The following is a 245,340-nucleotide window of genomic DNA, read 5'->3' on the forward strand; positions in this document are numbered from 1 at the left end:
CCAACTGTACGTCTGTTTGCAAAGTATGTGACGTCTGCATACATCTGTTTGCATTGTATGTTTCATGTTGTCTCGCCAGTTTGTTTTGTCCTGTCCCAAATGTTGATTTGCAACGTCCCCCCACCCCCACCCCCAATCCCCACCCCTTCAGAGAGGGGAGGTGTCCCCACTCGCGGCCTGCACCTTGACGTGGTGAGTGGGCTTTAAAAAACTAAGACAGGCCATTTTGCGCACTTTACATTACATACAACTGACGTGTTTTTACGTCTGTACCATGTCTTTGGCGTTTTCGTATGTTGGTTTGCCATGCGTGCCACGTGTGCGTACGTCGGTTTGACCATGTGTGTGACGTGTGCGTACGTTGGTTTACCATGTGTGTGACGTGTGTGTAAGTCAGTTTGACATGTGTGTGACGTGTGCGTAAGTCAGTTTGCCTGTGTATGACGTGTGGGTACGTCGGTTTGCCATGTGTGATTATGCATCATTTGATGCATAGATCCGTCATCACATACATGGCAAAGCGACGTACCCACACGTCACACACATGGCAAACTGACATACGCACACGGACACACATGGCAAACCGACGTATGCACACGTGACACACATGGCAAACCGACGTACGCACACGTCACACACATGGCAAACCGACGTACACAGACGTCTCATGCATGGCAACCATGTGTGTGACGTGTGCGTATGTCAGTTTGCCATGTGTGTGAGATTGGCGGATCATCACATGCATGGCAAACTGACGTGCGCACAATGTCACACGCATGTCATCCGGCGTACGCAGACGTCACTCGCATGCCTCCGGCGTACTCGGACGCCATATGCATTAATGTAATAGTAGTGTCTTTCCTAATTGTAGGAAAGTTAAACGTCCAATCCTTGATCCCGATTAGGCGGTTAACCCCTCGCAGCCTGCACCTTGACGTGGTGAGTGGGCTTTAAACCAAGACAGGCTATTAAAACCGGGAAATCATCTGTGTGATTTTAGATTTGAAAAAACTTTTTCGGATTGGGGGGGGGGGTCAGTGGCCAAATATATATATATCAATTTGGGGGTCATTGGCACAAAAAAGTTTGAGAACCACTGATTTAAAGTCTGCTTCCAAAAGCAGACTTAAACCGACGCAAACCATTTGCCATGTATGTAAAAAAAAAAAACAACAACATATATTTAACAGTTAATGAGTTATTAATGACTTGTTAAGCATTTGTTAATAGTTAGTTAAGGATTAATGAAAATGCCTTATAACTGCTAAATAAAACATTTATAAACCATTAGTTAATGAGTTATTAATGTCTTGTTAAATGTTTGTTAACAGCTAGTTAAGGAGTTGTAACCATGCCATATATGTAGTTAATAGATTACTAACAAACTACCAGTTAATGAGTTATCAATGACTTGTTAAATATGTTTTAATAGAATGTTAACGACAAACGACAAACTCAGTAGGCACCAACTGTACGTCTGTTTGCAAAGTATGTGACGTCTGCATACATCTGTTTGCAATGTATGTTTCATGTTGTCTCGCCAGTTTGTTTTGTCCTGTCCCAAATGTTGATTTGCAACGTCCCCCCACCCCCACCCCCAATCCCCACCCCCTCAGAGAGGGGAGGTGTCCCCACTCGCGGCCTGCACCTTGACGTGGTGAGTGGGCTTTAAAAAACTAAGACAGGCCATTTTGCGCACTTTACATTACATACAACTGACGTGTTTGTACGTCTGTACCATGTCTTTGGCGTTTTCGTATGTCGGTTTGCCATGCGTGCCACGTGTGCGTACGTCGGTTTGACCATGTGTGTGACGTGTGCGTACGTTGGTTTACCATGTGTGTGACGTGTGTGTAAGTCAGTTTGACATGTGTGTGACGTGTGCGTAAGTCAGTTTGCCTGTGTATGACGTGTGGGTACGTCGGTTTGCCATGTGTGATTATGCATCATTTGATGCATAGATCCGTCATCACATACATGGCAAAGCGACGTACCCACACGTCACACACATGGCAAACTGACATACGCACACGGACACACATGGCAAACCGACGTATGCACACGTGACACACATGGCAAACCGACGTACGCACACGTCACACACATGGCAAACCGACGTACACAGACGTCTCATGCATGGCAACCATGTGTGTGACGTGTGCGTATGTCAGTTTGCCATGTGTGTGAGATTGGCGGATCATCACATGCATGGCAAACTGACGTGCGCACAATGTCACACGCATGTCATCCGGCGTACGCAGACGTCACTCGCATGCCTCCGGCGTACTCGGACGCCATATGCATTAATGTAATAGTAGTGTCTTTCCTAATTGTAGGAAAGTTAAACGTCCAATCCTTGATCCCGATTAGGCGGTTAACCCCTCGCAGCCTGCACCTTGACGTGGTGAGTGGGCTTTAAACCAAGACAGGCTATTAAAACCGGGAAATCATCTGTGTGATTTTAGATTTGAAAAAACTTTTTCGGATTGGGGGGGGGGGGGGGGGGTCAGTGGCCAAATATATATATATCAATTTGGGGGTCATTGGCACAAAAAAGTTTGAGAACCACTGATTTAAAGTCTGCTTCCAAAAGCAGACTTAAACCGACGCAAACCATTTGCCATGTATGTAAAAAAAAACAACAACATATATTTAACAGTTAATGAGTTATTAATGACTTGTTAAGCATTTGTTAATAGTTAGTTAAGGATTAATGAAAATGCCTTATAACTGCTAAATAAAACATTTATAAACCATTAGTTAATGAGTTATTAATGTCTTGTTAAATGTTTGTTAACAGCTAGTTAAGGAGTTGTAACCATGCCATATATGTAGTTAATAGATTACTAACAAACTACCAGTTAATGAGTTATCAATGACTTGTTAAATATGTTTTAATAGAATGTTAACGACAAACGACAAACTCAGTAGGCACCAACTGTACGTCTGTTTGCAAAGTATGTGACGTCTGCATACATCTGTTTGCAATGTATGTTTCATGTTGTCTCGCCAGTTTGTTTTGTCCTGTCCAAATGTTGATTTGCAACGTCCCCCCACCCCCACCCCCAATCCCCACCCCCTCAGAGAGGGGAGGTGTCCCCACTCGCGGCCTGCACCTTGACGTGGTGAGTGGGCTTTAAAAAACTAAGACAGGCCATTTTGCGCACTTTACATTACATACAACTGACGTGTTTGTACGTCTGTACCATGTCTTTGGCGTTTTCGTATGTCGGTTTGCCATGCGTGCCACGTGTGCGTACGTCGGTTTGACCATGTGTGTGACGTGTGCGTACGTTGGTTTACCATGTGTGTGACGTGTGTGTAAGTCAGTTTGACATGTGTGTGACGTGTGCGTAAGTCAGTTTGCCTGTGTATGACGTGTGGGTACGTCGGTTTGCCATGTGTGATTATGCATCATTTGATGCATAGATCCGTCATCACATACATGGCAAAGCGACGTACCCACACGTCACACACATGGCAAACTGACATACGCACACGGACACACATGGCAAACCGACGTATGCACACGTGACACACATGGCAAACCGACGTACGCACACGTCACACACATGGCAAACCGACGTACACAGACGTCTCATGCATGGCAACCATGTGTGTGACGTGTGCGTATGTCAGTTTGCCATGTGTGTGAGATTGGCGGATCATCACATGCATGGCAAACTGACGTGCGCACAATGTCACACGCATGTCATCCGGCGTACGCAGACGTCACTCGCATGCCTCCGGCGTACTCGGACGCCATATGCATTAATGTAATAGTAGTGTCTTTCCTAATTGTAGGAAAGTTAAACGTCCAATCCTTGATCCCGATTAGGCGGTTAACCCCTCGCAGCCTGCACCTTGACGTGGTGAGTGGGCTTTAAACCAAGACAGGCTATTAAAACCGGGAAATCATCTGTGTGATTTTAGATTTGAAAAAACTTTTTCGGATTGGGGGGGGGGGGGGGGGTCAGTGGCCAAATATATATATATCAATTTGGGGGTCATTGGCACAAAAAAGTTTGAGAACCACTGATTTAAAGTCTGCTTCCAAAAGCAGACTTAAACCGACGCAAACCATTTGCCATGTATGTAAAAAAAAACAACAACATATATTTAACAGTTAATGAGTTATTAATGACTTGTTAAGCATTTGTTAATAGTTAGTTAAGGATTAATGAAAATGCCTTATAACTGCTAAATAAAACATTTATAAACCATTAGTTAATGAGTTATTAATGTCTTGTTAAATGTTTGTTAACAGCTAGTTAAGGAGTTGTAACCATGCCATATATGTAGTTAATAGATTACTAACAAACTACCAGTTAATGAGTTATCAATGACTTGTTAAATATGTTTTAATAGAATGTTAACGACAAACGACAAACTCAGTAGGCACCAACTGTACGTCTGTTTGCAAAGTATGTGACGTCTGCATACATCTGTTTGCAATGTATGTTTCATGTTGTCTCGCCAGTTTGTTTTGTCCTGTCCAAATGTTGATTTGCAACGTCCCCCCACCCCCACCCCCAATCCCCACCCCCTCAGAGAGGGGAGGTGTCCCCACTCGCGGCCTGCACCTTGACGTGGTGAGTGGGCTTTAAAAAACTAAGACAGGCCATTTTGCGCACTTTACATTACATACAACTGACGTGTTTGTACGTCTGTACCATGTCTTTGGCGTTTTCGTATGTCGGTTTGCCATGCGTGCCACGTGTGCGTACGTCGGTTTGACCATGTGTGTGACGTGTGCGTACGTTGGTTTACCATGTGTGTGACGTGTGTGTAAGTCAGTTTGACATGTGTGTGACGTGTGCGTAAGTCAGTTTGCCTGTGTATGACGTGTGGGTACGTCGGTTTGCCATGTGTGATTATGCATCATTTGATGCATAGATCCGTCATCACATACATGGCAAAGCGACGTACCCACACGTCACACACATGGCAAACTGACATACGCACACGGACACACATGGCAAACCGACGTATGCACACGTGACACACATGGCAAACCGACGTACGCACACGTCACACACATGGCAAACCGACGTACACAGACGTCTCATGCATGGCAACCATGTGTGTGACGTGTGCGTATGTCAGTTTGCCATGTGTGTGAGATTGGCGGATCATCACATGCATGGCAAACTGACGTGCGCACAATGTCACACGCATGTCATCCGGCGTACGCAGACGTCACTCGCATGCCTCCGGCGTACTCGGACGCCATATGCATTAATGTAATAGTAGTGTCTTTCCTAATTGTAGGAAAGTTAAACGTCCAATCCTTGATCCCGATTAGGCGGTTAACCCCTCGCAGCCTGCACCTTGACGTGGTGAGTGGGCTTTAAACCAAGACAGGCTATTAAAACCGGGAAATCATCTGTGTGATTTTAGATTTGAAAAAACTTTTTCGGATTGGGGGGGGGGGGGGGGGTCAGTGGCCAAATATATATATATCAATTTGGGGGTCATTGGCACAAAAAAGTTTGAGAACCACTGATTTAAAGTCTGCTTCCAAAAGCAGACTTAAACCGACGCAAACCATTTGCCATGTATGTAAAAAAAAACAACAACATATATTTAACAGTTAATGAGTTATTAATGACTTGTTAAGCATTTGTTAATAGTTAGTTAAGGATTAATGAAAATGCCTTATAACTGCTAAATAAAACATTTATAAACCATTAGTTAATGAGTTATTAATGTCTTGTTAAATGTTTGTTAACAGCTAGTTAAGGAGTTGTAACCATGCCATATATGTAGTTAATAGATTACTAACAAACTACCAGTTAATGAGTTATCAATGACTTGTTAAATATGTTTTAATAGAATGTTAACGACAAACGACAAACTCAGTAGGCACCAACTGTACGTCTGTTTGCAAAGTATGTGACGTCTGCATACATCTGTTTGCAATGTATGTTTCATGTTGTCTCGCCAGTTTGTTTTGTCCTGTCCAAATGTTGATTTGCAACGTCCCCCCACCCCCACCCCCAATCCCCACCCCCTCAGAGAGGGGAGGTGTCCCCACTCGCGGCCTGCACCTTGACGTGGTGAGTGGGCTTTAAAAAACTAAGACAGGCCATTTTGCGCACTTTACATTACATACAACTGACGTGTTTGTACGTCTGTACCATGTCTTTGGCGTTTTCGTATGTCGGTTTGCCATGCGTGCCACGTGTGCGTACGTCGGTTTGACCATGTGTGTGACGTGTGCGTACGTTGGTTTACCATGTGTGTGACGTGTGTGTAAGTCAGTTTGACATGTGTGTGACGTGTGCGTAAGTCAGTTTGCCTGTGTATGACGTGTGGGTACGTCGGTTTGCCATGTGTGATTATGCATCATTTGATGCATAGATCCGTCATCACATACATGGCAAAGCGACGTACCCACACGTCACACACATGGCAAACTGACATACGCACACGGACACACATGGCAAACCGACGTATGCACACGTGACACACATGGCAAACCGACGTACGCACACGTCACACACATGGCAAACCGACGTACACAGACGTCTCATGCATGGCAACCATGTGTGTGACGTGTGCGTATGTCAGTTTGCCATGTGTGTGAGATTGGCGGATCATCACATGCATGGCAAACTGACGTGCGCACAATGTCACACGCATGTCATCCGGCGTACGCAGACGTCACTCGCATGCCTCCGGCGTACTCGGACGCCATATGCATTAATGTAATAGTAGTGTCTTTCCTAATTGTAGGAAAGTTAAACGTCCAATCCTTGATCCCGATTAGGCGGTTAACCCCTCGCAGCCTGCACCTTGACGTGGTGAGTGGGCTTTAAACCAAGACAGGCTATTAAAACCGGGAAATCATCTGTGTGATTTTAGATTTGAAAAAACTTTTTCGGATTGGGGGGGGGGGGGGGGTCAGTGGCCAAATATATATATATCAATTTGGGGGTCATTGGCACAAAAAAGTTTGAGAACCACTGATTTAAAGTCTGCTTCCAAAAGCAGACTTAAACCAACGCAAACCATTTGCCATGTATGTAAAAAAAAAAAACAACATATATTTAACAGTTAATGAGTTATTAATGACTTGTTAAGCATTTGTTAATAGTTAGTTAAGGATTAATGAAAATGCCTTATAACTGCTAAATAAAACATTTATAAACCATTAGTTAATGAGTTATTAATGTCTTGTTAAATGTTTGTTAACAGCTAGTTAAGGAGTTGTAACCATGCCATATATGTAGTTAATAGATTACTAACAAACTACCAGTTAATGAGTTATCAATGACTTGTTAAATATGTTTTAATAGAATGTTAACGACAAACGACAAACTCAGTAGGCACCAACTGTACGTCTGTTTGCAAAGTATGTGACGTCTGCATACATCTGTTTGCAATGTATGTTTCATGTTGTCTCGCCAGTTTGTTTTGTCCTGTCCAAATGTTGATTTGCAACGTCCCCCCACCCCCACCCCCAATCCCCACCCCCTCAGAGAGGGGAGGTGTCCCCACTCGCGGCCTGCACCTTGACGTGGTGAGTGGGCTTTAAAAAACTAAGACAGGCCATTTTGCGCACTTTACATTACATACAACTGACGTGTTTGTACGTCTGTACCATGTCTTTGGCGTTTTCGTATGTCGGTTTGCCATGCATGCCACGTGTGCGTACGTTGGTTTGACCATGTGTGTGACGTGTGCGTACGTTGGTTTACCATGTGTGTGACGTGTGTGTAAGTCAGTTTGACATGTGTGTGACGTGTGCGTAAGTCAGTTTGCCTGTGTATGACGTGTGGGTACGTCGGTTTGCCATGTGTGATTATGCATCATTTGATGCATAGATCCGTCATCACATACATGGCAAAGCGACGTACCCAGACGTCACACACATGGCAAACTGACATACGCACACGGACACACATGGCAAACCGACGTATGCACACGTGACACACATTGCAAACCGACGTACGCACACGTCACACACATGGCAAACCGACGTACACAGACGTCTCATGCATGGCAACCATGTGTGTGACGTGTGAGTATGGTGCTTTGCCATGTGTGTGAGATTGGCGGATCATCACATGCATGGCAAACTGACGTGCGCACAATGTCACACGCATGTCATCCGGCGTACGAAGACGTCACTCGCATGCCTCCGGCGTACTCGGACGCCATATGCATCAATGTAATAGTAGTGTCTTTCCTAATTGTAGGAAAGTTAAACGTCCAATCCTTGATCCCGATTAGGCGGTTAACCCCTCGCATTCTGCAATAGTAGTGTCTTTCCTAATTGTAGGAAAGTTAAACGTCCAATCCTTGATCCCGATTAGGCGGTTAACCCCTCGCATTCTGCACCTTGACGTGTTGAGTGGGCTTTAAGCCAAGACAAGCTATTAAAACCGGGAAATCATCTGTGTCATTGTGATTTTAGATTTTGAAAAGACATTATCAGATTGGGGGGGGGGGGGGGGGGCGGGGGGGGGTCAGTGGCCAAATATATATATATCAATTTGGGGGTCATTGGCACAAAAAAGTTTGAGAACCACTGATTTAAAGTCTGCTTCCAAAAGCAGGCTTAAACCGACGCAAACCATTTGCCTTGTATGTAAAAAACAAACAAACATATATTTAACAGTTAATGAGTTATTAATGACTTGTTAAGCATTTGTAAATAGTTAGTTAAGGATTAATAAAAATGCCTTATAACTGCTAAATAGATCATTTATAAACCATTAGTTAATGAGTTATTAATGTCTTGTTAAATGTTTGTTAACAGCTAGTTAAGGAGTTGTAACCATGCCTTATATGTATTTAATAGATTACTAACAAACTACTAGTTAATGAGTTATCAATGACTTGTTAAATATGTTTTAATAGAATGTTAAGGATGTATAAATATGCCTTATAGATGGCTAATAGATCACTCACAGATTATTAGTTAACTTAAAAAACTTAAAAAACTAAGACAGGCCATTTTGCGCACTTTACATTACATACAACTGACGTGTTTGTACGTCTGTACCATGTCTTTGTCGTTTTCGTATGTCGGTTTGCCATGCATGCCACGTGTGCGTATGTCGGTTTGAAACATTTGTGTGACGTGTGCGTATGTTGGTTTACCATATGTGTGACGTGTGCGTAAGTCAGTTTGCTTGTGTGTAACGTGTGGGTACGTCGGTTTGCCATGTGTGATTATGCATCATTTGATGCATAGATCCGTCATCACATACATGGCAAAGCGACGTACCCACACGTCACACACATGGCAAACTGACATACGCACACGGACACACATGGCAAACCGACGTATGCACACGTGACACACATGGCAAACCGACGTACGCACACGTCACACACATGGCAAACCGACGTACACAGACGTCTCATGCATGGCAACCATGTGTGTGACATGTGGGTATGGTGCTTTGCCATGTGTGTGAGATTGGCGGATCATCACATGCATGGCAAACTGACGTGCGCACAATGTCACACGCATGTCATCCGGCGTACGCAGACGTCACTCGCATGCCTCCGGCGTACTCGGACGCCATATGCATTAATGTCTTTCCTAATTGTAGGAAAGTTAAACGTCCAATCCTTGATCCCGATTAGGCGGTTAACCCCTCGCAGCCTGCACCTTGACGTGGTGAGTGGGCTTTAAACCAAGACAGGCTATTAAAACCGGGAAATCATCTGTGTGATTTTAGATTTGAAAAAACTTTTTCGGATTGGGGGGGGGGGGGTTGGGGTCAGTGGCCAAATATATATATATCAATTTGGGGGTCATTGGCACAAAAAAGTTTGAGAACCACTGATTTAAAGTCTGCTTCCAAAAGCAGACTTAAACCGACGCAAACCATTTGCCTTGTATGTAAAAAAAACAAAAAACATATATTTAACAGTTAATGAGTTATTAATGACTTGTTAAGCATTTGTAAATAGTTAGTTAAGGATTAATAAAAATGCCTTATAACTGCTAAATAGATCATTTATAAACCATTAGTTAATGAGTTATTAATGTCTTGTTAAATGTTTGTTAACAGCTAGTTAAGGAGTTGTAACCATGCCTTATATGTATTTAATAGATTACTAACAAACTACTAGTTAATGAGTTATCAATGACTTTTTAAATATGTTTTAATAGAATGTTAAGGATGTATAAATATGCCTTATAGATGGCTAATAGATCACTCACAGAGTATTAGTTAACTTAAAAAACTTAAAAAACTAAGACAGGCCATTTTGCGCACTTTACATTACATACAACTGACGTGTTTGTACGTCTGTACCATGTCTTTGTCGTTTTCGTATGTCGGTTTGCCATGCATGCCACGTGTGCGTATGTCGGTTTGACCATTTGTGTGACGTGTGCGTATGTTGGTTTACCATGTGTGTGACGTGTGCGTAAGTCAGTTTGCCATGTGTGTCACGTGTGCGTAGGTCAGTTTGCCTGTGTATGACGTGTGGGTACCTCGGTTTGCCATGTGTGATTATGCATCATTTGATGCATAGATCCGTCATCACATACATGGCAAAGCGACGTACCCACACGTCACACACATGGCAAACTGACATACGCACACGGACACACATGGCAAACCGACGAATGCACACGTGACACACATGGCAAACCGACGTACGCACACGTCACACACATGGCAATCCGACGTACACAGACGTCTCATGCATGGCAACCATGTGTGTGACGTGTGGGTATGGTGCTTTGCCATGTGTGTGAGATTGGCGGATCATCACATGCATGGCAAACTGACGTGCGCACAATGTCACACGCATGTCATCCGGCGTACGCAGACGTCACTCGCATGCCTCCGGCGTACTCGGACGCCATATGCATTAATGTCTTTCCTAATTGTAGGAAAGTTAAACGTCCAATCCTTGATCCCGATTAGGCGGTTAACCCCTCGCAGCCTGCACCTTGACGTGGTGAGTGGGCTTTAAACCAAGACAGGCTATTAAAACCGGGAAATCATCTGTGTCATTGTGATTTTAGATTTTGAAAAAACATTTTCGGATTGGGGGGGGGGGGGGGGGGGGGTCAGTGGCCAAATATATATATATCAATTTGGGGGTCATTGGCACAAAAAAGTTTGAGAACCACTGATTTAAAGTCTGCTTCCAAAAGCAGACTTAAACTGACGCAAACCATTTGCCTTGTATGTAAAAAAACAACAACATATATTTAACAGTTAATGAGTTATTAATGACTTGTTAAGCATTTGTAAATAGTTAGTTAAGGATTAATAAAAATGCCTTATAACTGCTAAATAGATCATTTATAAACCATTAGTTAATGAGTTATTAATGTCTTGTTAAATGTTTGTTAACAGCTAGTTAAGGAGTTGTAACCATGCCTTATATGTATTTAATAGATTACTAACAAACTACTAGTTAATGAGTTATCAATGACTTGTTAAATATGTTTTAATAGAATGTTAAGGATGTATAAATATGCCTTATAGATGGCTAATAGATCACTCACAGAGTATTAGTTAACTTAAAAAACTTAAAAAACGAAGACAGGCCATTTTGCGCACTTTACATTTTATACAACTGACGTGTTTGTACGTCTGTACCATGTCTTTGTCGTTTTCGTATGTCGGTTTGCCATGCATGCCACGTGTGCGTATGTCGGTTTGACCATTTGTGTGACGTGTGCGTACGTTGGTTTACCATGTGTGTGACGTGTGCGTAAGTCAGTTTGCCATGTGTGTGACGTGTGCGTAAGTCAGTTTGCTTGTGTGTGACGTGTGGGTACGTCGGTTTGCCATGTGTGATTATGCATCATTTGATGCATAGATCCGTCATCACATGCCGTAGGGCAGCGGATAATTGGTGGACACCTCTGTGGCCTCTTGTTTCCACACAGTAACGTTGGGGGGTCATGGCATCAAAAATAACACCCACCTGACCTTTTATATAACCACCAGGGACATGCAGAGGGATTTGGAGAGGAAGGGGCTGGAATTTCAAAAAGGCACCCATTGGATTTTTTTAAATTAAGAATGATCGTATACTTTTAGGCCCGAAACCCCGACAAATCCAAAAATCACTGCGTGCTTAATGTCCTCAAAGTCACACACCCAACAAGCTTTGAACTAACCTCGCATCACCAGTCTTTCCACCTCGGAGGAAAGCCTGGTATTCGTTATTAAAGACCCATTTGACGGGTAAAAGGGCAGGGGCTCGAGCCCCTTTTCATGTCTCTGTGTGCACGTACCTGATAACCATGGTAACAATGTCAATTTGAAAAGCTATTGAGACAGCATAATGCAATGACTTTTGGTGAAATCCCTAGGCCACACTCACAATGACAGGATAAAAGTTTATTTTCCTTTATTTCTCCATAATGCCTTAACAAAAGCGTGTCACACACCGACTTAGGCTGGATAGCCGAAACGTTTGTTGTAACTTAAGGCAGAAAGAAAATAAAATAAATGTTGATCTTGTCAATCTGAGTGCAAATCTTTGAATATATACATTTTTAACTCAAATCTTTGCTTCTGGGGGTGCCTGGAACCACTGATATTATAGCAACATAAGTTTTTAAAAACTGTTAGGATTTAGAAGACATTTGTAGAATCCCCCAGAAGCAAATATTTGAGTTAAAAATGTTTCAAAGATTTTGCACAAATTTTCATTTAAAAAAAAAAATTAGCAGTTCTACAAGTTGCGAGGCGTTGCGAGCTTGTAGATCTGCTATTTTCACAATAGCGCAGCACCGAGTGCCACGCTAATAAGCTTGTAAATCTGCTATTTTTGAATAGCCAAAGATAATGCTGAAAGTGGTTACACAGATGCCTTCCCGGTCTTAATGGGTTAAAACACCTCTGGAATTTATGTTGCTTCATCTCGTTGTTCGTTGCAAAATGTACCTGTAAATTACTACACCTATGAATACACTTTTAACCTGTAAATGCAATCAGCGGGACACTGCAGGGATTTGAACCCTGTCCTAGTGAACCAGGAGATCCATACCAGTGTCTTTTGCCTCTTGACTCATTTACAGGTTCAAGAAAATCACACATTAACATTCACACTCATTTATATTTAAACTTTTACCTAAAGACACACAAGCTCAAAACATGAGACGTGTTGTGAGCTTGTAGATCGTCTATTTTCACTATTTTAAAAACCCCTATATGACTCAACATTTCTCAGAACTTTGAACATTCATATAAGAAATACCTTCATATGTCTGTTAACTTTTTCAATGGAAACCAGGTGAGGTCATGATCCATCACTGGTAAATATAATAACATTTTGCTGTTCCAAATTGAATAAATCTCACGTTAAAAACCCCTATATGACTCAACTCAAAGACATTTCTCAGAACTTTGAACATTCATATAAGAGATACCTTCATATTTTCAATGGAAACGAAGTGAGAAGGTCAGTCCATCATTGATGAACATATTATAAAAGTTTATCTATCACTGGTAAACATATTATAACATTTTACTGTTCGAAATTGGAAAAATCTCACTTTAAAAACCCCTATATGACTAAACTCAAAGACATTTCTAAGAACTTTTGAACTTTCATGGATGTATAAAGAGAACAATTGTTTCAGGGCCCACAGCTGCATATCTGCTGTAGATATACTGCCCTGATTTATAATTTCTTTTAAAATAATAATTTATTATTATTATTATTATTATTTTTAAACCTTGACTAGTTCGACTACTGGCACAGTGTCAACTAGTGGTTATACTAGTCGACTACCGTAGTTGGTGAAATCCCTAGGCCACACTCACAATGACAGGATCAAAGTTTATTTTCCTTTATTTCTCCATAATGCCTTAAGGTACAACAAAAGCGTGTCACACACCGACTTAGGCTGGATAGCCGAAACGTTTGTTGTAACTTAAGGCAGAAAGAAAAGAAAATAAATGTTGATCTTGTCATTCTGAGTGCAAATCTTTGAATATACACATACATTTTTAACTCAAATCTTTGCTTCTGGGGGTGCCTGGAACCACTGATATTATAGCAACATAAGTTTTTCAAAACTGTTAGGATTTAGAAGACATTTGTAGAATCCCCCAGAAGCAAATATTTGAGTTAAAAATGTTTGCTTTAAAAAATATATACATTTATTTTCAAAGATTTGCACAAATTTGCAAGATTTTTTAAAATGAGCAGTTCTACAAGCTCATAGCGCAGCACCGAGTGCCACGCTAATGAGCTTGTAAATCTGCTATTTTTGAATAGCCAAAGATAATGCTGAAAGTGGTTACACAGATGCGTTCCCGGTCTTAATGGGTTAAAACACCTCTGGAATTTATGTTGCTTCATCTCGTTGTTCGATTGCAAAATGTACCTGTAAATTACTACACTTATGAATACACTTTTAACCTGTAAATGCAATCAGCGGGACACTGCAGGGATTTGAACCCTGTCCTAGTGAACCAGGAGAGCCATACCAGTGTATTTTACCTCTTGACTCATTTACAGGTTCAAGAAAATCACACATTAACATTCACACTCATTTATATTTAAACTTTTACCAAAAGACACACAAGCTCAAAACATGAGACGTGTTGTGAGCTTGTAGATTGTTTATTTTCACTATTTAAAAAAAACCTATATGACTCAACATTTCTCAGAACTTTGAACATTCATATAAGAAATACCTTCATATGTCTGTTCACTTTTTCAATGGAAACCAGGTGAGAAGGTCATGATCCATCACTGGTAAATAAAATAACATTTTGCTGTTCCAAATTGAATAAATCTCACGTTAAAAACCCCTATATGACTCAAAGACATTTCTAAGAAAGAAATACCTTCATATTTTCAATGGAAACAAAGTGAGAAGGTCAGTCCATCATTGATAAACATATTATAAAAGTTTATCTATCACTGGTAAACATATTTTAACATTTTACTGTTCCAAATTGGAGAAATCTCACTTTAAAAACCCCTATATGTATAAACTCAAAGACATTTCTAAGAACTTTGAACTTTCATCTAACAAATACGATGAGAAGGAAACCAGGTGAGAAGGTCATAGTCTATCACTGGTAAACATAATAAAAGTTTACTGTTCCTAATTGAATTAATGTCACTTTTAAATCACCTACTGTATACCAGTGATTCTCAACCATTTTAAATTTCAAGGACCCCCAGTTTGACATGCATTAGGCTACGGACCCCCATTTAATGGCATTTATACCTCTGGGAACCCAATTCATATAGTAAAATCAATGTTAATTTAACTCTGAGAGTGTACAAATGGAACCAAATGGACCCTAACGGGTCCATTTGGTTCCATTTGTACACTCTCAGAGTTACAGACCCATAAGGGTCCATTTGGTTCAGGTCCATCATTTAGCTGGGGACCCCCTGGAACCCTCTCAAGTACCCCTGGGGGTCCCCAGACCCCACTTTGAGAACCAATGACCTATACGACTCAACAGTAACACAGACTGTCTCTCAGAACTTTGAACTTTCATCTAACAAATAACTTCATAGTCTATCACTGGTGGTAGACATAATAAAGGTTTACTGTTCCTAACAATACGACTCACCAGAAACACAGACTGTACTGTAGGGCTGTTACGATTACACATTTAAGTTGACATTTAATTGTCACTCACATAATTGCGATTAACGATTAAATTGTGTTTCTGTCGTTAAAAATGTATAGAACATTATGAATAAAAAATACATTTCAAGTCATTATGATATGACAAATAACACATATTTAATTACTTTATACTTAAAAATAAACATTAATAGTGGAAATAGTCGATCTATAAGCTCAAAACGCGTCGCATCGCGACGCATTTTGAGCTTGTAGATCTGCTATTTCCACTATTTTTTACATTTTTTGAAAATTTGTCATTTTTGAACATGGAATTGATTATGACGATTATGCAAAAAATAATTGCGATTATATACAATAATTGCGATAAGACGATTATGTAATAATTGTGACAGGCCTACTGTACTGTCTTCCTTGAGGTGTAGCAACCACAATTAGACAGCAAGCCAAACTCCATTCACATGACATTTGAGTCAGGATGTAAGCTTCAACTCCAAAATATTTATTGAAGACTCAAGGTGCATGTAGCTGTGAAACACGGAGTGCTTGCTTATAAAAATGAGAAGAGGTAAGTAAATGTAAATATAAATGTAGGATACATTTATGGTTATGGTAAGCATTATGTAGGCAACTGTAGCAATGAGGTAAATGTTCATTTCACAGGCATTATGAACTGTACCAAATCCCATACAACAATAATCTCTCAAGAGACAAATAACACTGATTAAACAGCTACAGCAGTGGTTCTCAAACTTTTTCGTCTCATGGCACCCCTGTAAGTAACATTTCCATCCACGACACCCCATAAAACCTTACATTTATGTCATATTAGGGCACAGTTTGACACAAGGAAAGCATGAGAGAATATCCGTTTCCATTAGGACAGATTGAAAATAACCTTAGCCTTGATGTTTAACCACCCCGGCATCCCTATTCTGGGGGGAACATTAACCAAAAATAGCAGATCTACAAGCTCACAACGCGCCACGACACGTTGTGAGCTTGTAAGATCTGCTATTTTTGGCGAAGAAATTTGGTGTACATGGAAAAAAGAACACACCAAATACAGTACAACTCAGGTCCCTATGGAGGGTCTGTGGTTAAACTGATTAATTCCATATTTTATCAACGTGATGCGGCACCCCTGGACTTGCATCACAGCACCATAGGGTGACACGGTGACGGCACCCACTTTGAGAAACCCTGAGCTACTGTACAGTAACTAATCAAGGCATTAATGAAAATGAGGGCTCAACAACAACTTAAGTAACCCATATGGCTGTGTAAAATCTAAGCATAAGAATACATCCCAAATCACCTTCACACAACAAAATGAACTAATACAGATCTAAGGAGTTAATAATCAATAGAGTCACACTTACAGACAATGCTTGCCTGGCACACCAACAGAAATGGCAGCAAGGACTTTAAATGCTCTGGTTTTGGCTGACTAGACTGGGATCTAGCACTCTGTAGTAATGTTTGTTTGTGGTGGATTGCAGTGGATCCTGCTCCCTGGGATGTTGGGTCATGGACTGTACCATTACACAGGGACACTAGGGGGTGCCAAACACTACAACAATATAAAGAGCTGTACCATAACCATCACACAGCATTAGTGTAGGTAGGGGTGACAAATAACACACCAAGGGATACAATTGACTGATGGGCAGAACACAGACATTTCTCTGAACTTTGAACTTTCATCTAACAAATACGTTTATATGTCTGTTCACTTTTTTCAATGGAAACCAGGTGAGAAGGTCATAGTCTATCACTGATACACACATTATAAAAGTGTACTGTTCCTAATTAAATTAAGGTAATCAGCAGGTTGCTTGTCCCAAACACCCCGAACTTGCAGTGTAGTCAAAAGGTCATCTTAAAATATAGTGCATAGCACTGTCTATACTTTGTCGTCAAAAGAAAACAACATTGTTACACTGTGTTGTTAAAACATAGGCAGATAACTTGCAGTATACAAGTTTGTACTTATATGTACGTATAATGACAAATAAAACCCTTCTTGATTTCTCCAGGTTTAGGGTCCTGGGCTCACTGAAATGGTTAGAGCATTGGTTCTCAATATTATTATGATATATTGTTGTAGTGTTTGGCACCCCCTAGTGTCCCTGTGTAATGGTACAGTCCATGACAACATCCCAGGAAGCAGGATCCACTGCAATCCACCACAAACAAACATTACTACAGAGTGCTCGATCCCAGTCTATTCAGCCAAAACCAGAGCAGGTCCTTGCTGCCATTTCTGTTGGTGTGCCAGGCAAGCATTGTCTGTAAGTGTGACTCTATTGATTATTAACTCCTTAGACCTGTATTAGTTCATTTTGTTGTGTGAAGGTGATTTGGGATGTATTCTTACAGGCTTAGATTTTACACAGCCATACAAATGTCTTCTAAATCCCAACAGTATTCTGAAAAAACGTATGTTAAGTGGTTTTCAAACTTTTTCATGTCAAGGACCCCCAAAATGATATGTATTTGGCCGCCGACCCCATCTCAAAATGTTCCAGGGACCCCCAGAAGCAAAGATTATAGTTAAAAATGTTCGCTTTAAATAATATATATTCAAAGATTTGCACACATTTTCACGATTTTTCAAAAATAGCAGATCTACAAGCTCGTAGAGTGCTGCGATATGGGCTTGTATTTCTGCTATTTTTGAACAGCCAAAGTGTAAAATAATGCTTTTTAGCTCAAATGAAAAAGTGACACAGATGCGTTGCTTTCCAGGTCTTAGTGGGTTAATCAGTGTTATTTTTCTCTTGAGAGATTATTGTAGTATGGGATTTGGTACAGTTCATAATGCCTGTGAAATTAATATTTACCTCATTGCTACAGTTGCCTACATATCTTTACCATAACCATAAATGTATCCTACATTTATATTTACATTTACTTACCTCTACTCATTTTTATAAGCAAGCACTCCGTGTTTCACAGCTACATGCACCTTGAGTCTTCAATAAATATTTTGGAGTTGAAGCTTACTGTACATCCTGACTCTCATGTCCTCTGTGAATGGAGTTAGGCTTGCTGTCTAATTGGTTGCTACACCTCAAGGAGGACAGTACGGCCTGTCACAATTAATAATCGTCTAATCGCAATTATTTTATATAATCGGAATTATTTTTTGCATAATCGTCATAATCAATTCCATGTTAAAAAATGTCAAATTTTCAAAAAATGTCAAAACAAAAATAGTGGAAATAGCAGATCTACAAACGCGATGCGACGTGTTTTGAGATTATAGATTGGCTATTTCCACTATTAATGTTTATTTTTAAGTATAAAGTAATTAAATATGTGTAAACATACTTTTGTTTACGAAGGCTAAAAGCCAAACAGAATTTTAATTTTTATTCATAATGTTCCATACATTTTTAACGACAGAAACACAATGAAATCGTTAATTGCAATTATGTGAGTGACAATTAAACTTAATCGTGACAGCCCTACAGTACAGTCTGTGTTTCTGGTGAGTCGTATTGTTAGGAACAGTAAACTTTTATTATATGTTTACCAGTGATAGACTATGACCGGCTTCTCATTGAAAAACTGAACAGACATATTAAGGTATTTGTTAGATGAAAGTTCAAAGTTCTGAGAGACAGTCTGTGTGACTGATGAGTCGTATAGGTCATTGGTTCTCAAAGTGGGGTCTGGGGACCCCCAGGGGTACTTGAGAGGGTTCCAGGGGGTTCCCAGCTAAATGATGGACAGGAACCAAATGGACCCTTATGGGTCTGTAACTCTGAGCGTGTACAAATGGAACCAAATGGACCCTAACGGGTCCATTTGGTTCCATTTGTACACTCTCAGAGTTAAATTAACATTGATTTTACTATATGAATTGGGTTCCCAGAGGTATAAATGCCATTAAATGGGGGTCCGTAGCCTAATGCATGTCAAACTGGGGGTCCTTGAAATTAAAATGGTTGAGAATCACTGGTATAGGTGATTTAAAAGTGACATTAATTCAATTAGGGAACAGTAAACTTTTATTATGTTTACCAGTGATAGACTATGACCTTCTCACCTGGTTTCCATCGAAAAAGTGAACAGACATATTAAGGTATTTGTTAGATGAAAGTTAAAAGTTCTTAGAAATGTCTTTGAGTTTAGACATATAGGGGTTTTTAAAGTGAGATTTCTCCAATTTGGGACCGTAAAATGTTATAAATATGTTTACCAGTGATAGATACACTTATAATATGTTTATCATTGATGGACTGACCTTCTCACATTGTTTCCATTGAAAATATGAAGGTATTTCTTATATGAATGTTCAAAGTTCTGAGAAATGTCTTTGAGTTGAGTCATATAGTGTTTTTTAACGTGAGATTTCTTCAATTTGGAACAGCAAAATGTTATTATATTTACCAGTAATGGATCATGACCTTCTCACCTGGTTTCCATTGAAAAAGTGAACAGACATATGAAGGTATTTCTTATATGAATGTTCAAAGTTCTGAGAAATGTTGAGTCATATAGGGGTTTTTAAAATAGTGAAACTAGACGATCTACAAGCTCACAACACGTCTCATGTGTGAGCTTGTGTGTCTTTAGGTAAAAGTTTAAATATAAATGAGTGTGAATGTTAATGTGTGATTTTCTTGAACCTGTAAATTATTCAAGAGGTAAAAGACACTGGTATGGCTCTCCTGGTTCACTAGGACAGGGTTCAAATCCCTGCAGTGTCCTGCTGATTGCATTTACAGGTTAAAAGTGTATTCATAGGTGTAGTAATTTACAGGTACATTTTGCAATCGAACAACGAGATGAAGCAACATAAATTCCAGAGGTGTTTTAACCCATTAAGACCGGGAACGCATCTGTGTAACCACTTTCAGCATTATCTTTGGCTATTCAAAAATAGCAGATATACAAGCCAGTGATAGACTATGACCGGCTTCTCATATAAAGTGAACAGACATATGAAGGTATTTGTTAGATGAAAGTTCAAAGTTCTGAGAGACTGTGTGACTGAGTCGTATAGGTCATTGGTTCTCAAAGTGGGGTCTGGGGACCCCCAGGGGTACTTGAGAGGGTTCCAGGGGTCCCCAGCAAATGATGGACAGGAACCAAATGGGCCCTTATGGGTCTGTAACTCTGAGAGTGTACAAATGGAACCAAATGGACCCTAACGGGTCCATTGGTTCTCAAAGTGGGGTCTGGGGACACCCAGGGGTACTTGAGAGGGTTCCAGGGGGTCCCTAGCTAAATGATGGACAGGAACCAAATGGGCCCTTATGGGTCTGTAACTCTGAGAGTGTACAAATGGAACATATTGTGAAAATAGCATGAAAGTTACAAGCTCGCAACGCCCCGCAACTTGTAGAACTGTTAATTTTTTTTAAATTGTGAAAATTTGTGCAAATCTTTAAAGCAAACATTTTTAACTCAGATATTTGCTTCTGGGGGATTCTACAAATGTCTTCTAAATCCTAACACTTTTAAAAACGTATGTTGCTATAATATCAGTGGTTACTGGTTATCAAACTTTTTTCATGTCCAGGATCCCCAAAACGATATGTATTTGTCCGCAGACCGCAAATTTTCTTTCTGCCTTAAGTTCCAACAAACGTTTCGGCCTAAGTCGGTGTGTGACATGCTGAAGAAAGGCTGGATAGCCGAAACTTGTGTTGTACCTTAAGGCGTTATGGAGGAATAAAGGAAAATAAATTTCACCCTGTCATTGTGAGTGTGGCCTAGGGATTTCACCAACTAGTCGACTAGTATAACCACTAGTCGACACTAGTCAAGGTTTTTTTATATTTTCATTATTATTTTAAAATAAATTATAAATCAGGGCATTTTTATTTTCATTATTATTTTAAAACAAATTATAAATCAGGGCAGTATATCTACAGCAGATATGCAGCTGTGGGCCCTGAAACAATTGTTCTCTTTATACATCCATGGGTAATTGTTGTCAACCAAATTCTGTTGTGCCTTCAGTGTGGGGCGCTCAAACAGCAGACATAACTCCTTAAATTGTGATTATTTAACCCTTTACTGGTTGTATCTGAGATGTTTTTGATGACAGCTGTTAAGTGTTAATGGATGGAAAAAAAAGATATCTGATATATCTCCACAACTAGTCGACTACTTTGTGTTAATAGTTGACCATTATTAAAATCCAGTAGTCGTGAATGCCCACTCTTCGAATGTTAATGTGCACTTCATCATCAATATATGATTATTTGTCTAATTGTTTTTTCAATTTCACCTTTTCTTCAGTAAAACCCTGCCAACTACATCACATGGCCTGTTCCTATGAAAAAAAAGTAATTCTACACTGTGTCCTATACATGAAGTCATGTAATACGTTAGTTTAAATAAAATGCCATACAGTACTGTTGTTTAAAAAAAGAAAACTTTACATACCATAATACTGTGTTCTTGTTAGCCTAAATTGTGCACCGTGGAGCACTTTTTCTAGTTAAATCTAATATTAATATGCAAATATTTAAACATTTGAATATTTGTATCGTTTGACCTGCCATCTCTTCCTTCAACTTCAAATATGACCTTAAACATGGCTTTAATGTGAAAGGCCTGGTGGAGTGAAGGTAAAGCACAGGATTCAAGTGCAAAGGGTTGATGGTTTGAATCCTGCCTGTGGCTATTGTAGTTTTTTTTGTTCATAAGAGAAGGCGGATAGATTTAGCCCGCCTTCCTCAGGTTGTAGAGGGAGGGGCTTAAAATTAATTAAAAAGAAAAAAGAAAAACTGTTTTTTTTCCCTTTTTCTTACTCAATTCTCTGGCTTCTTTCATCTCCGCCATCTTGTGCCGTTGCTGTGGGAATCTCGTTCGTACCGAGGCGTCGCTTTGGGAATCTCGTTCGTACCTAGGCGTCGCTGTGGGAATCTCGTTCGTATCGAGGCGTCGTTGTGGGAATCTCGTTCGTATCGAGGCGTCGCTGTGGGAATCTCGTTCGTATCGAGGCGTCGCTGTGGGAATCTCGTTCGTACCGAGGCGTCGCTGTGGGAATCTCGTTCGTACCGAGGCGTCCACCATCTTTCGATTTTTCTTTCACCATCTTTTGGGTTTCTCTGTTACCATCTTTCGGGGTTTCACTTTCACCATCTTTCGGAGTTTCTTTTCTGCCATCTTCCTCTTCCACCATCGGTGAGATTTGAACTCACAGTCTTTGCTCTCTGAGGTGGTGATCTTAACCACTCTGCCACAGTGGTTCATACTTGATCTGTTCTCTTGTGCAATCTACACTGAAGGATTTGAGAAAGGTGCAAGAGCCAGGTAAAAGTTAGAAAGCGTTTCTTGCTGGATTTGAACCAAGAGCCTTCGGGTTGCAAGTCCTGTATCTTAACCATTGTACCACCATGCTTCAGAAAAGAACTCTCCTCTTGCACAGTCTTCACTGAACGATTCTATAAAGGTACAAGAGCCAGGTAAAACTTAAAGGAATGTCCTTGCTGGGTTTGAACCAAGGATCTTTGGGTTGCAAGCCCTATATCTTAACCACTGTACCACCATGCTTCATAAAAGAACTCTCCTCTTGCACAGTCTTCACTGAACGATTGTTGGCTCTTGTGCTTTTATAGAATTGTTCAGTTAAGAGTGTGAAAGAGGAGAGTTCTAGTATGAACCATGGTGGTACAGTGGTTAGGATACAGGACTTGAAATCCAAAGACTCCTGGTTCAAATCCAGCAAGGACATTTCTTAAGTTTTAACTGGCTCTTGTACCTTTATGGTAAAACTTAAAGAAATGTCCTTGCTGGGTTTGAATCAAGGATCTTCGGGTTGCAAGCCCTGTATCTTAACCATTGTACCACCATGCTTCATACAAGACTCCTTTTACTGAACAAACACTCTACAGCAATGAGTACAAGAGAATATAGAGCTATTTAACACTTATTTTAACAAAAGAAAATCACTTACCCTACCTTTAAATACACTTTGAGAAATCTTTTTAGTCTTTCCAATTTTCAAAACTTTTCTTCTACTCCACTACATCTCAGAGGCAAATATTGTACTTTTTACTCTGATACAATGATATGAAAACTTGAGTTTCTAGTTGCTTTGTAGATTTTTTAATATTACAAAATACAAACCACTTCAACCCTGCTAAAAAATACTTTGGCTATTTGAAAATAGCAGATCTACAAGCTTACAACACATCGCAAAGCGACGCGTTGTGAGCTTGTAGATCTGCTATTTTCAAAAGATTGCAATACATTGTATACATAATACCCTGTGAAATGAGGACATTCTGCATAATGAGTCATTTTACTTTTGGTACTTTAAGAATATTTTGATGCCAATACTTTTGTATTGTATTTCATATACAGCATAATTTGGGGAGAAATAAAAAATCAACATGGGCTATTTTAGTCCTTTCTATGCCAATGCTCTGCACGTGAAGTTTTTGAATGATTCATAGACTCATTGAGGAGTAGGATAATATAATGTTACAGTGTAAAATATAATTGATTGGATATGAACGTTATTATTCTATTGTAATGCTCTCTCTCCAGCTCCATATCACTGCATGTCAGAAATCTAGACTGGCATGCAAGTGATGACAGTTGCCTGCAGGTATTTCTTTCTCATTTTGTGGCATTGGTCAAATCTAGGAATTGTGTACAGTCAATTGTGTATCATCAGCCTGTCTTCCTGCAGGGAAAATCAGTCTCCTATCCAAGGCTCTGGTTACCACTAGCTAGTCGTTTAACTTGTCTAGCTTGCATTGGCTGTGCAGATTGGTGGGCGGCAGCTACAGTAACTGGGATAGACTCCTGCAGATGAATAAGTAGTATGCTCTTTTACAGGCCAACAGATCGTAAGAATATGAATAAATACAACCTACTAATAATAATGATGGGCACCTTGTTGTAAGAGCCAGATCAGTCTGAGCAAACACAGTCAGAAGGCGGTCATGAAATTATTGGCGTGGGAATCTCCATGGGGAGACTAATCGATAAAAAAAAGGTTATTTTGGGGGTGAACTATCCCTTTAAACGAACACTGCAGATTTACAGTGTAGATTAGGGTTGATATATATCTTTTTTTAAATCATAAATCATATCAAACAGGGGTCTATGGCCTATAATGCATATCAAACTTCATTAAAAAGGTTGAGAATCCCAGCTCTGTATGGATGACTGTCACAGCCAGCAATATTTAGTTTTTTTTTATGTCCACTGAAGATTTGGTGGTAAGTGTTTTAAATAGAAATGTAAGCTGTCATGATACAGTAGTTGATGACTTTGTTGACTGGTGTTTTTACTGCTAAACATCCAAATACTAGGGCAAGTTATAGTAGAGCAGGGGTCTTCAAGTTTTTTCAGGCCAAGGACCCCTTAGCAGAGAGAGAGGGAGATGAAGCAGGGACCCCCAGTACTACATTGTATACCAGGTGTGGGCAGCATTTATTTCCAGAGGGCCATACTGACTTTGATAAAGTGAGTGAAGGGCCACACATTGTACAATTGAAACTTAAAACACATAGTGCTGAATTATGTTAAAACTGCATGCATTTGGTAGATATGCCAGACTATCTTTACAATAACTTCCCAGAATGCAGCAGAAAAATGGCTGCTCGTTATCTGATTAGGAGGAATGGAGGTGCTCATTCAAACAAACATACTCCAGAGAGGAGAGAAGCTCCAAGTTCCACTCATGAGTTCAGTCCAAAGACGCCAATGGTCGGTGAAATGTTCATTTTATATTCATGGTGTTAGCAATTCTGCTTAATGTGTTTGCAATGCTGCTTAAATGTGTTCATGTTTTACTGCTAAAGTGTAAGTTAAGCAACACATTGCAGCATCTGTCAAGGAACACATTACATTGCAGCATTGACTTCATTTTGTGTTTGAAAAGTTAAAAGTATGGAATACAAAAGAATAATACAAAGTTAAAAAGGTCAAAATTCGGTTTATAATTTAAAGGGCAAGACCACTTTGGTAGAGGTTTGGGTTGTGTAGTTACCTTGCCATGATGTAACTCCAAAGGTGGGCAAGAAATACAAAATAATTGCTCCATTGATTAGAAATTGATAATTCAAAATATGCTCCTCATCGACTTACATTGTACGGTAAAACAGCTCTCAAAGTCACTCTTTTAGCACATAAACGAACGCAAACAAAGTTGATTCAGACAATATAGAACATCACCAAACCCAGTAATGTTTCTTTTTAATAAAAATGTCAACTTCCTGTTGATTTTGCCATTTTTAATAAGTAGAAAACCTGGGGTCTATTTCACGAAACCTGGATTAGGGATAAACCGGGTTTAAACCGGTTTAATCGGCTATCCTGGCTTAAATATCCAGGAAACGGTTTCACGAAAGCTGAGTTAGCTTGGCAGATTAATTTAGCCAGTAAACCTGGATATGTTTATCCATGATCCAGTTTCACGAAGGAAAATTGAAGCAATCCTGCCTCTTAGTTACCATGGCAATTTAGCTGTGAAGTTATCCTGGTCCGGACCAGGCTAACAGCCAAGCTTTATTAATCCAGTGCCTTGTTCTTCAGGTTTTTGTGAAATAGCTGTTAGTCCAATGACTCCAATTGTAAACCAATGAGTTTTTCCACACTTATTCAATTCTTATGCGAAAATCGAAGATCTACAAAAAATAAATGTACCAAGTCCAGAGCTCGATGAATGTTAGGGACCAAAAAAAGTCACTACAAAGGGTACTACCAATCAACTCTAAATTGCCTGAAACGTACTCCTAACAGGTTTTTGGGGGGACGATTTTGGCCTCCACACTTAATGATTTTTTCGGATTTAACTGTCGTTTTGGTAGTGACAAACTTTCGTTTCGGTAGTGACACAATGGTGAAAAAATAAATGTACTAAGTCCAGAGCTCGATGAATGTTAGGGACCAAAAAAAGTCACTACAAAGGGTACTACCAATCAACTCTAAATTGCCTGAAACGTACTCCTAACAGGTTTTTGGGGGGACGATTTTGGCCTCCACACTAAATGATTTTTTCGGATTTAACTGTCGTTTTGGTAGTGACAAACTTTCGTTTCGGTAGTGACACAATGGTGAAAAAATAAATGTACTAAGTCCAGAGCTCGATGAATGTTAGGGACCAAAAAAAGTCACTACAAAGGGTACTACCAATCAACTCTAAATTGCCTGAAACGTAATCCTAACAGGTTTTTGGGGGGACGATTTTGGCCTCCACACTTAGTGATTTTTTCGGATTTAACTTTCGTTTCGGTAGTGACAAACTTTCGTTTCGGTAGTGACACAATGGTGAAAAAATAAATGTACACTACAAAGTACTACCAATCAACTCTAAATTGCCTGAAACGTACTCCTAACAGGTTTTTGGGGGGATGATTTTGGCCTCCACACTTGGTGATTTTTTCGGATTTAACTTTCGTTTCGGTAGTGACAAACTTTCGTTTCGGTAGTGACACAATGGTGAAAAAATAAATGTACCAAGTCCAGAGCTCGATGAATGTTAGGGACCAAAAAAAGTCACTACAAAGGGTACTACCAATCAACTCTAAATTGCCTGAAACGTACTCCTAACAGGTTTTTGGGGGGACGATTTTGGCCTCCACACTTTGATGAAAAAATAAATTTACTAAGTCCAGAGCTCGATGAATGTTAGGGACCAAAAAAAGTCACTACTAAGTACTACCAATCAACTCTAAATTGCCTGAAACGTACTCCTAACAGGTTTTTTGGGGGAAGAACCATGAACCATGATGGTAGAGTGGGTAAGATACAGGACTTGCAACCCGAAGGCTCTTGGTTCAAATCCAGCAAGGACATTAACTTTAAGTTTTACCTGGCTCTTGCACCTTTATAGCATTGTTCAGTGAAGAGTGTGCAAGAGGACAGATTGAGTATGAACCATGGTGGTATAGTGGTTAAGATACAGAACTTGCAACCTGAAGGCTCTTGGTTCAAATCCAGCAAGGACATTTCTTTAAGTTTTACCATAAAGGTACAAGAGCCAGTTAAAACTTAAGAAAAGTCCTTGCTGGATTTGAACCAGAGGCCTGTTCCTCAAAAGAGAATTAAAGCTTAAGCCTGGCTTTAACACCTATCCTGGCTTAATTTAGCCAGGATTAGGGCTGAATCGGTTCCTCAAAAACTGAATTAGCTTGAAGATTAGTTTAGCCAGTTCACCCGGGCTAAGTTTAGCCATGAGCCGATTCCTCAAAAGAGAATTGAAGCAATCCTACCTTAGTTACCATGGCAATTTAGCTGTGAAGTTAGCCTGAGGCCTGTTCCTCAAAAGAGAATTAAAGCTTAAGCCTGGCTTTAACACCTATCCTGGCTTAATTTAGCCAGGATTAGGGCTGAATCGGTTCCTCAAAAGCTGAATTAGCTTGAAGATTAGTTTAGCCAGTTCACCCGGGCTAAGTTTAGCCATGAGCCGATTCCTCAAAAGAGAATTGAAGCAATCCTACCTTAGTTACCATGGCAATTTAGCTGTGAAGTTAGCCTGGTCAGGAGCAGGCTAACAGCCAAGCTTACTTAATCCAGTGCCTTGTTATTCAAGTTTTTCCACAGTTAATTCAACACATGTGTTTGAATATGGACTCATTTTAATGACCTTGCATTCAAATAAAATGAAATAAATACAATCAGATATAATCAAATTAATTATATTACTGAAATAGTGTGTGACCATGAATCATAATTGTTTCACAATGACTCATGGGATGTCATTGTCACTCTGTTAACACTATAGTTCATATTGTTGTTAGATGTTTGATAATATATAACAGATTTTTTTTTTCACTGAATGTAAGTCAATGAGGAGCATATTTTAAATTATCAATTTCTAGTCAATGGAGAATTTTTTTTTAATTTCTTGTCCACCTTTGGAGTTACATCATGATGGCAAGGTAACTACACAACCCAAACCTCTACCAAAGTGGTCTTGCAAATGTGGGGTTATTGCGTGTCTCGCCCCCCCCCCCTGTCCCCCGCTCATCCCGTCGCGGCCCCCCAGTCGCGGTCAACCCCCCCGGCGTCCCGTCCCGTGCGTCCAGTTGCCGTCCCGTCCCGTCCCGTCGCGCGCACACACACACACACACACACACACACACACACACACACACACACTCTGTGTGTGCTTGCAATACTTTGCCACGCTTTCTCCCTGGATCTATTTATTGCGGTCGCGTTTCCTTTCTCGCTTAGGCTATAATACATTTTAGATTTTACTTCCTTGTATGATTTCATGAGCTGCTGCAATGCTGCTGTTCAGCCACAGAGAGGAACGCCGCTCTGGTTTTGGACTCCATGATTGGTCAAGTTCAAGGATTCTGCTATCGACTTTCATGGTCTTTTATAGAAATATGTGAAGCCTGGCTTCATTATCCTGGCTGGACATAGCCTGGCTTGACAATGCCTAGCTCGACAAAGTCGCTCCTTTTCAGCCTGGCTTTGCTTCGAGGAACGGCATAAACGAGGCTTATATGGACCCGACTTTGTCAAGTCTGGATTTGGCTTAAGTCCAGGCTTAGTTTATTCACCTTTTGAGGAACAGGCCCCTGGTCAGGAGCAGGCTAACAGCCAAGCTTACTTAATCCAGTGCCTTGTTCTTCAAGTTTTTCCACAGTTAATTCAACACATGTGTTTGAATATGGACTCATTTTAATGACCTTGCATTCAAATAAAATGAAATAAATACAATCAGATATAATCAAATTAATTATATTACTGAAATAGTGTGTGACCATGAATCATAATTGTTTCACAATGACTCGTGGGATGTCATATTGTCACTCTGTTAACACTAGTTCATATTGTTGTTAGATGTTTGATAATATATAACAGATTTTTTTTTCCACTGAATGTAAGTCAATGAGGAGCATATTTTAAATTATCAATTTCTAGTCAATGGAGAAATTATTTTTTATTTCTTGTCCACCTTTGGAGTTACATCATGATGGCAAGGTAACTACACAACCCAAACCTCTACCAAAGTGGTCTTGCAAATGTGGGGCTATTGCGTGTCCCGCCCCCCGTCCCCCCCCGTCCCCCGCTCATCCCGTCGCGGCCCCCAGTCGCGGTCAACCCCCCCGGCGTCCCGTCCCGTGCGTCCCGTTGCCGTCCCGTCCCGTCGCGCGCGCACACACACACACACACACACACACACACACACACACACACACACACACACACACACACACACACACACACACACACACACACACACTCTGTGTGTGCTTGCAATACTTTGCCACGCTTTCTCCCTGGATCTATTTATTGCGGTCGCGTTTCTCGCTTATAATACATTTTAGATTTTACTTCCTTGTATGATTTCATGAGCTGCTGCAATGCTGCTGTTCAGCCACAGAGAGGAACGCCGCTCTGGTTTTGGACTCCATGATTGGTCAAGTTCAAGGATTCTGCTATCGACTTTCATGGTCTTTTATAGAAATACGTGAAGCTTGGCTTCATTATCCTGGCTCGACACAGCCTGTCTTGACAAGGCCTAGCTCGACAAAGTCGCTCCTTTTCAGCCTGGCTTTGCTTTGAGGAACGGAATAAACGAGGCTTATATGGACCCGACTTTGTCAAGTCTGGATTTGGCTTAAGTCCAGGCTTAGTTTATTCACCTTTTGAGGAACAGGCCCCAGGAGTGTTCAGATTACAAGTCCTGTATCCTAACCACTGTACTACCATGGTTCATACTAGATCTCTCCTCTTGCACAGTGTTAACTGAACAATTCTATAAAAAAGTACAAGAGCCAACAATCGTTCAGTGAAGACTGTGCAAGAGGACAGTTCTTGTATGAAGCATGGTGGTACAGTGGTTAAGATACAGGGCTTCCAACTCGAAGATCCTTGGTTCAAACCCAGCAAGAACATTTCTTTAAGTTTTACCATAAAGGTACAAGAGCCAGTTAAAACTTAAGAAATGTCCTTGCTGGATTTGAACCAGGAGTCTTCGGATTACAAGTCCTGTATCCTAACCACTGTACCACTATGGTTCATACTTGAACTCTCCTCTTGCAAACTCTTAACTGAACAATTCTATAAAAGCACAAGAGCCAACGATCGTTCAGTGAAGACTCTGCAAGAGGACAGTTCTTGTATAAAGCATGGTGGTACAGTGGTTAAGATACAGGGCTTGCAACCTGAAGATCCTTGGTTCAAACCCAGCAAGGACATTACTTTAAGTTTTACCATAAAGGTACAAGAGCCAGTTAAAACTTAAGAAATGTCCTTGCTGGATTTGAACCAGGAGTCTTTGGATTACAAGTCCTGTATCCTAACCACTGTACCACCATGGTTCATACTAGAACAATCCTCTTGCACAGTATTAACTGAACAATTCTATAAAAGTACAAAAGCCAACAATCGTTCAGTAAAGAGTGTCCAAGAGGACAGTTCTTGTATGAAGCATGGTGGTACAGTGGTTAAGATACAGGGCTTGCAACCAGAAGATCCTTGGTTCAAACCCAGCAAGGACATTTGTTTAAGTTTTACCATAAAGGTACAAGAGCCAGTTAAAACTTAAGAAATGTCCTTGCTGGATTTGAACCAGGAGTCTTCGGATTACAAGTCCTGTATCCTAACCACTGTACCACTATGGTTCATACTTGAACTCTCCTCTTGCAAACTCTTAACTGAACAATTCTATAAAAGCACAAGAGCCAACGATCGTTCAGTGAAGACTCTGCAAGAGGACAGTTCTTGTATAAAGCATGGTGGTACAGTGGTTAAGATACAGGGCTTGCAACCTGAAGATCCTTGGTTCAAACCCAGCAAGGACATTACTTTAAGTTTTACCATAAAGGTACAAGAGCCAGTTAAAACTTAAGAAATGTCCTTGCTGGATTTGAACCAGGAGTCTTTGGATTACAAGTCCTGTATCCTAACCACTGTACCACCATGGTTCATACTAGAACAATCCTCTTGCACAGTATTAACTGAACAATTCTATAAAAGTACAAAAGCCAACAATCGTTCAGTAAAGAGTGTCCAAGAGGACAGTTCTTGTATGAAGCATGGTGGTACAGTGGTTAAGATACAGGGCTTGCAACCAGAAGATCCTTGGTTCAAACCCAGCAAGGACATTTGTTTAAGTTTTACCATAAAGGTACAAGAGCCAGTTAAAACTTAAGAAATGTCCTTGCTGGATTTGAACCAGGAGTCTTCGGACTACAAGTCCTGTATCCTAACCACTGTACCACCATGGTTCATACTTGAACTCTCCTCTTGCACACTCTTAACTGAACAATTCTATAAAAGCACAAGAGCCAACGATCGTTCAGTGAAGACTATGCAAGAGGACAGTTCTTGCAAGAAGCATGGTGGTACCGTGGTTAAGATACAGGGCTTGCAACCCGAAGATCCTTGGTTCAAACCCAGCAAGGACATTTGTTTAAGTTTTACCATAAAGGTACAAGAGCCAGTTAAAACTTAAGAAATGTCCTTGCTGGATTTGAACCAGGAGTCTTCGGACTACAAGTCCTGTATCCTAACCACTGTACCACCATGGTTCATACTAGAACTCTCCTCTTGCACACTCTTAACTGAACAATTCTATAAAAGCACAAGAGCCAACGATCGTTCAGTGAAGACTGTGCAAGAGGACAGTTCTTGCAAGAAGCATGGTGGTACCGTGGTTAAGATACAGGGCTGGCAACCCGAAGATCCTTGGTTCAAACCCAGCAAGGGCATTTCTTTAAGTTTTACCTGGCTCTTGTACCTTTATAGAATCGTTCAGTGAGCACTGTGCAAGAGGACAGATAAAGTATGAACCACTGTGGCGCAGTGGTGAAGATCACCACCTCAGAGGGCAAAGACTGTGAGTTCAAATCTCACCGATGGTGGAAGAGAAAGATGGCAGAAAAGAAACTCCGAAAGATGGTAACAGAAAAGCTCCGAAAAATGGTGAAAGAAAAATCGAAAGATGGTGGACGCCTCGGTACGAACGAGATTCCCACAGCGACGCCTCGGTACGAACGAGATTCCCACAGCGACGCCTCGGTACGAACGAGATTCCCACAGCGACGCCTCGGTGCGAATGAGATTCCCACAGCGACGCCTCGGTACGAACGAGATTCCCACAGAGACGCCTCGGTACGAACGAGATTCACACAGCGACGCCTCGATACGAACGAGATTCCCACAGCGACGCCTCGATACGAACGAGATTCCCACAGCGACGCTTCGATACGAACGAGATTCCCACAGCAACGGCACAAGATGGCGGAGATGAAAGGAGCCAGAGAATTGAGTAAGAACATTTATTTGTTTTAATTAATTTTAAGCCCCTTGTAGCAACTCATAATGTAATAACGGCTCATAATGTAATAATGGTTCATAATGTAATAATTTAAATGTAATAAAAACTCATAATGTAATAATCAGCTCATAATGTAATAAAAGAATTAGCGCATAACGTAATAACAGATTTTTCTATAATGTAATGTGGGAATCTAGGTGACTGGTGCACCCACTGCACCTGACCTGGTCATATGACCAGGAAGTATAAAAGCCAGCTCCTCCCAGTAGAGAGCCATTTGTCTCTGCTGTAGGCAGCATGGTTCATGCAGGGAGAAGGAGAACACATGGTAGGCCAAAAACTGAACCTTGTAGATCTGCTACTTTGTGCGACCCTTTTGTTTGTTGTAGCTCATGCTAATGTTTAGCTTATTGTTTGAGCACATGTTACTACTGGCTTTTGTTTGTTTGGTTGCCTATTTTCTGTTGAGCACATGGAGGCTTCCCATTCTCTTTAGCACTTTAATTTAGCCAACAGCATTGTGTTTTATTATCTTATTTTAATGCATTTATTTATTATTTCAGTTTTACAAATGAAGTGACCTCCTGGTGGTGTCTGTTCTATCTGCCCTACCTGGAGACACGGGTAAAGCAGTATACATTTTATGCATTGCCTCTTTGTGGATTTTAGTGTATTTTAGTTTGTAACATCACTGTCTTTTATACAGCAGCTCTGGTGTTGAGGTTGCCCCCTCGCCTTGGCCTTGCATTGTGTGCACCATTACTGCAACACAAAGTAGGTTTTAAGCTGTTTTGTTCTTTTAATGATTTGAATATAATGTTTTATAGTGTGATACTAGGGCTGGCAACTAATGCGTTTTGTTTGTCTCCTTAAAGGGACCACACCGGCCACTGTTTTCCACTGTTAATTTACTCTTTTTGTTTTGTTTGTTTGAGCCATCTAGCCAAGGTACACTGTAGGCATAGGTTTTAACATTTATCCATATTGGCATATTTTAACTGTTTCTCTGTTACAGTTTAATTCATGTAACCCTGTTCAAGGCCGGGTCCGCCCTGCTGCACACGGCTCTCCTCTCAGCTTGGGACTGCACTGGGGACCCCTTTGGTTTTATTGGTGTGTATTCATATAACCTGGCACTGCATGTTTTGTATTTGAGTTTTGTATTTATATTGCATAATTTATTTGAGGCCTGTCCCCTTTTCTTTTCCCCTAGTTATTTTGGTATTCACTGTGTGCACCCGCCCTTCCTTATAATGTGAGAGGTAACTGTTAGATTGCCATTTTAATACTAAATACCTTGCCTTAAATACCTTAATTGTTGTCCTAGTTTGTAATAGACAGTGATGTGTTTTGTAATTTTATGGTAATAAAGTTGTTATATTTTTCCACAAACTGCCTCTAGTAAAATAATTGTTCCTGTTTAAGGGAAGTTGAACAGTATAAGGTTTAGGGGTTCCTCCTGCCTCCTCCACAAGCGGGAGGTGGCAGGCATATCACAGTGGTACTACTCAGTTACTACAGTAATAATGTGTTACATTATAAATCTCACGTGGCCGCTTATAATGTAATAAAAGTTCATAATGTAGTAATGTCTCATATTGTTGAGAAAAGTGAAGTGTTACATCATATTAATCATGGTCACCCCTGTCCGTCCGTGTGTCCGTCCGTGTGTCTGTTAGCCCGGCCGCTGCAAAACTGTGCAAACACACTCCCTGGATGCCAAACCCGAACATCTGCCCCAAAATTTTCAGATTGTCCTGTTATAGCGCCACCAGGAGGCCGATTTGTGCAAAACACATTTTTGGATATCTCTCCTACAGATTTTGTCCAAACCTCATGCAAATCGGTACACAGTATCTATATAGTCATGTGATCAACACGGGTCTCTCTCGATTTTTTATATTCTATCCTGATTGGCTAAGATTGGCTTCCAAAGTTTGCAGGATTGGTTCGTTTTGAACAAAATGCCTCAAATCATGAATACAGTGTCCGATTGAAAGGCCTAAGAAGAAATAGACCCTTTTCACATTGGCCTATTATAGCGCCACCAGGAGGCCACAATAACCTCCCTGACCTGGCGGAGACCTGTGCCCCGAGGAGCACTTTTTCTGGTTACATTATGCAGTGTTATTACATTATGAGTGGCTACGCAAGATTCTTAATGTAACACATTATTACATTATGGGCTCATGATTTTATTACATTATGAGCTGATTATTACATTATGAGCTTTTATTACATTTAGTTTATTACATTATGAGCTTTTATTACATTTAGTTTATTACATTATGAGTTGCTGTAGCAACTCATAATGTAATAACTGCTCATAATGTAATACATTTACAGTAATAAACCGGGCTAACGGTGCCAGAGATTAGCTGTTCACAGACAGACACACAGACGGACGGACGGACAGGGGTAAAACATACTCTCTCGCCATGCCTTTCGGCCTGGCGGAGACAATAACGGCTCAAATTGTTGTTTCCTGGCAAGTATGATGGTCAGTATCATGGTCGGTATAATGTCAATATCATGTACGTATCATGGTCTGTAGAATGTCAGTTTCATGGTCAGTATCATGGTCAGTTTAATGTCAGTATCATGGTCGGTATCATGGCCGGTATCATGGCCAGTATCATGGTTAATTATGGTCAGTATCATATCAATATCATGGTCAGTATCATGGTGACCATGAAACTGACCATGATACTGACCATGGTACTGACCATGATACTGGTACTGACCATGGTACTGATACTGACCATGATACTGACCATGGTATGGACCATGATACTGATACTGACCATGGTACTGATACTGACCATGGTACTGACAGAATCAGAATCAGGTTTATTGTCACATCACAGGTTTACAAGGTAAACAAGTGGGTGAAATTCGTTTTTGTACAACACTCCCATCGCAACGTTAAATTCCGTAGAAAGAAGAGTGGGGAGAGAGAAAAAGAAGAGGGGTAGGGGGTTAAGTGGGAAGGAAATCAACAGAGAACAATAGAAGGCCAAAAACAAGTTATCTACATATTTACAAAGTACCTGAGATAAGAGACAAACTAAGGTGCCTGAGCATAGCAGCAATGTATGTATACTGTGCATGATATACTTATAGACGCTAAGGTGCTTAGAGAGAAAAAGAGCGCAATAATGAAAAATCAAAAAAAGTTTGTGCATTATACATGGGGATTAAGGTGCAGGGTCAGTGCGTGTTCACCTAAGGGTGGACTGACCCTGGTATAATCCGCAAGTAGCTCCATGAAGGAGAGCAACAAAATGTAATCTTTAGCATTTTGACTAAAGCTTTTGCCACAAAGAGTACATTTAAAACCCTTTCTCCTGTGTGTATCAACATGTGTTTTTTAAGATTAGCATTTTGACTAAAGCTTTTGTCACAAACTGTACACCTGAAGGTTTTTTTTTCCGCTGGTATGATTCCTCATAAGTCCAAGTCATTTTTCCTGGTATAATAATCCACAGGTGTGTGACCATAATTAACCATGATACTGGCCATGATACTGGTCATAATACCGACCATGATACTGACCATGGTACTGACCATGGTACTGATACTGACCATTTACAGTAATAAACCGGGCTAACGGTGCCAGAGATTAGCTGTTCACAGACACACGGACGGACGGACGGACGGACGGACAGGGGTAAAACATACTCTCTCGCCATGCCTTTCAACCTGGCGGAGACAATAACGGCTCAAATTGTTTTTTCCTGGCAAGTATGATGGTCAGTATCATGGTCGGTATAATGTCAATATCATGTACTTATCATGGTCTGTAGAATGTCAGTTTCATGGTCAGTATCATGGTCAGTTTAATGTCAGAATCATGGTCAGTATCATGGTCGGTATCATGGCCAGTATCATGGCCAGTATCATGGTTAATTATGGTCAGTATCATATCAATATCATGGTCAGTATCATGGTGACCATGAAACTGACCATGATACTGACCATGGTACTGACCATGATACTGACCATGGTATGGACCATGATACTGATACTGACCATGGTGCTGATACTGACCATGGTACTGACCATAATTAACCATGATACTGGCCATGATACTGGTCATGATACCGACCATGATACTGACCATGATACTGACCATGGTACTGATACTGACCATGGTACTGACCATGATACTGACCTTGATACTGACCATGATACTGATCATGGTACTGTGGTAAATATTGATACACATTTATGGACTTATAGAGCCAATCTGAACACACACACACAGAGACATGAGGCTGATATTGAGTGGTCTACAGCACATTCCAGAGAACACTAGATGTCCAGTTCAAAGGATGCTTCCCAGAGGGCATCTGACCTTAGCTGACCTCTAGGATCTTGGGGTGTTGCTCTTCTGCACAATGGACACACACACACACACACATACACAAACAAGAGGATGTAACACACATACCTATGTGCACACTGAAGTACATCCATACATGCACACACACACATAGGATACACACTGTTTAGACATCTGGTTCAGAGCACACACACCACATGCACAAACCTATAGGAACAGCATGCATGTGCATAGACACTGGGTATAAATATCCACTCTGAGCTGAGTTCTCTCTCTTTTCCTGCTGAAAGCTGCCATGACCTGTCCTGTGTAACCATGTAAGTAATTATCTTCTCTCCTTAATAAAATCAACTGAGGAGAAGAAATGCCTTGACTCCTTAATTCTCCTTAAACAAGGGCAAATAGCCCCACAGATTAATGCATTTGACCACAGTACTGACCTTGGTACTGACCATGAGACCATTATACTGACCATGATACTGACCATGATAATGATACTGACCATTTGTGGTATTGCTCTATGACCATACTAGCGGCCAGGCATCAGTGAATCAGGCACGGAAGCAGCTATTCACCTAGAAGAGCAGAACAATTGATGGACTCCCCCCAACACGAGCTGCACTGATTCAACATACTAAGAGGGCAGCCTACCAAGCTGGCCACTGCTGGGGACAGGCGATGGTTGCAGCCCCTGAACTCCCATCCCCAGGTGAATGGGGGTGGAAGAGGAAGGAGACAGGTGAATGCAAATAATTTAATCCACTTCTTTACACTTGTAAACCTGTGATCTGACAATAAATCTGATTCTAATTTTGACAGGAGGATGGGAAGTGCACTGGACCACACAGAAGCGAGCCTGGCCTGTCGGGAACTCTTCCGCTGTGGTTGCAAAAAGGGATGCAGTGGACAATGCAGATGTGTTAAGGCAGCACTTCAGTGTACTACCCTTTGCTACTGTGGTGGACTGTGCAACTAACATTGTGTAGATTATCTGGCTTTATTTAATAGACCCCTTAACAGACGACGTCACACTGCTAAGAACCATTATGTGCGGAACCAGTATGTGCGCAATGAAACCCATTCTATCAGGTCTCGCTAGGACGCACCTCACTAGCCAACACACAAGAGGGGGTTGGGGTGTGCTGAAACCAGCGCACCCCAAAACAACAGGTTGAGAATTGATTGCGTGAAACATTCACCTGTGCGTCCAGTCTCAATGTTGGTAAACAAATAATTGGTCTATATGCCATTAGGCTATGACTCATGAGTACTCTGTCTTTGTTGTGTCTTATAGTCCATTTAAAATAATTATGCAATACTACTACTAATAAAAGAGTGAAAACAGTGAAGTACTGCATTCTTGACTCTCACGTGTCAGTTTGAAAACATGTAGGCTACTGTACTACATCATTACATATTTTGAGGGGTTTACAATTATCTAATTAACTGAATGCCAGATATATGTAGTTAGGTAGTAGCATGTTGTAAATAGTACCACTGTATTCCTCATCCTTGAAAATGTAGGATTAGTCACCAGAATCAAGATCCTAGGTGGTCTAGCACCTGAGTTATTGGTAAAATGACAGCAGGTGGCGGCCATTTTGGAAAATGGCTGCCATAGTTACCACAGGACAAAACTGCGATGGCCCTATAGCCAAAAATGTTCCTTATGGCATGCCCTAACGGTGTGCCAAATGTCATGCTTTTATCGTAAAGTGTACGATTTTTGCTCGAAACGGCCGGACTAATATTGTGTTGAGTTTATGGACGGTTAGCTTGGTTTGTTATCGGTTCATGAAATACAGATTGAAAAGTATTATAAAAAAATGACAAACATCACTGAGTGTTAATTAGGTGTGTAAGCCTATTAGTGATCTGTTTAATGTTTTGTTTCAAATACACTTTCTTTTCTCTTTTTATCCCACGATTTTTGTATCCCATTTTTTTCACCCAGTGCCAATTGACTAAGCTGTAATCCTGGGCACTACTCTCCCTCTGCCAGCCTGGGGGAGAGCCCCGAACTGAGCTCACTGACCATGATTCTGAGCTCAAGTAGAACTGCTATTAAAAAAATATATGTATTGAATATGTATATTCTTTTAAAGCGAACATTTGTAACTCAAATCTTTGCTTCTAGGCGGGGGTCCCTGGAACAACATGGTCTCCCCTACGTCCGTGTTCAAATACATATCACTTTGGGGGTCCTTGACATGAAAAAGTTTGAGAACCACTGATATAGCATCATTTTTTAAAACAATTTGTAGACTCCCTCAGAAGCAAAGATTTGAGTTACAAATGTTCACTTAAAAATATATAAATATATATTCAACAATTTGCACATATTTTCACGACAAAGATAGCATATCTACAAGCGCATAGAGACACACGGGCGGAAACGGAAGGCCTACAAATTCACGCCCACTTTTGAGATAGCGCCGCTACTCGAGGTCCGTAAGAACGACGAACTGCAGCTCTCAATGCATTCCCTATGAGAGGATATGAGAATTAGCTTACTTTTAAAATTATCCTGCATTAACTGGAGACGATATTGATTTAAATAAAAATATGTTTCCAAATGTATGGAGTGTCTTTGTCAACATATCTTCTTGTTTTCTTAATAGTTGATGTGTTTCACATTTAATTTGCCACTTTAACGAGTTACCCATAATGTTAACACAGCAGAGGGTAGACGGCAGACAGACAAGTTGTCGCATTTCAGTGACATCACTGTCTTTACGAGCTCCGAGCGCCGACCAGTGGTGTACCCACACTGTAGAGGCAGGACAGGCGGTCGCCTGACCAACTAAGATCTCGCCTCCCCTAAAAAAAAAAAAAAACCCGAAAATGTGTCATTGCGTGCTTAATGTCCTCAAAGTCACGCACCCAACAACCTTTGAACTGAGCAGATTGGACCTTCTGTTCCAGAGATAATGATCAAAACATATTGAAAACGTCCACTTTCGCCAGTTTTCTGGGTATTGAAAACCTCAAGGGATGCGTCCGTGACGTATATACCATGCGACCACTTAAAGTCTAGATCTCCGATGCTAGCGGTTTTGACACACTGATGGTGTATATTATAGTATATTGTGGGTAGTATATCGAGATGACAGATATGGGACATTAAAAAGGACAAATTAAACAAATGGGACAGTTTATTAGAACACAAAAAAAATCGCTACAACTTCAGTAGTTAACCAGTGAAATGACGGTCTTTTACAATGCCTCTCATAGAGATTGCATTGAGAGCTGCAGTTCATTGTTCTAACGGACCCTGAGTAGCGGCACTGTCTCAAAAGTGGGCGTGAATTTGTAGGCCTTCCGTTTCCGCCCGTGTGTCTCTATAGCCAGCCAAGGATATGAAGACTGACAGATGAATTCCCCCAATCACATGACACCCCTCTACTACTTGCCCCGCCCGTTCTCTGTCTCTGCCACATTCTCTGCTGTGAATCCCTATTCCCACAGAACCAACCTGGCAACCTGCACTGCAGCTGCACTGCAGGAGAGATCACTGAGAGCGACAGAGTCACAGAGCCCAAACAAATTAATACTAATCTAAATACATATGGAATCCACACAAGACAGCACACACACCTTGCCCATCATCTCAGTCTTGCCAGAGGGCTAAGCGTTCCTTTCTGATAACATTGGTGAGTTGCTACAAACTTTTGTTAGCTACTTTAGCAGCTAAGCAGGTGTTTTGTAGTGATACAAGGACAGGACCATTGCTAAAAATGCATTGCTTGATTTGTTTACCTCTTGTTCAGCATAAGGTATATTGAAGGACTTTGAATGAAAGAAATGTATTTCTGCAACAAAGGAATGTGGTGCTATGGATAATAAGAACAAACTAAACCAGAGTTGAGTTTGCTACTCTTTCTGTAAAGTGTGTTGAAAATGAAAGGTTTGAATTGTACATAGCAAAGGAAGGTATTTGATATGACTGTATTTCATACATTATGGTTAAAAAACACGTCATTATTTCATGTCATTATAAGCCCTTGAAAAAGGTTAAAAATAGTGTTTCATGAGTTAAAAACAACTGCTAAAAAATCATCACTTATTAGAATAAGTGATGATGTCGAAGTCATCTGCCTTAATTCATTGTAAAGTAATTACAGTAATGCTGACTGATCGTCAAAGCCATGTTAAAAAGCACTTTCAGTACAGTTTGAATGTTCTATTATTTACATTTGGAGCTTAAGTGAGCTAGTGTTATGATAGCCACCTGTTGTTCTTGCACAACGTATGGGAAACTAACAGAGTATTTTATTTGTTTTTGTACTGTCTTGCCAGTTCTTACGTTGATCTTTGGATCGTAATCAATTCATGATCAGTTCAAGTCTTATATCTTTCGGTGGGGACCGCTACACACAACTTGATGAAATTGTCTGAAAATTCCAATGCACTGCATGATTCTTTGATGCCTCTTATTCCACATGATGAACAAGAAAGGCAAAATGATTGGTTCTCAAAGGTCAATAAATATAAAGATGGATTCATTAAAGATGTTGATGCCTGGTTCTCAGTAGCCAGAGGACCCCCAAGCCAACCTCAGCTAGAGGCTCATGACAGGCCTACTGAAAGGCCCCAGCAGCAGAAGTAAAAGTAAAGCAAGTAAAAGTCTGGAATTCAAAATGTACTCGAGTTAAAAGTACAGAAGTATTGGCATCAAAATGTACTTAAAGTACCAAAAGTAAAAGTACTCATTTTGCAGAAATGTCCCATTTCAAGTTTTCAAAATGTATAAAAATCTTTTGAAAATAGCAGATCTACAAGCTCACAATGTGTCGCATCGCGATGCATTATGAGCTTGTAGATCGGCTATAACTATTTTCAAAAGATTTGTATGCATTTGAAAACTTGAAAAGGGACATTCTGCATGAGTACTTTTACTTTTGGTACTTTAAGTACATATACTTTGGTACTTTATGCCATTACTTTTTTACTTTTACTCAAGTCAATTTAGAATTCTGGTTTTACTTACGTATTTCTATATTGCAGTATTGATTGTTTTACTTAAGTAAAACATTTGAGTACTTTTTCCACTACTGGTCTATCAGGGGCGTCAATTGGGTATAGCAAGGTATGGCATTATTTTCAATCATACATGCAAGCATTAAAAGGATATGCTGCTTGCTATTTTCCAAATGGAATAGTTACAAGACATGTGCTTCATAAAATAAAATCATGAATGTGATCTATGTCTACAGCATTGATTATTATGTTATTAAATTACTGTAAAATAACTACAAATTCAAATTAGAACAAAATGATGGCTTTCACAAGGTATTATATTCTCCACAACACTTGTATTCCCTATGGTATATACCCAAATGGTATATTCCCCGGTTCAGTAGGTCAGCACAGGTGCAATGCATTATTGTTAAGATTTTTTTCTAGTCAGTGGCAGACAGTTGTACCACTGTTTGACTAATCATGCCTGTTTCATTAAGTTCATCTTAAGGTATAACAGCACTAGTCTTTCTTTCCAAAATTTGGGGTTCCTCCCTGGGGGAGACTAGGGTTGGATCTGGACGTCGTGGCTGCACGTCATTGAGCTGGACGTCTAACGATGACACACGAAAGAAGAGGACGCCTGAGTATCACTTCTGTTTGTAATCTATGTAATATCTGTTTGTTTATCTTTGTAATATATGTTTCATTTTGTTGATTTGCAGTGACCTTTGGAGTTGCATCATGGCGAGGTAACTACACAATCCAAACCGCACACACACACACAGGCACACCGGAAAAAGTGGAGTGGATTCCTGGAGCTACCCCCCCCCCCCTCCTCTCACACAAACACGGTATACAGCTGGTTGCCTCATTCATTCGTTCGCCACCACGGTAAAGGTCGTGGGGCATTTTTATTTTGTCTTTATTTCATTTTGGTTAACCAAGGTTTCAATACATTTGTGAATAACCTGTTTTGAAGGAACAGTGGGTTGTGAATAGTGACTCTCTGTGAACTGACACTAAACTGCGTGGTATTGGACAAACTGTGGACTGGATTGGGGATTATTTTACAATACAAAGTCAAACTGAGGTTTTTTGTGTCTGTGTATTTCATTCATTCTGTTGTTTATTGAGTTGAAGGTATTCTTTTGTGGGTAATCAATCCCTGGTTTCAGGTTTTAAGGTTCATTTGGTTCTACTAATTGTGCATTTAAATCCTGTGTAAGGTTGGCTTTTAAAAAAGTGTTTTTTTTTGTCCAGACTGGACTAAATTCGTGTTAGGCTTTGGCCTAACTGGCACCCCAAACAGTAATATCAAAGCTAAACCGTTACATAAAAAGTGGCACCCCAGATGTTTAAAAGGACCTCAATCTCAAGCAAAAACAACTGAGTTCACAGGTGCAAAACCGGATCATTTTCAACAAACAAAGGAACAAACAAGCAAAACTGTGCAAACAAGCTCAGTGGGAAATAACAATTTTATTTATTCAAACGCAATCAAAAAGGGAACATTTGCAATTTCAAAATGGAAAAGTTTGATGGAAACTTGTGGGTCTTTGATGAAATAGAAACTCAGCACCTGTGTTGGTGTCAAACCCACCACCCTCAAACAAATCATCACCACCACCACCACCCTCAAACAATGTCAACTCAAGCTAACCAGCCTCAAATACATGAACCGGATGGAAATTCACCTGCAGTAAGTGAAATAAATCAGATCAATGAACCGGATGGAAATTCACCTGCAATGAGTGAGCATGAACTGGAAATTGAAACGCCATACTGAAGTTCTGAGGGTTGTAAATACTGCTCTGCCCCTATTGTACACAATTTGGAACACACTCAATCATCAGTAGCAACATGCTTGAAAAATCTGGAGACCATGAATACAGAAATATTAACAATATTAACACTACTTCAGAGGCTGGAACTGCTGTTCAAACCACACTACAAACCAGTTCTCCTGTCATACCACCTACTGCACCATCTGGTAAGGCGCATCAACATCTGCAGTCCACGCTACGCACTGGTGGAGGTACACGTCGGGAGAACGTACAAGGTGACCTGCGAGGAGGATTTATGGGCAAATCTCCCATTAAACTCCAATTAACCACCTTTGGACAGCGTGAGGACACCTCAGATCTATTGCGTTATTTGGAAAAGTGCCGTGACTTTCTCGCCATGCAGCCCCTGTTGGATGAGGAACTCATTGTGACACTCAGGAATGTGTTGCATGGCACTGCCAGAGACTAGTGGGATGTAGTAGGCCAGGAGACCAACACCTGGGCGTGTTGGTCTATGAGGACGAATTGGCTGAGAGTTCGAACCCGAGTACAGGGTGAAGACGAAAGCCTTAGACATTTTGCCTATATGTACAGGTCTCTGTGCCAACGTTGGCAGCCTCAGCACAAGCAAGCTGCGAAGCAGTGGAGTGAACACGGTGGATTGCGTTGGTTCGACTTGGACAACAGCTGGCAAAAGACAGGGAAAATCGGCGTGTTTATGACCAGAGAGTACAGACAACAACACCAAAAACAAGACAGAATAATGCTGTAAAAGTCACAGTCACTGTGAATACAACCACTTCTTCCAAAGCTCCAGCACCGTTCTGTTGGCGTTGCAAGGGCACACATGCTCCTGCTACACGTCCCCTTGCGGATGATGGAAAGAAAAGTAAGGGATATCAGTCTTTTTCAGGACAAGGTCCCCAGGCTGGTGCCAACACGGTAACTTCTGTGCAATTATTTTCCCTGAAGCTTTCCGCATCTCACCCACTTAAACAAACCTCAAAGCAGCCATCACTCCAATTGATGGTGCCCGTAGCGATAGGACATTGGAAAGGGAGAGCGATTGTGGACACTGGCTCCTCCTTCACACTGCTTAATCGGGGCCTATGGACAGCAATGAAGGAAAGGGGAAAAGGTGACATGACTCCTTGGACTAAGGGTCCCATATACTTGGCCGATGGAGAGCAGAAAACACCAGTGGGTCAGAGTGAAGTGAAGTACAACTTACATGGCAACTTACAATGGACTCAAGCCACTGCTGTAGGTGTTAGCTTTCGCTAGCAGAAGCCTAAACAAAGCGGAGAGAAATTACTCAACCAGCGAACTGGAGTGCCTAGCTGTTGTGTGGTCCGGAAATAATAAAATCTTCCGACTTTATTATTTTTTTCTAGATAAACTTTATTTTGACGCGCTATTCCTCCCACAGTTTGGGCCTGACAGACTGCAGTATGCTTATGCAGACTGCCTATCACATAATCACCTCTGTGTCCTGTACAGGCCACCATCGGAGGCCGGTCTCTTTGATGTGGGACCTGAGACGAGGGCGTGGCTGCACGTCATTGAGCTGGACATCTGATGATGACACACGAAAGAAGGAAAACGCCTGAGTATCACTTCAGTTTTTAATATATTGTAATATATGTATTATCTGTTTGTTTATGTTTTTAATATATGTTTCATTTTGTCTCTCTGTTGATTTTCAGTGACCTTTCGAGTTACATCATGGCAAGGTAACGACACAATCCAAACCCCTACCAAAGTGTGTATGTGTGCGCGATTTAGTGTTGACTATAGTAGACTATATATCTTCCGGGTTTCTTCTTCTTTCTTTCAAGATAAAGTTTATTTTGCCGCGCTACTACTCCCACAGTTTGGGCCTGACAGACTGCACAGTATGCTTATGCAGACTGCCTATCACATCATCACCTCTGTGTCCTGTACAGGCCACCATCGGAGGCCGGTCTCTTTGATGTGGGACCTGAGACGAGGGCGTGGCTGCACGTCATTGAGCTGGACATCTGATGATGACACACGAAAGAAGGAAAACGCCTGAGTATCACTTCAGTTTTTAATATATTGTAATATATGTATTATCTGTTTGTTTATGTTTTTAATATATGTTTCATTTTGTCTCTCTGTTGATTTTCAGTGACCTTTCGAGTTACATCATGGCAAGGTAACGACACAATCCAAACCCCTACCAAAGTGTGTATGTGTGCGCGATTTAGTGTTGACTATAGTAGACTATAGATCTTCCGGGTTTCTTCTTCTTTCTTTCAAGATAAAATTTATTTTGCCGCGCTACTACTCCCACAGTTTGGGCCTGACAGACTGCACAGTATGCTTATGCAGACTGCCTATCACATAATCACCTCTGTGTCCTGTACAGGCCACCATCGGAGGCCGGTCTCTTTGATGTGGGACCTGAGACGAGGGCGTGGCTGCACGTCATTGAGCTGGACATCTGATGATGACACACGAAAGAAGGAAAACGCCTGAGTATCACTTCAGTTTTTAATATATTGTAATATATGTATTATCTGTTTGTTTATGTTTTTAATATATGTTTCATTTTGTCTCTCTGTTGATTTTCAGTGACCTTTCGAGTTGCATCATGGCAAGGTAACGACACAATCCAAACCCCTACCAAAGTGTGTATGTGTGCGCGATTTAGTGTTGACTATAGTAGACTATATATCTTCCGGGTTTCTTCTTCTTTCTTTCAAGATAAAGTTTATTTTGCCGCGCTACTACTCCCACAGTTTGGGCCTGACAGACTGCACAGTATGCTTATGCAGACTGCCTATCACATAATCACCTCTGTGTCCTGTACAGGCCACCATCGGAGGCCGGTCTCTTTGATGTGGGACCTGAGACGAGGGCGTGGCTGCACGTCATTGAGCTGGACATCTGATGATGACACACGAAAGAAGGAAGATGCCTGAGTATCACTTCTGTTTTTAATATATGTATTATCTGTTTGTTTATGTTTTTAGACTATAGTAATCTTCCGACTTTCTTATTCTTTCTTTCAAGATAAAGTTTATTTTGCTGCGCTACTACTCCTACAGTTTGGGCCTGACAGACTGCACAGCATGCTTATGCAGACTGCCTATCACATAATCACCTCTGTGTCCTGTACAGACCATGTGGGACCTGAGACGAGGGAGTGGCTGCACGTCATTGAGCTGGACATCTGATGATGATACACGCAAGAAGGAAGACGCCTAAGTATCACTTCTGCTTTTAATATATTGTAATATATGTATTATCTGTTTGTTTATGTTTGTAATATGTTTAATTTTGTCTCGCTGTTGATTTTCAGTGACCTTCAGATTAATCAAACTGTGTGATGAAGCAAGGGAAAGTCATTCATCATTGGTGGTTTTGCCATTACCTGAGGAGGAAATTGCAAGGCAAAATTCATGGTTTCAACCAAAAATGTATATTCTGGAAGGTTTTGTACAGGATGTACACCTGTGGCTATCAGAGGTGAAACAGCAAATGCATGTCATTATTCAGAAGGAACTACCAATACATGTCACTGTTGAAAAGGAGCCACAAACACCGGTCACTGCTGAAAGTGAAATGTGGAGTGCTGTACATTCTGATGACATTGGACCCCATGACAGTATATCAAATGTATCAAAATCCACACACAAATCCACTCCATCAAAATTATCTTCAACTTCATCTGCTCATCATAGCTCAGGCTGAAAAGGCTGCTCTCATGGAACAGGTGGCTGGCTTACACAAAAATATGAAATTGAAGCATAACAGGAGCAACTGGAAATGGAGACTCAGCTGGAAGCAGCAAATGCAAAGGCCCATGTACTGGAAACCATGGGCCAAGGAACTCATCAAGAGTGTCAAGTGGGACAAACTCAAAGAAAGGAGCTGCTGCTCCAAAGGAAACAACCCCATTCAACCCAAATGCAAATACATACCTACCTACCTAAAAAGGAAACAATGGAAACCACAAAGCCTCCCTCCCAGCCACAGGTTGTGAGACCAAAACAACCACTTCATGAAAAATCTGCCAAAGCTCATTACATGACTCCTCTAATGCAATACTCTCTCCCCAGGCAAAATGTTCAAACCGAAAATATAATAAACCAAAATGTGCAAACTGAAAATGTACAGCTTCATGGGAAAAAGAATGTTCAAGGTCATGTCACTCACACTACACCCCCTGCAGGTGATATTTGTAATGTGCTACGAAGACAGAATGAAAAAACTGCTTTACTGGTTAAGCAAAATCTGTATTCCACTTTACCACCAAGAGACATTCCAGTTTATGATGGTGACCCATTGCAATATGAAATGTTTATCAGGGCATTTGAGAGAGGAGTGGAGAAAAAGACTGACGATTACAGTGACTGCTTACATTACTTTGAACAATATACAAAAGGCCATCCATACAAGCTCGGATAAACCTGGAGGAACAAGGCATGCAAGCTACAGGAGAGGCATGGACATCGTGCTAAGCTTTCTGACCTTGTACAATTCATAGAGAGACAGGTAAAAAATACTGTCTGACCCACTGTTTGGAAACATACAAGATGCTAAGCAAACTACAACTGTCAAAACCTCAACCATCATCAAACCAAGAGACACAAGAGACATTCCAAGAAGCAGTTTTGCCACAACAGTAACACCCATAGAAACGGCAGTGCAGTCAAATGGAGTGGAAAGAAGTGTATTCATCAGCTATCATAATGATTGTCTTTTCTGCAATAAAAGTGGTCACACATTGGAGCGGTGTCCACAGATGAAATAGAGAAGACACAGAGAGAAGATGGACTACTTAAAGGAAAAGGGAGTCTGTTTTTGGCTGTTTGAAAAGAGGACACTTAAGCAGAGACTGCACAAGTCGTTTAACCTGTGATACGTGTGAACAAAACCATCCTGATATACTCCACATTGAAGAAACCAGTGGTGAGCTGTGGATTTTTGAACTAAGGGTACTGTATTTTATGACGTCACGTGCGCAGGCATGTGCACATAGCTACTTACTAATACTGTATTCAACATGTGATTATTAATGTATTTATATTTCTTATTATTTTGTTGCATTGTTAATTTGTTGTTTTTATTTTTGTTTCAATTAATCAATTATTTTATTTTCCTTTTAGTTTTATATAAAAGCCCTTTACATAGACTCACCCACAGATAAGCAGTTAAAATAATCAGACAACTTGTCTTTGTCTTGTCTCAGAGAACTGGGTGCTCTGCTAAGCAATCCCCTTCACACTCTGCAGTGCACATTCAATTCAAGTACATGGCTTTTCTCCAGTAGCCTAATGTTATGCAAAGCAGCCAGGTAGACGCTATTGAGAATGTCTCGCCACTGACGGCGCTAACCTTCAGAGGCTATTGTTTAAACTTTAAGGTGTTAACGACCGCCGCTGACGGTGAGTGCATGTTGAGCACGCGCGAGCCCCCAGCCCCCACAGTCTCATAACTAAGGGTACGCCGTACCCGCCCGTACCCCCTAGAGCTCAACCCTGGAAGAAACGGAAAAGAAATCAATAGGAAACAATGCTGTCGTCTCACCTCACACATGTGGTCATATTGGGGCCGGTGATGAAACCTCCATCTTCTCCATAGTACCCGTTCAAGTGAAGAGCCACAGGGAGACAGTGTTGCAAACATATGCATTTTTGGACCATGGAAGCACATCCACATTCTGCACTGAAAACTTAATGAGAAGGCTAAACATTACCGGACAAAAAACTAATATTCTTCTCCGCACAATGAACCAAGTGAAGCCTGAGACCAGTCACCATATCTCAGGTTTGGAAATAGCCAAGTTGGACAAAAATGATTTCATACAACTCCCTAATGTGTTCACTCATAAAACCATGCCTGTCTCACAACACAATATTCCAAAAACAACAGGGCTTGTCACCATGGCCTTATTTGAAACATATCAAACTGCAAGAAATAGACTCTGGTGTTGACCTACTGATTGGCAGAAATGCTTCAAAGTTATTGGAACCTTTTTGGAGGTGGTTAACAGCCAGGCAGATCGACCATATGCTGTGAGGACCCTATTGGGGTGGGTCATCTATGGTCCCTTGATAGGAGACAACAATGTCAGGGATGAGACTGGCTGCACTGCTGCGGCTGTCAATCATATCATATATCCAGAAAAACAATCAGGACTTCAGTGAAAGAACAAGCAAGGAAATGGAAGCCAAGTCAGGGTAGGATGAAAGATGGACTACTGCGTGAAACAGATCTGTTCCGCAAGGTGGCTTGCCTCCCACAAGAAACGTTGGTGGTTATGTCCTCATACCCTTTCGCCATGGTCTGGAACAGCAATATTAAAGGTTACATTTTCTTTTTCTTTCAGCTAGTTCCCATCATGGCTGCACCTTCCTCGATCATCACCTGCTTGTCTCTCTCAGCACACCCTAAATTTGCTATTTGTCTTGCGTTTCAGCATCCTTCTCCCTCCGCCTCAGATAAACCATCTCTACCTCACCTCTCGCTTTATCCACCTCTCTTGCTTTATCGTCTAACCTTCTAACCTGGGCTTATACTCAAATGTAGTCATTTCTGTTCTCATCCCTCCATGTTGCTTCTAATGAGAATCGTAGCATTTTCAATCCGGCCGCCTCTAGTTCTTTGCCCTCTACTAACATGACCACTTGCCCGGTGATTTATTGACTATGGTTCACATAATTTATTTTCTGATATTGCACTAACATGTTTGTGCTGTCTTTTTCAGGTCATGTATGCCAGGGATGTGTGGTTGGAGGATGGAAAGGAGACAGAGGGTACAATTCCTAATAATTGGATCGACAGGGGTAAGGGAACCATTAGATGGCCAAATGCCAAACAAACACAACTTACAAGATGAGAAAGGACCCCCAGGAGGACTGGCTGACGTCCCAGTTAGTCAAGATAAAGATGACTTCAGGCAGGTTTTTGGATCATTTACTCAATAATTCAAGTACAAATAGTTGAATCAATGTTTACAGTTGAATTGTATAACTTCTAGTTAAAGCTTGTGAATGTGACAACTACAACCTGACCAGCCAAGCAGAGGAGGAAGAGGAAGAGGAGGATGTGGATGTGGTGATAAGGGAAGAGGAAACCTGTTAAAAGACAAGATGATGACTGATGTAGAGTTCATATGTTTCTCAAGTAACTTCTAAATATGAAATGTGTTAACAGAAACTGGGCCTCACATTGTAGACCATTCATGTTTTATATGACGTTTTGGACCATTATGGGTAACTTTCTTCTATAATCAATTTATAAGTCCATTGTCAAAAATGACAATCAAATGCTTTAATAAGGCTGTCTATTTTAGATATGGATATGTTTATTTTTACTTTATATTGCAGCCGTATAGGTGCCCTCCTTTCCTATCGCACCAAGGAAGTTGCAGTCCAGCCAGGACAACAATGTGTTACTCAATGCTTGTTGAGTATTGATGTCAATTTATGAAATATGATAATGATGTATTGGGTACACACAACATGAAATCAGTTACAAGCTGATTGTTATGTTTCAGACTCTGAAAATCAAGCCCTGGATGGCCTGGTGGATGTCGTGGTGGACACCATGTCTGTCGAGTTGGAGCATGCTGAGGGGTCTTGGCACAGGGAGATGTCTACACACAGTGAGTATGAATCACATTTAAGCAGTCACCTTTTGTATTTGGTATCTAAGAACATTCTTTGTCTTTTCCAGGCTCCCGACATGCAAGTGTAGCACCTCGGAGCAGAGAAATGTCCACACCCCGTGAGTATTCACTTTCTCCATTGCACCAACACATTTTAAGTACAGTCAGTACAAGGTGTTACATGTTGTGCATACTAAAGAAATCATTACCATACCTAATTCACAAGCAATGAGTAAGTAATTACAGGCTCAATGTGTTGAACTATGTGTATCAGAGGAGATGTGTGATTGTCAACATCTAAGACCAACCAGTAGGGGTAGTCTTTTTCAGTGTGACATGGTGTTGTAGTAGTATTATGTCCAAGTATTAAGTCTTTAGTGATGGCTCCAGCCATCAGGCACAGTGATGGCTCCAGACACAGTGTCGGATACCGGCACAGCATCAGGACCAGCCACGACTCCAGGTACAGCAACAGCTCGGAGGCACTCTGTCAGGTCCAGACATGATGACAGGTCCCACCGCAGTGATGGGTCGAGGAACACGGTCAGGTCCAGACATGACAGATCCAGGGACACGGTCAGGCATGGTGAGTTGTCCAAAGGCCCCAAGTAATCAAAACCTTTACAATTCAGCAAGTAGTATCGTGCACCCCTAATTGTTACAATATGACATATTTATTATTTCTCATCTAATGTATAGTCATCTGTCTTGGAAAGTTTTAATGCAAAAATATCACTTTGTAATTTCTAAAATGTACTTTTGTTCTTATTACAGGTGCTATGCAGTGACTGAGAGGCCAACATGGGCATTCCCATTGCCAGCACAAGGTAAGTTCTGAGCTATTTCAATGAAGACCCCCAACAAACTGGGGGACACTTAATTTGCAACCCTTCTCTCTCCTTTCTTCCTTTACTGTTCTCTCTGTCTCCTCTCCTATCGGGACACAAAAACTGCTCTTCAATTATATCAGTGTTTTGTATCATTGTAGGGTGGTGTCTATAACATGTCTCTGTGTACACTTACTTATTTTTCAGTATACCAGAAGAAAGTCCTGACCATATCAATATTCACTAAAGAACATGTTGAGAGAATGGAGGACTTCCAGAGAGAGGAGCAACTCCTCAGTGATGTCCAAGCTTTTAATACCCTGGTAGGCTTTTCAAGAGTCTGGAAGTAATGAACAGCATAAGATGCACTCGCACACTTTTTACGTTCCTCTGGGATATGTCAGTGAAAGTTTTCATGGACTTATTCCAACAGGTGCTGCAACTTTCCCGTTATAGAGGGAAGGACGTTAAGGACTGTGTCCACAAAGTTCTTGACAGGTATGTTTCAACATACACTATGAATTAACCCCTGTGTGATGTTTGGGTGCGCTGTGGTTTTCAATGTGTGAACACTTATTTGGTTAATTCTTCTAGATGAGCGCCTGACTGCATGTTTCCATTAATTTGCCTTTTTTTTTTTTAGCTTAACACCTGAATCCTCTGTTATGTCATGTCAATGACATAATGGTTGAACATTAAGTGAAAATTAGTAGTATAAAGGGTTTATACCATGTTTTACAATAAATCCTAATCCTACTACATTATCAAATGTAATTTGTTTTTCTTAAGGCTCTTCAGTAACAGTCTGATGGCACAGTTGAACATGAAGGGGGAAAAAGAGAAGACTGCGGCTTTCAGCGCAATACAAGGTAAGCCCATATTTCATGTTGACCAAGGACAAATCAAAATGTAATTGGGTAAAACATGTCCTTTCCGGTTGACATAAAAAAAAATACAATGCCAACTGTCTACCGTTACCGTTGCTATCATAACATTTTAAATAACTGGTGGTTAGGTGTAGAAGGGAGATGGCTTTGTATTAAACTAGTTGTGGATGTACAAGCATTTTTGCATGTCAATATGGAGACTCGCAATCAGTTTTATTGTCACTTCCACAACACACACTAGGCAAACAGGGGAGCAAAATGCCATTCTCCTCAACTCATGATGCACATTAAAAAGAGGCAAACATTAAAAAGTAAAGAGCAGACAACATTGGTAAAAAGTGCTGATGCATTCAAAGTGCAATCCATCTTTCAAGATGTTGGTTTTGGGGGCAATACATGGTTCAGGGTTCTGATGGTTTGGGGCAGCTGTTGGATGACCTGCTGGTGCTTCCCCCTGAGCTCTTGAACCTCCTACCAGATGGCAGGAGTTCAATCGAGCTGTGTATTATGTCAGATAGGGACTAGGACAGCATGTTGCCTTTGCACATTTTTTATTGCCTTTTTCTACTATGCAGATGCAGTCATGAAATTCGACCCAGAAGCCACAGAGGACCTCATAAGGCAGCATGCCGCAGACCACCTCAAGCATGCTCCAGCGAGAAGGGGAGGACACACAGCAGGCACTCAGGACTGATTTAACTTGAACTTTCACTGTCCATTGTGGGGGATCTTAGTGTCACAGTATTGTACAGTGTTGTGTAATTTGAACTTGTGTTCTGTTCAACGAAGTAGCTCTGGTTGGACCTTACCCTGGTAGCTCACTGGCTATTCAGTACAGCACTTGTTTAATATGTTTCAGTTGTTGTGGAACCGGCCCAAGCAAAAAGGGTGTCCCTGCAAAGTAAGCTGTGCTATTATGTTTTATTATTATTTTATTTTCATTCGACTAGTGACGTGGACTTGGACTTAGCCCCCCTCGGACATACCTGTGGACTACACCAGGTACAAATGACTTTTTTGTTGCTCTCCCTCATGGAGCTACTTGCGGATTATACCAGGGTCAGTCCACCCTAGGTGGACACGCACTGACCTTTTGCACCTTAATCCCATGTATAACGCACTGACTTTTTTGTCTTTTTTTTTATTGTACTCTTTTTCTCTAAGCACCTTAACGTCATAAGTATATCATGCACAGTATACGTACATTGCTGCTATGCTCAGGCACCTTAGTTTTTATTATCTCAGGTACTTTGTAAATATGTAGATAACTTGTTTGGCCTTCTGCTGTTCACTTGTTTGATCTCCTTCCCACTTGCCCCCCACCCCTCTTCTTCTTCCCCCCCTCTTCTTTCTATGGAAATTAACGTTGCGCTGGGAACGATGTACAAAAACAAATTTCACCCACTTTTGTACCTTGTAAACCTGTGATGTGACAATAAACCTGATTCTGATTCTGACGTGTAAAAAAAAAAAAGAGAAGTTAACTGCTCTGTTCTGGATCAAGCTTAATCAGCCCTGGTGACTGCTTTGTGTGTGCTTTGTGTTAAGTGGCTGTCCCGCTTCTGTTCTGTCAAAAATAATTCAAAGCTGGCTTGATCTGCTGTTTGTTTGAATACTTAATTAGTCAGATAGGTAAACGTCATGAGGTACGTTAAGGCTAAAAGGATAACACAAGTCCTGGGGACTTGTTTCCATTGTGGTCCTATGAACTAGATTCCATTTCAGGGGGTCTAGTTCCAGTCCACAAATATTCCACAATCATATGGAATATTTGTGGAATACTGTAATTGTGGAACATTTGTTTGCGCAGCTGTGTATTCACAAGAAGAATAAAGAGATAATAAGGAAATAAGTGTGTATTGAATTGTGATTTGTTTGTAAACCTCTGTGTACTGTATTCCCAGTTTTCAGAAGGTGGCATAACCATTTGATCTTGTTCATTTTCCTGTAGCTTTGTTTGATTAGCTTAGCAGCATGTTAACTACTAACTATGTTAAAGCTACAGGAAAATGAACAGGAAATGGGGATTACAGTTATGCACCGAGCCTAGAAGAAGTGGATTGTTTGATTAGTTTATTGAATATTAAAATTCAAAAGGATAAAAAACACAAGAAAGCCCGTAGGCTTGTTTCAATCGTGGTCCTTTGGGAAAGGGGACATAGGGAGCTACAATACAATACAATATAATAACATAAAAAACATAAAACAAGGCCAAATAAAACTTACAAATTCAAAAAGGACAAACAGAAGACTAAACATCAACTAAACAAAAATTAAGATTGGGGTAAAGATGTCTATAATTAGTCTAAATTTGACGTAGAAAAGATGACCACATTTGGACTAGAATAAGCCCTTATGTAGAGGTTTGGACGTTCAGAAGACATCCGGAAAAAAAAAGACGCAATTAAAACTTTCATTCTGCACCCTTCAGGGACCAAAATGGGACGTTCAAAAATGACCTCATTGCACATTGGGAATAAAATAATATACTGTATATGTGAAAACATCTGTTCCATTCCTGTTGTTCCCTGAAGATGAAATGGTCGAGCTCGTTTGCCTGACCCCCAATTGTTATAATTGATCGTTCCTTCCGACCGACCGAGAGGCATACCGGACCGAGGTGGAAGGGCAACACTGCCCTCTAGTGGATACATCCAGTTTGTACATGCACATGTTAACCCAGAGTACAGAAGTCCTGACGTCACTCGTCCATCTCCTGGGTCGTAAAGTCATTTCCCTATGGAGAATAACATTGGGTCATCATAGAATCGTCTCATAAGAATTGTGGTCCAAAAATAAACAAACTGCCTCGGCGATATTGTCAGGGAGGAGCCTCGGCATTGTTTATGATAGTCAGTCACTCATATTTGAAAAAGTCAGTTTCTGGCAAATTTAACTAATTCGGCAGAAGTAACATTAGCGTTTTCTCACCGTCAGTTGATGCTTCATATCCATAAGAGTAAAACCGCCGGGGTCATTTGTTTATGTTTGGAACACAGTTCTTATTTGACGCGATATTAAACACGTCTATGGGAATTCAGAACAGGGGGGAAAAGGTTTTAAAGGTTTACGGTTCTAGAGGTTTTACATCTTCTAAAGCTCTAAGGTATTCTCTAAAATTCAAATGGTAGCCGATATGTCCTAAGTAGGCCGAACGTTGTAGAGTTGGAACGGAGTTTGTAGCTAAAAGTATGAAGGACTAGTTAGGGGTCAAAAAACGGGCCGAATACGTAGTGACAATAACGTCAGTGTGCTCGCTAAGTATATACTGTTAGGCACATACGTGAAATGTGGCCTCTGCACTTTAACAGCCTCCAATCACTCTAAGATTGCCACATTGTTGACCTGACCTGGAATCGTACCCAGCACATCCAGGACCTCTGGTTCACCAGGCAGGCCCACTAACCACTCAGCTATAGCACTCTGATTAACATCATGTCAGAAAATGAAATGAAACAGAGGTCTGACTATACTGAGTCAGAGTCAAGCTTTACAAAATGTAAGTTGTGTAAAAAAAAGTCTCACTATACTAAGTTGTTATTTGTTTGTTTAAGTCAGGCTATACTCTACTCAGAGTCATAAGTTTACAAAATGTACTAAAGTACAGAGAACGTCTGTGCGGTTTGTCTTCATCACTGAAAATAACGTACATGTAAACAGATATAAAACTGCTGTCATGTGCAGTTGGGGTGAAGAAACACAACCATTTCACTCCTAATAGTACCTATTTGATTTGACATCCTGACTTGCTGCTGTGGCTGAGGCTTGAACCTGTTACCTGCGGCTCACTAGTCAGTGACTCTATCCATTCACCTACAGCTGTTTCCTTGTAATCTGTGGTTCTAAAACGTTTTGTTGTCAACCCCCCAAATTGACATGTATTTGGGCAGTGGACCCCAATGTGAAAAGATGTAGTGTCAGGGCCCCCCATGAAAAAGATTTATATTTATGCTGTAACACATTTTAAAGTTATTTGTCTTGTTTGTTGTTCAAGTCAAAGCACCAGGAAGGCTGTACTTGAGAGCCATCTGTTAGCTCAATGGGTTGAGACACAGTATTCATGATCCAGAGGCCATGAGTTCAAATCCCATTGATGTCTTTCCTATGAGTCTTTCCTTTGCAGACTGGCTTCCAGAAGATCAAGTGAAAACCATCAGGAAGGCTGTATTTGTCATCCAACTCTTAGCTCAATGGGTTGAGACGCAGTATACATGATCCAGAGGCCATGAGTTCAAATCCCACTGGTGTCTTTACTGTGATGCTTTCCTTTGCAGACTAACTTCTAGAAAAACAAGTTAAAAGCACCAGGAGACCTGTAACTCTCAGCCAACAGCATAGCTCAACTGGTAGAGCGTCTGTCCAATAACATGACTTGACTTCACTTGAGTGGGTTTGATTCCCACTTGAGTGAAGTTTCCCCGGTATCTTGGGGCAACGGATAAATTGACTGATATCCTTAGTGATGCTTCCCTTTGCAGACTAACTTCCAGAAAACAAGTTAAAAGCACCAAGAAACCTGTAACTCTCAGTCGACAGCATAGCTCAACTGGTAGAGCGTCTGTCCAATAACATGACACTTCACTTGAGTGGGTTCAATTCCCAGTCGAGTCAAGTGTCCCCGGTAACTTGGGGCAACGGATAAATTGACTGATATCCGTAGAATAACTTGTAGGAGTGTGCTGGTTCAAATCCAGTTCAACCCAGGACCGAGCGGTCCTGGGTTCGATTCCCACTAACGTCAAGTCCCCGGTAAATTGGGGCAGCGGATAAATTGACTGATATCCGTAGAATAACTTGTAGGAGTGTCCTGGTTCAAATCCAGTCACCACCTTAGTAACTGAGACCGAATCTGGCCAATTCGGTCTCAGTTACTGAGATAGATAGAGGGTGTGTAGAGTGGGCGGAGTAGAGTAGGGGTAGAGTAAAGAGGGAATGTAGTGGGAGGAGTAGGACTAGGGGGAGGATTAGGAGTAGGACTAGGGGGAGGAGTAGAACTAGGGGGAGGAGTAGGACTAGGAGTAGAACTAGAGTAGGGGGTCAGAGTAGGAGTAGAGGCCAGAGTAGGAGAAGGGGTAGGGCTCAGAGTAGGGGGAGGAGTAGGGCCAGAGTAGGAGAAGGGGGAGGGCCCAGAATAGGGGGAGGAGTAGGGCCCAGAATAGGGGGAGGAGAAGGGGGAGGGCCCAGAGTAGGGGGAGGAGTAGGGCCAGAGTAGGAGAAGGGGGAGGGCCCACAATAGGGGGAGGAGTAGGGCCAGAGTAGGAGAAGGGGGAGGGCCCAGAATAGGGGGAGGAGTAGGGTCAGAGTAGGAGAAGGGGGAGGAGTAGGGGGAGGGCCCAGAATAGGGGGAGGAGTAGGGCCAGAGTAGGAGAAGGGGGAGGGTCCAGAATAGGAGGGGAGGGCCCAGAATAGGAGGGGAGGAGTAGGGCCCGAGTAGGAGGAGGAGTAGGGGCCAGAGTAGGAGTAGGGGAATGGAGGGAAGGTAGTTAAGGCCAACATTCCTATTTCCCTCTAGTTGTCCTCTTATTGCAAATCTCCACACACGCGATATTGCAAATCTCTAATAAAATTTCACCTCCATACAGAAACCAAAACCATATCCCTCTCCAGGCTCCCTACTCTGGCCTCTACTCCACCTTCTCCGGCCCTACTCCTCCCCCTATTCTGGGCCCTCCCCCTACTCCTCCCCCTTCTCCTACTCTGACCCTACTCCTCCCCCTATTCTGGGCCCTCCCCCTTCTCCTACTCTGGCCCTACTCCTCCCCCTATTCTGGGCCCTCCCCCTTCTCCTACTCCTCCCCCTATTCTGGGCCCTACTCCTCCCCCTATTCTGGGCCCTCCCCCTTCTCCTACTCTGGCCCTACTCCTCCCCCTACTCTGGGCCCTACCCCTTCTCCTACTCTGGCCCTACTCCTCCCCCTACTCTGGGCCCTCCCCCTACTCCTCCCCCTTCTCCTACTCTGACCCTACTCCTCCCCCTATTCTGGGCCCTCCCCCTTCTCCTACTCTGGCCCTACTCCTCCCCCTACTCTGAGCCCTACCCCTTCTCCTACTCTGGCCTCTACTCCTACTCTGGCCCCCTACTCTAGTTCTACTCCTAGTCCTACTCCTCCCCCTAGTTCTACTCCTCCCCCTACTCCTAATCCTCCCCCTAGTCCTACTCCTCCCACTACATTCCCTCTTTACTCTACCCCTACTCTACTCCGCCCACTCTACACACCCTCTATCTATCTCAGTAACTGAGACCGAATTGGCCAGATTCGGTCTCAGTTACTAAGGTGGTGACTGGATTTGAACCAGGACACTCCTACAAGTTATTCTACTGATATCAGTCAATTTATCCGCTGCCCCAATTTACCGGGGACTTGACGTTAGTGGGAATCGAACCCAGGACCGCTCGGTCCTGGGTTGAACTGGATTTGAACCAGCACACTCCTACAAGTTATTCTACGGATATCAGTCAATTTATCCGTTGCCCCAAGTTACCGGGGACACTTGACTCGACTGGGAATTGAACCCACTCAAGTGAAGTGTCATGTTATTGGACAGACGCTCTACCAGTTGAGCTATGCTGTCGACTGAGAGTTACAGGTTTCTTGGTGCTTTTAACTTGTTTTCTGGAAGTTAGTCTGCAAAGGGAAGCATCACTAAGGATATCAGTCAATTTATCCGTTGCCCCAAGATACCGGGGAAACTTCACTCAAGTGGGAATCAAACCCACTCAAGTGAAGTCAAGTCATGTTATTGGACAGACGCTCTACCAGTTGAGCTATGCTGTTGGCTGAGAGTTACAGGTCTCCTGGTGCTTTTAACTTGTTTTTCTAGAAGTTAGTCTGCAAAGGAAAGCATCACAGTAAAGACACCAGTGGGATTTGAACTCATGGCCTCTGGATCATGTATACTGCGTCTCAACCCATTGAGCTAAGAGTTGGATGACAAATACAGCCTTCCTGATGGTTTTCACTTGATCTTCTGGAAGCCAGTCTGCAAAGGAAAGACTCATAGGAAAGACATCAATGGGATTTGAACTCATGGCCTCTGGATCATGAATACTGTGTCTCAACCCATTGAGCTAACAGATGGCTCTCAAGTACAGCCTTCCTGGTGCTTTGACTTGAACAACAAACAAGACAAATAACTTTAAAATGTGTTACAGCATAAATATAAATCTTTTTCATGGGGGGCCCTGACACTACATCTTTTCACATTGGGGTCCACTGCCCAAATACATGTCAATTTGGGGGGTTGACAACAAAACGTTTTAGAACCACAGATTACAAGGAAACAGCTGTAGGTGAATGGATAGAGTCACTGACTAGTGAGCCGCAGGTAACAGGTTCAAGCCTCAGCCACAGCAGCAAGTCAGGATGTCAAATCAAATAGGTACTATTAGGAGTGAAATGGTTGTGTTTCTTCACCCCAACTGCACATGACAGCAGTTTTATATCTGTTTACATGTACGTTATTTTCAGTGATGAAGACAAACCGCACAGACGTTCTCTGTACTTTAGTACATTTTGTAAACTTATGACTCTGAGTAGAGTATAGCCTGACTTAAACAAACAAATAACAACTTAGTATAGTGAGACTTTTTTTTACACAACTTACATTTTGTAAAGCTTGACTCTGACTCAGTATAGTCAGACCTCTGTTTCATTTCATTTTCTGACATGATGTTAATCAGAGTGCTATAGCTGAGTGGTTAGTGGGCCTGCCTGGTGAACCAGAGGTCCTGGATGTGCTGGGTACGATTCCAGGTCAGGTCAACAATGTGGCAATCTTAGAGTGATTGGAGGCTGTTAAAGTGCAGAGGCCACATTTCACGTATGTGCCTAACAGTATATACTTAGCGAGCACACTGACGTTATTGTCACTACGTATTCGGCCCGTTTTTTGACCCCTAACTAGTCCTTCATACTTTTAGCTACAAACTCCGTTCCAACTCTACAACGTTCGGCCTACTTAGGACATATCGGCTACCATTTGAATTTTAGAGAATACCTTAGAGCTTTAGAAGATGTAAAACCTCTAGAACCGTAAACCTTTAAAACCTTTTCCCCCCTGTTCTGAATTCCCATAGACGTGTTTAATATCGCGTCAAATAAGAACTGTGTTCCAAACATAAACAAATGACCCCGGCGGTTTTACTCTTATGGATATGAAGCATCAACTGACGGTGAGAAAACGCTAATGTTACTTCTGCCGAATTAGTTAAATTTGCCAGAAACTGACTTTTTCAAATATGAGTGACTGACTATCATAAACAATGCCGAGGCTCCTCCCTGACAATATCGCCGAGGCAGTTTGTTTATTTTTGGACCACAATTCTTATGAGACGATTCTATGATGACCCAATGTTATTCTCCATAGGGAAATGACTTTACGACCCAGGAGATGGACGAGTGACGTCAGGACTTCTGTACTCTGGGTTAACATGTGCATGTACAAACTGGATGTATCCACTAGAGGGCAGTGTTGCCCTTCCACCTCGGTCCGGTATGCCTCTCGGTCGGTCGGAAGGAACGATCAATTATAACAATTGGGGGTCAGGCAAACGAGCTCGACCATTTCATCTTCAGGGAACAACAGGAATGGAACAGATGTTTTCACATATACAGTATATTATTTTATTCCCAATGTGCAATGAGGTCATTTTTGAACGTCCCATTTTGGTCCCTGAAGGGTGCAGAATGAAAGTTTTAATTGCGTCTTTTTTTTTCCGGATGTCTTCTGAACGTCCAAACCTCTACATAAGGGCTTATTCTAGTCCAAATGTGGTCATCTTTTCTACGTCAAATTTAGACTAATTATAGACATCTTTACCCCAATCTTAATTTTTGTTTAGTTGATGTTTAGTCTTCTGTTTGTCCTTTTTGAATTTGTAAGTTTTATTTGGCCTTGTTTTATGTTTTTTATGTTATTATATTGTATTGTATTGTAGCTCCCTATGTCCCCTTTCCCAAAGGACCACGATTGAAACAAGCCTACGGGCTTTCTTGTGTTTTTTATCCTTTTGAATTTTAATATTCAATAAACTAATCAAACAATCCACTTCTTCTAGGCTCGGTGCATAACTGTAATCCCCATTTCCTGTTCATTTTCCTGTAGCTTTAACATAGTTAGTAGTTAACATGCTGCTAAGCTAATCAAACAAAGCTACAGGAAAATGAACAAGATCAAATGGTTATGCCACCTTCTGAAAACTGGGAATACAGTACACAGAGGTTTACAAACAAATCACAATTCAATACACACTTATTTCCTTATTATCTCTTTATTCTTCTTGTGAATACACAGCTGCGCAAACAAATGTTCCACAATTACAGTATTCCACAAATATTCCATATGATTGTGGAATATTTGTGGACTGGAACTAGACCCCCTGAAATGGAATCTAGTTCATAGGACCACAATGGAAACAAGTCCCCAGGACTTGTGTTATCCTTTTAGCCTTAACGTACCTCATGACGTTTACCTATCTGACTAATTAAGTATTCAAACAAACAGCAGATCAAGCCAGCTTTGAATTATTTTTGACAGAACAGAAGCGGGACAGCCACTTAACACAAAGCACACACAAAGCAGTCACCAGGGCTGATTAAGCTTGATCCAGAACAGAGCAGTTAACTTCTCTTTTTTTTTTTTACACGTCAGAATCAGAATCAGGTTTATTGTCACATCACAGGTTTACAAGGTACAAAAGTGGGTGAAATTTGTTTTTGTACATCGTTCCCAGCGCAACGTTAATTTCCATAGAAAGAAGAGGGGGGGAAGAAGAAGAGGGGTGGGGGGCAAGTGGGAAGGAGATCAAACAAGTGAACAGCAGAAGGCCAAACAAGTTATCTACATATTTACAAAGTACCTGAGATAATAAAAACTAAGGTGCCTGAGCATAGCAGCAATGTACGTATACTGTGCATGATATACTTATGACGTTAAGGTGCTTAGAGAAAAAGAGTACAATAAAAAAAAAGACAAAAAAGTCAGTGCGTTATACATGGGATTAAGGTGCAAAAGGTCAGTGCGTGTCCACCTAGGGTGGACTGACCCTGGTATAATCCGCAAGTAGCTCCATGAGGGAGAGCAACAAAAAAGTCATTTGTACCTGGTGTAGTCCACAGGTATGTCCGAGGGGGGCTAAGTCCAAGTCCACGTCACTAGTCGAATGAAAATAAAATAATAATAAAACATAATAGCACAGCTTACTTTGCAGGGACACCCTTTTTGCTTGGGCCGGTTCCACAACAACTGAAACATATTAAACAAGTGCTGTACTGAATAGCCAGTGAGCTACCAGGGTAAGGTCCAACCAGAGCTACTTCGTTGAACAGAACACAAGTTCAAATTACACAACACTGTACAATACTGTGACACTAAGATCCCCCACAATGGACAGTGAAAGTTCAAGTTAAATCAGTCCTGAGTGCCTGCTGTGTGTCCTCCCCTTCTCGCTGGAGCATGCTTGAGGTGGTCTGCGGCATGCTGCCTTATGAGGTCCTCTGTGGCTTCTGGGTCGAATTTCATGACTGCATCTGCATAGTAGAAAAAGGCAATAAAAAATGTGCAAAGGCAACATGCTGTCCTAGTCCCTATCTGACATAATACACAGCTCGATTGAACTCCTGCCATCTGGTAGGAGGTTCAAGAGCTCAGGGGGAAGCACCAGCAGGTCATCCAACAGCTGCCCCAAACCATCAGAACCCTGAACCATGTATTGCCCCCAAAACCAACATCTTGAAAGATGGATTGCACTTTGAATGCATCAGCACTTTTTACCAATGTTGTCTGCTCTTTACTTTTTAATGTTTGCCTCTTTTTAATGTGCATCATGAGTTGAGGAGAATGGCATTTTGCTCCCCTGTTTGCCTAGTGTGTGTTGTGGAAGTGACAATAAAACTGATTGCGAGTCTCCATATTGACATGCAAAAATGCTTGTACATCCACAACTAGTTTAATACAAAGCCATCTCCCTTCTACACCTAACCACCAGTTATTTAAAATGTTATGATAGCAACGGTAACGGTAGACAGTTGGCATTGTATTTTTTTTTATGTCAACCGGAAAGGACATGTTTTACCCAATTACATTTTGATTTGTCCTTGGTCAACATGAAATATGGGCTTACCTTGTATTGCGCTGAAAGCCGCAGTCTTCTCTTTTTCCCCCTTCATGTTCAACTGTGCCATCAGACTGTTACTGAAGAGCCTTAAGAAAAACAAATTACATTTGATAATGTAGTAGGATTAGGATTTATTGTAAAACATGGTATAAACCCTTTATACTACTAATTTTCACTTAATGTTCAACCATTATGTCATTGACATGACATAACAGAGGATTCAGGTGTTAAGCTAAAAAAAAAAAAGGCAAATTAATGGAAACATGCAGTCAGGCGCTCATCTAGAAGAATTAACCAAATAAGTGTTCACACATTGAAAACCACAGCGCACCCAAACATCACACAGGGGTTAATTCATAGTGTATGTTGAAACATACCTGTCAAGAACTTTGTGGACACAGTCCTTAACGTCCTTCCCTCTATAACGGGAAAGTTGCAGCACCTGTTGGAATAAGTCCATGAAAACTTTCACTGACATATCCCAGAGGAACGTAAAAAGTGTGCGAGTGCATCTTATGCTGTTCATTACTTCCAGACTCTTGAAAAGCCTACCAGGGTATTAAAAGCTTGGACATCACTGAGGAGTTGCTCCTCTCTCTGGAAGTCCTCCATTCTCTCAACATGTTCTTTAGTGAATATTGATATGGTCAGGACTTTCTTCTGGTATACTGAAAAATAAGTAAGTGTACACAGAGACATGTTATAGACACCACCCTACAATGATACAAAACACTGATATAATTGAAGAGCAGTTTTTGTGTCCCGATAGGAGAGGAGACAGAGAGAACAGTAAAGGAAGAAAGGAGAGAGAAGGGTTGCAAATTAAGTGTCCCCCAGTTTGTTGGGGGTCTTCATTGAAATAGCTCAGAACTTACCTTGTGCTGGCAATGGGAATGCCCATGTTGGCCTCTCAGTCACTGCATAGCACCTGTAATAAGAACAAAAGTACATTTTAGAAATTACAAAGTGATATTTTTGCATTAAAACTTTCCAAGACAGATGACTATACATTAGATGAGAAATAATAAATATGTCATATTGTAACAATTAGGGGTGCACGATACTACTTGCTGAATTGTAAAGGTTTTGATTACTTGGGGCCTTTGGACAACTCACCATGCCTGACCGTGTCCCTGGATCTGTCATGTCTGGACCTGACCGTGTTCCTCGACCCATCACTGCGGTGGGACCTGTCATCATGTCTGGACCTGACAGAGTGCCTCCGAGCTGTTGCTGTACCTGGAGTCGTGGCTGGTCCTGATGCTGTGCCGGTATCCGACACTGTGTCTGGAGCCATCACTGTGCCTGATGGCTGGAGCCATCACTAAAGACTTAATACTTGGACATAATACTACTACAACACCATGTCACACTGAAAAAGACTACCCCTACTGGTTGGTCTTAGATGTTGACAATCACACATCTCCTCTGATACACATAGTTCAACACATTGAGCCTGTAATTACTTACTCATTGCTTGTGAATTAGGTATGGTAATGATTTCTTTAGTATGCACAACATGTAACACCTTGTACTGACTGTACTTAAAATGTGTTGGTGCAATGGAGAAAGTGAATACTCACGGGGTGTGGACATTTCTCTGCTCCGAGGTGCTACACTTGCATGTCGGGAGCCTGGAAAAGACAAAGAATGTTCTTAGATACCAAATACAAAAGGTGACTGCTTAAATGTGATTCATACTCACTGTGTGTAGACATCTCCCTGTGCCAAGACCCCTCAGCATGCTCCAACTCGACAGACATGGAGTCCACCACGACATCCACCAGGCCATCCAGGGCTTGATTTTCAGAGTCTGAAACATAAAGGACCCCCTGCCACTGCAGCTCACATAAAATGCCGTAACTCGGGGGCTTGCCCCCCACAAACAATCCCTCCACACAACTAGGAACCAATCGCCGTTACAGCCCTCTTCTGTATACATGTGACCTACGGTCGCTTATCTCCCGATTAGGGAGTCTTACTGGTATTTCATAAATTGACATCAATACTCAACAAGCATTGAGTAACACATTGTTGTCCTGGCTGGACTGCAACTTCCTTGGTGCGATAGGAAAGGAGGGCACCTATACGGCTTATTAAAGCATTTGATTGTCATTTTTGACAATGGACTTGATTGATTATTGATTATAGAAGAAAGTTACCCATAATGCTCCAAAACGTCATATAAAACATGAATGGTCTACAATGTGAGGCCCAGTTTCTGTTAACACATTTCATATTTAGAAGTTACTTGAGAAACATATGAACTCTACATCAGTCATCATCTTGTCTTTTAACAGGTTTCCTCTTCCCTCTTATCACCACATCCACATCCTCCTCTTCCTCCTCTGCTTGGCTGGTCAGGTTGTAGTTGTCACATTCACAAGCTTTAACTAGAAGTTATACAATTCAACTGTAAACATTGATTCAACTATTTGTACTTGAATTATTGAGTAAATGATCCAAAAACCTGCCTGAAGTCATCTTTATCTTGACTAACTGGGACGTCAGCCAGTCCTCCTGGGGGTCCTTTCTCATCTTGTAAGTTGTGTTTGTTTGGCATTTGGCCATCTAATGGTTCCCTTACCCCTGTCGATCCAATTATTAGGAATTGTACCCTCTGTCTCCTTTCCATCCTCCAACCACACATCCCTGGCATACATGACCTGAAAAAGACAGCACAAACATGTTAGTGCAATATCAGAAAATAAATTATGTGAACCATAGTCAATAAATCACCGGGCAAGTGGTCATGTTAGTAGAGGGCAAAGAACTAGAGGCGGCCGGATTGAAAATGCTACGATTCTCATTAGAAGCAACATGGAGGGATGAGAACAGAAATGACTACATTTGAGTATAAGCCCAGGTTAGAAGGTTAGACGATAAAGCAAGAGAGGTGGATAAAGCGAGAGGTGAGGTAGAGATGGTTTATCTGAGGCGGAGGGAGAAGGATGCTGAAACGCAAGACAAATAGCAAATTTAGGGTGTGCTGAGAGAGACAAGCAGGTGATGATCGAGGAAGGTGCAGCCATGATGGGAACTAGCTGAAAGAAAAAGAAAATGTAACCTTTAATATTGCTGTTCCAGACCATGGCGAAAGGGTATGAGGACATAACCACCAACGTTTCTTGTGGGAGGCAAGCCACCTTGCGGAACAGATCTGTTTCACGCAGTAGTCCATCTTTCATCCTACCCTGACTTGGCTTCCATTTCCTTGCTTGTTCTTTCACTGAAGTCCTGATTGTTTTTCTGGATATATGATATGATTGACAGCCGCAGCAGTGCAGCCAGTCTCATCCCTGACATTGTTGTCTCCTATCAAGGGACCATAGATGACCCACCCCAATAGGGTCCTCACAGCATATGGTCGATCTGCCTGGCTGTTAACCACCTCCAAAAAGGTTCCAATAACTTTGAAGCATTTCTGCCAATCAGTAGGTCAACACCAGAGTCTATTTCTTGCAGTTTGATATGTTTCAAATAAGGCCATGGTGACAAGCCCTGTTGTTTTTGGAATATTGTGTTGTGAGACAGGCATGGTTTTATGAGTGAACACATTAGGGAGTTGTATGAAATCATTTTTGTCCAACTTGGCTATTTCCAAACCTGAGATATGGTGACTGGTCTCAGGCTTCACTTGGTTCATTGTGCGGAGAAGAATATTAGTTTTTTGTCCGGTAATGTTTAGCCTTCTCATTAAGTTTTCAGTGCAGAATGTGGATGTGCTTCCATGGTCCAAAAATGCATATGTTTGCAACACTGTCTCCCTGTGGCTCTTCACTTGAACGGGTACTATGGAGAAGATGGAGGTTTCATCACCGGCCCCAATATGACCACATGTGTGAGGTGAGACGACAGCATTGTTTCCTATTGATTTCTTTTCCGTTTCTTCCAGGGTTGAGCTCTAGGGGGTACGGGCGGGTACGGCGTACCCTTAGTTATGAGACTGTGGGGGCTGGGGGCTCGCGCGTGCTCAACATGCACTCACCGTCAGCGGCGGTCGTTAACACCTTAAAGTTTAAACAATAGCCTCTGAAGGTTAGCGCCGTCAGTGGCGAGACATTCTCAATAGCGTCTACCTGGCTGCTTTGCATAACATTAGGCTACTGGAGAAAAGCCATGTACTTGAATTGAATGTGCACTGCAGAGTGTGAAGGGGATTGCTTAGCAGAGCACCCAGTTCTCTGAGACAAGACAAAGACAAGTTGTCTGATTATTTTAACTGCTTATCTGTGGGTGAGTCTATGTAAAGGGCTTTTATATAAAACTAAAAGGAAAATAAAATAATTGATTAATTGAAACAAAAATAAAAACAACAAATTTACAATGCAACAAAATAATAAGAAATATAAATACATTAATAATCACATGTTGAATACAGTATTAGTAAGTGGCTATGTGCACATGCCTGCGCACGTGACGTCATAAAATACAGTACCCTTAGTTCAAAAATCCACAGCTCACCACTGGTTTCTTCAATGTGGAGTATATCAGGATGGTTTTGTTCACACGTATCACAGGTTAAACGACTTGTGCAGTCTCTGCTTAAGTGTCCTCTTTTCAAACAGCCAAAAACAGACTCCCTTTTCCTTTAAGTAGTGCATCTTCTCTCTGTGTCTTCTCTATTTCATCTGTGGACACCGCTCCAATGTGTGACCACTTTTATTGCAGAAAAGACAATCATTATGATAGCTGATGAATACACTTCTTTCCACTCCATTTGACTGCACTGCCGTTTCTATGGGTGTTACTGTTGTGGCAAAACTGCTTCTTGGAATGTCTCTTGTGTCTCTTGGTTTGATGATGGTTGAGGTTTTGACAGTTGTAGTTTGCTTAGCATCTTGTATGTTTCCAAACAGTGGGTCAGACAGTATTTTTTACCTGTCTCTCTATGAATTGTACAAGGTCAGAAAGCTTAGCACGATGTCCATGCCTCTCCTGTAGCTTGCATGCCTTGTTCCTCCAGGTTTATCCGAGCTTGTATGGATGGCCTTTTGTATATTGTTCAAAGTAATGTAAGCAGTCACTGTAATCGTCAGTCTTTTTCTCCACTCCTCTCTCAAATGCCCTGATAAACATTTCATATTGCAATGGGTCACCATCATAAACTGGAATGTCTCTTGGTGGTAAAGTGGAATACAGATTTTGCTTAACCAGTAAAGCAGTTTTTCCATTCTGTCTTCGTAGCACATTACAAATATCACCTGCAGGGGGTGTAGTGTGAGTGACATGACCTTGAACATTCTTTTTCCCATGAAGCTGTACATTTTCAGTTTGCACCTTTTGGTTTATTATATTTTCGGTTTGAACATTTTGCCTGGGGAGAGAGTATTGCATTAGAGGAGTCATGTAATGAGCTTTGGCAGATTTTTCATGAAGTGGTTGTTTTGGTCTCACAACCTGTGGCTGGGAGGGAGGCTTTGTGGTTTCCATTGTTTCCTTTTTAGGTAGGTAGGTATGTATTTGCATTTGGGTTGAATGGGGTTGTTTCCTTTGGAGCAGCAGCTCCTTTCTTTGAGTTTGTCCCACTTGACACTCTTGATGAGTTTCTTGGCCCATGGTTTCCAGTACATGGGCCTTTGCATTTGCTGCTTCCAGCTGAGTCTCCATTTCCAGTTGCTCCTTTTGCATTCTGAGTTGTCCCTGTTATGCTTCAATTTCATATTTTTGTGTAAGCCAGCCACCTGTTCCATGAGAGCAGCCTTTTCAGCCTGAGCTATGATGAGCAGATGAAGTTGAAGATAATTTTGATGGAGTGGATTTGTGTGTGGATTTTGATACATTTGATATACTGTCATGGGGTCCAATGTCATCAGAATGTACAGCACTCCACATTTCACTTTCAGCAGTGACCGGTGTTTGTGGCTCCTTTTCAACAGTGACATGTATTGGTAGTTCCTTCTGAATAATGACATGCATTTGCTGTTTCACCTCTGATAGCCACAGGTGTACATCCTGTACAAAACCTTCCAGAATATACATTTTTGGTTGAAACCATGAATTTTGCCTTGCAATTTCCTCCTCAGGTAATGGCAAAACCACCAATGATGAATGACTTTCCCTTGCTTCATCACACAGTTTGATTAATCTGAAGGTCACTGCAAATCAACAGCGAGACAAAATTAAACATATTACAAACATAAACAAACAGATAATACATATATTACAATATATTAAAAGCAGAAGTGATACTTAGGCGTCTTCCTTCTTGCGTGTATCATCATCAGATGTCCAGCTCAATGACGTGCAGCCACTCCCTCGTCTCAGGTCCCACATGGTCTGTACAGGACACAGAGGTGATTATGTGATAGGCAGTCTGCATAAGCATGCTGTGCAGTCTGTCAGGCCCAAACTGTAGGAGTAGTAGCGCAGCAAAATAAACTTTATCTTGAAAGAAAGAATAAGAAAGTCGGAAGATTACTATAGTCTAAAAACATAAACAAACAGATAATACATATATTAAAAACAGAAGTGATACTCAGGCATCTTCCTTCTTTCGTGTGTCATCATCAGATGTCCAGCTCAATGACGTGCAGCCACGCCCTCGTCTCAGGTCCCACATCAAAGAGACCGGCCTCCGATGGTGGCCTGTACAGGACACAGAGGTGATTATGTGATAGGCAGTCTGCATAAGCATACTGTGCAGTCTGTCAGGCCCAAACTGTGGGAGTAGTAGCGCGGCAAAATAAACTTTATCTTGAAAGAAAGAAGAAGAAACCCGGAAGATCTATAGTCTACTATAGTCAACACTAAATCGCGCACACATACACACTTTGGTAGGGGTTTGGATTGTGTCGTTACCTTGCCATGATGCAACTCGAAAGGTCACTGAAAATCAACAGAGAGACAAAATGAAACAAATATTAAAAACATAAACAAACAGATAATACATATATTACAATATATTAAAAACTGAAGTGATACTCAGGCGTTTTCCTTCTTTCGTGTGTCATCATCAGATGTCCAGCTCAATGACGTGCAGCCACGCCCTCGTCTCAGGTCCCACATCAAAGAGACCGGCCTCCGATGGTGGCCTGTACAGGACACAGAGGTGATTATGTGATAGGCAGTCTGCATAAGCATACTGTGCAGTCTGTCAGGCCCAAACTGTGGGAGTAGTAGCGCGGCAAAATAAACTTTATCTTGAAAGAAAGAAGAAGAAACCCGGAAGATCTATAGTCTACTATAGTCAACACTAAATCGCGCACACATACACACTTTGGTAGGGGTTTGGATTGTGTCGTTACCTTGCCATGATGTAACTCGAAAGGTCACTGAAAATCAACAGAGACAAAATGAAACATATATTAAAAACATAAACAAACAGATAATACATATATTACAATATATTAAAAACTGAAGTGATACTCAGGCGTTTTCCTTCTTTCGTGTGTCATCATCAGATGTCCAGCTCAATGACGTGCAGCCACGCCCTCGTCTCAGGTCCCACATCAAAGAGACCGGCCTCCGATGGTGGCCTGTACAGGACACAGAGGCTGTGCAGTCTGTCAGGCCCAAACTGTGGGAGTAGTAGCGTGGCAAAATAAACTTTATCTTGAAAGAAAGAAGAAGAAACCCGGAAGATCTATAGTCTACTATAGTCAACACTAAATCGCGCACACATACACACTTTGGTAGGGGTTTGGATTGTGTCGTTACCTTGCCATGATGTAACTCGAAAGGTCACTGAAAATCAACAGAGAGACAAAATGAAACATATATTAAAAACATAAACAAACAGATAATACATATATTACAATATATTAAAAACTGAAGTGATACGCAGGCGTTTTCCTTCTTTCGTGTGTCATCATCAGATGTCCAGCTCAATGACGTGCAGCCACGCCCTCGTCTCAGGTCCCACATCAAAGAGACCGGCCTCCGATGGTGGCCTGTACAGGACACAGAGGTGATTATGTGATAGGCAGTCTGCATAAGCATACTGTGCAGTCTGTCAGGCCCAAACTGTGGGAGTAGTAGCATGGCAAAATAAACTTTATCTTGAAAGAAAGAAGAAGAAACCCGAAAGATCTATAGTCTACTATAGTCAACACTAAATCGCGCACACATACACACTTTGGTAGGGGTTTGGATTGTGTCGTTACCTTGCCATGATGTAACTCGAAAGGTCACTGAAAATCAACAGAGAGACAAAATGAAACATATATTAAAAACATAAACAAACAGATAATACATATATTACAATATATTAAAAACTGAAGTGATACGCAGGCGTTTTCCTTCTTTCGTGTGTCATCATCAGATGTCCAGCTCAATGACGTGCAGCCACGCCCTCGTCTCAGGTCCCACATCAAAGAGACCGGCCTCCGATGGTGGCCTGTACAGGACACAGAGGTGATTATGTGATAGGCAGTCTGCATAAGCATACTGTGCAGTCTGTCAGGCCCAAACTGTGGGAGTAGTAGCGCGGCAAAATAAACTTTATCTTGAAAGAAAGAAGAAGAAACCCGGAAGATCTATAGTCTACTATAGTCAACACTAAATCGCGCACACATACACACTTTGGTAGGGGTTTGGATTGTGTCGTTACCTTGCCATGATGTAACTCGAAAGGTCACTGAAAATCAACAGAGAGACAAAATGAAACATATATTAAAAACATAAACAAACAGATAATACATATATTACAATATATTAAAAACTGAAGTGATACGCAGGCGTTTTCCTTCTTTCGTGTGTCATCATCAGATGTCCAGCTCAATGACGTGCAGCCACGCCCTCGTCTCAGGTCCCACATCAAAGAGACCGGCCTCCGATGGTGGCCTGTACAGGACACAGAGGCTGTGCAGTCTGTCAGGCCCAAACTGTGGGAGTAGTAGCGTGGCAAAATAAACTTTATCTTGAAAGAAAGAAGAAGAAACCCGGAAGATCTATAGTCTACTATAGTCAACACTAAATCGCGCACACATACACACTTTGGTAGGGGTTTGGATTGTGTCGTTACCTTGCCATGATGTAACTCGAAAGGTCACTGAAAATCAACAGAGAGACAAAATGAAACATATATTAAAAACATAAACAAACAGATAATACATATATTAAAAACTGAAGTGATACGCAGGCGTTTTCCTTCTTTCGTGTGTCATCATCAGATGTCCAACTCAATGACGTGCAGCCACGCCCTCGTCTCAGGTCCCACATCAAAGAGACCGGCCTCCGATGGTGGCCTGTACAGGACACAGAGGTGATTATGTGAGAGGCAGTCTGCATAAGCATACTGTGCAGTTTGTCAGGCCCAAACTGTGGGAGTAGTAGCGCAGCAAAATAAACTTTATCTTGAAAGAAAGAAGAAGAAACCCGGAAGATCTATAGTCTACTATAGTCAACACTAAATCGCGCACACATACACACTTTGGTAGGGGTTTGGATTGTGTCGTTACCTTGCCATGATGTAACTCCAAAGGTCACTGAAAATCAACAGAGACAAAATGAAACATATATTAAAAACATAAACAAACAGATAATACATATATTACAATATATTAAAAACTGAAGTGATACGCAGGCGTTTTCCTTCTTTCGTGTGTCATCATCAGATGTCCAGCTCAATGACGTGCAGCCACGCCCTCGTCTCAGGTCCCACATCAAAGAGACCGGCCTCCGATGGTGGCCTGTACAGGACACAGAGGTGATTATGTGATAGGCAGTCTGCATAAGCATACTGCAGTCTGTCAGGCCCAAACTGTGGGAGGAATAGCGCGTCAAAATAAAGTTGTTGTTTAGTTGTTGTCCAAGTCGAACCAACGCAATCCACCGTGTTCACTCCACTGCTTCGCAGCTGGCTTGTGAGTTTAGGATTCACATTCTCTAAAATGAGTTTAATGACGTCCTCCTCACTGATCTGAGGCTGCCAACGTTGGCACAGAGACCTGTACATATAGGCAAAATGTCTAAGGCTTTCGTCTTCACCCTGTACTCGGGTTCGAACTCTCAGCCAATTCGTCCTCATAGACCAACACGCCCAGGTGTTGGTCTCCTGGCCTACTACATCCCACTAGTCTCTGGCAGTGCCATGAAACACATTCCTGAGTGTCACAATGAGTTCCTCATCCAACAGGGGCTGCATGGCGAGAAAGTCACGGCACTTTTCCAAATAACGCAATAGATCTGAGGTGTCCTCACGCTGTCCAAAGGTGGTTAATTGGAGTTTAATGGGAGATTTGCCCATAAATCCTCCTCGCAGGTCACCTTGTACGTTCTCCCGACGTGTACCTCCACCAGTGCATAGCGTGGACTGCAGATGTTGATGCGCCTTACCAGATGGTGCAGTAGGTGGTATGACAGGAGAACTGGTTTGTAGTGTGGTTTGAACAGCAGTTCCAGCCACTGAAGTAGTGTTAATATTTCTGTATTCATGGTCTCCAGATTTTTCAAGCATGTTGCTACTGATGATTGAGTGTGTTCCAAATTGTGTACAATAGGGGCAGAGCAGTATTTACAACCCTCAGAACTTCAGTATGGCGTTTCAATTTCCAGTTCATGCTCACTCATTGCAGTTGAATGTCCATCCGGTTCATTGATCTGATTTATTTCACTTATTGCAGGTGAATTTCCATCCGGTTCATTGATCTGATTTATTTCACTTATTGCAGGTGAATTTCCATCCGGTTCATTGATCTGATTTATTTCACTTACTGCAGGTGAATTTCCATCCGGTTCATATATTTGAGGCTGGTTAGCTTGAGTTGACATTGTTTGAGGGTGGTGGTGGTGGTGATGATTTGTTTGAGGGTGGTGGGTTTGACACCAACACGGGTGCTGAGTTTCTATTTCATCAAAGACCCACAAGTTTCCATCAAACTTTTCCATTTTGAAATTGCAAATGTTCCCTTTTTGATCGCGTTTGAATAAATAAAATTGTTATTTCCCACTGAGCTTGTTTGCACAGTTTTGCTTGTTTGTTCCTTTGTTTGTTGAAAATGATCCGGTTTTGCACCTGTGAACTCAGTTGTTTTTGCTTGAGATTGAGGTCCTTTTAAACATCTGGGGTGCCACTTTTTATGTAACGGTTTAGCTTTGATATTACTGTTTGGGGTGCCAGTTAGGCCAAAGCCTAACACGAATTTAGTCCAGTCTGGACAAAAAAAACACTTTTTTAAAAGCCAACCTTACACAGGATTTAAATGCACAATTAGTAGAACCAAATGAACCTTAAAACCTGAAACCAGGGATTGATTACCCACAAAAGAATACCTTCAACTCAATAAACAACAGAATGAATGAAATACACAGACACAAAAAACCTCAGTTTGACTTTGTATTGTAAAATAATCCCCAATCCAGTCCACAGTTTGTCCAATACCACGCAGTTCAGTGTCAGTTCACAGAAAGTCACTATTCACAACCCACTGTTCCTTCAAAACAGGTTATTCACAAATGTATTGAAACCTTGGTTAACCAAAATGAAATAAAGACAAAATAAAAATGTCCCACGACCTTTACCGTGGTGGCGAACGAATGAATGAGGCAACCAGCTGTACACCGTGTTTGTGTGAGAGAGGAGGGGGGGGGGGGGGATAGCTCCAGGAATCCACTCCACTTTTTCCGGTGTGCCTGTTTGTGTGTGCGGTTTGGATTGTGTAGTTACCTCGCCATGATGCAACTCCAAAGGTCACTGCAAATCAACAAAATGAAACATATATTACAAACATAAACAAACAGATATTACAAAGATTACAAACAGAAGTGATACTCAGGCGTCCTTTTCTTTCGTGTGTCATCGTTAGACGTCCAGCTCAATGACGTGCAGCCACGCCCTCGTCTCAGGTCCCACATCAAGAGACCGGCCTTCGATGGTGGTCTGTACAGGACACAGAGGTGATTATGTGATCGGCAGACTAAATAAGCATACTGTGCAGTCTCTCAGGCACAAACTGTGGGAGGAGTAGCGCGGCAAAATACAGATTATCTAGAAAGAAAGAAGAAGAAGAATAAAGTTGGGAGATTATTATAGTCCATACTAATAAACACAGATCATTTGTGGTGCAGTTGATTAGTTACAACATATCCGTCATAACCACAAATTAGACAGCACGGCACTGTACCAAATCCCATTAAACAATAATCTCTCAAAAGAAAAATAACACAAACAACAACTTATGTAACCCACATGGTTGTGTAAATCTAAGCATAAGAAGACATCCCAAATCACCTTCACACAACAAAGTTAACTAATACAGGTCTAAGGAGTTAATAATCAATAGAGTCACACTTACAGACAATGCTTGCCTGGCACAACAACAGAAATGGCAGCAAGGGTTTTAAATGCTTTGGTTTTGGCTGAATAGACTGGGATCTAACTCTCTAACCTGTGCTGACCTACTGAACCGGGGAATATACCATTTGTCAAGATAGAGGGAATACAAGTGTTGTGGAGAATATAATACCTTGTGAAAGCCATCATTTTGTTCTAATTTGAATTTGTAGTTATTTTACAGTAATTTAATAACATAATAATCAATGCTGTAGACATAGATCACATTCATGATTTTATTTTATGAAGCACATGTCTTGTAACTATTCCATTTGGAAAATAGCAAGCAGCATATCCTTTTAATGCTTGCATGTATGATTGAAAATAATGCCATACCTTGCTATACCCAATTGACGCCCCCCTAGACCAGTAGTGGAAAAAGTACTCAAATGTTTTACTTAAGTAAAACAATCAATACTGCAATATAGAAATACGTAAGTAAAACCAGAATTCTAAATTGACTTGAGTAAAAGTAAAAAAGTAATGGCATAAAGTACCAAAGTATATGTACTTAAAGTACCAAAAGTAAAAGTACTCATGTAGAATGTCCCTTTTCAAGTTTTCAAATGCATAAAAACCTTTTGAAAATAGTTATAGCCGATCTACAAGCTCATAATGCATCGCGATGCGACACATTGTGAGCTTGTAGATCTGCTATTTTCAAAAGATTTTTATACATTTTGAAAACTTGAAATGGGACATTTCTGCAAAAAGTACATTTTGATGCCAATACTTCTGTACTTTTAACTCGAGTACATTTTGAATTCCAGACTTTTACTTGCTTTACTTTTACTTCTGCTGCTGGGGCCTTTCAGTAGGCCTGTCATGAGCCTCTAGCTGAGGTTGGCTTGGGGGTCCTCTGGCTACTGAGAACCAGGCATCAACATCTTTAATGAATCCATCTTTATATTTATTGACCTTTGAGAACCAATCATTTTGCCTTTCTTGTTCATCATGTGGAATAAGAGGCATCAAAGAATCATGCAGTGCATTGGAATTTTCAGACAATTTCATCAAGTTGTGTGTAGCGGTCCCCACCGAAAGATATAAGACTTGAACTGATCATGAATTGATTACGATCCAAAGATCAACGTAAGAACTGGCAAGACAGTACAAAAACAAATAAAAGACTCTGTTAGTTTCCCATACTGTGTGTAAGAACAACAGGTGGCTATCATAACACTAGCTCACTTAAGCTCCAAATTTAAATAATAGAACATTCAAACTGTACTGAAAGTGCTTTTTAACATGGCTTTGACGATCAGTCAGCATTACTATAATTACTTTACAATGAATTAAGGCAGATGACTTCGACATCATCACTTATTCTAATGAACTTGTCTTTTTTCTTTTTTAGCAGTTGTTTTTAAACTCATGAAACACGTTTTTTAACCTTTTTCAAGTGCTTATAATGACGTGTTTTTTAACCATAATGTATGAAATACAGTCATATCAAATACCTTCCTTTGCTATGTACAATTCAAACCTTTCATTTTCAACACACTTTACAGAAAGAGTAGCAAACTCAACTCTGGTTTAGTTTGTTCTTATTATCCATAGCACCACATTCCTTTGTTGCAGAAATACATTTCCTTCATTCAAAGTCCTTCAATATACCTTATGCTGAACAAGAGGTAAACAAATCAAGCAATGCATTTTTAGCAATGGTCCTGTCCTTGTATCACTACAAAACACCTGCTTAGCTGCTAAAGTAGCTAACAAAAGTTTGTAGCAACTCACCAATGTTATCAGAAAGGAACGCTTAGCCCTCTGGCAAGACTGAGATGATGGGCAAGGTGTGTGTGCTGTCTTGTGTGGCTTCCATATGTATTTAGATTAGTATTAATTTGTTTGGGCTCTGTGACTCTGTCGCTCTCAGTGATCTCTCCTGCAGTGCAGCTGCAGTGCAGGTTGCCAGGTTGGTTCTGTGGGAATAGGGATTCACAGCAGAGAATGTGGCAGAGACAGAGAACGGGCGGGGCAAGTAGTAGAGGGGTGTCATGTGATTGGGGGAATTCCTCTGTCAGTCTTCATATCCTTGGCTGGCTATGCGCTTGTAGATATGCTATCTTTGTCGTGAAAATATGTGCAAATTGTTGAATATATATTTATATATTTTTAAGTGGACATTTGTAACTCAAATCTTTGCTTCTGAGGGAGTACAAATTGTTTTAAAAAATGATGCTATATCAGTGGTTCTCAAACTTTTTCATGTCAAGGACCCCCAAAGTGATATGTATTTGAACACGGACGTAGGGGAGACCATGTTGTTCCAGGGACCCCCGCCTAGAAGCAAAGATTTGAGTTACAAATGTTCGCTTTAAAAGAATATACATATTCAATACATATATTTTTTAATAGCAGTTCTACAAGCTCATTGAGCTCAGTTCGGGGCTCTCCCCCAGGCTGGCAAAGGGAGAGTAGTGCCCAGGATTACAGCTTAGTCAATTGGCACTGGGTGAAAAAAAATGGGTTACAAAAATCAGGGGATAAAAAGAGAAAAGAAAGTGTATTTGAAACAAAACATTAAACAGATCACTAATAGGCTTACACACCTAATTAACACTCAGTGATGTTTGTCATTTTTTTATAATACTTTTCAATCTGTATTTCATGAACTGATAACAAACCAAGCTAACCGTCCATAAACTCAACACAATATTAGTCCGGCCGTTTCGAACAAAAATCGTACACTTTACGATAAAAGCATGACATTTGGCACACCGTTAGGGCATGCCATAAGGAACATTTTTGGCTATAGGGCCATCGCAGTTTTGTCCTGTGGTAACTATGGCAGCCATTTTCCAAAATGGCCACCACCTGCTGTCATTTTACCAATAACTCAGGTGCTAGACCACCTAGGATCTTGATTCTGGTGACTAATCCTACATTTTCAAGGATGAGGAATACAGTGGTACTATTTACAACATGCTACTACCTAACTACATATATCTGGCATTCAGTTAATTCAATAATTGTAAACCCATCAAAATATGTAATGATGTAGTACAGTAGCCTACATGTTTTCAAACTGACACGTGAGAGTCAAGAATGCAGTACTTCACTGTTTTCACTCTTTTATTAGTAGTCGCATTGCATAATTATTTTAAATGGACTATAAGACACAACAAAGACAGAGTACTCATGAGTCATAGCATAATGGCATATAGACCAATTATTTGCGCTGGTTTCACCCAGCGCAAATACACCCCAACCCCCTCTTGTGTGTTGGCTAGTGAGGTGCGTCCTAGCGAGACCTGATAGAATGGGTTTCATTGCGCACATACTGGTTCCGCACATATTGGTTCTTAGCAGTGTGACGTCGTCTGTTAAGGGGTCTATTCAATAAAGCCAGATAATCTACACAATGTTAGTTGCACAGTCCACCACAGTAGCAAAGGGCAGTACACTGAAGTGCTGTCTTAACACATCTGCATTGTCCACTGCATCCCTTTTTGCAACCACAGCGGAAGAGTTCCCGACAGGCCAGGCTCGCTTCTGTGTGGTCCAGTGCACTTCCCATCCTCCTGTCAAAATTAGAATCAGCTTTATTGTCAGATCACAGGTTTACAAGTGTAAAGAAGTGGATTAAATTATTTGCATTCACCTGTCTCCTTCCTCTTCCACCCCCATTCACCTGGGGATGGGAGTTCAGGGGCTGCAACCATCGCCTGTCCCCAGCAGTGGCCAGCTTGGTAGGCTGCCCTCTTTGTATGTTGAATCAGTGCAGCTCGTGTTGGGGGGAGTCCATCAATTGTTCTGCCCTTCTAGGTGAATAGCTGCTTCCGTGCCTGATTCACTGATGCCTGGCCGCTAGTATGGTCATAGAGCAATACCACAAATGGTCAGTATCATTATCATGGTCAGTATCATGGTCAGTACCAAGGTCAGTACCATGGTCAGTACCAGTACCATGGTCAGTATCAGTACCATGGTCAGTATCATGACCGGTATCATGACCAGTATCATGGCCAGTATCATGGTTAATTATGGTCAGTACCATGGTCAGTATCATGGTCAGTATCAGTATCATGGTCAGTACCATGGTCAGTATCAGTATCATGGTCCATACCATGGTCAGTATCATGGTCAGTATCAGTACCATGGTCAGTACCATGGTCAGTATCATGGTCAGTATCAGTATCATGGTCAGTACCATGGTCAGTTTCATGGTCACCATGATACTGACCATGATACTGACCATAATTAACCATGATACTGGCCATGATACCGACCATGATACTGACCATGATTCTGACATTTAACTGACCATGATACTGACCATGAAACTGACATTCTACAGACCATGATACGTACATGATATTGACATTATACCGACCATGATACTAACCATCATACTTGCCAGGAAACAACAATTTGAGCCGTTATTGTCTCCGCCAGGCCGAAAGGCATGGCGAGAGAGTATGTTTTACCCCTGTCCGTCCGTCCGTCCGTCCGTCTGTGAACAGCTAATCTCTGGCACCGTTAGCCCGGTTTATTACTGTAAATGTATTACATTATGAGCAGTTATTACATTATGAGTTGCTACAGCAACTCATAATGTAATAAACGAAATGTAATAAAAGCTCATAATGTAATAAACTATTACTATTACTATTACCTACTACCATTCATGATTTGAGGCATTTTGTTCCAAAAATGTGTTTTGCTAAATTAGACCTGCTGGTGGCGCTATAACAGGCCAATGTGAAAAGGGTGCCATTTCTTCCTCGGCCTAGTGGGAAGGTGTGCGCAAAATTTCACGGCAATCGCACACTGCGTTGATGATTTGAGGCATTTTGTTCAAAACGAACCAATCCTGCAAACTTTGGAAGCCAATCTTAGCCAATCAGGATAGAATATAAAAATCGGAGAGACCCGTGTTGATCACATGACTATATAGATACTGTGTACCGATTTGCGTGAGGTTTGGACAAAATCTGTAGGAGTGATATCCAAAAATGTGTTTTGCACAAATCGGCCTCCTGGTGGCGCTATAACAGGACAATCTGAAAATTTTGGGGCAGATGTTCGGCTTTGGCATCCAGGGAGTGTGTGTGCACAGTTTCGCAGCGGCCGGGCTAACAGACACACGGACGGACGGACGGACAGACAGGGGTAAAACTTACTCTCTAGCCATGCCTTTCGGCCTGGCGGAGACAATAACGGTTCAAATTGTTGTTTCCTGGCAAGTATGATGGTCAGTATCATGGTCGGTATAATGTCAGTATTATGTACGTATCATGGTCAGTATCATGGTCTGTAGAATGTCAGCATCATGGTCAGTATCATGGTCAGTTTAATGTCAGTATCATGACAGTATTATGGTCAGTTTAATGTCAGTATCATGGTCAGTATCATGGTTAGTATCATGGCCAGTTTAATGTCAGTATCATGGTCAGTATCATGTCAATATAATGTCAGTATCATATACGTATCATGGTTAGTATCGTGTCAGTATCATGGTCAGTTTAATGTCAGTATCAAGGCCAGTATCATGGTCGGTATCATGGCCAGTATCATGGCCAGTATCATGGTTAATTATGGTCGGCATCATGGCCAGTATCATTGTGACCATGAAACTGACCATGATACAGACCATGATACTGATCATGATACTGACCATGATACCGACCATGGTACTGACCATGATACTGATACTGACCATGGTACTGACCATGGTACTGACCATGGTACTGACCATGGTACTGACCATGATACTCACCATGATACTGACCATGATACTGACCATGATACTGACCATGATACTGACCATGATACTGATACTGACCATGATACTGATAATGATTATTATGATGTAACACTTTACTTTTCTCAACAATATGAGACATTATTACATTATGAACTTTTATTACATTATAAGCGGCCACGTGAGATTTATAATGTAACACATTATTACTGTAGTAACTGAGTAGTACCACTGTAATATGCCTGACTACGCCACCTCCCGCTTGTGGAGGGGGCAGGAGGAACCCTTAAACCTTATTCTGTTCAACTTCCCTTAAACAGGAACAATTATTTTACTAGAGGCAGTTTGTGGAAAAATATAACAACTTTATTACCATAAAATTACAAAACACATCACTGTCTATTACAAACTAGCACGACAATTAAGGTATTTAAGGCAAGGTATTTAGTATTAAAATGGCAATCTAACAGTTACCTCTCACATTATAAGGAAGGGCGGGTGCACACAGTGAATACCAAAATAACTAGGGGAAAAGAAAAGGGGACAGGCCTCAAAGAAATCATGCAATATAAATACAAAACTCAAATCCAAAACATGCAGTGCCAGGTTATATGAATACACACCAATAAAACCAAAGGGGTCCCCAGTGCAGTCCCAAGCTGAGAGGAGAGCCGTGTGCAGCAGGGCGGACCCGGCCTTGAACAGGGTTACATGAATTAAACTGTAACAGAACAGAGGAGAGAAAGTTAAAATATGCCAATATGGATAAATGTTAAAACCTATGCCTACAGTGTACCTTGGCTAGATGGCTCAAACAAACAAAACAAAAAGAGTAAATTAACAGTGGAAAACAGTGGCCGGTGTGGTCCCTTTAAGGAGACAAACAAAACGCATTAGTTGCCAGCCCTAGTATCACACTATAAAACATTATATTCAAATCATTAAAAGAACAAAACAGCTTAAAACCTACTTTGTGTTGCAGTAACGGTGCACACAATATAAGGCCAAGGCGAGGGGGCAACCTCAACACCAGAGCTGCTGTATAAAAGAAGACAGTGATGTTACAAACTAAAATACATTAAAATCCACAAAAAGGCAATGCATAAGATACTGCTTTACCCGTGTCTCCAGGTAGGGCAGACAGAACAGAACAGACACCACCAGGAGGTCACTTCATTTGTAAAACTGAAATAATAAATAAATGCATTAAAAGATAATAAAACACAATGCTGTTGGCTAAATTAAAGTGCTAAAGAGCATGGGAAGCCTCCATGTGCTCAACAGAAAATAGGCAACCAAACAAACAAAAGCCAGTAGTAACATGTGCTCAAACAATAAGGTAAACATTAGCATGAGCTACAACAAACAAAAGGGTCGCACAAAGTAGCAGATCTACAAGGTTCAGTTTTTGGCCTACCATGTGTTCTCCTTCTCCCTGCATGAACCATGCTGCCTACAGCAGAGACAAATGGCTCTCTACTGGGAGGAGCTGGCTTTTATACTTCCTGGTCATGGTGGTCAGGTGCAGTGGGTGCACCAGTCACCTAGATTCCCACATTACATTGTAGAAAAATCTGTTATTACGTTATGCACTAATTCTTTTATTACATTATGAGCTGATTATTACATTATGAGTTTTTATTACATTTAAATTATTACATTATGAACCATTATTACATTATGAGCCGTTATTACATTATGAGTTGCTACACCCCTCCCTCTACAACCTGAGGAAGGCGGGCTAAATCTATTCGCCTTCTCTTATGAACAAAAAAAATACAACAGCCACAGGCAGGATTCAAACCCCAAACCTTCTGCACATGAATCCTGTGCTTTACCTTCACTCCACCAAGCCTTTCATATAAAAGCCATGTTTAAGGTCATATTTGAAGTTGAAGGAAGAGATGGCAGGTCAAACAATACAAATATTCAAACGTTTAAATATTTGCATATTAATATTAGATTTAACTAGAAAAAATGCTCCACGGAGCACAATTTAGGCTAACAAGAACACAGTATTATGGTATGTAAAGCTTTCTTTTTAAAAACAACAGTACTGTATGGCATTTTGTTTAAACTAACGTATTGCATGACTTCATGTATAGGACACAGTATAGAATTACTTTTTTTTTCATAGGAACAGGCCATGTGATGTAGTTGGCAGGGTTTTACTGAAGAAAAGGTGAAATTGAAAAAACAATTAAACAAATAATAATACATTGATGATGAAGTGCACATTAACATTCGAAGAGTGGGCATTCACGACTACTGGATTTTAATAATGGTCAACTACTAACACAAAGTAATCGACTAGTTGTGGAGATATATCAGATATATCATATATCTTTTTTTTCATCCATTAACACTTAACAATTGTCATCAAAAACATCTCAGATACAACCAGTAAAGGGTTAAATAATCACAATTTAAGGAGTTATGTCTGCTTTTTGAGCGCCCCACACTGAAGGCACAACAGAATTTGACAACTATGATTTGGTTGACAACAATTACCCATGGATGTATAAAGAGAACAATTGTTTCAGGGCCCACAGCTGCATATTTGCTGTAGATATACTGCCCTGATTTATAATTTATTTTAAAATAATAATTTATTATTATTTTTGGTGAAATCCCTAGGCCACACTCACAATGACAGGATAAAAGTTTATTTTCCTTTATTTCTCCATAATGCCTTAAGGTACAACACAAGCGTGTCACACACCGACTTAGGCTGGATAGCCGAAACGTTTGTTGTAACTTAAGGCAGAAATAAAATAAAATAAATGTTGATCTTGTCATTCTGAGTGCAAATCTTTGAATATATACATTTTTAACTCAAATCTTTGCTTCTTGGGGTGCCTGGAACCACTGATATTATAGCAACATAAGTTTTTCAAAACTGTTAGGATTTAGAAGACATTTGTAGAATCCCCCAGAAGCAAATATTTGAGTTAAAAATGTTTCAAAGATTTTGCACAAATTTTCTTTTTCTTTTAAATTACCAGTTCTACAAGTTGCGAGGCGTTCCGAGCTTGTAGATCTGCTATTTTCACAATAGGGCAGACACGAGTGCCACGCTAATGAGCTTGTAAATCTGCTATTTTTGAATAGCCAAAGATAATGCTGAAAGTGGTTACACAGATGCCTTCCCGGTCTTAATGGGTTAAAACACCTCTGGAATTTATGTTGCTTCATCTCGTTGTTCGATTGCAAAATGTACCTGTAAATTACTACACCTATGAATACACTTTTAACCTGTAAATGCAATCAGCGGGACACTGCAGGGATTTGAACCCTGTCCTAGTGAACCAGGAGAGCCATACCAGTGTCTTTTACCTCTTGACTCATTTACAGGTTCAAGAAAATCACACATTAACTTTCACACTCATTTATATTTAAACTTTTACCTACAGACACACAAGCTCAAAACATGAGACGTGTTGTGAGCTTGTAGATCGTCTATTTTCACTATTTTAACAACCCCTATATGACTCAACATTTCTCAGAACTTTGAACATTCATATAAGAAATACCTTCATATGTCTGTTCACTTTTTCAATGGAAACCAGGGGAGAAGGTCATGATCCATCACTGGTAAATATAATAACATTTTGCTGTTCCAAATTGAAGAAATCTCACGTTAAAAACCCCTATATCAGACTCAACTCAAAGACATTTTTCAGAACTTTGAACATTCATATAAGAAATACCTTCATATTTTCAATGGAAACGAAGTGAGAAGGTCAGTCCATCATTGATGAACATATTATAAAAGTTTATCTATCACTGGTAAACATATTAGAACATTTTACTGTTCCAAATTGGAAAAATCTCACTTTAAAAACCCCTATATGACTAAACTCAAAGACATTTCTAAGAACTGTAATGGCTATTTTAGAATGCCAACCTGTTCAGTATCCTCTATGTATCTATCTATATTTTGGCCCTAGAATAGTAGTCACACAGCAGGGTTCTTTAGTCGAGTCAACCACTTTTCTCAACTACAGCTGTCAATCCGAATGGAATATTATTATGAATAATATTGCTATAAAAGAACTTTTATGGATGTATAAAGAGATGGATGTATAAACCCTGTCCTAGTGAACCAGGAGAGCCATACCAGTGTCTTTTACCTCTTGACTCATTTACAGGTTCAAGAAAATCACACATTAACATTCACACTCATTTATATTTAAACTTTTACCTAAAGACACACAAGCTCAAAACATGAGACGTGTTGTGAGCTTGTAGATCGTTTATTTTCACTATTTAAAAAAACCTATATGACTCAACATTTCTCAGAACTTTGAACATTCATATAAGAAATACCTTCATATGTCTCTTCACTTTTTCAATGGAAACCAGGTGAGAAGGACATGATCCATCACTGGTAAATATAATAACATTTTGCTGTTCCAAATTGAATAAATCTCACGTTAAAAACCCCTATATGACTCAACTCAAAGACATTTCTAAGAAAGAAATACCTTCATATTTTCAATGGAAACAAAGTGAGAAGGTCAGTCCATCATTGATAAACATATTATAAAAGTTTATCTATCACTGGTAAACATATTATAACATTTTACTGTTCCAAATTGGAGAAATCTCACTTTAAAACCCCTATATGTATAAACTCAAAGACATTTCTAAGAACTTTGAACTTTCATCTAACAAATACGATGAGAAGGAAACCAGGTGAGAAGGTCATAGTCTATCACTGGTAAACATAATAAAAGTTTACTGTTCCTAATTGAATTAATGTCACTTTTAAATCACCTATACCAGTGATTCTCAACCATTTTAATTTCAAGGACCCCCAGTTTGACATGCATTAGGCTACGGACCCCCATTTAATGGCATTTATACCTCTGGGAACCCAATTCATATAGTAAAATCAATGTTAATTTAACTCTGAGAGTGTACAAATGGAACCAAATGGACCCTAACGGGTCCATTTGGTTCCATTTGTACACAATTTGTACACTCTCAGAGTTACAGACCCATAAGGGTCCATTTGGTTCCTGTCCATCATTTAGCTGGGGACCCCCTGGAAACCTCTCAAGCACCCCTGGGGGTCCCCAGACCCCACTTTGAGAACCAATGACCTATACGACTCAACAGTAACACAGACTGTCTCTCAGAACTTTGAACTTTCATCTAACAAATACCTTCATATGTCTGTTCACTTTTTCAATGAGAAGCCGGTCATAGTCTATCACTGGTGGTAGACATAATAAAGGTTTACTGTTCCTAACAATACGACTCACCAGAAACACAGACTGTACTGTAGGGCTGTCACGATTACACATTTAAGTTGACTTAAGTTGATTTAATTGTCACTCACATAATTGCGATTAACGATTAAATTGTGTTTCTGTCATTAAAAATGTATGGAACATTATGAATAAAAATTACATTTCAAAAGTCATTATGATATGACAAATAAAACACATTTAATTACTTTATACTTAAAAATAAACATTAATAGTGGAAATAGTCGATCTATAAGCTCAAAACGTGTCGCATCGCGACGCATTTTGAGCTTGTAGATCTGCTATTTCCAACATTTTTTACATTTTTAAAAAATTTCACATTTTTTAACATGGAATTGATTATGACGATTATGCAAAAAATAATTGCGATTATATACAATAATTGCGATAAGATGATTATGTAATAATTGTGATAGGCCTACTGTACTGTCCTCCTTGAGGTGTAGCAACCACAATTAGACAGCAAGCCAAACTCCATTCACAGGACATTTGACTCAGGATGTAAGCTTCAACTCCAAAATATTTATTGAAGACTCAAGGTGCAACACAGAGTGCTTGCTTATAAAAATGAGAAGAGGTAAGTAAATGTAAATATAAATGTAGGATACATTTATGGTTATGGTAAGCATTATGTAGGCAACTGTAGCAATGAGGTAAATGTTCATTTCACAGGCATTATGAACTGTACCAAATCCCATACAACAATAATCTCTCAAGAGACAAATAACACTGATTAAACAGCTACAGCAGTGGTTCTCAAACTTTTTCGTCTCATGGCACCCCTGTAAGTAACATTTTCATCCACGACACCCCATAAAACCTTACATTTATGTCATATTAGGGCACAGTTTGACACAAGGAAAGCATGAGAGAATATCCGTTTCCATTAGGACAGATTGAAAATAACCTTAGCCTTGATGTTTAACCACCCCGGCATCCCTATTCTGGGGGGAACATTAACCAAAAATAGCAGATCTACAAGCTCACAACGCGCCACAACACGTTGTGAGCTTGTAAGATCTGCTATTTTTGGCGAAGAGATTTGGTGTACATGGAAAAAAGAACACACCAAATACAGTACAACTCAGCTCCCATATCGAGGGTCTAAGTGGTTAAACTGATTAATTCCATATTTTATCAATGTGATGCGGCACCCCTGGACTTGCATCACAGCACCATAGGGTGACACGGTGACGGCACCCACTTTGAGAAACCCTGAGCTAATGTACAGTAACTAATCAAGGCACTAATGAAAATGAGGGATCAACAACAACTTAAGTAACCCATATGGCTGTGTAAAATCTAAGCATAAGAATACATCCCAAATCACCTTCACACAACAAAATGAACTAATACAGATCTAAGGAGTTAATAATCAATAGAGTCACACTTACAGACAATGCTTGCCTGGCACACCAACAGAAATGGCAGCAAGGGCTTTAAATGCTCTGGTTTTGGCTGGGATCTAGCACTCTGTAGTAATGTTTGTTTGTGGTGGATCGCAGTGGATCCTGCTTCCTTGGATGTTGGGTCATGGACTGTACCATTACACAGGGACACTAGGGGGTGCCAAACACTACAACAATATAAAGAGCTGTACCATAACCATCACACAGCATTAGTGTAGGTAGGGGGTGACTAACACACCAAGGGATGCAATTGTCTGATGGGCAGAACACAGACATTTCTCAAAACTTTGAACTTTCATCTAACAAATACGTTTATATGTCTGTTCACTTTTTTCAATGGAAACCAGGTGAGAAGGTCATAGTCTATCACTGATACACATATTATAAAAGTGTACTGTTCCTAATTGAATTAAGGTAATCAGCAAGTTGCTTGTCCCAAACACCCCGAACTTACAGTGTAGTCAAAAGGTCACCGGTTTGATAAGAAACTTGAGCCACATGGCTGGTCTCTGCTCTGCCCTTTGCTTTCCTCTGTCCTTCTCTACTCAATTGTCGGTCTACAAGGACAAATAAGTCATCTTAAAATATAGTGCATAGCACTGTCTATACTTTGTCGTCAAAAGAAAACAACATTGTTACACTGTGTTGTTAAAACATAGGCAGATAACTTACAGTATACAAGTTTGTACTTGTATAATGACAAATAAAACCCTTCTTGATTTCTCCAGGTTTAGGGTCCTGGGCTCACTGAAATGGTTAGAGCATTGGTTCTCAATATTATTATTATGATGATATATTGTTGTAGTGTTTGGCACCCCCTAGTGTCCCTGTGTAATGGTACAGTCCATGACACAACATCCCAGGAAGCAGGATCCACTGCAATCCACCACAAACACACATTACTACAGAGAGCTAGATCCCAGTCTATTCAGCCAAAACCAGAGCAAGTCCTTGCTGCCATTTATGTTGGTGTGCCAGGCAAGCATTGTCTGTAAGTGTGACTCTATTGATTATTAACTCCTTAGACTTGTATTAGTTAATTTTGTTTTGTGAAGGTGATTTGGGATGTATTCTTACAGTATGCTTAGATTTTACACAGCCATACTAATGTCTTCTAAATCCCAACAGTATTCTGAAAAAATGTATGTTCCTAAGTGGTTTTCAAACTTTTTCATGTCAAGGACCCCCAAAATGATATGTATTTGGCCGCCGACCCCCATCTCAAAATGTTTTGTTCCAGGGACCCCCAGAAGCAAAGATTAGAGTTAAAAATGTTCGCTTTAAACAATATATATTCAAAGATTTGCACACATTTTCACGATTTTTCAAAAATAGCAGATCTACAAGCTAGTACAGTGCTGCGATATGAGCTTGTATTTCTGCTATTTTTGAACAGCCAAAGTGTAAAATAATGCTTTTTAGCTCAAATGCAATCAGAAATCCAGAATATAGAGCTTTAACTTAAGAAGAGGGGTGATTTAACCAAAAATCATTATTTAACAAAGGGGCGGTGATTTAACCAAACATGATTATTTAACACCTTTCAAATAACCCATTATGCACAGAGCTGAGAAGTATACATCTGGATACAGTGTCTTCATATACATTCACATTCAGACTGAAGTAATCTTTAAAGATATGTTTTTTCCATCCATAAACGGAGAAGTATAACTGTATCCACATAATTTATCCTTCAGATTCAGCATTAAAAAAACACAAATACCATAAGTAACTCTCAGAAAACTACACAATATTTTCCTCTTTATTATGGAAAAAAAATCAGGACAAATATGTAACATATTTAAACAATACAGTACAGCAGACAGGGGAAGCATTGAATCAGTTGTTTATATTGTACACAACATTAGCAGCAAAAAACTTGGAAATCAGCAAGAAATCTTTGGAAACATGCACACCACAAGTGAGTTAATGAGGTAAAAGCGTTGATTTTGTAAATCAGACCAACAAGGATGATTGGATATAATTAGGACTAGACATTACAAAAATATGTCCAATACAAAGGGGATATACAAATGCAGTGACTTTCATTTACATTTGTGGATAAATAACATTTCAAGGAAATAATCTGAAAGACATCCTGTGGCTGAATTGTGGTTGAGATCAGATCCCTCGCTCAAAACCAACACGCTATGCGGGGGCAAGTCAAATGTAAATATTGAATCTATATTACATAATACCAGCTTCACGTGATAAGGGATGGCTTTTATTTGTGTCATAAAAGACAGGTTGTGAACCATTCTGGACAACCTGTAAAACTTCCTCCAACACATTCAACGTCCTTACAGACTTTTATCTTGTGTCTTAACAATGTCCACAATGAAAATACATAGATAAAACATTAGCCTTGCTGTGCACACTATTTGTCAAATTATTAACACATTGAGTGCAAAAAACGGTTATAGCCGTTTTTCATAATCCAAACGAGGAGTGCCAAAAATGGTTATAACCGTTGTTTTTTTTTTCATTTTCTTTTTTTGTCCCCCTTCACAGCACCAGGAGATATCATTTTTCGAAGATTCAGACTCCTATCCACTTCCTGATTAACTTATGACTTCAAAAGCCTGTATCTCGGCTCCTGTGTACTTTTTTTTTACTATGTATTTTTTACTATTTTCAACTGGCTGCAACTATGGAACGGATTTACCAAATGTTTTTAAAACCAAAAATGGTTAAAAACAGCAAATGACATTACATCTTTTTTTTTAAACATCTGGCACTCAGAGGCCCTCATTTATCAACGCGGTGCAGTCCGAATAATGAGCGTACGCCGAGATCACCACACAATTCGGCATTTATCAATATATCCTGACGTGGGCTTCATCCTACCGTAGGCTGGAATCAATCGTGCGTGCGTGCGTGCGTGCGTGTGTGTGAGAGAGAGCGAGAGAGAGAAAGAGAGAGGCGTGTGTGCATGTGTGGCGAGGCGGGGCGAGCGGGGGAAACATGCTTTTTTTGAGTCGTATTCTGGTTCTTCATGTCGTGAAGTCGGGCGTTTTGTGAATATTTAAGGGCGTGTTATTTAAATGACGCTCGTTTTCAGACGTGAGATTTATCAAGGCTGGGACCAAATGTCCGCTCGGATCGGCTGTGTAGGATTCGTTGATAAATGTGACTTCGACGTTGGTGTACGGCCGAATATATGGAAAGATATGCGCCGGTTTATACGCTGCGTTGATAAATGAGGGCCAATGTGTTAACAAACATGGTCAGATTTCACAAAGACTTTAGAAAACAATCAGCCAGAATGTGGTTGCATAAATACAAATAACAAGAACAAAATGAACTTAAGAATCATAAAAAAGGGGAACATACAGGAAACAAAAACAATCCCATTTCATTAGCACTTCTGATTAAGTACACAGTCAAATCCTGAGGGTTAATTTAATTCTGTAAGTTAGATGAACACTCAGGACTTTAGAACAGTGCATCTGACCCATACAAAGCACATGTCAGGGGTTCCCTGATCTCTGCTTCCATAAAATAATAAAATAAAAATGTTATGGCTTATGACAATATATAATTCACATCTAACTGCACAGTACATACATGGATACATGGCACATACAGTATATGAAATGCTTCAGAAAATATCTATCAGTAAGACACTGAGGGACGTTTTGTTGCGTTCAAAATGCTCTGACCGTATAAATTTAACATGTGGCCCCTGGGGCGATACAAGCTGATAGTGGTAAAAAATAGATGTGCCTATTGCTAACCATTACATAATATTCTATCTCTTTTACCATGTGTGGAATCAAAAAATAGTTCATAGTTCTTGGAATAATAGTTCTTGTGTATCATACATTCACAGACAACAGGGAATAGGATTCAGGCACTATAATATACTCTGTAGTACAGTGTTTTATTTCTCCAAAGTGAGTAAGAGTTATCAAACTTCAGGAGGTAAGTGCCTTCACCTGGGAATTCATGACTGCCGCCGTGCACAGACAAGTGGCTGTCTTGGCGGTAGACGGGCAAGATTTCACCGAGGTTGGAGTTGGACACTGTTTTGGAGCCTTTCTCAACATCTCCGCTACTGATGGGTCCTGCAGCACAAAGCACGTACCACAAATTCAAGAAAACTATCAAATATCCCAGGCAGACACATATCTACACAATTTACCAGAATCAAGTGTTAACCACTTAAGCCCTATACCATTTTTTTAGGGCACGCACTGACCTTCAAGGTCATCCTCATCTTCGTCATCGCTCGATTCGCTGATGTGGACTGTGATAGACCTGCTGGTGACAGGAGTCCAGTCAAAATATACGCCGAAGCCGATGTCATAACCATCTGTAGCAAACTCCCAGCAAACTTGTTTGCCCTCAGGGACGGTAGGAACGTGCACTGTCATGATGTCCCCTCTGTATATCGTCACCACGCTGTCCTTCTCCAGTCGAAGCTTGGCCTTCAGTTCCTTTATTGCTTCAGATGTCCATGTTGATGGAGGCTTTAATGGTGGCATTTGGCCTGGAGTTGAAATGAAGAGCACAATAAAACTTTTATATACTTATACGGTGCTTTAAAACAGGTAGTTTAAGTGATATTATTTTGTTAAAATAAGTATTAAATAGCTCTATATTCTGATGGCCCTCATTGATATAGACTATAGAGTGTTTGTTCAGTAACGGGAGTCTCCCTGTCTACTCTTTAGTAAACAGAAATTGCATTTTCAGGTCAGGATACCAATTTTATCAAATCAGGAGAGAGAACTTGCACAGGATCCAGATTAAACAAGTGAAAGTGGTGACACAAAGAAACGAGCAGACAAAATTGGAACTGGAATAGTATAGAATTGAAGCTGATAGCGGAGAGACGGGAAGACCCCTGTTAATGAACATACACCCTATACAATTAGTACTATCAGAATATAGAGCTTTAACCTTTTTTAATAAAACATTTGTAGCTGTCAGGCTGCATTAGATCCTATATGTGGTATGCGCCCCAACACTTTTTGTTTTAACCCAAAAATATCACTTATAGTACCTTTAAGCAAGTATCATCAAAATGACTGATATTGCATTTTGATACCGTCCACTTTTTAATTAAATTCATATACTGTACTTCCCTCAGGGAGGCTGTGGGAGAATTATAGCAGAATTATTCTTTATTTTGTTGTGTTGTTCACATTTGGCCTTATGATATGTTTTGACCATCTGAATATCATAGGGTCAACTCAAGACGCCATGGCACAGGCCTGGAATTTATTGATTTCAGTACAACATGGTCCTATGACACAAGCACTCCCCCCCTTATCTTTGTATATAGCTCTGCTCTGCTCCCAATGTTGCCATGTACTGCTTATTATGGCAGTGGCTTTGGGCTTGTTTTTCTGTAAAGTCGCTTGTAAATATTGGTAGCAGGTTGCGTTTTTTTGGGCTTGCTTCCAAAATGTTCTTTAAACCAGTGGTTCACATTTTCGTGTCAACGACCCCAAAATGTATATGCATTTGTCCACAGACACCCCCATCTGAAAATATTTTGTGGCAGGGACCCCCGTACCAGACTTGTGTTGTTAAAATGTTTAAGAAAATATTCAAAATGTTTTGTTTTGAAAACAGCAGATCTACAAGCTCACAACGATCGGTGATTTTAAAATAGCCAATGTATATAGGTTTAGTGCTCATAGTCACTTATTTTGGGCTTGTTTTCATAGACCTGGCTGCTTATTTCTCTCACAAAATCTGGCAACAGTGTCTGCTCCCTACCTGACCACCGACCTGGGTGTTTAATGTACGTCTCCCATGAACTCATGTAATAAACTTATATCTTATAGTGGGAAGTGTCTCAGACTCCACAGCGCCTCAACAAATCCAGGCGCTATGGAGCTCCTAGAGCCACAAAAGATTCTTTCATGCCTTCCTTTCCTTAATGAAGTTCAAATTCCACTCTACTACATGGCTCAACTGCAAATGTGATTGTTAAAGGGGTTGTAGGGAGTTCAGAACTAAACAAACACCGCCACTCCAGCAGTTATTTTCCCCGACCACCAGGGGGTGACGGAGGAGGGACTTCCATAGAGCTAGGGTACTTTTGAAGGGATCCTGCCCCAAACAGGTTGCTTTATTGGGATACAATATGCGGAAATGTCCGCTCGCTGGTTCTCTGAATTTTTATTTTTAAATACGCTCTTTCATGATAAATTGACCACATAAATGAAGTTAAACAACTACATTCTACCCACACGCTATCTTAAAAGTAAATTCTGTGCCTCAAAAACGATTTAAAACCGAAAGTAAAACGTTCATACGGACACGGACGCGCACGGACGCGCACATGCGTGCGTTAATTTACGTACCGGACATAAACATATAACACATAAACATTAGGGAAAATACGGATTTCAGAAGGAGGACTGTGTTTCAATGCAGGAAAACACCCCAGCATCATTATATAGTGGCTGATAGAGGGGAAAAAAATCAAAATATATATATATATATATATATATATATATATTTTTTGAATTTAGGCTTAATGTTCCCTACAATACCTTTAACTGTTTTATCTATTAATTGATGTTATTGTCGTAACGTGTAAAGCCGAAGACCACAATTCTACTTCTGTGGAGGACAAAGCTCTACTCTAATTTATTCATCGTAATTAATGATTGAAACATCTGAATACACACTAGGGTTACTACAGTAAATCAAACTTATGTATTTAATTGATTATAAAAAAGAAGACATTTTAATAAAAAAAAATTAAATAGCAAGCTCATGTGTTGCATTGCAACCACTGAAATAGGGCTTAAGTGATTAATCAGACTAAGAGATTTAATTGATTATCAAAAAAATCGAGCCTGGTCTCAACCTAATGCAGAGTGTGTCTATAGGGCAGGACTTCCGTCGTATGTGCTTCGCCCGGAAACCATCTTTTTGACCAATCACAACACTCGTTTCATTCACGGAAAATGTAAAGCCTCAAGCCTTGTCAAGCCTCAACGTAATTTCCTTGGGCGGTACTTCCGCCAAATTCCAGAACGTCCGTTTGGACACTCATCTGGCGAGGTTTTGCCCAGCGTGAAAAAAACGTTTTTCAAGTTGATTTGTTCGCTTCTCAAATATTCAATTAATCAAAAAAGTGTTGGGTAGATTACTCTACCTCCTCTATTCATCATGATTAATGTTTCTAAACATCTGAATCCACACCGTAGATGTGAGAATATAATTGGGTGTAATACCCCGTAGATTCTCACCTTTCATCTCATCAGAGAGCTGGCAGTTCCCAGCAGTGCTGTTCCCCTCTGTCTCTCCCTCTAGGGCCTGCTCAGCAGGCGTCTCCTGATTACCCTGAAAACACACATGAACACACAGACATTCTGTCCAACTGTACTTAGACCGCTTTTGTCCAAATCTCTTCACCAAAAATAGCTGATCCACAAGCTCACAACGTATCGCGTTGTGAGCTTGTGGATCAGCTATTTTTGGCTCATGTTCCCCCCGGAATAGGCATGCTGGGATTCAAGTGGTTACAAACTCTAATGCGCTGCTCATCACCTGACACACATAAACAGCTGTACCCACCCCCTCGACGTGTTGTTTAGAATCCGTAGTGTCTTTAGTTTCATGGTCCATATTGGGCTGGCTGACGGAACTGCTAAAACTTTGTGAAAGGTCTGTATTCTGGAGTCTGTAACAAAGACAATAGATAGAAATAAACAAATAAGATAAGTGCTACCATCTAATGCGCACAGCAGTTACTCCACTAGCCTTGGATCATGACTATCATAGATGTATTTTATCGGTAACAAGAAGAGTGGGCACTAAGGAAGAGTGGGCACCTCGATGTAAAATTGGCTATTTGGTCCAAAATGTTAAAATAATAATAATATTATTATATATATATATATATATATATTATTATATATATATATATATATATATATATATATATATATATATATATATATATATATATATATATAAACGGTCTTAAGTAATGTAAAGTACACATGATTAGAACATGATTGAACATTTGACATTTAAGGTCAAATATTTCTACAATTGCTGCAAATTGATACAAAACGTGTAAATCCAATAATTTTGGACATAAACAGGAAGTTGAAGGGTAAATTTAAGTAATGATGTACTGTGTATGTTCAAATCATGTGTACTTTACATTACTAAAGACAATTTTTCAAATATTTTATTTTTTAACATCTTACACAAAATATCACATTTTACATCGAGGTGCCCACTTTTCCTTAGTGTCCACTCTTCTTGTAATGTATCCATTTTATCGAGTCTGACTTATACTTTCGTATGTATGATAGTCATCTTGGTCTCTACCCTCCTAATAGTCACTGGACATCCGTGCGCAAAGCCCGTACTTCTCCGTACATGTACAAACAAAACATACAAAGTAATGACCCTGTGGCCACGGACGTTAACTCGAGATTCGGAACCTGTGTGGACTGTATTTTAGTCCGTATTATTCAATAGATGTGTTTTAATCACGTCTGTGTCGGATTCTGTCGGAAGTTCCCTGTATTCCTCAATGGGTGATAGTGGCGGGGCGCATCAGGTGAAAGCCGGTATTACCCTGGATGTAAACAGGATGTAAACGAGGAAATAAAATGGCGTTCAGGCACAGACGGAATTAAAACACATATCTATTAAAAATACGGACTAATACAGTGCACACAGGTTCCTAATGTCAAGTTAACATCCATGGCCACAGGGTCAGCACTTTATATGTTTGTTTTTGTACATGCACGGAGAAGTACGGGCTTCGCGCGCGGATGTTCAGTGACTATTAGGGGGGTAGAGACCAAGACTATCATAGATACGAAAGCAAGTCAGACGATCAAAAGTCGATCAAATACATCTATAATAGTCTCGATCCAAGTCTATTATATTACACAGTATGCTTAAAAAAAAGAAAAAGAAAAAGAAAAAAACAAGAACTAATATTTTTTGTTCCAAATAACATCTCAGGTTGGGTTCTTGAAGCAGCAGCAACAGGTTACCTGTCTAGCAGCCTGTCCTCGCCGTACGTGGATGTAATTCCGGGAAAAGAGGAAACCGAGAGGGATGACAACCTGGACTGCAGCTCAGATGATGTGGCTTCTTCTAACCTCTCCATCGCTACGAAGAAGACAAGATAACAGCCCTGTCTCTAAGCGAGAAGCACATGAATCCCCGCCCTTCTCCACGAGAGAGAGAGGGAGGGAGAGCGATAGGTGACAGACAGATATGAATGACAGACAGGCAGACAGATGACAGAGAGAGATGACGGACAGACTCTCTACCTCTAAAAGCCCAAGTCCATCCCAGCACTACATCGCAGTCTTCCTGATTGACTCGACAAACTGTAAATGACTTGTGTCACACATGAGCACTGCCACTGGTAGTTCAGTAGGCTACACTTCACTACACTACTCAGTACTCAGGATGTCCATAAGCTTCACCGTCGGGAGGAAGCTGTCGTTTTAGCTACCATAGCTTGACAACAGTGGAAACAAAACTACCACAACAAGTTGGCGACCAACTCACCACATGTAATAACGTTGATAGACGAGACGGCGTGTGATGTGTGTGTATAGGTACTAGATTATAGGAAGTCTAAAATGACTGCAATCATGCGACGTGCCTGTTCCCTGCCTGAGTCCGCTGCTGCTGCTGCTTTGCAGGAAAAAGAAAACACTCTAACCCGATGCTCACACTTCCGTTCTTTCTCGAACGCTGACGAAATTCCACGAATCTGTGCAGCTGGATAATGACTCGGTGGTGGTGGTAGGGCATTTCAGCCATAAATGTGCCCTTTGTACATCGAACTAAATTGAGACAGCCGTGTTTAAACCACAGCAGACATGTATCACGACGGTCAATGTTGTTTTGTTGTTATTAAACGAGGTTAGATTTGTATACCATGGCAATTTTGAGGGACCCTGTCAGTATAGCCCCACGGCCTCGAGGTGGCGCTGTTTGAGTGTTGACTTAAGTTCTCCCAATGTATGCATATTTTCCATTGAAACATATATTCAAATAACCACTTAGCAGCCAAGTACCTGTTCTTTTAAATTGATTTAAAATAAAACCCATTATCTTAAATGGTATAATATTGTATAAGATACTATATACTTTAATGCAGGGGTCTTTAACGTTTTCAGGCCAAGGACCCCCTAGTTGAGAGAGAGATGGAGCAGGGACCCCCTCTATATTGTATAAAATTGTGTTTCAGATTAAACTTTTTTTGTTTAACTTGGTCAGCTCTTTTTCCCCTCTACACCTATAGTCTTTGCCAAAAATAGCCGATCTACAAGCTCACAATGTGAGGTGTTGTGAGCTTGTAGATCTGCTATTTTTGGCTCAAGTTCTCCTCAGAAAAGGGATGTTAGGGTTCAAGTGGTTAATGTAAAAAAAAAAATCATGTCACACAAAGATTTGGCGGACCCCGTGTAGTAACTCTGAGGACCCCCTAGGGGTCCCGGACCCCCTGTTGAAGACCCCTGCTTTAATGTGTAGCATAGCGCAGCGCAGCAGAGTGGCTCAGAGCCTCTGCCTGATGACCAAAAGCATAATATCTCCACTAGCCAAGGGGGATTCCCATTGTGGATAAGAGGTTTGGCTTTAGTGTCCCTTCCTGAGCGGGATACCAGGGTCCGAATCCCGAGCGTTGCATATGTAATAGGAGTTTCCTACATCAATCACTTTAGTGATTTGTACGCTGCAGAGAAACTGTCCTGTATACATTTTCTTCTTGATACAAAGAGTGTCAGTGGGGTCTCCTTTGTCTGGGCGTCAGCCAAATTAATCCAGGGGAAAGGCCTTGAAAGCCTTGAAAGCCTATAAAATGAAGAGAAGAAAATGATATACTTTTGTAATGAGAACATCAGTAAGCAATGATTAATTTATCTAGCCTTGAATGAGCTTGAGCTAGTTTCTGCTCTGTACAATCTAACAATAAAGCAGTACAATTTAAAATTCAAACACTTGATAAAAAGTCAATGAAAAAAATACATTTTTAATCTTGCTTTAATCCTCTGTACTTACTCAGCTGAGGCTAAAGACAGTGCACAAGATGAATTGACAAAACTCTGTGCAAGGAATTCCTCAGTATGTGGTCCTTTTAGTAGAAAGAGGTTATTGATCAGAAGGAGAGCCTCAGTGGATCCCAGATTAACAGATGTACATATATTCAGGAGGGCATACAATACCCCACACACCCATTCCACACCCAGAGAAAGGTCACCTAAATGGAATTAAAATATCAGGCTTGTTAAACTGTTACCAGTGTTATGTGAATTAAAATACTGTATTTGTTGTTCCTTGGCTCAGTGGTGTGTGTGTGTGTGTGTGTGTGTGTGTGTGTGTGTGTGTGTGTGTGTGTGTGTGTGTGTGTGTGTGTATTCAGCGCTCTTTTTAGTCCATTCAGAATTCTTGATTGTTGAGGCTTAATTCAAATTTGAAACTACAAGTGCCCAACCACTTACCAAGGTAAAAACAGAAACAGAAGGGCAGAAATGTGCAAGGCAGGGCTTACTTAGTTATTAGTGTGTTGTGAAAGTGATACATTTCAAGTTGCATTGTTAGAATAAATTATTTATCTGCGGTTTTACCTAGTCAAATTTGGTCAAACTTTTTTTTTGCTTTCAAGTCTCAAGTCGGGTCTTACAGAAATCAAGTCGCAAGTAAATATAGTATCACAGTAAAGGAGTCCATGTCAAGTCTCAAATTCAGATTTGAAGTTTAAATTTCAAGTCTACAGCTCTGTCATTGAAACATATGTGAATTCAGTGTTGAATGGTATAGCCCCTCTGGCTCATTATCCTACATTTAATGAAATGACAAATAGAAATACTAAGACCTTCCTCTAAAGACAGCATTGTGAGTGATGTTGAGATGCAATCATAGAAAACAACATACCACTCATTGCATGAGGACAGGATGCTTCTAACAACATAGGGTCATTCAAAGCCATGGGCAAATGACATTGGGTCAGCCACAACTCTGCACAGTCAGAAGCAACAAATTCATATCGTGGTTTGAGGATGAAATTGTGTCCAAGAAGCTGTGCTAATCTGAAACAGAGGAAGAGAAGAGAGCATAGAAATGATTCAATAGCATGCATACACAGTATAATCTGCAGTGTTTGTCCATTTGTGACTCAGAGACTGTACAAATGTAACCAAATGGACCCATAAAGGTTAATTTTGTTAAATTTATACTGTAACGTGATGACCAAAAATATGAGCAGACAAACTTTGAACTGGAATAATAAATAAACTATATTAAAAAAATATTTTCTGTTTACTAAAGAGCTGGGGAGACCATTGAACAAACACTCTATAGCAATGATTATTGTCAGAATATAACAACACAACACAACACAACATTGTGTGTGTGTTGTTTATCAAAAACATATCACTTACACCCCTTTTAAATGAAAACTGTAGATTTTACTTTGTATGTGCGGGTGATTATGTCTGATACCTTTTAACGGGAATGGCAGAGATGTAACTGTACACAAGGCAGTGCTTGGACATGTGAGAGGCCAGTTCTGCACATATTTTAGGGATGTGAGACGGCAGACAACATAGGAATAGAACATCTGCCCATGCTGCCAGCCTGCGGTTGTCAAAGTAACATTCAATTCCCTTCTGTGCAAATTGTGCTGAAATGATAACACAAAGACAATAACAAACGATAAACTCTGAAAAGGTCTGTAGTTCTGTATACAGAATGGTTCGACCAGAAATAAGGTCTACCTGATGTTTCAGGTCTTCTAGTGGAGATCTGGATGTGTGAGGGTTTTATCCCAGTCCTTTCAAGCAGCATCAGGGTGAGTTGCTTCCCAATGTGTCCCATTCCTAATATACCCATGGACAGACCACTTCCTTCTTCTGATGTCAGTGAATTACCTTTTGCAATATGCCTTTGAATGTTCCCCCTAAATGTATGCACATGGAGTTAACAATGGGTTGACATTGTTAAAAATATCTGCAATGACACGAGTGACTTTGGTGGAAAGTAATTAAGACTATGATGTATGAAATGTGCTATATAAATCAACTTTGATTGACTGACAGATTGATTGATTGTACAAAATTTATACTTCTAATGTATTATTATAAATTATAATTAATTATTACAGGTTAGGTACACAGCAGGCAGCAAACAGAAGGCTATTTCAAATCAGACCGACATTTACTAGCTGCAACATTAACACAAACTACTAGCCTAATTAGTAATTACATTCCGTAAATTGCCTAATTGGGAAATGGACCATTCTGCTTAATGAGTATCTACTATTATGTTTGATACTGACTGTAAGTATATTTTGATACTCAATACTTTTGTACTTTAACTCAAGTAAACATTTTAATGCAGGACTTATAGCCTACTTCTAACAAAGTAATTATAGGCCTACATCCTTTGTGTGGGGAATCTGGCGATACTTAAAATAAATAATCTGAGCAGGACTACTTCTTCCAACATTAGAAATGAGTTACTTGCCATGGTTACTTGACAAAAATAGCTGCCTGCAATGGCCCGTGAGATGAGTGACTTACTTACTTCAATGAGTGAACAAGTTTGCATAAAAAAACACCGTGCGCGCACCCACAAACTGTCAGGCTTGCCGAGCGTGCACGGAGATGTAGAAATTCTTTCTCATGTTTCTCAAGTCCACATTCAAAGGCGAGTGTTTTCAGATTAACTGTTAAATCCATTATTCACTTAAAAGTTATGATTGTAGCTAGATTTGAAACATGAGAACTCGATTTCAACAATAAAATAACAACACTAGTTTCTATGGTAACGGTCAACGATAAACTGGTGGAAAGACTGGTGACGCGAGGTTAACGATAAACGACTGTACAGCAATAAAATCCGGTTTTAAGTTTTCAAAATAAAAGCTTTACAAGGCGAACTTCTTCTAAGGTTTAACCAAATCATGTTGATCAGATCTACAAGCTCAGTGTGACGTGAGCTTGTAGTTCGGCAGTTTTTTTGGCACTCCAGCACCACTTCAGAATCACTTTGTCAATTTCCCTATGTTCTTACATAGATTACATGAAGAATATGAAATGCCCCTCAGCCACTTGCAGTGCAACATGAAACATCAACCATCTATTCTAAACAAACATAAAAAAGACCAAAACTCTCTCTCTCACACACACACACACACACACACACACACACACACACACACACACGCACACAAATCCTTAAAAAAAAAGTTACGGGGAGTTTAGTAAAGTGCTGTTGTGCATTTCAAAAACATAATTACAGTACATCATGTCCAGTCAAGTAGGCCTACAGTATCCAATCTGTTTAGGTCAGTTGGTTCTACAGTCCTCACTGCACTCGGGAAGAAGCTGTTCTGCATCCTGCTCATTCTGGCATTAATGCCATTGATCCTGTACCTCTTCCCCGTGGGTAGGAGGGCAAACAGGCCATGGGAAGGGTGATGGAGGTCCCTTATGATGCTGGTGGCTCTTTGGGCAGGGCACAGCGTCCTGTATAGCTCCAACAAGGAGGGAACAGAGGCACCTCAGAGCTGTCTTCACCACTCGGATGTTTCTCTTGTGCCTCGCAGCTGCCAAACCAGGAAGTGAAACCGTAGGTTAGGATGGACTCAATGGTGCCTGCCTTTTTGAGCCTCCGGAAGGGGTGTAGCCTCTGCTGGGCATTCTTAATGATGACCATGGTGTTGGCGGTGGAGATCAGGTCGTCCGCCAGATGAAACCCCAACAGAGTGAACAACAGGGGGCTCAAGACACAGCCCTGGGGCGATCCTGTGCTCACTGAGATGGTTCTCGATGTTTGCCTGTCCACTCGGACTCTCTGTTGCCTGAGACAGGAAGTTGAGGATCCAGGTGCAGGTGCCATAGTCCACATTCAGCAACCACAGCTTTTCCACCAACTGTAACTTACTGGAATCTACTGCTGTTGATCATATCAATGTTAAGTCAGCTTGTTTCAAACTACAGTATGTGGGGGAAAAATCTACAGTTAAAGGTCTTTCTTTTACCAACAATTTCCAAAATCAGGTTCAAGTCAGAAAAAAAGGGGTAGGCCTAATGAGCTGTTTTCAGCACAGAAAACTGACAAATGGCCCAATATTTGTCAAATAATAACATATCCAATTTGTCATATTGTAAATTAGACAAGTGGTTTGCTACATAAACAAATTGCATGTATTCTATAGAATAGCATACAAGTTTAGCAACCTGGCATATTATAGAAAGCCAAGGGTAAAAAGAATGTTGACAATTCCAGGTAAGGTGGACTTAACACTTTTTATTTCCCTTTAAGATAATTTCATGCTTTCAATACAAATTCCCCAAAAATCTTCTGTACACTTATGTACAAGAAAGAATATTCTTAATTTCCACATAAACAAGGAAATAAGCAAATTGAAAGCCTGTGGATTACAATGAATCACACCAAATATCAAACATACACTTATAAAAACCCTACGAGCACATTAAGACTTTGGCTAAGGTCTTAAGCAAAGGTAAACGTTTTGTATAGAACAATCCCAGCAGCCTTCATGAAAAGTGTGCATTAGCCTGCAACAATGATTACAGCCAACAATAACATTGTGAAACATCATGTCACTTGAAAGTGCTGATTAATAATTTTATTCCAGGGATGAAATGCACTAGTTTAAATCAGTAATTGGAACTTATTTTAATGAATACATCTGCTGTGGTTGGAGGTACGCCATGATGCTCATGAGCAAATATACATATACCGGTACCCTGGCCAAGCGGGGATTTCCTCTTGGCCTAGCGGTTAGAAATGTTAAGTTATCCAAAAATATATCCCGGTTTATTTCTCTAAATGTCTCTGACAAATGCATAAGCCTCAATGCCTTACTGATATACTGTATGTTCTGGCTGTGTCCAGTCTTGAAACGTTTTGGAAAATACAGACTCCAGTCTAGACCAGTGCTTCTCAACATGTGGTCCAGGGACCACCAGGGGTCCTTGGGGTTTCCAGAGACCCCCAGCTAGATGACTGATAGTTATGAACCAAATGGACCCTAACATATCTGTACATTAAAATCAAACTAATACAGAGGGTGTACAGTGTGTAGACTTGGATCCCAGACATAAAATTCCTATCAAATGGGGGGGGGGGGGTATGAAATTAAAAAAGGTTCATAGTCACTGCTCTAGACTGTCATAGAACCTAGCCCACTCATAGTGCTATTCAGCATCATTGAGGGATTACTGACAGGCAAGCAAGTTCTGTCCTCTGCCTCCCTCTGGCACAATGGGAGATCTTATGCAGATGGGAGCAGACTACGCTATATCAACACCCTCAATGGCTCAGAGACATGTCCCATCTAAAATTACAAATGTGTCACTCAGTCTTGTGGGTCAGATAAAAAGTTCTATAGGGACTGGGGGGATCACTTCTTGCCTACTTTCAAATGCCTGACGCTATTGTCTGGTGTACTGTACTTCACTTCAACGCTTAACGACAAATCATTATTATGTAGCCAGGCACCCATTAGCAACTTTCAACCTGCCGTCCCTATTTTGGGCATGTCATTATAGGAGAAGATTAATAAGATAAAATAAAAAGTAATATATTTAAAAAAATGCGTTGTGAGTTTGTAGATCGGCTATTGTTGCTGGCTTTAAAGATTGAAGTATTAGTATAAAATGGGGCTTAAAATTGCAATCCATAACTTTTTTGGGTGAGACAATTTTAGTTTTGGTAATACAAGATAAGTGCAGTGGTTGGAGGTGTTCTCTCTGCTCTTCCACTACATGAAACTTAAATCAAAATATCTTGCCTTGCGATTCCCAAACATGTGCTTCATTATACCAACAGTAACAATTTCTGCGCTTGTGTGGTCCCAGGTTCAATTCCAGGGTAGACGTGAAAGTTACACAGCTTTATGTGGTTGACCTGCTACTTCGTTGTTGTATTACTAACATCATTACCTCATACAAAGGTTGTTTTTATTCATTGATCTATTCACTCATTTTTTAGATGTTTTTTTGTTGTAATGAGCTGATGTGGGATTGATGGGGTGGGTTGGTGATCAGGGGTTGATTTGCAGTACGACTACAGTTTTTATGAAATCATTTTATTCTGTCTATAAAACCTGTATTGCTTTTGAAAAACAAAAAAAAGGAAAAAAAAGATAAAAAAACATTTTAACAACACAAATCCTATATGAGGGTCCCTGTGGTCTGGCGTGGCCACACTACTATTCCACAATCTCCGAATGCTATATAGTCTAGAACTACATCTCCCAAAAGCTGAGAAAAGAAGCTGTAATTTCCGTTCACGAAAATATATTTTAAAATATCTTTAACACACCAATCATTTTCAGCACTTCCATGCTCCAGACTATGACAGAAGCATTTGAAAATTGTGGGAGGTAACTGTCTGGCTCGCGAGACTACATGAAGTGTGACACAGTAACAAGTAAGAAACAAGGCCTAAATACATGTTACAATATAAATTAAGGGACATAACACCTAAGATATATTAGTGTTTATTGACACCAAATAGGATAAGAGGATGCTGGGTGACTGATCACAGATGAGTTGTACACAGAGCTGCTGTATATCAAAAGGAAGAAACTGAAGAGCATCCTTATCTCAGCCAGCCCAAAGGCAAAGGGGGAGATTATGTTTATACCCCTCGTCTGTGTGTTTACTGGGGCTAATCTCGCTAACCACTGGATCGATCAGTGGCAAATTTCATGTGTACTTGCAGTAGGCCATGGAAGTACGTACCTCCATGCATTTTGTCCCCACACTATTTTTATATTTTTTGAAATATTTAACATTATTTTAATGGAAGTTGGATTTGGCCATAACCAGGCCCAAATATGGAGTCATACGTCATAGATACATTGTAGCTGTCTGACATCACAGACTGGACACCCGGCCTGGCGGAGAAACAATATGCACTCAACTGAGCACATGAACCTCTCTAGTTTTCCTCAGTTATTTTGCTTTAACATCGACCCAATCTTTAAACAAAAAGTAATCCACATAAAGCTGGAGAAAAGGTGGCCTTGAGCGGCATCAATTTCCCATTAAGTCCCTTTGATTAAACATAATGCTAATGACCATGAAGGCACTGTGAGGGAAACAGGGAAACTGGTACTGTAACCTAATAAGCTGAATCACATTAGCTCAAATTGCCACAAGTCCTATGAGATGAATATGACTTTATTTACACCAAGACTGACAGATCAGGTCTGATCAGACTTTATGTACTGTAGGAAGGGCTGAGCGTTGTATGGGCATTCGGCCCAAATTCACGGGTAGACAATTCTCCATCATCCCCTTTCCAGTTACAGTGCTGCAGTGTACTTACTGTCCAACTGACCCCATCCCGAGTGTGAGGTAAAAGCAAAATGGCCACTCTGTGAATATGGTCAATAATCACTCTTCCCCTTGTTTCCATTTCTGAGACTCCTCCTGGCGTGCATCGGGGTGAATCTGGTTCCTCATCCCGCCCAACACGTTGGAGGTGGCTTCAGTGGCCATGATGAGTGGCTTGACCACCGCCGGCGGCAGCTGTCGCAGAACCCCGCCCACTGCCCCAGTCATGCCACGCTGCTCGTGCTCTCGGGTTGCTGTGTCATAGATGGTCAATGCAGTGTCTGTGATTCCCTGTAACGCAACATAAAATGCCATTAACAGACAATGGCTACGGCTCAGTAGCATCGTAGTGTAACCTGGTGTCCCAATCTTGAGAATTATAAGCAAAAATGTTTTTCAATAATAGTGAAAATGGTCTATATACAAGCAAGCTTATATGTAGATTGTCTCTTTTTGCTGTGTGATATCGTTGTGCAACAAAGTATGGGGCTTAAGTCAGGGGTGTCAAACACATCATTTTAGATCACAAGCCGGATTGTGTAAAATGCGACTACATGCAGGCCAGACCAGTTGTGCATGCGCACACGCTCACCTTTTTCTCCTAACTTCTTTCATGTGTCTCAGTGGCTGCTATAACTATAAAATGTTTCACTGAACAAAATTGTGTGTGTGTGTGTGTGTGTGTGGGGCAGCAACAGAGTGGAAAAAGAGGTCCAACTTTAAGTTACGCAAGAAAGAGAAATGTGTTATAAAGTGAGTTTTGAATGTTATGAAGTGAGTTTTGTGCTTTAACATGCTCTTCTTATTTGGAAAAACAGCCTACCGTATGTCCCTCGCTCGTGAATGAAAAGTTGATTCTGAAACTAATTTTTCAGTCGCACTAGTTTGTCCAGTACCCATGTCCATGTTGTAATTATTCCTGTGAGCGACTGATTGCAAAGAGGGGAAATTATCTGGGTCGCTCCAACTTCAGACTCAAACTTCATCAGACTGACAATTTCAGACTGGGGACTGAAAGGAGTTGCGCACAGCAGAGCAGTAGTTAACTATCATCAATCACTCCCTATTTCTTTCTAAAATACCTGCCTACACACAAAGATGCTAGTGCAGCAGTAGCGAGAGAGTGCCATAAAGTTGGCTGTTGTAAAGCAGATACAAAATAAATGGTTGTTGATTTTTGTTCTCCAAATCAGAAGTGGCGCCAGGATTGCTATTTTGGGTGGGCATGCAAAAGTAATGGTGGGCGGACACGTCCACTACACGTGTCCATACCTCAATTAGGCTTCAAAAGTGCTTTATTCTATGGCAAGAGGCAACGTGTTTAGCTTACATCACTAGGAAAAGGCTAGCCTTTCCATGAAGGAGTTGAGGTGAGTGAATTGTTATGGAATTGTTATGCAATTGTTATGCGGCCGAGCCGCAGTTAACACATTACCAAACCACCACCGAGCCTCAGTCTTGGCTTGGCTACAGAAAGGGAGACACAGACAAGATACTGATGGAGGTGATGCGGGCAACTCAGATCAGTTTCAGTAGTTTTACCTCTTTTACAACAGTGTATGCTTTGGCCACTCCTTCTCTCAGGTCCACAGGCTGATGAGCCAAACCGTAATGAGAGAAGCGTTTTATCCTCTTTGTCTCTCTCTCGTCAGGCACCGGAGATACCATGTCGTACGCCGTCTCAGCTGCTGCCTATGGAAGACAGAAGTTGTGTAATTGTTTGATTCCTCATGGGGTGGAGTTACTGATGTCTTATTTAGTTAGTTAGTTTCCCATCTCTAAAACTTTAACTGATGTATAGTTGTAATGGAAATGGACAATTCACCTGGACAGTCCGCACCATACGGTTAGTGAGCTCCAGAGCAGCCATTGCAGTAGAAGTCCCAAAAGAGGCGGTGCCACGCTGAAACCCACGAACTATCCGACCGTCCTTCCGGTACTGCTCTATTGGGAGCCAAACCAAGTCCCTGAATCCCTGAACTAAATACAACAGAGAGCAGAAGAATGAAATGGTTCCAATTTGAAGAACAAGGTTTACTTATCAGGATAACACATTTTTCCAACACGATTACAGTAGGATGCCAACATCATCAAATGAGAAATGAAGTATACATCTGTGTGACCTCACAGAAATTCAGTACCCTGCCTGTCTATTTGTAGAAGGTTCTTCTTTAGAACAGTTTCTACTCACCCAACTGTACCAGAGAGTGAATGGGTCCCACTCCACCCAACAGTCCAGGCAGCTGGTTCTTCTTTATGTCATTTAACCACTCGTTTATTGCATAGGAGAAGAGTTTATCTACACCCAATAGTCTGAAAGGAAAAAACAATTATTTGAATAGAAAGACAAATATCCCTAACCCGAACACGGGCCAATTGTGTTCCTATAGAAGCTATAGCGGATAAACCACGGTGGATTTGAATCCCTAGACTCCGTGGTGGTGTGCAGGAACTTTACCGCTGTGCATTAAACAAAAGGAAAGAAGTGTAATACAATGTTTGACACATTCAAACATACCCTTGTCGATAGCACAACCGTCGTAGCTTCAGTTCAGAACAATTCAGCTGAGTCAACCCGATTATGATCCCTGCAAATGTTCCCTGAAATAAAAACATTCATAATATTATTCATCACAAGCACAAGACAAACAACAAAACATAAAGTATTTGCCCACTTTATAACAACCCTCAGAGACCACATACCTGCTCCATTGACACATGTTTCCCATGGTAGTCCAGGCGAATGGGAACTTCAGAGGTAAACCGAAACTCTCTAATGGAAAACAAGACAATCATCACACACACACACACACACACACACACACACACACACAAAGATCTGCCACCCACTAGCTTAATAACCAAATAAGGTCTATTTCATAATTCAGTGTACAATGGTGTTGCATAGAAAGAAAACAAAAAATATCTACAAGTACGCAACGAGAGTTGTAGATACGCCGTTTTTGAAAATGTTTGTCAATAGTCTTAAAGGGTTGGGTCACCATTAGCTAGAAGATACACAGACCTAAAGAATATGGGCTGGTCTGTAAAGGAAGGAACAGCAGCATCGGTTTCGTTAGAATCCTCCTGTCCAGACGTGGTGAGACCGTTGTGGCTGAGGCGTCTCTGAGCAGGCACTGAGATGATGGGAGCAGGGTCCTGGCTGCTGCCCGGGTGCTTAGAGAAGCTGCAGGAGATCTCTGGGGCAGCTGGCTTCTTCATTGATACGCAGAGAGCTGTGGACAAAACATGTCGACATGAGAATAGTTGAAACACTGTTTTCTTTCCATGCCTCAGCCTGAGACACTTTATTCGCATTGATTGGGATTGAGTAGGGCTCGGGCTGTGCAAATAAATAAATACAATAAAATAAACTATAAAAAATATACTAATACAAGTTTAAGCACCGAGTTAACATTTTGAGCAGACAGACAAATCTGAATAACCTTAGGAATGCCCAGCAACATGAGAAGCATCTCATGAGTCACAACAACAAAAAATATAAAGCCATGTACATTTGCCAGCTTTTTGGTTTGCTATTTTGATGTGGTAATAATGTTGTGGGGTTCTATTTCAAACGTAAATGTATGTGTATATGGAAATAGAACTACCAAGTGTGCACCATTAGTTGCATTACTGAAACGGTGAAGTAAAGAGGGATAATATCATTATCTACTTAATGAGAGTGGAAGGGGGCGGGGAATGTTTTTTGCGTGTGTGCTGCCCACAGTCAGTGTCTGTCACAAATAATCTGTATCTTGCAGTAGATGCAACACACGCTGACAAAGATTATGTGACGGTCAAACGATCTGCCTAAAACAGACGTCAGCAACTATTTTCTCTCTCACTCTCATTTGCTATGTGATTTGAGGCGCCGCATACATAAATTCCATGGCCTTTTCTGGCAATAATCAACATGTTTAGTTTTTTTCAGGTTTGGTCGGTCCCAGCCTCAGTATTGTATGTGATGACTGGGCTTGGGTCAGGCTCGGGCTTCAATTCACCCGAGTTGGTTTGGGTTTGAATGTTCAGAACAGTTGAGAAGCCATTGTAAAAGGAGTTTTACCTTCTTGTTCGGGTGGAGAGAAATACTCAACTTCTGCAGCGAGACTGGCAAAGAAATCCTTCATGAAGAACAATGCATCCTGCAAACAAAAAGGTTATGTGTGTCATGTAGAAATCTACTGGATGTTGCTTATTCAAGATTGTATTTGATCATTTAAAAAAGGAGGAGTTCACCCGAAATACACAAAAGAAAAACATATTTTCCACAAAAACAGAAAGTTAGCGGGTGTACTTAGATAGAAAACAGTTTTCAATTAAGTTTTCAATCAAAAACTGTTCATTTAAAGGTCTATGGATTATCAGGAGTAACTGTATCAAGATGTCTGGGAAAGAGACATTACGGTTGACTTTTAAACATTTAAAACAAATGCCATGGAGCTCCATTGCTATCGGGCTGACGACAGACATCTCCAAATCTAGAAAATCTTATCAAAACCATCTGCATGGATAGATAACACTCAGAGAAAGAGGAAATATGTTTATGTTTTGTATTTGGGGTGAACTGTTCCTAGCTTTGTACCTGATCAATATTGAGACGAACGGGCATCAGGGAAACGCGTAAACAACACTCCTGGGGAGCTTGTCCTGCCTCTGGACACATGTGCAGCGCCCTCACCGTCAACTAACAGACAGAAAAGCACAGCATAAGGCAATGGCTTTCACACAACACACGTTGGACCCTCTGACAGGTCTACTGTCATATAACTAGGAGTAACAGATGTACCAATGACTCTGACTTTGTAGCACACAGAAGAGATCTGTGTTTACACAGTAAAATCCTCAGTGTTAATGCTATATGTAAGGCTGTACATTCATCTGTCAACACTTTTCGCCCCAAATTATTAAATTAATGACAGTAAATTTATGGTAAACACACATTTTCTCATTGTTTCTGTCTGTGATGTAAACTGAACTGAAACAGACAACCTTGAATATATTTACTGTAAAATGTCTTTGACTGGGGTAGAGAGTTCACTGGCCAAACATATACACTCCGACACCAGTATTCCTATCAAAGTATTAGGACCAGACCAGGATAATTAATGACAGTGAAAGATAAAACAAAATTATGGTAAACACAAATGTTTTCATTGTTTGTCTGTCTACGTTAACTGAACTGAAACAGACAAACTTGAATATATTTACCCAACAGTCAAAAACATACATTCCTTTATGGAACAAAGACAAATATTGTCATTTTGGTAAAGTCGTAAAAGAAGTTGCACATATTAGAAATGTTTAAACATCTAAACATTTATAATACAGTATGTGCAAGTTAACATCACTAAACCAATAATTCAATTGCTATAATGTAATTTGATAATGTTTCTGTCACCTGTTTAACCACTTACCACTATATACTTCATAGTATGATGATAGCAAAAATAGCAGATCTACTTGCTATTTGTGACAAAAGACAAAAAAAACAGGAACGTTTTTGAAAATCTTTGCCTATAATGACATTCCCAAAATGGTGTTGCCAGTGGTTAATCGTCAGTATATCAGTATATGTTGCAGTGACCAATGTAGCTTTCCTCACCATGTTGGAGTGGGCTTTGCGGGGCATTTCCTTGCTAGAATACAGGTAGAGGAACTTGTTCATCTGCGAGGTGGCCAGTCTGTCTCGAATTTCCAGGTCCTGTACAATGAAGACCTGTCGGGACACTGGCTGGTCCGCTGCTGACCCAGGAGCAGCCTGAGTCTGAGGGTACACCTCATGTTGGAACCGTACCTGGAAAAGGAAACAACAACCCATCACATTGAGCGTACAATCCAGAACTTATTTGAAAGAATAACTTTTATGTTAACCAACTTACAAGACATAAAGACAATTATAAGACATAAAACTTATGGATTGCATCTTTAAGAGCAAAATGGCCTCTGTATGAATATGGTTACTTGCTGGATGACTATGACTATACAACTATATAAGAGCTATACCTTGCTAAGCTGGATCTCCATCAGGACGTCAGGGTTCCTTCCTTTCCCGCCCCCTGCTCGTCCTGCAACCCTGCCCTGCCTCACTGGAGTTTGAGAAGGGGAACTATGGGGGGTGGAACTGCAAGAATGTCCATAAAAAAAAGCACAAATCAAACCATTCCATTCATATAGTCCATTGATATTTCAATACACTTTATATGCCTTTTTTTTAGCATAGCCCTAAAAATATGTCAGTTATTTGTGCACGACTGATGGTTTGTCCATGACTCACCCCCGGCTCCATGCTGGAGAGGCAGTGAAAGTAGCGTTCCCAAAGTCCTTCCCACCGTAGAGATGCCAGATGACAGAGATCTCCCTGATGAGGTAACGCACCTCTGGAACGGGGAAGTTCATGGCTCCCCGGCTTGAGTCACTGTTATCCAGAGGCTGACTGAAGTGGTTGTCTTTGATTTCTATGATGTCTGAAGTCAACCGCTTCACCACCGGCTCCTGATCTCGATCCTGAAACACACCATTCCTTTGAAGCGACAGACAAACTTATCTTATCATGACAATTGTGCTCGAGTTGCACTCCCCTCATCTCGATCGTTGGTGTAAGGTGGTAGTCTGAGCAGTCTTATTCTTGTATCAGTCTTTTTCTCAAGCTCATATGAAGTTCGATGACCTTGTAAACAAGCAATAGGTGTGCTTTCTCCAGTACCAAACAGGCTGATAGGTAGCATGGAGCAGACAGCAAGAACAAACAGTGACCCTGCAATTTCCCCAGTCTTTGCTTAATATTATAGTCAGTGACAAATTGTCTTTAGATGTGAGATTTGAAGTATTTTAAAAGTCTTTCAAAAGTCTTTTCAAAGTCTACTGTGAGAATGTATCAGAAGACTGGTTTTAAGACATGGCGGCTAGCATGTCTCATGCATGTCAGTCACGCTCCTAAGTGTGAAATTGCTAGGTTCCACTGATAGAATTTTTACCAGGTGCTCGAAGAGCGCCGGGTCTACAAACCGCCTCAGTAGACTTTCGCCACCTGAGTGCTTAGGTGTCGACACCTAAGCACTCAGGGGTCGACACCTAAGTCTCATTGGCTGTCCTGGCTGTCCTTCACACTTCCCCCCCATTTAAGCCAATGGGGAGTAAGTGTCCTTTAGTTTACAGCACCCGCCTCTCCTCCTTTGCTTTGCAGAAGAGAGAGAGAGAGGGAGAGAGCCCTCCCCCCCCCCCCACACACACACACACACACACACACACACACGCCCAAAAGAAGCAACTACAGGCCATATTACATGATATTAGCACTTCAACTTCTACAGCGGATATACAAGGGGGCCGGCCTGGGGACCCCCGTAAAGCAATCACTCGTGGTCCGAGGACCCCCACTGGACGTCTGAGACTTCCCCATACGATGAATGGCTATGTTGCGCGAGAGAGACCGAGACACAACGCTAATGATTGCCATTAAAACCAAATACATGATGTTGCTCACATGTCGCAAACACAGCAGCTATAGGTGAGGGCGGCCCCAGCTAAACAACAGGCCGCTCGATGTTCGTTTGTATGGAAGAATTTCACTGAAGATGTGGACAAATACAACACTGGGGTGACGACGGTAGTTGACGAGCTTTGCATTGTTAAGCGTCGTGGTTGAACTTACTTGCGTCATGGTTGAACTTACACCTGGTGTTTGCATTTCTCCATTTACAACTCGTACATCGACATAAACGTTCAGATTTCAAATATAAAGTGCTTATCTCATGGCTACGGGTGTTATAATTATATACGGGCCCTCATAAGTACCCGTATCTTCCGTATCGTTCAATACAAAGCTTTTTGATCCGATTGGTGGCCATTGTCTCCCTCTTTTCCCAACTACGCGGCTGTAGCGGTTGGGGGGTGTATGCACTCTGATACATTATAACTCTATGAGGAAATGGCCGCCGCTTGCATTCAAATGCTTTGTATTGCACAATACGGAATATACGGGTACTGAGACCCACCCGAAATGAAGTGTCCGTGGCCATGGGGTAAGCACTTCATATTTTAAATCTGAACGTTTATGTAGATGTAGGCTTACAGGCTGTAAATTAACAAAGTGTAAACGCCATGTTGCAGTTCAACAAAGACGTTGCCATGACGTTGAAATGTTGCCAGGTTTGGCGAGAGCAACAAGCACACACACACACACACACACACACACACACACACACACACACACACACACACACACACACACACACACACACACACACACACACACACACACACACACACACACACACACACACACACACACACACACACACACACACACACACACACACACACACACGCGCACACACACACACACACACACACGCGCACACACACGCACACACACAGCACCTGGTAGGATATGACTTCAAGTCATTTCTTTCTTGTTTAATCATTAATCAAACAGATTTCTTAGGGATAATGTCTTAATCGTAATCGTTTTACATGTGTATGTGTGGGGGCGGGGGTACATTAGAGCACCCAAAGGTCTGTGCGCAGCCATGCTTACCTGGTCTCTGGAGCCTGGGGTCTCTAGGATACAGAAGTCGTCAGTCTCTTGGGCCAGGGTGGGCACAGGGGTAATGAGGGGGGAGTGAAGCATTGGGTAGGTGGGGCTCGACTCCTGTGTTACGTTTCCGCTCTCGTCCGGAAATAGGAAGAGGTCTGAGCGAGGAGGGTCGTGGTCGTGATTCCGCTCCTCATGCACACCTGTATGTGTGTAGAAATGTTTGATCAAGTATGAACAGCAAAAGAAAACACGGAAACAGACTTTTGCCAATCAGCTTTGAACCACATTACTAGGTGGTTTGAAATGTGATTCAAATCAGATTTCTAAATATGTGTCCCAGTCTGGACACTCTAGCCCTCTTAGCCACCCTTATTTAAAGAAATGGAGAAATGCCCACTGTGACTACAGCAACCAACATTGCTGCTACTTTGTTGTATGACGGTGTTGCTTGCCAAAAATAGCCGATCTACAAGCTCACAACGCCTCGCCCAAAGTAAGCATTGTAGTTAGGTCGACGATGTCTGAATACACAAATCCGATCTGATCACTTGCAAATAATAGTGTGTCAGTTCGTCAGTCAGTCAGTCCTGAATCATATTTGAGAAACAAAACTGTTTTGCCACTGTTTTTTGCCTGCAGTCTGAACAAAGCCTTAGCAAATGAAAGGTTTATTGTAGATCCACAGTATATCCCATTAAAACCGGGAAAGCATCCGTGTTATTTTAGATTTTTGCATTGGCTATTCAAAAATAGCAGATCTACAAGCTCACAGCGCGTCACTTTGTGCCGTGAGCTTGTACATCTGCTATCTTTGAACATTTTTGAAAAATCTTGAAAGTGTGAGAACTACTGATTTAGAAGGCATCGGCCTCAGGTCTTAATGGAATATTACAGAAACCTCACCGTTCTGTTGCAGGCCCTGTGCTGGCTGCCCATCCGTCTCCTCCATAGCTTCACTCATCAGGTCCTGTAACATCTGCTGGTCAGTCTCAGGGAGCAGAAGAGTCTGAGATGGTGGCCGGCTCGGGAACTCCGCCTGTCCAATGATATACGCTCAGACTGAGACTTCCTGACTTTAGGCCTGTCACAACCATTACATAATCGCCTGATCGCTATGATTTGAGATCATCGCAACTATTTTGCATAATCGCCAGAATCTTTTCCATTCAACTGTATACATTCACCCGTTGTAAAAATAGCGAAAATAGACGCTCTACATGCTCATACTGCGTCGTGAAGTGAGCTTGTGGATCGGCTATTTTTGTTATTCAAAAAAATACTTTTCAAGTATTCAAGTATTAAATGCATGGCCTGTTTTGGCCATAGTGCATTATTTTTTTGGCTTATTGGTTCTGGTCATTGTCAGTCATTTCTGTGTATATTTAAGTTATTTGTTGTTATTTTTGCTTACAAAGCCTAAAGGTAAAGAATAAATTGATACATTGATTTTTATGTTCAAATGTTGAATGCCAAAAACACAATTAAAATTCTTAATTCAATTATTTGTACGACAATTAATTGTCAACTAAAATGTCACGATCGTGACAGCCACAGAGTTAGGTAATTTATGTCGGATCATTGGATGGTCTTGCTACGGACCTTGGGTCTCGCTGTGGTGCTGCTTTTGGCCTCCGGCTCAGCAGGGGGCAGCAGGTCTCCGTAGCTGGCCACGTACTGGATGAGGTTCATGAGGGCTGCACAGGAGTCTGAACACGTTCTGATGTGAATGACATCACTGGAGCAGCGCAGCTCGAATCTGGGCTCTGTCTGTCACCCCAACAAGAAAAAATACATAACAAAAGGTGACGAAAACAGAATCACACAGCAATGGTTCACAAAGTGGGGTCTGGGGACCCCCAGGGGTGGGGGGGTGGGGGGGGTTCCCATCAAAATCAGTTTAACCATTTTGAAAATAGCCAATGTATGTAGTATACATTGGCTATTTGAAAATAGACGATCTACAATTATTTTTAGTCAGTTGGTAGAAAAAGGCTTCCACAGAAACATGGTAGTTCTAATTTAAGAAGCATGATCTTCTCACCAATACTCCATCCACTCCGGGTTTGACAGCTGTGATCCTGAGCTCCAATGTTCCCATGTCCACTACCTGTACATAGTCTGTGGGGTAAAACAAAAGGTCAGGGCGATCAAATCACTAGCATCTTGAAAAAAAAAACGTTAAAGGATTTATTAGAGCTTCTCCTACCGCGTGTTAGATTGATAGAGACAGCATTAGTCTTGTCGGACAGGAACAAAGCAGCCTCATCTAAAATTATCCTGGAAAAAGCACAGAATGTTCAGTAATGACATATCCTTCAGTAACTGAAGATCTATCTGTGTTGTGGCTCTGTTATATTGTCTGTTTTATAAACCAAAATAACATCAATAGACAATACTGTAAGACAATACTGTAATATGGCCATTTTACAGGGCTATATTACTCTGGTCCAACTGACAAGGCCCGAGCATCTTTTTAGCCTTAGTTGACATGACACTAGCAGACAACCAAGTATAAATCAGTCTTAACGTGAGCCTGGGAATGCTCCTTTGATCTTGTTGGCATTTTACGTAGATAATGAAGAGGCTGTGCCAGTGTGGTCCTATGCTGGATGGACATCACCATCTTGAAACTAACAAATACCGACTTATGTATCACCTTACAAAACCATATTTATTTATTAACTTATGTTGTCACAAGGCCTGCCATAACACATGCATTAAGTATTTCCACATGTCAAAAGTGACAGCACATGTCATGTTTCATTTCTAAGTTGAAATTAACTCACCGAGCGGCGAGAAATTGACCTTCTTTCAAATACACATACTATACATGTTCTGTTATGTGTGAATATATGCATGACAGACTAACAGTTTGACAAAAATAAAACAAAATGTTTTCGGGCAAATTAATTGCACGAATAATTTAAATAAAAATGCAACTAGCGTAAGGACCTGAACGTTTTGTACCTGAGTGTAGAGGAAGAGTGGTCTAGTGAGACACTGCTGGACACACTGAAAGTCTCTACAACCAACAGTGATCTGACAGGCAGGTAAAGGGGTCTGTTGAGAGGACAAAACAAATGAAACGTATTAGAATACATAGACAGATTAATACTTACTACTATGGTGCTTCCCTGTCTTCTATGGTGCTTCCCTGTCATCTATGGTGCTTCCCTGTCTTCTATGGTGATTCCTATGGTGCTTCCCTGTCATCTATGGTGCTTCCTATGGTGCCTTCCTGTCATCTATGGTGCTTCCTATGGTGCTTCCCTGTCATCTATGGTGCCTAATCGTCATCTATACTGCAACTAATGATTATTTCTATAATGAATGATCTGCTGATTAAGAGCTCATCAAAAAAACGTTCTATGATGGTAAGTTACAAGTCTCTGCAAGTTTATTTTTACTGTACTGTCGGAATCCAATGGCTTACTCAAAAATCAAACAAACCAAGGGACATTGGTCGAAAGTAATGTCAAGTATACTGTGAGTCATAGTCAATAGGGTAAAGATCACTGGTATGGTCCTTTAATACTTTCATATACTACAGGTTGGTTCTAAAGTACCTGTAATCTAGAGAGCAGCTCCATAGGTGTAGATGTAGGGTGGTGATGGACGTAGGTGGGGTGTATCCTAACACAGGCTCATCGGAAACATTCAGGAAGTCAACAATCTATTATACACAAAAAGAAAGGGGTTAATATTGTGCTGCCTTAGAACTTTATTTACAACCTTTCACACAAAGCTAAAGTAGCTTCTGGTAGTTATTTTGGTTCTAGCTCCATCTTGCCCTACCTGGTCATACCAGCCCAAACTGGAGGGGACTACCCTGTGCTGGAGTGTTGCCCCCCTCACTCCAACAGCCACCAAGAATTCCTGTATGGGAAACAGATAATTAGCTGCAAAACATAACTTACTTTAGTGGATAAAATGTTATTTTAGCAATCTCTATGGTAGAGTAAGAGTATGTTAACACAATATAACTAACAACTTCGGTGGTTGGAAGTGGTCTCCCTGCCTTTCTGTTGAGAAATTTAGATGATGTTGTCAGGGAGGACCTAGCCTCGATCTCCAGGCTTTTATTGTTTAGTTTTGCTAAAAAATAAAAGCCTGGAGGAGCGCGTCGGTGTACCCGGTATGGGAAGTGTTTCATTTCCCCAACCAACCAGAGTGCAGTGGGCGTTGCTCGTAATGTTGTGTTAACGGGGCGGGGGTTGACGGACAGATCGGTGAACCAATGGGATCAGGCGCAATGTCTCTATACTCTATACACCCGCCCCTGTATACCCAAAAACAGGAGCGCTGGTGCAGCCTAGGGAGGACCACACTGGTTGACAAGAGGTATTGCATGAAGCGTCTTAGCTTAGCAGTAGAAATTTCAGTGAATGCGGGAGACTCGGGTTACCACACGCATTGAGAATCCCTGGACTACATTAACCGCCAGTAAAAATGTCACAGCCACACAAAAATTCTCCTTTCAAAATCTATTCATTCAAACTTGGTAAACAGATTAGTATTGCTCTGACCTTGACATTTCGCTCCATGTTTTGGGATGAGATTTTGACAGCAACAGACAGCATGCTGTGAGCCTCCAGGCCGATGCCCTCTGAGGGTGTTGACGCTCTGACAGGAGAGGACTCTGATTGGTAGATGCCTGGCTCCAGCCAATGGGGATGTGTCCTGCAGGGCAACTTGATGTCTGAGCCAGAGGTGTTTCCATCCACAAGGCCTGAGACACACACAGATGAACCATAAAGAATGTAACTGTTTTCAACCTGGCGTTGAAAACGCCCACTGCCCATGTCTTCTGTCTGCGACAAACAGCCGCATTACAGTAGTTTTGCATTGGGTCACAGTTCAACTAAACATTTAAATTCCTGGTTTACCTTGGTGATACATGCAGATACTGCTGGTGTGGAAGCAGATGAAATGTTGGTCTTTGTAGCCTTCATACTGAGTGACACTGAACAGCACTGCGTTCTTCACCTCCATCCAGAACTCTCCGTGTCGGTTCTTCACTACAGTCTTATCCTCCCTCTAAGGAAGACACATCAAAAGTCTAGTCTATTAGCAAGAAGGCAAACGGCATATGAATAACAAAGAAAAGAAAAAAAAGCACAAATGTATAAGGTAGGGTTACCTTAGCATTAGTCTGTAGAGATATCAGACCGTGGTTGACACTGAGGATGACAGAGAACAGGCTCTGGGACGACTTACTCTGCGTCTTGGGTTTTCTCTTTTTGCGAGACCGTAAACCCAGTTCAGAGGCAGGACAGTAGTACTGAAGGGTCTCCTCCTCTGAGCCGCTGGTGTCCTCTGCAAAAACATCATAATGATCATCATCATCATCAACACGGAGTTAATGAGTGCCTGATGAATATGCCAAAAGATATCAAATAGTAAAGAAAATAATATTTCCCACTCTTATGGTGTCACATTACAGAAGATTAGCATTTGATCAAATGCAAAACAATGTGTTAATCATAAATGTTCTCTCACCCTCAGGCCCAGTGGAGCGGAACTGGCTGAAGCTGTCCTTAGAGTACGTGTTGATCAACTGACTGGCTACAGACAGTCCAACTCCATATGGCATGTTCTCAACAGTCTCCACTGGTGACGGCGCAGTGGGCTCCCACAGCAGAAGATCATTATTTACTCTGTAAGACAAATGGGGGGAGTTACGTAAATGCTATTTCATTTGCTATTTTTTATGTGAAACAAGAAATAACATGGCATTGAATGAATTCTGTACCTGTTATGTAATTTTTCATAAAATGTTTTGCTGGGCAGTGCCAATTGGACATTGGGTAAACATAATTCAAGAATGAAACGAGAGTTGTTTGTGGTTTTCTCCTGGAACTCTGTCATCTCTGCGATATCACCGGGAATGACCATCTGAAAAAATAGAAACATTTATAAAAGTTGTGTCATTGCAATCATGTCTGAAGTCGGTCAAGTTTGCATAGCTGTACCCCTCGTACCAGTTTCAGAATGACAAACTGTCAAATGATTTGGGATAGAATTCAACCAAGAATAAACATCTGTTCCACTTTGCTGCTTCATGCTTGTCAAAGCAGCCAAACTCCACCCATTCTGGATATCAAAAGGTTAATACCAATGTTTGAATGTGGCACATTGTTAACCACTTTCAACATGGCATCGCTATTTTGGGCAGGTTCAATTTTTAATAAAATGAAAAATAAATGAAACAAACAAAAATAGCCAATCTATAAGTTCACAATGCATCACTTCCCTGTGCAGTCAGTAGCTATGGATAGCAGGTTAAGTGTGCACTGCAGTGTGTAAAGTTTGTGTCTGTGTCCCTGGGCTATGGAGTAGGAGTACAATATTTCTGATCGGAGTTCTTGGAGGCCAGGCCAGTCAGGGGCGGTGTGGAACCCCATATTTGGGCACATATTTGGGGGACATACATATTTGGGCAAACATTTAGGGGACATACTACAAACACTGTTCTACAAGGGGGCTGCTCTAAACACCATCACACTAAGTCTTAAGACACAACACACCTCCTCAGTCTCGTACATGACCCTGCGCGACGAAAAGGGTGACGGTTCATGTTTCCCAAAGTCACAGACATCCTTCAGCGAGTGGGCGGCTCCATCCTCCTCTTCTTCCTCTGGGGAATGGTCGTCGCCTCCCTCGTCATCCTCAGCCGTGGCACGCTCGAGGATGGAGTGGACGGCAGTGGGGTTCATTTTCAGCACAACTCTACCACAGAGACAACCCCAAGTGAACAACGATAAAAGATGTTTTTTGTGACTGGTGTCAAGAAAAGCATCATCCAAACTCACACAGTTAAATATCATTGCTTTTTAATGCACAGCATCAGTCAAGAACATTTCTACAATTTCTTTATTTATTTTTTATTAAAAGCATTTACTTTCACTTTCAAATCTTAATAAGTATATTTGATATGAGATACTTTTCATACTTATGCACAGTTAATATAAGATACTTTACTAAGTGGTATTCTAATGCATGACTTTTACCAGAGTAATTTTCTAGTGAGATATCTACTTTTGCTCAAGTGTGGCATTCTTTGTCAAAGTTTTGGGTTGAGTGCGTAATTTCTGAGTGGGTAATTACAGCTACACCAGAAGCTTACCTTGGCCAGTCAAATTTCCCGCTGTCAGATGTTGTCATATCTCCATCCATGGTGTGGGACACCCTGAGGAACCTTGCAGCTGGTTGGCCAGGCTCCTCCTGGAACCTCCCTGTGGAAGAGGGATACTTCAGTTAAAAACTGTTCTTTGGCAACAGGCTGGAGGAAATTTGTTTCTACAGTTACATACCAACAAGCTCCCTGAAGGTGAGTTCCATCTTGGTTTGCTCTGGAGAACTACCTCCCATGAACTCAGTCTTCATCTCAAGGTCCCCCAGATCCAGGTACAGGATTTCCTTTTGTAGGGACTTCTTAAACCAGGGGCCCCTCTCTTGATCCGAGCGCAGGTCTGGGATGGGGAATCGGACCACCAGGCACAGCACTGGGGCCATTACCGTCAATGACACGTGACAGCTGGTTGGTGTACGGCTGTCATCAAGGAAAACCTCTGCAAATGCCTTGTGCTGCAAATGACATTTAAGGTAAAACATTATTTTATATGCACCTGAAAAGGTGTAGTGGTTTTGCTAGTTTTGATTAAGGACTGGGATAGTGGTGAGTTGAGACTGTAGTGTGACATCATTCACATGACAGATACATGTCACATTAGTAACAATTTCTCTAACAAAATAATTGGCCTCCAATATAGCATATAACTTGTCAATAAAGTAACTAAAAACGACACAAGATCACAACGTGTCACATTGTGATGTAAGTTTGTAGATCAGCACATTTTGGAAACTTTTCCCCTATGACATGCCTAAAATGGGGACAGCAGAGTGAAAGCGGTTCAGAGGATGTCCTTACCAAGCTAACATGTTTATTGTAGGACGTATACATGTGAGAAGCCATCATCTCTGTGGTAGCCAGCTTCTGGGGCTGTAGTAATGAGTTAAGACGGTCTACGATGCTGATGTCTAGCTCGAAGCGGACCGCACCCAGTTCTACCTGAATCTCTGCCTTCCTGGGGATGGTGCTCAGACGCACCTGGCCACCCTGTGCAAAGGAGTATAAGAGGTGATGGATTGAGAGCTGGAGATCAGAGCACAGGAGTGTTGGCTTACGCCTGCTTTATACTTTGTCATGCGTCGGGGTCGCGTGCCGAAAATAGCAGATCTAAGCTCACAACACGTTGCATTGCGACGTGTTGTGAGCTTGGAGATCTGCTATTTTTGTCACACGATATAGTCGGTCGTATGACGGAATTACCTGAGGGCCTCTGCGCTCAGCCAGTTTATAAAGCAGGTGAAGGCAGGTGGTTGATGGCGTATCAGCATCAGCTGGGGTGTCAAATGTCAGGAGCTGAGGTGTGACAGGGAAATTAGTGAGACACGCTCGGAAACGCTGTGCCAGGTGCACCCAGTCGGGTATAACACACCTGTCGGGTATAATTGCAGTGCTTGATCATCCAAAGCTGCCATGCCATGTGTGCTAGTGTTGGGAACCCTAACCTCGGTGTACTGAACCCTTCTTTGGGAACCATCGAAAGTGGCTTCAGAGGGAAACAGGCATTCAACAAACTCCATCTTGCCTAGGGAAACATCAGTGCTAAAGGTCCGCAGGCTGGAGCCCTGACAGTGCTCGTAACTTATCTTCAGATCCTGGCCCACAAACCTGAAGAGATAGACCCTGGTTAAGCATTAATGCACACAATGACAGTCCCCTCCCGCCTTATTGGTGCCAACCCTGTGGAAGAGGAGTTTAGTGAGTAAGCACACCTGAGGTGGTCATGGGGGCAGGCCTGGTCAAACACGGTCCGAGACTGGAGGAAAGCAGCTGCAGGCAGCTGGCCTGGGTCCACCATGCTGAAGAAATCTGTGGCCATGGGGGCAAGGGGGCTGGGAGCAGCGTCTGGTGGAGGCAGGGGGTCAATGTGGAGGACAGACACAGCCAGGCTGCCCAGAGTCAGCCTGAATACCAGCTCTGGCCTCGACTCATCACCATGGGTTTTGGATGGATGGGCTGAAACACAACACAACAACAATAATGCCACTGTATGCATGTACTGTAGATAGATTGTCTTGTTACTCTGGTCAGTAAACAATAAAAAAAAAACATTCTGCTGACTGCTGGGCTGACTGCATAACTGATGTTCAAGCAAAAGCGCAATACATCACACTTTTTCTGCGAGTGACACGTCATACAATGTAATGGTCAAAAACTTAGGCTTTAGGTTCAAAATGTCACAATGTCTAGTGTAAATGAGCTGAAGGGGAGCCCTGCAGTGCGATTGGATTCCATTCAGCACCTGCCATGATCCATATTGATAATAAGCAACAAATGTCACTATCTCAGAGTCAATACAGAGAATGCAAAAATATGACTTCAACAGGAAGGATCATTTATTGTGCTGCAGTACTTACAGGTCTGTCTCAATAATTTTGGGGGGAATTGTGAATCCCGGGCCTGGAAAGGGCCTTCATTGGTGAGCTTCTCTCTTTGTCTTGGCACGTCCAGATAATCCTCCCAGAGATTCTACAGGGACAAACAAACACATTCAGTGAGACCAAGACACCTGCTAAACCTGCTTTGTCATATCATCCAAATGTGGTTCACATTAGGTACATATGGGTAGTACACATAATAAACTCCTGGCATCACTATTTTGGGCATGCATATTGGCAGAAATTGTTTGGAAAGACATAGAAGACATAAGATAGGGCTTAAGAAGTTAATAAACAACATAAAGGCAACATTTATAAATGAGGGGCCTCATCAAAGACCACAGAGGGTCTTTGGAGATAAACTTGAGACAAGTAAACAAGTAAGTGTAATCATATAGTGAAGGAGTTGAGCATTTACAGTTGCATTGCCAGAAGGAGACTCTCCTGGGGAAGCAGAGTAGTTGCTGTTTAGAGACAGGTCCAGGTCCACAGTGGGCGGTTCACCCAAGGGAGGGAGGGATGACAAGCTGTGAGACATGTCCATGTCGGCCATGGAGAAGAACACGTCCTCTGCACACAGCATAGATTTGAGGGGTGCAACAGTTAATCAAGCTAATCAATTTAATCAACGTTCAATCAATTTTCAAAAGTAGCAAAAATAGTCGATCTGCAAGCAAGCTCACAAAGTATAAAATAGTGCTTTAAGCTTTTCCTTTTTTTTTATGAAACATGCTTCTAGATTATTCAATTAATTGAAAGAGTTATCGAAAGAAAAGATGCAGGCTTACATAGATTTGGTGAGTAAAGAAAATAATATTAGACATTAGACCAGATGTCATTAGACAGAATGTAATCATCATGATGACAGCTGATTTGTAGGACTAAAGATGCTATTCAAACCAATGTCCATTTTGCTCTCACGTCACACTTGATGTGGGAAAGTAAACCCTACCGCACCACAAGTATGACTTAAGAGGAAAATGGCCACTCTGTGAACGTGGTCAAGCGGAATCTTACCTCGGCTAGACACGGTTCTGGTAGTCTGGCTCTCAAAGAGCTCCGGGTCAGCTCCGGGTGTAGCAGTGTCCTTCTTTAGACAGCGGTTCAGTTCCATATGGAGCCGGTATTCATCTTCTTGCTGCATGGGACGACTTTTCCTATCCTTGGCCCATTCCTGTGCTCCTTCAAATAAATAAGCAAGAGAGGCTCCATTCACCCTAAATAACTACATTATTTGTCTTTATGGTTGTTGCGGTGGAACCACAGACATCTCTAAACAACCGTCAGCTTACCTCCACCTGAAAAAGCTCCAAACATGTCCAGTAGAAGATGGACTTGTCGTGGAGACAAGAGGATGATCATTGTATCAATTTGTCCCTCAACATCCAGCTGAAAAGCAAAGTATACATAGAGTAATTTTAATCACTGATTGACTGCGACTGCCAAAAAGGCTAAATGTTCCACATATCAAGTCAAACGACACAATTCGTGAAAATCAAAAAGTTGGCCCAATCTCAATGTATGTAATCTCTAGGCCCAAGAGTTCAACACTTTTAATCCCTATCCGAGTGAGACCATGCTTTGATCACAGATTGGATATCAAAGTGATCCCAATCCTATTTTTTGGTTTTGAACTACCCAAAATCTGAATCGAATCCACTGGGATAGGGATTAAAAGTTTTGAACTCTTGGGCACTGAACCCTCATACTTTAATTGCTACAATCAGCTTCATGTTCAGTGTAAATGCATGAGTGCAAGAGAGACCACCAAGGACAACACAACATTGTCAGAATCATGTTCTTTATGGGGGGCACGGTGGCGCAGTCGGTAGCGCTGTCGCCTCACAGCTAGAAGGTCCTGGGTTCAATTCCCGCCGGGGACGCTGTGGGCGCTGGGGGCGTGTTCTCTCCTCCGCGTCATCAGTGCCCACACCCTAGGTGGGGTTGGTGAAAGGGCCTTTCTGTGTGGAGTTTGCATGTTCTCCCCGTGTCTCCTAGGGTAGTTAATACCCTCACAAAAACATGCAGTAATCCTGGTCACTATACTGCCTCCCCCTGGTCAGTCAGGGCGCCTGATTGAGGGGAAAGGAACTGGTTGGAATAACGTGTTCCTTCCACGCGCTACGTCTAACCAGGGAACCTCCCCCCTGTCGGGTGATAAGAAGCGGCCTGCTTGCTCCTCATGCATTGAAGGAGGCATGAGCTTCAGCTTGGGCTCTCCCTAGCCTGGCAGAGGGAGAGTAGCGCCCAGGATTACATAGGCAATTGGCACTGGGTGAAAAAATATGGGTTACAAAATCGTGGGATAAAAATGATATTAAAAAAAAAAAAAAGAATCATGTTCTTTGACTTTTCCAGTGCCTTCAACACCATCCAAACACACCTGCTAGCGGGGAAGCTTGCAGTTACGAGTGGACCACGATATGGCAGCATGGATCACGGACTAGCTAACAGATAGACCGCAGTACGTGAAACTACAGGGATGTCGGTCTGACGTGTTAGTGAGCAGCACGGGTGCTCCCCAGGGCACTGTGTGCTCACCCTTCTTGTTCAACCGCAAGTCTAAGACCTGTCGCCTCCAGAAAACACGAGGGAGCACAACGACATGGCGAGGGACTTCGTAAGGTGGTGCGAGGTGAACTGCCTCAGGCTCAATGCCGGCAAGACTAAGGAGATGGTTGTGGACAAACCACTACAGTGCTGCTATGAATCACTAGTGAGCTATGTGTTTTTACTTGCATGTAAACGTCTTGCATGCACACTTCTTCCATGTTTTTGGGGGCGGATATTTCACCGGTCATCCCTCATTTCACAATGCTAGGAATTGTGGGTTATTGCCTCAAGCCAAGTCTGCAGCAATGCGGACTTGTGTAAAGTATCCACAAAAGGGTCAAAAAGTCAGTGGGAGAACCTGTTTGCACTTGCCAATTCTACAGTGGGACAGCCCTCATGGACTTAACAGGGAAGAGCATCAAAGCCTGACTGCATGCGTGCGGACATTGAGATTGAGCCAATGTTATCATTAAAAGGTAACAGGCATTAGACATGTACCTTTGCTCCAGGCATTACTAGGTTATGCTTCAGGGTGAGCGACAGTTCGACTTTACCACCAAAGCTGCCTATCTGCATCGGCTCAAAGGTTGTAGCTGAGGACACTGGCTCTGTGAACTGGGGATGAGGCTCACATATTATTTTGGGGTTCCAGCTAGGGGAGAGCTTGGCCTCAGTCTCCTGGAGAGAGAAAAGTTCTTAAGTTAATAAATAAAAGAATAGAATCCAAGTAATTTGTGCCAAGAAATTAAGAAAGGAAAGCTTTAAACCCACTGCAGATGTAGGTGAAGATTTGAAACCAGCACGCGCTGCTTCTGAAAATTCATCCCAGAAGATGGTGACTCCTTCCATCTGCAGGTTTTTATGTGCAAATGTGGTGGGTTGGTGCACATTGACACTAGAACTCTCCTCGCCCGTTTCGTCGCAGTAAACAATCCTGAACACAACAAAAGATTACTTTGTTAAAGAACGCAGAACACTAACACATTGACAAAGGAATAACAAATACTGTAGGTCGACCCACTAAATTAACTCCTTACTTGTTGATCCGAATCTCAAGAGCAATTCCAGTTTTGGAATTTTCTGGAACGTGTTCAATTCTAAGAACTGTATTCAAGAACGTCACCTTGACTCTCCTCAGAACTAAAAGAGAAGAAATGATCAATTCATACTTTGTGCCTATTCTAGGTACGTAACATAATACAATACCGGTTCAAGTTTTGACTTAATATAACATATACCCGTTTCTATGGTTTCTGCAAACTTCTCCAGTCCTTCAAATGGTTGAAAGCTCTCCCCCATATCGTCAGTAAGTTTCTGGCTTAGACATTCTTTGGCAAGCTGCATGCTGCTGGTCATGAAGCTGGACCAGTACATGGGTTCCATGCCAGAGGCTACAGAAAAGAAAGCATGTCAAACAACAAATAAATGATGAATTTAACAACAAATAGGGATCACAAGTCAACATCTAAAATAAAATAAATAAAGTGTTGTGACAAAGTATGAGTGTATGTGCGTGTGTTAACTGTGTTTGTGTGTCTAGCAGTTAAAATATATATATGTATTAGGGGTTCAAAATGGGAGGTTTATCGCACGAAGTGGACTGAAATTTTTAAGTGTAGTTCTCATTATTAATTTGGGAGATTTAACGGGAGAAATTACCAACTGGGAGTACAGCAGGAGAAGGGTTCAAATTAGGGAGACTTCAGTGAGAATCGGGTGTTGGCCGGTATGCTTATTAAACCTTACTTTGACCGTTGATCAGGGTCTCACTACCCAGCTAACCCAGGGGTCTATATTTAGACCCCATGTCCCCTCTATACAAAATGTATTTGCCTAACAAGTTCACAATGCGTCACAACCTATTGTGAGCTTGTAGACCCGTTATTTTTGCCAAATGTTCACCTATTAATAGTAATACATGCACATAAAAGGGGCACCGTGGTTCATGTGGTTAAGAGCAAAAGAATCCACCAAACTTAGCACCTTTATAAAACGTATCCCTTATATGTTTGAGACCACCTAAATCGAGACAATCAATACAGAGACCAGAAGAAATGTAATCCCCAAGACCATAATTGTGTTGGTCTGACATCATAGTTAGGACTCAAATGACATACACAATTTCTCTGCCAGTATTTCAAAAAGAAAAAACATTTATGTACATTTTAAGCAAAATAAAAATTGTTACAATACACACACACACACATATATATAGGATCTGAAACATTGCAATCATTTGACTGACTTTACACCGATGAGGAAATTATGAGGCCTACTTCATAATGGGCCGTAGTATGTGTAAATAAATTACACCACTTTTTTCTAAGTAGTACTTTTTATTACTTTAACTTTTTATTTCAAATAGATGTAAAAAAAATAATATATAAAATCTATTTGAAATTTAAGGCTCGTAAGCAACATATTTGTACACATAAATTACTGCCCCCAGTCTGTCCAAACATGCACAAAGAACGGCTATTATTGAACACAAAAGTACAATGAAATGCATAGATGACAACTCTTAGTTAGCTTGTCACTTCACCCAAAAATAACATCCCATAAATATTTTGGGGCCATTGAATGAATCAATACTCGATGGGGTGATGCTGACTGTCTTCATATTCAAATAGAAGCCAAATGGATCCATCAGATCTATTGGATACAGTGGTACTTCATGGACTTAAACAAAACCTTTAATTTAATTGCTTTCCGTGACAATCTTCTTATCCTTCTCAGTGCTCTGATGCAATAGTCTTAGACCATTACACTTTAGAGTAGTACTGTCATCTGTGATATTTCTATTGTGGTCCAGGTCCATACTGTCATCTATTATATTTCTATACTGAACGTTTTATTATGAATGCTTACGCTGCACACAGAATTAGGTCACATTATGCACAGTTTTCTCTTTTCCACAAGAGTATACTAAGATATAGTTGTTCTTGTTTGTATAGTCTTTATTTAGAACTTGAAGCTTCCTAAAAGTGTGTTACTAACATTGCCCGAGGAAGATTTAGAGTAGACCATGGAGTAAAACCCCAATGTGTGAGTGTGTGCTGTTGTAGCCATAGTCTCTGCTCTGTGTACATAATGTGTATACACATATTATGCATGTGCTGTTTATAGTTTTTCAGACACACTTAATCAACCAAAATATTCAAGTTTCACATTAAAGAAAAAAAGTGAATGTGTCATTTCCTCACCCATTCGTGGTCTGGGTCTGAACACCATCTCCAATCCCTTGATCTCTAGTGCACAGTTTTCTTGCAATAGAGCCGCCCATGGTACAGTTAGAGAAATTGCCTGGATGAAGCCCTCTATTACCTCAAAGGGGGCATCTGCTGTCTCTAGAAGCTCATTCAGTGACTGAGGAACAAGGGGGAAAAATGCTCAGGTGTCTTTTTCAGTACACATATTGAAGTCTACTTAATTAATGTGAGGCATTCTTTGTCATTATTTAAACGTACCCATTTGTCCAGGGGGACTTGTGCAAGAGATCCAGTACCTTGATAGAGGTCTAAGCTGAGTTGATCCAAACTCAACTTCTCCTGTAGAAAGTTTCCCAAGTACCGATGCAGGAGGTATCGGCAAGCCCTCTTTTTAATAGACTCTGAAAAGGGCCACGGCATCTTCACTGAATGAATTTACCACCCCAAAAGTAAAACGGTCTTGAAGTTCTCAACAGAGGATATTAGCAGCTAAGAAAATAGCTACCAATTTAGTCATTGATATCCTGTTTTGTCATCCTGTCGACTTTGAAAAGTCAATAAAACGTGACCCCAAGCTTCTTCCGCATCCCAAGAATGGGGATACTTCACAAGATGTGCTGGAACTTGGAGATATGTTTGGCAATTGGTCCGACTCCAGTTTGCTGCGCCTACAGAATATAAACACATGGTGACTCTCTTGTAATCTGACACACATGGCATAATGTTTACTGACAGCCACTTGCAAACTACACTACATAAAACATATATCCATGTTGTATACTCCAGTGTAACGTGTATTTTATTCCTATTGTGAACGCCACGAAGGCTTGTTCATTTAGTGCACCAGCTAATTTGGACCCTTATAGTAAACAATAAACAAGATATCAGTTACCAACAGTGGTGGAAAAAAAGTATTCACATGTTTTACAAGTAAAAGTATCAATACTGCAATGTAGAAATACTCTGTTACAAGTGAGTCCGGAATAAAAAAAAGTACTTGAGTAAAAGTACTAAAGTACTGGTATCAAAATGTACTTAAAGTACCAAAAGTAAAAGTACTCCTCGTGCATAATGTCCCATTTCACAAGTTCAAAATGTATAAAAATCTTTTGAAAATAGCCGATCTACAAGCTCACAATGCGTCATGAGCTTGTAGATCGACTATTTTCAAATAGCCAAAGTATATACACAGGGCTGAAGTGGTCAATGTATGTTTTGTAATATTAATCAAAATCTACGAAGTAACTAGTAACTATAGTGTTCAAATAATTGTAAAGGAGTAAAGGTACAATATTTGCCTCTGAGATGTAATGGAGTGGAAGTAAAGTATTGAAATTGTAATTACCCCAGTAAAGTAAAAAATACCTCAAAATTGTACTTAAGTATAGTACTTGAGTAAATGTACTTAGTTGCACTTTACACCACTGGTTACGAACAAACAACACCAGTGACATCGCAATTAATAAGCCGGGTAAACACAACTAGCACAGACATAACTAGCACGACAACCTGGTTTATCAATGGGCGTTTATATCATATAACTTACCTCGTGTTAAGCTGTCATAATAATGATCAAGACATAAACAAGGCGGTTTATAGACAATGGCATATTAAAGCTAGCTAGCACTTAGCTAACCCTAACGATAACACTGGCTGACTGGGCTATTATCTAGCGAGCTAACACGCTAGCTTAGCTGGGCTGTCTCTTAGCCTTAAAAAAAAAAGATTGTATTTCTTAAATTCTCTTCTATGACAGATGCACGTAAACGGTCCACACAAACACATAGCCGTGGCAGCGCTGTGCAACACGCTGCTATAGTTTGTAGAAGGCCAGAGTTCAGTGTTGTTGCTTCATACTTATATCTCACCTTCTGCATGAGTTGTTGTTTACAAACACTTTCATGACGACTCCGCACCGACCACCAGCAGCACGCGTACCACGGTGCACACTGGCAGAGCTAAGGATGAGACAACGACGTCATCATCACGCTGGCTGTTTAAAACATTTGTTTTAATGTTCAAAATACTCAAATCGAATCTACAGCACAACGATTTTCCTAACCCTTTATATTTCAGTTGAACTAGGTTTCAAGGTTGTACTATATTTACATCTTGTGTACACATAATGAGTAAAACTTCCTAACAACAACAAAATAATGATAAACTTTATCTCTTTTTTTATAATTTCAATTTTGCAAAACTATTTTATTGCTATGTATTGCTGCTCCCAACGTCATATTAAGAATGTTATATTTGTAATGTCATATGCATATATTTGATAAACAAATAATGGTCAATTCTATTCAAATGAGCTTTATTGGCATGAGAAAAGAAAAGGTTTGTTTACTTAAAAGCAAGTGTCAAAATATAAAGACAGTTTAAGAAAATGGGGAAAGTATAGTCGGAGGCATACAGCATTGTGTAAAGCTATACACACTCACATTGCGTGGTAGTAAGTGTACAAAAAAGCCTCAGAAAATGTGTTTAGAGGTCTACTCCATTCTCAAAGTCCTTCCAAGGACCCTCCAGACTAGGGGCTACTGTGGAGTTGACTCATCCTTGACTCCTCCACCTTGGGGCGGGCAGGAAACGTCCCTCAGACAGACAGCGGAAGTACACGAACCAGGGAGGAGGTGAGAGAAAAACGAGTACTGTGCATCAAGTTACAAAGTCATATTTAGAATTATTGTGTGGTCACATATAGTTATGGTTCAGGTTTTCGTAATCATCAATACGTGTTATTTCTATAAGCCACACGCGTGGCGTGAATGATATGACTTTCTGGCCTCACAGGGCCACTGCTTTGTATGCTAACGTTTACCTAAGAAGCAGTGTGTGATTCTCTCTTAGTCATGAGTTCACCAAGAGAGATATTAAATGAGCTAAATTAACTCGTCTATCTTCAATTATACTTGTATTTAAATATGCTGCTGTTGTACTCTGTCGTCAACAACGTTAACGTAGTTTCTCGTTTGTTTGTTTGTTAGCTAGCAGTAACTACTACGATATTAGAATTAGCTGAGGTGATGTCGCGTCGTGTGTCCACAAGATGTCGCTACCACGTCACTTATGCATGATAATTAGAAATGTAAAGGCCCAGTCAATCTCTGGTTCCACATTGGATCTTGTACTTCTTCATGTGGCGCATCCTGTGATGTCAGTTTATAACACAATGTATGATGTATGACTAAGCATGTGAACACAGATTCAGGGACAAATTAACAAGCTGTATATGGTGGTCCCATTCCTTTTCATCTTGGTTTCCATTTAAATACAGATAAGACTTGATAAAAACTAATTGTTGTGTGGAATGGAAAAATGGGTTCTCTAACTTGGCTTCAGTGCTGTTAAATCTGACATTGCTGTGTGTAACTTCTAAATGTTGTTTCTATTGTATTGTAGGGAATGGAGATAGACTCCCAGCCAGACGACTCAATTGTCTCTGCAATTGAAGATGATTTTGCTGAGCTTGGAGACGTCAAGGACATGAGGTTGGAGGCAGAAGCAGTGGTCAATGACGTACTCTTTGCTGTTTCTGAAATGTATGTTTCTCAATGTCTTGACAGTGCGTTGGATATGGCCCATATAAATGTTGAAACAAGAGAGGGCAATCGCTACTGCCTTGAGCTAACAGAAGCAGGGCTAAGGGTGAGACCTTTTTTTTTTCAAATCAATTTTGTATTTCTGTACCTTCCTGTCATGTGGTGCATTGCACTTAATCACTTAATTTATTATTATTTTTATTAACGTGCAAATTTATCCATACTCATTTATGCCTTTTCGTAGTTGTATCTTAATAACTTATTGTGTTAATATTTCTAAATATATGTTGTTCACCATAATGCACCAATCAAGTCAAATTCCTTATACAATATGTGAAAACTATTTAAACATATATTCTGATCACGGTTGTTTATCCTAACAGGTGGTGGGCTATGCCTTTGATCAAGTTGATGAGGATCTGAACACCCAATATCATGAGACTGTTTACTCACTCCTGGACACACTGAGTCCAGGTTACAGAGAAGCCTTTGGGAATGCTTTGCTCCAGCGACTGGAGAGGCTGAAGCAAAATGGACAATAAAGATTAAAAATAAAAACAAGATGCTCCGTAAATTGCTGAAGTGAAAGCACGGGTTGATCATATCTCTGCATTTAGATATCAGCCAATAGCAACTCAAGTGTAGTAAAATATGATATCCTATTGCTTGATTGACATCCACAAAGCCACCAAAGTATAGTGGTACATTTCCCTTGCATCACTCTGGTTTTGTGTCAAGATCGATCTTTGCTCCAACTTCCCACATTTGTTCACCTTTTATAATGCTTCACCTCTTCTACTCGGCTAGATTAAAGAAATCGAAACAGCCATTTAACTTCAAATAACCATATTTTACCTCTGCTGTTCATTGCGCTAAGCTTGTGAACTTTTGGTTAAATATGTGATCTGATGATAATATCCATCAATTTATTAGTTCCCAATACAGTGTAGGTCTTGTTTAAAGGGCCAAACAGTGGTGAAGTTTTACAATAATTTCTCATTAACTGCCTTAACTTTTGATCTTTACATGCTATTTGGTTGGAAGTGTACAAATTAATTCTCAACTTACGTTATTTTGTATTTAAGAAAGATTAGGTACTTTTGATTTAGGAGATAAATATGGAAACTGAATCCCTGAAGTCGAACCCTCAAGGCAAAAAAAAAAAGAGGATGACCACTAAACACCTGGCACAGAGTCTTGGAGACAGATGCCAAGGAGATGGGCCACTCCGGGGCAGCTGCAGAGGTTGGCTCAGGACCGGGATGCTTGGAGAATCCTTGTTGATGGTCTAAGCCCCAGAAGGGATAATAGGCGTATGTGATTGCTCATTATGCCGAATGACTCGGCTGACAATGTGCAATGACAAGCAAGCTACTTGTTTTGATACTGTACAGATCTTTGGGAAGATGGACAGAAATGCTGATTTCAGAAATTGCTTGTACAACCTGCATTTTGCTGTAAAAAGAGAAATCTTGAATATTCTATGTGCAAGCTAATATACAGTAGCGATAAAGCATTATCTTCAATGTGCTAGTTGAACTTTTGATTCATTGTCAAAAAGCACAGAATGTGATTTGTTCACCTAATTACTTGGAATATTTTGGACCAAATTCAAGTTGGTTTATTGTGCTCGTTACCAGCTCGAAGTATTTCAGTGAAATTCTCCTTATTCAGAAAACCTGTTCTTGCATAAATCATACTCGGATGTATACTTTTATTCCTTGTTGCTGACCTTTGCTCAGACCAATAAAATCTCAAAAGCACATGTATTCAAATAACAATGCTTGACCAAAATGAAAACAAATTATGTATGTGTTATGGAAAACAATTGGCAAGTAAACTATAAAGAAAAACAAATTGGATTAATTGTTTCTTGTTCTTTATTATTTATTAGTGAAGTAGTCAAAAATATTTTACAAAAGATCTGCCTTGGCAGTATTTGGTATTAAGTATTAACACAAACCGTACAAGTTAAAAAGCTTGTCTGACTACACAGCAGCCAGTAAACTACGTAGACATCTAGAAAGATGAACTGCAAGGTCAGAATCAAGCTCGGCGTAATCTTTATTATCCACAAGGGGCAATTTGTTGTAGTAGAATGTGCCAACAGTGGATCATTAATTATTTCATGTTCAGCTGCTAAACTGAGTTCTAAGACTATGTTGACACAATACACCTTGTATTAGATGAACACTTATCTGCAGATTTCGAGATGGCTGCACAGTATTTTCAAAAAACAAAATGGAGCAAACCAAGGAAAAAAGCTACACCTTTTAAAATCAACTGAAGTGAACCAATAAAATCTGATGTGTTGACATAACCATTTCCCTTCAAATAATTTTCAGACATTTCGTTCAAATTTGCATCCCTTTTAAAAAAAACACATTGTGCTGTGAACACCTCAGCTCACAATCTGAACTGGGAACTTGATGCAGAATAAGTCCTGGCTGGCATCATCTTTGAGCTCCCATTCCACCACCAGTCGTATCTATAAAGACATTTTGAAAGGACAAAAAACACAAATGTTGCAAGCGTTCATAAATGGCAAGAGGAAATGAAAGACACCTGATCCAAAAAGAGAAGTGCCATCTCCCCCAAATGGCTTGAGGAAATGAAAGACCAGATCCAAAAAGAGAAGTACTCACCAAAAATAGGCAACTGATCACAAGCAAAAAACATGACGTATCGTTCGAGTACGACAAAGCATGGATTTGTTTTAAGGGTATTTCCCTCTAACATACAATGGGGTCATTTTAATGTCAGTATTTAAGCTGCTTGATTCAAGATATTTTATATTAATTTTATCAGACAGTATATAAACCCATAGAATTTTAAGACACAGCCCACATTAGGAAAATATCGGTCTCCTGAAGCAGGAACATGCGTTTTCAATGAGTCCAACATGGTTAAAATGGAGTTTGAAGTTCAATGGCTTAAAATGACCCCATTAGTGTTCAATGGCTTAAAATGACCCCATTAGTGTTTGAAGTGAAATATCCCTTTCAAATCACCATGTATCTTTAATCCATATATTGAAATTACGATTTTCACTCCAATAAATTGTGAAGCGTATGCAACCAATATCACTAGATATAACTGGGACCATGAGTACTGGTGGTGACTCACAACCAACCAGAAACGAATAATCGAATCGTAACCAATAAAAGTGAGCTTGTAGATCAGCTATTTTCAGCCAAGAGGTTTGGTGTAGAGGGGGGGGGGGGGGGGGGAGCAGACCAAGTACAGAGCCAAATATCAAGTTTACTAAGTATTGAGAGTTTAAGTGGTTAAATGTCTGAAAATACACATTATCATGAATCGAACATATTAATAGAAAAGACAAAACATTAATTTACACGACCCTGATGATAGCTCTGTCAAAGTCTATGAAGCCATCTATGAAATCAACGAAAAGGTTTCATCTGCAACGTGATTTTATACAATTAGTGGGGGTCCCTGCTTCATTGCTCTCAGCTAAGGGGTCCTTGCCCTGAAAAACATTACTTACTGAGGGATACACAGACTTCACAGGTAGCTGATTCACATAGGTGTAGCTCTTCTCCTTCTCAATGGGACACTGAATTCCAGATGTGCAGCCATCATCATCGGGGATTGGGAATGGAACAGGGAGTCCGGCAATTACTCCATGGACAACGGCTTTGCTCGTTTTGCTCTCTACAGCTACATTATAAAAAGACAAAAGATACCAGGAGTACAATACATTTATATTTGGTCTAAAGACAGGTTGTTAGCAGTGATGCACATTTCTGATTCTGAAAGATACTTACTACTGCTGAATGTCACATTGACACTATAGTTCTGTCCTTTGTGAAGTTGGCACGGTTGATGGGGACAAGGGACGATGTCAACCATGGACACTTTTCCAGCAGCAGATCCTGGAAAGTAGAATGACATTTAAAATATTTTATGTTGCAATTCTTTTTTTAATTCTTATACTGGTGCCAAGGTACATCTGTGGGGGGGGGGGGGGGGGGTGGGTCACTAGTGAATTATAGTAACATATTGTACACTTCAGATGATTGATCAGATGATGAGTCCCATTTAGTGTAGCCAGCGTATGATACAAATATGATATATGATCCAAAGTATGATACAACTTTGCTTTTCAAACTATTTTTTCTTTATTATTTATTTGTTAATGTTTGTTATTGCTGCTACAATGTTGAGGAACCAAAACCAAATAATTGTACCCTTATTACCCTTACCCCGTATATAAAATGTAACAATAAAATGTTCAATTAAGACATAGACCATCTTCAGTCTGGATTACTGCAATTCCTGCCCCAACAAGACGTTCTCTGATCCAGAATTTATGTCACTCACTTGACTTCTTCCTGAGTTTTTGTGCTTTCTCGCCTCACAGCCTCTCATGGATCATGATCACGAGGGTTTCCAAGGCTTAGTCAGTGGTTCTCAAAGTGGGGTCTGGGGACCCTCTGTGGTTCTTGAGGGGGTACCAGGGGGGGGTCCCCATCGAAACCGGTTTAACCATTTTAACCCTATTTTATACTTTGGCTATGCAAACATAGCCAATATGACATTTTGAAAAATCTTGAACATTTTTGAAGAATTCACAAATCTTCTCTTATGGGGGTCCCTGGCACAACATGTTTTCAGATGGGGGTCTACAGCCAAATACATCCTTGACATGAAAATGTTTGAGAACCACTGATGTTAGTTATTATTGTTGTTGCTGTGCTGTCATCATGAGAACTTTTGTTGTGATTAATTGGCACTTAAATTAAACTGAATTGATTTGAGTGATTTCTGTATTCAATCTCTATTGAAATAGTGGCAGATTGCGATTTCGCACACTGTCTTACGAATTCCATACTTGGGCAGACTACAGACATTCAAACGTATTTGTCAGGAACACTCACTGCTTTAAAAAAAATGTTCCAACAACTGAGATTCCATTTAAAGGCGTGGGAAGCAACGCACATAAACTTAGCAGTGGTGTAAAGTAACTAAGTACATCTACTCATTACTCAAGTACTGTAGTACAATTTTGAGGTATGTTTTACTTTACTTGAGTATTTCCAAATTTCAGTACACACACACACACCCGTGAAATGGGACTGTCTGCACAATGAGTACTTTTACTTTTAAGTATATTTTGATGCCTATATACTTATGTACTTTTACTTTTAAGTACATTTTGAATTTGTAACAGAGTGTTTCTACATTGCAGTATTGATACTTTGACTTTAGTAAAACATTTGAGTACTTTTTCCACCACTGATTGAAACTTACCACAGTCAGCAAATTTGACTGGATCCGCACCAGTGAACACTATCAGAGAGAACAACACGATCCAAGCGGTTCTGAAGTCCATGGTCGTCTTTGTTTACCCTGATTCTGCTTATTTATGTGAAACAAAAGCACATTAAAACAGTTAACAGTCAGTCAGTGACCACTGGATCATTCAACAAAAGAACAGAACCAATGTTGCCAGATTTTGCGAGAGAAATGAGCAACTTGGTCTATGAAAACAAGCCCAAAAGAAGCGACTATTATTATAAGCCACATGAGCATAGGATATTTGAATATAGCCGATCGGCAAAATTAAGCGCGCGAGGCAGTGTGAACTTGTAGATCTGCTATTTTCATCAACAAAAAAATCTTGAGAAAAAAAGGAAACATTGTGACTATTTTGACAACACCATTCTGGTCAAGTTAGATGGGGGTCCGTGGACAAATACATATCAATTTGGGAGTCCTTGACAAGCACCACTGGTTTATTAGCTCGAATTGATTGATTGATTGATTGATGTACTTTATTTAGTAAGACATGAGAACAGTACATGACAGTACATAACAGTACATGGAATCGGAGCTCGATCCCTGCGTAGGGAGATTTCCAAATGCGTAGGGAGATTTCCAAATGGGGCAACTGGTTTATAAACATTAGGAAACAAGCCCAAATAAGCAACTACACTTTAGAAACAAGCCTAAAAAACAGCAACCCGCAACTACCAATATAAGTAACTTGACAGAAAAACAAGCCCAAAGTCGCTTATAATAAGCGGAAATGGCAACGGCTAAATAGTCTCATTGTTTGTTTCTCAAACTGACAATGGCAAGAGTAGAGAAACAAAAAAACACGTCAGAATGTAAAAAAGACAAAAACAAACATTGAACAAGAACTTTACCCCGGGCCCGTATATGATAAAAGTGCACACAAGCCACGAATCGGTGTCTTAAGCAGGGGGGAACACAATAAATTGAAATAGGACACAACAAGTAGACATGCATACCTTTAGTTTGCTTCCGCAATCAGGTGCAGGCAGCAGAACGTCCAGCCTTTATGATTTCACAGTCACGAGACCGAGGTGGTGACGAATATATTTCAGGGTATACGTTCGATTCTGAACCCCGTGCCGGTTGTTATTTTTGCTTCAGCAAAGCCAGCGGTGCGTATTTTTGACGAGCCCCGCCCGCGTGCCGGACTCAACGGTCATAAAACCAACGCACCCACCGAGTTGCTTCCCTTGATCGGCGTTAGACGTAAACCAATCAAGTCAATCCATTTTACACAACAAGGCGTATTCTTCGGAGACAGACACCTGTCGTAGCCAATCAACGAGGCGCATTTTGCCAGTCATCGTCGTCATGGGAGGAGGCGAATCAGGTGGTGTAAATCAGCGTTGCCATGTCCGTGTGTTATAAGCTACTTTGGGCTTGTTTTTCTGTAAAGTTGCTTGTAAATACCAGTATTGCGGGTTGCGGTTTTTTGGGCTTGTTTCTAAAGTGTAGTTGCTTATTTGGGCTTTGCTTCATAATGCTGTTCAAACCAGTGGTTTTCAAACATTTTCATGGCAAGGACCTCCAGATCAATATGTATTTTTCGGCAGACCCCCCCCCCCCCCTCTGAAAATATTTTGTGCCAGGGACCCTATGCCCATACAAGATTTGTGTTGTTAAAACGTTTTTTAAAGAAGTTCCAAAAGTACCTTATTTCTTTTTTTTTAAATAGCATATCTACAAGCTCACAACTTGTAGATCGTTTGTATATTGGCTATTTTCAAATTATTTCAATTATTCACTTATTTTGGGCTTTAATTGTTTTCATAGACCCTGGGTGCTTATTTCTCTCGCATAATCTGGCAACGCTGTAAACTGTTATGGAAGATGTCATTGTGGAGAGGAGCAATGATAACTGCGACAAAGACAACAAGAGCATTAAATATTGCTAGGTAACATTACCTTACGATATAATACAAACAGGTGTATGGAATTACTGTATTTGAAATTACGAGGTAGACATAGGCAGCTTTGAGCAGATGACTTTGTTCTATAAACTGCTGCTGGCCAGCTAACTACTGTTAGCTAACCTGCTGCTGTTGTTTATGATGTCACTATTTATTTTCTATAGTAGTAAACCTTACGTAGTGTGTCATAGAATACAGACGAGATACATAAAACAAGCACATAAGCAGACATTTAAATGTACACGAATTATGCTAAATATCTGCAATAAATGTGGGTCCAAGAAAATCCACCGTTAATTTTACAGACTGATAAAATGTGTCTACTGAGCAGAAGTGCTCTTGTTATAATGTCAAATTATGCTTTGATTGATTGAGTACTTTATTAATAGTTTGCAGATTGTTGTACAGAGGTACGGTTTACCAAGGTTTAAAAGGATAACACAAAAAGCCCTATATTGGGGCTTGTTTCCATTGTGGTCCAGTGTATTCTTTTTACTGACCAAATGTGTGGTTTATTGGTGTCAACGTTTTGTTGTTTACAGGACCTCATTGTCTCTCCAACATATCAATGTGAGACAGCAATTACAACCATGTCCCAGAAGCCCTCCTCACCCAGGTCAGCCTGTCTACACAGCAGCACGCTTCAGCAGCAACTCAGCAACCCAGGAGAAACCAGTGGTGTCAGCTCCATCTGAAGATAAAGTCCACCTCAGTGAATCATGTGTTAAGGTACTCATGACAGGGCTCAAAGTCTTGACTTTGGTTTATTCAGTACACCCTTTATATGTGATTTCACTGTTCAGTCTATATATATAAATAAAGAAAGACATCACATGGATGCCTTTTATTGCTGCACCTCTTATATGGAATGATTTCTAGGACACAGCTACTGTAAACTGTCTTCTCTGATGCCTGTAGTGGCTGACTGGATAGAGAAGGGAGGAGATTGTAGACACTATCAAAATGCTTATATGTGTATATTGTATAAACATTTCTAAATCTTTTGATTACCTACTTTAGTTACTTGTATTACTTTTACGGGTATAGCTGGACAGGTAGGTAACAGGTAGCCCTGCACTCTGCAGTAGTTCTTCTTTTCCAGGCTTTATCTCCTTGCAAGATGGAGATAAAACTGGGAATGAGGTTAGAGCAGTGGTGTGTTCTACCGTGTTACGCTACATACTGTACATAGTATGACGTGCAGAATGTTTTGAAAAAAAGCGTATGCCCTCTTCTAACCATTTCATCCATTGACCACGACCACGCGCATGTCGTGCAGGGAATGATTATCATATGCCCTCAGAAAAAAACTAGAACACGCCACTGGGTTAGAGTGAATGAGAAATATTATGCTATAGACATGAAATATACACAAGTATTATTTGTGGCCAATTTGCTATTGAGCATGACCGTTGTCCAACTTTTTTCAGAGACTAAAAGAGATAATGTCTAAAGGAGAGTATCTGAGGATCCATGTGGAGGGAGGAGGCTGTTCTGGATTCCAGTACAAGTTTGCAGTATGCAGTAACGTAACAGAGGATGACCGGTAAATTACACCAGCAACTGATTTTTCTTTCTTTAGATAGTCACTGTTGAAAACAGCCAAAATCCAATCACTTTTATCTCTAAATGCAATCTCCAAGTGAAATAACTTTAAACTTAACAATCTGTAACTCCAAAGGTATACAATTGTTACCAAAGAGACCTTTCCGGTTTGATTTCATGCTCTCAAAGCTAAATGAATACTGAGGATTTGATTGTGTTCTTTCCTCAGGGTGTTTGAGCAGGAAGGAGTGGGGATCATTGTGGACCAGGACAGTCTGGACTTTGTGAAAGGAGCCACCCTAGACTTTACCCAGGAGCTGATCCGCTCGTCCTTCCTAGTGGTTAAGAACCCTCAAGCAGATCATGGCTGCTCCTGCGGTAGCTCCTTCTCAGTCAAGTTATGAACAACAGTTCTCTTAATTGCAATGTAGATATTAGGGATGCACAACATTGATTAAACAATGTCAGCTTATTGGCACTAGCAACTTCTTAACATGACAGTGCTTCAAAAATGTGAAATATTATGTGCAGCTGAGTGATTAGGGGTAGGCTACAATGATTGTTTGGCCAAATATTGACAACACAACGCTAAATAATTCAGTTACCAATATTTATTGCTCTGCATTACTTCTACATGGCCTTAGCACTCATCAGAATTGCTAAGGTGCTTGTTCTAAATAAAATGTGTCATTCAGATATTGTCAAGTACATCCTCTGGACCCCCAAACAGATACAGGAAATCAATGAAAGTTTGGAAGTCTTGGTTTCTCCCACTGTCTTTGGTACCATTTTTATAGTCTCAGCTGGGGATCGAACCCTGACATCCCAGTCTCAGGACACTAAACATAAGACCAAAGAGGTGGTATTACAAGAATGTTAAACTTTTACAATGATTAAAATAGTCTTCATTAATGTGAATTATTCTTGTTAATGGGTGCTTAAAATATTCAACCTGTAACTAATAAACCATTTACTGAAACAACAATCCCTAACACTGCTAGAACACTCTAATCTCTTGGTGAAGATCATTTATCCTCTTGTTAATAATTTTTTGATTTGATTGAAAAACAGAAGCAGACACTGATCGATGATAGTGCCTGGCTCATTGATGACTGAGTTTTCATGATGTATTTATATACACTACAGACTGCTTTGACGTGGTTTGTGTGAGTATTTTCAGTATTGCTGTCTATATGTAAATATGCAATATACAAAGTATATGAAAATAAAGTGGGAAAAATTACTATGTCCAGGCATTTGCATTTTCTTTCGTAAAGCTACTAAACATGTACCATACATACAGTACGTACATTGTAATGTATTTCATGAATTTTAGTGACATTTTATTTTGATGCACTAAATCATATTAAATATACTAACATGAAGTATTTTACAATTACATCACTTATGAAAGGGCAGTCAGTTGCCATTCACTGATAGGTGATACTATTCAAAGATCAGTTTTAGCGTGAATCGTCAAGTCAGTATTTAGTATCTCACACATTTAAAAACAACTTCAGTGGCCTTTTTTTATTAAAGTTGAATTTAAGAAACATCTCACAAAAATATACAAAAAAAGAATATCTACAAATGATATTTACATTGGTGTAATGTAAATCAAAATATGCAGCAACATTTATTTTTCCATTTATCTTAATACAAGGAGCAAAATGTTTTGCACTTTTTATATTTTACCTCTGATAAAACATTCCATTAAAGCAATATATCTGATTACACAAAACGGTAACTTGAAAAAATATTACATCATAGCAGCACACTGAAAAGTGACCAAAGGAGAAATGCAACAGTGCATTGAAATGACAATTTACTGCTATATCCTTTGTTTTCTGAGGAATTTGGTTAGACAGATTGTCTTTCGGTAAGCCATGCACCCCCATTGCCCACAAACAAATCCTCAAACAAGTATGCACACATAACATGTCATCAGTGGATTACTTTACAAGCTAAAAGACTGCTACAGTACATGTACGCACATGGTAACACACTGCTGAGGGAGGTTTGAGGTTCAATCAGTCAACACAATCACATAAACAAACCATAAACAGACCATCAGGGTAACACAGTGACCAGGTCAGGAATACAGTGCATAGTATGCTTTGGCATGCTGACATCCAGAACATAACTGTGGATGTTACATTCAGGAGAAAGGCCACAGGAGTATAAATAATCAGTAAAAAATTAATTTAAATAACGAAATAAGTACATGATCAAAAAAGTAAAATGTAACGATACAAAAAAATCAACCAAATCCAAACCCTCCTCAGTTAAACGCTCAAAGTACATTAAGGCTAATTCAGTTTGCTACATGTATTTATTTTCTTCTTTTAAATGGCATTGTCAGTAACACAAACTCATACCAAGTGGCAAAATTGCCGTTTGGACATTTACACAGACACACTCGTACTAAAAAAAAAACACACATCATTTGCAGATATTAGAGGGATGTTTTCTTTTTTTTCATATCCTTGATATGATGTTGTTAGTGGGATCATTTCCACCAGCAGAGCGGCGACGGCGTGCCCTTCTTAAATGATGACAATCAGGATCTACGCTAGGGTGGAAATGAGGCTTGCACGTGTGCATGCACCTAGTTTTGAGGCAGTGAGTCGAGTTAACTTCCTCTGTCATATACTGTCCTAGCTGCCAGGTCTGTTGTTCTCCTCCGAGGCATGCATCATTCTGCAGGCTCCTCTCCTGCCATTTCCATGTTGGAAAAAGCCCATGCAGCCACTTTGACCCATAGAGGCAGCATTCCTGGGGTACGTTGCTCAGTGAGGTGTATGCACACATCTCCAGACAAACAGGCTGAGAGGGCAGAGAGTTAAGGACACATTTATTAACATTTGACAGTCATGTTATCCATCTATCTATAGTATCTCTCTGTCTCTCCAAGTACTCTGACAAACGGCATTGCACTAGTCATAAACAATGCAACTTATAAAGTATACAGTAAAATACAAATAGTAATACATAATACAAAATAGTACACTGTATAATCTAACACTGGACGTGAGGCAGACTGTTTGTTGCTGGAACTTCGCCCACTACAGAAAAACTTTTCCAAATCTACAAAATAAAATATTTCTATAACCTTTCCAAGACCTAGATATTGCATTTTCAAATGCAACATCTAGGTCTTGGAATCTTCTTTCAAACTTTTCATGTTTTTTTTAATGACTGTAATAACCATGATAATCATACCTTCTGTCGTCTCCACCAGCACTAATGACAAAGTGATCTCCATTTGTGAAGCGTATATTATTCAAGTGAGCTGAGTGACCCAGAAAGCGCTTGTGTTTGGCCTACAAGGGATAAAATATCAAAGTGTCATCAATGTGACCCTTTTCAAACTAAATTATGAACAAAACATGTACGTATCAAGTCAGTGGCACTGTAAATAGATTATTGCGGACATCACATATTATCACATACCCAGCCTTTATTTGACATGGGTGAGGGGAAGGGTGACAGAATTGTACTGATTGATCAGTTGCTGTATCTTCACTAGGGGTTATATATGACAGCTGCCTGATCAACACAGCTAAAGTGCCTGCACTGAACTTTCACTGCTAGGAACGGCCTCCCTGCTGAGGAACATACTATGTTAAACATGGACAAAACTCAGCCACCAAACCAGGTTGCTGTGGATGGTAAAGTAGTGTACTTTATCCAAAGCACTACTTTACAGTGTGGATCACCTTCACCCATTCACACACCGTTTGCGGAGGCAACCATGCAGGACAAAAAACTGTTCATGGGGAGCAATTAAGGGTTAAGCATCTTGCTCAAGGACACTTGACACTAACCCAGGGGTATAGCCGGGGATCGAACCAGGACCCTTCTGATTCTAAGCGTCTCTTTCTACTTCCTGAGCCACCGCCATCCGGTTTGGTAGAATTCATGGCTAAGGAAACACTGGAGTTTATCCAGGCACAAAGGATCCAAAGCACTGAACAGAAAATAGCAACCTTCAGGCACACGAGTAACACACCTTCCGTGCCAACTCTCAACCCTCACCACACTGTCAGGGAATCCCAGCGTGACTGTACCATTTTGTTCGCCGGGGGCAGTTCCTCGTTGACAGTGATGTTAATCTATTGGCCTGGGCATATATGGCTATTAAATGCATGCATTGATGGTCATTTGTTATTGGCTAACAGTGAATCTATATCGTGGTTTTGGGTAGTGCAGTCATATTAACATTGATGTTCACAGAGTGACTGTCCAACATAAGGTGAGGCCTGCCAGCAACCCAACTTCCTTGTTCTATGTCAACTCTCTCCCCACAATCCTCACTGCTATTTTATTGTCTTTGTAAATAAATTAGGTTATGGGTATGTGATAAACAAATTATTACCCCGGCATTCAGCCTTGCTCTTGTATCAAACCTCTGGTACTGTGTATTGGCACAGGATGATATGCCTGTCCTTGGTTGGATCAGTTTGGCTAATGATGAATACCCGGGTGATAATCTATATTTACATGGATACAAAAGCTTACACAATGAATGTAGCTTTGCAAGTGATTAATTTTAAATGTGGCATATTGTCATTTAGACCTCCCATGTATGTCATTATTTTATCTCGTGTAAAATCCTTAAGATAAGATTATAATAAGATACTTACAAACTTTTCTGGGCATGGGAAGTCAAACAGCTTTACCATTCCAAAGTCATCCCCTGTGACAATGTTGAGGCCTGAGTGAGACACACAGGCGCATGTGACGTCTGCTTTGTCCGTGTTTCGGGACCAAACCCCTATAACCTCGTCCCCAAGGACACTGAACAGACACAACAACAACATCAACAACAACGTTCAGCGTGACCTCTCAATGGAGTGTACAATATTTACAAGTGCATTTACCTACAGTATGTGTCAACACAGCATTCTCACCTTGTCCATGTGGCCCAGGTAATCCTATCAATATGGGACTGCTCTGTCACCTGCTTCCCAGATGGTACCTCGTAAACTAGCCGTTTATAAGCGCCTGTCGATATCTGTTCAGGACATTAGAAGATGTAAGTCACACAGGCTGAAACACAACACCAGACCGAGACGTGATCTCCCAAATTGAAGTGATTATTATCTCTCTGGGTGTACTGTACCTGGACGTGGGTGCTGTCTGCAGAGAAGTCCATCTGCATAACAAAGCTGGGGATATCCCTGCAGCAGTTGATACGGTTGAGCTGTGGTCCAAGCGTCAGATCATAAAAGTCAACTGCACTCTCTGTAGAAGCTACAGCCAGGTACCGTGAATCTGGGCTGAACCTGTATGTAAAAAAAGCGATTTTCAAAGACTTGCTCTGTGGAGGGTGCAGGGCTAACGTTTCTCAATGAGATTACAAGTCTCTGACCTGATATCCTGGATGGGGGAGCGGCGGTCTCTCTTTTTACCCCAGATTTTGAGCGAGGCCACCAGAAGGATGATGAACTCTCCATTCTTCATGCCGATGGCCACCATGTCCCCCTCAGGGCTGTAGTTGACGGCACGTGCTGGATGGCCCAGGTTCACCTTATTGAGCATCTTCTGTACTTCCACATGGCAAGATCATTGTGTAATTGAGTTGTACAGATACAGTAGTACGTCAGGACAGCTTTGAAATATCAATATTACTGAATATCGTGTGCTGACCTTTTCTGGAATGTCCCAGAGGCGCACAGTGCCGTCCTCTGCAGCAGACAGGAACACATCTCTGGAGGGATGGGCGCATACGCCCCAGATAGGCCCATCCATGTGTCCATTTACCAGGATGTTGCATGCTGCGTTCTTCTCCCCAACCTCAATAATCTCTGCGTTCCTGGTTCCCACTAAGATCTTACCCTGGACCAGTGGGAAAAACATGAAAAAACTCTGATAATGAGCATTGATGAGTGAAGATGTAATAACATTAATAATAATAATAACATTTACAGCCACAGTAGGTGCATATCTGTGTAATGTACTGTACCTTTCCCCTGCACACAGAGCGAACACAGTCAATGACCTGTCCAGTCTCTAATCGAAAGGCCCTGCATCGCTTCAACTCCTGATCCCAGAGCTTCAGAGCTCCTCCCTCCTTAGACCTGCATATGGATCTATGTGTCAATCTCATACTTGTTTATTTGACTGTTGAATTTTCTAACTGGAAACCAATAAAAAATAAGTTACAAAAAAAAGACCTGCATATGGATCAATAAACACCAAAACCACATTATCTTATATCGTGATACTATAATAATAATAATTATACACCAAGACATGCAGAACATAATTCAATTCAATACAAAACGGAGCAGTACTCACGGCCTTTCCTTGCCCCCGGTGACAATGAGGCCATCTCTCAGTGTGGTGTACATGGTGAATACAGGCCCTGTATGAGCCTTGGCCACTATTCTTACTAGAATGTGTTCCTTCCACACACACACATCTCCACTAATGGTACCTGTAAACGTCAAGTTATTCTGAAAAGAAAACAAACCTGCACTAATCTAGTGGCCTAATAGAGCAGCAGAGCAAGCACATTCACATTCGCATTTCATAAAACAATGTACACATGATGATATGGTATTTGTGGAATACTGTAAATTATACGGTATTTAACAATAACTTAATTTAGGATTAATCACACAATAGTAAAATACTTTTTTTTTTTTTTTTTTTTACAAATACACGCTAAGAATGCTAAAAACAGGAATTACAAGAGGCATGGTTCATATGCAGTGTTTCTAGTATTATTAGTACATCTTATAAAGCATTGCACGTCAGGTTTTTAATGATAGAAATGGACTTACAGCTCCAAATGCCACGGAGAGCATGGTCTGCATGCGGGCATCCTCGATGGTGCTGAGCACACCTTTCTTGCTGAGCAGCGCCCGACCAGCTAACGTCCAGAAGCGCACGTGTTTGATCCCCACAGACACAAAATGTGTGTCCGAGTCTGGCCGAAACTCAGCCACAAATATCCGTTGAGTGTGACCCCTCCGGCTGGCCACTTTGGCACCTTGATTGACAAAAGAGTTAGAGATGAACATAATATCACATACTGTATTTATGGGGTCTCTGAGTCATTGGACAATTTAAATATATATATATATATATTTTACATCTTGTTTATTATTTCATTTTTTAAATTTTGTTTAAACATGTGTCTCATCTCAGCACCATTAAATCGGTTCTCGAGGTACGTGAACTACAGATGTACGTACGTACAGAGCGCATTTATTGTTAAGATGTATCTGCATAAATTAATCATTCTTATTGTTACACATACTGTACACACGTATGCCCATATATGCTCATATTTGTATCGAACAGAGAGAATTAGTTGAATTTTTACACAGAGTCTTGAATAACCAGTCGCCAGATTACAAACAGTGAGTTATCTGAGATACATACAGGATTGGACCAAAGGGGTCAGAGTGCAAGGTTAGTCATTCAACTAAGGGCTTAAGGCACGTCAGGGTATTGATCTATGGACACTTTCGGGGAAGTAATTAACCAGAGCACCACAATGCATCTTGAAAAGTGAAGGACAAGAAAAAGTGTTCACAGTCCATTTGAGCAGACCCGTCCTTACCTTCCTGCCATTTCCAGATGGTGAGTGTGTGTTCTGGGTCCAGGCCAATGGACAGCAGGAGTTTCCCTGTGGCACTGAAACTGACGGCGCACACCCCGCTGGAGTGAGAACAGCGCAGCACCGACAGCGTCTGTTTACTCATGGCATCCCACACATGAATGGAAGGAGACGTAGCTGAGAGAGACAGGACAGAAAGAAACTTGAACTACTCCTTCCATAATGGCGTCACTTGCCAACATTAATTAATCTTCAAGTGACACCGTCATGATATAAGTACGAACTTAAAATCACACTTTATGGTGCAGTAGTCATCCTTTATGAATGTGATTGAACTTTGATTACATTTTATAGTGATCATTAGATGTTCGGTACAAATCAGTGTCAGTCTTTAAATCACTTCTGAAAATATACATTTACGTCAAGTTGTTTTTACAATTTGTGTTTATTTTCTTTTTTATCCATGTCTTTTACCTTGTATACCTTTTTATGTGTTTTAATTTTTTTCAATTGATTGTTTTTTTAATTTATTGACATTAATTTCATTTCTTTATTTCCTTATTGCTATCTTGCTGTATTTTATCTTGTTTTTGTAAAGCACTTTGTAACCCTGTTTCGTTAAGCACCTTATAAATAAAGTTTATTACTGCTTCGACTTCTACTACTCCAATTCATTTTGATTATTTTTTTTAACAATTCATTTTGATAATTTTAGTTACGCGAGTAATGAGTTCTCTCAATAAAGAATATTTATTCGTCATCTGTACACAGTAGGCTACACTGCATTTCAAGAAAAAAAATACTCTATTTACATCAAATTATCGAAAGGTTATAATATAGAAACTCTTTTCCTTATATTTTACCATATGTGTAGATCGATCCATGCAATGGAAGTAGAAAAATCCATTTTACTTAGGTAGAGCCCTAGCCTAACCAAAGAACCACTAGGTGGCAGTGTTTCAAAAGTATCTTTTAAGTCCAAACTCTTTTATATTATGCTCTCCATAGCGCGTAAGCCCATTTCTTCCAAATTCCACATGTTTTTTTCTTTCTTGCAATTGCAACTTAATATCTAAGACTCCTGAGGTTGTTGTTTTTTCCTTGCAATTGTAGGAAATAATTCTGAATGCTTAAATATTGTATAAAGTCAGAATTTACCCTTTGGGAAAAAGCACTTGAAATGTGATGAGGGAACCTTTGCAAAGTCACTTATGTGTTTCTGGACTACAAACTGTAGTACACTAGTCATTGTTAAAATGCTATGATAATGAAACAATGCATTTCCATCTTTCAGAAAGTTCCTTACCTGACATATCACCGCTATCACCTGAAGAAAAAAAGATAGGAAAAAGAGAGTGATGGAAGGAAGACAAACAGTATATTTGCTGCTTTTATTTATTGTAAAGTACAGTAAGCTCACAACGTGTCATGATGCAACGCGTTGTGAGCTAATAGATTTTTGTGTGACATTTTCAAGCGACACTATTGTGCGACACTGTTGTGCGACGACAAAGTATAACAAAATCAATTTGATTTTTGTTGTTGTAGATTTGTACAAAACATAAAAAATAAACACGCTTCTCGATCATTAGATTAATCAACAAAGTAATCAATAGAATAATCACTAAGAAAATCATTGATAGTTGCAGCCCTATAGCTCTTTTAGAGCTTGCGTCTTTTAGAGAGTGCCAGTGTATAACAAAGCCTGCGGCGTGAATGCCAATCCTCCATAATTCAACCGTGTAGAGATGCCGATTATGCAGGTTAGTTGCTTTGGAGCACAGATCAGATCAGAGTGGGGGTTGGTGGTCGGGTTCACTGTCATGTACAGTAATCCCTTTTGAACACAGTGTACAACACAACATGCAGTATAGGGAAGAAAAATAATGGCTTGTGACACGTGAGGTCAACTCCTCACAGACATACCTACTTGGCCAGTCGCCACCACGTTGGGGAATTTGGGGTGTTGATTGATTGTTAGGCACAGAATGTCATCGCTATGTTCTACATAGAAACTTTGGCAAGCTGTAAGAATAATAAAAGACAGCCACACATAAACACACACACACACACACACAGACACAGACACACACACACACACACACACACACACACACACACACACACACACACACACACACACACACACACACACACACACACACACACACACACATTAGGTAAAATTACGAATTTCTATTAAGGCTATATAACACTTCTGCATCATCGATCTAGCAGCTTGTCCTCTACAGCAGTGGTTATTAAAATGGAGTCTGGGGATCCCCAGGGGCCCTTGATGGGGTTCCAGGGGATCCCCAGCAAAATTAGTTAAAGGGTCTACACCATGAATTTTAACTTTTTCTTCATTTTTGTGTGTTTTTGGTCTCCCCCACCTCTCTTCTGTTCCAAAAAATACCCGACTTCGAGCATGATCGAGCATAGGCTATCTGTGGTTTTTATGTAAATTGGTCTGAAAACAGTACGTCAGATTTGTTCCCCCTGCCTACGTCACGTCAGGGAACAATTCCTCCCGTTTTTCAGTTCCAACCAAAATAAATAAATAAAAAAATCTTTAAAAAAAATAAAAATGTTTTTCTTATTTTTTTCATATATATTTTTTTTTTACTTTTTCCACACAGAACCAGGAGATAACATGCATACAAACTGGCTCAATAGCGCCCCATGCAAACAGGACAATGTGGTATTGCAGGTGAAAGTGCATTATAAGCCAGAGAGAAGTTAGTTGGAATGAGTATATCTGAGGCTTGATTTAGGCTCAAACCTTTTGAAAAACGTTTGAGGGAGATAAACAATATGATATTAAATATTATTATTATTATTTAAATTCATGGTGTAGACCCTTTAATATAAAAATGTAACATCTTTAACCCCGTTTTATACTTTGTCTGTTTGAAAATAGCAGATCTACGCGCTGAGAGCTTATAGATCTGCTATTTTCAAAAAATCGCGGGGAAGAAAACCCAGAAACCTTTCTCAGATGGGGGTCCGCGGCTAAATACCTATAAATGTTAGGGCCTTAGGGACATGAAAAAGTTGGAGAAGCACTGCTCTAACAGTATATGTCACTCACAGGTGGTTAAGTTGAGGACGATGCCCACCGAGGCTGTATGGTAGATGATATCTGCCCCATCGTTCAGATAGTGGACGTTATTGCGGCAGTCATTGCCACGGTAACCGAACACCAGATCCAGCACCAGGTCCTGTGGGAGGGGGAGGGGCGGGGGGAGGGGGGCAGCAAAAAGTCAAGGAAAGGTCGACTCCATGACAACAGGGATTCTTTTAGCCAAATGCCAACGTTCGTTATTCAATTACAGCATCATCAGAATCCCCGAGGAGGTGGTCTGGAGAGTGTATGAGAACACACCGTCTTCAGATGAAATTATTACGTTTGCAATGCACACTAAATATACACGATATCTCTGGAATTGTGACCCCCCTCCCCTCCTGCTGATGCCCCTCACAGACCACAGGACAGTACAGAAATAAATAGACAGACATCAGATGTATAATGTTCTACAATATGATTGTAAATACTGCTGCCCCACCGGCTTCGAATGCTATCAATGCATTGAATGGGAGATTGGCTGCCCTCTGTGTGTGTGTGTGTGTGTGTGTGTGTGTGTGTGTGTGTGTGTGTGTGAGTAAGTACATGATGTGTACTCAATACAACAAAGTGCAATAATTCATTTATTTATTTACATATTAATATACGTGCTTTGTGGAATTTATATTCTACTAGTCCATACCTGTGGGGGGATTTGAATAAATAGTTGTGCTGTAAATAATTGAAAATATTTCTATACATTTGCTTGTATCGCACCAACCTCACCAAATACCTGGCAATAAAAAAGTATTGTGATTCTGATTATAATCGTTTTTTTGTTTTGTTTTGTTTTTTCATTTCCTGAAGAAGATCTGTAAAGATTGAAACGTTGTTTCTCCAATAAACAATGAGCAGTCTCAACTTTTGATCTCATGTTCATTTTGATTTGTCCTGCACCTGGACATTTCAACTGGATGTGTCTTATAACCTGCCTTTTCCCTACTGAGGGACACACTGGCTGGATTGTGATATGTCAAGCCTGGGTTGCGCGGAATGCGCGCCGTGTCTCACACCAAAAATAGCAGATCTACAATCTCACAACGTGATACTGATACATTTGTATCTGATTTGAGAAAAGGTCTACATCTATCTCACCTCAATTGGCCTCTTCTTCTTTCCAACATTGTTAGTCTGTAGTTTTTCTGGTTGTGGTAGGGCTCTACTGACAGGAGGCCTGCAACAGACAGACGTGGTAAGACATACTGCCACAGTGGTAGAACTCAAGTACACACCAAAACCCTGAGTGTTAATTGTTTAGTGTTTAGTGTGTAGTGACTGTGTAGCATAGTAGTTAAAATGTTTATTGGATTTACAAACCATTGTACAGTGGGCAAGATGGAAGATATTTAAATGGTGGATGAATGAAGACATACAACTACACTAGGGCCAGGCAAATGTACATTTGAACGGGCAGTAACCGGAGAACAACTAATGATGGAAAGAATATGTGTGTAAACTGTTACAGCCTTTTAAGTAAGAGTACGTCTATTCAGGGACATGGGGGAGGATTTAATTTGGCAGAGAACCGATCAAATGTTTTTGAATGAAATATACCAAGAGACTATCTACTGTAGATTAGGACAGTGGTTCTCAAACACTTTCTAAAGATATTTAAAAGTCTCGAAAATAGCAGACCTACAAGCTCTCAACACAAAGCAGTGTGAACTTGTAGATTGGCTATTTTCAAATATAGCCTACGTATAAAACGTTGTTAAACTGATAAACTGATTTTTATTTTATATTAACACATTTTGCCGGGGACCCTCTGGAACCCCCTCAAGGACCCCTGGGGATCCCAGGATCCCACTTTGAGAACCACTGGATTAGAACACACCCAAAACTCAACACCAACACAACACAATACCAAGCTTACCTGGACCCTCTTAACGACAGCATTAACAAAGAAATAGCAGGTATTAGCATTTAACCACATTCAATTTAGGTCCATATTCAAGACATGTCATAATAGGTGAACATTCGATGAAAATAGGCTAACATTCGGTGAAAATAGCAGATCTACAAGCTCACAATGCGTCACGATCTGCAAGTGCAGAGCTTGTAGAATGGCTATTTTCAGCAAAGAGATTTGGTGTAGAGCAGTGGTTCTCAAACTTTTTAAATTCAAGGATCCCAATAACTCTGAGAGTGTAAAAAAGGATCCTTACCCTTGCGGGTCCATTTGGTTCCATTTTCACAATCTCAAGAGTTACAGACCTGTATGGGGTTGGAACCCCCTCAAGTAACCCTGGGGGTAACTGGACCCCACTTTGAGAACCACTGGTGTAGAGGAGAAAAGAAGGGGGCCAAGTACAGACCATACCCCCGTCAACAAAGTATATAAGGCTTTTCAAGGGTTCTGGCAGGGCCCACCAACACAGTGTAACACAACACACAGCCACTGAACATAAAATATATCAGTCAACTCCACGGTGTAACCATAACAACCACTGGCCATCTCTATGACAACCACTGCCCTGTTGGTGTGTGGATGCTCTCACCACAGTCCAAAGCCAATCAATAACGCCCAAAGCACAGAGCGTCTGTCACTGACCACCCCGTAACTCAGAATAACAGAAAACATCCACCCTGGGAAAAGCTAATGTTTGGGAATTATGCCCCTTCAAAACCTTCCAGTACATGGCAAATGAATACTTGTTGCACTAAAGCAGAATTTGTAATTATTATTATGATATAATTATATGTAATTGTGTAATTACATATTCTGTACTGTATCCGTCTCTATCTGCTATTTGGGTATTTCTGAAGCCTAATTTATACGCTGCAGTACAACCGTGTCACTGTCTGTTTATGTATTTTGAACTCTGTCTGCAATGACTCAATATGCTGTTATCCTCGTCAAATCACAACACAGAACCATGGATTTTCATATTTTAAATATGTAACTCAATAACTGACATATTGAGTCAATTGTGAACACACTGTCAAACCTTCAATCTGAACAATTAATCATAGAAGGATGAGAGTGATTTCATTTGAAAGATTGTCTCAACCATTTCACATCTTGCGTTACAGATGACATAAGATAATGATGTGAAATAGCACTCAAATTTGGCATTTTGCGGTCAAACATGCACACCTCTAGGTTGTCCTTGTTTACTTCAAGTTTATTTTCACCTGTCTGGTGAGGTAAGGCAAGGCAAGGCGAGGCAAGGCAATTTGATTTGTATAGCAACAACAAGGCAATTCAAAGTGCTTCACACAAAACATTAAGTAGCAATATGTGAGAGCTGGTACTTTTCAAAGCTCCAGCACCATAGGTTAATTTGCCTCATTTGCCATGACTTTGAACCACACCCTGTGCTTTCATCATTTTTGCTCAATAAGGAGATGTAAACATAGGATCTTACCTGACCACCCCCTGCCTTCAAGTTGTGTTAAAGAAGAGAGCAGGACAGTGACAGTTGAACAGCCATTAAAGAGAGAAGAAGAGTTGAAAATACCAAATTATTTCCAAGAGACAGGGAAGGAATTGAAAGTAAATGCAGAAAATATAAAAGATCTGTTGACTGAGGCAGTGGTTTGGTGTCATTTTGATGCAGAAGCCATGTACAGTATACAGTACATGGAAACCGATACATTATACCCCAAATTCGAGTTCTATGATCGCGTATGAGGTACCCACTGGTCTGGGCCTTGGAATGACTGATTCCATTACCGGTTACCTTTCATCCACAGAGGGCTCCTTCAGCTGTAGGTGGGGTTTGACCCCTGTCATGGGTCGTGCATTGGTGGATAAGGCCTTGATGGTGTAATTGATCTCATTCTCCCTCGTCACATCACTGTCATAACCTGATGAATGGTGGGAGAGATAATGGTGAGTGTGTGTGTGTGTGTGTGTGTGTGTGTGTGTGTGTGTGTGTGTGTGTGTGTGTGTGTGTGTGTGTGTGTGTGTGTGTGTGTGTGTGTGTGTATGTGTGTATTTATATATATGTATAGTTTATAATTAGTTAATAAGTCATTTTCAAATTTCTCAGTAGAAGCACAATGAAAAACATTTAATTACTAGGTAACATTTTTCAGAGGACAAGAGAGAGCGAGTGAGGAAGTTTGTGTGTGTATGTGTGTGCGACTATATTGGTCTGGGCACACTGACAGACAGATCACACTAGCTCTATGCAGCAGGCAAGACTCCTTCCTTTTGCCCCATAAACTTAACTTTCCCCGTAAACGTTAAGAAACCTTCATATGACAACAGCAAAAATGTAATCCAAGTAAGGAAACATTGTTTATTGATTCTCAAAAATCCAGTCAAAGATGAGGAACAGCAAGACCCATCTAAAAGTATCACACCTGACAGCCACATATTGTCGACCTCGACCCAAAGTGAGAAACACCCTCGACTGCAAGTGAGAAGCGCACTTGACCACAAGTGATAAAACACACTTGACAGCAACAAAGAAACACACTTGACCACAAGTGAGAAACGCAAAGCACGTAAGGATGTTCAGGCATCACATTGATAAACAAGAGGAAAGGTGGAACTGTGGGGACAACGTGAGTGGCCAGGCTAATCGAGCTACACATGTTTTCCTCTTGGATGCATTTTCCCCCTTCGCAGACTTCTGTACCTAAGTTACCTTTCTTCACTGGCATTTATCAAAAACATGACTAATCAGAGTGAAGGATGATCTCTGTGTTGCCGTGCCAAGATAAGAACACCTGTTGTGTTCCACAAAGCATGCCCAGCCCTCTCCTTAAAACAAGTAGGTTATATTACTTCTCCTATCAAAACTCCTGTTTAAGAAAATGTACCTATATTAAAGGTAGGGTAAGTGATTTGCAATTATTCAAATAATTGCAAAATGGGTCTATGTTCTGATAGTGCTCGTTATTATAGAGTGTCCTGTCCATATAAGGAGTCTCCATGTCTCTCCAGCTCTTTATAAAACAGAAAATGCATTTTCGTTTCAGTTTGTTTCATTTCCAATTTTATCCAATCAGGATAGAGAACTCAATCAGGATATAGATTAAAGGAGACATCCGGTCATTTTAAGTGTTATGTTTGATGTGCGTCAAATCACTTACCGACGTAGAAATGAAAATCGCGTGACTCCACAAATCCCCCTATCGACCCCCACCGTTGGCATGATAGTAGGATGCTGGATAGCCCAAATTCGCCTATTTTAACAAATGCAAAGTCTGTTTTTTTGCTTCTAGTACTCATTGTTGAGTCCCATGATAATGTAACAGGCGCTAAAACTCCGAGAAGCTAACGGCTAATAACAGAACGAGCTAATGCTGGTTGCCTGTTTCTCTCCCGACCTGGCAACCTGGGGCTGCCATGCAGAGAGATAAGCAGCCCCGCGATTTTCATTTCTACGTCGGTAAGTGATTTGACGCACATCAAACATAACACTTAAAATGACCGGATGTCTCCTTTAAACAAGTGAAATTGGAAGTGATGACACTAAGAAATGAGCAGGCAAAATTTGAACTGGAACACTATAAAAAATAAAGCTTAAAAATGGGTACTTTCTCCTGATTGGCTGAGATTTTGACACCTACCAGAAAATGTATTTTCTGTTTATTAAAGAGCTGGAGGGACGGGGAGACTCCTGTTACTGAACAAACACTCTATAGCAATGATTACTATCAGAATATAGTGCTTTAACCTTTAAAAAATATACTTTTTGTTTTAACCCTAAAATATCACTTACCCTCCCTTTAAAGCCATAACCTGCACATGCATTTGTTCAGAGCATGCATGTTGTCGGTGAGTGGGGTTGCGAGACTTATTGGCCAATATCTTTTAGGGGTCATCAGCCATAAAGATTGAGAAGCACTTAGTTAAACAAAACGGAACCATCTCTAACCTAAAGCCTGAAATGTCTGTTCATGCAATTCATCGGGGGTATGATACTGCCAGTTCAGAAGCCACAACCTTAAGAAGAAGAACTCTCTTACCACCATCATCCTCGCTCTCAATGTCAGACTCTTCGCTGTCACACTGTCGAATCTCCCGGTGGCCCTCTGGTTCATGGGCCCAAATCATGAGGCAGGTATCACCCCCGCCTGCCGTCACCAAGAGGCTATCATCGTGGGTCCATCGCACATTGGTAACATGTGTGCTGTGGGCAACGTAGCGTTTGAACTTTGCATATTTTCCCTGGAGATAAAGAATGTTTTATTTACTATAACATGTGTGACATTGGCGTCACTTGTGACGCAGCAGCATTAACATAACATTAGCATAAATCTTAAAACACTCTTGCCCTGAGCCATGAGATACACAAATTAGATGAGAATCTCCATCAGACAGTAAAATACTGATAACCACGCAGGGTACAAGCAGTCCATTTAGTTAGTTTAGCCAATTTCGCCCCATGTGTATAGTCCCCATCACTGCTAACCTATACTGTTTGGTCTTGGGGATGGTGTAGACAACCATGTGTCTCCTCCGATACGCATGATGTCGCCAGCTGCTTCTTTTCACCAGACAGTGTCGAGTTCCACCAGTTGCACGTAATGCGTGCAGAGGAATCCTCCTCAGCTCCACTCCCTGCTGAACAGGTGCCCGGACCAACCTGTAGGAGTCGCTACAAAAGTGTGACTCCCCAACCAGCTTCCCACCTGTGAACACAGCCAATTGTGTTCATTGGAGTGCCCAGCCAAGCCGGTGGCACCATAGAGGATTCAAACCCCTTGGGCCCTATCTTTGCCAGTGCCTTACCTGTTCGCACTAACCACTACCTGCGCACAAGGGAGCTGGCACTGTCCCTAAACGGTACCTTACGGCCGCTATACCCGCCATTTATTATGCCGACTCCGTTATTTGCGCTTGGAGGTGGGCATGTTGTTGCGCTTTCCCTAAAATTGCTATCTTGCTTAACATTCGAGGTCTCCCTCTCTCCTAATTCTCAACGAATCTCTGTGATTATAATTTTCCTACAATCAGCAGAAGTGAGAGTGTCAATTCCTTGTGTCAATTGTGTTTATATAAGATGATATTCAAAGAAGACAATTTGTGCTGCACGCGATGCCATGCTCTCCAAATTACACACTTCAGTTTCATTCAGCCATTGCACAGGAAATAATGAATGGATTACAATAATATGACATTCTCTATAATCAGTAACATGTAGGTGATACTTATGTGTATCAAATATGTTTTTTATTGAAAGACAATCAAAGGCTAGAGTGTATGACGCAAACGTTGGGTGTATGGTGTCCAACTTTATCGGAGTTCGAAATTAAGTGTTTGTGAATGTGATTTTTATCAGCAGTTGCCAGTTACTGTAAGCTTATCAAAGACTAATACAATGTTGTTTGATCTGCGTTTGCTATAACCACACCAGACCATTTTGTTGAATTAATCCAGAACACTAGCAGATTGCTGTAATTTTAAGTTCTCTATAACCAGCAATGTGTGAGTGATAATTCTGTGTATCAAATATACATTTATTCCAAGGCAATGTTGCTCTTCCATGGGCAGAGAAGGACAGAGCGTAAAATTGCATTGGGGATAATGGCTTGCGCAGTCTTCTCTTAAAGGCAATGGCATCTGGCACAGTGATTGGTTTTATTATTGTAACGCCCAAACCACACCTATGCATAATGTAACGGGTAGCGCAGGTGTTTTAGGGATAAGGCTGGTGTCGGAAGATAGCAACTTTTGCACGGGAACGCCCCTTGCAACATGCTAAATCCCCAAATAGTGGGTATAGGAACTTCGGCCGGTGCAGAGGACCTTTACCCCTGCACCAACCGGACGCTTGAAGTGGTCAATTTGTCTTACCTTGACAGGGTATCTGAAAAGCTTGACATATCCCAGGTCATCTCCCGTTGCTAAGACCTTTCTGTCATTGCTAAGGCAAGCGGCAGAAACCTCAGTGACCTCGCTGACCACAGGCCAGATGCCCTCAACAGACGGTCCCAGGACACAGGTCCATGTGCACCAGTCTACCTTTTCCACCTGAACAGGATGTAAGAAGGGGGAGGGGAGAGGGAGAGAAAACGATGGAGAAATGACAAAGAGGTCGAGTACATTGTGTCAGGACGAGGTGGCGGGGGGAGGGGAGCGGTGAGCCAAGTAGGACTAAAGGAACACCAGTGGTTCCACTGAGACATGACCCAGCACCGAACCTTAACAGCATCTATCCTCTCTGACCCTCGTTTCCCTTAATGCTCCCCTGCACCGCTTGCCTCATAAGGTGTCTGAATGTCACACCAAAAGAAACCCTAAACAGTATCCTATTTCCACTGCCATAATTAGAACAATACTGGTGAAAAGTGGGCCGTGTTAATGCTTCAGTGCCCTTCCCTGAGTCCCCCCCCCACACACACACACACATCCTGGGGGGGAAATGTAGGCCAACAGTGGCAGAACCACGGCACAGCAAAGACTGATACTGCACTGCTGCTGCTGCCGCCGCTTACCTCTGTTGCTGGGATGGTCTGCCTCTTGCCGCGAGGAGCTTCAAAGAAGAACTGCTCTTTAGCACCAGTGTTGACCTGCAATAGTTTTCCTGTGAAGTAGAGCGGAACCCGGTGTGTGTAATTACATTCCCAGGGGGAAATTCTTTCAATTCATAATCACCCACTCTAAAAAGAGTTATACAGTAACATGTCACACTGTACTTTCCTGACACAAGGGGTCCATTAATGAGCAGCATTGTAATAGAGTAAGCCTGCTTACCTCTCTTGTCCCAGTCCAGGTGGGTAATATAGTTAAGGGATCCCTTGCACACCCCAACTCTTTTGCTGCTCATCACGTTGTAAATGTCCACAAAGCTGTCGGCTGACGCTACTGCCAGGTACTTCCCTGCCCCTGGGTAAACACAGTAGAAAGTGTTTAACGAGCCATGACGTTTCCTGGTGGCAACAACAAAATAATATTTTTTCATGGCATGGCTCGTATGGGGCGAAGCATCTAGAAGAGGGTCTGTCTGTGTGTCCAGGGTTAATTTCGCAAACCACTGGTCGATCAGCACCAAATGTCTTGCATACATCAAATTGAATACTCTCTGGTACTTATGAGTCATGTTACATTAAACTTACCACTTCACATTACAACAGTGGGACAGATCTTTAGTGATAAAATCTTAACAATTCAAACACGAAGAATCAATCAGACATTTGGAATTTTTCTTTTTAACATAATGCACAACTATTGTCTGTCAGAAATAGGAAATTTAAAGAGGGACTTGTTCCTGCCTCGTGTTCAGAGTGGGATCAGCTTTTTAAGAAGGCTACCTCGTCAAGAGGCATGGTCTAAAATATTGACATCTTAATGTTTAGGGCTGTCCTAAATGCATATTCTTCTGTCCAGATGGCATGGGAGCATGACCTTAAAATATCTAAAGGCCTCTCAGTGGCATACGATTTGGTGGTTGTCTTTGAGCTCATCTATGTGTAAGATTTGGATTATACAATACAAGATTATGAATAGAGCTGATATTACCCCAGTTAGATTATTCAAAATGCAAAATGGACGACAAACACCAAGATCTATGTTGGCACAATTGTGGCAATCGAGGTTGTCCAGTTGTTAAATCACTCTGATTAGAAGTTATATCCCTAAGATCTTTAATGTTCATTTTGTCAGTATGTCCAATAGCATGCCTGCTGTGTCAACAATCTGATGACATCGTTGGAGTTACTGTTAACCAGCTCTGGACATTGGGTTGTTTATCTACCAAAAGTCAAATTCTGTCAAAAGGGAAAGGATAATAGACCAGCCTGGAACATGGAAAACATGGAATTGACAGCCAGCCTGTTAAAAGACTTGGATAAGGGCCTGGAAGGCTATTGGGAGTGGGGCACTGTCCGCAAGTTATTTGTGATGATGTAGTAGCAAGTAGTGATGTAAATAGAAACTGATTACATTTGCCCTAGCAAGCAGGACCTATTGAGGATGTCGCCCCTTCCCCCGCAATCCTTTATTTTGTTGCATTTTTAATTGTGTGTTCTGTAAATAAAACCAACACTACCTCATTGTTCTGTGTCTCAAGCCTACGTAAAAAGCTGAATTTTAAGTAGGCTGCCAGACCCTTTCTAGTGATTTTAAGAGTGGTCTCTTGAGAACACATCGGAAAGACGTTTTCACATGTCCTACTCACAACAGAACAACAGAATTCAGGTTAGAAAAACAGCAAATTTGCAAATAAATCAGTTCTATTGTACAAGTAAAGTGTGGGTGGATCCATGGGTGTAGGGTTGAGAAACAGGATCCCTTGCATTGTAGATTAAGGTTAAGTGTCCCGGATAAAGAGTTTCTTCCTCTCACTTTGTCCGAGCTCACCATTTCCCCTCCCTCTCCAGCCGTCTGGCCTTATTACAGAGAAAACCACTAATGTGGGTCGAGCCTGCAGCAGAATATTCCCCTGGTCTAGGGGTTTTCAAAGTCCGAGACAGTGGGCCTCCCTGGAACCAAGGGGCAGACAACTGCCCCCCCCCCCCCCCTTTCCCATGACATTACTATTAGGCTACTATCTTTGCTAGTAATAACAGTCTCTATTTACTAATAAGCAAGAACTATATGTGTATTTAAATGGTCTACAGTATATGAAAAACAAATGCTATGTAATAGAATAGAATAAATGTAACAACTAATATGCAAGGGGATACAGTTCAGCATTAAGTCAACATCAGTCTAAAAATGTTAATTATACAAATGCAGATAACAATTAATTGGACTTGTTTTAAGTCCCGTTTCATCTCCATGTTTGAAAGTCTTATCTGCGCAAGCCAATTTGCAACAGAGAGATAGAGAGGAGAGGAGAGGATTTCTCACATGTGTGAGGAGGAATTCATTGGTATAACAACTCAATTGGGAGAAAAGAATGGGTAAAATGATTGGCTATTCTAACTAAAAATAAATAAACAAAAACAAAAAACACCTACATAAGACTTTGGTTTTAGTTTGAGCTCCTCTCCACAGCGACATGGATATGAGGAGGGTTTACCGCTGGGAGGGACAAAGGTGGGGGGAGTGAGTCACAGACCTGGAGAGAATCTGATATCCGAAATGATGTCCTTGCGGTGGTGGAAGGACACCAGGTCCTCCAGGGTGTCAGCGTTGACAATGAGGAAGCTGCCATCATTCAGGCCCACCGCCAGGGCCTTGCCGTCAGGGGAGAAACAGCAGCAACGTCCCCCTGAGGAGGAAAAGACGCCTGTTCACACAGGGGGGCCGCATGGACTTCGTATGTGTACCAGTGTGAAACAGGAGGAGAGACAGTGTCTGGACGGGTGACTCACCTTTCCTGAGCTTTCGTACCGCCAGCATACAGTGGCTGGAGGACAGGTCCCATATGCGCAGGGTTTTGTCATCGCTGACAGTGGCACAGAGGGGGAGGTGGGGGTGAGTGGCCAGGCCCCACACTTCACCCTCCATGTGACCCTGCAGCCAAAAGCGCACACACACACACACACACACACACACACACACACACACACACACACACGTGTACAAGTACACACACACACACACACCCCCCCCCCCCACACACGCACGCACGCACGCACGCACGCACGCACGCACGCACGCACGCACGCACGCACGCACGCACGCACGCACACACACACACACACACACACACACACACACACACACACACACACACACACACACACACACACACACACACACACACACACACACACACACACACACACACACACACACACACGCGCGCGCGCACACACACACACACACACACACAGCCTTTATATTTTGTCATACGATGAATAGCAGAAATCTACAAGTTCTCAACAGGTCACATCATGACGGGTTGTGAACTTCTTGATCGAATATTCTTTGTATATTTTTACCTAAAATGGCATGCCCCAAAATAGGGACGACAGGTTGAAAGCGATGAAAGATTTCATTCAGAATGTCTCAATGCCCTTCCACTCCATAAAGGTCATACAGTGGTATTCCATTATGAAAGAGCCTAAAAGGATTGGATTGTCTCAAAGGTTACATTGCTTTCAGGCTCCGGCATCAAGCAGCTTGTCAGGCAATGCCTGGGCTTATAATATGTTTACGACATACTGTATAACAGTATTCCTGTCTGACTATCCTTATTCATTGAGGTTCAGGATTTCAGATGGTAAGGAAGGATACTCAATAAAATTAAATATACAAAAAAGTATTATAATGGACGTGGGGTAGAGTCCTTTGAAGACCCCATCGATGAATGAAATAATTAATAAAAAATGTACTTCACCGATAGGAATTTGCCTATATGCATTAAAGCCTTTCAAATGGACAATCAATAACTTTAGCACTAGCTGTCTAATTTCAGGGGAGCCTGGCAGAACCAAGGGACCACTTAACTAAATGAATGGTCTAAGATTCTGCAGCAGTAATCCATCAGTCTTTACGGCCATGGCGTCTGTGATTCTGCGGCGTTACGTAAGCCAAAGATCAACAGTTTTATAATGACATTACGAGGAAGAGGACAGTTCCAGGCACTGGCAGACAGTCAGTTAGTGCATCTGCACATCTTCAATCCAAAATATCCTGGAATAACCTTATTCTCGTCATTGCGGGCTCACACCCATTCAGGCTTGCAAAAATGTGATTCAGGGTTCGATTTGCTGGGCGTGGGTCCATGATTCTGCTTTTGATATCCCCCCGGCTCTGGTCGTTCGTTTTTTATCACCAGTGGGGATATGTTTTATCCCTGCTTCTGGTCTGACTGAATTAAATACATGCAAATCCTTTTGGGAAATGTAGACTGTCTGATATGTTTGATAATTACCCATGCCCAGAAAGTCTTGCAATGCGATGAGTTGTGAGCTTGTAGATCAGTTATTTTTGCTAAGGGGCTTAAGTGGTTAAGAAATCTACCCCCTCTGTTTTTCCCCCCACGATCCCCTTCCCACCTTGACTGAGTTAGGGTGGCACAGCTTGGATGTGTTAATGTACATGATTGATTGGAATCAGGACAGGTATTTGGGTTGTTCTTGTGTTGTTTTTATACTAGAAGCACAATCCATCCGTGGTTCACTCACCTGGACCAGCAGAGTGATGGGACCGCTCTTGTCCACTTCCAGGATCTCTCCATTCTTGGTCCCCACTAAGATATGGCCGTGGCCCAGAGATATGGCACGTATGGAGGGATTGTCCTCCAATAGCAGTCCTACGGAGACGGTGAATCATAGGGTGATGTCAGAGAGCATCGCTCAAAACAGGATGTAAGAGGTAATCTTCATTACAGCTAAAAGCCCTGAATGTTTTTAATGGGTTTACCTTGGGTACATTTTATTGCGTCACTGGAGCTAGGGGACCAATATATTGTCACTGTCGGGCAGAAAGCTTGTACATCGAAAACTGTTACTTTTACAGGAAATGTGAAAAAAAATAAGTTCCAATGGATTTATGTCTTTATTATTTAGTACTTTTCATTGGTTAAATATTTTTAACATTTTCCAACTTTTTCAAAAATAGCTACTGTAAAATAGCTGATCTACAAGCTCACAACGTGTCGCGACGCGATGTGAGCTTGAAGATCGGATTTTGCTATACTTGCGCAATACCACAAAGTTTAAAAATATGGCATCATTTATGAAAAAAATGGAGACAAGCTTTCTGCCCGGACAGCGACAATATTAAATCTAGGACAGTGGCAGTAGGTAGGGCGAGAGAAGCATAACCTTTCACCTTTGGAGCCTGGAGCCAGGACTGATCTCTTGATGGCATAGGTCTTGAGGCATCTCTCGAAGGTGTCATCCCACAGCGCAACAATACCATCCTTCCCTCCAGTCACAAATCCCTGCAGAGTAACTCATTATTACCATGACACACTTAAAGCTGTGAATAATCCCCGCTGATTGCACCTGTCATCTGACAAAGCAAATGTAATCCTACAGTCACTACTGTAAACAACAACCACGACAACAAACACAGCAGCAGCAACAGAGCAATGGGCGAGGGTTAACGACGCGTCGTTAACAGTACCTTTTCGAGAGCGTGCACACTGAACACGGGGCCATCGTGCGCTTTGACCGTCTTCATTAGGAACATGTCCCTCCAGATACAAATGTCTCCCGTGCATGTGCCCGAAAACACCATCTCCTCCGTCCAGCCGAACACAGCACACATCATAGTCTCTGTCTTTCCCATGTACCCCTTACGGCCAATCAGGCCGCCACCTAAGAAGACAAAATGGCAGATGAGCTGGCGTTCAGACACATCACGTTTAAGTTATGTTTGCTTTGTTTGAGTCTCTCTAGTTCAATAAAAGTCACCCATGGACTCTTACCCGCTTTATGCCAAAACTTCATATGTTTCACTCCAGCTGTGATTAGCTTGTCAGTCATGTAGGGATTAATTTTCACCACGAATATCTTATCCTTGCTTCCCCTGAAAATACAATTTAATGGGACAAGAATTGGATTCAAATTGTGCATTTGAAATCTAAAGCAGTGATTCTCAACAAGGGGTCCCCGGACCTCCTGGGGGTAACAGGACCTCCAGCTTGATAGTTCTGAACCAAATGGACCCTTACGGGTCTGTAAGTTAAAATAACACTGAGGATTTTACAGTACTGACTGGGGTCCCATCTGGGGCCCCATCAAATAAAATATCAAATGGGGGTCTGTGGCCATATGCATATCAAACAGGGGGATCTTGAAACTAAAACGTTTGAGAATCACTGTCTAAAAACAAACACAAGTATTATAAGAAAAAGCACACGAGAGAGAGGGTACTGGCTCCTTCTTTGGCCTGCTGATTGCTTACCATAAAATGAACAATAAGCCTTGGTGTCTGTTCCCTGTCCTGGGCAATGGAGCGTACCTCACACTGCAAGCTCTCTAATCATCAGCCTTTGTGCTGCTGCATCACTGAGAGTCATTGAACCTAGTGCAACATGATGCTCTCTCTCTCTCTCTCTCTCTCCCCCTCTGTCTTCTGTCCCTCACTCACTCACTCACTCACTCGCTTGTTCACTCACCCTTGCACAGTGGGGCAAAGTAGCTTTACTCGAGTACTGTACTTAAGTACAATTTTGAGGTGCTTTTACTTTACTTGAGTATTTCCATTTTATAATACTTTATATTTCTACTCCATTGCATCTCAGAAGCAATTGTTACTTAGATTATTATTACACAACTTACATTAACCACTTAACAAAGCCCTATTCATACGCTATTTGAAAATAGCAAATCTACAAGCTCACAATGCTTCATGGTGCGACACATCGTGAGCTTGTAGTCACTATACCAACATGCTTCGACCAGTTAAGGTCTTCATCAGGGAGAGAACTGAAGAACACCTTAACTGGTCGAAACATGTTGGCATTTTTAAAGTTTGTTTTAACTCTATATCCTCTCCTCCACCTTTTTAAACTTTTACTCACATTTTGAGTAGGCCTGCATGCCTTTTACTTGTAACAAAGTATATATATATATATCGTAGTTATTGCTACTTTTACTCAAATCTGTGTACTTCTTCCACCACTGCCCTTGCATAACCTCTCCCAGCCCTGTCCCACACCATGCTCTCTTCACTTCACTTCTCCCAGCTGAGGACTATAGGCGGTGCAGCAGTGTACAAGGCACGCTCTGTCAGGCCCCATTGCCCCCTGCCCGCCTCACTGCTCTGCCCACCAGGGTCTACAAAGAAGATTAGTGCAGCTCCCAAGCTGTCTCCAATCTGCAATGGAAGCCCCGCACACAACAGCAAGCTATGAAAGAGAGGCTACATGCAGCGCTCCCACCGGCCAAGGGGAAAATCAATGAAGTAAATGCTAAATCTGGGGGATTATTCAGGAATATATGACAAAACTAGATATTTGGAGGTATGGCGAATTCCATTCACGTGATATTTTTGGGCTTTGAAACTTTGACATTTTTTAATTTTTACGATGTATTGCAGAAATTATGGTGAGGTAATTTAATCCAATGCACAGGTCCTAGATATCTGTTCACATATAACTTATATCAAGTATCATTTGTATCAACGTGTATCAAGTCACCTCACCATTCATCATGGTTGTGCAAGTGAACCCCTGGGGCAAACCTCTTCTCTAAACCCCCCCTGGTGTGACTTGGCAGGTTTAAGTGCTCTATTCAGAGAAAAAGCCTCATAACCTAATAGGCAATTCTCTTTGCAATCTCCTCTTCTATCAATCATCCTGATGACCCCGGATAGTGTAGCTAGTTCAATTTGGCGCTCATCTATAAATGTCCATGTGTAAAGTGGAGAAGCTCAAACTGTCTTCAGAATTGACGGGAGGGATTCAGCAGCAACACTCCTATTCGTGTATCTAAGCCTCTCTTTCTGCAGTGAGGATAACCCGCTGCTGGGTGGTGAAAGGATGATCTAGTGGTATGCATTAACCGCTGTACTGACCGTATGGCTGAGAGCTTCTCTCCCTTCTTCCAGTCCCACAGGACAATGGTGTGATTGTCATCCAGCCCCACCGAGGCCAGGCGCTTACCGTCCGCTGTGAAGGGAGAAACAAAACAAGCCCTTTCAAAACAGGACGGATAAAAGCCCGGCTCTCGCTTTGGTTCAGTGAAGTTCAGGTCTTGTTAGGAGCTTCAAAGCCGCCTGGTGGGTCTGATCTGTGGCAGGTAATTCACTGATATTGACAAAGAGATCACGGATTTGCCTCGGTCTGGGGCCAATTAGAGGAGGTGAAATAAATGGGTCTACCTGTCCAAGATGCTGCTGAAACTAACAACATAAACAACAGGGAAAAGATTATTTCCATTGTTGCTTGTAAACTGTCAATGGCTTAAGTTTGCCTGTATCCGCTGTTGGGGAGAATGTCTGTTACAGTAGGATCTAAAGGAATTACAGTATTTGTGAATGTTTGTGTCCAGTATATTAGTTCACAAAGATTTTATGCACGTCCATTTTAGCGCTGATGCAGGACAAAATAACATGCAATTTTACTGTTCAAAACACATGTTTCAGCATTTCCTTCTTATCTGTCCAGTATATTCTCATCTAATGCAATGGACGGTAGTAAACACTGACACTAATGCCCAATTTTTATTTAATTTGCTCGCTGAAAAACTGTTGTTTTTGGCGAACACTGCGGTTGTACAACAAAGTATGAATGAGCCATTAGTGAACCGTTCCGGGGTGTTACCTGAGAAGTCCAAAGTGCATACTCCAAGCTGGTGGAATCCTTTCAACACTGACATTGGTTTCAGCATCTCTGTGTCCCATACATGGATGGATGAGTCTCGACCCACCTGGACAGTCAACACATACAAATCGTGATGAAAAAACTTCATGCAAGGTGAGGTAAGGTTACTAACAACAGCAGAGTTACATATCCTTGAGTCATAAATACATACAACAGGCAGACCCCAGTTGCGTGGGGCTTTCTTTTAAGACCACTTTAACCCTATATACATTGGATATTCAATCTACAAGCTCACAACATGTCACATTGCGACGTGTTGGAGCTTGTGGATCAAAATCTTGAAACATTTTAACAACACAAATCTTGTATGGGGGATTCCTAGCACAAAATATTTTTAGATGGAGGTCCGCAGACCAAAGTGTGAGAACCACTGAGCTAAACTACCTGGCCGGTTGCTACATAGTCCTTCAGGGGATGGATGGCCAGGCAGAGGATGTCATCGTCATGTCCCATGTAGAAGCGCTGGGTGTTCTGTTGTCTGTTGTACACCACGCCCACAGCGGCCACATGGTACACGATTTCCCCTGTCTGTGTATAGAACAGGTTGCTTCTGCAGTCATAGCCCCTGTAGCTAAACAACAACAACAACACAGGAACACTGTTCAAATAAAAGCGTTCTTTCAAAAGCTACTGAATAACCAGACAAAGCATTATTAAGCAGACTTCAATATGTATTTGTTGTGTGCTAGCACTTGGCTTAGAGTGATTTTCTGTTGCTTATCGTCATTAGATCGGTGTCGTTTTTTTGTGATATCCTACCCATGAACAAAGTGCAGCTTCACTCCATTGGCCGGTGCACGGTCTCTTTTCTTCATGGCTATCGCTCGATGCTTCTCTTTGCACTGCTCCTTGAGCTGAGGTAGATCTTCTTTGTAAACCTGAATATGAAACAGTAGATACGATATTTTACAAAACATCTAAACCCTCTGTGCTGTGTGTGTGTGTGTGTGTGTGTGTGTGTGTGTGTGTGTGTGTGTGTGTGTGTGTGTGTGTGTGTGAGACACGCGTGCACGTGTCAGACTTATCAATCTCATCACTAACCTGTCGTCGATATGTGAGCTGTGTCTCCTGCTCGATTTCGGAGTCCATCTCAGGTACGTCCGATTGGTCCGAGTCTGACTCCTCGCTGTTAGAATCAGCCAAAATCTCTGCAAGAACAGCAAGTGTGTTGTGGGAGAAAATGTAAAACCAAAGAGTTGTTTTATTTTTGTAACTTGAATACAATGTCATGTGTACATGTTTCTACTCTTTGAACAAACTTTACTTAAAAAAAAAAGAGCAATTGTTGAGTCAGACCAGATTAATCAGACCAGACTGAATCACACATATCGACTGGACTAAAACATAAAACATCCTGCTTCAGTCAAAGCCAAAGTTCTCACCTGCACCAAGCCTTGGCAGCACATCACCCCTACCCGTAAACAACTGCACTGGCTTCCTGTTAAATTCTGCATCTATTACAAACTCCTCCTTCTCACCTACAAATGTCAAAACGCCCTGGCTCCACAGTACCTCTCAGGCCTCCACCATAAACCGACTCTGTCACAGAACCTGCGATCCACAGACCTGGACCTCCTCTCTGTCCCCAAGACAAACAAGCGAACCTTGGGGGACAGAGCCTTCAGTGTGCCAGCCCCCACCCTGTGGAACTCTCTCCCAATAGGTTTTTGCCATGCTCCGACACTGGACTCTTTTAAAGGCTGCCTTGAAAAGACACCTATTCTCTCAGGCTTATGGCATACAGTTGTTTGTTGTTTTGTTTGGTTGTTTGTTGGTTGTTCAATGTTTTTGATGTAAAGTGTCCTTGCGTTTATGAAAGGTGCTATATAAATTCAAGCTATTATTATTATTATTATTATTAAAGTGGATCATATAACAATAGTTTTGCCTGGCACGATGACGTCTGCTATTTATCTGGCAACTCTCCTCCGCTGGGACATTACTCAAGAGAAATTCATAAAAATGCTGATGCAGAGAGAGAGAGAGAGAGAGAGGGAAAGCGAGGGAGAGAGCGAGCTGTGCCAAGACAAGGTAATAAGCAGCCGTGGCAGGCAGCTGAGGGCAGTAACTCGCAAGGTCCATTAGGAAAATTAAATGGAAAGGCGTCTCTCTCTGTCTGTGGATGAAAATTAAATCTGTGGGTCTAAGTAAGCTTTACAAGCTCCAGTCACTCTCTGTAGATTTAAAGAAAAATCTTAAAAGGGAGAGTTTTACAGAAAAGCTACTGTAGTATAATATAATTGAAACAATATGCATTGTATACTAGGGTTTAGGTCCAACTTATAATAATGCTTTTGGGTATAGTAATGGGTGCTTATTCTGCAACTCCAATTTGAGCGGCAACTTTGCAGATTTTGCAGATCCTGAATCTGAGTATTGTTTGTTTGTGAGGAGGAGATGTGGAAATAATGACATATGAAACACTTCACAATGTGTTGAGAGTTTGCTCTCAAAAGTACTGGGAAATCTCAGCCAGCCTATGTGTAACAGAGTTATTTATACAGTCTGTATAGTTTGTACGGACTGTCTCTTACTAAAGAATTGTCACTACATAGAATTACCTGACTGGTTAATGTGTAAACTAGACTAGTGCACAGTATGGTCTACACCTCCTTCACCTCTCCTTCTGCCCCCCTCTACAAACTTCTTGCCGCACCATCACCTCTCCCCCTTCTCTGGAGAGAGGTGTGGCAGGGGTTTGTGATTTGTTGAATGTAATGCAGTGATCTTGTGCAGCTGCTATTTTCTAAATATCTTGTATGGGGGTCCCTGACACAAAATATTTTCGGATGGGGGTCAGCGGCAAAATACACATTAATCTGGGGGACCTTGAGATTAAAAAGTTAGTATACTTTTGCTACCCCAGATTCACGATATCTGGAAGCACCTGTTAATGTGTAGACTTTCAACAGTGTGGTGCTTTGACAGGCCGTTTGTCCTCTCCACCAATGCTTCGCTGGATGGTCTGGGAACTGTTCCAAGTGCCTGCTGGCGAGGAGAAGGCAAGGCCCATAGCTTTTGCAGTCAACTCAACTATCCTGCCCAGAGACTGGAGTTCCTCGCTCTGAAGTGAGCTGTATGTGATATTTTCACCGTATGGACAGACAACAACCCACCCACATACATCTTGATTGGTCAAGATGTGCAGTATGTGAGACCAAGGCTAGACGCCTGCAAGCATCATTGGGTCTCCAAGCTTGCTCCATACGTACGTATGTGGTAGCTCATTGCTCTCAGTAGAGACACATTTGTGAAGCCTTTGAGCCAGTGTCTCTAGTCAGAACCATACTCTGAGCAGCTGGATCAAGTTTGTGATGTGTGTGTGCAGGATGCCTTCCATTTGACGTGCCAGCCTCAGTCACTGAACAGTGCGTCTTCCAGTGACTGACAGCAGTACATGCTTCAATGTCGGAAGATGATGTCTCCTCTCGTCTCTCCTTTCTCTGTAAGTGGGACTCTGTTCCAAGGCCCCGTGTTGCATTTCTGGATGAATGTCTGACCACACTGATCCCTCTAGGTCAGGACATGTTCCCTTCGTTCTCTCTGACCGACCTTCAGTCCCACCAGCGACAAGAGGTTTTGGTAGTAGAGTTATTAAGCCTGTATGTTGTTTCACTGAGTCTGTGGTGAAACTTAAGACAATCCATTGTATTGGACAGGTTCAGCCACCTTTTATTCATGTGACTTTGATTATCATATGTCTTACGCAGTTAGTTGCCATGTCTGTAACAGTGGTAACAGGGAATGTTTTACCAGGTTGCAAAACCTGGTCCACATCTACTTCGCTAGTCGTGACTTTTGAGTGACTTTTTCCTCATTGGCTGGTCTTTTAGCCAATGAGGGCTCAATGTCCTCTCAGAATATGGGATGTAAAGACGACCCACAATACTGTGTTCGGCCACTGTATGTATGGTAAATGGCGCTGTTGCAAAAGTGTGGTCGTCGCCACCAAACAAACTATTGACTTGACTCCTTATACACACGCACACAGCACCGCCTCAAACAGCGACCCAGAAAAAACAAGACATCGCACACAAGCCCTTACTGAGGTACACAAACTGATTTTGCTCCGTTCATAAACTATTTACTGCCATTTTGGCCGTTTTTGTTAGTCCGTGAGCGAAAGGGTACAGGACCACGGGTCCATTTGGCTCCGTGCGGGGACGATGGAGAGAGCAACCTGGTATAACATGACTGTGTCATATCTTGTTTTGTTGTAGTTTTTTTTTCTTTTCTTTTTTTTCTTTCAAAGCTTTGCCCCCATTGAGTACGGTGATATGTGGTATATAAGGCACCTCAAGGCACCTCATTTTGGTAGGCGCTGAGAAGGTCTCTGGTCTCTTAACCTTAGGTAGCTGTTATTGCTGACTCATTGCACTTTGCTGTGGTTTTCTTTTCCTTAAGGCCTGTGTTCTTGTGACGTGGATCAGACCCAAGACCTGCATGTACAGTACGTCATAACTGTATTTGAACTGCGCGGTGGCGCATGCTTAAAAAGAACAGATCTACAAGCTGACATCCTGAAATAATAACGGAGAAAAAACTGAAAGATTGATGAGTGTAGTAATAATAATAATGATAATAATAATAATGAATTGGCGAACAGTCGACGCCAGCGTCCTCAGTTCCCACATTCACACACCAATGGTGGCAAGCTAGCACCGACCAACTCATTGGAGGCAATGTAGAGTTCAGTGTCTTGTCCAAGGACACTTCGACATGTGGACAGGAGGAGGCAGGTAGTGTCTTGTATGAGTTACAATATTAATTATTGATATATCTACACGAGTAGTGGTTTATTATATCTTCCATAGCTAGATTGTTCTTCAATGAACACACAATGCAGAATGCACTGTATTTTGGTTAAAATTCCTATATTTGGTCCTCTATAAAGTCTGATTGCGTTCACCGCGAGGCGTAACGAACCGGACCGTGGTTGGATTGGAAGCGGACCAAGTTCACTTTTCATGCAGACCTTTGTCCGCTTGTTTGATCCGCACCAGGGTTCGAATGCGTGCCGCGTTCATACCACTCCAAACGAACCGGAGTAAAGGAGTAAGCGAACCATGGTCCCTTTTAAACGAACCAAACTGTTGTGAACGCCTCCTAATGTATTTATATCTAATTTACTGCAAAATTGTCTCGAAAAGAACTTATCCATCCAATTTACATAATATACTCATGAGTCATTACACAAAATACATTTGTAAGAATAACTACAGTACCCCATCCAACCACTTGGGTCCATCTGCTCTTCTTAAAAACTCAATTTACTGTCTATCTACAGTACAACATCTATATAGTTTATCTAATCTTTCACCTACAAATGCACCCAACTTTCAAATATGCTTCCTTCACCTTTCAAAGGATATTTTGAGAGTAACTCCCAAATCCACAGATATCCACACATAATACTAGACAGTCCAATAATCTTTATTCCCCCTTCAGCCACACCACTGAACTCAGTTTTCCATTAAGTTCTCTACTCTAGAATACACCCATATACTGCCAACTAATCATCTTCTCTCAGTAATTTCAAATATAGTTTAAGGGCCAGCCTGATCAATCAAGCCACCCACTTGCTTCTGCCATAATGTAGCCCTACAGTACTTCCGCTCACGCACGCACGCACGCATGCACGCACGCACGCACGCACGCACACACACACACACATGCACGCACACGCGCGTGCACGCGCGCACACACACACACACACACACACACACACACACACACACACACACACACACACACACACACACACACACACACACACACACACACACACTGTATTTGATTTAGCTACATTATGTGTATCTCACTATTTTATTTTATAGGTGAGGAGTTAACAGGGTTTCCTTTCTCACCTGCCCATATCTCTATCTCTCTGTTGAATCATTACATTATGTTCTTTTTCAATTTATTTGTGTGAAAATGAATAAAACAAACAAAACAAAACAAAGTAATCATTTAATTGAAAAGTAATACCATCTTACCCTGAGCTGTTATATGCAGAGTCTCCTTTTTTCTCTCTGGAACAAATTTCCATTGGAATACTGAGTGGTCAGCTCCACCAATGGTGATCACCCATTGGTAGTCATGTGACCATCTAGCGTTGGTTATGTGGGCTGAATGACCTAAATATTTTCTGAATTTTGCACCTAAAATCAAGAGAAGAAATATCAACATCAAACACATAATAGAACACGTAAACGCTTGGCATGTATTTTCAATTCTGAGCATCGAATCAGCATCGTTCCGTACCTTTTTTTACACATGGGTACCGTAAAAGTTTGACTAATCCATAGTCGTCCGCTGTTACTAAGACTTGATTATTAAAGTTGGCATCCACAGAGTTGATGTCATTGATGTCAGAGTACTTGGGCCAGATTCCGTTGACCTCAGGACCCAGGACACACGTCCACGACGACCACTGGACCAGCTTCAGTTCCTCTCTGCTGGTCACCTCCTTTCCACCTGAACAGCACATGAAGCCATGTGATCACATACTGTACACAGAGATAAATACAAACACACTTCAAATACTAATATGAACAGTTAAAAACAGTAGACATATGACAAGGGACTTAACAAAGACAACAACAAGAAAGTGAGCCATCAGTAACCAAGGGGCAGGCCAGCCAGGGGACAGATTTATCTAAGTCCAATTGGAATTTAAGTGAAGCCAACAAGCCATGATTTAAGATCAGTATTAAACTTTAGTAGGGAATTCAGGGATTTCAGATCTGCTGGCAGAGCATTCCACTGAGTAGTGGCTGCGAGAATGATGTGTGAATAATGGTCAATACAGCAGCAGCAATATGATATCCAAACATTAGACCTTTTTGGTATTTCACTGGGAATTTTGGTTATAGCAAAGCAATAGCAAGGCAGCTATATTTGCACGTCATTTTAAATTCAACAGGTTTGTACTTACTTGGCATCCTGTAGAAAAGCCGCCTACCGCTGCCATCGTTCGTCTGCAGGTACTTGCTGTCCGTGGACCAATCCATGTGTGTGATGAAGCTGGTGGAGCCGAAGCACTCGCCCACCTTCTTGTACCTCTGCACCACTCCATAGATATCCACAGAGTTATCGTTGGATCCCACGGCGAGGTGACCCCCATCTGGGGAGTACTTCAGCTCATGAATGGCCTCCTTTCGGTCCTTGATGTGGACCACCTCCGTCATGTCTCTGGGTACAATTGAGAAGGAGAGAAATTGAGTTGGACCAGAGTGCTCAAACAGGCATGAAATAGTAAAATCTAGTAGTAATAGTAAAAAAAAAAGAGAACAAGGACTTGCCCTTTGACTTGTGTACTCATAGAAATAATGTATAGAACAGACATTTCAATTCATCCCATTTAGACCTGATGCAACATGTGCAAGTATTAAGACCTGGTGCACATCTGTGTGCTTCTGCCTTTAGAGCCTAATGCAACATGGACATCATTTTAGGTTCTGTAATATACAGTATATATATATATATTTATTTCTCAGCCTCTTTAGCAGATAGACACATGAAAAAACATTATAATAAAAACGCCAAAGCCATAGCCAAAGCTTAAACCTTTGGCTATTACTGAAAATTACTTTCATTTGCCCTAATGTTCTTCAAAAATACAATATGACAAATGAAAGAAATGTTCTGTAAAAGGCAACAGTTTAAAGGTAGGGTAAGTGATATTTGATAGTTAGTTTCTCTCTATATTCTGATAGTAATCATTGCTATAGAGTTTGTTCAGTAACAGGTGTCTCCCTGTCTCTCTAGCTCTTTATTAAACAGAAAAACGTTATGTGTTCCAGTTCTAATTCTGTCTGCTCATTTCTTTGTGACATTACAAACTTGTTTATCCTGTATCCTGTATGAGTTCTCTCTCCTGATTAGATAAAATTGGTATCCTGGCCTGAAAATATATTTTCTGTTTACTAAAGAGCTGAAGAGACAGGGAGACCCCTGTTACTGAACAAACACTCTACAGCAGAATGATTACTACCAGAATAATGAGCTAATAACACTTATTTTAACATACACTTACAGCACATTTAAGCTCTCAAATGTTTTTATTTATTTCTTATTTCATGTTTCTGTCTGCTACAGAGGCTGAGAATACATCTTTTGTGTGAATGTTGACAATTCTGTCAAGTTTTTCAGAAAATGCTCAGGTTTTAGGAGGTCACTTACAAAAACGTTTTTGGCCATAAAAGGTTTCCACCCAACAATGACGATATGAAGATGTGTTGGTTACATACATAGCAATAAGCGTCATCGGGTCCCCCAGGAAAGCAGTTGGCTGTGAACACGGAAGTAGGGTGCTTATGACCTACCGGGTATCTATACTTTTATGTGTGTGTACTACCCATTACCCACCTGACTCTGAGAACGGTGAAAGAGCCATCCTTCATGCCCAGAGCCACATGAATGCCATCAGTGCTCACTGCCAGACAACGTATAGGTTCCTCCATGTTACAGCGAGCTATCAGTGCATGATCTATAAGACTCCATATCCTACAGAGACACAACCAAAACAAAGTTAGCAGAAGGATGTTACTACAGTTGCTAAAAGCTGGGAGTAAATCATTATTGCTTAATGGAGTTACTTTGTATCAATGGCATACATACATAATTGCCATAATATTGTATGTACTGAAGTTGATTACATTGGTGAAATCACTGCTGGCAAAATATGTAATTTGAATCATGTTTCTGTATGAGCCACCTACCTAAATGAAAATGACTGGAGTGCCATTGATTTTCGCCCCCAATATCCCCCTTATATTAATTAATGAATTATGCATTTTTTCAACAGCCTGTATTGATTCATATTGGCCTTTACAGTGCAAGGGGTTGAGTGTGATATCTGACCTGACAGAACGGTCGTCACTGCCGGTCATGGCCAGGGGCTTGGTAGGGTGCACAGCCAGCGCCCACAGCTCGCCCTCACAGTGGCCCTGCATGATGAGGAAGGGCTTATTCCGGTCGTGGACCACCACCTCGAAAATCTCGCTGTCCTGGGTGCCTACCAGGATGTGGTCTCCCCGCCAGCAAACGCTGCGCACCGATAGGCCTGCCGACCCACCGGACAAGCAAACGGTCAGGAAACCAAGAACAGTACCAACAAACAGGCCAAGTCAGGCAGACCCCCCCCCCCCCCCCCCCCCCCCAACACACAAATACACACAAGTGACAGGACAGGGGAACTTACAAGGTATTGTAAATAGCCATGTAATGACTATCTACTGTAGGACAGGGATTTGAACAGCAGATGTGATGGTAGCACACATTGTCACGCTAATCTGCGATTCCGGGCTCAGTAACAGAGAGGAAAGGATGGAGGAGGCATGTACTGTATACATCCATTGCCCACCACAAGACATTACCGCATGTACAGTAAACAGCACATAACTGTAATGCTGGGGCTGAAATACCGACAAGAGGAAGTGAACGATGTGGGGATTGTTACGAACACACTGACACGGGGGAGTCGACTATACGGCCAACCTCCACAACATTACCCACCTCGGCTATTTTCACCTCTAGCTACTGTTTGGTCCAAAATGACCAATCAAACAGAAGACGGACGTAAAGGAAAGGAAAATTAAAATTAGTAAGGAGAATAGAAGTACAAAAAATACGTTTTTCATTCAATTACGTATAGGAGGTTGTTCGTTACATGTTATTCTTGCTTTTGTACTTTTGTAGCAGGTCAACAGACACCGACGTGTTCTGCACTGCAGCCCTGCTTTATGAACTCAGGTGAGAAGTTGAGGCAGACAGTTTCACACATCACCTTTATATCCTTGGTCTGTTTCCCTGAGATCGATGACAGTGATTGGTTTGAAGTTGAGATCCCACAGCCGGACACAGCCGTCTCGCCCCCCGGTGGCGAAGCCTTCCTCGCAGGCATTCATGCTGAAAATCCCTGACTGGAGGAAATTACACGTTGTCACTGTGGATCTGCACTGTACACGGACAAGATAGAACACACAGGCACACAGCGTAGCGCCGCTGCTCAGCCATGCAACTGTTTAATGAGGGTTTATAAGTTCCATAATTGCTACAGGGGCATAAATATAAATGGGCTTCTTTTCTGGCCAGCTGTGATGTTGGCCGGGTTCAGCTCATTATGACCAGTGTTTGACAGGGAGGCACCACAGTTAAATGGCAACTATGCAATTTAAAAACAGTATTTTGAGCAGGATGTGCAAATCTGACACCCAACATTTCCCAATGTGTTCTATGTGTTAAGAGCTCGCTCCCAACAGTGATGGAAAATTACACCAGATGCGATGCATTGTGAAGTTGTAGATCTGCATTTTTTGCTATTTTTTTTGTTTGAAAGTGAAAGTGGTTAAGTTTGACTGTGGGTTTTATAAATATTTAACCAATGAAAAGTATTAATAACAGCTTGTGACTAAATAATAATAGAATAAGAACACTGGATCCATTGGAACACAGGTAGGTTTTTTTCCCATTTCCTGAAAAGTAACAGTTTGGAAATAAAAGATTTCCATCCGACAGTGACGATATGCTGGCAACAATTTCCCAGAGCCTTTGAGAGCAAGCTCTTGACCCACAGAACGCATATGTTACGTCAGATTTCTCACATGTCCCAGGATTCAGGTTAAAGATCGCTGAAGTTGCCCTTTAAGCCCCAATGACACAGTGAACAGTTGAATGCAATGAACAAAACAGCAGCAATGCATGTGTATCACAGTGACAGAGCCTTCCCCCATCCTCCACCCAGCTGTTTAACCCATAGATATCATTTAATCCTGTGTAGTAAACACTGATCCTTTTCCACTGCGCAGATTCAAATGAAGCAATACAGCCCCTCTGAAATGGGTTAACCCATGAATACCGGGAACACATCTGTGTCATTTTTTTATTTGAGCTAAAAAGCATTAATTTACACTTTTGGCTATTAACAAATAGCAGATATACAAGCTCATAGCACGGCACAGAGTGCCGCACTACGAGCTTGTAGATCTGCTATTTTTGAAAAATTGTGAAAATGTGTGCAAATTTTGAACATTGCTTCTGGGGGCCCCTGGAACAAAATATTTTGAGATGGGGGTCCGCGGCCAAATACATATCATTTTGGGGGTCCTTGACATGAAAATGTTGGAGCACCACTGATAAAGACACATTACGTTTATCAGAAGACAAATAAGACAATTACACGCTGAATACGGTCCGGTAGCGTGGCTGAACACAAGATGAGACGCAGTGAGCAAAGGAGTGTACGCATGCTGTCCACAGAATGCACACATGGATTTGTCTAATGAGTAATGACAAGCATCATCATTTGCAAAAGCAGAATTAACATTTTGTGTCTTGAGTGTGCAAACAGCTTGCCTCTGGCAAACCTGCGCAAGCTGCAGGAAACGTGAAACCCAGCCTGAGTCACACACAGCACGATATAATCATCCCGTGATGTGTACGCGAAGCTGTTTAGCATTCTCCTTGTCGCGGCCCACAGCAGTGTGGGTGATACGGTACGTACTCCAGAGACATTGCTATTAAGTCTAGACCAGTGCTTTCTCAACCTTTTCAATTTCAAGGACCACCAGTTTGATATGCATTAGGCCACGGATCCCCATTTGATTTATTTATCTCTTGGACCCCAATCTACAGTGTAAAATCCTCAGTGTTAATTTAACTCAGAGTGTACAAATGGAAACAAAAGGACCCGCATAGGTCCATTTGGTTCCACTTGTGCACAGTACCAGACCCGTAAGGGTCCAGTTGGACCCCCGGGTGGTCCTCAGATCTGACATTGAGAACCAGTGGTCTAGACTCAGCTCAGATCACTATCCATTCAACGTACCCCATGAGCTCCTTGCACCGTCCTCATTAAATTGACCCCTTTCCACACATAGATGTCACCGTTCAAGGCACCGGAATATGTCACCTCGTCCTTCGCACAGGCAAGGCAGAGAATGGTTTGGAGATCCCCGGTTTTGCCAAAAACACCTCGTTTGGGGGTTAGAGCGTTGCCACATAAACTCCAAAACTGCAAAAACAGACAGGAACAGAAAAAGAGTGAAAAATCACAATTTGCATGGTGCTCATATACATACAGACACAGACACACATACACACACGCACAAGCACACCCCCAAAGAGAAAAATATGAGAACCCGCAGAGAAACACCAAATCCTGCACCAGTAGGCGACACGTCACAAAGCAAAGCCAAACATTTTAAATCTCACACATGTGAAAGAATTTATATTGCGACATGATGTTATTTTTTTTGTAATTAGATCGGTTAATCTTTTTGGCAAGCGATACCATCGTGCGATTAGTATAAATTAAGCGTAACTGATATGAGGTCAGTGCATTAACCACATAATCAGTATGCACAGACACAAACAGACACGCACGCTCGCACACACACACACACGCTCATGATTTATGAACAAGGTCATTGGAATGCGCAGCCACAGCCACGTCTGAGGGCAAAATCCATCCAGCGGATAGACGCTCTGTCTGCATCGAGACGAAATCATGCTGAGTGTGTGTGTGTGTGTGTGTGTGTGTGTGTGTGTGTGTGTGTGTGTGTGTGTGTGTGTGTGTGTGTGTGTGTCTGTGTGTCGAATACCGAGATGCCGCCATCGGCATGTGACTGAAAGATGTACCCATCAAAGGGAACAGCTGGAGAATGACAGCCCTTTTTACTAACCCCCCCCCCCCCCAGACCACATCACCTTCCCCCCTCGCTCCAGATATTAAAACCTGTCTGAGACAACCTTCAAACTGTTGGGAGCTTTGCCTTTTGGAAGAGACAGGTAACAGATGAGGCCGTCTGAGGGGGCCAGACAGATAGAACATTATGAATGAGCTCCTCTATCACAACAAGCCTGTCAGACCCTGCCTCAGTTAACACCGGCGCCTTGCGGTGACTGATAGGGCGGCTCCGTGTTAACAGGAAGGATCGATTATCACAGACAAGCATCACAGGTTTAGATACGGCCCTGCTGTCAAACACCGGAGGCTTTTTTATGTCAACAGGGAACAGGACTGCACCGCCTAATCTTAATTCTGTTTAAGAAAGTAGGTAGCTGATATATTGCACTTTTACCTTAGCGCTAGGTATACTCTTGGTTGCTTGTTTTTGCAGGAAATGTACTTAAAACTTCTGGTGATTAGTAGTTTTCGTTCCCTACCCATGTTGAATACACTTATTGTAAGTCGCTTTGGATAAAAGCGTCTGCTAAATGACTGTAATGTAATGTAATGTAATGTAATTCAACTGGATTGTGCGTGTGATCGTGTTTAATTTTTATCTACACTGTTGAAGCTCGACGTACAAGAATTAAACTGCTTGAAATGTTGCTGCAAGCTGGATTGACCCTTTTCACAGCATCTATTTCGACTATTAAGCGTAGCTGAAGGTAATAACGCTAAATGTGGGTGTGTTTCTGTGTGCCGTGGTGCAAGAGCTGTCTGGCACACAGTAACAACCACATGAAACACGTTATTATTTTCAGCTGTGTTTACCTGTGAACATGGCTGCTGTAAAAATGGTTTATAGACCTTGTCAGTGGAATTGTGTTGCTAGGGAACAGCTTGGGTCAGCTAGTGATATTAACAAACACTGCAACACCAGGAAATACACTTGGATCCATTTAATTAGAATGTTTATGTTATGTGAAAAGTGTCTTGTAAGTGCAATGTTGTGCAGTGTTTGGGGTGGGATATTGACGTAAAAGGGAACCATTTAGTACCTGGCGTCCTTATGTTGGGCATATCATAGGTAAACAATATGAAACAAATGTAACCCCCCCCTCACACACACACACACACACACACACACACACACACACACACACACACACGCATCACTATTAATAATTAATATAGGGTTTAAGTGGTTAAAGGGTGAAGATCATACAGTAGGTGTGCAAATAATCTGGGCAGGTGTCAGGGTGAGTTGTGTTGAGAGGTCTAGGAGCAAATTGGAGGGCTGTGTGCGAGATCTCGGGCGGAGTGGTGGGAATGGGGGGGCTTTTTGTGGCCAGCCCAGCCTGTTGCAGAGAGCCAGTGTGGACGGATGCGGCGTGACTGCACGGCACGGCACTCCCTGCCAACCACAGATAAGACCAAGAGACGCAGGCGAAGGCTAATCCCCTCACTGCTGAATTACTGCTGAGAGATGGGCTGCCGGAGGGGTTTATGATGAGGCCGGGAATATGAGAGAGAGAGAGAGAGAGAGAGAGAGAGAGAGAGAGAGAGAGAGAGAGAGAGAGAGAGAGAGAGAGAGAGAAATAAGAATGGGAAGTGTGTGTGTGTACAGTGTATTAAAATGGTGGAAATCAGCTGTAAGATTGGTACATTCTCAGTAAAACTACTGCGAGCTGAAAGGGGGAGCTTGTAAAAATTATGACACTTGCTATGAATGTGTTACAGTTTTATGGTATTAATATCACTGTCTGTCAGAGTAACTCTTCCTTTCTTGAATACGGTAATAGGCTTCCAGTGATGACTGGGTAAAGAGGAGGCTGTTCTTCTCAGTCCAGACAGCTTGGTTACCTCCAGTGGGAAAGGCTTTCGTTTCATTTTCAAAAATTGCTCATGGAATCTGTGATAAGAAAGATGGGTATAAATTAAAGCAATAAGCCACTAGAGATCGCAGTTTACAGAGTATTTTATAATGGCTGAGGGGCGTGAGCGACCCTCTCAGCTATTATAAAATAGAGGTAAAGTGAGACCTCGGGTGGCTTATTGCTTTTCTAAAACGGTTACAAATATGCCAACACGAAAATCATAGACACCTCCCAATTAAAACAGTTATCAATAATTCACTACGAGAACAACTTCTACAAGAAAGTAGTTTCCGGCTACCAGGAAGAGCAACTTCCTGACAGAGACTAGTGCCTGTTTAATCAGCCAATCCAGATAGATGTGTGCTAGACGTCAACTTTTCCCAAACAAACACATAGAGAAACAAAACTTAACTGTTTGCTCAATGTCATTATAACTAAGATATTCGATAGAAATTCATAATCTTTTAAAGACAGATTTAGCTACTACGTCTGTGAACTTCCCGTGTAAACTGATAACCTAGCTACTTAGCCTTGCAGCCGAGAATCCAGCACAGATGGTTTGCCAGGGTGGGGAGCGCATGTTTTCCTTACATGCCCCGCCCGAAGCCCCTCAGTCACTCGCCGTCCTAGTGGGCAGTGCTTAGGCGGCCCCACGGCCGGGGCTCGTAAGGAAAACAAGTGCGCCCCTTCATTCAATTGTAGTTTGCTGTAGAAACTAATAACGCACTTGTGATTGATATAAGCTGATCTAAGGAGTAGATTAGTGTCTTTTATCACGTCTACTAAACAGAAACCAGCCAATCAGAATCAAGGATTGGGACGTCCTATAAACAACCGCCACCTTTCCCCACATCCCAATCATGATAAAGGGCCTTTCTGTGTGGAGTTTGCATGTTCTGCCTGTGTCCCCTAGGGTAGGTACCCTCACAAAAAACATGCAGTAATCCTGGTCTCTAAACTGCCTCCCCCTGGTCAGCCGGGGCGCCTGATGGAGGGGAAAGGAACTGGTTGTAATAACGTGTTCCTTCCACGTGCTACGTCCTACCGGGGAAACTCCTCCCTGTCAGGAGATAAGAAGCGGCCTGCTCACTCCTCATGCATTGAAGGAAGCATGAGCTCAGTTCTTATATACATACCTATATACCTATATATATATACATATCCTTAGTTCGAGGCTCTCCCCAGGCTGGCAGAGGGAGAGTAGGACCCAGGATTAGAGTTTAGGCAAATGGCACTGGGTGAAAAAAATGGGTTCCAAAATCATGGGATAAAAAACTTCAGAAAAAACAAAAATCATGATAAACCCTCTTAAAACAACAATACTACAATGCATGACCCTCGTTGTCGTCACCTTGACTCCAAGGCTAAGCACTGTGGCACAGGCTGAACCAGAGATTGATAGATGGTCAGTGTGCCTCTTTAGAATCTTACTGTAATAGAGACTGAAAGTCAACTGGGTGACAACATAATGGAAGTTGATTCTTTGAGAGCCACTGTGTCAAACGTTAGCTCACCTACAGGTGTGTCTATATGCACATACACGCATGCACGTATACGTACTCACGCATGAACTCACTCACTCACTCACTCTCACACACACACACACACACACACACACACACACACACACACACACACACACACACACACACACACACACACACACACACACACACACACACACACACACACACACACACACACACACACACACACACACACACACACACACACACACACAGTTTCGGCTTCAGAGGTGAACTAATCACCTACCAGTCAAGCGGGGGGTGGGTGTGTGTGTGTGTGTGTGTGTGTGTGTGTGTGTGTGTGTGTGTGTGTGTGTGTGTGTGTGTGTGTGTGTGTGTGTGTGTGTGTGTGCGCGCATTTGTACACTACAGTAGGTCTACAGAAGGTCAAGTCAAGGCCTGAACTAATGAACATAATGGCTGTATGATTAGCTAAGTGTTTCCTCTGGCTTGGAGGAGCCGTGCGTTAGTGGGAGAAGAGAAGGGTACTGGCAGTAACACTGGTCCCAGTCACATAGGCTGTGTTTTGTAACATGCTAGTGAAGGGATTACTGGAGCTAAATCTCCTGGATGCACTGAGTGCTTTAATCGCTGAGCGAGCAGAGGGCCAGAGAGCAGATGTCACATGGTGGTCTGCTGGGTGAAGGCCGGGGAATTATGTGGGATGGCCTGGGCACCATCGGACACTAACACAGGAGGAATGAAGAGGAGGCAGAGGGGAAGGAGCATGGGGATATTGGGTTCACTGTAGACTGTAGAGGGTGCTTCATGAGGGGCAGTGGGAGGTGCCTTCGGAAGGAGGGGAGTTATTACTATTAACACTGGAGAGGGGGAGGGTAACCGTCAGCAAGATCCTATTCCACTGGGAAATCCACTTGAAACTGTAAGGGACTCAAGTTACAAATGGACACTGAGGATTTTAATGTGTAGTAACCCACTCATCTACATCAAGCCCATTTAAGAAGGACTCACAGGATAGGGTGCACTTTTCCTCGCCATTTGAGAGCTTTTGGGAACGAGCTCATTTCCTAATGGCCCTGGCCACTCCACTCAAGCACCCGCCACTGAATATCCCCCACAAGACGCCTTGGCTGAGATACCCAGATGCAACATTTATGAAATGAAAAAGAAGCCGTAGGTTAGAATAGGAAGTAAACACAGCTGCTGCTGCTACTGCAGCGTGTACAACCAATTGTCCCCTGGGGACAAGTAAAGTTCTACCTTTGCTTTCAGTAGGGTATCTAGGCTAAATATTGGCAACAAACTGTGAATCAGAGAGTCAAGTTCACCATACAATTGTACTCTAAAATGCAGATTACTAAAGATGAAACTTGAAATGAGAGAGTTCTCTGAGTCATTGTCTGGCCTACTTAGCACTTAAAGGGGCTAAAAAGAATTTACTCTGAAGTTACGTGAATTTGCATATATTTGTTTTAAAGGCTTTGAAACTGTCGTCCCGATGAAGAAGAGAGCACAGATGAAAGCTTGACAGTTCCTGCAGATCATAATGTGTTTTCAGATGTTATGCAAAAGCCAAACCTCCCCCCCCCCCACACACACACACAAAAAACACAGACTTCAAAATATATATGAGAATCAGGAAGTAGCTGTACCTTGATATGTTTGACACCACAGCTGACAAGCTTGCTTGGCTGGTACAAATCCCATGATATGTCAAATATCTGTTGAAGAAATAATGATAATTAATCGAGTCATCGCAAAATGACATAATTAATGTGCATATCGTTGTTAACGCTGATTAGTCACCTTTACAACAAGGTATAACTTGTAAAGATTGTGCAATCGTGGAATGAGCAACACAGCTAAACATGTGGGTAGCAACCGCCAAAAACTTGCCAAAGTCCCCTAATATGCTTCTGGTACCTGCCAGCACACACCTGCTGGCAGATGTGTGCCTGTCACAGGTATGTGACTGGCACCTGAGCATGGGTCCTGCAACTTTGACAGAGATCTGTCTGTGGTACCATTGTGCAAATCTTGCCTGTAAATCTCTGGAAGAAAGCCTATGGTTCCTCGGTGAAGCAAGAGTGAGGAACCGGTCTTCTTGGGGGACGTTGTCTTCCTGGGGCGGCCACTTTGCGGTTCTGTCTTTGACTTCACACCAGTCTCACGGAACTTGGTCCTAAGTTTGGAAATGGTACCAGGGCTGACACCAAATAATGCTGCCACTCTGCGTAACGGAACACCAGTGTCCACTTGCCCTATTGCACAGGCCTTATCCTGAAGGGACAAACGTGGCATCTTTCCATGGAGGCAGTGTTACTGGTTGGAGCATACGCAAACTCAACAAAGTTGCGGGACCCATGCCCAGGTGCCAGTCACACACCAGCCAGCAGGTGTGTGCTGGCAGGTCGCTCAAAACGAGAGCGATTACCAACAGAAGCATATTGGGGCATTTTGGGACATATACGCATATTGGGGCATTTTTGGGGGGCACTGCCCATACTGTACATTTAGCTGTGTTGCTCATTCCACGATTGCACGATCCTTACGTTAAGTTATACCTTGCTGTAAAGGTGACTAGTCAACGATAACAACGACATAAAATACAATACCAATTGGTATTACTGAAGGGGAGGAATAATCGACCGAAGTTAAGTTTCAAGTACAATCATAAATAAAATGTGTGTGTATGTGTGTGTGTGTGTGTGTGTGTGTGTGTGTGTGTGTGTGTGTGTGTGTGTGTGTGTGTGTGTGTGTGTGTGTGTGTGTGTGTGTGTGTGTGTGTGTGTGTGTGTGTGTGTGCATACTTTCTCTATGATCATGCATAAAGCATGGGGGCTGAGCAAGAAAACAACAGCTGCCTGCGTTTCATCTTTTTTAAATTCCATTTCATTAGCCGGGCATTTTCCCCGACAGGCCATGGAAAGACCCTGATCAATCAGGTGTAACTTGTTTATACCTCCTTCAGGAACGAGCTCCACCCTGCATTTATCACTAATTGAGGCGATCGATACAGATGGAGCTCAGGACTGATATGAGGCCGGATGAGTGCGTTTACCCTGTCCGTGTGTCCAGGAGCCGCTGCCAGAACCTTCCCTCTTCTCCAGTCCCACACACAGATTGTGTTCTTGGAGTCCAAACCCACGGAGACCAAACACTGTGGGGGCGGGTTGGGGAAAGAGAGAGAGATACGAGATAAGACTGGTACCACAGAAAACATCCTGTATACCAATTAACCACTATTCTGTTACACATCACACACGGAACATGGTCAACAAACAAGCTGAAGCCAAAAAGTATACTCTGTAGTATGATGGTGTCGCTTGCTCACAAGAACTGATCTTCAAGATGCGTTGTTAGCTTGAAAATCATGCGACGGGGTATACAAAATTGCTTACCTACAAAATCTATTGCTATTTTTGACAAAGCTTGACAAATTCTATTTTAAAAATGTTAATTGAAAATAAATTGAACTTCTGCCTATAATGACATGCTCAAAATAGGGACACCAAGTTAAAAGTGGTTAAGCTTTTTCTCCTCCAATGGCCACAATGGTTTGCTTCATAGGCTAATAATGGCTTCGGAACAGAACAGTTGTCCAGCCCCTGGCGCTCAAAGTGAGCACATTAAAGTGCTTTTTGTTGGGTGAGGGAGTGAGTAGGCAGCAGTGCAGTGGAGAACAGAAGAGAGGAGTGCTTATGGATATGCATCTGTACTCTGAAGCTTTGCTTTGTTGTTGTAGTGGGTGTCCTCTTTGATTTGCTGTTGAATCAATGTTCGGGTAAACAGAGGAGAACCCCTCTAGAGTTTGATAAGCCTGTATTTCAATGATGACTGAAGGGCCACTGCATGATGAAACGCAAGTAAACCGTGACAGTCAAGCACAAGAACGAGTGCTTTTAGGGGTAATTCAGACTGCAGATTTGTATCTGCAATGTTCGAGGCGTAATTCATGCTCTGCCATACGATGTTGTTGCGCGCCGAAAATAGCATATCTACAAACTCACTAAGCGACACCGCTGTACAACGAAGTATAAATCGGGCTTAAAACAGTTTTGTATCACCGCCAATATTTGGTCTAAACTCGGCTTATTATGTAAATTAAATGTGCAGTGTGTTTGGCATGAAAAAGAATCTCCTTTTTAGAAGATCTGTGTAAACACCTCCACCTGGTAGGATATAACCAATTATCCATACTTGTCAGTAGCCTACATGTAAATGCAGTTGCTTTTCCAGTGCATGGTACCGACTCAACTCGACTTGACTACTCGACTGTACTTGCTTGCTTACTTTGTTTTACACTCCACATAGGAATGTAGGTCATCATAGCGATGTCCAGCGTAGATGAGTGCTGAGCAATGCTAAAGTAAAAGCTATTGCTAAAGCAAATGCGGCCTGAGAACGATATCTATCTCACCTATACAGTCCAATAAAACAGTTTCTGACAACATTTTAGGCGAGAAATAGACTGTGCTCCATATTGATTCTTTATTTACATATATGGCTTTTTAAAGAGTTTGTTAACAGTATGCCGGAGCTTCGATGCAGTTATAGGGCAGTCCGTTGTGATGCAATGACGCTAGTGACGATTCTCTCTGACCAAACTAGTCTGCAGTGTTTTTGTTATCGCCTCAGCTGGTACCAGGTACATTTGCCTCATGGAAAACCAAAAAGGCGAGTAGATATTCGAGTTGGTCCGGCCGGTACCATGGAGTGGAAAAGTGACTATAGTGAGTGTATGGTACTCTTCGGTCACGTTGCAACACAGCAGCATGCCCTGAGACCTGCAGATCAGATGTCTCAAATATCATCATACTCCTCAACATCGCTTTAATAGACGGAGAGGAGTGAAGAAACAAGGGATTCCACCAGCCAGTTCTCAATTCATCCCTGACTTTCTCAGAGAGGAGAGACAGGGTGTAAACACAGGGATGCTAAACGAGTGAGCCTCCGCTGACTTTATACACTGTCACATCCTATCTAAATCCCCTGCTCTCTGACCGACCAAGGAAATGCACAGGGTCATTCCCCCTGTCTCCCACTGCTATGTACATTAGCTGAGGAGGTATAACTCGTTGCCAAAAGCTCCTCCGGGAGAAAGATGAGGGTCACGCACAGATATAAGCCCAGTGCTGCATCCGTGGAATACTGATGTTTGAGACATGAATATTCCAAGCAAATATCAGGTAGAGAAACTGTTTACAAGAGCCATGACTACACTGAGTCAGCCATCGACTTGACAGGAAAGGTCTAAATAATGAAGTGCCCCACAATAAACAGTCACAGAGGTACACTCCTATACTGAGAGCAGTCTATTAATCTACTTCAAACTGGCACACACATACAACCATTTGACTCATGAACTGTACGATGAGGACAGATACGTAAAGCTGTGCTCAAGTGTGTCATGAATTTCAAATGTCTCTGTTTCTAATCTACCCAGGCTCAGCGGCTCTGGCTGTCACTGCCTTCACACAGCAAGGTGCTGTCCAACTCTGTGAGACAATAGATGACAGACATTGCAGCTGACTCTTTCAAGTTGAATCTCTGAAGCGGGGTAATGTCTGTGTGCAGCTGTCTGGCTAATACTGCCGGAATAATCACAGATGTCTCATTTGGAAATTCAGCCCAGCAGGCAAGCTCCAATCGCCAGCCTGTATATGCTACTGAGTGGAGCTAATAGTAATTGCTGCAGTGACAGCTCAGCTGTACATTCCTGAAAATTATGTTAACCACTTAGACCATACACACTTTGGCTATTTTCACTATTCGGCGTATGACAATCTACAATGTCACAACGCATCGCAATATCACACATACATCTGCTATTTTTGTGATTGTGGGTAATTTTGTCAATCTCAGATTTGTTTTTTGCCTATAATGACATTCCAAAAATCGGGTGTGAGGTTGAAAGTGGTTTTAAGTTGTGTACATGTATCCTCTGTAAAGCAAATGCTAGTAAACAGTTCTATAGGAATTATATGAACACAGAGGTATTGTCACTGTTATGCTACACTATCACAGAAGTACTTGGTTTAGCCGTCACCTACCTGTCCCTCGAGGTCAAATGCCAGGCAGGCAATACCGTGTGTGTGCATGTCCTTGAGGATGGACACAGTCTGCACTGTGTAGGAGTCCCATACGCAGATATAAGGCTCCTTGCCCACTTGTCCTGTAGCCACCAGCACACGCTCCGGATGCAGTGCTAAACTGTACAGAGAAAGACAGAAGTTATTAATTTTGCTGTAAAATGTAAGCCTATAATGACATACCAGGGATACCAGTTTGAAAGCGGTCTTTGTGTGTGTGTGTGTGTGTGTGTGTGTGTGTGTGTGTGTGTGTGTGTGTGTGTGTGTGTGTGTGTGTGTGTGTGTGTGTGTGTGTGTGTGTGTGTGTGTGTGTGTGTGTGTGTGTGTTTAAGTGTGTGCATGTGTGAGTGCGTGAGTGCGTGCGCGAGCGTGCATGTGTGTATGGATGGGGTGATACATGTTATGTTTGTGACCAAATAACTATGAATAAAAGGGGCAGCTTTATCCCTCGGAGGTGACATGGTTCAGTTAACCCATTCATGCTCAGAGAGATTCACGTCTCTGCTTCCTCTATGCCTGCTGGCCACTGGAGATGAGGGCTTATGGAAGGCCATACAGGCCAACTTCTCTTTCAGACGTTGTTTTGGAATCGCTCAAACTATTCTTTGCCTGTGCTTTGCCCCGGTCACCTACTCAAATTGCACATAACCTTTATTATCATTTTAAACCCATGTATTTTATTTATTTTTCTTAATTTCATTCCTTCCATTTTGTTTGACAGCTTACGTAAAGCACTTAAAATTGCCTTTGATTATGAAATGTGTTATAAAAATAAACTTGCCTTGCCTTACATTACAATACCTGGGTTTGCCTAGCATCACCAGGCATACAATTATTACATAATCCCTCATCCCAGTCCATCTGTACAACTCCCCCCCAAACCATACACACACCTACAGTACAGTACAACGGTTCCCACACTGAGCAACAGCCCGTCGTATAAAGCCTTCAGCCCCCTCCCCCCAAACCCAGCAGCTGCCCGTCACGTTCCCGGCAGGGCTGAGTGAATCACTGGGCAATTCTCTTCTACTCTTGCCTCGTCCTGGCCTATATATTATATTTCATGCTGCGACGGACCTCCTTCCATTATAATCAGGCCGCCCGTTTTGCCAACTGCACTCTGGAATGTTTAATCCTGACGTGTTTTCAGACAGCAGGCCAGAGTAGAGGTTTTGCGGGCCAGGCAGTAGCCACTAGCACGCTGACTCAAATCAGCTCAGGAAGACCTGGCATTCACCCACATCTGAATCTCACACTCTCTACACAGAAGAAATAATTTAACTCTTCCACTTCCAATCCCTCAGAGTTAAATGCTTAATACTCTGGATTTGTGCATCTCCTTCACAGTTCACACTCTCTGCATTTCTCACCCTTCCCCCTTTCTCTCTCCTGTGTCTTTCTCACTTCCAGGTTGGCTCCATAAAAAAGCCACATTCCCGTCAGGAGTTTATTCTTCTCGCTCTCTAAAAATGGCAAAGTCATACTTCGTCGTACATTGGCGTCACACACCGAAACTAGCCCATGTCCAAGTTCACAATGTGTCGCAGATGCAGCGTGCTGTGAGCTTGTAGATCGACTATTTTCGGTACGTGACGCCATTATACCATGAAGTATAAATCAGCCTTGATGGTCACACCAGCCTTTTACATCTCAAAAGTGCCAATGTGTCATCATCACCATTCTGGTTTGAACAGATTATTCAAATTGCTATTTTAGCTTAATGATGAGACCTAACTTCACAGCTTGTAGACAGAGATGAGATACAGAACCTGGGTAATAGGCTTGATAAGAGGGTGTGTATCAGTTAGTGTCTTCTTGGCTCTTACAGGAGAGGTTTACTCCGTATCTCCCCCTAGCCCTCTACCCTTTGTTTTTCCGCTCCCCTCCCCTTTCTGCGCTGAACACTCCAATCCAACCTGGCTTGATTCCTCTTCTTCCTTATATGAATTATATAATCACAGCAAAGCAGCTAAATATAGTATTCAGAGGAAGAGAATCTGATTAGGACTCTATTAGATGCAGCCAGAAAATAGCTTTGGTAGAGACGGTTACCACACAGCTAAATGCATTTTTATTAGTTCCATCATCTGATCAATGCAACAATAACCCAAGAATGATTGATATCACCAACACTGATTAAATACATCTACACTCTACAGTATGACAAAGACTTATTTTGGTTTAATCCCTACAGCAAACATAATGAGATGAACAAATGCATCCACCACTATAAACTATTATATTCCAGTCTATAGCCTTTAAGTTGCATCAAGCAAAACTGCATAACATTCTTCATAAAAAGAGACAGCGCATTAGATCATAAACAGCTCATGACTTTCTACACAATTCAACAGTCATATTGGTTCATGATGATTATCCAAGTGCTGCTACAAAAAGGTTGTTGGGTTGTTTAAATGTTCCCTTGATGCCTAATGTCAAAACTTTAGCATGAGTAATACACACTGTACATGCCCTATATGGCATAGGGTACATCTCAGGCATGGAATGCATAGGGCCTATGCCAGGGGTACTCAACAGGCAGACCGCGGTCCATGACCGGACCGCGGGACACCTCTCTGCGGACCCTGGGAAAATTATAATAAAAAAAAAAAAATCTGTGCATGTGCGGACCCTAGCCTTATTCAAAAACATATTTGTGGACCTTCAAGATTTGTTGTTGAGTACCCCTGGCCTATGCCTTTTGTGGCTGAGATAGGACATGTGCAATCTTTCACTTTTGGTCTGCTAAAATTAGATCTTATAATAACATTTCAATTTGTTACAGCGACTGGTAAATGCCTTAACTAATGTGGTACAACTTCACAAATCTCCTGTTTGATGTAGACTACAGATGTTTGGCTGCACATCAAACACATTCGATCGGGATACAGATCTAATGTTTGCTTCTGCCAGCCGGGTTCAGAATACCCCTTGGACATCACACACTTTACTAGACAAATCCAGAAGGCTCTCCATGTCACCTACTACATACAGTATCAGAAGGCAAATTAAAGATTTAAGAGTGTCTCAGTTCACACACTTTTTTTGGTTCAGTTCACAGGTTTTTATACTAATGGCCCTATAATCGCCAATACTGGCTAAACCCACTATTTGAGGATTTAGGAGTGAGCAAGGGGCGTGCATGCAAAAGTTCCTATTTTGGGACACCTGCCTTACCTGCAAAACACCTGCACTACCCGTTACATTATGCATAGGTGTGGTTTGGGCGTTACAATAATAAAACCAATCACTGTGCCAGATGCCATTGCCTTTAAGAGAAGACTGCACAAGCCATTATCCGCAATGCAATCTTACGCTCTCCTCTCTCCCTCTGCCAGTGTTGCCAGGTCTGCTTATTATAAGCCACATTGGGCTTGTTTTTCTGTAAAGTTGCTTGTAAATAATGGTACTTGCAGTTGTGAGAGCTTGTAGATCGTCTATTTTCAAATAGCCAACATATATAAATTTGCACATTGTTTAATGGCCGATATATAGGTTTGAAGTGCCCATGTGGCCTATCATAGTCGCTTATTTTGGGCTTGTTTTCATAGACCTGGTTGCTTATTCCTCTCACAAATTCTTGCAACACTGCTCCTGTCGTTGCAGCCGCACTATGCCCGACGTTTACTTTATAGGCTCTAGCCTTTGATTGCCTTTCAATAAAACCACATTTGATAGACATACATATCACCTACATGTTACGAGAGATGAGATGTTATGAGAGAATTTAATATTTTTTTAATCAGTTCATTATTTCCTGCGTAATCAATGAATTAAACTGAAGTGTGTAATTTGGAGAGCATTGCATTGCGCGACGCACAAATTGTCTTCTTTGAATAGACTATCATCTTATATAAACACAACTGACACAAGGAATTGAAACTCTCACTTCTGCTGATTATAAGAAAATTAGAATCACAGAGATTTGTTGAGAATTAGGAGAGAGAGGGAGCCTTTGAATGTTGTGCCTTTGTGCGCCCTATGTCCATCGCGGGCGCACTCTACCAAACCAATTTAGCATAGCGGGTGGTTTTAGATTCCGCTATACACTTTCCCAAACGTGTGTGGGCAAAACAGCAATTTTAGGGATAATACAACAACACGCCCACGGGCACGTCTCCAAGTGAAATGGAGTCGGCATAATGAATAGCGGGTATAGTGGCCGCAAAACAGCGTTTAGGGACAGTGCCAGCTCCCATATCCGTAATTCACGGCTAGTGGGCAGCGGGTGCGGGAATAGCAGTGCCAATTATAGGGGCTTAAGGCTAAAATCCTTGTCCTTCCATCTTTAAAATTACATTAAATATAGGGACATATAGTCTGTTTTCACAGTTCATATTGGTTCATATACAGCAGAAGGTCCACAGTCAAATCCTGAGTTTCTGACTGGGGATGGTGAAAAAGCTGATCTTATAAGCTCACATTGAGCTTGTAGATCGGGTAGATCGGCTAGATTCGTCATATGACGAAGTAGGGCATTCATTTATGACAAAACATAAATGGTTGAAATATGGAGATGCAATGTTTCTGCCCGACAGCGACAACATGTGGAAATGTACTGCTATGGAATGTGCTGCATGTGCACCTTCATGCTCCCCAGAGGATGAACCCTACTGATTTTGGTGAACCCCATGGCCTTTCCTCTGGCGTCACCATTAGGCCAGCATTGCCACTTGCAAACAAGATATCTCAAAATGTAATGTGCAGATTTTTATGAAACTTGCTGAGTGACCAAAACCAATCCAAATTTCATCAGCACTATCCATTATTCCATAATTGTGATTTAGTACTGGGAGAACTGACAATACTTGCTGATATTACAAAAGTTTACCGTCTGTACATTCCAGGACGTACAGTAGCGGTTTAATATACAGTACCAGGCACTTTTATTTATTGCCGATTTGATCTGCCTCATGTGCTTGTTATGAAATCCCCTGGAGGAAAGAACAGCCGTGGTATATTTTATACTCTAGTGTGATTGATACTATATGGAGAAAAGGTTTATCACTAAATTGCACAGATATTAATTGAGTCAGACTCTGGTCCGATATATGTTTTTCTTAAAGAAACCCCAAATCATCAGATGATATATCATAATTTTGTTTTGAAAACACATTGCACAACTCGAAAACTCTTTCAGATCAAAGCCAGACAATGTCCAAATTGCACGCCTTGCCCTCAGGGACGTTCTGGTACTTATGGTTTGGTATTGTCCAGAAGTTAAACTTTTCCCCCAAGGTCATTTGCACTCTAATCTCTGGCAAAAAGTAACTGATGAACTATATGACTGCATGGATGAACTTCACTGCAATTTTCATGTATTTTATTGTTTAATACTTGTGTTGTGCGAGACCATGTTGTACTGTGTTTTAATACTCTAATCACGAGTGGCACTTTAAATGTTGTTATATGCACAGTAGAATGACGTAGTAATGAATAAAGGCTTTCTATTATATTATATTTTAGATTTTGGAACTGTATTTCTTCATGTCTGTCAGTGGTCATGGAATGCACTGTACTATGCTCTCCTTTAGTTTTATTGTTGAATGATTATTTTTTGAAATGTACTTCAGAAATATTGAGTATGGCTGGCTGTCAGTGTCTGACCTAACAACAGCCAAAGAAATGCTGGCAGGCCACGCATTGTCTGCAGAGACACCAGTGGTTATTTGATTTTCTGGATGTTCATTACATGGAATGACAAATGGTGCAAAACAAAATAATGTAAACATGTTAGTTAATGCTGTTGAAAGCATAACGCACCACTGTAAAAAGGACAGGTTTGTTGTAGTCAAGTCCTGTGGGATGGGGGAGAGGGGATATGTGTATCATTATGTCCTGTGAAATGTGTTCCTCTCTGTACTACATGCTTTATATAATCAATAAGAATTTGATCACAAAAAAGAAACTTGCTGAGTGCATTCATGCTCCCTGGTGAATAAGCCCTATTGATTTTGGTGACACCATAGCGTTCCCTCTAGCGTAGATCACACATCACGTATCTTTTTATTTTTTATCATGGTACTTTATTTTATTTCACTTTAAAGCTTTTGTTGTTGTTTACAATGCTAATTCTTAAGTGAATATACAATCTCCCCACCACCAATTCTGGCATTAATAAACGTACATTGTCCTATTCTTTCATTTTCAGTGCCACTTAGTGAGAGTGCAGGGCTATAATGATGGCAATATCAGTTGAGTCAACCGCTTTGGTCCGGTTGGGTGTAGCTAGAAGGGCTTTTAGAGTTTATATTAACTGTAAACAGTCTAAGATGATAAAGATATGTGGCCAGAGCAAGTCTGATTTGAACCAGGTCCCCCTGTCTGATCTTAATTTAAAAATAGATGAGTATTAAGATGATATTACAGATCTAAGCCAGGGTTGATTCACATTCTCCAACACACAGCAGTTATCTTTTTAGTTATTGCCTACGGCAGATTATAAAGAGGTAGTGGATTAGGACATTTCTAAAGGTCTGTACACTACTATAGACTATCTCTACACTAGGTTTCACATAAAGTAATTTTAATCCAGCTGCCAATAATCCACCATAAAGCACCTGTCCATACAGCAAGTGTGCACAACTAAAAATAGAATAGACATAATGACATTCAACAGAGGTAGGCCCTCTTAGTGATAATAGCGGATACCCTTACAGTATTTAACAGAATGGTTTGGACTTCAAATACTTAAATACAGTAGAACTAGCCTCTCCAGTCTTCTTTTACACAAAAGGAACCACTACTGTGTCTGAATGTTGACATGCTATCTTCATCTTCTAATCTAGGCTCTTTACTTGGTGATGGTTAAATGAGGTTGAAGTGCAGTTTCAGAACCATCCTTTGTTTTGTTTAGTTTTTAACTCAAGCAATGACAATGCTAAAACGTACACTTTTTCTTCAGTAAACACTCCTGCACATTTGAGCTAGACGGATGTCTTGTCTTTTTAAGGTTCATTTCAGCTTAATTTATAGTCATTCTATCGTAGATGGTGTCACAATCCACAAGCCAATAGAAGTAGGCTACTGCGTAGTTGCATGACTCTGTTACCATTTTTTAAATAATTATAGACAGATTTGTGTGTGTGTGTGTGTGTGTGTGTGTGTGTGTGTGTGTGTGTGTGTGTGTGTGTGTGTGTGTGTGTGTGTGTGTGTGTGTGTGTGTGTGTGTGTGTGTGTGTGTGTGTGTGTGTGTGTGTGTGTGTGTGTGTTGCATCAGAGTGTCATGGCAGCTGAAAGTGCAAGATTGCAAAAAGAAGGAGACAAACCTTTCAATTTACCTTTTCATCAATGTCTTACAGAGCCCTTCTTATATAATAGGTAGAGAGTCACATCACGTCGATGTGACTCTGCTGATTGGAACCGACATACATACCTGCTGGTAATTGTGTTAAAGGACTGAAGGTCCATCAAGTGATTCATTGCTCAATCAATGTTCAATGGGTCTTTTGGTATTTCATACAAGTATACAAGAGTACAAATGTTTGGGTTTGGTTTCTCAGCAAAAATAACAAGAAACATCTCATTTCTCTTTTGGGTCTAGAGTTAAAAACTTTGGGAACCACTGATCTAAATGATCTGGATCTTGGCAATATCCGTGCAATAAAAATAAAAAAAAAGGAAAAAAACAATATGGACGTCTTTTGGTCCAAAGATCTAATAATACATTCCACAACACTTCCATAGTAATGTGTAAGAGATGGCCCAATGGGAGCACCCACCATTTTTTTTAAATTATTATATATATATTTTTAAATCATATCTGAATCCATCACACTCTGCTACTAGGGGCTGGAGAGAGAGAAAGGCAGCTTAACAAGGGGGATGCATTTTTGTAATGGCTAACAAATCAAATCACCTACTGGATCTGAGACATGAAATAATGCTTTAAAAAGCATCGTCTCTGGTGAGCCTATCAACATGTAGGTCGATAGACATCGTTAGTTCACATCATTCACAGAGCATAGCGAGAAACTCTTGCCTGCCCAGTCTGACATGTTTATTTTCGTTCTCACCACAAAAGCACCTACACTACATGCATGACTCTGACAAGCCAAGGTAACACATCAGTAGCTGAATAAAACACTTGAGCAATACTGAACTCAATGGCTGTGCTTCCTGACCATTTTATTCACTTTCAATCTCACTATTTTGACAGCCAAATGTTGTATAAAAAATTCAAAGGACTTCCTAAAAAAAAAGAACATTAAGCAATGGCAAAACATACACGCTCACAACGCTTTTTTTACTTGTAGATCAGCTATTTTTTGCTATTTTTGAAATAGTTAATGCATCTAATTTAAACACCACAAAGACTAAGTAATCATCTATATTTCTGCCCATAAGACGAGCAGGCCATTTTAATATCAGCCCATTTATTCCCTGTGTCTGAATCATTCTCTCATTGATAGTATCATAACAAAGCATGTCATAAATCGCCCCAGATTAAGGATTACCCAAGTAATGAATGTAAGTGCACATGGTTTAGAGATGGTCGTAAGCTTAGCTGTATAATACGCAATGACCATGAAGGAAGGCCGACAAGCAGAAATGAAGGAGTAACCTGGAAATTAGATCTGATGAACAAGGGAAAAGAAAGGCGAGATACGACTGGGGGCTTGCCTCTGGGTATGATACGGAGCCTTGTGTCTCACCTGGGAACAATCCCAGCCTCCCCCACACTACTGCCACCCCATACAACATATGTAAAACCTGACACCACACCACCAACATCAACATATCCAACAACTTCCTTTACAGTAGACTTTTCTTGCCATGCAAAACCGTTTTGTCCTCAGTGAGTCATATTCAGATGCAGAATGGTCAACAGTTAACGTCAAATGGATAGCAGATAATCAATTTAAACATATCATTTTTATGTATATTATATGATTGAGGTCCCTGCATGCATGCCTTGCAATCAGTGGGAATGTATTGCCACCATAAGAGACTAATATATTATATATGTGGTCTGTATGAACCCCAAACTGTTTAGCGTAGTCTGAGGTTACTTGAGACCAGACCAGATTGATGTACAGTATATAGTCTGTAATATGCTAATGCTTTAAGTGTGTGGAACAGCAATCAAGTATACATTTAAAGAATATCTTAAAGAAGTATCTACAGTTATAGCAGTATTCTGAGTATAATGTTAGCATGTCTTGTTTATTCTGGCTTTTCCATCATTGCCAAATGATAATCATATTGCACAGAAAGTACCACTAAAATACATTGCAAATCCAGCCAGGGCGTATACTTTACCAACAGTCACAGTCATGCCTAGATTTATACTTGGTTGCACGCCATGTCACACAGGCAGCAAAAATAGCTGATCTACACATTGTGAGCTTGTAAATCAGCTCTTTTTTCGGTGTGACAATTTTTCATTTGTCAATTCATCCCAACAAAGAAGATGACACTGGTGCAAAGCTAAGTATAAAAAAATCACCCTTCAGTTGTCAGGGAAGAGAGCAGCCTTTCATTCATGCGAAAACCATTAGCTCGTCTCCATCAGACTTGGAGACCAGCAAACTGAACAGGCTTCAGGGCAAGACAAAACCAGATGCGAGGGCAGCAATTAATTCAAGTAGCTGCATAAATTATCAAATTTAAAAGTGGCAAACAAACATCAGTAGAGGGCATTATACGCTAATCTTGAGAGACCAAGACAGGGGAGAAAGAGTGGGAGAGAGAGTGACAGATAAAGACAATTTGAATCTTGAATCTTGAATCTAAGACATCTGCATCTCTTCCACTGCCCAATAATTATTCAACAGAGTATCCACTCAGAAAGGTCCAGTATCAGTATCTGAAAAGTGCACTCAGTAGAGCACGAATCTCCACCAGGAAGCATGCCTTAATAAAAATATATTGACGTAAACAGTTAAATTCTTTCCTACAGCCATGAATGTCACAGCATGTGATTACCAGTTGTACTGTATGTATCTCTCCCGCTCTCACTCATACACATTCATGGTCCACCTCTCTCCCCCTTTCTCTCTGCTTTGCAGATCGTCTGCACTCTAAACTCTGTAAAATGGACTAAAGACTGTCTTAAGACAGCTTGGACTGAGTTGAATGAATTGAATTTGAGGGTTTCTTGGTATGTTGTCCCGTTTTAATCTATATTTCAGTAGTAATCTACTTCTGGTACATCCAACAATAAGCCAGTTTTGTAATTTGCTAGTTACAATTTAGACATTTAGCAAACGCTCTTATCCAGAATGACTTACAAGTACTTAGTAGCAGGACGCTTATCCCATAGCCTGGAGGGATGAATGTTCCATGATTTTTTTTTTTTTTAAATGACATCATTGTTTTTGGACCGATTTGAGAAAAAAAGGGAATTGAGGTCACTGGCCTGCTGGCAGCATGCACAAGAAATATGGCACTGATCAGCCCAGTGAAAGATTAGCAGTGGAAAGTCAGACAGACAGACAGACAGACAGACAGACAGACACACTAAAGTTGTTCCGATACCGATACCAGTATCGGAAAAGCTGCCGATACTGCCTAAAATGCTGGTATCGGTATCGGCGAGTATGCCAGTCTATGCCATTCCGATACCATGTAATTTATCACATGATGAGATTTCATTTACAGTAATATTTTGAATTGATGTTGCACTATTATTATCAATAGTTTTTTATTCCTAGTTCCGTGGTTCTCAAACCTTTTAATTTCAAGGACCCACGTAACTCTGAGTGTCTATAACTCTCAGAGTTACAGGCTTGTAAGGGTCCATTTGGAACCCCCTCAAGGAACCCTGAGGGTCCCTGGATCCCACTTTGAGAACCACTGTCCTAGATTATTTGTTTTATTACACAATGGTATCGGATCGGTACTCTGGAAGGAGAAAATGGTATCGGTACATCTCAAACGCACCCACCCACCCACGCACGCACGCACGCACGCACGCACGCACGCACGCACACACACACACACACACACACACACACACACACACACACACACACACACACACACACACACACACACACACACACACACACAATCTCCTATAATGAGAACTTGCTAACCTTCCCTTAAGACCCCCAAAAGCGTTAACCACAGGAATTTTTGCGTCCCTAATCTGGGGCAAACATTCTGTGAAAATATCAGATCAACAAACACGCAACGTTTTGCAATGTGACGCAATGTAACTTGTAGAATCTACAATGTAGATTGTCTATTTTCAGCAAAGAATTTTGGTATAGAGGGCAAAAGGAGCGGAGCTCTGGACGACCCCAGTCAATGAAATACCTTTTTTTTGGCTGCAGTTTGAAAATATTAATCACTGATGATTTTCAGATTTATCCCAAGGTGTATGGCATTAGGGCATTTGTCCACACTCCACACATTTCTCACTGCAACAAAATACAAAGATGACACTAGGCTAAATGTGGCTCCAAACCTAAGATTTCACAATAATGGTACAGGAACAATATCCAGACTAAAGCCTGAAGCGCCAGATGTAGACATGTGTCATGTGAAGCTTATTTTCCCATAGCCCAATGCAGCCAGCTGCCCAAACATCATATGGTTAAGTCAATGAACTCTCCAACACAGCATTTGAACTGAGGCAGAGCAAGGTTGGTGTCTCTGTTGGCCAATTAATAATGGAGCAGAAGGCCAGCTGACTAATGGCACAGTATATAATCCTAGTCATCTCCAGGCCAACCCACACAATGTCAACACAAAGCACTGAGGCATTGGACAGAGATCTTTGTTGTGTGTTGGCATGATGTGGAGCACTTTATGAAGTGTATTATAATCTTGGGAGAATGATGTGTAAGGCCTTTACACAAGAAGTTAATTGGCCCTTAAGTTGTCAGGCTACTTAGGCTGTGTTTTATTTAAAACTGGATGCTTCAGGGTTGCTCTGCCTGCTCATGGTGGGTTTAATCGATGGCTTTCAGGGGATCCCCTTAACGACAACTGTGCCCTTCAACATTCTATAGACTTTTACCAGATCACTGAGCATGCCTTAACGGTAGCATTGACAGACTGCCAGAAGAGTTGACTATACTGTTAGATAATATAGGGTATTTATCTCAGAAGTTATGGAAGTATCAGTAGGCTACTTTAGGAAATCTTGTCAGCTACCACTGCTGTTGACAATAATTCTGTCACCACTCTGAAAACTCCACCAAAGAAAAAGTTAACTGCTGTGGAATTTTCAGGAAATACATGACTATACAACCACGTACAATCAATGGCAAATATTCAGTTTGCTGGTGGAGGGATATAGCCTTCAGTCTTAGCTTAACTTATAACTCCACCGCGAAGGGGTGTCGCTTTAATAAAAAAGATAAACTGATCTGCAAGCGACCGATGCGTTGCGATGCGATGCGTTGTTCGCTTGTAGATTAGTTCTTTTTTAGCAAGCAACGCCGTTACTGAGCAGGTGGAAAATGTGCTATTTTATTTTTTACTTAAGTACAAGTATACTAAATACTGCAATGTATAAATTCTCTATTACAAGTAAAAGTCCGGAATTCAAAATGTACTTGAGTAAAAGTGTAAAAGTATAGGCATCAACATATACTTAAAGTACCAAAAGTAAAAGTACTCATTGTACAGAAGGTCCAATTTCACAAGTTTTCAAATGTATAAAATGTATAAAAATCCTTTGAAAATAGCAGATCTGCAAGCTCACAAGGCTCACATAGCGAGTTTGTAGATCGGCTATACTCAAACTGCCAAAGTATATATATATATAGGTATGTTGGTTTGTTTTGTAATAATAATCAAAATCTACAAAGTAACTAGGAACTAAAGAGTTCAAAGAATTAGTGGAGTAAAAAGTACAATATTTGCCTTTGAGATGTAGTCCACTATCTCAAAGGCAAATATGGTACGTTTTACTCTAGTAAAACTACTGAGAATTGCAAATACTCAGGTAAAGTAAAAAATACCTTAACATTGTACAGTAGGCCTACTTGAGTGCATTTACATAGTTACTTTCCACCACTGCTAAGGGGTACAAATAAATTGAGCGTGTCGCTGTCCGTGGTGCTGACGAGAGTGAACGTGCAGGCTGGTGGTGTGTTGTTAGTTACACTATACCTGATTATGTCATCGTTGTGTCCCAAGTAAAATTTCTGCTTGTGTTCCCGTGTATTATACACAACTCCCACACCGGCCACGAAATAGACGATCTCCTTGGCCGCCGTGTAGTACAGGTTGTTGCGGCACTGGTGTCCCCGGTATCCGTAGACCCACTCGAGTCTCAGGTGGCAATTCGGAGCAGTTCTGTCAGCCATGTCCGCACGTCCGTGTCTCTCTCTGCTGTTATAGCCAGTATCTGATACAGTGTCATTCACCAAAAAAGGATTTATCTTCTTAAGCCTGTGTGTCTCCCATTAGTTCCGTTGGATTTGTCAGTCCAGTAAAAGCGATGGTATTGGGCAGCATCTGAGGGTCATGTGCATAATAGTCCTGTTATATTATGATGTGAAAGACCCCCTGTCTTTATATTTAGAAATAGCTTCCTATGTTGTTAGTTCTTTTCATATTGAGAATCTACGTGCAGCCTACTATACGTCAGCTTGCAGTCCTTCCCGACATAGGTCAAAGCTCCTGTCAAATTCTACAAAGATGGAGCTTTGGTGTTATTCCACAAGCACCGCCCAGAACGATGAAAGATCATCCGCCCGTCCAATGGCGTCCACGGCCATCCTAGAAGGAAAATGTAGGAGAGGACAACGCCGTCACCCACGGTATGCAGACGCACGATCTTCTGCGCTTGCGCTGTGCTTTCTTCTGAGCTGAGTGAGTGTGTGACGAAATAGTCTCTTCCCATATTTCTGTAAACTACTGTAGTACACCAGTGGTGGAAGAAGTACTCACATTAATGTAGAAATACTCTGTTACAAATAAATGCCTGGTATTCAAAATGTACTTGAGTAAATACTAAAGTATTCACATTAAAATATACTTAAGTACTGAACGTAAAAGTACTCAGAATGTTTTGCAGTTTTAAGTTTGAATAAAAATGTATACAAATTATTTGAAAATAGCCTAAGTATAGGGCTGAAGTGGTTAATGCATGTTTTGTAATAATAAATATCTACAAAGTAACTAGTCACTAAAGTTTTCAAATAATAGTAGTGGAGTAAAAAGTACAATATTTGCCTCTGAGATGCAGTGGAGTAGAAGTAAAAGTATTGAAAATTTGAAACACAGTAAACATTCCTCAAACGTGTACTTAAGTACAGTACAGTAGTAATTATACCTGCCAGGCCGGAAGGCCGAAGGCGAGGGATTATGTTTTCACTCCTGTGAGTCAGTCTGTCTGTCTGTCTGTCTGTCTGTCTGTCTAGCTAGGCACCTCTGGACCCGTCGGCATGAAACTTTGCACGCAGACTCCTGGGAGGCCAATGAAGAACTACTGCCCCTAATATTTCAAATAGGGCTTAGCGGCACCATAAGACCGATGTTTGCGAAACACATTTTTTGCTACGACTCCAACATGTTTTGTCCAAACCTCAAAATCGGTACATATTTCTCTGTAGACATATTATGATCAAGACGTACCTGTCAGATCATTCTATTCAATTTCCGAATGGCTTTCAAGTTTGTGGGCGTGGCTGTTTTTCACAAAATCCCACAAATCATGAACGCGGCATCTGATTGTCGTGAAATGCACACAACAGAAACCGTGTCAAATGCACATATATGGAGATTTTCAACATGCACTGATGTCACACACAACAGAAACCATGTATTATTATTAGATGTGTCATTTTTGATTCATCCCAAAAACAATGATGATGATGAGTGCCTCTGATACGGCCATAATATGGGTATATTGGTCAGATTTGCGGTGCGATGTAGGTGTGAGGGCAGCGTAGCGGACTGTCTATAAATGCAAAATGTCTGTGCATCTGTCTGTCTGTGTTCCTTTTGTGACCATACATGGAGATCTCTGACCACATCAATACATTATAGTATTGACGTCATGGACTGGCCTCCAAGTAGCCTATAATATGATAATGGGAACTGCACTAAGAACTGTGTTAACGGGTAGAATGAGTATTGCATAACCAAAGAGGCATGCTTTCCGAACAGACATTGCACTAGTATGGTTAATTGAGTTTTTTCAATTAACCAGTTTTTTTATTGACTTTTTTCTTACATAATTAATATAATAATCAAGAACAGGCTTGATCTGAATAGTCATTCCTATACATTCTCTATGTTGGGTTATTTTTGGCATGTCAAATATTGAAAGAGTTTTAAAAAATGTTCAAATGTTCAACAGCCGGAAGAATAAATGAGGGCTTACGTTTTTGAACTGTTCCTCATTTTGCCTGGAACCTGCTGGTCCCTGGACCCCACTTTGAGAACCAGTAGTCGATAGAAGGGATCTCAGACCCTTTCCTATGGGACCTCAGCTCCATCAGCTCAGTGTACACAGAAATGTCCTTGTAAATATCTCTTTTGCATGTCTCCATCGCCAGGCCCTGCTCCCAGAATGAGACAGGAAGGAGAGAACAGAGAGAGGGTGACAAGGTGACTTGACACTGGTTGTGAGTCAGATTTGAACCCTCTCTGTCTGTGGTTGTCACCAGGGCGCCCTGTCACTTGTCTTAATGCGGTTACGTAGAGCACTAAATAAGCATCATTTAATGAAATCTAAACAGTGTTGGGGGAGTTATGTCTTCAAAAATGTGATACATTACATATTATTCATTACTGTAAGCTACTTTCAATTAAAAGAAGGTTAATGTTTTGTTTAAATAATATTACCTTGTGTCAAGTAATGCGTTAGATTGCTCTTGCAATATGTTCATAAAACACCTCCAGATGACGTGCAAAATGAAGTGGCATAATATTAAATGGAAGAGGGTAAACAAACAGTGAATTCTAAAATAATACCATTGGTATTAAAATGCTATTTCAAGAGCCTAAATTTCAATTGTGATAAAACACAAACTACTCAGAAGCTGCAGCATGTCATAATTGTGTTTTCTCTCATTTTATTATTTTATAGATAAAATAATGATACAAAAAAGATTCATTAGAATATTGTATTGTTTTGCAAAGCAATCATTGGTTTATGAAGCAATCATTTGCATCAGTTTCAAATCAAACAAACAAACGACACAAAGCCATGGCCCTGCTTCGCCAAGAGACATGCCCTTATGAGCATCAGCTCCAACCACTGTAGATGCACTAGTTATAATGTATTAACATATGCTTTACCATACTGATTAGATGAATTAACATTTTATTCATTAAAATAAGTTCCAGATTGAAGATTTAAATAGATCTCAGTCGATCGGATTTTTATTCATACATTTGAAATAAAATATGCATTTCTGTCACATTTTATTATTTTCACTCACATGGTACTGTAGCTCAATGTAGTAACTTGTGGTCAGATAGCGCCATCATGGGGAGAGATGAAGGTACATCCAAATATGTGTAGGGCCTACTCTGTGCATATCAAAACACACACTGTACTGTATGATATCACATTAAAGATAAACAAGTAAGTGACACCATATAATACAATATACAGTATTTACTGTAACCTATATGGTTTTGTTATATGGTTTTGCTGATGAGAGTTGTGTTGAGGTAAATCTTGGGCCACATGCATAGAGCTGTCAAAAAAACATACACAGCCGTGATAGCAGTAGACATATGTCTTTCAAAACAGAACATATTAACTCATGGCAGTGTCTCTGCTTTCACTGATGGCTGCAGTAGCCTGTGTCACATGAGCACTGTGTTGTCTTATGGCAATGTATAAAGGATGCTTTATCTTTTTGTCTGATAACATGAACCTATACAGTTCCTCATCTGCCCTAAAATCAATGATGATGGGCCTTACAAATATGTTGGGGCAGCGAGTGTGTGTGTGTGTGTGTGTGTGTGTGTGTGTGTGTGTGTGTGTGTGTGTGTGTGTGTGTGTGTGTGTGTGTGTGTGTGTGTGTGTGCCTGTTTAATTAGGCATAAACATCCTTTGCATCTGCACATGAGAGGTGATAGGTTCTTGGTTTACCTATGATCCTAGATTACTATTTCTATGCATTTAATGCGTTACCTTGTGTTGTCCATACTGTATATGGCTCTGGATTAAGAGCGTCTGCTAAATGCCTAAATTGTGATAAATGGGTGCACCTAATGACTTTTGTATAAGGTTTAAAATTGTATCGCACACTACAAACACTAAGCTCAATGATAGAGGGCTCAAGACACATTAAGAGAGGTGAGATATGACAACATGGCAAACAAAATAACACCAAGGTCAGCAGTTATCATTCAGCTCATTAACAGTTACATTACAACCAATCTGGGAACCTATTCAATAAAAAAAAAGGAAAAACAGGTTTGAATCCCGGGCGTTACATTGACATGTCTGTCTGAACTGGCAGTAACCAACCACATCTCAATTCCTTTTAGACCAAACTCCTTGTACTGGGGAGAACATCTTAAGATATGGGACAGCAGTGGGAGTGTTTTGGAAATCATTTTTGTTCACTAGCAGCAGGGATGAGGCTGTCACAGTCAGCCTCCAGGATGCAGTTTTCATTTATTAGTTGGGGAAACCCACAATGGTGTCGTTGTTCAGCTTATAATCTTGCAGCTCTTGGGGGTCGATTCCGTTAGGATTCCAGATACTTCCAGCTCTCTCTCCCACATTGATACACTTCACTCCAAAACGATGTAGGTCACGCATGGATGCAATTTATTAATTGTCTCCGCCAGGCCGAAGGCATAGCAAAACTATTATTTTGATATTTCTCTTACAGATTTTGTGCAAACATCACGCAAATCGGTACACATTATCTCTATGGTCATTAAACCAAATGGGTCAGGCCTGGGCCGCAGTGTGGCGGTCCAGGCACCCTAGGCTGCAATGCCAGCCTGACAGCGTGTCGCAGGTTCGACTCCCGACCTTTGCTGCGTGTCACCCCCCCATCTCTCTCCCCATTTCCTGTCAGTCTACTGTCATCTATCAATAAAGGCAAAAAGCCCCAAAAATATATTTAAAAAAACAAAAAAAACAAATGGGTCTGTCGGATTTTTCATATTCCATCCTGATTGGCTAAGATTGTCTTCCAAAGTTTGCAGGAGTGGTCCGTTTTGAACAAAATGCCTCACATTCCCACTAAGTTGAGGAACAAATGCCATCCTTTTCACATTGCCCTATTATAGCGCCATCAGGAGGCACATTATCTGTTATCTCTATGGTCATGTGATCAAGACGGATCTGTCTGCTTTTTCCTATTCCATCCTCATTGGCGAATTTTGAACATTGCTGGCCCGCAATGACCTACAATACCTACCTGACCTCTCATTCTTTGATAAATTGAACTGTAAGAAATCAAATTCTTTGGGAAATAAAAAATAAAGAGTTTAAATATATGTATCTAAAATTATTTTAAAAATCTCACATTATTTAAGAAACCACTTTAATTTAATCTACTGTACATTTGCACATCATGGGCTTTTCTGATTGCTTTTTTGAGGAGAAGCTAGGAGAGTAGCAGAAATTAGGCATTATCTCAATCTGCAATGAGCAGAAGAAAATCAATCTAGGAGGATTTGTACTGTTGAGACAAGAGACTGGAGTTACGACAGTCGATTTTGTGGAAAACACCTAGTTTTTCACAACCCTCCAATCTCCATTCCTCTCACTGTTTCCAATACCATAGTGAGCTCTGACCTAACGAAGATGTGATCTGACATCGAAACACTGTAGTTTTTTCTGTGCTTTGCACCCCGCAATTAAAATAAAAAGGCTCCAATCATCCGAGTTGCCCCTTTATTCAGTTATGTGTCCGCTCCTGAGACTCACCGGATCAGCCTGATTTCGGCTTGAGGGAAGCACGGTGGATTATCTATCCCTTTAAGTTTAAGCCATAGTGAGAACTCGACTAAGAGTGCTGACCTGGCTCAAGTTGGCTTTGAGGCTGCCATATCGATTGAAGAAATCACGCTAGCCATTAATTCAATGCATAATGGCAAGGCAGCGGGGCCAGATGGGTTTCCCATAGAATTTTATAAAGCTTTTTCCACAAAATTGGCCCCCATACTAAGTTCAGTATACCAAGAAGCGCTCATAGCCAAGAGACTGCCAGAGACCATGACACAAGCTACTATTTCGGTTTTGCTTAAAAAGGGCAGAGATCCTCTGGACTGTGGTGCCTATCGGCCTATTAGTATTTTATGTTCTGACTACAAAATTCTCACCAAGATCCTCTCTCAAAGGATTGACACAGTGATCCCTAACATTATCGCACCCGATCAAACCGGTTTTGTGCCAGGCAGACAATCCTTTTACAATATGCGGCGACTTTTCAACGTGCTCTACTCTTCTCAGTCAACCCTCCGGGCGGAAGCGGTGCTCTCGCTCGATTGCGAGAAAGCTTTTGATAGAATTGAGTGGAAATACCTTTTGGCGGTACTAGAAAAGTTTGGATTCGGCCCATTATTTATTGATTGGATCAGATTACTTTATACCGCTCCTAAAGCTTCAGTGATAACCAATTCTATACGCTCAGATTACTTTCCGCTTCACCGCTCTGTCAGGCAGGGTTGTAGTCTTTCGCCATATTTATTTAATATCGCTATTGAACCATTAGCTATAGCACTCAGAGAAGAGGACAGGGTGTCTGGAATTGAGAGAGGGGGCGCTATACACAAGGTTTCGCTTTATGCAGATGACCTGCTCATATACGTTTCGAGCCCAATCGAATCCGTCCCTCCGCTCGTAGATATACTCAATCATTTTGGCAAGCTTTCAGGCTATAAATTACATTTTTCCAAAAGTTTGTTCTTCCCTATTAACCAATTGGCCCTAGATCTCAGTTATAACAACCTCCCGTTCAAGTTGGAACTTCAGTCTTTTACCTACCTGGGGGTCACTGTCACTCGATCCTATAAGGACCTATATGTGCATAATTTTAAACAACTGTTAGACCGCACCAAAAAAGATTTTGAGAGATGGGCTTCATTACCCGTCTCTTTAGCAGGTAGGGTTAACACAATTAAAATGACAGTTCTACCCCGTTTTTTGTATCTATTCCAAATGATTCCTTTGTTCTTACCTAAATCCATGTTCCGGGATCTCAACAGCTGTATCTCTACCTTTATTTGGAATAAAGCCCGTCCGCGAGCCAAAAAAGCTCTTCTAGAGTTACCAAGATCATCAGGAGGATTGGGGTTGCCTAACTTTATGTTGTATTACTGGTCAGCAAATATCAAAAAAATGATTTACTGGGTGTCAGTTCATGAAAATAAACATGGCCCGACTTGGGCCCTCATGGAATCACTTTCTGATCCCGTGGTTTCTCCGGTGTCCATGCTGAGCTCTGCACTTCCGGGTGGTACTATTGCACACATTGGTAATCAGGTGATAAAAAGCTCTCTCAGAATCTGGCGCCAATTTAGAAAACATTTTGGTTTTAAAGACATGTGTGGCCATATGCCCCTGACTAATAATCATCTTTTTCCTCCCTCCCGGACGGACACAGCTTTTAAGACATGGCACTCCAATGGCTTGATATTTTTTTGCGACTTATTCGTAGATGGTACATTTGCCTCTTTTGAAACCCTTCAACAGGACCATGAGTTACCAAAATCTCACTTTTTTAGATACCTCCAAGTACGAAGTTTTGCTAGGGAACATTTTCCATTTCCAACTATGCCAGATAAGAGTATTTTGGACACCATACTAGACTGGGACCCATACACCAAAGGAAGCGTATCTAATATATATAAGGCTATACAGGAGATTAATCCGCCTCTCTTGGACAGAACAAAACTAGCCTGGGAACAGGACCTAGGTATTGAGCTGGAGGAGGATATCTGGGAGTGCTCTTTGAAACGCATTAATACCACCTCCTTGTGTCTCAGACACTGCTTGATCCAATTTAAAATACTCCATCGTTTGCATTTCTCGAGAGAAAAACTGTCCAAAATTTATCCTGATCTCATAGATTCTACCTGTATCAGATGTAATTTGGAGCCAGCCACTGTTGGCCATATGTTTTGGAGATGCACATCCTTGACTCAGTTTTGGAATAATATTTTTGATGCCTTCTCATCCATTTGTCATGTAACAATTGAGCCCAATCCAATAACTGCTATATTTGGAGTTCCCAATGATGATGTACCAATTACCTCTCCTCAGGCCAACTTCATAGCATTCTCTTCACTTATAGCCCAGAGGCTTATTCTCCGCAATTGGAAATCAGATAAACCACCAACGTTTACAAGTTGGGTCAAGGATGTGCTGTCCTTTATACCATTAGAACAGCTCAGGTACAATAGATATAAATCTCCCCGAAAATGTATAAAGGCCTGGTCCCCTTTTATGGAATTCACCCTTACTCTGTCTTTTCCTACATTTGCTGGAAGTGATACTGTATTTTGATTCAATAAGTGTTTATATTTTGTTCCTGTTCACTGTGGTTTCTAGGAATATTGGTCACTCTTTTAATTGTACTTGGATGTGTGGTACCCTATATTTGCCAAATTAATTGCTAATTGTCTGGTCTGGTTACGCTGAAACCCCCTTAAGCTTATTAAGAATTAAGAAATTTTCCTTTTAATTTTAATTTCATTTATTTATTTATTTTTTGTTTTGTTTTCAATACCAACTTCAACTATTTACTGCTCTTGTATTTTATTTATTTTCTCCCAATTATAAATGTTGTTTTATTGTTGTAATTTTATTTTCTGTGAGGGAACCGGGGAGGGTGGGGTATATGTGGGGTTGTATGTCTTCATAACTGAAAAATACTAAAAATAAAGTTGTAAAAAAAAAAAAAAAGAGTGCTGACCTGTTTGTTCACAAATGGATGGTGGTGATGGGAACTTCCCTGTGGTCCCTGATGTAATGAGGGGTCACATCCTTCAATGGACTGTTGACTGCTATCACACCTCCTGCCCTGCTGAAAGGATCACCTAAACTGCAGGGAGCAAAGGGAAAGTGCATGAAACATGATTACTTGCATTATACCGTTTTTGGTTTCTATTTTGTCTTTGTTGTTTTCTGAGGTGAGCTGTTTTTATACAATGTTTTTTAATAAGTCTGTCCTAAAATGTGTTTTATCACTATTTTTGCGATAAAACACAAAATGTTTTCCTTTTTCTGTTTCGTATCACTAATGCAAATACAATAACTGAACAACATTCTGACATTCTCTCCACCAGTGAGCTCAAACTGAGACTTCATAGAAGAGTAGAAGTGGCCACGCCCAATCAGCAGCCATGATCATTAGGGAACCAGCGAATCAGTGGCAGGGACGATTCCCCACATGCAGGTGTCATTGGCCACAGCTGTCAGACATTTGGCAATCAGCAGCACAATCTCCACCACACCAATTCTCCACCTCTCCATCTTGCAGAAACAGTAATGACATAAAATAGTACGAAAGCAACACACAAATACTATAATCTATCTAAATGAGAAATTATACTAATACAGAATGAAATACGGCTGGCCGTAACAAGGGTCAATGTACTTCGCCTCATATTGGCCTTCAGCATCACACACTTGGTGATGCAGGTTGGAAGGTTATAATATAAAACCAAGTATAATGCCTATGTGTGCTTTCTCCTGTGGACTATTTAGTCTAATTGAATGAAAGCAAACCTCTATAGTATAGCTCAATCCTTATATTAAAATTGGCTTAAGGGAGGAACGGCCGGCGGGCGGGCACCTTGACTGAGTTCCCAATGCAGCTACGCCAGAATATGCAGTGTGATGTAACCTCAATGTGTCATGGCATCAGGTGCAAACAAATATATGGGCATAGACTGATGACATCAGGGGTCTCCATAAATGGGCATAAAAAGGACAAAAAATGACAGATACAGAGATCTCCATATATGGGCATATCAGTTGGATCCGGGGCTAGGTGTGAGGGCCTAGGTTTCTAACGCTGTGTTTGTTGATAGGTTGCCATGGTTACCCAATAAGATGCCATGTGGAACTCATATTTGGTCATGGCTGACACCGTTTCCATTTAGAACATACTCTCAGTTTAGAAATATCCCCTTGATAGCGAGGCAAACTTGCATCAGAATGTACCGGTATTTTGGTAAACTACGCACCCCGGTCGGCTCCCTCCTGGGGGACTCTGCCCTCCCGGCTTCTGTGTCTCCGATGCGTGTTCGTAGTTACAGCCAGGCATTAGACAAAGACATTGATGACAACCCCAACTTTTTCTCAATGGTGGAAGAGTTTTTCGACCGGGGGGCAGCTATAGTTGAGGATAAACTCATCGAAGGCCTCAAGAACAGAGAGTCGATAGAGCACAAGAGACAGCAGGTGCGGGGGATCCTGAAGATCATCAAGCCCTGCAACCATGTCCTGAGTGTCTGCTTCCCCATCAAGAGAGACAATGGGGATTGGGAGGTGGTCGAGGGCTACCGGGCCCAACACAGCCAGCACAGGACACCATGCAAAGGAGGTATCAGGTATAGTGCAGATGTGTCCATTGATGAGGTTAAAGCTCTGGCGTCTCTCATGACTTACAAGTGTGCTGTTGTAGATGTGCCATTCGGTGGAGCAAAAGGTGGAGTTAAAATCAATCCAGAAGATTACTCTGACAATGAGTTGGAGAAGATCACCAGGAGATTCACCCTTGAACTGGCCAAGAAAGGATTTATCGGTCCTGGGGTTGACGTCCCGGCTCCTGACATGGGTACTGGAGAGAAGGTGATGTCTTGGATCGCTGACACCTACGCTACCACCGTGGGATACAATGACATGAATGCCCGTGCCTGTGTGACTGGTAAACCCATCAGTCAGGAAGGAATCCATGGTCGAATCTCTGCCACTGGTTGCGGAGTCTTCCACGGCATTGAGATCTTCATCAATGATGAGTCCTTAATGGGCCTGGTGGGTATGTGTCCTGGCTTCCAGGACAAGACTTTCGTCATCCAGGGTTTTGGTAATGTGGGTCTATACTCCATGCGTTACCTCCATCGTTCTGGAGCTAAGTGTGTCGGTGTGGGAGAGATAGCTGGAAGTATCTGGAATCCTAACGGCATCGACCCCCAAGAGCTGGAAGATTACAAACTGAACAACGGCACCATTGTGGGTTTCCCCAACTCTACTCCATATGAGGGAAGCATCCTGGAGGCTGACTGTGACATCCTCATCCCTGCTGCCAATGAAAAGCAGCTCACCAGGAAAAACGCTCACAAGATCAAGGCCAAGATCATTGCTGAAGGTGCCAATGGTCCAACCACCCCTGAGGCTGACAAAATCTTCGTAGAGAGAAACATCTTGGTGATTCCGGACATGTATCTGAACGCTGGAGGTGTGACGGTGTCCTACTTTGAATGGCTGAAGAACTTAAACCGCGTCAGCTATGGCCGACTCTCTGGTGCCTCGGAGGAGGACATTGTTCAGTCAGGACTGGCCTACACCATGGAACACTCTGGCAGACAAATCATGAATACAGCCACCAAGTATAACCTGGGCTTGGACCTGCGGACAGCTGCATATGGTTTATCAGGAGGCTGGTCTCACAGTCACATAGACACCTGTCTGTCTGTCCCAACCGACTAGCCCTGAAATACTGTCATACCATGACAGTCATGGAGCCCAGAGTTCCTGATTTTTTATTTTCTTTTACATTGCCAACTCTCACATGTACATAAACGTTCAGGTTTCAAACATAAAGTGCTTACCCAAGTGCCACGGATGTTACAAGGCGATCCGTACCACGATAAGTACCCGTATCTCCCGTATTGTTAAATAAAAAGCATTTTAATGCCATCGCCGGCCATTTTCTTTCTTCTTTTTTTTAAGAAATATATTAGTGTAATACACCTATCAACCATTAGTGTCGCACAGTTGAAAGCAACGGACGAAATTTGGAGAAAATGGCTGGCGATCGGATTAAAATACTTTTTATTGAACAATACGGGAGATACAGTAAGTTTATCGTGGTACGGATCACCTTGTAACATCCGTGGCATTTGGTTAAGCACTTTATATTTGAAATATGAACGTTTATGTAGATGTGAGAGTTTGCAATGTAACATTTCACTTAATTTAATGTAAATTGAAAAACAAAACCATAGCTACACATCGGACCATTATTGATTGACGCATGATTGCCATTGCTGACAGGTGGTGCAAACAAACCTGGTCGACTATGCTCTGTTAACATGCAGTGTATTGTGATATCGCGCTGCTAAAGTTATTTAAGACGTCTGAAACAGTGAAACCAAGGACAAACGGTCAAAAAGACATTCTAATGACTTTAACAAACCAAAGAACGAAGAACCTCTTTTCCACAACAAGCGGCCAATGAGGTATTCTGTTCTGATCTCACTTTGATTTGCCGCTGTGTTTGATCATCATATTTCTCCATGTCATTGTATTTTTTATTTATGTATGCTTTGGTCTATGTACTGTGCAAGTTGTTGATTGTGTGATTATTTTTTTTACTCCACTACATTTATTTGAAAACTTTAGTTACTAGTTACTTTGTAGATTTTGATTATTATTACAAAACATACATTAACCACTTCAGCTCTGTATACATTTTGGCCATTTGAAAATAGCCCATCTACAAACTCACAATGCATTGTGAGCTTGTAGATCTGCTAAATTCAAAAGATTTCTATGGATTTGAAAACTTGAAATGGGACATTCTGCATGAGTACATTTACTTTTGGTATTTTAAGTACATGTCTCTCTCTCTCTCCAGCTTCCATGTCTGTCTGTCTGTCTGTCTGTCTGTCTGTCTCTCTCTCTCTCTCTAGCATCCATCCATCCATCTCTCTCTCTCTCTCTCTCTCTCTCTCTCTCTCTCTCTCTCTCTCTCTCTCTCTCTCTCTCTCTCTCTCTTGTTCTTTTGTACTTTTGTGCTTTTACTAAAGTAAATGTTATAAAGTCCCAAAGACACTGCCAGGCGCGCTCCCAAAGCGCGTGCATGAGCGCACCCCGCAGGCACAGAACGGGAGCGCGGACGCACCTGTCAATCACTAGTGACTCTGTTTCACTGTGCCTGCAGAGGAGTTTGTCTCCCCCGCGACGGACTCTTTCTAGTATTATTATATACTCCTTTCTAATACTCTATATCCTTAACCTGTGTGCGTCATTGAACAACCGTGAGTTTTGCTTTATGTTTGATATTATGTTTCACCATTATTATGGCTGGCATATTCTGTTTTAGTGTAACTTTGTGCCACTGTTTGTGCCATTTAATCTCTGTGGACTGACGCTATTTTGGTTGATTGTTAGGTTAATTCCTGTCATTATAGTTTACCTACATTTACCTATAATCTGCCTACATGCATCATTTATGTGTATTTATGTGTTTGGACACAGAGGGAGTGTAATGTCCTGCTCTGCTCACTTAATCACTTGTTGTTGCTAACACCTGGCTGCAATAGGCCTCGTTAAGGGTCCCCTTTGATGTTGCTGCTGTGTATGTGATTACCCTGTTTAGCTTATTGACCCATTGCCTGTGTTTTGTTTCATCATGTTTGTGACTGATGCCATGTTTAGTGCAGTATGCAGAACTGACTGTATGTACTCCTGATTTATTTCAGACCACACACACCCAATACCTGTACCTGTGCTATCTGTATCATTGAAAACCTGTATCATTGAATCACTGAAAACGTTACCTAGTATTACTTTAAGTAAAAAAATGTGAGTAGTTTTCCGACCCAGGCCCGTTTACAGCCAGTAGTACTAGGGTGGGCAGGCAGAAATGTTAGGTGGGCGACTCCTTCGGTGCGCAGCCGGATTCCCCCCCCCCCCCCGAAATGCATAGAACATCTATCTATCTATCATATCAGGTGTTACCTTTTGTCTGACCTCTACTCTGAAACCTGCCTGGCTTGGTTGAACCTGCCAGGGGTATGACCCCTGCCGGTATAGACCCCAGGGTCATGGAGGCACACAAGCCTCCCCACCACAGCAAGGTAGCAACACAGGGCTGGCTGGCTGGCTGTCTGTCTGTCTGTCTGTCTGTCTGTCTGTCTGTCTGTCTGTCTGTCTGTCTGTCTGTCTGTCTATCTTTATATCTACCTATCTATCTCACCCTGTCTGTCTGTCTGTCTCACCATATCATGTCTGTGTCTGCCTCGCCATATCATGTCTGTGTCTGCTTCGCCATATCATGTCATGGCTCTGTCGAGGATGTTAAGCAGGGATCTTTTGAGAGACAGAGAGGGGTTGACTGATGGTGGGGTTATCAGAATCTGTATTTTCTAAATTTTGGGGGGTCAAAACCCCCCAAACCCCCCGAAATGCATAGAAAACTATGCATTATACCCGTAACAATACAAACACATTGGTCTTACGCCTGCATTAGGCTACTACATCACACTTACTGTAACATGGTTGTAACAAGTTCTATTCAGACCATAATCACAAGGAAATTCAATGCAATGCTTCAGCCATACGTCAGATATGTATTGTCTACGTATGTATGTTTTGCAGTTTGATATTGGCAGTTGTTTGCAAAATGTGAAAAAGTAAATAATTAAAGTATGCTTTGGAAAAGGGTATGAAATAAGTAGGCTAAACATGATGATTTGAACCTCCAAAATGTACCCTTCACCTTATTGTTTATGCCATAATGACATCCACAGGCTTTATAGCAATTGTTCAAATGAGGCCTTAAATGTGAAATGTTCAACAAGCATGTTCAAATCGGATACAGGATAGGTGGGCACTAGGGACATCTGGGCACCTTGATGTACAATTGTCTATTTTGTACAAAATGTTGAAAAAATACATGATGTGAACATGCACGGTACATCATTAATAGACTTGATGTTATCCTTCACGGTGCACGCACGCACGCACACACGCACACACGCACACAGAGGGAGTGCAGCCTACCTGCTGCAGCAGCCGCAGGGGGAGGAGGAGAGGACACAGCTCATTCTTTCAGAATACCCACATAGTTTTGGGGCCATGAAGCACGTTGGCTGTTATGCTTTTGTAGCTCAGTCCGTGTCTAACTAACAGTGATGCTATGCTCATTTGAGAAGTGGTTGCTCTCTATTTTAATGACGTGACACGCACGTCGCTTAACACCTACAGTACAGGCCACACAATGGACAATTGATATGCATATAGGCTAATTCCTATGTTAATGTACCTGGCGTGAGTCGGGAGCCTTTGTAAACTTTGATGAAGTGTGAATTTAAAGTAGTTTTAAATCTATGCGTGTGCCTGCGCGTCCCCCTGGCCAAATAAGTGGTTGCTCGGCGTGCAACCCCGTCCACTGAGCATTGCACCCCTGCTAACTAACTATAAGCTAGTATGATATACTACCTCACATGCAGCAACTTATTTTCGGTAGAGCAATGTTAGATGCATGCACCTTTTATTGTGTTTCGACGGCTGAGCATGTCTGTACTCTGTGCCGTCGGCATGTTATGAAACCTCCCTGTGACATACAGTAGTCTGGTCCATAGTGTTAGAGGGAGTTGGTGCTAAAGAGTTGTGTCGTACGGACACAAGGACTGAGGTGCAGAAGGCTCTGAAACATCTCCACTCACGGGGCTTAACACAGTTTTTCTTCCCACAAACAAAATAGAGCGCCGAAGTCTGACGTCACTGACGTCACCAGTAGAGGGCCAGTAGAGGGCGCTGTTCCAGGGTTCGTGGCTTTATTTTTTGTGTTGAAATCCCCATTTGGGAATCTTAGATCACGTCATATAAGAACTGCGTTCCAAACATAAACACACCACTCTGGCGTTTTTGTCAGGGGGGTGGCTGAGAAAGAAGTAAGGAAGAGGCCCAATTCATTCCCAATATGGCTGCTGTGCATAGAGCCTATTGCAGTATTGAAGTGTGTGTGTGTGTGTGTGTTAGTGAGGCGCGGGTTGACCCGTAACCCGCGGGACCCGCGGGTCAACCCGCGGCGCGGGTGGGTCAAGTCAGAATTTCGGAGGCAATTATGCGGGCTGCGGGTCAGCCGCTCTCACACGCAAAAAAAAATAAAAAAATCACATGCTCTTGTTTTGTCTTTATTCCTAATAAGAATAATAACAATAAAACAGTTTGAATACACTTGGGGATTATTTTCTAACCATGATTTTACAGAATAAAAAAAAAATCGCGGGTCGCGGGGCGGGTTGAGCCATATATTTATATATGGGTTCGCGGGGCGGGTTGAGGTGGGTTGGGTTCCGTCGCGGGGCGGGTCATGAAAAAACCCGACCCGCGCATCACTAGTGTGTGTGTATATATTAGTAGAGTGAAAGAAGAGCGTACCAAATGCACTCTTTACAGGTCCGTTTTATCAAGTATAGAGGGTTAAGACAAGTGGTACTGGATTTGATGCTCAACAAAAGCTAATTAATCCTTGTGGATAACGGAGGACAATTTCACAATAAATTAAAACTCTGCGATAACGATTATTGTGAGCGTTTTTAATGATGTGATGTGAACAAGTATCGCCCCATCCCTAGTTGTGACAGGATACAGTATACATATTGCCTCACTTCCACTATATACATGTATATGTATATTGCATAAACTTGTGTTGCTGATTAAAGCTTTTCATAGATGTTGGTTTCATGTTAATATGTATTTTCAGAGATTTAACCACTTAAACCATCAACACTAAGTAAACGTTCACTCTGTACTTAGTCTGCTCTTTTCCCCCTATCTTTGTCGAAAATAGCCGATCTACAAGCTCACAAAGCCTCGCAGCGCACAACGGCGTTGTAGATCGGCTATTTTCGGCTAATGTTCCCCTCAGAATAGGGATGCTAGCCAGGTTTAGAGTGGTTAATGTAAAAACGAAAATCCTATCACACAAAGATTTGGCGGACCCCCTGTAGTAACTCCGAGGACCCCCTGTTGAAGACCTGCTCTAATGTGTTGTAACTATGCACATATATGTGTCTGTGCGCCGATGGATGCCTGTTGATGCTGTGTTTGCCACAACCTTGTACGGCACTTTGCTCAGCTTCTGTTGTTTATTAAATGTGCTCTATAAATAAAGTTTGATTCCATATACTAGGCTGTTTATGTTGTGACAGGATACAATCTACGTATATATCTGGCTCTCGGTCACTTGAATTAATATTTGTTTCTTTCTTTCTTTCTCAGAGTGGAGACGGACTGTGCCGAGGTTGTTCTTGTGCCATAGATGCCCCGAAGACGGAGACTCTCACCTACAGTATAACACCCTCCCAGACACCAGAAGACTGAGGTTCTCACCTACAGTATAACACCCTCCCAGACACCAGGCTGACTGAGGTTCTCACCTACAATATAACACCCTCCCAGACACCAGAATGACTGAGGTTCTCACTGGTTCTTGCGCTTTGCGCATACAGTACAGTATGTGCCGCTACGCTGCGATCGGTCGGGTTCTTGCGTGGTATTTGCACATATCAGTATAGTATGTGCCGCTACGCTGCAATCGTTGGTCGGGTTATTGCACGGTATTTTCGCATATCAGTACAGTATGTGCCGCTGCCATCGGTCTGTCGGGTTCTTAAGCGGTATTGTCGCGCATATCAGTACAGTATGTGCCGACACGCTGCGATCGGTCGGGGTCCTTGCTACGGTATTGTCGCGCATATCAGTACAGGATGTGCCGTCACGTTGCGATCGGTCGGGTCCTTGCTGAGGTATTGTCGTGCATTTTAATACCGTATGTGCCGTCGCGCTGCGATCGGTCGGGTCCTTGCTGCGGTATTGTCGCGCATATCAATACAGTATGTGCTGTCGCGCTGCGATCGGTCGGGTCCTTGCTGAGGTATTGTCGCGCATATCAGTACAGTATGTGCCGTCACGCTGCGATCGGTCGGGTCTTTGCTAAGGTATTGTCGCGCATATCAATACAGTATGTGCTGTCGCGCTGCGATCGGTCGGGTCCTTGCTGCGGTATTGTCACGCATATCAGTACAGTATGTGCCGTCACGCTGCGATAGTCGTCGGTCAGGTCCTTGCTGGGTATTGTCGCACATATCAGTACAGTATGTGCTATCACGCTGCGATCGGTCGGGTCCTTGCTGCGGTATTTTCGTGCATATCAGTACAGTATGTGCGGTCGCGCTGCGATCGGTCGGGTCCGTGCTGCGGTATTGTCACGCATATCAGTACAGTATGGGCCGTCGCGCTGCGATCGGTCGGGTCCTTGCTGCTGTATTGTCGCGCATATCAGTACAGTATGTGCCGTCGCGCTGCGATCGGCCGGGTCCTTGCTGCTGTATTGTTGCGCATATCAGTACAGTATGTGCCGTCACGCTGCGATTGTCGTCGGTCGGGTCCTTAATGCGGTATTGGTATTGCCGGTATTGTGGCGCATGTCAGTACAGTATGCGCCGTCACACTACGCTGCGATCGTCGTCGGTCGGGTCCTTGCACCGGTATTGTGGCGCATATCAGTACATTATGTGCCGTCACGCTATTGCGCCGTCGTCGGTCGGGTCGTTTGCGCGTCCTTACGCCTAGCCCCGGTCATGGACGCGTCGACTACTTGTTTGGCGACGTGTCGACACTCGCGTTGACCACTTGTTTGGCAACGTGTGCTGTCCTGTGGCCGGGGCTGCGCGTACGGACGCGCAAACGACCCGACCGACGACGGCGCAATAGCGTGACGGCACATACTGTACTGATATGCGCCACAATCAGTATCAGTACAGTATGTGCCGTTGTCGGTCGGGTCGTTTGCTGCCGTATTGTGGCGCATATCAGTACATTATGTGCCGTCACGCTATTGCGCCGTCGTCGGTCGGGTCGTTTGCGCGTCCTTACGCCTAGCCCCGGTCATGGACGCGTCGACTACTTGTTTGGCGACGTGTCGACACTCGCGTTGACCACTTGTTTGGCAACGTGTGCTGTCCTGTGGCCGGGGCTGGGCGTACGGACGCGCAAACGACCCGACCGACGACGGCGCAATAGCGTGACGGCACATACTGTACTGATATGCGCCACAATCAGTATCAGTACAGTATGTGCCGTTGTCGGTCGGGTCGTTTGCTGCCGTATTGTGGCGCATATCAGTACATTATGTGCCGTCACGCTATTGCGCCGTCGTCGGTCGGGTCGTTTGCGCGTCCTTACGCCTAGCCCCGGTCATGGACGCGTCGACTACTTGTTTGGCGACGTGTCGACACTCGCGTTGACCACTTGTTTGGCAACGTGTGCTGTCCTGTGGCCGGGGCTGGGCATACGGACGCGCAAACGACCCGACCGACGACGGCGCAATAGCGTGACGGCACATACTGTACTGATATAAGCCACAATCAGTATCAGTACAGTATGTGCCGTTGTCGGTCGGGTCGTTTGCTGCCGTATTGTGGCGCATATCAGTACAGTATGTGCCGTCACGCTATTGCGCCGTCGTCGGTCGGGTCGTTTGCGCGTCCTTACGCCTAGCCCCGGTCATGGACGCGTCGACTACTTGTTTGGCGACGTGTCGACACTCGCGTTGACCACTTGTTTGGCAACGTGTGCTGTCCTGTGGCCGGGGCTGGGCGTACGGACGCGCAAACGACCCGACCGACGACGGCGCAATAGCGTGACGGCACATACTGTACTGATATGCGCCACAATCAGTATCAGTACAGTATGTGCCGTTGTCGGTTGGGTCGTTTGCTGCCGTATTGTGGCACATATCAGTACATTATGTGCCGTCATGCTATTGCGCCGTCGTCGGTCGGGTCGTTTGCGCGTCCTTACGCCTAGCCCCGGTCATGGACGCGTCGACTACTTGTTTGGCGACGTGTCGACACTCGCGTTGACCACTTGTTTGGCAACGTGTGCTGTCCTGTGGCCGGGGCTGGGCGTACGGACGCGCAAACGACCCGACCGGCGACGGCGCAATAGCGTGACGGCACATACTGTACTGATATGCGCCACAATCAGTATCGGTACAGTATGTGCCGTTGTCGGTCGGGTCGTTTGCTGCCGTATTGTGGCGCATATCAGTACATTATGTGCCGTCACGCTATTGCGCCGTCGTCGGTCGGGTCGTTTGCGCGTCCGTACGCCTAGCCCCGGTCATGGACGCGTCGAACACTTGTTTGGCGACGTGTCGACACTCGCGTCGACCACTTGTTGGCGACGTGTGCTGTCCTGTGGCCGGGGCTGCGCGTACGGACGCGCAAACGACCCGACCGAAGACGGCGCAATAGCGTGACGGCACATACTGTACTGAAATGCGCCACAATCAGTATCAGTACAGTATGTGCCGTCGTCGGTCGGGTCGTTTGCTGCCGTATTGTGGCGCATATCAGTACATTATGTGCCGTCACGCTATTGCGCCGTCGTCGGTCGGGTCGTTTGCGCGTCCGTACGCCTAGCCCCGGTCATGGACGCGTCGAACACTTGTTTGGCGACGTGTCGACACTCGCGTCGACCACTTGTTGGCGACGTGTGCTGTCCTGTGGCCGGGGCTGGGCGTACGGACGCGCAAACGACCCGACCGACGACGGCGCAATAGCGTGACGGCACATACTGTACTGATATGCGCCACAATCAGTATCAGTACAGTATGTGCCGTCGTCGGTCGGGTCGTTTGCTGCCGTATTGTGGCGCATATCAGTACATTATGTGCCGTCACGCTATTGCGCCGTCGTCGGTCGGGTCGTTTGCGCGTCCGTACGCCTAGCCCCGGTCATGGACGCGTCGAACACTTGTTTGGCGACGTGTCGACACTCGCGTCGACCACTTGTTGGCGACGTGTGCTGTCCTGTGGCCGGGGCTGGGCGTACGCATGTCAGTACAGTATGCGCCGTCACGATACGCTGCAATCGTCATTGGTCGGGTCCTTGCGCCGGTATTGTGGCGCATGTCAGTACAGTATGCGCCGCAGAGCATGTGAGCGGAGCGCGAGCGGAGCGGTGAGCGGAGCGACGCGATTTTGACGTGAGCGCGGAGCTGGTTATAAAAAGGTTGGAGCGCTACTCAGAGCGAGGACCGCCTCCCGCTCCAGGCCGCCCTCGCGGGGGCCGCGCACCGAATGTTTGAGCATGCCCGGTCGCACGGACTCAGAGACACACAGACATCCACAGTGCACAGCGCACCGAGATGTCATTAGAATTTCTACTTTCTTTTTCTTTTCTTTTTTTTACTGTTGAGCGACCCGGTTTGAGCGGAGCGTGGAGCGAGATTTGTGCAAATCAACGTGAGCGAGGAGCGACGGGGAGCGGAGCGCGGGGGGGTTTAACATGAGCGAATAGCGAGCGGCATTTCAGCCCCCTGGAGCGCGGAGCGGCATTTTCACCCGCTCCGCTCCGCTCACATGCTCTGATGCGCCGTCACGCTACGCTGCGATCGTCGTCGGTCGGTTGGATCCTTTCGCCGGTATTGTGGCGAATGTCAGTACAGTATGCGCCGTCACGCTACGCTGCGATCGTCGTCGGTCGGTTGGATCCTTGCGCCGGTATTGTGGCGCATGTCAGTACAGTATGCGCCGTCACGCTAAGCTGCGATCGTCGTCGGTCGGTTGGATCCTTTTGCTGCGGTATTGTGGCGCATATCAGTACAGGATGTGCCGTCACGCTATTGCGCCGTCGTCGGTCGGGTTCTTGCGCTGGTATTGTCGCGCATATCAGTACAGTATGTGCCGTCACACTGCGATCGTTCGGGTCCTTGCTACGGTATTGCCTCGCATATCAATACAGTATGTGCCTTCACGCTGCGATCGGTCAGGTGATTGCTGCGGTATTGTCGCGCATATCAGTACAGTATGTACCGTCACGCTGCGATCGGTTTGGTCCTTGTTTCGGTATTGTCCCGCATATCAGTACAGTATGTGCCGTCACACTGCGATCGGTCGGGTCCTTGCTGCAGTATTGTCGCGCATATCAGTACAGTACGTGCCGTCACGCTGCGATCGGTCGGGTCCTTACTGCGGTATTGTCGCGCATATCAGTACAGTATGTGCCGTCACGCTGCGATGGATGGATAGGACACTTCGACAGACGGGATGGATAGGACACTATCGACCGACGGGGTGGATGGATGGCTAGGACACTTCGACCGACGGGATGGATGGATGGATAGGACACTTCGACAGACGGGGTGGGTGGATGGATAGGACACTTCGACAGACGGGGTGGATGGATGGATAGGACACTTCGACAGACGGGTTGGATGGATGGATAGGACACTTCGACAGACGGGGTGGATGGATGGATAGGACACTTCGACCGACGGGATGGATGGATAAAAAAGACACTTCGACCGACGGGATGGATGGATGGATAGGACACTTCGACAGACGGGGTGGATGGATGGATAGGACACTTCGACCGACGGGGTGGATGGACGGATAGGACACTTCGACCAACGGGATGGATGGATAGGACACTTCGACAGACGGGATGGATGGATGGATGGATAGGACACTTCGACCAACGATGGATGGATAGGACACTTCGACAGACGGGATGGATGGATGGATAGGACACTTCGACCGACGGGTTGGATGGATGGATAGGACACTTCGACCGACGGGATGGATGGATGGATAGGACACTTCGACCGACGGGATGGATGGATGGATAGGACACTTCGACAGACGGGGTGGATGGATGGATAGGACACTTCGACAGACGGGGTGGATGGATGGATAGGACACTTCGACAGACGGGATGGATAGGACACTATCAACCGACGGGGTGGATGGATGGCTAGGACACTTCGACCGACGGGATGGATGGATGGATAGGACACTTCGACAGACGGGGTGGGTGGATGGATAGGACACTTCGACAGACGGGGTGGATGGATGGATAGGACACTTCGACAGACGGGTTGGATGGATGGATAGGACACTTCGACAGACGGGGTGGATGGATGGATAGGACACTTCGACCGACGGGATGGATGGATAAATAAGACACTTCGACCGACGGGATGGATGGATGGATAGGACACTTCGACAGACGGGGTGGATGGATGGATAGGACACTTCGACCGACGGGGTGGATGGACGGATAGGACACTTCGACCAACGGGATGGATGGATAGGACACTTCGACAGACGGGATGGATGGATGGATGGATAGGACACTTCGACCAACGATGGATGGATAGGACACTTCGACAGACGGGATGGATGGATGGATAGGACACTTCGACCGACGGGTTGGATGGATGGATAGGACACTTCGACCGACGGGATGGATGGATGGATAGGACACTTCGACCGACGGGATGGATGGATGGATAGGACACTTCGACCGACGGGGTGGATGGATGGATAGGACACTTCGACAGACGGGGTGGATGGATGATAGGACACTTCGTCAGACGGGGTGGATGGATGGATAGGACACTTCGACAGACGGGGTGGATGGATGGATAGGACACTTCGACAGACGGGGTGGATGGATGGATAGGACACTTCGACAGACGGGATGGATGGATGGATAGGACATTTCGACAGACGGGGTGGATGGATGGATAGGACACTTCGACAGACGGGGTGGATGGATGGATAGGACACTTCGACAGACGGGGTGGATGGATGGATAGGACACTTCGACAGACGGGTTGGATGGATGGATAGGACACTTCGACAGACGGGTTGGATGGATGGATAGGACACTTCGACCGACGGGATGGATGGATAGGACACTTCGACAGACGGGGTGGATGGATGGATAGGACACTTCGACCGACGGGGTGGATGGACGGATAGGACACTTCGACCGACGGGATGGATGGATGGATAGGACACTTCGACCGACGGGATGGATGGATGGATAGGACACTTCGACAGACGGGGTGGATGGATGATAGGACACTTCGACAGACGGGGTGGATGGATGGATAGGACACTTCGACAGACGGGATGGATGGATGGATAGGACACTTCGACCGACGGGATGGATGGATGGATAGGACACTTCGACCGACGGAATGGATGGATGGATAGGACACTTCGACAGGCGGGATGGATGAATAGGACACTTCGACAGACGGGGTAGTTGGATGGATAGGACACTTCGACAGACGTGGTGGATGGATGGATAGGACACTTCGACCGAAGGGATGGATGGATGGATAGGACACTTCGACCGAAGGGGTGGATGGATGATAGGACACTTCGACAGACGTGGTGGATGGATGGATAGGACACTTCGACAGACGGGGTGGATGGATGGATAAGACACTTCGACAGACGGGATGGATGGATGGATAGGACACTTCGACAGACGGGGTGGATGGATGGATAGGACACTTCGACAGACGGGGTGGATGGATGGATAAGACAGTTCGACAGACGGGATGGATGGATGGATAGGACACTTCGACAGACGGGTTGGATGGATGGATAGGACACTTCGACAGACGGGGTGGATGGATGGATAAGACACTTCGACAGACGGGATGGATGGATGGATAGCACACTTCGACAGACGAGATGGATGGGACACTTCGACAGACGGGATGGATGGATGGATAGGACACTTCGACAGACGGGGGGGATGGATGGATAAGACACTTCGACAGACGGGATGGATGGATGGATAGGACACTTCGACAGACGGGGTGGATGGATGGATAGGACACTTCGACAGACGGGGTGGATGGATGGATAGGACACTTCGACAGACGGGATGGATAGGACACTATCGACCGACGGGGTGGATGGATGGCTAGGACACTTCGACCGACGGGATGGATGGATGGATAGGACACTTCGACAGACGGGGTGGGTGGATGGATAGGACACTTCGACAGACGGGGTGGATGGATGGATAGGACACTTCGACAGACGGGTTGGATGGATGGATAGGACACTTCGACAGACGGGGTGGATTGATGGATAGGACACTTCGACCGACGGGATGGATGGATAAATAAGACACTTCGACCGACGGGATGGATGGATGGATAGGACACTTTGACAGACGGGGTGGATGGATGGATAGGACACTTCGACCGACGGGGTGGATGGACGGATAGGACACTTCGACCAACGGGATGGATGGATGGATAGGACACTATCGACCGACGGGGTGGATGGATGGATAGGACACTTCGACAGACGGGATGGATGGATGGATAGGACACTTCGACCAACGATGGATTGATAGGACACTTCGACAGACGGGATGGATGGATGGATAGGACACTTCGACCGACGGGTTGGATGGATGGATAGGACACTTCGACAGACGGGGTGGATGGATGGATAGGACACTTCGACCGACGGGATGGATGGATAAATAAGACACTTCGACCGACGGGATGGATGGATGGATAGGACACTTTGACAGACGGGGTGGATGGATGGATAGGACACTTCGACCGACGGGGTGGATGGACGGATAGGACACTTCGACAGACGGGATGCATGGATGGATAGGACATTTCGACAGACGGGGTGGATGGATGGATAGGACACTTCGACCGACGGGTTGGATGGATAGGACACTTCGACAGACGGGATGGATGGATAGGACACTTCGACAGACGGGATGGATGGATGGATAGGACACTTCGACAGACGGGGTGGATGGATGGATAGGACACTTCGACAGACGGGATGGATGGATGGATAGGACACTTCGACCGACGAGATGGATGGATAGGACACTTCGACAGACGGGGTGGATGGATGGATAGGACACTTCGACCGACGGGGTGGATGGACGGATAGGACACTTCGACCGACGGGATGGATGGATGGATAGGACACTTCGACCGACGGGATGGATGGATGGATAGGACACTTCGACAGACGGGGTGGATGGATGATAGGACACTTCGACAGACGGGGTGGATGGATGGATAGGACACTTCGACCGACGGGGTGGATGGACGGATAGGACACTTCGACCAACGGGATGGATGGATGGATAGGACACTATCGACCGACGGGGTGGATGGATGGATAGGACACTTCGACAGACGGGATGGATGGATGGATGGATAGGACACTTCGACCAACGATGGATTGATAGGACACTTCGACAGACGGGATGGATGGATGGATAGGACACTTCGACCGACGGGTTGGATGGATGGATAGGACACTTCGACAGACGGGGTGGATGGATGGATAGGACACTTCGACCGACGGGATGGATGGATAAATAAGACACTTCGACCGACGGGATGGATGGATGGATAGGACACTTTGACAGACGGGGTGGATGGATGGATAGGACACTTCGACCGACGGGGTGGATGGACGGATAGGACACTTCGACAGACGGGATGCATGGATGGATAGGACATTTCGACAGACGGGGTGGATGGATGGATAGGACACTTCGACCGACGGGTTGGATGGATAGGACACTTCGACAGACGGGATGGATGGATAGGACACTTCGACAGACGGGATGGATGGATGGATAGGACACTTCGACAGACGGGGTGGATGGATGGATAGGACACTTCGACAGACGGGATGGATGGATGGATAGGACACTTCGACCGACGAGATGGATGGATAGGACACTTCGACAGACGGGGTGGATGGATGGATAGGACACTTCGACCGACGGGGTGGATGGACGGATAGGACACTTCGACCGACGGGATGGATGGATGGATAGGACACTTCGACCGACGGGATGGATGGATGGATAGGACACTTCGACAGACGGGGTGGATGGATGATAGGACACTTCGACAGACGGGGTGGATGGATGGATAGGACACTTCGACAGACGGGATGGATGGATGGATAGGACACTTCGACCGACGGGATGGATGGATGGATAGGACACTTCGACCGACGGAATGGATGGATGGATAGGACACTTCGACAGGCGGGATGGATGAATAGGACACTTCGACAGACGGGGTAGTTGGATGGATAGGACACTTCGACAGACGTGGTGGACTGATGGATAGGACACTTCGACCGAAGGGATGGATGGATGGATAGGACACTTCGACCGAAGGGGTGGATGGATGATAGGACACTTCGACAGACGTGGTGGATGGATGGATAGGACACTTCGACAGACGGGGTGGATGGATGGATAAGACACTTCGACAGACGGGATGGATGGATGGATAGGACACTTCGACAGACGGGGTGGATGGATGGATAGGACACTTCGACAGACGGGGTGGATGGATGGATAAGACAGTTCGACAGACGGGATGGATGGATGGATAGGACACTTCGACAGACGGGTTGGATGGATGGATAGGACACTTCGACAGACGGGGTGGATGGATGGATAAGACACTTCGACAGACGGGATGGATGGATGGATAGCACACTTCGACAGACGAGATGGATGGGACACTTCGACAGACGGGATGGATGGATGGATAGGACACTTCGACAGACGGGGGGGATGGATGGATAAGACACTTCGACAGACGGGATGGATGGATGGATAGGACACTTCGACAGACGGGGTGGATGGATGGATAGGACACTTCGACAGACGGGGTGGATGGATGGATAGGACACTTCGACAGACGGGATGGATAGGACACTATCGACCGACGGGGTGGATGGATGGCTAGGACACTTCGACCGACGGGATGGATGGATGGATAGGACACTTCGACAGACGGGGTGGGTGGATGGATAGGACACTTCGACAGACGGGGTGGATGGATGGATAGGACACTTCGACAGACGGGTTGGATGGATGGATAGGACACTTCGACAGACGGGGTGGATTGATGGATAGGACACTTCGACCGACGGGATGGATGGATAAATAAGACACTTCGACCGACGGGATGGATGGATGGATAGGACACTTTGACAGACGGGGTGGATGGATGGATAGGACACTTCGACCGACGGGGTGGATGGACGGATAGGACACTTCGACCGACGGGATGGATGGATGGATAGGACACTATCGACCGACGGGGTGGATGGATGGATAGGACACTTCGACAGACGGGATGGATGGATGGATGGATAGGACACTTCGACCAACGATGGATTGATAGGACACTTCGACAGACGGGATGGATGGATGGATAGGACACTTCGACCGACGGGTTGGATGGATGGATAGGACACTTCGACAGACGGGGTGGATGGATGGATAAATAAGACACTTCGACCGACGGGATGGATGGATGGATAGGACACTTTGACAGACGGGGTGGATGGATGGATAGGACACTTCGACCGACGGGGTGGATGGACGGATAGGACACTTCGACAGACGGGATGCATGGATGGATAGGACATTTCGACAGACGGGGTGGATGGATGGATAGGACACTTCGACCGACGGGTTGGATGGATAGGACACTTCGACAGACGGGATGGATGGATAGGACACTTCGACAGACGGGATGGATGGATGGATAGGACACTTCGACAGACGGGGTGGATGGATGGATAGGACACTTCGACAGACGGGATGGATGGATGGATAGGACACTTCGACAGACGGGGTGGATGGATGGATAGGACACTTCGACAGACGGGATGGATGGATGGATAGGACACTATCGACCGACGGGGTGGATGGATGGATAGGACACTTCGACAGACGGGGTGGATGGATGGATAGGACACTTCGACAGACGGGATGGATGGATGGATAGGACACTTCGACAGACGGGATGGATGGATAGGACACTTCGACAGACGGGATGGATGGATGGATAGGACACTTCGACAGACGGGATGGATGGATAGGACACTTCGACAGATGGGATGGATGGATGGATGGATGGATGGATAGGACACTTCGACAGACGGGATGGATGGATGGATAGGACACTTCGACAGACGGGTTGGATGGATGGATAGGACACTTCGACCGACGGGGTGGATGGATGGATAGGACACATCGACAGACGGGATGGATGGATGGATAGGACATTTCGACCGACGGGGTGGATGGATGGATAGGACACTTCGACCGACGGGGTGGATGGATGGATAGGAAACTTCGACAGACGGGATGGATGGATAGGACACTTCGACAGACGGGATGGATGGATGGATAGGACACTTCGACCGACGGGATGGATGGATAGGACACTTCGACCGACGGGATGGATGGATGGATAGGACACTTACATAGACGGGATGGATGGATGGATAGGACACTTCGACAGACGGGGTGGATGGATGGATAGGACACTTCGACCGACGGGATGGATGGATGGATAGGACACTTCGACCGACAGGATGGATGGATAGGACACTTCGACAGACGGGATGGATGGATGGATAGGACACTTCGACAGACGGGGTGGATGGATGGATAGGACACTTCGACCGACGGGATGGATGGATGGATAGGACACTTCGACCAACGATGGATGGATAGGACACTTCGACAGACGGGATGGATGGATGGATAGGACACTACGACCGACGGGATGGATGGATGGATGGATAGGACACTTCGACCGACGGGATGGATGGATGGATAAGACACTTCGACAGACGGGGTGGATGGATGATAGGAAACTTCGACAGACGTGGTGGATGGATGGATAGGACACTTCGACAGACGGGGTGGATGGATGGATAGGACACTTCGACAGACGGGATGGATGGATGGATAGGACATTTCTACAGACGGGGTGGATGGATGGATAGGACACTTCGACCGACGGGTTGGATGGATAGGACACTTCGACAGACGGGATGGATGGATAGGACACTTCGACAGACGGGATGGATGGATGGATAGGACATTTCGACAGACGGGGTGGATGGATGGATAGGACACTTCGACAGACGGGATGGATGGATGGATAGGACACTTCGACAGACGGGGTGGATGGATCGATAGGACACTTCGACAGACGGGATGGATGGATGGATAGGACACTATCGACCGACGGGGTGGATGGATGGATAGGACACTTCGACCGACGGGATGGATGGATGGATAGGACACTTCGACAGACGGGATGGATGGATGGATAGGACATTTCTACAGACGGGGTGGATGGATGGATAGGACACTTCGACCGACGGGTTGGATGGATAGGACACTTCGACAGACGGGATGGATGGATAGGACACTTCGACAGACGGGATGGATGGATGGATAGGACACTTCGACAGACGGGGTGGATGGATGGATAGGACACTTCGACAGACGGGATGGATGGATGGATAGGACACTTCGACAGACGGGGTGGATGGATCGATAGGACACTTCGACAGACGGGATGGATGGATGGATAGGACACTATCGACCGACGGGGTGGATGGATGGATAGGACACTTCGACCGACGGGATGGATGGATGGATAGGACATTTCGACCGACGGGTTGGATGGAAAGGACAGTTCGACCGACGGGATGGATGGATAGGACACTTCGACAGACGGGATGGATGGATAGGACACTTCGACAGACGGGATGGATGGATTGATAGGACACTTCGACAGACGGGGTGGATGGATGGATAGGACACTTCGACAGACGGGATGGATGGATGGATAGGACACTTTCGACAGACGGGGTGGATGGATCGATAGGACACTTCGACAGACGGGATGGATGGATGGATAGGACACTATCGACCGACGGGGTGGATGGATGGATAGGACACTTCGACAGACGGGGTGGATGGATGGATAGGACACTTCGACCGACGGGATGGATGGATAGGACACTTCGACCGACGGGATGGATGGATGGATAGGACACTTCGACAGACGGGATGGATGGATAGGACACTTCGACAGACGGGGTGGATGGATGGATAGGACACTTCGACAGACGGGGTGGATGGATGGATAGGACACTTCGACCGACGGGATGGATGGATGGATAGGACACTTCGACCGACGGGATGGATGGATGGATAGGACACTTACATAGACGGGATGGATGGATGGATAGGACACTTCGACCGACGGGATGGATGGATAGGACACTTACATAGACGGGATGGATGGATAGGACACTTCGACCGACGGGGTGGATGGATGGATAGGACACTTCGACCGACGGGATGGATGGATGGATAGGACACTTACATAGACGGGATGGATGGATGGATAGGACACTTCGACCGACGGGATGGATGGATGGATAGCAAACTTCGACCGACGGGATGGATGGATAGGACACTTACATAGACGGGATGGATGGATGGATAGGACACTTCGACCGACGGGGTGGATGGATGGATAGGACACTTCGACAGACGGGGTGGATGGATGGATAGGACACTTCGACCGACGGGATGGATGGATAGGACACTTCGACCGACGGGGTGGATGCATGGATAGGACACTTCGACAGACGGGATGGATGGATGGATAGGACACTTCGACAGACGGGATGGATGGATAGGACACTTCGACAGACGGGATGGATGGATAGGACACTTCGACCGACAGGGTGGATGGATGGATAGGACACTTCGACAGACGGGGTGGATGGATGGATAGGACACTTCGACCGACGGGATGGATGGATGGATAGGACACTTCGACCGACGGGATGGATGGATGGATAGGACACTTCGACCGACGGGATGGATGGATGGATAGGAAACTTCGACCGACGGGATGGATGGATGGATAGGACACTTCGACCGACGGGATGGATGGATGGATAGGACACTTCGACAGACGGGGTGGATGGATGGATAGGACACTTCGACCGACGGGATGGATGGATGGATAGGACACTTCGACCGACGGGATGGATGGATGGATAGGACACTTCGACCGACGGGATGGATGGATGGATAGGACACTTCGACCGACGGGGTGGATGGATGGATAGGACACTTCGACCGACGGGGTTGATGGATGGATAAGACACTTCGACCGACGGGATGGATGGATGGATAGGACACTTCGACCGACGGGATTGATGGATGGATAGGACACTTCGACCGACGGGATGGATGGATAGGACACTTCGACCGACGGGATGGATGGATGGATAGGACACTTCGACCGACGGGATGGATGGATGGATAGGACACTTCGACCGACGGGATGGATGGATAGGACACTTCGACCGACGGGATGGATGGATAGGACACTTACATAGACGGGATGGATGGATGGATAGGACACTTCGACCGACGGGATGGATGGACGGATAGGACACTTCGACAGACGGGGTGGATGGATGGATAGGACACTTCGACAGACGGAGTGGATGGATGGATAGGACACTTCGACCGACGGGATGGATGGATAGGACACTTCGACCGACGGGATGGATGGATTGATAGGACACTTCGACAGACGGGATGGATGGATAGGACACTTCGACAGACAGGATGGATGGATAGGACACTTCGACAGATGGGATGGATGGATGGATAGGACACTTCGGCAGACGGGGTGGATGGATGGATAGGACACTTCGACCCACGGGGTGGATGGATGGATAGGACACTTCGACAGACGGGGTGGATGGATGGATAGGACACTTCGACCGACGGGATGGATTGATGGATAGGACACTTCGACCGACGGGATGGATGGATGGATAGGACACTTCGACAGACGGGGTGGATGGATGGATAGGACACTTCGACCGACGGGATGGATGGATGGATAGGACACTTCGACAGACGGGGTGGATGGATGGATAGGACACTTCAACCGACGGGATGGATGGATGGATAGGACACTTCGACAAACGGGATGGATGGTTGGATAGGACACTTCGACCGACGGGATGGATGGATGGATAGGACACTTCGACAGACGGTATGGATGGATGGATAGGACACTTCGACAAACGGGATGGATAGGACACTTCGACAGACAGGATGGATGGATAGGACACTTCGACAGACGGGATGGATGGATGGATAGGACACTTCGACCGACGGGATGGATTGATGGATAGGACACTTCGACCGACGGGGTGGATGGATGGATAGGACACTTCGACAGACGGGTTGTATGGATGGATAGGACACTTCGACCGACGGGATGGATGGATGGATAGGACACTTCGACAGACGGGATGGATGGATGGATAGGACACTTCGACAGACGGGGTGGATGGATGGATAGGACACTTCGACCGACGGGGTGGATGGATGGATAGGACACTTCGACCGACGGGGTGGATGGATGGATGGATAGGACACTTCGACAGACGGGATGGATGGATGGATGGATAGGACACTTCGACAGACGGGATGGATGGATGGATAGGACACTTCGACAGACGGGATGGATGGATGGATAGGACACTTCGACAGACGGGATGGATGGATAGGACACTTCGACAGATGGGATGGATGGATAGGACACTTCGACCGACGGGATGGATGGATAGGACACTTCGACCGACGGGGTGGATGGATGGATAGGACACTTCGACAGACGGAGGATGGATAGGACACTTCGACCGACGGAGGATGGATAGGACACTTCGACAGACGGGGTGGATGGATGGATAGGACACTTCGACAGACGGGATGGATGGATGGATAGGACACTTCAACAGACGGGATGGATGGATGGATAGGACACTTCGACAGAGGGGATGGATGGATGGATAGGACACTTCGACCGACGGAGGATGGATGGATGGATAGGACACTTCGACAGACGGGATGGATGGATAGGACACTTCGACCGACGGGGTGGATGGATGGATAGGACACTTCGACAGACGGGATGGATGACTGATTGGTCTCTGCAACGTCCTCTGCAGCCCCGTATCCAGAACCCTGTATCCATAACTTTGTATCCAGAGCCTGCAGCCCCGTATCCAGAACCCTGTATCCATAACTTTGTATCCAGAGCCTGCAGCCCTGTATCCAGAACCCTGCCGATCTGCCGATCACATATTCACCTCTTAGTCCTGTACAGACCACCATCGGAGGCCGGCCTCTTTGATGTGGGACCCGAGATGAGGGCGTGGCTGCACGACCTTGAGCTGGACATCTAATGATGGTAAACGAAAGAAGAAGAAGCCTGAGTCTCACTTCTCCTTGTAATATATTGTAATAAGTGTAATAATGATTTATTTTTGTTCGTTATATATTGTAATATATGTAATATCTATTTACTTCTGTTTGTAATATATTGTAATATATGTAATATCTGTTTACGTCTGTTTGTAATAAATGTGACGTCCGTGTAAGTCTGAAATGTATCTAGAGCCTGCAGCCCTGTATCCAGAACCCTGCCGATCACATAATCACCTCTGTGTCCTGTACAGACCACCATCGTAGGCCGGCCGCTTTGATGTGGGACCCGAGATGAGGGCGTGGCTGCACGTTATTGAGCTGGACATCTAATGATGATAAACGAAAGAAGAAGAAGCCTGAGTCTCACTTATGTTTGTAATATATTGTAATATGTAATATGTATTTACTTCTGTTTGTATTATATTGTAATATATGTAATATATATTTACTTCTGTTTGTATTATATTGTAATATATGTAATATATATTTACTTCTGTTTGTAATATATTGTAATATATGTAATACGTCTGTTTGTAATGTATGTGGCGTCCGTGTACGTCTGTTTGCAATCCCCCCACCACCCCCAACCCCCCAATCCCCACCCCCCCCCCCCCACAGAGGGGGGAGGTGGGGGTGTCCCCACTCTCGGCCTGCACCTTGTCGTGGTGAGTGGGCTTTAAACCAAGACAGGCCATTTAACCCATTAAAACCGGGAAAGTTTCTGTCTGTCTGTCTCTGTCTGTGTGGTATGTAAAAGTGTTTCAGAAAAGTCTTAGGGTTCAGAACATTGGTTCTCAAAAATAGCAGATATACAAGCTTGCACACATCTTTTTTTTTTAAGATTTTGGGGGAGAAAAGTGTGATTTTTTTGGAATGATTTTTAATAATTTTGAGCTTTTTAACATCTGAGGGGGTCCCTGGCACAACATTTTCAGATGGGAGGGGGGGTCAGTGGCCAAATATATATTCATTTGGGACTACATTTGGGAAAATTAATTTGGGATTCATTTTGGGCCTCAGGTCTTGCACCAATATACAGTACAAGATGGAGTTGGTCTGCTGTGGCATGCGGGCAAAAGCTGAGTGCCGTACTGTACATAACCTTTTTCATATTATTACGGGGCCAGGCTCTACAGAGCAAGGCTCCGTTTTATTATTGGCATTATTCTCTTTCTTCTGCCGATTTTGCCAGTTCTGGCTTAACCGTGCATACGCTTTTTACGAAACTCGGCCATATGGTAGAGGGTCATGAAAAACTATCAAGAAATAATTCTCACAATCTTTCGTCAAAAGGTGGCGCTATAGCACTCAATTGAAAATGCCAACTTTGAACAGGTACAACTCATGCCCTGTTTGACATACAGCCATGAAACTTCGATACACACATGCGTCTCTTCATGCCCGACAACTTTCGGGGTCTGACTTTTGACCTCTGACCTTTAGATCTCCGACCATTTTGAATTATATGAAAAATATTCATTGGCTCATAACTTCTGCATTTTATCACTTAAGGAAAATCCGCCGCTATCGTTTTGTCGGCAAAGGTCATAAGTTCATGTGTAAAATGTTTCGTGCAGATTACTCAAAAATCCCAGGAGGAGATAGGTTTTAACTATTGCAGTTTTATGAAAATTATTCATCTGCCCCTAACACATACATGCAAGACTCACATTTCTTTGAAACTTTGCAGTAATGTAGAGGGTCATTCCAAATATCACTGAAACCAATCTTACTCCAATTGGCCAAAGGGGGGCGCTATAGATTTTTTTAAAATATGCTAACTTTAAACAGGCATAAGTCATGCCTCGTTTGGCCGAAAGTTGTGAAACAGGCTTCTACTTGTGCCTTGACTCATGAGGAACACATCTATCACTTTGACCAGTAAGCTCCGCCCTTAGATTGTCCTCAATTCTGAGCAGTTTGAAAAACACTTAAACCCAGGATTTTTCAGCTATTTGCATGAAACTGTATTATCTCTGTGAGCTCCTTTTTCACCGGTTAAGGTCCGTTGGTCCAATGGCTTCTCACCAAAACTACTACCTTACAACCGCAAGGTCGCCAGTTCAAACATCACTTCAGGCAGACTTCATTTAAAGTGAATTGTAAACAGCATGACGTTATCAATGAATACATGTGCAATTGTTAAAGATGAGATGAAATGCTTATTTGAGATTATGTTTTTTCAATGTATGACACACTTCATTGTGAGAATAGCCGATCTACAATCTCGCAACGTTTTTTGAGCTTGTAGATCGGCTACTTTCACTATTTTCTGTTCCGAGGAGACTTACAATTTCTCTATCGGTAGATGGTTATAGAACCAGTGATCTAGAGTAGTTAGCAAAACAGAGGCTTGGTTCATCAGGGTCGGAAAGAGTTATATATATATCAACAGACGCTGACAGGGTTACCATATGTCTAGCTCAATGAGAAGAAAGGCAGCCTGTGAGTGTGGAGGTCACCGGTTCGATCCCCGTCCCAGATGATGTGTTGAGGTGATCATGATTTGGCATTCGTAGGCTTACGCGTAGTATTTCTTGAGGTTAAGGGTAGGCATAGTTTTACTGAGGTTAGGGTTAGTGAGGGTTTAAATTGCTCATTTGTTAATTGCATGGTCTTCTTTCTCAAGTTCAGTCTTCTATGTTTTTATGGCTTATTGTGCATATTACTTATCATTGCTTCTTTCTTTCTTCTCTCTGCAATCGCTGGCCCCGTATTATCGCTGCTTGCAGCTATATTTTATATTTAGCTTTGGAGACGCTCATTGTTTAACCTCATATATAGATGTTTAAATAACAGGACAGTCTCCTCATATCATATCATAGAATCTTTTATAAAGAACAGGACAGTCTTTGTAAACTCAGTCTTCACTCAGAAGTGTCAACCCAAGCAAGGCCATAGGATGGCAGCATTGTGTCTTTTTCGCCTGATACCGTGGTGATCTGTGAATAATTCAATTTTCAGAAACCATTATCAAATTTGACATGTACACCATTTTAGAGAATTTTAAATCCATTTTGTAAAGCACATTTCATACCGGGGCAATTAAATGTGCTAGAATAAAGAAACGAAGAAGAAATAATTCCACAAACTTGCAAAAATAGCCTACACAGCCACCTCTGTCAAATACATCATGGGCTTTTCTGATTGCTTTTTTGAGGAGAAGCTAAGGAGAGTAGCTGAAATTGGGGAGAATCTGCAATGAGCAGAAGAAAATCAATCTAGGAGGATCTGTACTGTTGAGACGAGACTGGAGTTACGATAGACAATTTTGTGGAAAACAATTAGGGGGATGATGGTGGTGCATTTGTTACATTCACCTCTAATCTCCATTCCTCTCACTGTTTCCAATACCATAGTGAGCTCTGACCTAACGAAGATGTGATCTGACATCGAAACGCTGTCGTTTTTTCTGTGCTTGCACCCTGCTATTAAAATAAAAAGGCTCCAATCATCCGAGAACAGACTTGGATGACAACTTTTACAGCATAAAAGACAGCACATTAATCGGTTTCCTTGTGATTTCCTTAGATGTGAAATGATTGCCTTTAGATGTCATTATTTAAGTATTAGTGGTAGTATGATATACAGTAACTAAAGGTTCAGTTCACACGTAGAGTTCGGGCCACTACGCGGCCCTTACATCTATGTCACACGAACGATGCAACCAATACCATGATATGGGCATATATGGAGATCCGGTTGTCCAAACCGTCCAAACGATTAGTTCAAACTGGGCGTGTGTATTGCCTAGGACCCAAGGAAGTGATGTGCAGAGTGGGAAGTCGTGGGATCGGCGGTTGTACAAAAATATGTCATCAATCTGTTGTCATTATAGTACTGATGTCATGGTCTGGCCTGTACTCCATATTTGGGCATGGTTAACAAGGAACTCCATATATTGGCACAAAAGGGACACTGGGGGGCCTAGTTAGGGCCATGTGTGGTTTGTGTTGTCTGACATCAGTGCATGACTTAATGTAAACGTTTGTGACGTCCACCGTCCACCTTCCGCCATCTGCTGTCCACCGTCGGCCCAACATTGACGTGGGGAATTTTATTTAGGATATAGGATAGGATGGTCATGTTTCATACTGCAGGATTTGAAATAATTGGGCAGAAAATCATGCATACAGAATAAACAGCTAAATACTAGATATGGTTCTTTTAAAAAAAATCTTGGAAATGCTGTATGCATACAATCATAATTAAATCAAATTGGGGATCATTGTAATGTCTACAAAGTGAAACAAGAGGTACTGTAGTTGGACCTGTAGCCACATGGTGGCAGACTTGAGACATCATAAGCCTCTCAGACAGTCTGGAACTGGCCTATAAATCTGACATTACTGGAGGTAGCCAGCAATACAAAAGGAAGTAGGCCTCACCTCCTATAGTAAACAGCTAACATAGATAAGTTCTCATGACCTCACCCTGCCCTTGTAAGGCCACAGACTCCTTATCTGCATTGGTCTGTTGTGTCGCGTTACTGAGGAGAAGAACACTAAGCCAAAGGCAAGAGAGCGAGACACTGAGGAAACGTTATTTACTGTAACCTTATAGTACTTTTTATTCAAATTAAATAATTTTTCAAAGTCATCGTTTTTGCTGCTCAAATCCAACAACAAGAAAAGTGGTAGGCGTCCTAACTTGATTCTAGGTGTTGTTTCATCATCTCAAAGCTGAGGTCATTTAGATCAGACAAATAGCAGTCTTTGATAATGCTCTTATAGGGAGGGGTTTCCTTTCTCTCCAGAAGAAACAGTCACTAATTAATTGGGAATGACAGCTGTTTAGACACAGTTCCATTCAGGTGTGGGGCCAGTGTTGTAAAAACACACAGAAACATCATGACCCATACACAGTATACAAGCAGCAATGACCGGTAACCGAAACGCTCGCCCCAAAACACACTCACCCTGCAGCGGTTCTTGTTGTAGTCGTTTTAGTGTGGTTAAGGTTAGGAATAAGTTTAGGGTTAGGCATAGTTTTACTGAGGTTAAGCTTAGGAATAAGGTTATGTGTAGGCATAGTTTTACTGAGGTTAAGTTTAGGAATAATAAGGTTATGTTTAGGCATAGTTTTACTGAGGTTACGTTTAGGAA

General features: G+C 42.2%; 10 protein-coding genes and 2 long non-coding RNA genes across 24 annotated transcripts; 5 read left to right on the forward strand and 7 right to left on the reverse strand.

The window, feature by feature from the left end:
- Positions 1 to 33,078: 33,078 nt before the first annotated feature.
- On the forward strand, positions 33,079 to 38,056 carry LOC311036671. Of its 2 annotated transcripts, XR_014599878.1 has the most exons (5): positions 33,079 to 33,114; positions 33,350 to 33,560; positions 33,662 to 33,899; positions 37,665 to 37,870; positions 37,951 to 38,056. It is a non-coding gene; the product is annotated as an uncharacterized lncRNA (long non-coding RNA). The 2 variants fall into 2 exon arrangements; XR_014599877.1 differs by having other exon boundaries at positions 33,350 to 33,899.
- A 12,871-nt stretch (positions 38,057 to 50,927) lies between these two features.
- On the forward strand, positions 50,928 to 54,679 carry LOC311036340 (uncharacterized protein). 4 transcript variants are annotated; one of them, XM_084044974.1, is made up of 8 exons: positions 50,928 to 51,516; positions 51,567 to 51,638; positions 51,910 to 52,105; positions 52,294 to 52,346; positions 52,554 to 52,669; positions 52,780 to 52,844; positions 53,136 to 53,215; positions 53,809 to 54,679. In XM_084044974.1, the coding sequence occupies exons 5-8, from the start codon at positions 52,610 to 52,612 to the stop codon at positions 53,925 to 53,927; spliced, it is 324 nt and encodes a 107-aa protein (XP_083901100.1). In that variant the 5' UTR covers positions 50,928 to 51,516; positions 51,567 to 51,638; positions 51,910 to 52,105; positions 52,294 to 52,346; positions 52,554 to 52,609; the 3' UTR covers positions 53,928 to 54,679. The 4 variants fall into 4 exon arrangements, with proteins under 4 accessions (XP_083901100.1, XP_083901098.1, XP_083901099.1 ...); XM_084044972.1 differs by having other exon boundaries at positions 51,588 to 51,638; XM_084044975.1 differs by having other exon boundaries at positions 51,497 to 51,516; positions 51,898 to 52,105.
- An 8,288-nt stretch (positions 54,680 to 62,967) lies between these two features.
- LOC311035715 (uncharacterized protein) lies at positions 62,968 to 69,652 on the reverse strand. Of its 3 annotated transcripts, XM_084044106.1 has the most exons (10): positions 68,814 to 69,652; positions 67,417 to 68,533; positions 66,055 to 67,015; positions 65,933 to 65,983; positions 65,466 to 65,661; positions 65,225 to 65,277; positions 64,902 to 65,017; positions 64,727 to 64,791; positions 64,356 to 64,435; positions 62,968 to 63,762 (listed from the first exon to the last, which is right to left on the reverse strand). In XM_084044106.1, exons 7-10 carry the CDS (start codon positions 64,959 to 64,961, stop codon positions 63,644 to 63,646), a joined length of 324 nt encoding a protein of 107 aa, XP_083900232.1. In that variant the 5' UTR covers positions 64,962 to 65,017; positions 65,225 to 65,277; positions 65,466 to 65,661; positions 65,933 to 65,983; positions 66,055 to 67,015; positions 67,417 to 68,533; positions 68,814 to 69,652; the 3' UTR covers positions 62,968 to 63,643. The 3 variants fall into 3 exon arrangements, with proteins under 3 accessions (XP_083900232.1, XP_083900233.1, XP_083900234.1); XM_084044107.1 differs by lacking the exons at positions 67,417 to 68,533; positions 68,814 to 69,652 and having other exon boundaries at positions 65,933 to 66,004; positions 66,055 to 66,082; XM_084044108.1 differs by lacking the exons at positions 67,417 to 68,533; positions 68,814 to 69,652 and having other exon boundaries at positions 65,466 to 65,673; positions 65,933 to 66,004; positions 66,055 to 66,074.
- Positions 69,653 to 79,767: 10,115 nt separating this feature from the next.
- Positions 79,768 to 83,802, reverse strand: LOC311036508. Of its 2 annotated transcripts, XR_014599855.1 has the most exons (6): positions 83,751 to 83,802; positions 83,453 to 83,518; positions 83,304 to 83,371; positions 82,957 to 83,054; positions 80,231 to 80,436; positions 79,768 to 80,150 (listed from the first exon to the last, which is right to left on the reverse strand). It is a non-coding gene; the product is annotated as an uncharacterized lncRNA (long non-coding RNA). The 2 variants fall into 2 exon arrangements; XR_014599856.1 differs by lacking the exon at positions 83,453 to 83,518 and having other exon boundaries at positions 83,751 to 83,788.
- A 6,945-nt stretch (positions 83,803 to 90,747) lies between these two features.
- tmed8 (transmembrane p24 trafficking protein 8) lies at positions 90,748 to 98,878 on the reverse strand. 2 transcript variants are annotated; one of them, XM_084044878.1, is made up of 6 exons: positions 98,535 to 98,878; positions 98,009 to 98,185; positions 96,564 to 96,669; positions 96,236 to 96,329; positions 93,220 to 93,510; positions 90,748 to 93,085 (listed from the first exon to the last, which is right to left on the reverse strand). In XM_084044878.1, the coding sequence occupies exons 2-6, from the start codon at positions 98,122 to 98,124 to the stop codon at positions 92,868 to 92,870; spliced, it is 825 nt and encodes a 274-aa protein (XP_083901004.1). In that variant the 5' UTR covers positions 98,125 to 98,185; positions 98,535 to 98,878; the 3' UTR covers positions 90,748 to 92,867. The 2 variants fall into 2 exon arrangements, with proteins under 2 accessions (XP_083901004.1, XP_083901003.1); XM_084044877.1 differs by having other exon boundaries at positions 98,009 to 98,126; positions 98,535 to 98,876.
- A 477-nt stretch (positions 98,879 to 99,355) lies between these two features.
- noxred1 (NADP-dependent oxidoreductase domain containing 1) lies at positions 99,356 to 101,950 on the reverse strand. Of its 2 annotated transcripts, none has more exons than XM_084044471.1 (5): positions 101,750 to 101,950; positions 101,475 to 101,655; positions 100,908 to 101,062; positions 100,035 to 100,233; positions 99,356 to 99,809 (listed from the first exon to the last, which is right to left on the reverse strand). In XM_084044471.1, exons 1-5 carry the CDS (start codon positions 101,862 to 101,864, stop codon positions 99,689 to 99,691), a joined length of 771 nt encoding a protein of 256 aa, XP_083900597.1. In that variant the 5' UTR covers positions 101,865 to 101,950; the 3' UTR covers positions 99,356 to 99,688. The 2 variants fall into 2 exon arrangements, with proteins under 2 accessions (XP_083900597.1, XP_083900596.1); XM_084044470.1 differs by having other exon boundaries at positions 99,356 to 99,827.
- A 2,315-nt stretch (positions 101,951 to 104,265) lies between these two features.
- On the reverse strand, positions 104,266 to 133,093 carry atg2b (autophagy related 2B). 2 transcript variants are annotated; one of them, XM_084044028.1, is made up of 43 exons: positions 133,024 to 133,093; positions 131,414 to 131,823; positions 131,150 to 131,312; positions 129,185 to 129,337; positions 128,984 to 129,086; positions 128,718 to 128,880; positions 128,445 to 128,624; positions 126,686 to 126,782; positions 126,411 to 126,575; positions 125,812 to 125,963; positions 125,373 to 125,484; positions 124,728 to 124,971; positions 124,461 to 124,623; positions 124,219 to 124,311; positions 123,817 to 124,005; positions 123,200 to 123,473; positions 123,013 to 123,121; positions 122,414 to 122,615; positions 121,639 to 121,781; positions 121,386 to 121,543; positions 121,027 to 121,202; positions 120,773 to 120,923; positions 120,413 to 120,615; positions 119,682 to 119,762; positions 119,453 to 119,559; positions 118,854 to 118,946; positions 118,093 to 118,163; positions 117,928 to 118,004; positions 117,486 to 117,653; positions 116,790 to 116,922; positions 115,887 to 116,086; positions 113,625 to 113,854; positions 113,354 to 113,471; positions 112,953 to 113,144; positions 111,933 to 112,034; positions 111,414 to 111,492; positions 110,373 to 110,583; positions 110,051 to 110,120; positions 109,866 to 109,948; positions 109,539 to 109,660; positions 109,173 to 109,327; positions 108,890 to 109,039; positions 104,266 to 107,638 (listed from the first exon to the last, which is right to left on the reverse strand). In XM_084044028.1, the coding sequence occupies exons 2-43, from the start codon at positions 131,573 to 131,575 to the stop codon at positions 107,408 to 107,410; spliced, it is 6,228 nt and encodes a 2,075-aa protein (XP_083900154.1). In that variant the 5' UTR covers positions 131,576 to 131,823; positions 133,024 to 133,093; the 3' UTR covers positions 104,266 to 107,407. The 2 variants fall into 2 exon arrangements, with proteins under 2 accessions (XP_083900154.1, XP_083900155.1); XM_084044029.1 differs by lacking the exon at positions 133,024 to 133,093 and adding an exon at positions 132,702 to 132,961.
- A 626-nt stretch (positions 133,094 to 133,719) lies between these two features.
- gskip (gsk3b interacting protein) lies at positions 133,720 to 136,416 on the forward strand. Its single transcript, XM_084045293.1, has 3 exons — positions 133,720 to 133,788; positions 134,558 to 134,803; positions 135,081 to 136,416. The coding sequence occupies exons 2-3, from the start codon at positions 134,561 to 134,563 to the stop codon at positions 135,237 to 135,239; spliced, it is 402 nt and encodes a 133-aa protein (XP_083901419.1). The 5' UTR covers positions 133,720 to 133,788; positions 134,558 to 134,560; the 3' UTR covers positions 135,240 to 136,416.
- Positions 136,417 to 136,559: 143 nt separating this feature from the next.
- Positions 136,560 to 141,034, reverse strand: LOC311036548 (NPC intracellular cholesterol transporter 2-like). 2 transcript variants are annotated; one of them, XM_084045291.1, is made up of 5 exons: positions 140,976 to 141,034; positions 139,972 to 140,076; positions 138,486 to 138,593; positions 138,206 to 138,378; positions 136,560 to 137,185 (listed from the first exon to the last, which is right to left on the reverse strand). In XM_084045291.1, exons 2-5 carry the CDS (start codon positions 140,051 to 140,053, stop codon positions 137,099 to 137,101), a joined length of 450 nt encoding a protein of 149 aa, XP_083901417.1. In that variant the 5' UTR covers positions 140,054 to 140,076; positions 140,976 to 141,034; the 3' UTR covers positions 136,560 to 137,098. The 2 variants fall into 2 exon arrangements, with proteins under 2 accessions (XP_083901417.1, XP_083901418.1); XM_084045292.1 differs by having other exon boundaries at positions 139,972 to 140,079; positions 140,976 to 141,026.
- A 799-nt stretch (positions 141,035 to 141,833) lies between these two features.
- Positions 141,834 to 144,720, forward strand: isca2 (iron-sulfur cluster assembly 2). Its single transcript, XM_084044363.1, has 4 exons — positions 141,834 to 141,914; positions 142,472 to 142,658; positions 143,360 to 143,475; positions 143,704 to 144,720. The coding sequence occupies exons 1-4, from the start codon at positions 141,850 to 141,852 to the stop codon at positions 143,876 to 143,878; spliced, it is 543 nt and encodes a 180-aa protein (XP_083900489.1). The 5' UTR covers positions 141,834 to 141,849; the 3' UTR covers positions 143,879 to 144,720.
- A 424-nt stretch (positions 144,721 to 145,144) lies between these two features.
- Positions 145,145 to 206,875, reverse strand: eml5 (EMAP like 5). 2 transcript variants are annotated; one of them, XM_084044129.1, is made up of 42 exons: positions 206,501 to 206,875; positions 193,394 to 193,553; positions 190,402 to 190,500; positions 188,993 to 189,061; positions 183,134 to 183,319; positions 181,094 to 181,229; positions 180,169 to 180,370; positions 179,674 to 179,811; positions 178,241 to 178,497; positions 177,568 to 177,780; positions 177,300 to 177,464; positions 172,345 to 172,451; positions 172,063 to 172,181; positions 171,688 to 171,874; positions 171,244 to 171,349; positions 170,496 to 170,589; positions 168,403 to 168,503; positions 168,099 to 168,292; positions 167,802 to 167,913; positions 167,153 to 167,280; positions 165,392 to 165,533; positions 165,136 to 165,288; positions 162,828 to 162,959; positions 162,569 to 162,657; positions 161,928 to 162,104; positions 160,097 to 160,298; positions 157,855 to 157,981; positions 155,267 to 155,345; positions 154,139 to 154,268; positions 152,974 to 153,072; positions 152,354 to 152,374; positions 151,051 to 151,224; positions 150,266 to 150,474; positions 149,778 to 149,935; positions 149,443 to 149,557; positions 149,127 to 149,315; positions 148,849 to 149,021; positions 148,600 to 148,762; positions 148,388 to 148,491; positions 148,121 to 148,274; positions 146,697 to 146,797; positions 145,145 to 146,300 (listed from the first exon to the last, which is right to left on the reverse strand). In XM_084044129.1, the coding sequence occupies exons 1-42, from the start codon at positions 206,695 to 206,697 to the stop codon at positions 146,264 to 146,266; spliced, it is 5,898 nt and encodes a 1,965-aa protein (XP_083900255.1). In that variant the 5' UTR covers positions 206,698 to 206,875; the 3' UTR covers positions 145,145 to 146,263. The 2 variants fall into 2 exon arrangements, with proteins under 2 accessions (XP_083900255.1, XP_083900254.1); XM_084044128.1 differs by lacking the exon at positions 152,354 to 152,374 and having other exon boundaries at positions 151,051 to 151,237; positions 152,966 to 153,072.
- A 9,607-nt stretch (positions 206,876 to 216,482) lies between these two features.
- LOC311036094 (glutamate dehydrogenase 1, mitochondrial-like) lies at positions 216,483 to 217,976 on the forward strand (the record flags this gene model as incomplete). The annotated part of the gene is made up of 1 exon (XM_084044617.1): positions 216,483 to 217,976. One exon carries the CDS (start codon positions 216,483 to 216,485, stop codon positions 217,974 to 217,976), a length of 1,494 nt encoding a protein of 497 aa, XP_083900743.1.
- Positions 217,977 to 245,340: the final 27,364 nt, after the last annotated feature.

This window comes from Gymnoscopelus microlampas (assembly GCF_963454915.1).
Source record: "Gymnoscopelus microlampas genome assembly, chromosome: 20".
Lineage (NCBI taxonomy): Eukaryota > Metazoa > Chordata > Actinopteri > Myctophiformes > Myctophidae > Gymnoscopelus > Gymnoscopelus microlampas.

Excerpts from the sequence above, each read along its gene's own strand:
- noxred1 (XM_084044470.1), bottom strand. The coding sequence starts at position 101,864 with ATGGGTATATTAGGAATGGGACACATTGGGAAGCAACTCACCCTGATG. Across the intron at positions 100,234-100,907 it reads CTGTCCTCATGCAATGAGTG|GTGACCTTTCTCTGGGTGTG; the intron begins GTATGTTGTTTT and ends AATTCCATTTAG. Across the intron at positions 99,828-100,034 it reads CTGTCTTTAGCCTCAGCTGA|GCTTTCAAGGCTTTCAAGGC; the intron begins GTAAGTACAGAG and ends TTCATTTTATAG.
- isca2 (XM_084044363.1), top strand. The coding sequence starts at position 141,850 with ATGTCATTGTGGAGAGGAGCAATGATAACTGCGACAAAGACAACAAGA. Across the intron at positions 141,915-142,471 it reads AGAGCATTAAATATTGCTAG|GACCTCATTGTCTCTCCAAC; the intron begins GTAACATTACCT and ends TGTTGTTTACAG. Across the intron at positions 143,476-143,703 it reads AACGTAACAGAGGATGACCG|GGTGTTTGAGCAGGAAGGAG; the intron begins GTAAATTACACC and ends TTCTTTCCTCAG.
- LOC311035715 (XM_084044106.1), bottom strand. The coding sequence starts at position 64,961 with ATGGAGGACTTCCAGAGAGAGGAGCAACTCCTCAGTGATGTCCAAGCT. Across the intron at positions 64,792-64,901 it reads TCCAAGCTTTTAATACCCTG|GTGCTGCAACTTTCCCGTTA; the intron begins GTAGGCTTTTCA and ends TTATTCCAACAG. Across the intron at positions 64,436-64,726 it reads GTCCACAAAGTTCTTGACAG|GCTCTTCAGTAACAGTCTGA; the intron begins GTATGTTTCAAC and ends GTTTTTCTTAAG.
- LOC311036340 (XM_084044973.1), top strand. The coding sequence starts at position 52,610 with ATGGAGGACTTCCAGAGAGAGGAGCAACTCCTCAGTGATGTCCAAGCT. Across the intron at positions 52,845-53,135 it reads GTCCACAAAGTTCTTGACAG|GCTCTTCAGTAACAGTCTGA; the intron begins GTATGTTTCAAC and ends GTTTTTCTTAAG. Across the intron at positions 53,216-53,808 it reads GGCTTTCAGCGCAATACAAG|ATGCAGTCATGAAATTCGAC; the intron begins GTAAGCCCATAT and ends TCTACTATGCAG.
- eml5 (XM_084044129.1), bottom strand. The coding sequence starts at position 206,697 with ATGGCTGACAGAACTGCTCCGAATTGCCACCTGAGACTCGAGTGGGTC. Across the intron at positions 168,504-170,495 it reads GAGAAGCTCTCAGCCATACG|GGGAAGCAAGGATAAGATAT; the intron begins GTCAGTACAGCG and ends TTGTATTTTCAG. Across the intron at positions 148,492-148,599 it reads CAGACAGCACCCACGTCCAG|ATATCGACAGGCGCTTATAA; the intron begins GTACAGTACACC and ends TGTCCTGAACAG.
- gskip (XM_084045293.1), top strand. The coding sequence starts at position 134,561 with ATGGAGATAGACTCCCAGCCAGACGACTCAATTGTCTCTGCAATTGAA. Across the intron at positions 134,804-135,080 it reads TAACAGAAGCAGGGCTAAGG|GTGGTGGGCTATGCCTTTGA; the intron begins GTGAGACCTTTT and ends TTATCCTAACAG.
- atg2b (XM_084044028.1), bottom strand. The coding sequence starts at position 131,575 with ATGCCGTGGCCCTTTTCAGAGTCTATTAAAAAGAGGGCTTGCCGATAC. Across the intron at positions 121,544-121,638 it reads TATGAAAAATTACATAACAG|AGTAAATAATGATCTTCTGC; the intron begins GTACAGAATTCA and ends TTTGTCTTACAG. Across the intron at positions 121,203-121,385 it reads CCGCTCCACTGGGCCTGAGG|AGGACACCAGCGGCTCAGAG; the intron begins GTGAGAGAACAT and ends ATGTTTTTGCAG.
- LOC311036548 (XM_084045291.1), bottom strand. The coding sequence starts at position 140,053 with ATGGACTTCAGAACCGCTTGGATCGTGTTGTTCTCTCTGATAGTGTTC. Across the intron at positions 138,594-139,971 it reads AGTCAAATTTGCTGACTGTG|GATCTGCTGCTGGAAAAGTG; the intron begins GTAAGTTTCAAT and ends TCTACTTTCCAG. Across the intron at positions 137,186-138,205 it reads TGAAGTCTGTGTATCCCTCA|ATACGACTGGTGGTGGAATG; the intron begins GTAAGTAATGTT and ends ATGTCTTTATAG.
- tmed8 (XM_084044878.1), bottom strand. The coding sequence starts at position 98,124 with ATGGAGAGGTTAGAAGAAGCCACATCATCTGAGCTGCAGTCCAGGTTG. Across the intron at positions 96,670-98,008 it reads GAGGACAGGCTGCTAGACAG|ACTCCAGAATACAGACCTTT; the intron begins GTAACCTGTTGC and ends TCTTTGTTACAG. Across the intron at positions 93,086-93,219 it reads AGATGAGGATGACCTTGAAG|GACCCATCAGTAGCGGAGAT; the intron begins GTCAGTGCGTGC and ends TTTGTGCTGCAG.